Source organism: Phaethon aethereus (assembly GCF_964289735.1).
Source record: "Phaethon aethereus genome assembly, chromosome: 7".
Taxonomy (NCBI): domain Eukaryota; kingdom Metazoa; phylum Chordata; class Aves; order Phaethontiformes; family Phaethontidae; genus Phaethon; species Phaethon aethereus.
The window spans coordinates 8,661,723-8,888,130 of record NC_138583.1 but is presented as its reverse complement, the minus strand read 5'-3'; the positions used below and the strand labels follow the sequence as shown (position 1 = coordinate 8,888,130).

The following is a 226,408-nucleotide window of genomic DNA, read 5'->3' as shown; positions in this document are numbered from 1 at the left end:
TGTTTAAATACTAAATTCCGCACGGCAAACAGCTTGCACGCGAACCTTCCATTTTTTACCTCAGTGTATCGGAAAACCCTGGGCTCACCCAGCAGCGCCCTGCTCCGGCTGGCAGCACAAGGCCGGAGCCCCAGGGGTTCACTTACACGCGTTCCAAACAACCGAAAACCTTCACTTTTTTTTTTTTTTTTTTTTAAAAAAAAAAAAAGAATTTATCTATAAAATGTATAGACGGGGCCTGGGTCACCCCACCCTTCTGGGGCGAGGTGAGCATGGCGTCGGCCCCAGCCCCCCAGCCCTGCTCCCCTTCATGGCACAACGTGACATGTTAATTCAGGCCTCCGTACTCCTGTAAACCCCCTTTGTATTAAGATATATCAATGTCCATCTCTCATTTCAGATAATGTAGTTTCTGATATACTATCTGCATTAGTTTCTTTTTTATTATTATTTCTCCGTGGAGCAGCTGAATAAAGGCACGGGTTGTCGTGAGATATAAGCGAGCCTGCATGCCGTTCGTTATATGGCATAATGTGGTCCGTATTGCTCCTGGATAAATTAGTCACCAAGACCGTATAATTGGTTTCTCAATTATTTATGAAGGGGTCTTTTAACAACAGTAATTTTTCTGTTAATGGCAAGTAAGGATTTCATTATCTCTAACTGCAGTACCTTTTTGTTCCATGCCACAGTAAATTTCAAATTTTACTCTTTTTAACGCCTGTAATATATGAAGGAATTCCATCTCTGTAAAGTAATTACTCTTTTTGCCTGCCTGGGAATATAAGTGCAGGTCATTTTATTTTTGGTCTCTTAATCACAAGAAAAGCAGGAAAAGGACCATTCCTGATTGTCAGACATGGGTACTGCTTTCTGCGATGCCTGTCCATCTGTCTGATCCCCACACGTTACGCTGCCGTGCAAATACAGCTCAAAATGGGGCTGGGAAATGGGGGTCCCCACCCAGCGCTGGCGCAGTCCCACAGCTGCGCACCAGCTCAGGGCTTTTAAGGCCAGAAAAGGTCCTGCACCACCCACCTGGCTCTGTGGAAAGCGAGCCGTACTCCTGCGTCCCATTACCTCCGTACTGAGCCCGGTGATGCCATTAGGCTGTAATAAGGCCATCAGCAGGCATGACCCTCGGCACCACTCCGCAGCTGGACTTCTCATCCCTGGGCTTCGTTAGGGCGGGATCTCTCCCAAAACATAAGAGCATTGGCACCAAGAGATGCTGCTACAGTTGCGCAGGTCTCCACAGACCAGCTAGATGACGTCCATCAGGTCTCGTGAGAGCTTTTCGTTGCTGTCTCAAAATGTCCCTGTGGCAACCCAGCGCAGTCTTTGGGGTAAAAAGCCCGAGGGATTAAAACAGAATTCGACAAAAGATGAGCACTGTTTTGGACAGTTCGTTACAATTCAATAGAATTGCTTTTAAATAGGTCTGCTGGTACTTGGGCAGCCAGCTGAACGCAGCTGGGTCGTGAGGAAGCGTTAGTTCACGTACAGGTTCCGCAATGCTGGCGGCAGCAGGCAAGCTGGTTTGCTCTGCCGCCTCTGTCCGCACGCACATGTGCTCCCCAAAGCAAACTCATTTCTAAACAAACAGGTTTGTAACTTAATGTTCTTTCTTCATCCAGCTGCCCGGCTTTGATCAGCCAGTTATTTCCATTGCCTTCAGTGGGACTGCTCACGTTTGAGCGTCTTGTTGAATCAAGACCTAAATATTTTGAAAACCTGCATCAGCAAAACGCGCATCTGCTGCGGGCTAATCTTACCCAGCAAGCCCCACGGCGTGCTTGACCTTAAGCCACTCTTCAGACCTATCAATGTTAATCTTTAGTGCTTTTCTGGTTTGGAGCACTGTAATTTTCCAGAGGACGTGGCCACTTGCTCCTTCGGATCCCAAAAGCAGCCTGGAAACGGACTGGGAGGTGCATCCTCAATCCAGCAACCAGGACAGGTCGGCTGAGCCAGCGGCCGCGGCCCCAGGATCACACCACGCGGCTGCGGTGCTGCCTTCCGCAGAACGTTTCCAGAGCAGGCTGAGGTGCTGCAGGCGGCAGGTACGGAGAGGAGGGATCTTGAGGCGAGAGAGGAGCGTTCCCTCGGCCGCCTCGCCGTCCCTCTCTGCTGGGCTTGCACCAGAGGTCTCGCTCCCAGCCAGCACGCCGGCTTTCATAACAATAAATTATAACTTGGCACTTCTGCAGCACTCTCCAGCTCAAAGCCGTGCTGAAACGTTATCTAATTAATTCGCACAATAGCCCTGGAAGGCAAGAAAGGGAGGTAGCGAGCTGAGGCACTTGCCCAATGACAAACCCTGAGTCAGTGGGGGAGTGGGAGGAAAACTCAAGGGCCCTTGATGTTTATATCTGAGATGGCATCCTTCTTGTCGTAACAGCATTTCAATCATTTAAGAAATAGCGCCCGTATATTTAATTACAATTACAGCCAACTACTCCAAATTAATAGATTAAACAGGGAGAGAAAATTTTACCCTAATTATCACACCCCCCCCCAAAAAAATCACATGCTTTGCACATCTGCAAGATGTTAACCAAACCAATTAAAAAGTATAACTCTGTGGTATAAGCACAATTAGCAAAACCCCCTTTTAAAGGTTCAGGGTGCGCGGCAGAGGCTGCACCGGGGCACCGCTGCCAGGGCCCTGTCCCCCACCGCAGGCAGCGAGGGGCTTGGCACGGCCGGGAAAGCCGCTGCGACCAGCCTGTCGCCGCCGCAGTGCCCACAGGACGAGGTCCCCATCCTTGGCCCACTATTTTTTTATTGTACAAAAAACAAATGCAAAACTCTAAGGGGGCAAGGGCAGGTGTTGGTCCAAATAAAGAATTTCAAAACGTCACCGGCACTGTAATAACAGCGGAGCAGATACTCATGTCAAGAAGCAGCAATAAAAAGGCAGGGATTTATTCACAGAAACTATCATTATGGGAGGTAATGGGCAATTAGACACAGTGTTGCATAAACTCACATCAACAGTGAAAATATTTGTATAAAATATATTGCTAGGCATGAGAGCTTAGAAGAGGTATATTGAGAGATTTAATGTAATCCTTAATATAATTCTAGAGGTCCATTAATCAGCTGGAAGACCTTCTATAACAATACAATTTTATTAAAATATTCAGTAGTTATAGACCGAAGAGGGAAAGACCAACTGAAGATAATTAACCTCGGGAAAAATTCTGTACAGTACTCAGAGTACCTGACTGAAATAGAGGGGAAAAAAAACATAAAGGAAAGACAAAGTCGCATTAAAAGGCAATTAATGGAAAATATTGCTAGGAAAATAAACTGAAGCAGTGTTAAAAAAAATTGTGACCTGTATACACAGGAATATTCAAAGGGGAAAATGGAGTGAACATGTGGAGATTTTACCATTGTGGAAGGGTTGTTGAACGGGAGAAACCTCAATTTGAAAGATATTTGTATGAGCAGAAAAAATGCCAATTTGCTAATATTGTCTATTGATGCAGGATAAAACATGTTTTCTAACAAGCAATTCAGATGAAAACAGTGTCGTGCTGCTTCGCTTTTCTGACCAATAATTATTTAATCAGAAACCTGCATTAGAAAAGTAGTCTCTGTGCAGGATGCAGTATCTGACTGAAACCACGCCACGCCGTAGCCACCCCGGTAGCCAACACATCTTCAGCTCCAGGGCTTTGCTGTTGGACCCTTGTTCTCCCAAGGAATTTTTTTAGAGTTCATACCAGGTTGGTTCTGCTGGTCTGGCCGTAATGATATCCAGCCTCTGGAAGCCTTCCAAGGAAGTTGGTGAACAGGGGATCGCTGTACCTTGCTGTTTTATAGCCCAAATGGCTCTCAATAATTGAACATTAGCATGTTGGGAAAAGTACCAATAAAACTTTTATTATAAATCTTCGCCTTCCTTCAGGACTTAGGGTCAAACAAATAAAGCCATGCACAATTAGCATACTGTTTTTAGCATCAGCAGTTATAAAAACCATGGCACATACATAGATTTTTCTTGAGCAGCTCATTTTTCTGTCCTTCACTAACCATCTTGTCTCCCAGTAATGGACTATTTTTTACATCAAGCACTTTATAGCAGGCTGAGTCTAAACTTCCCTTCTTCCTGCTGTGCTTTCAACGAAGCAAGAATATTTTCCTCCTTGCTATCACCATTTTTTCCCTCCCTCTCTTGCTCTGGGGTTAGAGGAGGGCTGAGCTGGGAACTCTTCCTCCTCCGGCCCCAGCTGGGTGAGATCTGCCCTGAAAACAGAGGTCCTGTTTGCGCCCACTCCCTCCCACCGCCCCGTGGCAATCCCAGGGCCAAGGACGCATTGGGTTGGTGGGAGGCTTTTCATACGGCGTGCACGTAGCTAGGACAAAAAACCGAGCCCCTTGCCAACACAATGCCCAGCATCCCTGCACCAGCCTCAGCCAGGCAACCCCCAGCCCTCTGGCTTGCAGCCCCTTCCTGGGGAGAGGGCTGGCGGGGCAGGAGAGCTGCCCCGAAGCCGTTGGTGCTGCCCCTGCAGAGCTCCCCGAGCGCGCAGGGCCACGCGCAGCTCAGCATCGTATAGGTTACATGATGTAAATTGCCACTGATGGGCCTCAGCGAGTTTCATCAAATATTATTGATTTTGAGCCCAAAGAAGTCCCAGTTATAAAATCCTTCAACAGGAGGCATGGAGAGGTTTTGGGGGTGCGTGCCCCGCATGCCGGGCTGCAGCAGCCCCCAGTAGAGCCTGTCTCGATGTCCTGCACAGTGCACGCTACGGACAACGCCTCTGTTAAAGAACCACCCAGGAAATCAACATTAATTAGCAGGGTGCTGCAATCCTGCAAGCGACTGCATTTTACCCCACAAATGTCAGCTCCGCACTACAGGAGCTCTCAGAATTTTCGACATTAAAACTATTACTGGCCACAAATAAAATGTAATTGATATTCTTTCAGAAATGGAAAAAGGACGAGACGATAGTCTGCAGCATTATTATTAGGCAGTGGTAAATCAAATATCAAAGGATGAAAAGAAGATCGTATTTAGCAATCCAGCTTATTTTAATAGATGTGATAAGTCCCACGACCTATAATTTTGCCTCTAAGGGAAATGTTCTCATTGGAGAAAATATGAGAAGACGACCGAAGTGCACATTAGAGGTAGAGTCCTCACTCACTGCGGGGCTGCCTGCACTGTTTGCTGGTTCTGGCAAGATTTGTGTTTTCCTTCTTAAATGAGCGTTTATGCTTCAACCTTGTTTTGCCCAAATATCCTGAGCTACTGCTGGAAGCAACACACTCGCTGCAAAACAAACCAACACCCAGAAAATCCTGTCTGTGCAACATCTAATGTGACATTTTAAACTCTGCAAATTTGAGTTCGCTGTCTCTGTCCTATCAAGGCTTCGCGGGAGGCAGCAAGCGGCAGGAGCTGGAGGACCGGGACCTGCCGGCGGTGGGGGACGGCCCTGCCTGGGCACGTATAGCACTGGCCCGGACGGCCCGAGAAGCACCTCTGCCGCGGCCGCAGCCTGCTCAGGCGCCGAGCACTCTCCACGGCTGGGCCTTGCTGTGAAAGCACCCTTGGGAGCCTTGAGGTGAGCCAGCAGCTGCTCACGGCTGCTGTCACGGTCAAGACCAACTCCCCGAGCTTGAAGGCGCCACATACATCACCAGCAGTGGCAGACCTGCCGGGGCTCCCCCCCGGCTCCTCTGCTACCCGCACAGGCAACCCCGCTTTTCTGTCCACATGAAGAGATATTCCACCTGCCAGAATTGCCATTCCAGGTACTGTCACAGCCTTCTGCCTCACCAGCGTCAGGCACTAACTGGGGAGAGAGTCAAACAAACCGCTGCCTTTCGGGTGCCATTAGAGGTGAAGTGAGGCTCTTCTACAGCGCTGCTCCTGCCTTCCTGCTGGTGGTCACCACAGCCTTTGCTTCCAACTGTAAAATCACGATATAACATTAAATATATACATCTGCACACCGTTTACTGAAAACATTCTTTTTCATTCAGCTGAGCTGGGAACTCACGAGCGGGAGGGAGGCATCTGGGCGGCCAGGTCTCCAGGAGTACGATCGCTGCCGTCGGACAGTGACCTGCAGTAAGACGTGTTTGTTCTCCAGTGGCGTAAGTGGCATTCGCCTTCCAGGCTCTGGCGAAAGGACCCGAACCATCAGCACTGTACCAGCAGTATCCCGACCTGAGTAAAACGTGCATTGCAACACAGATTGGCTGCTAAAACGATGAAAACCACTTCATTTCCTGTCACCGCTTCAAAAGCTGGCAGCCCGAGTAACTTGGAAACGCACACGTAACCAGCCTGTTATGCTCTCCTGGAGCCAAGCGCTTCTCACCAGTCCGGAGAGCTTTGCTGACTGACCCCAGGTGAGGGCCGGTTCCTGCGTGGGTTGGCGGATAAGAAGCAGCACACCGAGCTGGACCTCTAGCAGCGGGTGCTTCCTCGGGTGCCAAGCTGGGTAAAATACATCATCTTCACGTTGCCTTGAAAGCCAGGTAAAAGTGAACCCTGAGTAATGAAATGTATTCATTGCACCCGAGCAGAAGCCTGCAGGCCAGAGCAGTGAGCGTGTACCAGTGCTGCCAACAAAATTGTTTTGGCCACATTTTTAATGTATATATGGAGTGGTCCATCACCTATAATATATAGCAAGTGCACGCAACGTACAGGAGATGAACCTGCAGCACATTGATTATTGGTCTGACTGATACGCACCGAGGAGACAACCGTTTTCGACAGTGCTTTTCCTGGTTCTCGATGCGGCAAAAGAAATTACAGGAGGTCTGGAGTTAACAAGCGTTGGAGAAGAGGCTGCGCACACCCCCCTCTCCCCACGCCCGAGGTCTCCTACGTCCCAGGGAGGTGGGTTTCCATGGCTTTGCTGAGGATGTGCTGGCTGCTGTGTGCTCCTCCCGTCCCCCCCACCCCAGGGCAGCCTGCCAAGGGACGGCCCGCCATGCTGGGAAGAGGCGGAGGTGGATCAGACAAAAGAAACAGAGACCAAAAGCAGCAGAAAGCCAGGGGTGATTGACAGCTGGCCTTGCGAAGCCGCACGTCTATAGGGTGCAAGAACACTGCCAAATACACATTATCCAAGAGTTTTAACACAATTTATTTTATGCTTAAATAATCAACTAGATCATCCAGTGTTTGTTGTTTTCATACATATGTAATTAGAGCTATTATCAATGAATGCTGTTTCCATATGAATATAATCAACAAATTAAAGTATTTCACCAAAACCCAAATAAAAATGCCCTTTAAAACACAGCAGCCTTAACAACCTAATATTACACTGCTAGGATGATTACGGATGATTGGCTTACTGAAAGATTCTACATCTTATAGCCAGTACACAATACAGTAATAATTTTACAGCGTGCTGCCAGTCTATTAGCTAATAATTTCTCTTCATTTCATTTAAAAATATCCCAAACTTGTGCTCCTCAGAGCACCAACCCACTTCTAAAGCTGCAAGCATTACCCCCGTTATAAAGCAAGAACAGATAGCACCCCCCTCCCCATAATGCAACTACTGTAGATGTTATGGGTTTTAGGTCATTTCATTGAAAAATTGGCAACAGCAACAAATATTAGATGAAGGGCTTTGTGTTTACAGATAAAATCTTATTTTTCATGTTGCGGTATAGTGTTTGCAAAACTGGAAAAGATTTAATCAAAATAAGGTGAAACACATGCATCAAAATATTAGTACTCTGAAGAAAAATTTTCACAGAACTACAGAATTCCTCATTTTGGGAATCATTTAAATTTGCAGCAGATTTTAAAGATTTTTTTAAAATCAAGCTAGCGTTTTTGCATATACAAACATTATAATTGCTAATATACAAGAATCTGTGAAGATACACCCAGAATATCCCTGTAGGTGCAGCCATTTGAGACACCTAGCCTGCTCAATGCATTTGCAATATTCTGTTTGTGATCAAAAAGGCAGTGCCTTATCAACATTTATTCTATTTTGTTAGAATTTATACAGTGTTATTTATTTACAGCAAAACTATTGATGTTTAAAAAAGAAACAAATAGTGTTTTATACCCTGACAGTTTGGGTCCAAGAAAAATAAGGCGAGCTGTTGTGGATTTTAGTAATTTTAGTGTCTTTCCATGGTTTAACCATTTCATCTTCGTACATCCCCTCTGGCCACAGGAATTTATTTCTTTTGAGATGACATCAAACTGCTTGAAAGAAGCTGTTAACAGCATGGCATCTTGTATATACACTGCATTGGTAACTGCGCACCCTCCGATCCTGTGAATGAACGTGAATTTCCATGCTCTGTAAATTGGCTCATGCTAAATTAATTTTTTTGTTTGGGGGTTTTTTGTTTGTTTTTGCATAAAAACCATGCGGTTAATGTGTGGAAGCAGCAAACACACGCACACTTTTATAGGTGAATGTTTAATTCCTGTTGATTTTTCTTCCTTGAGCGTCCCTCTAGAATACTGGCAGTAAAAGCACACAGTCCTATGGAAAGAAAAGATAAGCACAAATAATTTCAGAGTATCTCATTAGAATCAATTTTGTGCCTCTCCCTGACTAGACAGAAAAGTTCTAACTGGGATTACGAAATTCTGCCATAGGATAAATCACACCACACACTTTCTAGGTAGGTAATGACATTAGTTGAGCTCTCAGTACGAAGGGAAAATGCAGCCACAGACATCCACGTTGCTCATGAACAGATTTGCAAATCTGTTTGCAACACGCTGTATTTCATCACCCCAGACAAAGTACCAGCTCGTCTAAGGTCCCATGATGACAAGGAATAGGTACTCTCCATAGCAGAAGAAACAGCATCATCTCCAGAATGAGTGCGCTGCTGCTTTCACAGCAGGTTTTGTTTATTGTTTGCAAGCATTCCCACAGCGGTGGAAAACCTGCACCCCCTGCACATCCACCTCTGCCGGTCACTCGGGGAACATGACCGGAGAGCCAGGAATGCTGAGTCCAGCCTTTAGGAGGCTTGGTGAAGGACAAAGCGAGGAAGAGAGCAGCCTCATCCATCTCCCGCCTGGCTCACGCGAGTGGCACCAAGGAGAAGGGGGTCCAACTCCTGCTCTCTCGCTCATCCAAAAAACCCCAGTCATGCAGCCATGCCCATAAGGACAGCACGTTTGTTACATCTGTTGTACAACAGCCGTGCCTTGCAGCAAGGAGGTGGGAAGCAGAAATACAGACACACCGGCAAAGGGGAGCTGGAAGACCTGCAGGCTCCCCAGCCAGCACCTGGGCGCAGGGAAGCCTCTTTGGGAGCATGGCTTGCACAACGCCAGCGGGCTTCAGGCTGGCATGGACATGTCTGTTTACTGATCAGGTCACAGGTTCACATGCATTCCCCGGGAGTGCTCGCGCTCGCCTTCACTGCTAAAACAAACTGTCCTTGCCCACATCTAAGGCTGTCATAAATCTATCCCGCTGCTAAAAGCCACCTATTCACTGCAGAACTGCATGCAAAACTTCCTGGCTTTTCCTTTCAACCTGTACTTCAAAACAGGTTTATTTGCAATGGTGCCAAAGACATTTTTACAGCAAAATCTAGCTAACATTGTTATTTTTTTCAAACGTTCAAAGGAAAATCAACACCTCTGCCTCCCAAACAGGACTTTTTGTCTTTTGTGATCAAGAAACAAACTGGTTTTCTATCGGAATTCCCTTCTGTATCCAAATAAAATGTTCCCAAGAGACTCTTGACGGGGCTCATGATTACATAATGCACATTTGGTCACATTTATCATATCAAAGTTTGGACCACAGAGATTCATCTTACAGGACAAAGTTTCAACCCGAGTAAAGGCTTATTATCTAAGGAAGACTCTGAGTTCCTTGGGGGCTCTAGCACAGAAGAGTTGCCTACTGGAAATCAGCAGCCATGGGAGCAAATCTGGTTGTGAGGAACTCAGGCTCTGGCTTTCTGAAGGTCAGAGTACGTTTCATAAATTAGGCAAGGACTGCCTTATTAATGCCATTTTGTTTTAAAATTAAACTCTTCTCCCTTATCCCCAATGTGTGTTGCATCATGCTTGTATGCTGGCAGGCTCTTTATCTGCACTGCTTGTGGGGTTCAGTGCGCCATCTTGCCTCCAGTGCCTTTGAAATCACAAATTTCCACTGGTTTTCCCCTGCAGATTGACAGTGGAGAAGCACAGGAGGCAGCTTGGGACACAACTTCATACAAGCAGCGCCATCCTTTTGGCTTGCTTTCTTCCCGCATCCTTGAGCTCTGTGATGGAGAAAGACATGCCAAAAGAATCACCTCCCTTTTCAAAACGTTAAATATTTTATGAGTACGTTGAGCAGCAAGCCACGTGAAGCGGATTATTCCATCAGCACACGTGGGAGGGTTCTCAATAAAAGCAGAAATTCAGCAGTCATGCTAGGTGGACGCAGTTGGTGCTTACCAGATGCTGAAAGCACGCCTGTTGCCTCGCAGTGCTCGCTCCCGAGGGCTTCATCCTGTAAAGCCCTCAGCAAGATCCCACACACCAAGTGCTGCTGCTCTCAAATGGCACTACTCACACGCATAGAAAGCTCGTACAGCCCTGTGGCTTTAGGGGCTACCTTACATTACAACAGCTGGAAGGGGCTAGTGACTCAGGAGAGACTCTGCTCCTCTCCTTTACCTCCACATCACTATCTGGTATGTTTTCCAGGTCCTGTTTATCCTGTTCTTAAATCCTACAGTCAATCCTATACCAGATGTATGGGAAGAGCATAACACAGACTTGCACTTCATAAACATTTCCTCTGCCCAGTTCCTAAAACCTACCACAGCTAAGAAAAGCTCTGAGTAGAAAAAACGACATGAACATGGTAACCATGCACACTTGAAGCCAGGACTGATGGAGCAGCATCAATAGACACAGACTGGCTCCTCTGGTGTTTACAGGCACTTTGCTGTGTGAATATAGATATGTGATTGAGACAAAGCAGCCTCTGGCTTCACGGTGCTCTGGCACGCTGTTACGGAGCCACTGCAAGGGTATCTCAGTCTGTGCATTTGGTTTTAGTTTGGGAAGCCCTTTTACTGTCAACTGCTGCTTTGTTACAATCGTTAAGTCTGGATCAGTAAAATTCACAAGAAACACTTGGTAAGGATTATTTGTTGGCAAATACTGAGACACTTCACTGGCTCTTACAAGGACTTTGACTTGCATAACTGCCCTCAGATCACATGCCTGACGGTGGAAGAAACCTTTCACTCCCAGTAGATTTACTTGTGTGCAGCTCCTTCACTACTTGTGTTTAAGTTGACTTTTAGGAGTACAAAGTGCCGTGGACTAAAGACACTACACTTTGTAAAACTCCCCAAAATCTTACACACGCCTTAGTATTGATTTACTTCATGTTCCAAGAAGTAAAGCTCAGTTTCTACACACAAACTCAAGGTCATTTTCTCCTTACAGGATCACGGGCCATCTATTCACCTTTGCAGCCTGAAAGCAATGTCAAGGTAGCAGAAGGCCAGCCACTGCACAGCCCAGGCGCTAGCACCCGTGCTGCGCAGCGCTGTGCTGGCAAAAGGCTTTAGCAACAGAAGAAAATTGATCACACTGACCGTTCAGCCGTCGGCTTTCAGCTTTCATGAGTAACTTTTCTTCTCCATGTGTCTGACTTCTTTCTTTGTCTTAACCTTATAAGCTTCTCCCTGCTTTAAAGGAAAAGTATAAGCATTAACATAGTCTGCAGGGAGCGCTTGCAATGATAAACCTGCTTCCAAAACAGGCTCCACATTTTGCTGTAAAAGGATAAGTAAAAAGCAGTTAAATCACATTAACACTTCATCTCAAAGATACACACAATCTACTTATCCACTCTGCTGAGCTGCAAAAGCACAGGCCTGAAATATCATCTTCAAGTAAAAAACGCAGGTCTACAATTTCAGCACAACCCCTGGGCCGCAGTGCCTGGCTGGCAGCCCTCAGCAGAGCTCCTGCCATCGACTGCAGCGGGATTCAGCGCCACCATCACAGAAAATAATCTTTCCCAATGGGCCTCCCGGCCCAGCCAGGACTGGTGGATGCTTCCAACAGCAGAGGCCATGGCTGCTGTTATGATGTTTCACAACGTCTGTGCTTTAAAGTGAGCGGGTTAGTAACAGGATAAAGGGAGGAGGAAGAAAGCCAGCAAAAACCACTACCAAAGCAGTGCAGAAGTAAAACCAATGACAGTGACAAGCAGTGCAGGTTTCAGTGTCTTTAAAGCAGCAAACTTCAAAATAAAGTTCATCTTTACTTATTAAAAGTAGCTCAATGATAATCTAAAAATAAATACTCCAGTAATCACAAGCCTCATTCACATCAGAGAAAGGCATCTGTTTATGTGTGGTTATCGGCAGAATTTGCCCCCAGGTGATCTGCATTGATGTATTTGTAACTATCTGTGGTTTCCGACTAATCTAATGTGGTGCAGCAAATTGAAAATGTTTCCCCTTTGCTGGGCAGGATTTATTTTTTCCCTGATAAAGGACTATGAAAGAGGAGATGGAAATATGTTTGTTTCAACTCCCCCATTTCTGTGTTGTCTAGCCCCCCCCCCCTTTTTTTTCTTTTTTTATTATCAGCAGATAAAGAATATTTGTTATCTTTCTTTGTTTCTGAATCTGTTTTAACTCAGAGAAAAATTCCATTAGCGCCAATGACAACTTTACCAGAGCGCAGCCCTGCCAGGCCACACGCTGAGGAACAAGGCAGGAGCTCCCCTGAGGCCGCCTGGCTCCAGAGGTGGTGCCCGCTCCCCTGGGGCCTCCTTGAGACAGAGGACACCTGGAGCCACAGCTTGCCTGTGCCTGCCCATGCCCCCGGGGCCCCTGCAAGAGGGGCTGGGGTGTGCTGGGGCATGACAGGCCTGCCCTTCCCGCTGCCCTCCCTCCTTTTTGGGGGTTCTGAAGCATGGTCCGGTCATGCAGAAGGGCTTCCCATTTTAATTGCCAGGGACAAAATCCCCTCTCGGTGCTTGCTTGTAGAGGATACCATTGCCTGGGTATGTTCACGTTCCCCTGAATCCTGCAAACCCTCAGTCACTAGCACAGGGGTGTCCGGCAGGTGAGCGAGAGGCCGGTGGGGACCAGGCTGCAGCTCATTCCTTCAGGCTGCTGAAAAAGCAACACACTACACCTATGGGTGTGAGGCACCAATTCTGCAAGGGCTTGACCAAACCCGCAGACAGACACGGCTCATCTTGATGGCACAAAACAGGCCCCAAATCTACGGTTTAAGCCCGCTGCCTGTTATACAAAAACAGACCTTAATGCCTTTGTGGTGCCAGAATTCAGCCGGGCCCCCTTGACACAGCCCCTGCCCCGCTACCCAAACACACAACTTGTCAGTAACGGCGAGCACCGCACTTTGCCAAGGCTTCTTGTTAAATGCAAACCTCCAGCCCTTTAGCAGCGCTTTCTAGCGGTCAACACAACCCTTTGCATCTACTGTTATCTCCTGGCAGTCCCCGTTCCATTACCATTTCACCAACTTTCCTCTCATGGGGGATAACAATGCGTCTTACTACCTTCCGGGTGATCTGTGGGAAGCAATACACGAAAAGTATTGATTTTTTTTTTTCCTGGATTCTACAGGGAGAAAGTATGTTAAAAGCAGTTACTTGAATGCAAAGACTCAGAGCAGTGATGTAATTCATGATTACTTTTCTCGTGATGACGTTGCCTTCTTCGTCGGTAAACTGTTCCTCTGTTACAGATTCACCAGGAATGTTTTTTGCTTCCTCACCCTAAAGAACGTGTTATAAGATTAGCAATACAGCCTGTATTCTGCCAAACCCACACGTATTTCCACACCACTCCAAGCAACAAGCACATGCTAGCTTCAACTTTATGTAACGGTTTGCTTTATGTCACACAAATAATATGAAAGCCTTGCTCATTTAGCATGCCAATACCTGTGCATTTATGCTACAGAATGTGTCCTTAAAGCCTGCAGTGAGCTTCTAGCACATTGCTCTTATTAACTAATTCATGACATGAAGCTCTCTGGGTAACAAATCATCTTGCGGTCAAGTCTGACTCCTATGACATGGAGGCACAAATTCATGACAGTATAATCTCTAATCAGACATCCATTAGCTTTTCACAGCTTCTCGGTGCCCAGCACACACAGAAACACGGTCTAACACCAAAATAAGGTGGGGGAAATTTGGGATTTAAAAAGACAGCTCTGCCTACAGCTTGTTAAACACAAGATCTTAAACACACGCACAAAAGACAAGACTTCTCAGCATTTACAAAATGGAGAAAGGTATCTTACGTGACGCTTTTCCTGGCACAGCAATGCCTGCCAACCCGCCGAGGAGCCTCGGCAGCCTGGTGCGCAACTTACTGAGATCGGCAGCGCTCCAGCCATGGCTTCTTGTAGCACCAGCAAGTTATAGGACCAGCGCAAATAAATGTAAAAGCAGTTTCCTAACAGCTATACTAGTGACTTAATATCACCACAAGTATTATTGTCCAAATTATAAGTAAATGACATTACTTTAGAGTCTAAGGCTAGCTGGCAGTAATGAACTTATCTTCCAGAAGAACTTGACAATTTTACCTCATAAAGTCATGTTTCCAAACCTGTGTGCTGAAGCAAGCACTGCATTTGACACTTCAAAAATATCCATCGTCTGTGCTTATTTATTTCAAACAAATAAAACAAATATAATCATAATGTGGCTGGCCTACATGTGAAGAATTCCCACATGTAAATGAATAACCCTTTAAACAAACACAACAAAAAATCTTTAAAACGTTTCTTTTCCGCTCACCCTCAAGCCACTATGGAAAAAATGGCAACTAGAGAGAGGAAGCAGATTGTATAAAACACGTTACAATATTAACAACAAAATAATATTTGAAATGACATATCAAGCTTTCTAAATGCTTCCATGTACTAAGCAGCACAGGGCAAATATAATTCCTATTTGCTGCAGTCTATAAGCTACATAGTTGTCTACATAAGCTCCTAGCACTGCTCTCTAATAAAAAAAATATAGTGATGCCATGGGGTTTTTTTAAATCATTTTCCCTACAAATGGTTCCCCTTTTTCAATACGCACATGATACCATTAGGTCTGTATGCTATTTCCAAGCTCTAAAGCAAATAAACCTCTCCTTTTGTTTACAAGCCATTTGCCATCTTTTCTGTAGCCAAGCTTTTCCATTTTCCTCGCCTCAGAGGGACTGGGCTGGGAGGAGCCAGAGGGGAGTACTGAAGAGCAGCGTGCAGCTCCGCCGCTAACCGAGCCCCCGGTCAGCATTTGGCATTATTCAGGACTGCAGAATTTTTGCTTATTTCTTCTTGAAAGCTGTATCCGAATCACCACTTGATCATTAAATAATTAAACGGTTTTGGACATTTTACGTGTCTTTTTCCCCATGCTTTCACAGGCTATGTATCAACTGTAAAACTTGCTGAACTGGGATGCTTCAGGAAGCATTACCGAGGCAAGGGCAGGCTCCCCAGCCAGGCAGACGTCCCTGCGCAGGGACGCAAGGTGGAGGTCGTGCGTCTGAGGTGCACTTGGGGCTGAAGGGACCTAGCCGAGGTCCCCGGGCCTGCGAACGGTGGCATCCCTGCAAGAAGCATGACAGAACAAACGGCTGCTGAAGCCTTCAGCCAGAGCCTGAATTCATTCACCAGGACTCCCCTGAGGTGTCACGGGAGGGAAAATTACACACCTGCCCAAGCAGCGGCGTCAGGCTACGCGCGGGAGGAGGGAAGCAAGAGGCTGCTCCCCGGCGAGCAGGGCCCCAACGACGGCAGCCTGCTCCTTCCTCTCTCACGAGCGAGGCGGCAGAAACGAGAATGGCACAGGGACCGGGTAGAGGTTTTGGGAACCGAAACCTGCAGGGTTTCCTAGCCACAATGAAATGGGGGGAAATACTGGTTCTGAGCGTTCTGAGAATATCGGCATTCTGATACTCAGACTTAATGCGTTAATCAGAAGCACAGCAGATGGGAAAATAGCGGCACAGTTTCTTTCCTGGCCTCCCACCACGGGCTCACAGACTCCCCAACAGGCTCCGGCACAGAACCCTGGCCCAGACGTCCCTCCCACCCCATAGAGCCCAGAGGTATGGAGAAGTCCCCTCTCACGAATAGGATCTCCAAAGCCACTACAATAAAAACCATAAAAAAACAAAATAAAACAACATGGCCAGTGGCAAGGTCACCAGACTACCTGGCATGCCAATACTGCTTGTGTATACCGGTCCTTTGGCTCCTTAAAAGCTCCTTAAAGGTTGTTCCTTAAAACATGTTACAGAGAATTACTGTGTTCAGCTTTAAAATGAAAAATGTACTGATGCACTGAAAGTCGGCTCTTGGAAGAAAATGCAGTTTTAAAGGTATGGTGAATCTTGTTTTTTAATTAGCTACATGCTCCTTTAAGCACAGTTTAAGGATAAAAGCTGTAAATACTCTGCAGTCAGCATGCATGAAATCCAGCTTTCACAATTCTCTTGCTGGTGGGTAGTTGAACAAATTGCAGGAGGGCTCACAATTGGCAGGAGGTAGATCTGATTTACTGATGTGTCTAATCCTATGCAGCTATAAAGACGGATGTTTGCTAGGAAAAAGAACCCTTACCCACTGGCAGTTTCACTTGTCAGATCTCAAACCAGCTTTAGGTTAGAACAGCACATTAGATGACCTTGTCAACAAAAGCTGTTTTTAAACACAAAGCTGGTGCATCTGCGTCACAGCTAAAGAATAAAATTCTTTCTGCTGTATCATACTTCTGTGGGCTTCATTTTACCCTTGACCAGGCGAAATCACTGTCACAATACCAAGAGCTTTAGAAAGGCAGGGAGAAAACTTAATACCGCGATTACTGGAAGCTCGGTTATATCCCTGGGACTAAGACATACAAAGGCTGCAGTCTGCAAGCCTCAGCCCCAGAACATGCCAGGAAGCTTTGCAAAGCAGAGTGCTTTAATGTCACCCTGCTCGCTGGAGTGTAGTCCTGCCAAAATCAGCTGGTATCCTCTCTCTGCTGCTCTCCAGGGCAGGAGAAGCAAAAAGCAGCTTCCTCAAAGTCTTCCGCCAGCTCCACTGATTTTCTTAACAGTTATTTGCAGATTACGGGTGTTCCCAGGGACCTCCAGATAAATGGAGTTATAAAGTTGGTACTGCAATATTGTGCCAAAGTTCACTGCAGATTTGTCAGAGCTCTGGTTTTCTTTCATGTTTGTTTTGTTACTAGAGGGATAATAGTCCCTTTTATTCCTCCTATACATCTAGTGTTGCTGTAAGAATGGAGAAAAAAGGTGCGGCTGGATGTCTCTTATCCAGACGGATAAAAAGGAATTTAAAAGCAGACAGGAATAAACAAGATGGAAAGATCCTAAATGTTTCATTTCGCCAAAGACCAGGGGCAATGCTGCAATGGGAACAGGAGCTGTACAGAGTGCTCAGACCTCTTCCCTTACTGGCCTAAGCCACCATCAAGACCTAATCCTTTCAGTCTCGAGATCACATTCTTGTAACACATAAACAGCAGCTGCGCCTCACTCTCCTTGGGGTCTCAAGCCTCTGTGGCAGTAGAAACAAACATCTTTCATTAAGGTCATTTTCATTAGTGAGTTCTGCCTACTCAGGGAGACCTTGTTAATCAGACACGACGACTCTCCGCCAGCGCCTGTGCTGAGTCTGTACTTGCTTGTTTGTAGATGTGTTGCTAAAGCCATGGCGGGGACCACAACAAACCAACAGGCAAGCCAAGGAGACCTGAGAGGACACAGTGCTGCAAATGGGGCAGAGGACAGTCCAACACTGAGAGCTGGGTCTGTTGCTTGTTGCATGGAGGAAAACACGATGAACAGACTTTAAAACACTGACTACAAGTGCTGTTATAATTTACCTCAGTGTTATCTCACTGAGGCCAGAAGCTCTGACCCTGGCAGTCCCTCCTGGGGCGAGACAGAGTGAGGGCATGTAGAGAACAGAGTAATTCTGCAGCTCTCCCAGCCTGGGAGGAACTGCAGCAGAGAGGCTGCGCCCAGCTGAGTACACAAAAGGAAACCTCACATGGGGCACAGGCTCTTAATTCTTCTCACCTACAGCATAGCCGTATTTTCACTTTCCATAAATAAGTTTCCTCTGAATAATAAGATCCTGAAAGCTGCTGGTTCTAGTTTTGATTGACTGCTGCTCAGGCTCCCGTGCCACTTCTCCCATGCAGGCTGAATCAAACCCTCCGCAATCAGTAATGGGGGGGTTCATGGGGAAAACACATGGAAAGGGACAAAATCAATCTTTAATAAAAATTGGCAAGAAATAACAAAGTACAAGATACAAAATGACGTCAGATTTGAATAACCCCCACCTAGAAATCTATTTTGTTTTCCATTATAAAATTCTACCATAAGCCTTTTGGCAAAAATCTTACTGAACAGTTTTTGCCAAAAATTTGTACCCATGAAAGATTTAACAACCTCTGAAAAAGCATGAAAAATTAGACACTGATTTCTGTCATGACTGAATAAAGGGAGCTTTGGATCAGGCTCTGAATGTGCACATTGTGGCAGCACTCTTATTTTTCCCTTGTGTGCTAATTGCTCGCATTCCTGCGCTACCATAAAAACCCATTTCTTTTGCAATGCCCTGTCCCATCAATCCGCCATGTGAACAGAAGGGGGGAAAGGAAGCAAAAACAAAAACATCTGCACTACCTTGAGGTTAGAATACGATCCTATTACATGTGGAAATGGGCATCAGTCCTTGCTTGTCTGGTTTTATGGGCTCAGCCCTCTGAAGTGCTAAATCCCATGGGAATGTGCTCGAAGTGCTGAACACTTGACAGGACTCGGCTCTCGGACTGCTGGGAAAATACCTCCGGGGGAGAGAAAAGCCTTTCTCCTTATTTGGGCCAGGACAGAGAACTAAGGTAGCAGTTAAACGGAAATAATAGTGTTAGCAATAATGCAGAATAGCACTGAAAGGAAAAACAAGTTGGGAAAGAAGAACAAAGGTAATGAAGCAATTCATCCCTGAGAGTAGCTGTGGAGGCACATAGCAAAGTCTTTTTTCCACACGACTCAATTTATCCTCAAGGTTTTGCTGTTACCAAACTTTATCCCTGCAGGCTACGTGAGCACCTCTGTTGCTTTTAACGCAACACACAGGCAGTAATGAATATACGCTACGGTGAAACAACGCAGATCCCGAGTGCAGCTCTGCCCAGCGGAGCCTCCAAGTGCACGGTCGTCTCATGCCCACTGCCGCTGTCGGCATAAGTCAGCAGAGCGGGCTCACGGCATGGGCACAGCACTGCCATTCCTTTATGAAGCCTGCAACCAGTTTTTTTCAGATGTTCAAACCATTGTTTTATTCTAGAGAACGCAAACTCAACAAAGATTTCCAGAGCTGTCTCTTAAGTAACCATAACATAAGACAGTATAGGATAAGTACTCCCCCGGTCCAGGCGTGACTGCAGCAAAGCACCGGGGCACCTCACCGTCAGTGCGTGGCAGGCTTGCTGCCTGCGCGGCAGGAGAGCGGGGGGAAATGTCCCTGCCTCCTACCCTGCGTCGCTCCTTAGCAACTATTTGGCTAGCCAGGAGCGTCAGAAACACAGGAGTAGAAGGAAAGCCTGACTCCCCTCTCGCTGCTGCTCTGTGCAAGCGATGCCAGCCCCGCTCAGCGCAAGCCTCAGAGACGGGCACCGGGGCTGCGGGGTCGGGCACAGCACTCGCTCGCTGGGCACTCGGGCATGGGCAGGTGAGAGCCTGTTGCTCCCGACCGCTGCTCGGGGCCTGGTGGCAGAAACATGGGAGTTATTTTTACTCTGCAGGCCGAGCGCCTCCGAGCACTGCATCCTGAGACCTCCTTCCCGAACAAAGAGCTGTTCCTCAGCTTGTGCATGACCTCGCAGTGATTTCACTTCACCCAAAATGAACCTCTGCTCCCAGGAATGTGCAGAAATTAAAGTCCAGACCCCTACCAATGTTAAAGCTCGATTCTTCCATTTTATACCACCGTTTCATGAACTTTACATGATCAAAATATACCTATTGAAATGGTTGTTTCCACTATCAAACTTTCTCCAAAAGGCGTGATGATTGCTTGCTGCTTTGAAAATTTTTCTTGTTCTGTTTTAAGCTTGTCTTGAGATGCAGAGTGAGGGATAAAAAAGAAGCTATAAATGATCAGAAAAATGACAGAAGTATCACATGTATTTTCTAATCAAGCGACAGGTATAGCTCTTACCCAGTTCAGATCAGACACATTCCCAACAGAGCTGGTTCAGCCGCCTCCACTCCCCATGCACACCCTCCCAACTGCATCTGCGCTAGCTGTGGAATACACCGCTATATACGCTGCTTTACCATTGCTCTGCTAGAAGTTCAACCCCAAATTATACCACCACGTTTCTGAACAATTTTCTATGCCTTTCTCTAAACACAGCGGATGTACTCGGAAAGTGAAGCCTGCTTTTTACATAGCTTCCCTTTTCTACTCAGACGTTTCCTGACTCCAAACCAGTGGAAACCAGAATAGTTCAGACATAAATTGGGTGGGGGACCTCAGCCACAGGCCAACTGTGCAGCTTTTAAAACTTTCAGCACACGGATACTTTATGTCTTACCAGAAATGCTCCTACAGCATTCGAGGGTCCATAATTGCCCACAGGCCGCCTGCCCCATTTGAAAGCAGAAACCACATTCCTATTTCTGACCCATCATGTCTTATCTGCAGCAGGAATTACTGATGAAGGTTATACCCTGACCTGCCCAGGGCCCTGCATGGAAGGCAGCAGGTTCCGCCTGTAGAGATGAGGTATCGGACAAAATACTCACTTCTTCTGAGCTCATTTTTGCAATTCCTGCCTTGCCCCGAACGGGAGCACGACTGGTATACTGAAGAAGTTCAGGGTGAAGACAGTCAGAAATGTCATCCTGCCTTTTCCCAAAGTGGCTGTATCTCGGAGAGATCAGCAGCTGGGCAGAGCAGCCTGTCTGCCATCCACATTACACAGAAGGTGCAGTGCCTGTGCGCATACTCTTCTCCACGAAATATGCAAGTAACAGCAATACAGAGCTGTGCAATCACAGTGTCACCGGTCTTTCCTAAAGTAACAACTGTATCTTAGGCAAACTCAGCTAGGGCTGTAATAGCATTATGGTGGCTCGCTGCCTTTTTCATGTCTTGACTAGATTTTCTAATAAGAATCTAATAAATCCTGTAAGTTACTGAGGGATAATGGTTTCTGAGGCAGAATTATTTTCTTATGCTATATGCTGAGGGCAAATAATGCCACACTATATGACCATACAAGAAAAAATACAATTATTTATATGACTATGCCATTGTTATCAGTATATAAAGTATATTGTGCTGTAAATAAAGGCCATCTGTAAATAAATATACTAAATAAAGCCTACTGAAGGCAATGCAAAGACTCTTACTAACTTTGGTAGGTTTAACATCGGGATCACCTGCTGTTTTGAGGAGGTTTCCCAGAACACATTAAGCACTTAGGACCACAAGTTTCAGCCAGAGTACATGGCTCATACTCTCCTATATCCTGCTCGTACATTCCTGCAATTTTTCAATCTGTAATTTAGAATTTTTGAAAGAAAATAGAAAAAAGGACAAAAAAAATGTCACCCATGTCTGTCTGCAATTCATTTTGCTCTACACCAGACCAACGTATCTAGCTGTAGTCTTTAAGATGCCATGCAAAACAGTGGCAGTGAAGGACAAAACATGCTGTGCAGCACAGTTGTTTTCCAGCAGAAGACAACCATAAACCTCTGGGTTAAGCAGGGAAAGGCCACCCAGCACTTAGTTATAAGCACATACTGGCAATGGAAAGCACGCTACCAGAGGGACTCCAGTATGCCAAAACTGACATTCTGACTCAGCAGCCCAAACTCATGGCCATGCCAGCGTCACCTCAGGAACACAAATCACAAAATACCTTCAGAATCAACCGCCGTCGATAAACTCTTGTAGTAATTCTCTGCTCTTCATCTGAGCTTGAATCACTCTCAATCTCACTGTCACTACATTCCTAATAAATGCAGTTTTAGTACATTTGAACAGCACATTTGCAAGACAGAACATGCTGATCAGGACTAGGAGAAGAAAACAGAGGTTATCATGGACAGTGTTTTTCCTGTCTCTATTATGCACATAATGACTCGCAGTTTTACTTTTAAATTATATAGTGGGAAGAGGCCTTTTTGCTCCTTGGCTTGCTGTAGCTTGGTAAGTATACCAGGTATGGAGTATCTCAGCAGCTCTTAAGTCTTAGAAAATGGTATTTGGAATGCATCTGACCTCTGGAATTTCCAGATCTTACGTAGTTGTGAAAAATTTTGTGTACAAAAAACCCTTCTCATAATTGCTTGCTTTTTTCTCCTCCAAAATTAACGTTTCAAACAAATTGTATGGATTCACAAGGCATGGGAAGTGAACTCCCTCATAAAGAAAGGCTACAGCCACCCGGAAAGATGCAGTGGAGTACCTCCACAAAGGAAACTACAAATAAGCATTCTGAAGAACTTCTCCATGTAAATGGCTTTCCTGTTCAGTATTTATCTGCTTTTAAGCAGCATAACTGTAATGTGAAGTACAATCATTCTGTATTTCTTAAGAAAGGAACTGGTAGACCTCAGCTCAGGGTGAGGGGGAACAGCCTGATGCTGGGCTCAGCTTGGTGCTGGGAGGTACCACAGCCTCCATGGTAGGTACCACGCCTACCACATGCAGGTGTATCCTCCGTCCTGGTGCCCTCTGACAGCCCCAGTCTTTTCCCCTCCGAAACCCACGGAGCTCCTCAGCTTTGGGGCTGAGCAGCTCTGTGTGCACATGCCTGGCAGAGGGCTTCATACCTAATTCATGTGACGGACACAGGGCAGAGGCCCTTCTCACACAATGTCTGGCTGAACCAACTTTTTTTCTGAATAGAGACATTTGAAAGAAAGCCCAAAACTTATTTTAAAGTCATGAACAGTGGAGACTGCTAACTGTATTTCTGTTTCTCTTTTTGAATCTGGCCCAAGACATCCCAAGCAAGAAGCATTGCTCAGAAAAGATGTGTAAAATAAGAGTAGGCATAGGTGGGTGGAGGAGAAAAAGGACTATGTAACAAAAAGCATTTATGGCAGCACGACAGTATTCATCTGCCTGTAAAGTCTCCTGCTGTCCTCTGACACTAGCCAAATATATATACAAAAAAATTATAATCCAACCCTATCCTGAAGAAGTAACACGAAGCAGGAGAAGATTCCCAGAGGGCATGAGGGTTTTGGAGGAAGAGTTATTTTTAATGAACAGCTTCAAGTGGTTTATTTGTGATGGAATTCTGACACTGGGAGTCCCTTTGACCACGCGTTGGACATCACCCTCTTTGGGATAATAGAGCAACTGTGCTGTGCTCCTCTCATTTAAAAAGCTCACTAGAATCTGATGCTTGAGCAATTGTAGAAAATTATATGGCCTAGACTGTCACTGCACTGCTTTTGTAAGCTTTTGGACCTTTATGTGGACTTGGGGTGAGGCCAGTAATTTGTTTCATCCGTATCACCTGGCAGCAGCCCAGTATCAATTGTCTGAGTTTATCTCTTGTGGCAAACCATGTGCCAAAACACCGACGCAGCCCTCACCCTGCAGGTGGAGGACTACTGCTCCTTAGCTCTTTCCCAGTGGGTCATAGAAAAGAATCTCTTACTTCGGGAAGTATTTTTATTTTGCTTCCCCTTTCTTTCCACAGAAATAAATCTGTTTCTTCCATACTTTTCTCTTTATGGAGCATCACTGAACGCTTTGCAGAAAGACTGCAGTTGAAATCCTCTTTCTGTTTTCATGACAGCACATGAAGTGTCTCACCATGAATTTGACGGGGTTAGTAATTAAACTATTGGCTTCAAATTACGTTAGAAGATATTCTTGAAGAAATATCGACAAGATATTAGAAGCAATTCTTGTTGTCATTCTAACAAACACTAGTTTGTTACCCATTCAGGCTTTGTGAGAGACCCACATTTAGAAGTCACATTATTTTCTGATATACCAGTTTATCCAAAGGTCACGTCTATAAAAAGACTTGTTATTTATAAGATAAGATTATCACCCTTTACTAATAAGCAAAAGTAGTGCAAAAAGCATGCATAAGAAAAGCACGCACTTATTCTTCCCAATCCAGACGGCATATCCAGAAGTAAAGAGAACACAAAGTGGATGACAATTTACCTTCTCACTGATGGGAATCGAGAGGGGGAAGTGCAGCACTGTTGGACACCCTCAGAATGTTACAGTGTGCATCTATGCTTACCCCTGTGTTTAAACTGATAATAATATCAGCTCGAGGTCTGCCCCAAAACCTACTGACACTAAAGGAACTCTGCCATCTGCCTTTGCAGAAGGTTCTTACTTACATTTTTTAAGTATTCCAGTAATTAGTGAACATTAGGAAAGATCTTCGCTGCTTCAACTGTGTCATGAACTAATAACAAGATAATAACAATCATATGCTGCACAACTGCTGAGACTAATTATGATACCATCTAATAAAAGAATTCTTGGTTGTATAATCGAAAGAATACTTTAAAATGAACTAATTTAAACCTGAATGATTTACTGCAGCCCACCACAGCCACCATTTTTATTGTGCTACAATAAGAAAAAAAAAAAAGCTGTATCATGTAGAAGCAATCCTACTGAAATACCTCACTTCCAGAAGTTATGACCTCCTCCTGTATTACGCCCGGGAAAAGACAATCTCAGCAGAGAGAGGAATGTAGAAGAGACTCTGCAATTCCCTTTTTCAGCCTGGTTCCCAGCTGGCCCTGTGGTCTATTCTGTGGCAATCCTCCCACATGGGAGGGTGTGAGGTACATGCAGCTAAAGGGCTATAAGCCATTCTTTAAACCAACTTTACTTTTAAGCTTCTGGGAAATAAATACAATCCACTGAGAAAGCTATTAAAATCTTCATTGTCAGAAAACAACTTATAACTGAGGTTCCACAGTTACAGATGTGCAAGCCGGGCATAGTAGAAACAAAGGGGAGCCCCTCCGCGGTATTTTAAGAAAGAACCACCACCTGGAAAAGTGCTTTACACATTTGGAAATCTTTTGATTCCTCTTGGCTGGACGCACTTTGGATTTGGGATGAATGAGGCCATGAAACAAAAAACATAAGGAGGAGATTAAATATTACCCAAAATTTATTTTTCTGCAAATTAACAGAGTAAAAAAATGCAGGAGGTGTTGGGGACAAGGAGCAAGATAGGGGCTGAAGAGTCCCTGTATCTCTTTGCTCACTTTAACGTCACAAAAAAGAGTGGAAACCAGTGGCATCGCCTTACTGGCAGCAGACGGAAGACAGCTGAGCTGTTTGGCACTGTTTGCACAGGTGGCATGTCAGGGCAGGAAAGGGGCCTGTTCCTCAGGGATGCAGGACAGCGGCCCCAGAAGCTGCTCTAACCTCCTCCAGGACTCAGGGCCAGCCAGGCAGAGGGTTATGCAGCCCTGCTTGGCTCCTCTGCCTGCCCCAGCTCCACCTCATTATAGTCACACTTCAGAATATAGATTTCCACTAACTTCCATTTTTCTTAATTTAGCAATAAATAGAAAAGGCATAAAGAAGGATTAAAAAAATCCCACCCTGTCACAAACAACAGTACAAGTCTTACAAAAAATTGTGTCAGGCAATAGGGACTCCTCACACAGTTAATAATTACAGGACATACTGTACCTTCTGTTCAGACATTACTGCTCCCTCCTCCTCTTGGATGCTTGTTCTTGGCTTGCCATCCTCAGAAGTACTCCAGCTCATCTTCTTCACACTGACAGGCACAGATGTTTTGTTGCCTTCTGTTGTTGGCTTGCTAGTCTCTTCCGAAGATTTCTGATATGCTGTTGATGATAATGTTTGCTCATCAGTACCAGCTGAAGTTTGGGGCTTTGTTTTCAGGGCTTCTTTGTCACTCTGTTTTCCCACATCATTTAAAGATTCCTGGATGTAAGATTTAGTTTTCGTCTCTGCTGTGGATTCGGAGAGGCTTCCATTTGTTTCTGGCTTCCCTGCTTCTCCTTTGACATACGAGGTTACAGAATCCCTACACTGGTCCGAGCTACAAGAAAAAGAAAAAAAAGAACAGACAGCCTTTCAGTGCTTAAATCACACACTGATGGGCAAAGCACTGAGCCTCTTTCTGAGCCTTCCTTCTTAGCACATACATTTCAGACAGCGAAAAGTAAAATTTTAAATTCAGCTTGCAAACACCCATCTTTTTAATAGCTTTGTCTTCTGCATCATGGTTATCTTTTCAGAAACAATAAGAATATGGTGAACACTGGAAATAAGGCCAAATGTTTTATGTTAATACCCTTTCACCTGGGGGTGGGGAGAGGAGGCAGAAAGGAAAGAGGAAGAAAAATACGAAAAACCTACCATTTCCCTTGTATAATCAAAAGATAAATCCCGGAGACACTAAATCTTTAACCTGCTCTCTAACCAAGGGCCTGTGAAAGTGTCTGTTACCCTGCAATTACCAGTAATGACCAAAAAAGAATGTTACTTTTCCCGCAAACTGCAATATCTGCACTCCAGATAACTCATACATTTTAACAAATATTAGTATCTGAAAATAAATCCTTAGACAGCATAGAGTTTCAACACAAAGCCAAAGGCAAGGAAGGTTACTACAAGATAGAAAACTGACCAAAATTTTCCCTTAGATTACCTACAGACAGGTTTAACCTGCAGTTCTGATGCACAATTTTCTTCTCTCTTGCATTTTTGCTTGCTTTCAGATAAACACTGGGATTGTATACATGAAAATAGTACAGCCATTTGCTGGCAAAATCCTTATAGAAGATAGCAAAATGATTTCTTCCAGTGAGAAATGGGTATGTTATGTTCTTAAGGAAGCCCTTTTACTTCTAGAAGTGATCTATTTTATTAACACATTTATAAAATGCAGAACAACAATGCCTTCTTAACAGAACAGAATTCACCTCAGTAGCAGATCAAGTGCTTTACAGTCCTGAAAGACAATTAGTTTGCTGAAATCAACGGCCAGATTCCCCCTGGATTCAATAGCAGAGTATCTAATGCTACCTGGAACCTTAAAACACCCAGAGTCAAACCTGCAAAGGATGTAAACTGCTGACAGACAAACAATCACTCTGCAGATAATCATTCTCTGCTGATTTACAGCTCATGCAGACCTGGCTCCTTCAATTAGTAATCATGAGAGCCATGTTCAAAACGAAGGCAGGCAGGAGCTCTTCACCCAGTGGGTACCAGTAAGGCTGAACATGCCACCACATACTGTGAATGTTGAAAGCTTAAGCAGGTCCAAGGGGAGGCTGGAAAAGCTCATGCAAGAGAAATGCATTAAGGATAAAAATGTAGAAAGTATCCATCTCAGCAGGTCATTATGCTGAAAGCAAACAGAGCTTGGGAGAGTACTGGAGGAAAACAGCGTATACATCCACTCTCCTTCCCTGAGCATCCTCTGGAGTCACTGCTGGGAGGCAACATATGGGACTAGACAGATTTGGTATCACCATTCTTACTTTCTTATGACTTGTAACTGATCTCTTTGAAAGTCTAGTAAATCGGCATGACATAACACACTTGAAGTAAGTGGTGTAAAAACAGTGACAATTTAAAAATTGGCTTATGGAAAAAGTAACAACTATCCGAAGGAAGGCAAAGAGATGCAATGAGAAGGATGAATGCTAAAAAGGTACTCGAGAAATAAGAGTCATGTGGCATCCTGGTTTCAGATAACGTACGTTTTATAGTCCTCGATTCCAGTTACATCTATGCATCACTTAGATTAATTAAAAATAGAAATACACAAGATAAAGAACACAAATAGTAGTATTATCAGTAAACATAATATAAACTACTTCTGAAATACCTATATTAAGAAGGAAACCTGATAGTATACATTTTTAAAGACAAATACATCTGAGGCCAAATCAAGCCAACCATTACTTTTTCTTTTAAATACATATATATATGCATAGATACACAGAATAGTAGAACAGCAGCCTCGGCACTGCTCCTGGAGGTAAAAGCAGCATGGGAAGGCTTGCTTACACACACACACTCTTATACAAAGATGCTCACCTATCATCCAAGCGATCTAGCAGGCTACCACCTATTCTGCGTCCCGACGTCGGTGGCTCGGTGACACTTGATGAGTCAGTCTGCCAACCTGTAATTGAAGACATTTCGTGTTCTGCTTGTTGAACACCTTTAAGAATTGACCATACTCTTTCTTCCGTCATCTCCTCAGACTCAGCTCCTTCTTCCAGATGAATGTCCTCAAACAGAGATTTAAGCTTTTCTTCCGTCATCTCCTCATCAGTACCAGACTTTTCTCTCTCAGGCTGTTCAGTCCTTACTCCTGTTTTACTAGTCTCTTCACTCTGCCTTTGTTTAGCATCTTTTGACATCCCGCCATAACTACCAAGATACCGTGGAAAATCCTTAAGGTCCACTTCCTCCAACTGGCTCTCGCCTATGGAAATTTCTTTAGGTGTTCCTTCTCTAGGCACTGAGAAATCAAGTTTGCTGTCGTCCAGTGAAGTGTCTTCTTCAGTCACCACTGGTGGTGCTGCAGCTGTACCATCTACATGTCCCTGGGAGGTCACTAACACATCACTCAGTCTACTGGGAGTTCTAAGGGGTGACTCTAGGCTAGAGGTGTCGCTAAAGAAATCGTCCTGATGGAAAGGGGTGGGCGGCACGAAGCGCAACCCAGTGGGAGTTTCCAGTTCCACTTGAATGGTGGGATAACCTAAGGAAGACAGCACATTTGGACTGACTGGGATGAAGCATGGAGCAACAAATAAGCAAATATCAAACGATTCGTGAGTTACATAAAGTATGAAACTATGAGAAGGTGCAGTTGTATAAGAGCAAATGCAGTTCTGATAGATTTCACTTTGTCCTAAACAGATGGAACAAAAAATGAGTACTGCCAGCGAATAGTACAGCGAAGCCAGTACTTTTGACTATTTTGTAAATAGTCTGTATAGATTACAGCAACTGTTTCCGCAGCCATTTTAACATTTTCAAGCTATAGCAGGTTGTCTTATGAGCATGCAGTAAATCAAATGTGGACAAGGGTGGCTGTCCCTTTAAATCCAACACAATCTTCTGTGGCCATATTGTATAAATCTTTCTTTCCCAGTTTTTATTTTTTTAAATTTGGAAGTTTAACATGTATGCATTTTAAAGAGGGAAGTAGATCGTAACATAGGTCCGCCACTTTTTGTCAGTAGGTATTATTTCTAAAGAGGTCCACATTTTTAATGTACTTTTGTGTAAAAAATACACAATACCAGCAATACGTTACTAAGATGTATCTCCAATTTAACCACAGAGCCACAAGAATGGAATAGTTAAAGAATGAGGAACAGAAATGGATCCTAATGAGCATACTAAAGAATAGTATATCTAAATACACATCAGGATAAAAAACTAAAAAAGGAAGTTAACAAAGGGGTAAGAGAACACAAACACAACAAGGGAGAGCTATATGAATATTTCAGGTACAGTGAAGTTATACAGGTGAGAGGACTGTGGCGAATAAGGAGATCTTGGCGATCTTGGAGAGTGAGCTGATCTTGGTGACATGGGTACAATCAGATACACTGATCAAATAAAGAGAGAAAAGAAAAGAAAAATTGATGAAAATATGGGAAAACCATACAAAATGATTAAACTGAATATACACATTAAAATGACAACAAAATCTGAAGTTCACATTCCAGCAAAGGATAGGTTGGGTAACCTACAAAAGGAAAAAAAATATATGCCATGGGGTTAACTGGACATTGTGCTGCCTGCAAAGGGAGGAGCATTAATTGGGCTTGGTCTTTTGTCTCCTGAATCAGCTGAGAGAAAGGCAAAGGTGGTCTGGTCTTGGTGAGGAAAGGAAGCTTGAGGAAGGTTCAGAGAAGAGGAGAGACAGAAAGCAACTGCAGAGAAGCGTTTTTTTTTTCAAAAAAACATTGATGCTACTATTAAAAGGCACAAGCAACATTTCAAGAGCAACTTTCTTAAAATGTCAACAGAAAATTACTTCTGTAACGCAATGATACAATGACCAGCAATGCTGCTCAATAATGGAGGTACACTGATCTAATATGCTTGAAAGAAAAAAAAATCCTACTAAAATACAGAGAAAGCCAGACGCATACTTGAAAAAATTACAAAAACAAAAGGAAACGTTATTTACAAAAGAAAAAAACCTTATTTAAGGAGCTATACATGTGACAAAAATAAAGAATGCAGCAACCCAGTACCTGTTAACTAACATTTAAAAGAAAAAACAACATTTAGCATCTTCAACATACTGATGAATAATAAGAATACCTATGGCAATTCTGTTTTACAAGGAGAACTTCATTTATCCTTTTAATCTGGCTCAAAATCAACCTGCACAATTCTGTTCTCAGTTGGTACAGCTTCCATGTGAAAATTATTACACAATTTTACCCATTAGTAGACTGAAAAAGACATTCTCTCACGCAGTAATGCCACTGTAGAAATGGTCCAAGTGAAACATCATAAAGTAATTGATATTCACTTGTCTCAAAGAGGCTTGGTAGTAAATTGCACATTAATTTACCCTATGCAATTACTAAGCACTTTTTTCTCCTTGTTCTTTTTTTTTTGTCTTCAAAGAATTCTTACTGTTACTTAGACAGGAAACCAAAGAATACGTGTATTTCCAGGTAACCTGGAAAGCATGCAATACCAAGTACATTAAAAATGTACATGAGCAAGTCTCAAAGCACAACTATTGCAGAAGAGAAACATTCAGGTCTTGTCAACTGACACTGAGGCTGGTGGGAACAAGCTTACTCAGGCATACATTTGTGGCATCCTGGGCTTCATCTTTGAGATATTAATGTGCAACCTATGTATTGTACCATGAGCATGCTTTAGGAGAGGAAAAGCCCTTCACATCAAAACCGATTACTTCTGTAGAACTTTTTAAAAACTTCTGTAGTCCTTTTTTAAACTCTACTTTAGACAACATTATTGTGTTATTGGACATGTCACTGAACTAAATATGACCATGGAATTCAATTACCATCAATGGGATCATGAAAAACATTATTTTCATCTGCAAAACTTCTGGTGCCTGAAATATTTCCATAATCAAATATTGGTCCTTCCAACAGGGTCACGATATCTATTCGATTAATTTTTGTCAATACCGAAGTTAAGGCATCAGCTGAAAAACAAACAAGACACATCAGAAAAAAGTTCAGCGTTGCAGAACTGTGTAATCATCTTTCTCAGTTACATTCGCATTACATTAATTACAAATTGCTGGCATATGTTTCTGTCCCAATGCCTTCGGTTCCAGCAAACCCCATCATTTGTCTTAGCAGTCATTCTGCTGCCTACTTATTCAAGTTATAAACCTACTAAGAGTCTTCCCTCCCCCCCGCCTCCCCCAGTATATGACAACACAAAAGGCACAAAGAATAAGGTCAGAGAATTCTTAAAGAACATATTTACTTATTACTGAAACAAAATCTCCTTTCACTGGGGTGTAAAAAGGATTGTAAAAATCCTTTTACCATTCAAAGAACAACAGAATAGGTAGCCATGTAGGTAATAGCGCATGTATGGCTATTCATGCAGTACATCATGAAATCTCATTTACAATAATCTTGTTGCAAGAACACAGCAACACTGGAAATTACTTCTATGGTGAAAGAGATCGAAGTAGACTCAAATACTGAGTAGGGGTGTGTGGATTAGAGAATGGTAATGAACACCATTGACCTAACACAAAATCAAAACCTCTCTTTCAGTTTGAGCAATTCAAGTGAAATGCAAGATAAAACCAGCAGAATCAGCACAGAATCAGTGTCTCCACCACTCCTCACAGAAGGTTTAGTCTTTTCTTATGACCAGCAATACTGTGAGACTATTACCATGTTTCACATTCCTTATTATTGGAAAGTTTTCCCTAAAATTTTCTTTACTGGAATTTAAGTTCATTACTTGTGCCATCAATTATGGATGTGGAGAACAGATTATTTCCTTCTGCACATATACTGAATAAACATGACACGTTTCCGACTTCTGGTAAAAATGTAACTGGGACTTTTTTTTCCCCCATCATTGGTTTGCGAAAGACATTCTTAATGTCATCTTTGATGAAATGGGCTATAACTTACAAACAACAAAAGTAACTACTTGAACTTACTTGTAGCATTTTTCCCATCTCTGGTAACCCATTTTTTTAATAACATGAAGCTTTGAGCAATAAGAGAATTTGGGTTTTCTACTCGGATTTGATTTATTTCATCCACAGAAAAATTCAGTTCTCTTGCCAGTTCTATAAAGACAAAAAAAAAAAAAAGCAAGCAAGAAAAGAAAACAACAACAAAAACACCAAAGCGCAAATCCCTCAATCATCCTGTCAGGCTTAAAAATATTATCTTTCTTGGATCACACAGATGTCAACAAAACTTCCTGACACAAACTTTACATATAATGATGAACATGGCATTACATACTCATACTTTAATTTCCTAAGACAGACATTATTTTGAATTTCCATCATCTCTGTGAGCTACTATCATATTTATACCCACTAAGCCACTTAAATATGGTGGAAAAAAGCTCCATGGAGACTACCTCATCACCGCTAATTTATAAAATCTGTTTTTTTTCTGGCAACCATTACTCCTTCGTGAGCTCACTGTGCAGCTCAGCACTGGTGCTGTTGTCACCTACGCCCAGAGAGAACTTGCTGCTGCAGCTGTAAGCCCACGGCACTGACTGGCTGGGGCACTGCTGGGCTCCCTGCAACCTCCAGGCCTTTGGGGAAACTGCTGTCCAGACAGAGAGGCAGCCCTGAGCCTGAGTAGATACATCCTCTCGACTCCTTGGGTGAATGTCTTGAGAGGAGAGCCATCTTAGCTATTTTCCCTACAAGTTAGTTTGGTTTATTGCAAGACCATGGGATAATTCTTCACAGCTATTTCCTATTATGCATCTTTGCCCAGCAATGTGTTACATGTTTTGGGAGGCTGGGCTCACTGGGAGTTTGGGAGAGCCTGATGCGGTCTTGCTGCGGCTTTTGGTAAAAGACTACCTGAAACTGTAATAGTGAAAACTAATTTCAATATTAAAGCAGAAAAGCTTACCTGTCCAGCTGAGTCCTAGGTGATCGGCTACAATTGCCATCCTTATATCTGTCCGTTCACATGGACTCTGTGGACCTGTGATTTACAATTTCTCAATTAAAAAGGTTTTGCACAGAAGACCACAGTACCGGACAATAGTTTATTATAAATAATAGCTTTAATTTGACTAAGTTGCCAGTGCTTATATTGTTTACTAGAATGGTTGTGTGTCCTAATAACCTACAAAGCAAATTTTTTCCACAGCTTTTATATTTCCACCTGTGTAAAGCCAAATGTCAAACTACATGATGTCGTGTAATGAAACCAAACATGCTGACAATCTACCTGTTAGACTTACACAAGTTGTTCAATTACTGGTGGAAACCACCAAGACCAGATTATGATCTATTTTCTCTACTTTGACAGAACAAATTTGCTGTCACAAAAGAAATCTTTCAATTTCTGAGTTACATCAATTTTTGAGTTACATGAATGTCCGGCATGCTTCACTAGCTTTCTACAGTACAGGACTTGTTTAAAGGAAGAAAGAAGAGTATAAGACAGCACATACAGATGACAATGACAGAATGAAAACTACAGTTAAGTCACTCCACAGGCAATCACAACAGTTCATGCACTAGGATCAACAAGTTGAAAGTTTTACAAACTAGGCTTGATCTCCACGAGGTGAGCCATGAGAGCTCCAGAAACCTGACTGCCTTCATTCTCACCAGTCCTCTTACTCCTCCTCCTCTCACTGTCGGCCTTTTCAATCTTTGATTTTATAGATGCTGCCTCTGTTCTCATGTCTCTAGCAGACTTCGATGTAATGGAAGGCTGGTAAACTTGAGTAGCTTCTGATAAGGATGTGTTCCTTGATGTACTGTCTTCTTCATCATCAGAGACCTCTGACTGCATCTTTTTCTCTTCATCAGATAGTCGATCCACAAGTTTTAATGTCTCACCACTAATTCCCTTAAAATATTCAATAGAATGTTTACATACCTCCCTAAGCTGATTTTTCCTTACTTTAACTGTTGTCATGGTGGCAGAGGTAGATCTTACCTTTACTGGTAATTTAGAAGGAAGCTGTTTTGTTTTTTCTTTCTCTACCTGCTCTTGTTTTGGCAGGGCTGGAGTTCTTCTAGCTAGATTAGTCCTATGTTTATTTTTTACAGGAATCCTAGACCTTGCTTCTAGGCAGGGAGAAGAATTATTTTGTTTTGTTTTCTCAGGCTTACTAGCCACTCTCATTTTACTCCCTGTATTGCTTTGGAGATTATTTTGTGAAGTGACTCCTTTTACTGAGCTGGCCTTTACAGGAAGCTTTGATTTTCCTCTAGCCCCTACCAAGTCTGTTGACTTTTGCTGCTCTCCATGTGGTTTTTGCTTATCTCTTACTCTGTGTCCTTGTGTTGTCCCTGTACCTTTTCCTGAAGTGCTTTTCGCTTGATTAGCTTTCTGGAGGGAACATTTCGGTTCCAAATGTTCTTTTAGCACTACATTACAGGTAATATCATCTGTAGGGACAGCAGATGAATCCAAATTGTTGTTGTTATTAAAATTATCTTTTGGAAAATCAGTGTTTTCTGTTTGCCTACAGCTTGTCTGGCTAGAGGCTGAACTCGCAATCACTGCTACAGTTTCATTTTCTAATCCCTGACCACTTGGCATCACAGCTTCTATCTTATCTGTCACTTCGCCAGGGCCATCTTTCTTCAGAGTCATGGTGGAAGCAGAAATTCCCATTTTAATTGGTGTGCGCAATTTGGGATCAACTTTAGAAGCATTTACCGCTGCCGATGATTTTTCCATTGAGTTACTACCAAGTTCCATGCAATCTCCACTGGCCTGGATGATGGGCTTATGTTCAACTGCTGTTGTTTCTACTGGTCTCTCTAGGTTTGTTTCTACAGTATTGTCCCCTGCCTGTGGCTGTGTGATGGCAGTGACTGTACTTTTATCCCCTTCCCCCTTGTCCCCTGACTTCCCTTCAGAAGTATGCTCACCAATCTGAAAAAATTGGAGTCTTTCTTCAACAAAATCCCTCTTGCTCATGTCAATTGCACCACTGCGAGTCATCTCAAACATCTTCCCTTCATGAAATGGGAAGGGGTTGGGCTCGCTAGTTGGCGTACTTTCATCTGTTGGAGTTCTGGCTGGAGTTGTATCAGGTGTTGTTGCTTGAGATCTGTCTTCCACTGCCAGACCAAAAGGCTTAGCCTCATCATCCCTTGATTTAGTCTCAAACACTTCATCGTCACCTCGGTTATTGGACCACGGATCAAAATCTAGACTCTTGGTGGCCACCGTTTTGAAAGGTGTTGCAAATTCTTCGTCTACTTTGTAACTAAAATACGTATCAGGAAATACAGTCCTGTCAGGGTGTCTGCCTTCCAAAGTGAAAAACTGTGCCCCTGACTTCTGCTCGCTCTTATCTCCGGCTTTTTCAGAAGCTGGACCCTTTGAAGGTGCCTTGTCTTCTTCAGGGCCTACCTTGCCTTCCTCCTCAATGACTTCAAGCTTACTTTGGCTAAAGCAGCGATCAGTCTGCTTTAGAATGCCTTCTGTAGTCCATACGTCCTTTTTGGTCTCAACTGCCGGACCTGCAAGTTTAGAATCACTCTCAGTTAAACCATCATCTTCATCTTGCAAATCATAACCATCAAGAGAGTCAATCTCTGTCGCATCGGTATCATGGGAGAATTCTGCAGTGGTTGCTATGGAACACTCTGTAACAGACTGGTCATTGTTATTCCCATTTTGCACTACATCATTCTGGGGTGAATCAAGCCCAATGTCAAACTCATTAGGTTTCCCAGGAGTGGTATGTCCTAACTCTTTCTGTTTCTCAATCTTTTCAGGGGCTTTGGGTTTTGAGGTTTCCTTCTGGTCATCTTCCAGTTCTTTCAGTTTGAATGTATACTTTTTAAGTGGAACAGGTTGATAGAGAGATTCATCATCACTGGAGTCACTGACATCTGCTCCTGGTGGCACAGGAGACGGCGGCTGTACTCTTATGACAGGTTCAGCCAGTTGGCATTTGTCATGTTCATCTTGCAAGTTCACTTCTGTCATCTCCATTTCACTCTCAGTAGAATAATGAGGCTTCTTTTCTGACTCGCCTTGATCTGCATCGAGTGGTGGAGGAGGAGGGAACTCAATGTAGGCAACTCTGTTACCTTTGGGTCTTTTGTTAGAGTCCTTATTTATATGATTAGGTAATGCTTTGTCAATCTGTGGTTCCTCAACCTCTGCCTGTTTTACAGATGTGGACTTAGCCTCTGCTTCCTCCTCTGATTCCTCAGATACCTCAGGTATAGGACTGGGCTTGCCTGGGATATAAGCTATTAGTGAGTCGGGTGTTTTAGACGTAAACTCGTAACTCACTTCCTCTGAACTTGGCGTCTCTGGTGTTAAAGGGCTTTTACCAGAGCTATCTATAAAGGACACTTGTTCTAGAGTGTCATCTTCTGGACTACCTTGTGGAGAAGGAGGTTGTTTTTGCTGTCTACCTGTGTAAAATGTCCCTCTTGTCTCTTGTACCGTCTTACTCTCCTGACTGACAATTTTTTTAGTATTTCCTTGCTGCACCTCTTTCTCATACTGCTTTCCTACTTGAACAAAACTGACATAAACAGGTAAGGTCTTAATTTCTTTTACTCCCTCGGTGCTTACTAGCGGTGCAACTTTATCCAAGTAATCACTGGCACCGGGGTCTGCTAACTCACTCGAAGGAAATTCTTTTCCTGGACTGCATTCTAAAGAATCTGGTGATTTGCTAGGAGATATCTCCATTTCCTCAACAGGAGGACTTAGACCTATCGAGCTCTGCTGCTTGGTAACTGTTCTGATTTCTGAATGCTTTATTTTTTCATCTTCCACATAATCGATCTGCCTCTCAACTCTCTCCTTAATCACTGCTGACTGGGATACTTTAGCTGAAAGTTCATAGACACCATCAAGCATGGTTCTCTTCTCCTCAACAATTCTGACTGGAATATGGGACACAGCAATTTCTTCTTTCCTTTTGGATATTTTATCAGCCACTTCACCATTACGTTCCCCCTCCCTGACAAAAAATTCTCTGTATAAAACCCTTTTTGAGGGAGATTTTACAGTCAGTTCCTTCACTTCTTCTGAATGAATTCCATTTGTTGCCAGTTTGTGCTCTGTCACAGTGATAAACTCACTCTTTTTGTCAGTTTTAGCTTCAGCATGATCAACATGGTTTTCTTTTACTGTATCTGGAACGAGCACATGTGAAAGTTTTTCTTTTTGTGTTTTATGATTAGAAGTTCCAGGACTTTCCCACGTCCTATAGATTTTTTTGTCCCAGTGTCCCTTCGTTGTCGAGTCTGAGCCGTATACCAGGTCTTTCGCCTGCGGTTCTGAAAAGTATTCTGGCATGCCTTTACTCATCTCAGTTGTTTGGTTTTGTGTGTCTGAAGCACGAAAGTCTTCGATAGCTTTCCCTTTACCTGGAACAAAATCTTCCTGTATTTTCACCTCTTTCTGTAAAGCTGTGCTCCCATCAGTGAGCTCTACTTGCTTTGCATGTTTCTCTCTGGAGTAAAACTGATACACTGGTAACTTACTTTCTTGCAATTTCTTTACTGGAATTTTGGACTGACCATCCAGCTTTTTTTCTTCTTGTGTTACATCCTTAGTCCTTGGGCTTATACTTTGTTCAAACTTAAGCCTAATGGAACTGAGCTTTGATTGCTTCAGCTGAAATCCAGTCTGTGAAACCTCAGGTACTCCAGTCTGCTGAGCACTTCCTTTGTGTTCCATAGTTTGTTTAGAGTCCTCTGCGGGTTGCACAAATATCCTTTTTTCAGGACTGCTGGGCAAACTGGATGCTTTTCTTTCATCCACCTTGGGAAAGCACTTCCCATTGTGTGCAAACTGCTTCACCTTACTCCATTCATCGCCGGATGATGGTAATTCAGAGAGCAGAACTTTCTCAGGGCTGCTGCTGGCAGAGCTCTGGCTAGAATGTATTTCTTTGCCATTTTTTTTATGCTGCTTTTTCTCTGGAGACTGTAGCTCATCATTCAACTTCTCCGTTTTATCCCGGAAAAACTGTGATACTTCAGTCAGTTTTTCTTCTGCCTCTTTAACAGTCCTGTCCACCCTGTCTTCATACATCAACTTTTCTCTACCTCTGTCTAATCTGTCCTCAGAAAAGCGCATCCACATTGCATGTTTTGGACTACTAACATCTCCAGTGTAGTGTAACACTGTCACTTTATCATAATGATCATCCTTAGACATTTTACCTACACCATTTTCAGATACATCTTTATACATTTTGGAGAGAATCTCTTTTTTGGGGGCAGTAGCTACTTTTTCTCTGCATCGTTTATCAGACCCCTGTAACTCTGCACTAAGGGGTAGAGCATGGTCAGTAACTGACTCCTCAGTATCAGAATGAGACACATCTAGCTTTTCTGAAAGAAGCATTTTCTCAGCAAACCTGTAAGACTCCCCTCTTAGTTCTGACAACTCATCATCATGGTATTCTATTGAGTGCTGACTCAAAAGCTTCAGTGTTTTGTAAGAGTCATCAGACATGAGTTGAGCAGAACTAGGGCGACTGTCTTCTTCCTGGGACACAGGAGTGTTAACTCTAGAGGATTCCAGATAAGAAGGAAGTGACTCTTCGGCTGTGAGCTCCTCTTCTTCTTGCTGACCTTGTTCATCTGAACAAGGAAAAGCATCATGTTTTTCCAACTCTTTTAAGTTAATATCTCCCCGAGGTAAGTCTTTCTGATATACATACATTTCTTTTTCTGGATGCTTTTTTGTTTCTCTAATAATGACTTCAGTAGGTTCAGCCTGATTACCTTTTTCAATATGGACCTCTATTATTCGCTCCAGTTTGGGTTTCATTTTGCTGTCCTTCTCTGCAGGTTGTGGTGAAGTTTCAGCAGACTTGCTAACATCGGATGTTACTGATGATTTATGTTCAAACAGACCTGCCAGTTCTTTGGAAGGGTCACGCCCAGACTGAAAGGCTTTCATTATGTCATGAACAGACATTGTTTCCTCAATTCTTTCAGATGTGCTTTCAGTGCATGGAGGTTTATGATAAACCATCCTAGTTGTTGTAGTGATATGAGTTTCTTCTTTTACTCGGACACCTTTACTAAGGACACACTTATGGTCATCATCTTCACTGCTGCTGGCTTTCATTTGAAAAGCTTTAACCTTCTCTTTAATAGATCCAGCAGGTTTTTGCTCCAGCTCCATAAACGTAGGGGAAGGTTTTGAGGCCGGTAGCTCCTCTGCTTTCTGCTCTGGAATTTCATCAGATGATGGTTCGTAGCTGCGGATAACATGAACTACTTCAGTTCTTGTTTCTGTAATGACGGGAGGGATGGGTACATCATGGAAAAGTGGTTTTGGCCCTGTGCTTTCAGCACTTTGTGGGGCAGAAGGTGTCTTTTCACTCCTCGTTTCAAAGCCACTGTCAGATAAGGGACTTTTATCTTGATCGTGTTGAGAAAAGTCATCTGGAGACTCTAAAATAGCATCTGTTCCAAAAAAGGAATCTGCAATTTTACATAACTCCTTTTCTGATGTTGAAGGCCTCATGGAGGCTGGAGGCATTTTAAGTTTATGTTCCTGCAAAGCAATAGCTGGTTTTAAAATGCGTTTTTGTCTCTCTTCACCTTCTTTTTTGCCCTCTTCAAACTTGTACTTTATGTTTGTTAATGAACTGCTACCAATATCATTTGCTAAGTAATCAATAACTTTTGACAAGCTATAATCCTTTTCCGACATGGTTTTAGTTTTAATTTGGACCTTCTCTGGAACAGATATAGGAGGGCTTGTCAAAGCTTGCTGTCTCGCTTCATCAATCTCCTCTGTACTGAACTCTACCCAGTCATCCTCAGAGAGGTGTCCTTGATCACTTTTGGATACTTTAGCCGACCCTTTACTTTCTAAACACACATCTTTTTTCAGAATCTCACTAACTTTTACTAAGTCCTCTTTTACTTTCTCAACAATTTTAAAGGGCTCTTCATCATCAATTCTACCCTCTTTTGGTATCTCAGGTTGGAATGGTTTGTCCTCTGCGACATCTGTCTGCAATATTGCAGTCATTCTTATTAGATCCTCTTTCATTTCAGCAACATCTTTCAGTATCTCCTGACTGGAGGATAAAGAAGATGGTGTGGACAATTTGAGAGCAGAGGGTGCTAAAAACAAGGATGATTTTATTGGAGATGAAGTTCGATTAAAGGGAGGCTGTGTGCGTGCCTCTGTAGTCAATGTTTTAATAGGTGACAGTAACGCAGCAGCTGATTTTGTAAGAGAAGGCGACTCTGGGAGCTTCTTTAATGCTGGTTCAGACAAAACATTGACTACAGAATATACTGGCACTGTTATTGTTGATGAAGTTACTGATGAGGTAGTTGCAGATATTGACCCAAGGGCTGTGTACAAAGCACCTGCAGGAGGAGTTCTCATTGACTGGAAAGCTGATGGTGCTGAAGACACAAATGACCTGAGTGGAGAGAATGACATTGTTGTAGCTGTTGAAAACACTCTCTCAGCCGTGTCAGCAACTGCATTAGCAGCACAAGTTGCAGAATGTGCAGCTGCAGTGATCTTGTCTTGAAAAACAGCTGCAGCTTTCGATCCATTTATTAAGTTGGCAGAAGATGGGTATTTCAGAGGTGACACAGATCCATTAAGCAATGGTACATCTGTGTGCCCAGCTACATGTTTTGCTGGTGACAAGAGAGACGAGGCCATCATGACTTTAGAGGATGAAACAGCATCAACTGCTGACTTAGCAGGTGACACCACTGACTTTAGAGGGGACGATAAAAGTGAAGATGCTGATGTGATGACCGGTTTAAGTGGCAAACTTGAAGAGTACATGTTAATGTTGGATTTGGGGGATGCTGGAGGCGTCATGGTTATGGATGATCTCTCCAAGAGAGATCCTGCTGTAGTCACTGGAGATGTCCGAGAGGGGAATGTGGTAGTGGATGCCAGCCCTTTTAGACTAGCAGCTTCTGTGACTGCAGGAGCTCTGACGAAAGAGCCTGAAGTAACCTGTACATTGTATGGAGGCTGCGACACCACAGTTTTTATTGGTGAAGAGATTGTCCGAAATGATCTAATTGGAGATGCTACATCACTAACAGATTTAACTGAAGATGTGGTAGAAGCTCCTAATGTGGATTTGATTGGAGAAGCAGAAGAAACAGACCATATTGATTTTAATGGGGAAGCTGTAGGAGTGTTAGAGGAAGAGCTTGATAAAGAAGTGAAGCCTGATTTGGTTTGCCCAGGCACTGTAATTGGAGCTGTTGTCCATGACTGATATGGCCGTGTTGAAAAGAATGGCTTGTATGAGTAAGTAGCAGGTAGGGATCTTGTTGCTCCTGCACTCCGTTCAACTGTTTCTTAAATTGTTAAATTAAAATCAAACATAAAAATCAACAAAAATGATTGAAAAACAGAGAGACCAGAGAAGAAAATTGGTCAGTAAACGTTGTAATATTACAAAAAGCAAGTACAACTGTTTGCATGAGTTAGGATGTAGGAGGCAAAAGAAGATTTAAAAAGGAAAGAAAAAAATAGGAATGAGCCATATATTGATGACTGGTCCAAACCAAAAAGCAACATGAAATGAGAGACAGAAAGCACATAGCAACCAAATCTGCAAACAATGAAGAACAGAAAACACAAAGAAGGAATCCATAAGGTAAAAATAAATCCACATCAAAATGTCTTCTCTTACTTCCTATTGACTTTCTGATGTGCTACTTCTGAAATATTCGTATCAGTACTATTTTGCCTGTTTAGGTATGTCTCTGCTTTGCGCAACTATCAGAATTATCCTTTTAATAATTTCTGTTGTTGTTGTGCTATTCAGGTATTGAACCTATACAAAATATAAACTTGCATAAAATTACATAATATAGCTAAAATCTTTTTTTTTAAACCACTCAGATCTATTTCATGCAGAACCCAAAATTTCTTTAAGTGACAGGCAATTGATGTGCAAACTGTGAAGCAACTGGAATAAATTCAAATCTATATCTCCCATGCACAATTCGGATATGCTTCACACTCATAAAGCCAATAAGAGCAAGAGCTTTTCTGAGTCAGTATTTAAAAAAAAAAATAAAAATAAATAAAGAAAAGGAACTTTTGCATTTGTTTCTCATGCGATATTCCTTTTGTTTGGTAAAAACTAAAGTAAAACTTTACATGAAATGATTTTAAGAAGCATGTGTCATACATGAAATATGGAAAGTATGATATATGATAAACGTGAGCAAGCAAAGCAACTGAATCAGTTTTATTCATGCACAGTATATCATATCAAAACGAGCACACAGATTAATACATTTTGTATGCTGTATTAAGCACAAATATGTAAACCTTACAAAACCATTTCACAAGAGGCCATTAAAAGAAGAGTACACTTTTTCTACAAGATGTAGTGTCTTGGTACCTTTTGAGGAGATTTCTTGTATCAGCTCAAAGACAGACCTGTTCAACTTTACATTTCTCAAAAGGTAACATCAGAAAAGCAGTCAAAGAACAATGTAATACGCAAAAACTTCCTGGCAAGGACAAACCTGTTAACTGTGATCATCCCCCAGAACACTCAGCTTATTCACAGGCGTTTCGAACAAAATCATCATCAAGCACATTTTGCATCACAGGAGGTACTCCGCCCAGAAGACAGTATTTCTGGGAATCCCATTACAGCATACATATCCTCTGATACAGCAATAACATTCAGAGAGTTGACACTGAAAGTAACTTAAGAGGGCTTTTTTTTCTTTAAAGTTGGAATTCGAAATGGAGCTAAAATATCCAAACAACTTACTCAGCATACCTTTCTCTGAAGTTACACTAGTAATTTGTCAAACCTGCTTAATCTGTCTTATAGACAGACAGTAAGTTACAGTGAAAGAAACTTAACAAGGCTGATACTAAACTGTTAAGCTTAAAGCACACACAATCTTAGAGAGTAGTGAATATTCAATATACCACAGGTCCATATCCTGCAAGGAGAAATGTGCTGGTCCTATAGAAGCCAATCGAAGCCCAGAAGGCGATGTGGATGGCTGGTGATATTGCAGTATGAGAACATTTAGGTTGAAGAGAGCTTGAATACTAGGCCTGACTGGCATAGCCTATGTCAAGAAACACCCATTTTTCCTTGCAATTTTATTAAGTGCAAACATCCATCTTTTTCCCCCAAAGAAGAAAACATAGTGTACTTCATTAAATGAGCTAGACTTCATTAGGAAGATTAATTAGCAGCAGCTACTAACATTCACCAAAAGTTCATAGAGTCCCGAGTCCAAGAAACAAACCCCAAAATCATTCTGAAAAGAACTAAGAACAAAGCAACTTGTTCAGCAGTTTGTGTTTGGAAGTGTCTTTACAGGGACCCCATTGCACTGTGATGAGCCAGTCTACCACAACTGGCTAGAGAGGCAACCAAACCAACAGGCTCCCCTTTTAGCTGCTCTTTCCCCTGCTAAATCACAGATTCAGACATGTTTAAAATGTTTTTTCTGTGCTCCTTATTGCAACTGAAAAGAAGAATCAGTACAAAGAAAACTGAGTAATTTACCAGTGTGTGCAGCTATGACATAACTCAAAACAACAGGGAGCTGGGCAATTTTACTATTTTGAAATAGCAAAGAAATCCCCACAACCATGCAAGAATTTAGAGTGGAATAATATTCTAAAGAGTGGGTTTATATAACAGCCCTTTTTGGCTACTGGACACTCTTGGCCTAAACAGTTTCCATCACTCTGCATCCAAGATTTTATCAGAAAACAGATGCTAGTTACTACCTTCTGTGCACCAAAGTACACTTCCTTGCTTGCAGCTGGCAACTGAAAGCACCGAGTGAACCCATACAAGTGGCCCCTGCTCAGCCTTGTTCCTCTTCAGCTGCAAATAAACAGCAGGTTTTAAGAGGAGCAGCTCTCCTCTTTGGGGACCTCGCTGCTGGGAACAGCTGAGAGGCCCTTTGTCCCTTTCCCTGGGCAGGGGTAAGGACAGGGAGGCGGGGGAATATCCCACCTGCCTTACTCCCTTCTGCACTAGCACTGGCAGGGGTGCAGAGGGAAAAAATCTGTATGCGCTTGCGTGAGTGAAAAGCACAACCCCTGCTGCTACCACAACTGTGGGAACTGTCCCATGAAATTCACTGGAAATAGGTAGAGGTTCATCACTCATATCTAATCACTGGTGCAAACATCCTGCGGTGTAAAGCAGTGTAAAGCAGTGTAAAGCAGTGTAAAGCAGTGTAAAGCAGTGTAAAGCAGTGTAAAGCAGTGTAAAGCAGTGTAAAGCAGCCACAGCAGCAGTCTTGGCTCTGTGTTGGGCAGTGTGTGCTCTCTGGAAGAGCTGTACCTCAAAGACCACATCCTCCCCTCGCACCAGCACGATGCAGGTGGTAGTGGCAGTGGCTGACTACCTGCTCCATGCGCACAGGAGGTGGTCATCAGGCTGGTGGCCAAACCACTATCTACAACCTCTCCTGGCAAATGCACTCATTTTTGCATACCCTTTTTGGGTAGCTCACAGCTTTAAGTAGTAAGCATTGCCAAAAGGGATAGAATAGTTAAAGAACGGTCAGGAACTTTACTGTGTTAACTCATCTTTTTTTTTTTTTTTGTGTACAGCTCAAGTGGGTTTACCTTTTTTCCCCTGCAGCTTTTTGCAAATGAGACTTAATGGACCTTTGGTGAACGAATAAGACTTTTTTTTTTTTCCCCAATGACACCTGAAAAACTAATTGTAAGCAACATACAGAGTCATCAAACTTGTTTCAAGCAACTTTCTATTCCCTCTCTCTCAGTTCCCATCAAGTCTTTGACGATACCTTAACAAGTCCATCAAGATGTCTCAGCAGATCTGATAGCTTCTTCAGATGTTATATGCTTGAAGTCTTCTTCCAGGCCTGAGAAGTGTAATATATTCTGGAGCACATCTGATCCAAAGAAGCCACAGATCTTACAAGATAACTGAACAGCAGCCATCCAGTGGGAGCTCCCAAGACCCGATGAAGTCTGTCTATGGATTTTATGGAATTATATCAAAAGGTCTGTTGCAGGGTAGCAACTGAGAAGCCACGAGGGAAAAAAAGGCAAGAAAAAGCCCGGGAATGGGAAACAATAGCAGTCAACCTCAGACAGGAGAGGCGAGGCAAGAAAAGCTAAGCTAAATACATTATTGTATGTAACAGGGAAGGAAAGGAATGCCACAGATCTGGTCAACGGGAACATAACTTTAAGAGGAAGCAATGTGTGATGCCAGGGAATAAAAAGCATCTGCAGGGCAACAGAGGAAAAAAGGAAGGGGAGGAGAAAGAAGAGGTAAAATATAAAGTATGAGAGAGTCCATTTTGGCTAAGCATCTAAACATTTAAGCACTTATCTGAATGGCATTCTCCAGCCTGGCTGAACTTTTGCATAACATTCATTTCTACAGCAGCTCACTCTAACCTTTCAAAGGGAAGAACAGACTCTTTTTGAAAGCAATTTGCAATCCTCCTACTCCGGAGCTACATGGCATTTCAAAAACTATTATTTTATTTTTACTTAACTAACACATATCATTTGCCAGTCAGGATTTTTCAAGCTCTCACAACACAAGAGTTCACAGACCATCCAAGAGTTTTGTTTTAGATTGGTGGTTTTGTCTTTTTTTTTTTTTTCCCACCCCCAGAGTGACACCAAATACAACGTTTATAGAAAAAATGTCTCTTCTTATGAAAAATCATGTATGTATGGTTTAGTACTTTGGTAAGAGCAACTCACTCATTCCAGGCTCAGTCAGATAGCTGTAGCGCTTACGTAAAGCAAGGGAGACAAAGTTCTGGCGCCGGTCAGCTTTCTCCGTCTACAACAAAACATAGTACTGTTTAGTGCCTTTAGTACCGCTATCCCCCATTCCAACACAACAATCACCAAACCTCAGCACGATGGGCCGCATTTTGTGGTACCCATCCCCACAAAGGAGAACGGATCTTTCCGTTCAGCTTCAGGAAGGCATGCTGGAGCCAAATTTGGGCAAGCAGGCAGGGAATGGACAGAGCCAGTCTCCATTCCTGTCTGCCATGTAATGAATGTCAGGCACTGTGAAGCAGGGAGCGGGGCTATTGGAGGTGGCAGAAACCTGCTGTGAATGACTACCCTTCTGGAGCAAGCAGGGAAGGGACCGCAATCCTAAGAGGTGACCCCAAGGGTTCATTCCTGCTCACGATGTCTCTGCTTATCAGGTAGAAGAGCTTAGAGAGCAGATGTAGCTCATGACCCTGCCTTAAAGTATCTCAATACTATATTATCTCATTATCACTTAATAAACTGCTTCACACTACTCGAAATGCTATGATACTGTTCATTCTCTGTAAAATAAAGCACCTTTGGCTAGAAACAGGAGATCAACACAAAAGACTACAGATACAGACATAAAACATTCATAAGAGTACAACTTAGATTGATCAAATATTTCTCCCCAAATTAAGTTGCCCTGAAAGCACATACACCACAATGTACACTGGCTTTAAAGTGAATACATTAAGGACAAAAAAGGCATGGGAGGGGATTTGTTTAATAGGCACAAAATGCAAAGATGCAGATTAGAAAGCAGACGACTATTGTTAACTAATAAATTGCATCGTAAGTCACTGCATTCAGTGGCATAGCTGTTAGTGTGGTGTCTTAAATATTAAACATCCTGCAGAGATCAGCTCACTTGATTATGTGGCTAAAAATATGGTTTGTTTAGAAAGAAAACTGTTGTTCTAGCTATGTAATAGCTACCGGGGAACAAATCCTGTGGAGACAAAGTGATATCGTTGCTATTATTATTTTTTGACATGTAAGGAGTGTTTTGGTTTTTGGTGGTTTTTTTGTTTTTTTGTTTTTTGTTTTTTTTTTTTTAAATTTTATTTTAATCAGCAGGTGGCTACTGCTGTTTATTTGCCACCAGGAAGAGAAGAAAACTTTTCTGCTAGGAAAACGGGATACATCTATGTAGTTTCTTTTATAAGGTGATCTCATTTATTACTGCCGCTAATGAATAAAACCCACTCAATTTCCTGACAATCTAACATTGCAGTTTCCAGAAAACAGTGGATTTTAAGCTGCAAATATCTGAGGTTTATTTTAAAATAGATTTGTACATACTATTTAGAAATCGCTCTTGGCTATTTTGCTTTTTCAGAAGATTCCAAGTTATATTCAGGAGTAAAAAAATTATAGGCCACTATTGTGGCCTCAGCAATTCTTCTGTCCTTCTCAGAAATACAAGGTACCAAAGCATTGGCAGTATTACTCCAAGAGGTAAAATCATATCCACTAAACTCTTCTTGGTTTTGCCAAAAATGGACTTGGTCTGAATTTTATAATTATATCCTTTTTCAGAAGAAAACGAGTTAAATTTAAGACTGCTATTATTCAGTGCTTGGTTTAATTTCATAATATATAATCATGTTTTTTCCACATTCGTGCACTTCTACTGTTTTGCAACAGACCATCAGATCTCGAGGATATGGTTATTCCGTAGGTATCATTTCAATGCTATAGTTAAAAATAGTTGTTTATTTTTTCTATAACATATTACTTTTCTTCACTAAATCTGAAGGAAATAAAAACAGAAGACAGTGTTTATATTACCTCATCATCTTGATCTGACTCTGTTTCCTTTTGGTCCCAAGATGCATTGCAGAGACAAGGAATATTATAATGGACAGCAGGGAAAAGAATATCAGGATATGAAAAGGACCAAATTGGGAGCACAAAATGCAAGCTGATTTATAAGGCAAAGCAAATCCAAAATGTCAACACAAAAGAAAAAAAAAATCTTAACACCCAATGCAAATCAACACATGACATTACTGAAAGCATAAACCTATGACTTGCAGGCTGAAGCATGAGCTGTAAACAGAATCATAAAAATTATAGGAACTTGACACCACAGTAACAAAAGACTTTAAAAGTGTTCTACACACAGGAAACCAATAAAACATAAATTTAAAAAGCCTTTACATATTCCAAAGCATTCTCATTACTGGCATTTCAGAGGGTTATCACTAGCGGGATCGGGGGGCGGGGGGAACACAACCAAAAACTAAAGGAGCAAAAATAGAACCCTAACAAAAATGTTTACTTCTCCTAACAAATACCTTTTTGTGTGCTGGCAGGGTGATATTCAAGTTGCAAACAGCTGTTTGTGGCAGTCCTTTTGTAGTCTTTGGTTCTTTCAAAAACGATAATCGACCGCAAGGTTCCTGGCTGGTGTCTCTTACCTAGAGAAGAAATTTTAGTACAGTGTAGTAATATGTAGTAATTGAGATACCTAAAGGAGGTTTCTGGAGAATTTCTCAGGAGTTTCTTTCCACAAGAAGCTATTTAATAGGTAAAGACCAACATTACTGAGCTGGGGCTCAGCCTCAGATGCTGAAGGAGAAAAGGTGTTGCCACGAAAGAGCTAGGTCAATCTGAAGCTCTCCGATGGTGCATCCATGGAAGACAAGATGTTGAGTGAGCCCAACCAAACAGTTTCATGCTGGGGTATTACTGAGAGACATTTTCTGTTCACCTTTTTTTTCTGCCACGTTTTGCACATGTGCTCACCAAAAATGCTTAAAAACTTCTTTTGCACAGCAGCTATGACAAGGCTAAAGAAAGTGAGAGTCCATTCATGGTAATTTAGACGTGAACAGTCTGTGCACACTTTTTGGAGGCTGTTCCACTGTACAGTATGTTATTGAATGCATCTCCTTTGCTTAGTCCCTGGGAAATAGTGATCTACTGGTAATCTTCTGGAGTCTTACTTGAGATACAGTTTTAATAAAAGGCTGTGAATCCATATCATGTGTATTCTGGCCCCGGCCCTGCCAGCGGCTCTTTTGTGGCTTCATGCAAAGCACCCTCACCACGTTATTCACATATTAAACACTGACACTTACAGCCTCAGGGCAAGTTAGTCCTATCAGTCTGAAAAAGTGTTATCACTGGGTGGGGGAGAGGGAACATCAGCAGAATTATTTGGTTTGTTTTGCTTTTACCTTGATAGAGAATGGCAGTCTATTTTCTTTGAAAGCATAAAAATTAAAAACAAGCTGCTGTCCTCCTTTAGTCAAAGGGGCCAGATTTCCATAGCAATCGACATAAATAGGTTTTCCTTCCAGAACCTAAGAAAGCAATAAATACAAGTCAATAAAACCTCTTTTCATAGTAGATCCCTAGTAGACAATTTCCCCCTTCATAGATCCTCAGTTTAGCACAAGTCCTCACTCAGATTAAATTCAACAACAAATTAGAAAATCACTGTGCATTATGGCAAGGTATTATGAGTGCAGACAGTTGGTGTCTACATATTCACCACAAACCAGCTCAACTTATGACTGCGTCTGCAGGGCCAATGACAAGGAAAGGTCAGCTGTCTCCAAAGCCCAACCAGGGCTATTTGACAGCAGCGCATATTTAATCCCCCACTGCAGACTGGCCTGGGGCATCCATTTGGAGACAATCTTGTCCTTTTTTTGGCCTCCTTTCAAGACATTTTTTGACACAGCCTTGCTGTGAAACCTTTATTTAACTGGGCTTAAAGGGGCTTCTGCAGGACCTGTTGCCACTTGGAAAACACATTGTCCATTTACAAGGAGGAAGCTGGCTGTGAGTATGAAATATACCTCAATGTCTTTGCTTCTTGCAACTTCTTCAAAGTTCTCTTGTTGCTCCAAAGTTTTGTCCACTTTGTCATCAGTCATGCAGAAGCAACGCAAATTGGATTCCACAGGGTCATTCATTTTGGCAAATATCACAAACTTTGCCATATAAGGAACACATATTAATTCTCTATAAAGCTGTGTTGCCAGACCAACAGTCTCTAGTACTTGATGGCAGTCTGCAAGCCAAAACCTGAGTGGGAAAACGCAAACCATTAAATCAACTTTTCATTATGCTCAAACATTGCTTATGCCTTTAAATAAAGAGAAACCATGTCCTGTGATCCTTGGCTGTTTTGCATGCACACTGTCCTTGCAGACTTTCCAAAGTTGTAATTTTCCTTCTACTTTCAGTCGAGCTTTACCCATCCAAAAATGGGAATAACCTGGCATTGAAATGTTGATATACTTATTTGACCCTTCTCACACTGGTATCTCATAAAACTGTCTATTTTAAGCCTCATTTAAAGCCAAAGCGGGGAAATTGTATTTCTTGTGACCATACACCATACAAATTGTAATGTGCTGATGCTTCACCATACATTTGATTTCCTAAAACAACCTCCTTTATAACACATACTTACAGCAAAATCACATCTCTCATATAGGTTGAAACCAAATATGTCCACAGTGAAGTTTCCGAAAGAGACAGATGTTATATTGTTATTTTCTCATCTTCTGATTAAGAGTTTGATGACAATTTTGATACAAGTTATAAATATTTTAATTTGTAGTTTGTATATGTCTTTCCACAATATTTCAGCCCTAACCTATTTGGTTCTTTCAGTAATTCTCTCTCTTTACAGAGCTTTTTATAGGTGCAAGCGTTATGTACTGAATGATAAACTCTTTACCTGGCATACCATGAATTTTCTCCGCTAGGATGCATGATTTGTATAGATCCTGTTGAATGCCTCCAATCAGCATGTAAGTCCACTAAGTCCACCAAAGTTCATTTCAAACCACCATTTTTTGGCAAATTATATTTTTGTGAAAGTAATTTTATGTAATTTTCAACTAAAAAGCCCACAGCCAGAAACTGAATGTCTTTAACTTTTTAAACAAGTAGATTTTTATGAGCTCCCCCCCACCCCCAATTTTCTTACTGTATGAGCATTTTAAACTTTCCCTTTCTGTTGCTGTTTGCAGAAAAACAAACCCCTGTGTGGCACCACAGCCTTCAGAGAAACAGCATGTGTGATTGCCAGGAGACATCACCACAGCAGAAAAGGCCAGGACAAAGCTTCATGTGTAACCCTGGATGTGTGGGATGATGATACATGGTGACAAAGAAGCACCTGGTCCATCACCGCTTCAGCGGTCTTGCAAAAGACTTAAAGAAAGCCAAAAAACAACCCCACAACTATACACTTTGTTACTCAAGGGAAACTACTCCCTAGGTGCGTTTGGCAAGCTCTGTTACCATACCTGGCTGAAACATTGGTTGTGAATGAGACACAGTCATTTGAAAATGTCAGCGGAGTGGTGCCTGTGATATCCTCCCACTGCGCAGGTGAAGTACCTCCTATGTAAATACAAACCATGGAGATTTTCTTTCAAACACCAGGCATATACAGACTACATAAGAATATTTTAAGTTATTTTGCTTCACACATAAAAATAGAACCTAGACAATAATGTTCAACAGCTGAGCTACATGTTATATATTACATCATATGTTACACAGAAGAAAACGATGATGATGTAAGCAAAGTACATACCTACAAGTCAGTAGCAACGCGCCCCCCGAATTTGATATCAGCTAGGACAGAATTACTTCTGTAAACTACTTTTACTAACAACCATGTTTAATAGCCAAGGCTGAAATTCTTAATATTGGCTAAATATAAAATAGCATTTAACATCTGTTGGCAGAGTTCTTTTACAATGGCATGATACCAGACTGAGAGCCCAAGGAATCAGCGAGAGCCTTTCAGATGACCTCATCTGGCTTTGCTCAGGAGAACTAATCTGAACTCTACTGGACCAAGCACACTGACGTTTCCTTTCTGGAAAGCATGAGTTGTACAGTTATGAGAGTGAGCGCAGAGGCATGGTTGTCACAGAAACATTTGCAAAGAGCTCGATTTTCTCTAACCTGTAATGCTACATAAAAGTCGAAGGCTGGGCGTCGTGTCTCCTTTGTATCCATTGGTTACACCTTCTCCCGATGGAGGTGGCACAGGAATTGTCATGGTTATCGGCTTATGAAATTTTCTTCTTCTTGGCTCCACAGTGACAATGGGACTGAAAGTTGCTTTGTTTCCAAGGATTTTTTTTACAATCTCCTCTGGAACTGGTTGGGCCTGTCAACATAGGGAAAATATTTAAACTAGAGCTACAAACTGATTATAGACATGCAGAATTGTTTTCCAAAAGATAATTCAATTTTCCTTTTATTTTCTGTAGAATTTTATTTCTTTTTTCCCCCAGGCAGCCTTCTCCTATAGCTCTCGAGGGTGGTTATTAGTACAATTCATGCTTAGTATTTTTCTCAGCAACCCACTTACAATTTCCTAATAGCTAACTTGTAAAGCAAAACTATAAATCTCAGAACGTTGCCCGCAGTATTTGCTGAGAGTTTTTCAGAGCATGTTGGTTTTGTTTTTAATTTACAGTGATGGGTGGTATTAATTACAATTTCAAAATGCAAAAAGATGCTTATTTTGCACTTGAGAAATGAGGACTAGACACTCTATATCTTGGAGATGCTGAACGATTCTCACATCTCTGCCAAACACAAATCTGTGCTCCCGAGGAACTCTGTGTACTCTGACTTACCTCTGTACTCAGTGCTTCCTATCCTATGCCAATATTGATTATTAGGAAAGAAATACTTGTTTGGGTCAAATTCATACAGAACGCATTAAGCTATAGAAGAGCTATAAGCAAATTTCAGATTTTCTACCTCCACTTTGTGCCTTGAAAGTTCTCCTGACTTTATATGGGAAGAACAAAAAAATAGCCAATATGGGAAAAAACGTTACAGAATTTTTGTCGTTTTTGTGACATAAGACCTGAATTCAAAAGTGACAGATATCTTATGGGAAACAGGGTTTTGCACCCATTTCCCCTTTTTTTTTTTTATTTCAAGTCTGTTTCGATCAGGCTGACCTGTGACTTGCTGCATTATTCAAACTGCACAATGTATTGATATGCATAGAATACATAGCTACGTTGCAATCTCAGCAGTCACAACACTGCACATGGAGGTGTTGCACTTCCTTCACACTAGAGCACTCTGGAAAGGCAGCTGTATAATTATAATAGCAGAGCTTCCATTTTCTCCAGATTAATCATCTTTAGATGTGAACTACCATTAACAGCAATGTTCCAGTGTGAATTCTGAGCACTGAAATCCAAACCAGCATCCCTATTTCATGAACCCATCAGACTTGTCAGGTTATTAAGTCATTTTAAGTGATAATTGACAGAACTCAAAGAAAAAGATACCTCCTACAGAATATTTCTCCACTTTCTGTGCAGTTTAAGGAGAGTAAGCTATTCACTCTTCACAGATTCCACCCATCGCTAGAAGCACCAATGGTGAATGTCCTAAGCTACAACAGATGTATATGGGAGGTCTTTGACCCAGTAACAGCTGGCAAACAGCTGCATGAAATCCTTACCGAACACATTCCTATGGCAAAGGGCAGCCCACTGACACCAATCACAAGCTGCTACTTTGCCGCAGGAGACTTGGGACTGCACAGCGGCTGTACAGCTCATAGTTGCTGGCAGCCATGGCCAACAGGACAATGGCAGACAGTATCACTGAGGCTGTGGTGGCCCCAGACCTTTGCTTTTCTTTCCATTCTTCAGATGCTAAGTGATACTCAAGATGATGATAAAAGGGGAACTGGGCTTTTGCCACAGGGAAGAGGACTGTGCATCACCTGCACCAGAGGGGCACCGAGAGGCAGACAGCATGCCCAGGCAGACACATGCCAATTCAGATCTCAGGTGTGAATATTACTCACTTTGCAAGCCACTACTAAGGAGCAGCAGGCTCCTTAGCTGCACTCATGTGTTAAGACCAACAATGCGCTTGTGGGCACTGCGAATATGAACATGAGGGCACCTTTACCTGGAGGCCCACGCGGATTCTTTTGGTTAGAGCACCCTCAGGGAAGGACGCCTGGACACGCGGCACCGTCGTGCTGCTCAGCACGCCACCCTCCGGGCCAATTTGATTACTCTCCTGCTTGATTCGTGAAACCACCGCAAAGTACTGAGGGAAATCCTTTGTGACGATCCTGCAGATACGCTTCTTCTCTAGCTCCTCAACGCTGTCCAACTCTGGTGGGAGAAAACACAGTGAAAACATTCAAGGCATTACCTGCCCAGGTTCACACCAGACACACCTGTGAGTGTGAAGTTTTGAATATGCCTTAAAATACTTGAGAAGTTGTTTTTTTTTTATTTACTACAGGAGAAAAAAAAATTCAGTGCTATTAACTATCAAGTTTGTGTTTGCTCTGTGAACTTTTGCATAAATCTTGACAATGAGGGCCAACAGCACTGGACACACATCTGCCAGAACACCTAAGCACTAGGGTGTGACAGTCTCTGCTGCAGCAGGTGCCGCAGGATGGCAGGTTTGTCACACAGCGTGGGAGTCCAAGGAGGTCTGAAGGAGATGGTCAAGCTTCTTTCCTCTCTCATCTATATCCAGCAGCACACAAGCGCATGGGTCTTTCTGTGCACATCTTCAAAAGATACTTATTTCCAACCTCTTCTCACATAGCTCTGACATGCAGAAAACCACAGGAAATCAGTCAGTTCATGAACTTTCTAACTGCACACCAAGTGTGCAATCCAGAGCTTGCCTAGCTAAGGCACTTGAGAAAGTTATCTTCCAGATTGGCATCCATATTATCCTGTCCAGACACTGAGCCCTCCGTTAAACTGTGGATGTGAAAGAGCTCTGTCTGCCAGCACCATCAATGAAACCATAGCAAGGATCCTTTCCCACATCCAGCCGTTCCAGATATCTGCCCCAAAATAACTGCATTGTGCTCCTCAGTTCCTAGAGAAACTTAATGCATCCTCAGAGGCAACTGGAACAGGAACAGGTCATGAACAATTAGTGCTCTCGGCCATATTGCCGGCTCATAGGGTCCCAGGGCTCAGAAAGGTGCATGGAGTATCTACTCATATTAACTAATTCAGTAGCTGAAGACACATATGCACTGAGGAAAACTCTGTGATATGTCACAAATATAAGTAATTAAGCAACTATATGTGTATGTGTATATATGCACTGGTGAAATCCCTGTGATATAAACACTTATCCACAAATGGAGATAATTACACAACTGCCATGCATTTCTCCTGTAATTTCTTGCACTTGGCCGCTTTAGCTATTGTCTGGGTTTCATTCCAGCACTCCATGAGTTTCCACTCCTATTTTCCTGCTTAAAAAGGACACCACATTCCTAAAGAAGAAAGTTTGCTCCTAAAAAATATTGCTATCAGATGCAGCAAGAGAATGCAGGAGGACTAGAAATGACAAGACAAAAGACACTTGTAAAATTCTTTATGTGACTGAGACATTTTCCTTCTCTGAACATGTAAGAACAATTATAGCTCCAAAATAATTAGAATATAGATTTGGTAAAATGTCAGTTTTCCATTTTAAAACTTTCAGCAGCTGATTTGAATTGCACAGTATTGCTGTGGATCATATGTACCTATCAGAAGAGGATAATGTCTTATCATAATGTCAGCTTCCATTTACTTTTACTCAGAGATTGGTATCTGAAGCCCTCTAATGAATTAGGTATTCTGCCTGCAGCCTCTGGAAGCAAATGGCTTGTGCAGGAGACAAACAGCATTCTTCAACTCCCAGGCAGGTATAATCTTGACTGGTAAAGCCTATGCATTCTCCTGTTCGTTGCTAGAGACTAAACCCACTGTAAAATGCTCATAGAGATGAAGGATAATTAAAATTCTCCTGAAGTAGAAAATTAGTATTTTATGTAAGAATATTTCAAAATCCTTTGAGCCTGGCAGGTGCTCTCCTTTATAGAAGGAAGGAAGATGTGAAGAATAGAGTGGCAAAACAACAGTCAGGCATGGAGAGGAGTTGGACTATATATAGGGAGGTAATGTTTGGATAATACATATGTAAGCTTCTATATAAAGTTGCCCTCTAACAAAACAAAACAAACAAACAAACAAAAGATGAGCAATCAAACTACCTCCCCGACTGCCATGAGAAATGCAGCGTTAGCATGACAGAATTAATGAAACGGGGAAAACTAGTCCTGGGAGAGGTCACATTTCCCGAACACACCTCATGCATTTTACAGAAAGAGCTATCATCATTACTATTTTCCTCTGTTGCTGACACTTCATTCCTATGCAATGTGTTTCAATTAAAAACCTCGAAGGATTTTTTGTTTGGTTGGTTGGGTTTTGTGTGAGCATTTTTTTAACCACAGTGTGCTATACACCTCATCTTACAGCTAGGGATGGCAAAGCAGAGAGACGTAAAGCAGGAAGGTTAGTGGCAGCATTCGGAAGTCTCCCACTCTCACTACCTCCCAGATTTGTGCTAACAGCCCAAAGAACACCTATGGCCATTAGGTTTTAGTAAGTCAAGAGAAAGGTATTGTGAATACTCCATGCATACATGTCTTCCACTGCCACCCAAGTGTATGGTACACTTATGCTAAGGTGGCTGGTGGAAGGACGGACGAGATGGAGAGGAGGAGGGAGAAGAGGAGGAGGAGGAGGAAGATCACTCCTCTCCACCCTCTAGCCCATGCTCCCACATGAGCATTATGTCAAGGTTCCTGGACAGGAGAAGAGAAACCTAGCCACATCCTGCATGGTCAGAGAGGGACCTCACATAGGGTGGCTCAGGTCAAGGAAAGCAGTCACATCGGTTTTGTCAGGTGAGAGGCAGTTGTGGATCAGATTCACCCCATGTCTAATACCTTTCTTTTTTATCTTCAGATAAAGTAACGCAGAGCAAGTGTCTTCTGACTGGAAATGGAATAAAAGAAGTCACAGAACACCTGGTGCTGTTTCATGAGCTTCAAGGTGTCTTTGTATGACCTGCTATCTGATTTCCTTTACCAGGGCCTTAGAATACTTTTGCCAGCACTGAAAAAGCAAATCTCACCAGTAATTAGCAGACAGAACAGCTCTCTGAGTTTTGCAACCCTCCTGCAGCAGTGGCAAGAGCAGAGCTGACCTTGTCACTGTGCAGAGACTGAAAGGTGAGGCAAGCGTAGGATACCAGTTTCCCCCCTAGAGACGCGCCCATTAAGAAACTGTTGCACTAAAAACGTGGCACCCAGGAGGCAGCGCTCACATGGAGAAAAGTACAGGAGATGGGTGGAGGCAGAAAGAGCACATGGGAAGGGGCAAGGAGAAGCTGAGGGCAGTGAGACCGTGTTAAAAATGCTGGTAACTAGACCCACCCTCCCAGCTTCAGTGTTTCACATACGTAACTAGATGCTCCCAGTGCCATGAGGAGGTCTCATCCTCAAATAAGGCAATGTCCTTTACGTGCTCTTTTGTCTGTTTTTGCACAGTCTCTTATCTTGCCATGTACAACATGAAGTTTAACAGCAACACGTTTAAAAACTTTTCTTGGAAATGTGGCAAAATCACTGCAGAGTGGTTTATAGTGGTATTTCAAACTCCAAGCATAAACAAGGTCACACTCCTGTTTGATCTGTAGATTCAAAGAAGCAGTTACGTAAAAATTCCTCCTTCCCATCTGAAACCACACTGTGCATCTGCAAGCATATTGTAGCCACAAATATTTGCCTTTCTTGGCTCACTCACTAGTTTGCAAATGCCTGTCAAAAGATTAGCTACTTCAGTGTGTGCATTTATGCACACAATTTATCTACAGGTACCTGTAAAAGCTGCAGGAACATAAAAAGCAAACACAAGTTATATCTAAAAGAAGCCTGGCTGAAAATTCAATCTATTTACCAATTACAATACAGAGAGCTTCTTCCCAACAAAAAACAAACAAAAAAAATTATTTTACTTTATTCAAGTTTAAATAAATGTAATACGGCCAAGACTTGTGAATTGCTACTCTTGTGTTTGCAACCAAACTCCCCCTCTTCGAAAAAATGCCAAGTTCCCTGTGTTAGCCCAAGCACAGCACAATCTTTGGAATAAAACCTATTTAAGCAGAAACCTGATGGCACCAAAGAAAAAATGAGTCTCTACATCATGGTTCATTGTTCTTTCACAACAATAAAAAGCAAAGTTCTGCTATTATTTAATCCTGCATTTAGTGCCCTGAAGTGTTGCCTCCTGCTCTGGATTATTTTGAGTCTGAGACGAGGTTTTCCAGCAGATGGTGCTGCTTCCAGTAAAGAACAGGCAGGTTTTCAGCAGTCCCCATGGAGGGCGAAGAGCAAAGATGTCCTCGCTCTCATCCCACTAAGTGGAAGAGCAAAACAGGAAAAACAAAACAGAGAAGCAAACTGCATCTTTAAAAATTCAGCATATTAAGGACCTGGGAATAAAGTCTGATCGTCCTTCACTACACGGATAGGAAAGAACTCGTGAATCACAGCAGGTCTAACACAAAATGGACCAGATTGCTTTTAAGAGAAAAAACAGGCACTCCTGCCGCATGTTATAGCATTTACAGATGACCGTGCAAATGAATTTTTCTTGCAACGACACACTAAACTTCTGGAAATGACTATGTGGCTGCTTTTTATTTCAATTAAAGATTACTTCTGCCTCCAGAGTTCACACCTGGAATAAAATTTCTTCCAAAGTTATGGTTTCTGAGATGCAAGACACTGCTACAGAGCCAAGTCTAATTGTGGTATTTGTAACAAACCAGTAAACATTCAGATGAAAAAACCAACCCCCACTTAATTCTACAAATCTGTAATTTGATGTCATTGCTTGGAAGACCTTTTACACACAGAAAAGGTGTCATTTAACTGGAGCAGAATTTTGTCAAGACCCTTGTATTATTTTCATGCAGGTTTTGTTTTGTTTTCCTAACTAGAGAAGGATTAAGCTAAAATGAACTGAACGAATAATCAACACAATGCTCTGGGTGTGTCTGCAGTATTTTTTCTCTTTTCTCTCTCATAAATGATTGCCTGGATTGGGAAAAGGCATTTCTGTGGCTTGGCTTTTAAGGTGCCAAATATTTTCACTCTAAGGGAATAGTCCAGTGTCCATCATACTTTCTGTGATTCACTGGCTGTACATATACCTGCTAACCTCAAACAGCAGTTCCTGAGAAGGTAAGAGCCACCTGAAACCCTCAATAAATGAGAAAGTTGTACTCTGGCTCCAAATTGTGAAGCTTATTATTTTAGGTTCTAAGCAGTGAGGGCTTCATTGCCACCTCTCGAAGTGTTTTTATTTATTGAGCTCTCTTCTCTGTAAAATGTGAATTTAGCCATATGGCACCTCTGGAGAGCTCTTTCGTAAGTGATGCAAGTTGGAGCACTTTAGAACAGTGGTTTTGCGCCCAGATCTCCTATCCCAAAATTGAACTTAGCTTAGTTTGGAAAGCAGATGAAGCAAATAAGCAAGCTGCCGATCAGTTCTGACTACCTCACCACCGACAAGGCACCGATACTTCACCCAAATGCCAAATCATTACTTCCTATCTCATGCTAGCGCACAGAGAAGGAGGGGGGTGTGGTGAGATTTTTCTTTCAGAAAGACTGCAAGCACTGCCTTTGATCCTGAAGTAATTCTTCCCCAAGCCATACTATCCTGGGCCATGCTCACACTTTTTCCTGTTCCACTGCTTTTAGGTACCCTTCTGTGATGAGGTTTATTGTATTTTTCCAAATTCACTGACCCAGTATTTGCAGTTTCTCCCCTACTACTTGATTGGTTCTATTATGCTTATTTTGAAATTAATAGCTACAATAGATCATCATCATGTAAGCAGCAGATCTTTGCTGTTGCTCTGCATTTTTACAAGCTCATGTGCTGTTCAAGTACTTCAAAGTGAAAATACTACACAAGCCCATTCTGCTGTTCTCATTCCCAGATGACCAGGAAATCAGTAAAAATGCTAAATCTCAGACATCCAGGGAGTCCCTCACAACAGCACTACTCTCCTTTCCATGTTCTCAAAGCATGACTTCTGGTGAGGCTGCCCTCTTTAAACAAGGAGAGGCCAAGATCAAAGGCAGAGCCTGCTCACAGACACCTCTCACAGCTGCCATCCACAGCCTGATCATTTGCTTCAGATGCTTTTGCTGACCATGAAAGAACTTTCCTGCAGCTTGTACCCCACCACACTGTGACTTTCTGAAGGAGGTTATCCAGAGAAAATCCTATAGATAAACCCTTACAGAAAGCCAAAGTCCAAACCACAAGCTCTTTCAGTCACACTCAGATGCAAAGAGCTCAAGCAAGTGTTTTTCAGCACAAGTGCTGAAAAACACTTGCTAGGAAAAGTAAGCAGTGATGCCAAGGGATCACTGCAGCCCCAGCCTGGCTTTGCCCACAATGTGTCTGCAGGCACCATCTGTCACAGCATCTTCTGATGAATTATGTACAGCTGAGTCCTCTCATCTTAAGGGACTCTGACATAAACAGCAACATCCAAGCAAAACAAGGGAGCCAGACTTCCCAGACCGGCATCAGGAAGGCAGGTTGTGTATTTGTGGGAGGCAATCTCTAACAATACCCTTTCAAAGAAAAATGGTCTACAGGCTGAGGTCTGCATCTGTGGGGAAGTCTAATATAACTGATATTTACACTTCATCGTTCATTTGGAATGACCTTCACGTGGCCCTGCTTGAGCAGCAGAAACACGCTTATCTCCAGCTGGGATATTATTCTCAACTTCATGCTGTAAAGCAACTGTGCAGCTTCGCTTGAACTTGGCAAGACTTCAGACCACAACTTACCACTCATTTCAGGATGTCTCCAGGCCACTGCTGAACAATTTCTCTTTACACTCTTTCCATTAGTTTAATATGTAACACACTGCATTCCCCAAAATCAGGTATCTCCTGCATTGTTTTACTTTAGGTTGCTTTAGTCTGCTCATGTTAGCAAGCCTGCACAAAGGTGAGAAAATGTTTACCTTCATCCATGCCATTGAGTATTTCGGTTAAGTCTTCGTGTTTGCTGTCATACTGGTGCTCCTTCCACGTTTCACCATTTTCACTTCGAAGTACGATTAGTTCTCTTTCCTTTCCTCGCATTGATCCAAAATGTGGGATTTCCACTATGACAGGGCTAGAGAAAAAGGAATTGTATTATTTTTAATCCTGTATCTCCTCACTAGCCTTAATTTCCTATGGGCGTTAAGTCCTTAAGCAAACTACAGTCATTTTAAATAAGTAGCACTGTTATGGTAAAAATGTTTTTAGAATTGCCAAAGCTGCACAATCCGTTATCATTTAAACTATAGTTAATAGATAACTTGAAAATATTCATATATAGCTCATTTTTAATGTAAATATTCTGAAATAGCTGCCTACATGAAAAAATAGTGACAACTTCTGCTAAGCAGAGTTCCCCCTGCTCATTTATCCCAGGATGTAGGTGATTCAACCTGCCTCCAGCACACACAGCACTGCTGACTTTTAATTGGCATTAGCATAGTCAAAATTCGGATTTGGCTCAAGGGATTTAGAGGGGCAAAGTCAGTTCAGAAACCATCCAGCTATCCAAATGCATGCAACAGCTATTGACTGCAGCAAGAACTGCACATGCATGTAGGTGTTAAACTTCAAACTAAGTCCCAGACTTTTCAGAGCTCTCCCTGGCTCCCTGTTGATGCAGCTCCTTGTGAAACACAAGAGATTGTTTCTCATTAGCTTCACTTTCTGGTTCTCATGCCCAAAATCTCAGCTGCAACATCTGCACTGTAAGCGTCACTGGGGAATGTTTAGATCCTTTCAGAACAGATTTCTCTGAGTTAAGCAACATCACAACCACATTTATATTAGTTACTGTCAAACATTTTGGGGGGAAGAAAAGGGAACGAGAAGGTGGTTAACAGTAACACCTATGCCAGCAGACAATGTACCTTCAACAGAGGACTGCAAGTGCGTTACTGAACAGTTATTGTGAACAACCGACAGAAACCACCATTCACTTCATGTGCCATTCCTTAACAAAACAGACACATTTGCCAAACACTGCACAGGCAGGATATGCATTTTAAAAGTATGCTAAGACAAACCGACTGAAATCACAAAGTGAACAATTATGGATTATGCAGCTTTAAGACATTTAAATAGACAGTATCATTATTTTCCTACAGAGGTTGTAAAGAATTTCACCGCTCTGTAATAACTTGGTTAAAAGTAGCATGACATGATGGGAGATGTATGCAGCACTTCTATGGTACTGTACACCTGCAAGGTGTTGGGTGCATTAACCAATGAATTAATTGAGCACAGAAATCACAACAGCCATCACAAGGAAAAACGTAAACTAGTTGGAAGTTCACATTAAATACTAGGGGAGAAGAGTTAGATAATATTTTTTCCCATGAAAATAGAAGACAGTTTAATTAATACATATTTTAGATGCTTTTAAGAACATCCAGGCTATTGCTCTAATCTCAAGTCCTTTAACAATAGGATAGCTGCTGTCTCCCATTGTGCACAGCAAGTAAATACCAAAAAATTAAATACATTGGTTATGATATTTACTCTGTAGTTCAAAAAGAGTACAAACTGAAAACTAACACTAGAGTACAATCTTTGCAGGCTAATATTTCAGATACTGTCTCTGTAAATAATCAGAAACCACACAATTTTGTGCATGACATTTAACGAGAATACTCAGTGAGAAGGTATTGAACAGGTTTGGAACACCAAACACTCACCAATATTTTGCAAACCTAATGCAAGAAATTTCACAATATGGTTTGAAAACAACAGTCAAAATCATATGGAAACATTCTTACATTTTTAGACTACACACTGCAGTTCCTTTAGGTAACATACTTGGCTTTATAAATTTATTTTAACAAGATGCCTCTCGCAGGTTGAAAAGAGTAGTCTTTCTCCAACCTTGTTGAATGAAGTCATTCAATCAATGACATTTCTTCTAAATAATCTTTCATAAAGAATAGACTTCATGCGAACACGTTTTACAAATGCTCTTCCCAAAACAGACTCACTCGACGCCTGTAAATACCTTCTCTACCACAGGGTTGAACTTAAAGGACTGTCACTGTGTATTAAAATGTATTTGATGCAGTTGAAACACTTCAAATTTAAAAAATTACAAAAGCACAGAGGTTATGAAAGCAGAATGCTGGCAGTGAATTTTACATGCCTATAAGCACAAGATAGTAGCAGAGCTATATTAAATCAAGCCACTATGATTTTCTTTCAGTGACATAAATCAACTGAAAGCTTTAGAAAACTTAAAAGAAAAAATAAAATGGGAATAACAAAAAATTAGAAACAAAAGAAAAACTGTAGACATTCTGTATCTTTTCCGTACATATCCTACCCAATAAATTTTGTTCCTTGTGGACCAAGCTGCAGGATTCGGCTAACCATGCTCTCTCCCTCATTTAGAGGGGGAGGAGTGTTAGGAAGATGCAGTTTACTGAATAACATCCATGCAGCAGGAAGAGAAACGAGAAGGGGAAATTAGGAACAAGCTGTCATTCCCGACAGAACCAGCAGTATACACCAGGGTGCCACTCATGGTAACGAACAAAATTTATAATTAGGAAAAAAAAAGCCACATCATAGTGGATTGTTTCCCCTATTTTACTTAAAAAAAAAAAGGTCAGTTCCTAGCATTTGTACTACTTGACGCTCTACAGTAAGTCCTCTGCCATTGCTCTCAGTGGTTTTGCTCCATGGGACGGAGACAGGCAGCTCCCAGAAACTCAGGCAGGAGCTGTGAACATGCTGTGGCATAGGAAACAGAGCTCAATATTTGGGTTCTTGTGGGTGACTTTAGGACACTTTTTTGTGACAGTGATGTTTCCCCAATACTCTACGAGCAAGAGGGTCAAAACTTGTTCTGGGTTATAGATGTGTGACTCCTCCTGATGTCAAAGGCAGACTGCATGAGTAGATGGGGCAGGACCCGGCCTTTTCATGGCTTTTCTTACCTTCGGCTCCACCCTGCAGTCATCATCAAGGCAAAGCTCCCCTTAAGACACAAAGGTACTTTCCAGAAGGAATTTCAGGTTGGCATTTTTTAGTATTTCAAGTTCAGTAGCCTATCTTACATGCTCAAATGAATTAGAGTCAATGTATAACTACTTAGAGCCACAGGATAAAGGAAATGAAAGATGAACCTTGAGTGTAAACAATGAAATTCATAGAACAACTTACCCTAAAAATTGTGCCCCTGCTGGCCCCATTTCTACAAGTCTACTCGCCAATCCTTCTCCTTCAACCATTGGTGGTGGGCTGGCTAGTTTATGTCTCTTTACCAAGCGGCAGGTGATCCGAGTTGGTGCTGTACACTTGCGTGGTGGGATAATTATTCTCATTCCATGATGGCGACTACCCCTCATCGAACCCCCACGTGCATCAACCATAAAACTAACCAGGAAACTGTAGGAAAAAGGAAACATGTCAATGAAAATGGTCACCAAACAAGCAGAAGATCAGCAAAAAAGTCAACCGTCATTAGAAAAGTCCTCCCGATCCCAGTTAAATTAAAAAGAACATGAAGATTCTTTCAAGACTTACACTTACATGTTAACTATTGGTTATCAAATGCAAGAATTGCTACAGGTCTAGCAACGTCATGGTGAAACAAACAGGTGCTACTCAGTAATTTGGAGTAAAAGAGCACACAAGTAGTGTATTAGTAGTGTTTTATTAGAATTTAAAAACATCCCTCTGTTACTGTTAGCTATACTGTCCATAAATAAGAGTAATTAGCCTCTCATGCAGAAAGGAACCAGACAATGTAGAAAAAGGTGACTCAAAAATGCATATTATTTTTGGGATCTTGGTCTTCAAAATTTCCTCACAGTCTCATTTGCAAATGCTCCTGATGGCTGGCAGAGTGAGTGCTGCTGGCACCACGGGTGACAGTCTTTCCCAGGATACTAAGGGCTTCCACTGACGGGGAATAAGCGAGAATATCAAGTACGTAACTTTCTTTAGACAGCTGGTACTCTGCAGGAAATCATGCCATTAACTCCTCTGTGAAGATGACATTCATTAGCAAAAAGCGACATTAAAGAAAAATCGCATTTGCCAGTGTCATTCCAATACATAATTTTCCATTTAATAATATAAGAATAAGCAATTATATTTGTACGTAGAGTGGCAGATTTTAAAATAAAATTCTTTTCATTAGCATGGGAATAATGAATATTAACAAAAATAATTAATAGCCATGTTTTATTTCATCTATGAAACGCTGAGAAGCTGCGTAAGTTAAGTGTTACTGTCTTTAACAGAACAGTGACAGGAAAGCAGAGTCTCCTCCCAGGGCCCAAACCAGACTTCAGCCTGTTTCAAAACTCTGCAGCAAAGATCCTTCCAATTTACAGGGATCAAAACAGCTTTCTGTAGGCCTAAACAGTTATAGGGGGTCTCCTCTGGGGCTCCAAAATACCCTCCCTTTTCCTCTGTACCATAAGATGCTAAGAGAGAATAGCTTCAGCTGGAAGATGCAGTAAGAGGCCAGTATCAAGAGGGACACGAGTTATCAATACAGTTTTTGTTTGCTCCTTCTGTATGATATGCAGAGGCTGACACAGCTGGCACATCTGCTGCATGGTTTACTATTTCCAAGGCTGTTGCCAAAACTTCCAGAGCTTAAGAACTAAACCTTCACTGAATAAAAGGTGAGTCCATTCAATTTCCTGGTTCCCTACTGTAAACTGAAGTAATAGTGTAAGAGCCCATAATCTGGGGGGTGGTGTGTGTGTGTGTGTGTCATGAAGGTTCTTTAAAAATCCCCCAAGTGCTCGAAGTATGAATGGGAATTGGTGTAAGACTGCTACATTTGCTTTTGAGACCAGCAGGATATCAAAAGTAACAGCGACATGCATTGGTCAGGCCTGCCAATAAGCTGCATTCAGAAGTCTGTCCAACGTGGGTAGGAAAAAGTTGCGCAAAAGCAGAAGTGTAATCAAAATTTGGTATTTAGTGGTCTGCAGGAGACAGGCGGGTAGGGACACAAGCTGTAAATACATGAAGCAGGATGAAAAAGTTGTCCAACTGAATTCCAGATAAAGAAATTGCTACATTGCCTTTCTTCAAACCAAATTAAAAACCATCAGTGAAGATTCAGAGGTGAAACAGCCCTCTGAAATGACCCTAACCCCAATTTATCATTTCTTGTGCCCCAGACTCTTTACAATACTGAAGCATGGAATAAAATTCATTATATTCCACAGTAGTTTTCCTAAAAATAAACTGTATCCACATTTCCCTCCTAGATAAACACACTGTATGCTACTGAACAAATCCAAATGTTGCCACTAGGGTATCCCAATTCCTCATATGAGAAATTGTTTCAGTGGGAAGGATCTTTGCTGAATGGCTAACCAAGCGCTTTCTACAAATATTAGATCTATGTCAAAAACAATATGCGCAATCTTTAAATTATAGAGTACAAAAGTTATGTTAATCTTAATATTTATAGGTCACAAGATCTCAGATGTCTGTAAACTCTGCAGACTGAACACTTTTCCGTTCGCTAACAGAAGGCTGTACCAAGCGGAAATGGCAGCTCCAGAGAGCCTGGACCTTTGGTTCCCTCTGCCCTCTGCTCACTATTAGCCTGTCAGCATGCTTATGTTGCTTTTTCTCCCTGCAACTGCTCTACACAGTAGGTGGTGAAGGCTGATGGTAGGAGGCAGATGCCACTGAGCATGTGGAAGGGTAGGCCAATGCTTGGTCTTCAGAGCCGGCAAGGAGCCAGCTCGTGACTAGCTGTGAAGAGAGTTCAAGACAATCCATTAAAATTTACTATGAAGCAAAGTAAAGTCTTAAGCATGGACCCACAGCCCTTGGTCATCAAAGGGAAAATACTGACAGGAATCTGTTACAATTGGTGCTTTGGCGGTCTTTTAAAAATATGCATGGTTTTTGTCTGCAGAGAAGATGGGGCCGCTTCAGCCTACGTGGAAGCATGCAGGGCGGAGGGGTGGCTGGCTGCAGCATCCCTTCAGGGTCGGTGCTGCAGCAGCTCCGGGGAGGCACATCTGGTCAGTGCACCACAGAGAAGCGGAGAGGCCTCCTGGGGAGCTTGGCAGGACTGGGCTTGGCACAAAGCAATGTTTTGGAGAGTTGGCTGTCATGTACGTGATTACTGGCATGTTAAGCCAGCTCAGAATTAACAAAAAAGGGTTTTCATCTAATGCAAAAATGCCAATGCCGGCACTGAGATAAGACGTCTCTATTTAAATGACTGAAGTGTGTAAGAGTGGATTGTCAAAATTCTCTAGGCACTTAAATCAACTGACTTAAATTAATAATAATAATAATAATCATCATCATCATCAATGGAAGTGAAAAGTACCTATAAAAATCAGGCCCCAAGATCTCAGGTACGTTTAAGCTGCAGATTTCAAGGTCAGTCCAGCCTTGGCAACGTGGGGCTTAGCACTGCTCATGCACGCTGCTCACAGCAAGGGTAGATTAACCCCTGACATGAGTCTATGCCCCACTGCAGGAACTAGCCCATTACAGCCAGCTTTGGTGTCTACACCACGCTGCAGCCTTCAGTGAAGACAAAATCTTTAGCAGATCAGCCTTTATGCATATTGCTCCCATATAAAGGTAATCATTGTCAACAGCATATTAATTATTTCCTGGTTTAGTTTTCAAATTAGTAATTTACCATTTTAAACAATAACAATAAATCCAAACAGTATTTCATGCACTTTGTATCAAAAAGATTAGTAGCTGATGCTTACCTAAATTAATGCTGCACTAATAATGGAAACTACAATATGATCTCTAAAACACAAAGCTGAGTGCTAATGAGCATTTCTACGTGAATACATGGAAGGGATGAGGATGTGGGCGGATGCACTACAAACATCTACACACACTCTGTGGGGAAAAAAGTTTAAAAAATAAAATAAAATGAGGATTCACAGAAAGCACAGAGTTATCACCTTGAATCATACTGGGGGAGTGGAGAGGTATAGCTGCAAAATAATTTAGAAAGCAAATGGGAAAAATTAATGTAAGATAATTAGAGGCAAGCAAAAGAAAATATCAATAATAAGCGCAAAGGAAAAGTAACAATCAGAAAAATAACAAAAGCAACACATTCAATGGCCAACTTTAGAAATTATTTGGCTTTTGCTTCACATACCGTGACCTATGTCATATAAAATATGCTACACATGGAAAAAAAAAACTGAAAGGAAGTGTTTATTTAATTAGTCAGCACAAGTCCATAATTTCTCTGAGAAACGCAGAAGCACATGGAAAAGAGAAAAGCATCTGCAATTTACTTAGGTTAACAGCGAATTTACTGTAACACAACTTCTTTATTTAATTCCCAGAACATGCTCCACTGTGCCATGCAAACCCAGTTTCTGTATTTTTCTACAGCCATTCATTTTCCAAAGTATATAATGTATAAAGTTATGTATGGCAGTATACTTGAAAGGAGTATCAGTCCATGCCATTCATTACATTGCTTTCAAATATGAGGAGTTCTGTGTACAGGAGGTTGGAGTAAACTATAATTAATCTGATATATTCCACCTTGGAAGACTGGATGCAGTATTTCTGAGCTTCTCAATGTGGAAGGCAGTGTGACACATTAATTTCTTTCTGTTGGCTAAGAAGAAAACCAAGGAGTTAACAAGAAGGCCAACATGAAGAGAGCACACCCACATTTTAGTTTGGGAAAGTTGCATGAGTAAGCTCACATGTGAAAGCTGAAGGTCATTTTGGTGAGGGGTCTCTACCCCTCTAAAGGCCTCAAGATTCATGACACATTTCAATGTACTGCTTACAATGGACCCAGTTCAAAATATATGCTGGCAAAACAACTTACCGAACTCAAGAAGAAAAACATAAAACATTATCTTGGCTTAAAAAAAGGAAAAACCAGAAGAGTCGAAATCACTGCCAACAACTCCTTCCTTCTTTGCCTTTCACTGATACATCGCTGGATCTCCACATCCTGCTCTCAGAATTCCCCTTCTGCCTCAGTAAAGAAACGGGAACAAACTTTGATGCTCTTCTGACAGTGGGTAAAAGGGGAAAAGAGCAACCCGAGGGAGCAGACTGCAGAGGCGCTCGCCCAGCACGGCACACTGAGGGGAGGACGAGGAATGCGAAGAGCGGTGGGGCCAGGCTGTGGCCGCAGGGTGACCCGGACCACGAGGGCTGCCGACAGCAGGCAACCCCAGCCGGAGTACGTCTGCCTATGGCCACAGAAAGAACTGGGGACAAAGCCAGGGGATGAAGCACCGCGAACAAGCAGAAGAAGAGCTGCTTTTCAGAAAAAGACTGGAAGAAGAGAAGCAAAAAGTCGTGATCCTCTCCATATCAGATGTGCTGAGGTACTGCAAAATGTGAAGGGAATATCTGTTGATTGCCCCTAGATGAAGATAATGGGGAAAACCAAACAGTATCACATTATAATATGGGGCCACAATTGAAAAGAAAATTAACGAGTGAGGGTTTTTTCCTAACAAAGGAGCCGAGTCATCACGGCATCATTTCTGATGGACTTTGTCAAATGAGAAATCTGACAGGTCAGAAAAGCTGAGAATATTTTATCTCCTCCCCTGCAGCCCCACAGCTTGCTCCACTGCTGCAGGTCTGCAGCTTCTCCCCTCTGGGCAGCAGCTAAGGCCACATCTGCATTAGTGAGGACTGGTGTACAAAGGGAGCAGATCTAAAGTAGCTGATGCAAAAAATCCCATATCCACAGCATGTATGTTTTGGAGGGTTGGAACCAGGAACCAGTAGTGAACATGCTGAAGAACAAAGGGCAGAAAAGTACTGTCCCAGAGGACTGGCAGGATGCAAACATCAGACCTGTTTTGTACCAGAATAAGTACATAAAATTTTAGACCAATCAGTCTAACCCCAATTATCAGAAATCTTCAGGAATAAATTATCCAACAATCAGTCGGTAAGAGCCTAAAGATAATCAAGAGATTACAACTCACCTATCACCAGTCCTCAAAATAATAAATGAGCCAAAATATAAGTGGCAAGAGTAACTTATGTCAAATGGATTTAACTTCCTTTGATGAGTAACTTACCCAGTGGGTGTGTGGAAGTACAGTCTTGGTATTTCAGTAAGCAATCAACGTACACTATAGATAAGGTAAGTGCACAATCATCTGAGAAGTTACCTCAAAAGAGATACCATCAGTGCTTTACTGTTAAACTGAAAGGAAACTTCAAATGGAGATTTCACTGTGCTGTCCTGGGCCAGGTACTAAGCTAATGTCTTCATTCATGATTTGAACACTAGACAGAAAGAAGGTCTGAAAAGTCTTTGGAAAGTAAGACCAGAATTAAAAGATATCTTGCTAAAATGGAAATAGGGTCTGGAACCAACAAACTGAAATACAGTAAAATAAAAAACACAACCAGATAGGAGATGCCAAACACATATTCAAAAAAAAAAAAAAAAAAAAGCGCCAGATTGCAGAATTTCAGAAAAGAAACAAGAAATTCTAGCAGATCACAAACATCTGTCAACAGAAACAGCAGTTACCAAAATCATAATTCTTATTGTGGGATTGCTTAAGATTAGGTGTGCCATGTGTCAGACCAACGACGTAGTGATCCTGGCTTAGAAATAAGCTATCATCAAAAAGAGGAGAGCCAGGGGACAGCCACAAGAATGCATGGAAATGTGGAAAAGCATCACCTAGGAAGATCTGGGACATTTTAGTCTATAAAAGAGAGGACTATATGTCTTCCAACATATAAAACATTGTGAAGAGACCAGCAAGATACTACAAGAAATAGGCCTGATCTGCAGCCAGGAAATTTTAAATTGAGTATCAGAGGAAGGAATATTGTGACAAAGGACAGTGAACTACTGAAGCTAGGAGACTACAGAATCTCTTATTTTTAGTGACTACAAAGAAATGAAACATATTTCAGGAATGGCTTGACTACATTTTATCCTTCTGTAACGCAAATGGGTGGACTACCAGCTCTCTGAGGTCCTCTGCTGACATACCTTTCCGTGATAACCAATAGACTTCATCTTTTCATACTGCAATTCTTGGTATTTCAACTCCAGCATTGACCATATGCAGTATTTTATCAGCCCAGTCCCCAAAAATCCACTGTTGTATAGATCTGTTCAGCAGAATAAGGCACTTACATGTATTGTGGGACTGTAGCTTTAGATTTCTGCGATTTGCTGCTATTTTGGAACTGAAATCTTTTGGTATGTGCTGCACTGATTTTCGTTATAAGAACGTAATTAATCACAAAATGGGGAAGGAAATTGAAAAGGATCTGAAATTTTATGTCCCGATCTTGAAAATTAAACAACAAATATTTATACTAGACAATCTCATGTGCAATGATTCCTTTCAGTTACACATTTATTTGTGGATTTTTACAATAGGTGTTGAAAAATTACTACTATTGCATTTAAATAAAGTCTATCTGGTACTGTCAAGAAGCACCACAACTACAGTGATGACTCATAAGTAAATGAATAGCACCACTAAAATAAAACTACGGATACTGGAGAACAGGCAGGAGTTTGGAAGTATAAATAAAATGAGAGGTTAACTTAAAGCCACCCATTTTTAACTCTATGAAAGAACAGAGAGCATAACATTGTACCTCTGATTTCATATTCCAAATAACTTAATACAATTCAAACAAAATCATCTTATGACACTGAAAAGCAAAGCATAAGCAGCAGAAAAAGCAAAACAGAACTATTAAAGAGAAGCCTATGGGATTACAATGTTTTGGCATTCAGAAAATTAAGTGCAGAAGCAAGTTTTTGGTTTGATATGCAAGAATTTAGACTGACTCCTATTATTAAGTACCCTCACTGAAGTCAGTGTGAATTTTGCCACTGGCTTCAACTGGAGCAGGAATAGGCATGTTATCAGCCATTACAGCAGGCTGTATTCTTCAGCTAACAATACACTTCCACATTTAAAGGTAAAGGAAATCTGTGAAGTGACCTACCCAGAATGGATGGGACTTGAAACAAGGTTAACATTGTCCAAGGTGTCTGCAGCCCAGCTATAGTGTCTTAGAGAATCAGAATCAAACTCCCTTTGAAACGTCAGGTGCTTAAAAATATAATAAAAAAAGATAGATTGAAATTTAAAATGAACATGAAAAACACTTGTCTTAAATACAAGCTTGTTAACATAATTCTATTAAATGTAGATCTGGCCCCTTTCCACATAACAGTGCTGATATCCCAGGTGTTAAATTGCTAGAAATTCCGTAACAGAAACATGGAACCCACAGGGAAATTAATCTTACTTATCTTCAAACATTCTTTTTGCCCGATTTTCCCACTTCCTTCAGTTACAACTATGTCTCTCTTCAAAAAAGATTGAAAAAAATATTACCATTTGTACTGCAATCAGACACCATACAGACAGGCAGTATAATATTCCCCCACAGAAAACACCATTGGATAGATCCTTATTCAAGCAGAACCTGTGAATAACTTCACTGAGAGTTTAATTAAAGCTGTGAATGCATGACCAAGCTCCCAGTGGAAGGAGGGTTTAGTTTGTCTTTATACACGTACAACCAACATGAACACTGTTTTCTAGAGTGCCACTGTCCCTACTCATCTCTCTAAAAATAGCTTTAACCCCGTGAAGCGCTGGCACACTGGTGCTATAATTAACTGCCCCATCTGACAGACATTGAGGCATAACTTGTTTGTCGCTGCTGCCCATGGACATGCGCATGCGCACTCATGCGTCCTGTGCCCCGCAACAAGGTCTCACACTATAAACCCTCTTAGCTGTGTAGCAAAGCCATTCTAGTAGACTATTCTTTTTTCTTTGTTTCTTTTTTCCTAGGAAATTAAACAAATGACATCTTCAAATACTATATGCCCATGTTGCCAGGGTGATATGAAAGCTTCTAAACAACTTAAGAAGCACCATCAGAAGTTACTGTCAATAAAACTAAGTCATGAAGCTGTCACGCAATACACATAGACAATCTTCACCCAAGACTGGTGTTGAAGATGTCAGTGTTTCCTGGAAGTAGGTTGCTTTCTGCTTGCAGGCAAATACCTGCAGAGAGCAGTCTGTTAAGACTAAAGCCTCATGGGCTGTTTTCAAATCAAATTCTGTGGGTTCAAGTCAAACCTGGGCCACACACTTCTACACGGGCAAGTTCTATTATTTCCACCTATTTTTTAAATGTATTGGCACAGAGGGGTAGTGCAAATGAATTATTTTGAATGGAAATATCGGCATTAGTAGTTAATCTGACAAAGTCAGTCATAAACACACAAAAATACTTCTGTTGAAAAGCTTCCATAAGATAAGCGAGTAGATAGTGCTCTGTTGTTGGCCAGAACCTGCAACCCTCCCACCACTCTGGGGTTTCTAAAAAACTTCTCTCTTTAGACATGTCTTTTATTTCAAATGAGCATCCCAGGTTTCCTTCCAAAAACCACTGGCATTGCAATTTACTGCCAATCAATAGAAGCATCTGCAGGGTACAACTTTGCTCTGTCATCTGTCCAACACCATGGTACATGACTTGACGGCTCCTTCTTTTCGCTACCTTAACTCTTTTATTAGGATCGTTCATCGCACTTTTTGCGATGTGTACTTGAAGCCTGATGGTTCAAGCACAGACAGCAACAATAATGAGCAAACTTGCATACGTTAAACACAAAAATAAACCATCAGACATAAAAGATAAAATGAATGTCATTAAAACAACGGCAATTAAGCAACAGCAATAGATTTAATTAGTACCATTTTGGAAAAAGTACGATAATTTAGTTTAATGAAGACATTTTTCTACTTCCTTCCAATAGAACACTAGAGCTTCTCCTACATTTCCTGAAGATCCCGCAATTTAGGCAGGAAAGCCATTACTGTGGATTTCTGCTATTCCAAGTGATCTAACTTCGTAAGAGCTCATGCTGAGCACATAATTACTTTTGATACCAAACAGTGTAAGATCCAGACAGTTGGTTTCAGAAGTTGTAAAAATTTAGATAAATAAAAATAAATTTATTCCTTTGCTCAGTGATCAACATTATCATCAAAAATAGGACAAAACAAAGAAACATAAGAAATCTGTAAAAAAGAACTATGCAATTTAGTGTTTGTCATTCAAACGCCTGCTAAGCTGTAACATTGTCACTGTACTGAGGTCCAGGCACACACCAGGACACATACACCAACACATAAACCTGGGATCATGTTTGCTGTAACAGCTGAAAAATGCTTAAGTTCTGTATCACAGCAGTGTGATACGGAAAACTAAATGCAGGGCCACCTAATTCCCAAGGAAATACCACCACTCTAAAATAATCTATGCTAGATAGAGGTGCTACTACGCTCACCAAGTTGCTGTAGGTTTGCCTACACACATACATAGGGTTCCTTGGTCTATTCCTTTGTCCTGAGATACTGTCTGTGTATCAGGTGGCTGTATTTTTTGATGCGTTCTTTTCTGACAAAGTGCACTGAAACAGAACTTTTGGATGTATTTACAGCCAGCAAAAGCACAAAGCCTACAGCCAATAATTTTGGATGAGAAACAGAGTAAGAAAAGCTAATAGCTGGACACATGCATCTTAACACGCGGCACACATCTGTTGATCTCATTTCGTCAGTCTGTTTAGGTGCTGGATTTTCCGGGCAGGCAAAAAAATCTTCCTGTGTATATGAGCAGTCCAGAAGATGGCACATCATCAGTGACATCAAATCACAGGATTCATCCTGTGTTTGGTCAGGTCCCAGCATTACCTCCCTGGACCTGCATTGCTAAAGGGCGTGGCATCATTCGATGCAAATGCATGTATAAAACCACTGATGGGTCTGCCGGCAAGGATCCTGCTGGTTGCATAACCGAATATCCAGGCTGTATAATATCAGAGTTCAGCAAACAGAAGAATTTATGCTTCCTCCCAGATGAATTTATCCAGACAGAAGAGATTCAGCAAGCTGCTATGCAATGGACAGCTTGATCCATCCTGCCTTTGGCTGATTAAATTCAGAGGCTGATGTAAATTATTCCGTGGAGAAAGTTGTTCGGATTTGGTCTGAGTTGCTGCATCCATGGTAACGCACCAGGACACAGAAATTTCAACTTGGCTCCAGCCAGGTTATGAGGCACGATATGGCCTGGATTCAGACTTCCCTGTTGAACAGGGTCAGCAGTAAAACACCGAATGCAAATGGAGAATATCTCGACTTCTCAGGGAATTGCTAGAAACTCTAATACCCAACGTGTCATGCTGGCAGTCAGGTTCAGTAAAGACTAGTTTCAAATCTTCCTCGTTTGACTCTTTTTAGGCTCCCAAGTCTCCCAGTGATCCTGGGGAGAGACAGCCATGGGATCTTCTATTTTAACCTGATCAAGGGGTTGACAAATGCCCCTCACTCCTTTCGTACTTACATTTGTGATAAAAGTCATTCCTTTTACTCTGAGACTTTGCTGTTGCCATGAACTCCAGACAGGACTGAGCTTTACAGAAGAGAAACGGAATATGCAGATAGGCAATGTCTCACTTCTTCAAAGTAGTGCAATACTCCAAAACAGACTTAACTCCTATCAGTTTCCAGATGGACTTTTAGGATATTAGTTTGATCCACAATGATCTTAGTTCCTGTGAATTCCGTTGCTGGAACACAAGGTGGGATTTTTCCCTGATTTCTACTGCCATAGCAGAGCTTGTCTAGATAGCTAGTAATGCACAGAGGGAAGGGCATTCTCCATCTCCCAAATGCACTCCTCCTGCTTCAGCCAAAGAGCTGTAAAGCTTACCACTGTAGGTTTGGGCTGGGCTGAAGAACACGGGAATATATCCAGAGGATGGATATATTTTTTTGTCAGGACTTTGAGGTTTGCAGAAACCATAGCAGAAAATTTTAGGTGGGCTCCCTTTTTCATGAAGATAGGTTGTTGCTTTACTGTTGTTTGTTTTTCAGGGGATCATGGTTTTACTAACCTCTCAAGACTTTTTTTTTCTACTACCACCTTCACCATTCCTGATCCCCTCCTGGACTTGAGAAACTTGAAGTTTGTCTACAGGATTAAGACTAGAATAACATTTACAGTTAGACTGTCAGCCAGGCCTCCAGCCTGGCTTCATTTTACATGACAAATTTGGACCAGAGCTGAACTGCAGTAATTGCACAATCATTGGTGGACAAAACTGGAATCACAAAAATATGAAGACTGTAAATACAATGACAACAGCCTAGACTGCTGCTCAGCACCAGCACTACGTTTTCGTATTTGTTGCCTTGTCAGCTCAAGAGCCAGCACTGCAAGAGAACCTCCAGGAAGCAGAGAGGTCCATGACCACTTGTACACAATATGAAGTTTGTCGTAAAGTAGAACTCCTGTACATGATGTGGTTGGTGTCACTGCAACACCTCCATGTACAGATGAGTAATTCTTATTTTTCTAGTGGAATTTTGTAATACAAACCAGGTTAATGGTGCACACTTTGAACAATGTTCTTTAGGAGTTATTCAGCATAGTGCCGGTTTTAAGTCTTGTTACTTGATCAAATGCTGCTAAATCAACACCATCTACTTTGATGGTAATCACAAAAATGGCCAGAATCATAAAACAATGTAATACGTTCTCAGACTGAGGAGCCTTCCTCTCCTCCGAAATTTCTACCATATCAAGAAAATTTAACAAAGGCTTAGGAGTAGGAGGTGTCAGAGTAACTTTACGTTCTCAGCCTGGGAATATAATTTCTCATTCCCAATGGCCATAGTTGCAGATTTTATTTTCTGACTTCAAAAACAAACAAAAGCAACAAAATTACTGCTATGCAATGTTCAGAAAGCCTCCCTAGCTGGCTGTTGCAAAACAAGGTTATTGGAGGTTTACAGCATTTCACTTGAAAGTAACAACCTAACACTCAATTACTAAAGATAATCCAATCTCGGCCGTTGTCATAATGCTACCAAAACTGTGTGCAAAAACTGCAATAAAACTGGGTAACTTCTACTATACTAGAACTTACAGGCTAATACAAGCAAGGTTAAAAATGCTTCAGTCCTGCTCTGTGGACCCTTTCCCCCAGGAAAGCATCCTCTGAGATCAGTAACTCCCTGTGCAGGAATACTTGCCGCTGCTGAGAGGCACCTCTGTGGAAACAGCAGCAGAAAACCTCCGTTTCATTACAATCCACCTTACGCTCTTCCAGGACGTAAACAACAGTGTCACTCTATGGTCCTTTAATTTCCAAGTTAAGATTTCTATGTGAATTTTTATTCAGCTTCCTAGCAGATCTCTGGCTTCTGCATATCAAGAAACTCTTGAGTAATTCAGATAGATTTGAAAACCTGAAGCAAGTCTACCAAGTAAAATGCTGAGGAACTCACAAAGCATATAGTACCCTATCATCTCTAGCATTAGCTTTTAGAAAGACTTTCCCACACTGTAAGCAGGTCAAAAGATTCTGCTTTTGTTTTATTAGTCATTGCACAAATGTTTGGAAGATATATAAACTGGTCAGTGCATAACAGCTTAATCTTTACAAGGCCAAATTCTTCCCAAGGGTGGAAAAACAAGGACAGCAGTTGGGAGTCCCCCCCATGCGGACGGAACGGGTGAACGTAATCCCTGGGCTATACAGCACAGACAAAGGTTGCTTAGTGTAAAACACATTGCTCCCAGCTTATCAAAGCACTCTAAGGATACATGTAGCATTAAAGTCACAGACGCTCCCATTGACTTCTAAAGACAACCTCATACTCGGAAACATAACTGGTCCCTTAAAGACTCTTTCGGTTTGGGACCCCATCACCCTGTCTCTCGCAGGATCAAAACCACAGTGTGGTAAACCCACAATTTCTTTTTCTCAGTTCCCTTCTTCTCCCTCTTCAGTAGCTAGAGAGTAGCAATAGCCTCTGCAAAGCACAGCTGGGGGCTGCAGATCGTAAATACGAAGCACGAATAGCTGGTGGCAGATGCAGCACATACCTGCTCCTTTGCTGGTACCAGCAGTTCTTCAATCATCATGCTGTCTCGGGCATAAGAACTTCTGTTCAGCGTGTAGGACCTATCCGAACTGAAGGAGCGGAGGCTGTTGTATTTACCATTTATCATAGAAAGTGCAGATGACAATGAGATGAACAAAAAATAAAAATAAAAAAATTAATACATGCAACTTCCAGGGATAGCATAAGATGGCAAAATATACATAATCTGTGAAATAAATACAAGGGAAAAAATGGAATAATAATTATCTGAGTACAATTAACTATCCCCTTCTCTACAATATACATAAGCAAAATCACAACAGATGTTTACTGCTTTGGCAGTAATGCCATAGCTTTAGAATAAATCCCAAAAAGTGTATTCAAGTACTTAGATGAACTTCGATAAACATCTTCACACCCTAATCCTGAAAGGAGACCCATGAGGGCAGGTCCTGGGGAAGCTGTGGGTAGGTTACAGCACCTGCCCGTATGGCTCAGATTGCTGAAGCAGGTTTAACTATGAGTAAGGTTTGTGTGCTGTCGTTCTTTTTGCGGCTGAACCACTTTTAACTTTGTTATAACACTCTAGTTATTCATTTAGTTAGAAAAAAGGATAGTAATTTTGAAATGAAAGAAGAAAGAAATTTGCTTATTGATGATTAAATACAGATTCCAATGCTCTGGGGATTATTTTGTGCATGTTAGACTATTCAGAAATAACTATGATCCCTCTGAATATGTTGCAATTAAATCAACGTAGGAGTGTGTTACACTTAACCCTGGAAGATACATTATGGTATGTGCTAAAAACATGCTGCAGGCCTAGACATGCTTGCTACGTGACAAAAAATAAAGTAGTAAAAAATGTGAATTAATAAAAAGCAACATCCAACAACATATTACACTTTTGAACTAGCAACACTTTTCAGACTCAAAACTCTACAACTTGTTTCATGCGTTTTGTAGTTGTTAATCAAACTTTTCTCGTCCCTTAGCACACGTTCCTCCTTGTGCTAGAAGCAGAACTGGGATCTTAATTATACACTCTAGGCATATGTTAAGCAGACTTTTACATGATAAAGGGTATAAAGAAATCAAGTTATGTTTGTTATAGCAGAGGGATATTCTCTAAGGCTGATCCCACCCTCCCCCAAAATAAAAGCATGTCACTTTCCAATGCCGAAGAAAATGAAGATGAGCAATGGCAGCAGCAGAAAGATGTAACACGATGCCATGCCTTCTTACCTGACTTTTGGACTAAAGCAATTTACAGTGGAAAAGAAACAGGAGAAATAGAAAGCAAAGAATCAGACAGGAAAAGCAAGATGTTATGGCTGGATGGCTTATATATTTAATGTGTTTATTTCTTAATGTTACACTCAGAATCAGTAGTAAGATACATCCACAGAACACTTTTTGCTAAATAAAATACTTCACAGGAAAAACACTGTATTTGTCTCCTCTGAGCATAACATGTGCAATGTAAAAAATGAGTTACGCAGCAACAAATAGTAATGGCACTGCTAAAATCAGAAGCATGGGAATATTAGATTTCTCTCAAAGAAAAGGTAACACGAGGTTGAACCTTCAGATCTACCTAACAGATCTTGACCGTGAAATTCTGCTCTCGCACTTGCACAGTGAGAATTTAGACATGTGCGGGAAGAGTACTGTGATGAGTAAAAGGGGTCCTGTGCACCAGTGCCCAGCTCTGCACCCAAAGCGCACTCCCTCTCCACCATCACCACGGTGCTTCAGACCTGACCACATCTGATAGTGCTCCATGATGACCTTGCTCACAGCAACTTCTGTTTAAAAGCAGCATGTCAGCTTTGCTAACTAAGTTTACAAAGATGTAAGATTCTCCCTTCAAATACGTTTTTCCAATTTTCTAGCTAATGGACTAAACACATTTTGACATTCCTCCTGAATGTATTATCGCATAAAATAATTATTAACTTACCTAAATATTTTAGGTGAAGCAAAACATGGCTGGGAACTACTAAAGAGCAACTTTGCACTGCATGCTTGCATTTCTAATGCAACCATAACAAACAAGACTGAAGGGTAGACATCTAAGCTTTACCTTACAGGAGTTGCCATTTGCTGTTAGACAATGAACTCGCTTTTTAAAACAGATCTTTAAACTACAGCATAGGAAAAAGTCCTCAGGGCTTCAGCTTATGAGGTTTAATTATTAGCTGCAGTACGATTCAACTGTCAGTAAATACATTGCAAATCCACAGCTATGGAAGTAATCTCTGCTCATACAGCTTTAATTGTTTTGAGCAATGTACATTGCAGGCTTTAGCAAGATTCAAAAATGAAATCCGAAAAGTTGATCTAGAAACAACTGAGTTGAAATCAACATTAGTCAGCTATTAAAGTTTAAAATATTTTATCAAGTTCACAGAAACTTTGACCTGTTTTCTGTAACATGTAATCCATTCCCTGTCAAATGAAACCCTACAACAAATTTAGGGTACACCTGATTTTTTATTTTTGGGAGCATTTTTCTTTAATACTGCCTATCTTGGTTGGATTACTCGCTAGTACCTTTGAAGAAATAAAAGCACCAAAATAGCAAAATGATTCTCATTCAGTTTTTCTGGCATTTACATTCTTCAGCTAAATTAGTCAATTAAGGAACACTCTAATGTGAGGATCAATCCAGCCAGCAGTAGTGAAAAGAAACCTGGTTCTGCTGGCTGTTCTAGATCAGTTTCTAGACCAGTTGCAAACTGCTAGCAAAGAGGTGCTTTGGAGATGTTCAGAGCATGAGCAGATACCAGAAAAAGTGAATAGTCAGTTTTCCGTATCATTGCCATAAGAAGCCAACATGAATAAAGAATATGAAATAAAACTGCGGCGAACATAGGCTTTAAAGGCGCGGTATTATACCACAGAAGTACACCCCCTCTACTTTGTTTCAAAACAGACTCCAGCTTTGTGTGAAAGAGCGCACTCGCTTCGTAAAAAGTTGTAACTGTGGTGACAGGCAGACACGAGAAACAGCAAACACAATACCTGGCGGAGCGGGCTCCCAGGCTAAAGCCCATGTATCCTTCAGCAGGCAAAGAATCATCTCCCAACTCTTTCAGATCCTGGGGTCCGAGGTATTTGTCCGTATCACCTGTCATTGCATCCTCACCTGCCAGTACAAAAGCCAGGCTGAAGTCAGAAACTACATGTATTGTAAATGTTCGCGTGCTTAGTAAGTCGTAACGCCCTTCTCTGCTCGCTGACAAGGAATCAATCCCGTCACCCCCACCTTCCCTAAGGCTCTTTCCATCTACTACGGCAATTATCCACCCTCCAACCGGGCCTGAGAAAGTAATTTTATTGGGGGCAAACGTAAGAAGCAAAACTCCACCTTGATGTAAACCCAATAAAATTATACGAGGGATGACTGTTGCTCAATCGTTTAAGCAAGCTAAAGGGTTCTTCTGTACTTTGCACCCCTGCCCTCACTTTTGCTTTCCTTACCAAAAAACCTGAGCTGGCAAAGTAAAGTTAGGTTAATTCTGTATGAAAAAGAAAAAAAAAAATACAAATACTTGGCTGTGTTGCCCAGCTGTACTGAACGGCGCAGCAAGCCTGAACGAACGCTGAGCAGAAGAAGAGGCCCGCCTTCCACCTTCGGGATTTCTCAGTAACTTTGGCAAGTCCGAATGTAAGCGGGGCCTGTGTAACGCCGCTTTTCCTAAAGGCGCCGCTCCGCGCCCCGCGGCCGCCGGCCCGCACGGCGCGCAGCCCGCGGCGGAGGACAAAGCCTGGCGCCCCGCGCGCGCGCCCGGCCCCACCGCGCCGTGGGGCTGACCCACGGGAACGGCCCGGCGCGCCGCGTGTGCGGCCACCGACAGAGAAGAGGATGAACAGTTTGTTTAGGAAAACGAAAGGGAGCGAAGTTAAATCTTCGGAGGGGCGGGCAGCTGCCGCAAAGGGTTAACGGCGCAGCTCGCTCTCGCCAGCAGCATTTGCATGCCATTACATCATGCGAAACGACATTCCTGCATTGACAGAGCAAGTCCAAAATACGCCTTTTGCGGTTGTAGGACTTCTCCCCCCTCCCCGGTTCCCTCAGCAGCCCACAGCAGAGCGAGCTCCCCGTAAGCTCCTGACTTGTCTGCGTTCACGCTCGCCGCCTTTGTCGTGACCGCGCTTTAGGCGCGTAGCAGTTGCACAACGGAGAAGTTTAACAGCGCGTTCCGGAAGGTGCGGGACTCCACAAGCCCAGCTACACGTTTCCCACTTCATTCAAAGAGCTCAGACTAGTTTCCATTCACTTAACTCGGGAAAACCACAGGCGAGCTCTGGTTTTAAACTAACAATCAATTCTAAAAATACCCCTTCAGCTACTGCTTTGCAAACGGCAAACAAACAGACCAACTTTCTCCTCCAGCCCAGCAATAATCAGTATTTAGTAACAGTTTAAAAGCTAAAATGTTCATAATATACCGGAAAGCATTCAACAAACCAGAAACAGAAACATTACATATTAAGTTAAACTTTAAAAAGTCTTACTGTTTTGGAAAGCCATTTTCACCAGTCTGGTCTATAAGAATTTTTTTCCCTGATGTTTCCAAGAATTCCTATTAGTCCTATTAGTCCTTAAGCAGTGATTTAGAGTTAATCTCCAAACCAGCACAAGCAAACCAATCCCTGTGGGTCATATTCGCTTTCCACACAACAACCGAGATCTTCTTAACATCTTGATCTCTTCGTATGTATTTTAGGACATGTGCATCTCTGTCCTCTCAACTCAGATCAAAGTTCTTTGCAAATATTAAACAAAATGAAAAAGAATGACTACGGGTTAAAAAAAAATAAAAATCCCCTTTTAATCACTCTTCAGACATCCCTTTAAAGCTTCTGCTGATTGGATTACAGCCTCCCTTGGCAAGCCTCCTGAATGGTGACATAAATGCAGGCACTCCAGTTATTTGTATGTAAATAGGGGTGCTGCGAGGGTGTAGTTTTGCTGTAACTTGATCCCGGGGCTGAGCGGGGAGCGCGGGGCTACGGGAAGGGCGCTGCGCTCCGCCCGCCCTCGCCGGGGCCGGGCGCCTCCCGCCGCGCCCCGGGGGCAGCCCGGGGGCCGGGGTTCCCCGCGGGCACCAGGTGAGCCCCGGCTGCTCCGTGGGTGCCAACGGTGGGGTCTGGGGGCTGCCCCCGCCACCCGCAGCGTGGGCTGCTTGTGTCCCGAGAGAAAATTCAGGTGCTTGAGGGGAAAAAAAAAAAAAACAAAACCAGACTGTGGCCTGGGAGGTGACAGAGTGGCCAGGGAGGGTCAGAGATTCGAGCAACCTTGAGACGCTGCTAACCGGGCCAAGTAAATTTGGAAACTTCTGCCCTTACACCACCTGAAGACGAGCACTGTGCCCCTGTAAGGAACAGACAAGGCATTTTCTTTAGGAGCATCATTTGTCAAAGGCAAGGTGGAGAATGATAAAGCGCTATTCCAGTTGAGCTGCAAAATACATTAGCTATTCTCCTGCTCTGCAGCTAATCCAGCTGGAGCATGATCACTCTGATGAAATGTTCTCATCAAAGGACAAGCTGCATCTAGGAGTGGTAATTTCAAAGAATTCCAGACATTGTTTTGTGATCGTGGGAGGCTGGAGCAAAACGGGTGGTGCACGTTTCAGCAACCGCACTCTGTTTAATTAGGTGCCACAGCCTAATCCTCTGCATTTCAGGTAAGGAGCACAGTGTTTGCTCATAGCATACTGTATTCGTGCAGAAAGGTTCCATGGAAAAATGAAGACAAAATTCACCTCTGAACACAAATGATAGAGAAATGCCCAAGAAGTGAGGCACCGATGAAAAAAAAAAACCAAAGAACGACAATACTGCTTTGCTGCAGTTGCCATCCTGCCCTTCATAATGTGTTATGTGTTGAAGAAAGATGATGCCCCTGTTAACAGCGAGCAAGCATAGCTACCACAAGTATAGAAAACCGTTCAAAATCCAGGAAAGAACAGCGGCAGTAGGTCAAAGCAAAAGCCTGTCAGCCCTAGTATATACTCTGTCCCTGACAGCAGCCACACTTCACAGAAGCATACAGGAACATGAAACAGTGGAAGTCCTCCGGGACATTTTTCTAGCTGGCAGTGATTTAAGAACACATTTTGTAAAGCCGCAAGAGGTTTGTATAGTCATGAATAGGTGTTCTGCCCACCTCCCACTTTTTAAATTCTTCCGATTACACTTCAAACTCCTGTAAACTTTTTGCATTCCCCACACGCGGATGTGGGAGTCACAATTCAACTACCTGTTGCAGAAGTGCAGCCTTTTTAATTTAAGCTGAATCAGCCCCTTGCTGGTTTCACTGATGCCCCATGTTCTTGGCTTTCTGGAGAAGCAGCAAGCATTACTGCTTACTTTGCCACCCGCTATTTTATATGTTCTAGGCCATCGCTCAATTCAGCTTTTTCTTCTAGGATAGACAGTCCTACTCTATCTAATCTTTTCTCCCCGAGCTTTTCCATACCTCTCATGACCTTTGTCACCTTTTCCCAAGAAAAGCCAATACCAAACTCCTGAAACTTCTATTAGTCTCTAAAATTTTATGGAGACAAAGAAACTCAGAAACTCTGAGCATAAAAATATAATAAATCACCCCATCCTAAAATGATCAATAACAGACTTTCATGCAAGGGGATGCCCTTACCTGTCTTAAAAGCACTTCAACTGCTGTACCTCAGCACCTACATTGGGGATCAGGCAGTGTACACTCATGTCTTGTTAGGACATCTGTCTAATCTGCCAGGGATTAATTAGCATCATACTTACTCCTACTGAGAGGAATCCCCATTAAATGGATTTAAAACAGTGTCCTTATTTACACCCAAAAGTTTGTTATCTACTGAAGACAAAAAAAAAAAAAAAAAAAGCTCGACAATAAGTATTTCTCCAACAATGATGACTGCCTAAATTCTCAACACCTAAACTGTTTTTTGGTTTGGATTTTTTCTCTTCACTGCTCACATAGTCTCACCCCTCTTTGTATCAGCTTCCATCGCTTGCTGTCCCTTCGCCTCCAAAACAGCAGTGGCAGCTTTTGCAGGGGCTGTTGTGACAGAGCTCATTGCTGGCTTGTGGCAGCTGCAGCAGGGCTTCAGCTTCCTCCACCAGCTCAAAGCTCTTGCACGCACCCAGAGGGATGCCCCAAAGCTGGGTATGCGAGGGGGTTCCTTCCAGGCCTCCGGCAGACAGCTTGGGGTGTGCTTCAGCATGGCCTATTCCTGGCTCCCCACCAGCCCCGTGGCCACGGGATGCACCGCTGGGGCTCCCAGCAGCTACACAGGGTGTGGGGTGCAAGCTCACATCTGGAGGCAGTAAGAGGGAAGACCTGGTTCTTGCAGTCTCAGGTTTCACATTTATAAGATTTGCAATCTCTTTAAAAATAAAAGCAGAGCATATGTTCAGTGTGCATCAGAATTGCTCTATATTCTTCTACAAACTTTCTGCTATATACAGAGATGTGCCTTCATTTTTTTTCCCCACAAAATCATGTTCTCATCTTTCAAAAAAAACACCATTTCTTTTTTGTGGTGTAGCAGTTTCCCAGCACTTAACCTCATTTGGGCAGAATTGCTAGAGTAGTCTAGGAAAAGGAAGAAAAGGTCTGTCCTCTCAACCAGTCTGACTCCAAACCAAACTGTCCTCAGCAGGGAAGAAAAATTAAACAATTGCTCTGTAAATACTAATTTAGTGGGCACAGCAAGACATAAATGCAAGGAAATAGTTTCCTGACATTTGTCTCTGAGCTCTGAGACTCCACTTTCCAAGGCTTCAATTGCTCTTATGAGAGAAACCTTGAGGATTGTCGCATATTAAGAAATCATTGAACAAGTTACTCTTGCTGAAGAGTTTTGGCTGATGACATCAACGTTAGCCAAGTGAGGGAGAGCTCGGATATGGGTGGTAAATTTGTGCCCTGCTCTCGCCTGGAAATCAGCTCCCTGGCTATAAGATTTGTCAGCGTGCATTACCATCTTGAGCATACTAATTTCCACAGCATAAGTGGATGCATTATATGTAAATACCCTATCAACACTGAGAAGCTGTGGGGATGGGCATCGGTATATTGTCTTTACAGATGTGCAAGTCAGGAAAGAGAGACAGGCAGTGGTTATTACCTCAAAGCCAGTAATTCGGCGCATGTCTTGCACAGTGGAATGCTTCAGCATAGATTAATAAAATACCTATCACTTGATTTGAGCACTCCCTTTCAGTGTTTGGTTGGAAAATGACCCTGTTATATATAAACCAGTCTCTTGGCTCCCTTAGTAACAACAAGGGTGCAGAACAGTCTCTAGGCAAGGAATTGATTGTATTACCTGCATTCTTAATTTTTCGTTTGGTTTGTTTTTAGTTAAACTGAGAGTCAGTGACTCTAAAAACCTACCACAGATCTCACACATCCTGGCAGGCTTTGCATTTGGCCTTAACAAATGATCCTGTATATTAAAAGACACGTTTTACATCTTTGGTTCTAAAGTTCAGATTCCATACAGGAGTGTTTCTCATCTGTACCTCACCACATGCTGTGCCATGGGATACGGCGGTAGTCACTGCTCCATTAACTAACACTGTTATGCATCAGGGTTCCAGTCAGTTAAAACAATACAGTATTTTGAGCAGTACAATAGCCTAAGAGAGCTATTTGTAAAACACAGGTGTAGGGTAAGAACACTATCCAGTTGGAACTGCAGCAATGGGAACACAATGACAAACTGAAAACAAACCAAAAGCCTCAATGCACAAATTAAACAAAAGCTGCACACGATGAACTTAGCTAAATAGCTTTTACACCTTACTGCTTAAATGCTATGAAAATTAAAAGTAAATATATCACTAGAGATAAACTAGGGAAGCACAAGAAAATTTAACCCAGTCACTTGTTCTCCTACTAGAGAAGAAAAAACTGCAGCTCTAATGCAAGTGAATTGGGACACACAAAAAAGCCTTCAGGACACTGTCATCCTCTTCATCACCTCAAGACCTTCCTGTTTAAAAATGCCACTGGGAACCTAATCCTGCCATGGCCTCTGGAAACCTGCAGTTCCTGGTGAAACCCTCATGGACTCCTGCACATCCAAACCAGGAAAGGTCTGACCTAACAGGGGATGCTGATATAGGGGAGGGAAGCAACTGCCAAAGGACTTTTAAATACTTAAGGACCACTGAAGCCATGTCAAGCCTGCCCAGCACTGAGGAGTGAGCTGGGACAGGCAGGTTGCTAGTGCCAATAGCTCCAGAGACTTATTAAAGGTGCTGAAAACAGAGGGTTTTATTGCTGCTCTCACAGATTTCAACATCACTTTGCAGGATGATACAGATGAAGTCTCAGCTACAAACTACTTTCTTAATCCTAACAAATGCCAACATGTTGAGTCCAATGCAGCATCCTCTTATATTAAGGACAAAAGTAGTCTGATGTGGTTTTACCACATATCATGACTGAAATGTTATACACATAAAAAAAACCCCAGAACAAACAAAAAAAACCTCACCCTGAAAATACTTCTTTCCAGGCTAAGTGTCCACTATCAATGTAAATCAACCATTTCAGAGTTTAATCCACATCAGAATCAAAAAAAAACCAAAACCCAACGAAAAAATCATTTGTTCTGCAATTACTTTCACTATCAGTTATTTAATCCAATATGTTTTGATATTTGACCCTTTTATCCTATATTTATTTTTTTCAGTTACAATAATAAAACAATTCTCTGCTTTATAGAAGCAGCAGCAAAAGGACTATTCCAGGAAACTGGGGGTAATTTGATTAAAAAATTGGAAGTAAGACATTCAGAAAAAATTAGAGTATTATCAGGAATAGCTCAAAGAATTTTTCCAAGCATTCTTAATTGTAAAGCAGAAATTATTGTTAGTGGGATAATAATAAAATTATTTGAAAGGATTAATTTTCAGATAGATGAAATAGAAGGAAGAGGCTTAAGTTAAATATCACTGCAATACAAAAATGCACAAATACCTTCTTCAACATCTGACAAATATTCAGCATCACTGAGTATTTCAGGGGCATTGGCTTTACGAACTGCATGATTTAAATAAACAAAATAATTAAATAAAAGCATAGAGTATGAATGCGTCAACAAAACAATCAACGTAAAACAGTAACTAATGTGCAAAGACGTATCCAACTAATACTGTACTGTTTCATTGTTTTTTTTTAAACAAACATTTCTTACAACAGCAAAAGACTGAAAAATAAGAAAGAGGGGTTTTTAATACCTTCGTCATCAGACATATCGAGAACTTCATTCATGGTTTCAGGTACATTCATCTTGTGCTTTTCTGTAACAGTCTGTCAAAGAAAAAAATCATTTCAGAGTACAGACATAATTCTTCCCAAAATTATAGTTATTTTGAAAATTAAATGCAAGGCAGGACATATTTTTTATCTGCAGTTAGCAAAACAAGATTGACTTTTTTTTAGCTTCTTATTCACTTTTCTTTTTATAGATGCACTGAACTATACATTAAAAAGACTACAGAAATGGGCAATATTATATTTGCGTTTTAAAATACATTCATATTTTCACAGCAGAAAAAGCATGAGCTGAAAGCCTAGAAGATGGTGATATCAAGAGAAGAAACAAATACACTGAAAAAAAGTTTCATGTTAAGGGGTTTAGTAAGAACTCTTTAAATAATCATCTAAATTTTGAGCAGGAATACACCATCTCTATTTAAACCAAACTTTCTGAGGGAAGTATTTCTCCTTTGTCATTAGAAAAATGCTGCAATTTGGGAGCAGGCTTAATCTATGTGAATTTTTTTCAGAGGTGCCTCAGCATGATTGTGTTTTTTTCCCACAGATGAGAACAATTGTAACCACATGCAGGCTAAATCATATCCTTTAAGAAGTGGCTGATGTTTATATTGATTCAGAGTCAAAGACCAATTTAAAAAAAAATTAGAAGCAGAAAAAAAAAATGTTATGAATGCCTGAAATCTGTTCCTAGAATGCCTGTGCATACCATGAGCAACACACACATTGTACTCTCCACTTGAGGTACAGTACAACAAGCACTGGTTAAATTTTAGGTCACACATGAGACCTTGCTGAGTTACCAGTCAAGAGTGCAGTGGAATTAAAAAAAAATAAAACGAACGACAAAACCCATGATTTTTATATTACATTATTTTTAATGACCATTACTTCTCGTCCTTCATATATGAATAAGAAGGCATTAACAAGTTCAGGAGGACAAAATAGCTTTTCCATTTTCATTTATTTTAAAATATTTCAGTTCTTCTCTGGCCTCATGAATACTCATTTGGCAGTTCACATTTCTTGGGCAACTGTCGTCACTTGACACAGGCAGAAGAGCTCCCACATGCTCAGTCATCACAAAACTTATAAAAAGTTTCACAATTATTTAATTTTGTGGGAATTACTTGCAAAGCTTTTTAACACATTGCTGTTAAACTAGCAAAATCACAGGGCTTTTTTTTTTCCAGGCACTACTGGATTTTTTTCTAGAGAGTAACGTGCTCCTGAGAAAACCTAGAGAAAAGCTCTAAGAAAAAAATCTCTATTATCTTCTAACATATTCCTTTATATTTTATTGTTACAAAATTTGTCTTTTGTCTGGTGGGTTTTCTGTAAGCTACTGAATTATAGACCACAGCCAGGGAAGTCATAGGAAGAAAAGACTCATGCAGTAGCAGTTAAAATCTGCCTGTCATCCCAAATGCTCATCGTATTGCAACCACCTGCTTGCACTGACAGACCACACAAATGGGTGATGACAAAACATGGAACACACAGTAACTGTTTTCTGTCTCTGATACGCCTAAAAATGCATATGTGCACATACTTCTCTTTTTTTAATAAAAAAAAAAGTTGCAGAAAGTAAAAAGTAAATTTGGAGCCAATCAATGCTCTGAATTTATGTTCTTAAGACCTAATTTTGGCTTGCATGGAGGCTCCACACCACATAAAACCGTTTTCTTCATAGAGCAATTTGTCAAAACGTTAATGAACAAAAGATCTGAGAAATATTTTGGACACTGTGAATCGCCATTTTTCTGACAGCAGGTAATATTTGACTATTGCTAGTCCCTTTAATCTCTCCTGGCTAACACTGCAATGAGTCTTCCCGAGAGGCAAGACAGACGAGCTGGAGTCCACGCATACGTCAGTGAATGGGTATCTGGGGTTGCAGGAGCTGACTGTGGCTGCTTGCAGAAGACAGCCTTTTGCCATCTTTCAGAAGACACCAGAAACTACACAACAAGGTGCTTTTAAATAAATTCCAACCACTTTTTAGATCGGAATAGGTTCTCAAGCCAAATCAAGCCATTATACATCAGTCCCGTGGCAAACTCTCTCAAAAGGCAGAAGCAGCTTCCATTTACACAAGTCTGTAGGAATGTCTGTATTCATGTGGTTTGTGCTCTAAACAAGATGTGCAGAAAAAAATTGCAGCTATGACCAGTCATTTACATTGTCCATCTTCTGCTTGGTTGGTACTGTTTCTGCACACATCCTAATAATGTCTACTAACTTAAAAATACATTGCTCATATTTGACTTCATATCCACTTTATATTGCTAAAAGGAAATGGGTGGAAATTAAACTGGAATCTCAGTAGACATGTAACTAAACAAAGCTGAATACATTGGCTTAGGAAAAATTCTTCCATTCATTGCTGAACTAAGCTGTACTTACAATTGTAGTCATGGTCTCTTCTGTCACCACCTTCAATGTGTCAACGACTGAAATGTAGCCAAGTCGCTTAGCAATGGCGAGGGCAGTGTTTCCATTCTAGCAATTGAAACATTTATACCAAAAGTTGAATGTTAGTAAAGCAAAGTGTAGAAACTGCACAACACAGGTCAAATAAATGTTTGCGTGTCGGCAATTGAGATAAATATATTTTGTGTAGTAGGATATATAACTGGAAGTTTTTAACTCTTTACAGAAATGGGATGAAAATGAGAAGATTTTCAGATGTTTGCTCTTCTAGTTTTGGAAGAGATGATGGCATAGAGGATGTGGGAGCAATGGCAATAGGCTTCCTCTGCTCTCTTCCTCTCCCACCACACACATTTTTTCCACATTTCCCTTGCTCAAATGCTTTACGTGGGGTGCGACGACTCAGCCCGACGGGAAAGGGGCAGCCTCATGGTGGCCCCTCTGCACTTACCACAGTGAGCTCGTTGGGTGCCGCGCCATGCTGGAGCAGGACATTGATGATGTGGGTGTGCCCCTGCTGCGCAGCCTGGTGCAGCGGCGTGTACCCGTTCTGCAGGCACAGAGAAAGGGAAAGGCTGCAGCGGGCACAGTACATAAGCCCCCACCACAGAATGAGCGAGGCAGAAGCGGAAAACTCACCTTCGTTTTGGCATTAACTTTTGCAGAATGTTGCAGAAGGAAGTTAACAATTTTTATGTTTCCGTAGTGGCAGCCAACATGCAAAGGAGTGTATCCCATCTAGAATGAATATAAGCAATTAGTAAATGTGAATATCCTGCGTGTCCTCTGACAAAAAAACACAGACAATGAAACAGACAAAATCCTATTAAGGTTTATTTCTTTGGCCTATGTGAAAAATCCTCCAACCTTGAAAAAACCCACACTCCTCATGAATGTTGATTCAAGTCCCATTCTTTGTGAACCTCTCTGGATGCCTTGTTATTTCTGTAATATTCAACACATGGAACGTCGATTGAAGATTTGCCTTCCTCTCTCCAATGGTCAGACTATCAGGTCTCTAGGGCAGAGCCCACCTTTTTAAATAAATGTGTGTATAATACCTTGCACAGTGAGGTTCACATGCTTGGTGCTCCTACAGTGTGATAATAAGCAAATAAGTAAACAAGTAATAACAATTTTCTAAAAACCAGGCATGCTGAGGGCTGCCTCAGCTACAGTGCAATTTGCAGCCCATCCATTCTGACTGAAACACCTGGAAGGTAAATCTAAAACAAGGCAACCGATTTGCCAGCTCTGCCAGAACAATACAGTCCTACGGAAACTGGAACACCAGCTGGTGAATTGAGGCTTTAAGACAGAAAGGTCTAATTTCCCATGTGTCTGGCCTTGGGTTATGCAAACTGGAAGAAATTGCTTTTTCTTGGCAACTGCAAAGATGAGAAAGTTGAATGTATCCTTTTTGTTCCTATTACTTATTTTTCATTGTAGTGGGCAAACTAAAAATGTTTGGCAACATTGGGACTCCCCCACCAAATGCTCTAACACAACTAAATGGCTTTTTATAGTAAGTATACACATTTTGGAAGCTTTTCTAAAACCAGGTAGTACAAGAAGAATGTCACTTAAAAACCTGACAAGATTTTAAAAAACTACTCCTGGTAGCAAAGCAGGAGTCACTAGGCTGACTCTGAACTTGCTCGCTTTAAAACCCACCTATTTAAAGTCAGTCAAACAGCATGTTGAAACCTGTTAATTGTAATAAACACTTAAATCAACATTCAACATACAATGCAATAAAACAAAGAGAACCAAAGCTTACTCTTGCTGCTCTTTTTCTTATCTCAGTCCATGACAACACTGTTAGCAGTTTTGAAAAAGTTGGACTTACTTGAGATGCTTAACATATTAAAAATGTTTAGATTATCTTTCTTCAGGTAATTATCTTTTCCTGCCTTATCTTCCCTGCAAGACAACACTATCTCTTCTTCCTTAACAAACATAATCAATCTAGAGCTGCGCAAAGGACAGTTGAGGAGATGGCTACCTCTAAACAGGACACTCGCTATTTTTCTCCGTGGCATGGAGAGAGGCCACCTTTCCCCAAACCTCCCCCCGACTCACCCTAATAGCTCAAGGGCTTTTCAGTAGATGCTTTGCTTGGCTCACAGAGATGGATTAATGGGCTTCCCCCTCTCTTGACGTGAGTCATCAGGATTCCTTTCTCCTTTAAAGGTCAGGTTTCATGGGCCCACTTTGATGGACTCTGAGTTGCCGGAAGGGTTATCCTAGCCAGTGTTCACATGGGGCTTCACCATTTTGCAAGCAGGATGAAACTATACTACCAGTGTAATATGTCCTTTTGCTACTCTGTGGGACTTCCAGTGCAGTACTGGCCCCATGCTCCATTACCAGTTTTGAAAAATCAATTGCTAGGCTGTAAAAATCATATCTGCACGAGGAACACAAATACACTGAACACATGGTAAAATACACTGCAAAAGTGCACTGCTGATAAACTACAAGAATTCTGCTTTCAGAAAAAGGGTAAGAGGTGAGGCCCTCCGAGATCATTAATTGCAGTGGCAGAAAGGTCAGTTATAACATATATGAGGAAATGGGGCCATGATGCATGTCTTGGCTGCTGGTAAAGCCCAAGGCAGCCACATGACCAGAATGAAAATACTCTACTTGGGATTGAATGATCTGGAACTAGATTCAAAAGCCAACCTTGTGGGTAGAAACACTGAAAGATAGACTGGTCTTGTATGGACCAGGCTCTGGCTGCTCTCATCAGTGTTTAACAGTGAAAAAGTGCCTTTGCTTTCCTTCTCTGAGAAAAGCCTGGTGCCCAAGAGGTAGAGGCACACAGGGAGTTAAAAGCTGCAGCCTGTCATCTGTCATTTGAATGTCCATGCCAGCAAGATGTGGCCAAGTTAGACAACTTGGTCAAAAGCACTAAGGAGACAAGTCCAAGGTCAGTCTGGGGTTCCGGAGCCAGCACTACACCACATGTTCAAACCATGAGGTCAAAGCTGCTCAGAAAGAAAGAGAAAACCTTAAATGTGAGCTATTTCCACTACAGTGAAGTTTCAAGTGCCCATGGTTTTAAACACACCACTTTCTTCACATCACTTTGCCTCTGATACTACTTCACATAAGGTTACCTAATTTCACTTGTATTAACACATGGTAGAAAGTGGTAGCTGTGCCAGTTACTTTAAATTAGGGTGTGTATTTTTTCTTCAGTTAATTATATACCCTTCGCCATATAAAGAAACTACTAGCTCTGACAACCAGGACGAGTTAATCATTGCAAGAAACAGCACTGGATCCAAATTCCATTGGCATCAGCAGAATGAAACTTTCCATCGACTTATATGAACATCGGATCTGATGCAAATGACAAGGAACTTCTCCCACAGAATAGATGCACGTGGTGGTAAGAGCCTGAGTACTACCTAATATGTAATCATCATGAGCTGAACACTGGGACCTCATCTTACAGTTACTCTTAGTTTAGGGTTGGCCTAGCAGCTTCCTAGCAGTGCCCGGGGTCTGAATCTGACAGGGCTCCCTAAGCTGGTCAGGGTCTTGAGTGTTCAGCAGAACGCTGAGCATATTCACAGCCACATAGCTCAAATGCAGCTTCTGCAGCCCCTGCCCCTATATGTTCCAAAGTTAAAGATTAAAGCATGGCCAAACTATCAAAGCATCAGTTTAGAAAAAAAAGCAGTGAAACTTCCTCATACAAAAACTTAACTCTCTTCTCTCCCTTCAAAACATAGGCCTCTTAACATGACCTGCAAGGTCAGCAAAAATCAGACATCATAAAACCAACTGGGGAGATGAAATCTGAAGTTGAGGGCCACCTGCTGGGAACCCCCTGCTAATAACCCTAAAACATTAAAATCTGGAGAGGATCAGAGCGCCAAGACCAGCTGATCTCAACTTTCTCTTTGAAGTGATCCGTAAAGCCTCCTCTCTCCAGCCTGTAACAGTGAGTATTGAAGAAGGAGCTAGCAACCCCTTGATATTTACTGCAGTACAACATCAATTTCCTTCCACAAATGGCATATACAAAGATTTACATGTGGTACCTTCATAAATGGCTAGAGGAGTAATTATTCATGCTCTTTGTCACTCCTGACCAGCCTGCTGTTTAAATCAGAGACTAAGTGAAAACTTTTCCTTCTTCCCTCCAAATGCATGGTAGAAATCATGATATTTCCATGGTGACATGGTCACTACTCTCCCTGCTACAGTTCTTGGTGTACAACAGCTGAAGCTGAAGGAGTCTTCCTCTGAAGCTCTCAGTGCTGCTGACCTGGTCAGGTACAGCAGCTGGAAGCGTGCGGACTGAAAGGCAGCTTCTCTGCTACAAGCATCACGCACATCCTGGGTAGCAATGTGGGCACCTGCTAGCCTGGTGGCAAATACCAGTTTCCTGTCTGAACTCCATGAAGGGCCCTGGGAGCTTTCCTTTAAGTTTGCCATACCCTGTGGTCATCCCATATCCTGTCGTGTTTGATGAGGCAGTGCCTAATACAGCACGCAGCCACTGACAGCAGAGTGAGAGAGATCTGACATGGTGGGTCACATCTCACAGGGCATGTCAGACCTCCTCAGCCACCAGACGACATCTTTCATGTTTATAGTTATCAACGTTTGTAGTGAAGGTATTGGTCAAAATAAAGCTAATTAGCAAAATGTCTTTTTAATGCCTGCAACACAGAAAGGATATCCATTGCTTCTCAGCTAGGATACAGATTCCTGCATTCAACTGTTTCTAGCTCAGGAAGGTATAAAATTTATAGCTATATCCCAACATCCTCATTGAAAACGAATATTCTCTTAGCTCTTCTGAAAGGCTCCGACTGGCAGATTCTGCAATTACACAACCAAATTATCTATAAAAGTACTAATTCTCATGGCTACTTGAGCTTGCTAGTTTCATTCTCTATAGAAATGTGTCCAGGAGGCTAAAATATTTTGCTTCAATAGCTATGAATAATTACAACAACAACAAAAAAACCAGCCCCATAATTATATACATTTCTGCACAGCGTTTCAGGTTCAGAGTTATATTTACTGGTATAAACTGTAAGCGACTTAGTACGCATCCTAATATTAAAAGAATTACTTCCAAGAAAATTATGTCTTTTGTTTAACACAGCCCTAATGCGCATCACCTTCTGGCAGTCAGCTGCCATGTTGCTTCTAGCCGTTTTAAAGCATGAGCAGAAATATGAGAGTTAGCAGCTGGGAAGGGCTTATCAAAAACCACAAGAATAAGTGCCCCCCCCAAAAAATCAGAAATAGTGAGCTTTTCAGTTCTAATGAAAAACACAAACACAAAGCATTCCTTATTCTCTTGTCCTTCAATTTTTTTTGAGGGAAATGATCACAAGCCTTGTATATCATGTCAGTGAATTACTTTAATATCCTCCACTAGCAATAACCATAAATCTTAACAGCTTGAATTACTGCATCTTTCTAGTCATGCTGACTCTCAAGCTGCTCTGTTTTTGTTTTTTTTTTGCTGTAAATGTCAGGCAATGAAGCTACAGTATTTTTGTTGATAAGGCTAGAAAACGCTCTAGGTTCAAAGGTCACAACGGCATCCAGCCTTGATCGAATGAAACAGGCAAACCTATGTGTACATACACATTTCACCGCTTTGCTGAATCAGGGCCTAACATGTTGCAGTACCTTGCAAAGATTCATTATTGCACATTACTAGGCTGGAAATTTCCACACAAATGTCTCTATAACAACTGAGCAAGTACCACGAGCCAAGGAGAGAGAGATAATGTACCAGGAAGATGTACTGAAGATATCTGTGTTTGAGTGTTCGTTTTGTATGAAAGCAATTCTTCTCAATAGCACTTCCCACCCTCCTTGCCTCCCTCCTATTTCTTCCTGCATTTGAAAATCAGGTATTCCAATGGAAAAACTGCATTGCTTTTATGAACCACTGTAGTGCTCAGGCTGGTAGGGGACTCCTGTCAGAACAAGGCAGGCAGACCTGAATAAATCTCCCTGAACAAATCTGAAATAAAAGGCCCAGCTCAACCTGCAAAAGAACATCATGACCTCTCAAATCACTGCTAGCTCATACCAGTACTACAGTTTTAGGAACATAAGACAGTTTAATACTGCTTTTATTACACAGACAGTCACCAGCCAGGGACTGTAAGACCATCAATTCCCCCGGCAGAGGCGCAACGCCAAGTGCAGCGTAGGAACTGTTTGACTAAAATGACCTGCACCGAGATCAAAGCTCCAAATCCTGCTCTTCATCCTTCACTGAACCAGCACTCTTCTCTCATCAGTCTTCCTTTGCCAGTCCATCACGGTAACACTGTATCCTACAATAAGCCTATCCAATGGGATAAACAATTGAAAAATGACATGTGGAGACCTGCTGAGCCATGAAACAATATTTACTCATGCCAACTCCCAGCACAAAAGCCCGGCAACAAAAGCAATATCACATGTACCACTACAGCTTTTACAGGCTCAATGTGACCACCAGAGAAGGAATATCTGCTCACAGCTATGACTTCAGATTGATTTTTAACTCCCAGTATTACATGTAAGATGAGCATTCCTTGTGTTAAGCATATTGCATAACACAGTTTCAGTATTGAAAACTCTTTAACCTGCCTAAATTCAGACACACAAATGTAGTGCCAGAATGGAAAAAACCTGCTGCCTTTGCAGCAGGACACTAACATGCCGCTGTGAACACTAAATTCAGTTTTTTAAGCTTTCTAAATGTGAAGAGACTTGAAGTAGCTCTGAAGCTTCACCACCTGAAGCGCATTTTAGTGTTGCTGCTTTTCCACCCTTCTGTTATTTGCTTCTTGCATATTAAAATAAGGTGTTTTCTGTGGCTTATCAGTTGGAGCTCAGTCTACGTCTAGGCTCAAACCCACGTAACAAAATCTCATCTTCAAGTGGCAGAAGCAGCCTTGTGGCCTCTCAAGCACCAGTTCTGGTGCGCTACACAGCGTTGTTTACTCTTCAGTGTTGACTGAGACAGACTCCTGCAGCTCTGGGATTAGAGGCTATTTAGTTGATTGATGCAGCAGAACCAGAAGGATCCCATAACACCATCAATAAATGGACTTCAAAACCACCAGCTATTCTTCCTTTCATGCCTTTTTCTACAACGTAGATAAAAATTTCTTGGGAGGGAAACCACCCCAAGAGAGAATCACAGTTGCAATGTTTCAGGTCTGACAGCAATTTTGAAAATGCTTCTAAGTTTTAGATCCAGAACTGATCTTAATCACACAAACTAATCTTCTGCACAAGTTTTTTTCTTCCTCACTACACCTTCAAGATACAAAATGTGTTTCTGCCCAATCTTCTCTAATCACCTGAAAAGCCCCAATCGTGTGTGTGGACCTCAGAACCTGAACAGGAGTATGAACTGCCATATATCAGATTTACAAACTCTAGATGTTTTCAGAGGGAGTCCAAGTTATATATAAATGATGATTAAAGAATACATATCAGAGGTGGAAATTGGTAACTCATTGGTCCCTACCCAAGAAGTTGAGTGACCTACTAAGATATTAAGTGTTCTCCCTCTATTGACAGATACTGTGCTGGAGTGACATAACCGATGCTTACTTAACCTGGGAAAATGAGAAATATGATAAAGAGAGAATCTAAACAAAGAAAAAAAAATACTACTGAACAGTCATCTAGACCACAATAATTGCAGTAACAAAAGCATATAGATGCGAAATGGAGAAGAAAACAGAAGGTTAGCGGTGACGTTGTTGGTAGCAGAGCTCTCCGATATAATGCTATTCTAAGCTGTGCAGCTTCGCTGACTTTAAGGCACAGGTGGCCACATCTCTGCCACTGTATGTCCGAAGTAATGTATCTGAATTGGACATGCTTGACAGTATCATGCAAACATAGCAACAGTGCTTCTGAAGCCAACTCAGCTGTTGCTGTATCTTTCTTCCCAGTGCCTCTGGTTTTAGAGGCAGCACGCACAGACCTTTTATTCCCATAGAACAGTTAATCCATCTAAACAACAGACGTTCTAACTACAGAGCTGCTATTTTACAAGCCAATCATCTAAGCTTCACCTGCATAGAACATGAGGTCAAGGTATGGTCTTCTCACAGCATAACACTTTTTCTTCATTCTAGAACTTCAGAGCTTGTCATCTCTTTCCTTAGGAACTCAAGATGGTCTTCAGTTTATCTAGAAACTATGCCATGCTAAAATACACGGTACTGCATTGGCACTTTTCTTATATCACAGGTGGTAGTGAGTGGCTATCTGGCAGACGACCTCCACATGACTGACTCTGTGGAGCCTGGAGGGCTCACCTCTGCATAAACCCAGCAGATGGGACTCTGCAGAAACCAGTAAATAAGCATCAAGCTCATTCCACTCTAACACAGTCCTGCAAGGCAGGTGGGCACTTTCTTCCCAAGGAGCAGACAGTCCCCTACAGCAGAGAGGGCAAATTATCATGGTAGGCAGGAGGACAAGACATTGCAGGTGTTTCTTCACCACAGACGCCTACAGGATTAATAATGCATGTTTTCCCAGATAGATGATTTGTCGCACCACCAAGTAGTTCTGCTTGAATTCACCGTGACTTTGCTTGACCTGAGTCCCTGCCCCACTTCCTGACAACTATGGGGCAGTCCCATGGAAGCAAATGTGTACTGGGAAACTATTCTCTACTTGCACTAGTTACGGATGTAACTTCACTGAAGGTGAACAAGGGACTTAACGGTTGGCTTCTTTAAAATTATATGACTATTATTGATGACAGGATTCATGCTGCAGACAGTCAAATATGACTGCATTTTTTTTTCCCCGTGCATGGTTTTACCTACTTTTACAATTTTCAGAGATGCAATTGAGAAATTCAGCTCCATCCAGAGGAGATCTCTGAATGGTAAACTGAAACCCCTTTTCTGTGTGTCTCTAAAGAGTCACATGCCTGCTCCACCACATTGCCACCATGCCAGGCTTGAAGTTCAGTACCGAGCTTGTGCAGCTGTACAAGGCTGGCCCTGAGACCCAAGGAACATGCCCTGCCTCTCAGCTGTAACAGTATCTCAGACGTTTCCACCATGCTAATGGGACTGAAAGGCCACTAGTCCAGAACTGGATCCTATTTGGACATTGGAGAGCAGGCAAAAGGGCCACGTGACTACCTGCACCTGTCAATGTAAGTGTCTCCTTAGACTGCTTACTATTTATGGGACAGAAAAGAGTGGGAGAAAAGCAAACACTCACAGACAAGTTGTACAGGCTAGGAGGCTATTCAGCTCCGACCACGTTAAAAGAGCAGGTTCTGCAATGTGTTGCTACAGAAACCAAAACCAGCTAGGAATTATCTCCTGAAAGGCAACCACATACATCTGAGGAAATTGTGCAAAGAATGAACCAGGGCGGATCTCATCTGCTGCTGGATGATTTAGCAGATAAGAACCCCGACTGATTAATCTGTAAAATATAGGCTGAGGATATGTTACAAAAAAGTATAAAGCTGGAGAAGCTCCTGGGATTTCAGCAGAAATATTTCAGTTTCACATCAGAACAACGTCACTGAAATGAGTAGCTGGTACAGTTGGAATTACACAATAGAAGAATCACGTAACGATGACTTTTCTCTCTGCCACAGATTGTAATCAGCTGAGCTGCAGCCAGAGATGAAGATGGATTCAGCCCTTTCCGAGATGTCAGTGTGATGACAGAATGACAATATTGGTAGACGGTCTGACACACCTAGACATTTCAGGGATGCAAGCACAGCACCTAACTTGCCACACACACCTAGCAGAGAGTTGTGAAAGCTGCTGCCCTGCACAAAGGGTGAAGGTCAGATGGTGAGACTTGGTTCATTTATAGCTGATTTGATCAGCTACAGTCCAAGTATTTGATCACAACTGATTTCTTACCCAGCTAAAGGTATGAGACTGAGATCTAGACAATGCATGAATGTAAGAGTAATCAACACTGGGATCATCACTGTTAAATACTGAGCACCATATACACCATTAGTGAGCATAAACCATTTGTACATGGGCTCTTGGAATTAACTCACAAAGTCGCTCTTAAAAACAATACTGTGAAGTGGGAGGCGTCATTGCTTGGGATCTCAAAAGCTATCCCCAAGCACCTTGGAAGGCCAGGCCTCTTATTTAGGAGTCCAAATACTTACTTCAGGCAAAACTATCTTTAGGCAAGTAAATTTGAAATGCACCACCATCACATATATGTATTTCATATTAGATAACAGTGATAAAGAATTTCAAATTTGTCCTCAAGAGTTAAATGTTTCCTCTCTAATATTATTTTTCAAGGTAGAGTAGAGCAATATTTACGGGCAACCTAACAGGTTAATGTTTACCATCAGAAGAACAATAGTCTAGTCTGAACTTGGGACAACAGAAAAAGTCAGCTCCCTAGAATGTACCCATATGATGAAATAGCTCGCCTCACTATGCTTTGCAAAACAAAGTGGCTTAGAAATTCAGAGGCATCCAGTCATGAAGGCTGAGTCAAGTTGTAGAAGTAGGGGGTAATCTTTACAAATGAACAATGGCTTTACTTGCAGAACCATGCTTGTGGATGGCTATTTAGTATCAGCTCAGGGAAAGGAGGCTACTTCATTTCATACAATCTCTTAAGTCCTGGGAAAGAGTATTAACCACTTAGCCAGGAATGCCTACATTGCATTCACACTGTTTCTCCTGCTGTAAATACACACGTTTTAAGTAACAGTTCTCCTGTGTTTTGTTTCTACTGTCAGCTGAATGGAAAGTACATGCAACATGTGAAAACACACCCAAAGCAGATGAGAATATGCATATGCTGAAAGATTATATAACTCTCTGTAGAGAGAACTCAAGTTTTTTTGAAAGTTTCCTTACATAAAAAACAGATCAATCCCACTTACCTTCAGTGAAACACATTTGTAGGATACAATCTAAATCAATACTGATCTAAATAAGTTTAAGAAATAAGTTTAAGAAATAAGTTTACTCCTCAAAGACTCAGCATAACACTGAACATTCAAGTTTACATATCTTCAGTTTTCAGAATATATTCTATAACAATTTATTACAAGGAATGTTTCTCTGCTGTTATTTCAGTTTCACCCTGAAATCGATTACTAGTCCAGTCTATAGGCTGATGCCTCCTTGAAAGGAAATAATATACCTAGACAATGGTGTTTATACCTTCGTCTGTGCATCAACAGCAGCTCCTTGGTTAACAAGAACCTCTGCTACATTGACTCTGTCCTCTTGAGCAGCCAGATGGAGTGGCGTCAGTCCACTCTGTAAATTAGAAACAAGTAACAATCTTCAGAGGAGGCACATGAATACTAAAATGCAAATTCAGGTATCAGCAAGACTGAAAACATCCTACTGAATGTAAAGACATTACAAATTCCACTTTCACTGTGTGATGTGCTTCTTAATCCCATTTGTTGATTTCCAAGAAAGTACAATTTGGAAGCCAGGAAGAGAATGTTTCTTTTACACAAGGAACATTTCTTCACGCAGCATTCAATGTGGGATAGCAAACTACAGCACTTTTCTTAAAGTCACAGTATTTTTTTTAACCTCTTAATTTACTTACTTAGAATGAGTAAGATTTAAAAAGAAATACTGAATTATTGTTTACACTTCTACAAAGCTTTCCAGAAATAATGTTCACTCAGATTTGTCCTTAACTTCTACTCCTCTATTTAATAATTTTCAAAAACAAACAGAAAAAGATAAAACTACATTTTTCTGAGATCAGGTCCATTTCTTTCCGCCCAGGGAGTATACAGACTTGCTAGATGACATGTACTGACACTCATACTTTTTGGATAGCTCATTATTTTTCTTATCTGAAACTTGAGATCTAAAATCCTTAACACCTCAGAAAGTTATGCAACATTCTGTCACATAAAAAACCTCAGGTAAAAAGGGTAGAAGAGAGAATCTGCTGTGGGGATGTTGTCAGGAATGGGAAAGAATATCCCTTTATTCGCAAATTACAGTTCTTTTTCTCTCCTCCTGTTCCTCTGCCTTTAGCACGGGTGACAGAAGAGCGGGTGGCAGCAATTGGCTCATCAGGCAGAAACACTTGCTAAGTTTCCTTCCCTTGAACCCAAATTCATGTCCACAGTGGACTTACTATCAAAGGCAATAACTGCTGAGAGCATCCCACTATGCTGCACTCAAAGATACAATCCTGATGACAATGCAGCTTAGGTGGGTCCCATTACACAAATATCTAACAATAACCAACTGTAAATCACCTAACAGATCCTGGCTATTATGGGCCAAACCTTCTTAAAAAGACTTAAGAAGTGCTCAGTGCCCACACTGAGTATTCAGCTCCCAACCATTCTGTGGACCCTGAAGAAAACAAATGCTCTTTTTATTCCCATTGCAAACCACAAAACTTACTGTGCTTTAAATACTTTAAATATCTGGCTTCAAATACAGGTGCTGAGCTTGGAAGGAAACGCACATTCCTAAAGTGAGTAGAGGGGAACTATTTTCAAAAGATGCTGTTATCGGCATAATGAGAAACTAGAGATTACAACGGAACAGTAACGGACTGAAGGATGTTGCAGGTAATTAGCCTCTGGTGGGACCGAATCAAAATGCCAAGCAGCTGCAATCATGCTCTCTGTATTAGCCTTAGCAGCAAAACCATGACAGCCAAAGTGATGCAGAATGTGTACACAGCAAATTGCCGTGTGGAGATACAAAGTACATCCTGCACTGCTTAAACCCACACACTGGATTGAGACAGGGTGTGGAGGGGTGCAGGGAATAAAATCAACATCTGCAAGAGTAGCTTCCTGAAGGAGTGCCCAAAAATAACCAAACTGTAAAGTCAGAAACAGGAAAACACAGCAGCCCTGTGCAGCATCATCCACAGCCTCAGAGGACACCAAGTCTTTCTATTTGCTGAGAACAAGAAATATTTCCCATGAAAAATTTGTCTCTTACCTTTCTACTCTAGCCATATAAATTCTTACTGAAACTGTACTTTACAACATCTCTGATGTCTAGTGGGGCATTTAAAGAATTAAGGCTGCACATTTGCTAGAAGCATTACTATAGAGCAGACTTAATAGCCCATAAATTCATACATATAGAAACTAAAATCTACCAACTTCCCTTTCCTGCCCCCAGGAGAAATCACACCAAAAGCCACTGTGCTCTGAGGAACACCCCCTGGGGAGCTAGAATCACTGATATTAATGAAAAAGTTCTCAGACCACCTCGCTGTTATTATCCCATTAAAAAAAAAAAAAACAGCTTCCCTTCACAAGTTAGTTGTTACCATTGCTTAATGGTCAGGCACACATCTAGAGGCTCATAAATGACACGCACCAACCCCACTAATTGCTGGGGGGAGGAAGAAGTTTTCTCTCCAGGCATTTTTTGGCAGACTAGCATAAGGTGTAAGAGAGGGAGATGGATTTTCAAGCTGCTCTGCAGCATGTGCCATCATCAAAACTCGGGTACTACAAAATACAGTTCATTCAATGTGACGTGACATGGCATGCTGCATGCTGCTCTCTCTGCTATCTGCTAAGAAATTATGACGTGTACTCAAACACCTGCAGTGGTTTTCAAAACCTGCAGAATCACGGTGGACAAAATTTACTTGCAGGCCCCTATCCTTCTCATCACCGTGTTTGTTTATTGCCTAGCACCAGGCAGGGGGAACACTTACCTTGTTGCTGAGATTTACATTAGCATTTCTAGTAAGAAGCAATGACACCATGTCCACGTGGCCGTCCTGAGAGGCAAGATGTACAGGGGCGATACCCTGTCTGGTTACAGCATTGGCATCAGCACCATATTCAAGCAGTGTAGTTGCTATGTCCATCTGGTTTTTCTTGGCAGCTATGTGCAATGGTGTATAGCCGTTCTGTCAACAGAAAGCACCTCATTGCAAGCTACTCATTAAACAAGTGATAAATCACTTTTCTGTACCTACCCACCTCTATGAAAGTAAGTCCTTAGTTCTAAAAGTTTGTCAAACATAGTCCAATACAATAGTGACTAGCTGTACAAATGAATGTATCAGAGCTTTAAGCGATTTGTTTTTGAAAATACCGCTACACATAGGAGGATTCTGAAAGAAACTTTCAAATTTAGGAAAAAAATATCTGATCAGAAAAGCACAACCTATAGCAATAGGAATTTGAGTTTCATTTCACAGACATTTGCTACTTTTCCTTAAATTTACATAAAATCTTTAACAAACAGAAGAGCAGGATGTGTGTTCATAACTCAGAACAGCTGTTATTTTTGGTGGTGTCTGTCCCTGCCCCTCCCATTTCCCAGTGTGAATGAAAGATCATGTACATGAAATATGGCCTTTCTTGCAGCATTTACCCTAACCTTAGCGACTGGCTCTTTTTGTTCAGATCAAGGGTAAAATAAAGCATATAGCTTTAGAGTCTTGCATTCTTTATTTTTTTATTCCTTCCAATATGTGTACACCGTGAGCTCACTACTAAAAATAAAAATGCAGTATCTATTGCATGGTAAAATCTTCTCATTCTAAAAAAGGATGGATTTGGCAGAAAATAGATAAATAGATATAAAGAATAACTGATTAGCACACAAACACCAAAACACTAAGGTAGAACCAACTTTTGGTACAGATTGCAATGCCTGTTTAATCAAGAACTTTCTGCCTTTCAGAAATGTATTAGCCCTCATTTTAAAGGAAATGGCAAATGTGCACATGTATGCATATGACTAAGGGAGAAGGTCAAGGGGGTGAGACCGCAGCTGCGTAAACCATTTCATATGGTATTGTAACTACCATGTGCATCTCAGATTATACAGCCCAATAAAATCTATCTAAAGACACAAAGCATTCACCTGGCTTGGCTCCTCCCTGCGCCCCGCAGGGCAGCAGGACTGGACTATATGGGGAGGCAGGTCACAACAGATGCAGGGCAATGCAGGTAGGAGCAAAGAATTAATATGCAAGGGCACAGAAATGATCACAAGAGAGCTTTAATAGTAAACTGGAAGTGAGAGAGATACAAAAGCACTAACTCCACATGGAGAATGTTCTGTAACCTTAAAAATTCAATTCAGATCCAGTTCAGACTTTAGATACCAAGATATTTCAAAATGATACCCAGAAAACAGTGCCACAATTAATAAGAGAAGTATACAGCCACTGAATTTTCACTTTGAAGACAAAATGCTTCAGGAAAAACACAAGCTTCTCCCTTAGACTTCCTGCATGAGACTGACCTGTAAAACAACCATCGCCACATGAGCATCTACTAAATCTGAAATACTACGTGCTAAATCCTGTGTATATGCTAAACTCTGTGTATTGTAAATGTATATTTTGTAAAATAACAAAGCAGTTTTCAAGCCTCTTCATCAGAAGTGGGTATACACTGCTTTCAGTGGAATGGAAAGCAGCAGGTTGCCAAGAGAAGGCAAGAAGACAGCTGAAAAATAAAAGCTGAAATTCAGCCCAGTCTCAGTCTGCATCTTCTCCTCATCAGGGCTGTGTTCTGTCACTACACATAGATGCAGAAGGGAACAGAGAAGTTTGGAAGGTAGGGTATTGGGTTATTCTGGCTGCCAGGGAAAAGAGGTAAAAAGCAAAAACAGTTAAAGATGAAGGGACAGAGAAAAACTGAGGCTTTGAGAGTGGGGGCAAGAGGAAGAGAAGCATTATAAAGTGTATGTCAAATTAAAATTAGACACAAGCCTAATTTTTGCCTATAAAAAAGAAGAATGGTTCATCAGAATAACCATTTGTATGACAGGGCTGTCCTCTGACATGGCCGTCCTCTGACATGGCCAATTCCCATACCCTTTCACTGATCACTCTTCAAGGCAAATGCTGCTGGGCCAGGCTAATGAGCCACTCTTAAGATCAGTGTTAGTCAGGAGTGTCACAGAAGAAGCAACTGCTAATGAAACTAACTGTGGAGCCAGTGATGAGATATGACATAACACATTTATTTATTAGACCACATTTACCAAAGAAATGGGAAATCATCTGCTGTTACCAACATCATCTTTCACATGACTGCACAGTGGGTGCCTAAAGCAACAAACATGCTACCATTAATTTTATTTAGTATTGACACTCAGTGTTGCTGTGGCTCACTTGCTGCAAAATACTAACAAATGCTTTCTTTTAGACAGACTTACAGCTGGCACTTGAAGGCCTGACGTGGCAGCTGCAAAACTGTTCTGTTCCAAATGGGGAAGCTAAGGTGTCCTGACACACAAGTTTGTGTAATATTATACCATAGTCGATAGTGCTTCCACCTTGGCTTGGGCTTCCCAAGCCCTTGGCAGTGGCTGCTGCAATCCCTGTCCCTATAGGATGCACAGCTTCCACTGGCAGTTTCTTTCAGTGAAAACTGGGTCAGTGTCTCCTCATCCCCTTCACAAGGCCCTTTCCTCCCCACAGTGGCATTTAAGAGTGCTGTGTTGCAGCAGTAAAAGATCAGAGATCACTCCAGTTCACCTCCTGGGGCACTGCTCTGGAAGATTGCCACTATCGACATCATTGATTTTAGACTGGGCCATTGCTGCTAGCTATCCATGTTTATTTAACTTTCCCCTCTTTCGCACTATAAGCTCTGGGACCTACCATGTATGACAGATTCCATCCTCCTCTTTATCCATGCAGAAGGCCTCTAGTGTTATGGCTGTATTCAGTCATGTGTGAGAGGAAGGCAATCAAGGAGAGCTGTCTATCTATGACACTGGCTTTTCCACTAGCTCTCCCTTTTCCACGCTGTTTTTTTGCGGTGATTTTAGGAATGTATCTGGGTTGTTTCAGATGAGGTATTTACACTGCACTTACCCTACTTGAACCTACGTATGCTTCCACCCTGTTTTACTTACTGTTGCTGTCCAACTATGGATTACTGATCCATACTTAAAACTGGGATCCACAAAATACATAGACACTTGAAGCTTCTCTAAATTCTTTCTTCTACTCAGAACTAGAATACATTTAAATATTTATTCTTTTACATCCCCTCAAATCTTACACTATGAGTTGTCTTGCCTACAGTAAATTGGAATCAAAGCAGGGCTGTAACTATATGTTTTATTTTCTCACTAGTCCATTTACACTGGGGTAGAAGTATTGTGAAACAGATAAATAATTATGTACATTGTACTAAGAAACATATCACACCTCAGAAGTCATCCTGTGGCTTAATACAGTAGAACTACTCCTCTATAGGAAGGCATTAACTCCAAGCTTGCCCTGCACAGATGTTAAGATACAATGATATAAAGTTGGCTCGCTTGGGGAAGGTACTAAGGAGACTAGACAAGTGAAAGCAAGGTTCAGTATTCACTGAGACTGAACTTTATTGAAACTAGAGGTTTTAAATGTTTCTACATCTATATTTGCTTTTTTACTGCTATTTTATTCACCTGCAGAATTACTCTAACAGCTTTATGTGGTTGTGAGACACTAATAAACAAGGTCACTGAGCCCCCTGTAATTGCAAGCACGTACAGCCTATAAAGAACAGAGGTAGACAGGGAAGGACTTAGGTATTGTTCCCACAGAGTGGGCAGTACTTGTACCTTGGCAGATGCGTGAGGTGAAGCTCCCTGGTCCAACAGTAGGAGTGCCACTTTTTGATTATCATAGTGTGCAGCTACATGCAGTGGTGTTAAGCCGCTCTAAAAACACATGCAGAACAAACAAGTGCTGTTACAGACCCTCTCCAGGAAAAACTTAGAGTTTGGAAAAATCAGAGCAGATAAGGTGGAAAAACACATTTGTTATTCATTCATGCATCCAGAGTCTTTGATAACTTTAGAATAAAAAAATAAAACAGACATTTGAAAATCCTTACTGAGATGTGAAAGTCCTTTGCAACTTTTCCTAGGGAAGATGAACAGAGAAGCACATATCTGTGCTGCCCCCAGGACAGAGCAGGCAAGGAATTTTGACCCTGAGGTCAAAACTGATCGACGGCAACGTTTTTCTTTTACTGCAGTGGATAAGTAAACTGTACCTTGAATCTGTAAAAATCCAAGCTGGGCTGGTTTAAAAAGCCTGAGGTCCTACCAAGCTTTGCCCCCTGTCGTAAGACCCAAGGGAACTGAGCCAGCTGCCTGAATACTCTGATAAGAAGTGTAAATACTCTGAGCAGGAAGGTAGGGGAATGGTCCGTCTCCATTCCCCTAGATGGGTACAGAGAGAACATAATTTTGTTGTCAATTAATGACAGTAAGAGTCACTTTTGTCCAGAGTTTGCTGGCTCTTGGCAGCCCCAACAGTGACTGGACTATTACATGGAACGCATTCTAATTAAGCCAGGTTGTGGATAGTAGTGTGATGGTAAGTAGGTAGAGGAATATTAGAATATTATGTGCATTTAGATATTTGCTGCGCAAGTAGCAGTGGCTTCTTCTGTCCTACCTTTCCAGAAGCATCAGGAGATGCATTCTTCTGAAGTAGGAGGTTGGCTACCTCAATTTTCCCATATTTTGCAGCCACATGTAGAGGAGTAAATCCTTTCTGTAAGAGAAAACAGTTACATAGCAGCCTTGTGCACTCTTTTTCAGGGTAAGCTTTGTCTCTGATCTACAAGGATACTGCTGTTTCCATCCATCCCCTTACACAGTCCTGAGTACAGGCAGCAAGCCTGCAGATTCCCAACTGCCCTGTCTGGAGGCCCTCCCTCACAAGGCAAAGCCCTATCTACATTAAAAGAACTGTAAAAAGAGAAGAGTCAGTTCCTTTCTTCACACCGCCAAAGACCAAAGGAGAAGGAACAAGGCTGGGTAACAGCTTATCAACTGCCATCAGGAATGTCTGCCCTGCATTCCTTTCATTCCAAGAAAATGCATGTCTGATCACTAGGATGTGTTATACATCAGGCTCTGAGGTAAAAGCATGAAGCTTTGTACCCTTTTAACAAAATGTAGCTCATTCTTACATTATTTGTATGTGTATATGACTCCTGCAGCATTTAATTCACATGTAGCACTTGCTACAGGTATATTTACTATTGAAGACATCACTTTTGCAGCTCCCTTACCTTGGTAATGATAGATAAAGATGCACCATGATCCAAAAGAACAGAAGCTACATCTTCATGTCCTTCTCGAGCAGAAAGATGCAGGGGCGTATAGCCAGACGTCGTAGCTGCATTTGGAGATGCTCCTTGCTGTAGCAGCTGCTGTACTATATCTGCTTTTCCCAGTCGAGCAGAAATGTGCAGCGGTGTTTGGTCATCCTAAACATAAATGAAACAGTCCTACATAGAAAACCAAGGCTTATATTTCGACAGAAAATATTTGCTCAGATTCTACCACTTTTCAAAGTTGCAGACAAGCATTAATTTTACTGAGGTCTTACCTAGTGAATATTGCACACTGGCTTTCTGTTTGTCATATAATAAAAATATCTTGTGCTTTGTTGATGCATCACAGAATATTCCAGATAGGTACATAATCCATAACAGTAAATAAACTGATCAGTTTTCTTAATCCAGATTTGCCTCGTTTTGCTTTGCCGCTAAAGTACACTGAGTTTCCTGCTGAATTTGAGACCTTTCTTAAAAGGCAGTGAATGCATAGCTCTATTCCTCACACCTTGATCTCTTATGATTCCCAGCAACATTTAACAATTCAGTCAGTCGTCTGGGTCGACCTGCGCTGCTTAGCATATTATTGCCTAGTAACTTGCATTAAGTATCATATGTTATGGTTTTTTACTAGTGAACGATTTGCTTGGTATTTTGCAGATAACTTTACAGTGGATATAACTGAAGATAAAGCATAATGCTGAAATTCACTGTTGTTTTCTCACCGCTCATTCAAAACACAATAATCTCAATAGTTTTAAGTATAGGGGTTGCCCTGTCATGAATCTCATTGTTTATTTTCCTTCAGTGAAAATATTGTGGTGGTTTGTGACCTTGTTCCAAGTGTCTAACAGAAAATTTCTTCTTTAGTCATTATTTGGTTTTGTACTTTTGTCGTCCCCATGCTCAGTTGTACAATCTTTGGATTAAGCACACTAGTGCAACAGTATGGCCAACAAAGCCCATGACTTTTTCCTCTTCCTCATCTCTCCCTCCTCATTTTTCCCTGCTGAATTTCCTACCTTTTGAACACTGCTACCCACATTCTGCAGCAGAGTAGTTCTGGGGTGTTCTCTGCTAGAGAGACTTCTGCCCATGCCCATCCTACAACAGTGATTTTACACCTTTGGGATTTAGGATGAGAGCACGTCAGGATGTGAATGCTGCTCCTCTGCAGGGAAATTCTTATCTGACTGATGGAGAGCCTTTATGGTTCTTAAATGTTTCCAGTTCATGCCTGTTTCCCACAAATTTCTCACGGCTATTGTTAGCACTGGTGTATAATCCATTACTTGTATTTAGTTGTTATTTATGATAACAAATTGATCACAATGGCAGTTTGCACAAATTAATTCATTGTGTGAAATTACTTCGAAAATATTTGCATGACTCTGCTTCTGAGCATGAGCTGTTCACTTTCAAGGCTGTCTGGAGATTTACAGACCACATGATTCACTTCTATTGTCAGACTGCTTGCAGATATGAAGTGTATCTGCTATAAATATTTACTCAGAGTTCCTTGTAAGTAGATATTCTCACTAGTAACTTTACTTGTGAGCAAATTCACAGATGATAATTTCATAATGAAAAATAAATTTCTTTGAAATTGTACTCATTTAACTGCTATCTGAAAAAAAAAATTTCCTGGTTTTACCTAGTAAGACTGCTATTTATTGCATCCATTCATCTCCTTTCCCTGTCTGTTTCCTGGAGCTCTCTTTTTTCCATACTTTTGTATGTTTCTTTAGTGGCTCTTGACTCTTTCTTTTTCCTCCCCCCTTATCTTCCTCAACTGTAATTGTTTCTATAGGGTTTGTTCCTTCTTTCCAACCCTATGCTATATTCCCTTATTGTGTCTCCTTAGTTTAGGAAGTGTTCTTTAGAAGTATAACTATTTTTGAATGCATACAGGCTGATGCTTTAGGGAGATGACAGGAGACACATAAAAGCAGATTTGAGGCGTTCCTCCCCCTCCTAGCTTCCCATCCCAAAACAAGACTCTTCAAACACATAATAGCTTATATTAAAAGTTGATGAAAAAACGGGCATGGTATCAACTTGACATCTCCTGTCTTCTCTCTTACGTACAGATCACTCATGACTACAGTAAGAGAGTACATAACAAAATATCAGCAGTCATTATGCCAAAACCCTTGGCTTCATCTCTCTTTCTCTTCCCAAAACCTTGCTTTGTTAAATATAGATAATCTAGGGTTATTATAACCAGACCATCACCTTACCTTAGCTTTAGCCTCCACCTGGGCTCCATTTTGTACCAGGTGTCGAACCACCTCTGTTTGGCCAGCTCTGGCAGCCATGTGTAGTGCTGTTTCTCCTCTCTAGCATGCAGCAGCAAAAATAAAATATCATTAAAAACAGACTGCAGGAAAAACAACCCCCAACATGCTTCATAAATACAAAAATACTGGTGATCCAGTTCAGAATAATCTCCACTAGAATATTCTGTAGTAGTTGTCTGCAAGCAAGATGGGAGATTAAGTCAATAATTGACCTCTTCGTTGTATGCTACAAAGCGGTTTATTGCAGGGTCAACTTCCGATCACAATAGTGCCTTTGTCACTACTCCTTTGCTGAAAAGAGACAGTGCAATTTTTGTATTTACTAGCATTTTACCACTAGCATTAAAAATTATGTCCATTTCAATAGAGCCTAGTCAAACAAAAAGTTTATTTCAAATTTTGTATATTCAGATACACATATATTTGGCTTTTCTCCTGCTATGCCCTATGCCTCTACTATCATTTGTTATCTGTCAAGCACCGAGACGAGTGAATAAGAGGAAAAAAAATCATTACTGAGTTCATTAATCTAAGGCTGCAGGCACTTAATGAAAGACAAATCCAAGGAAACCAGAATAAATTCAGTTCGGTTTTTTTTCCCCCCACAAAAAAATTGCCTTCTATGTTTTTGGACATCAATACATCTTTAAGTCCAAAACCTACTAGTTTACAAATGGTGTGGCACTTTTATATAATCTAATAGAATTAGCAGATACAGACTTTAATAAAAGATCATCTTCTAACTGTACCTGTGTATGGAAGGTGAAAAGAAGATTTTAAAGCCAAACTGTTATCAAGGCTCAACAAGCTTCTACTTTCCTCTCATTTGTCAACTTTCAAATATCCATCTAACAATGACTTCAGTTTTTACACATGCCCTGGGAGCCTTGGGGCACACAGTGCACATCCAGTAGAAAAGCGCAGTTGTACGGCTGTATGGACACAGGCAATATGTCCCCACAATCTGCTGCAATCTGTTGATAACAGCAGAACTTTCCTTAAATGGTAGGCCCCCGGGGTCCTGGGAAAACAGCGCTCAACAGTCAAGTACACATCGCAAAAATTACATATCAGAAGCTACAGTATGTTCTCATTCTTTACTTCAGAAAATAAAGAGAATCAAGTCTTCCTAAGGTCAGCCTCTTCTGAGGTTTTCTCAACCTGTCAAACATCTCCCAAGTAGGATTCAGTTGGCTGTACTTTCCCATGACTCCAGTCGGAGCCACGACTGCTATGGAGGTGGATGGTGAACACCAGAATTAGATGCTTCACAGGAGTGCTGCTCCCACATATTATAATGTATTCACAGTTCTGCCATGCTGAAAGGAAACTTGTTACTCACCACATTGGTAGTGTTGGGTGATGCTCCATGATGCATTAGCTGCGATACAATATTTACATGTCCCATGAAGGCAGCAACATGGATTGGAGTTAGGCCCGACTGAAAACCAAACCAAAATCAAGCTTAAATACCTACTGCCACACTCCTTTACAGGAATGCCATGGGAAAAATAAGTTACTCTAAAGAAGTAAACCCAAGCGCTTGCTCTTCTGAGAGGATCTTATCTTCTCAAAAACATATACACATGCTTAAACTAAAAGGCACACAGAATTGGAAATACCTAAGAGTAATTAATGAGCAAACATAAAACCATTCTAAGAATTCAGTAATTCTTCATCAACTAAAATAAACTACAGCTAAGCAAGATTTCTTCTGTAAGTTTTTGCTAAATATCATTTTGGACCAGGGGACCAAAAAAGAAAAGTAGAAGCATCCCCAGTACAAAGATATGACTTTCTGGAAAATTCAGCTAATACAAAAAAGATGCAGCATCCATTGTGCCCCCCAAATCCAGTTGCTTTTGGATCAACAAAAAGGTCTACTGAACTTTGTGGTGAGCTCCATCCCCACTGTTTCTCTAGAAGAAAGGGAATTCAAAATTGTAGTGTCCAGCCAGAGAGGTGCAGACACAAATGATATGGGCTAAAGAGAATTCCCCCTTCCCTTAGGACCTTGTGGCACCATCACAAATCTGCACCACTGCCACAAGATACAAAAGAGCAACTGGAGAGAAAGAGAGGGAGGGAGAAAGGGAGGGAAAAAATGAACAGCCATTTAGCAAGGCAGGACCTCAAGGATTTTGCTTTAGAAATCCAATCCCTAGTTAATATTTCTCCAAGTAGAATTACCCTAAAGCCTCTTCACAGCTGCTTCTGCACAGCTATAGCAACAGCTAGCCAGAGGCTGCAGAAGGGAGTTTGGCTACCAGGAGAAGGAGAAAGCTCAGTGGATCTCTGGAAATCCCCTGATTTAGGCAGCTTCCCCACAGATGCATACAAGTCCCAGGAGGGTAGAGGTGAGGAAAACACATGTTGTTCCTTTCTCATTGTGTTAGTTTTGGCTGGGATAGAGTTAATTTTCTTCCTAGTAGCCAGTATGGAGCTATGGTTTGGATTTGCGCTGGAAACAGTGTTGATAACACAGGGATGTTTTAGTTACTGCTGAGCAGCGCTTACACAGAGTCAAGGCCGTTTCTGCCTCTCAGCCCACCCGCGGAAGAGGGGGCTTCTTCTGCACAAGAAGCTGGGAGGGGGCACAGCCGGGACAGCTGACCCCGACTGACCACAGGGATATCCCATACCATATGGCGTCACGCTCAGCATATAAAGCTGGGGGAGGAGGAAGAGGGGAACGTTCAGAGTGATGGTGTTTGTCTATCCCAAGTTACACGTGAGGGAGTCCTGCTTCCCTGGAGATGGCTGAACACCTGCCTGCCCGTGGGAAGTGGTGAATGGATTCCTTGCTTTGCTTTGCCTGTGCGTGTGGCTTTTGCTTTACCATTTAAACTGTCTTTATCTCAACCCACGAATTTTCTCCCTTTTACCCTTCTGATTCTCTCCCCCATCCCACTAGGGGGGAGTGAGCCAGTGGCTGCGTGGGGCTGAGTTGCCGGCTGGGGTTAAACCACGACACGCATGCAGAACAGCACACGTAAGCAGGAAGGCAGAATAACTGGTTGAGTATGTTATTTCTTTACCCTGTTTCACATAATTTAGTAAATGCTTTTAAAAATAATAGACTACAGGAAATACAATGCATGTGTGTCATATTTTACTGTAAGCACTAAGTCATACTGCAGAGATTCAAGCCTGCAGCTGAAGAAAATAGGTGCAGTATCTACAAATGGAAGTATGGAATCTACGTGGAAAACAGAATGCTTATTACCACCTTCTATGGTAAATTATCTTTAATAAACAGTTTATATGCAACTATGACTATCTGTGACACTTGGTACTGTTTCCTCTTGTTGCATTTGCATTGTTTATTCACATCTTGCAAGCTCTCACGTTTCTTTGGGGAAGAATACCTTGAAGTTTTCTGGTCAATTTGTTTCAATGACCAGATATAAATTCTCTTTCTGACTAGAGAAATAGGGGCTTATGTACGGGTGCTGAGTACCAACTCCTAATTCTGCCTTGAAAGGTTGTTATGACAGAGAGAGCCAGTGAAAGAGGCAGGCCGGAAGGTAGAGCCTGGCAGTGAAGTACCATGATGAATCTCAACAAATGCAGTCAAATGTGGTTTGAGATCATGTGAGATCATGGTGAGGCAGTGACATGAAATAAAGGAAGAGCTCTTGCTTTTGGAAAGTTTTTGCGTGAAAAAGCAATTCAGAGGGTACAGACCAGACTGTTAACCTGGTTCACTCACACGAGACAGTGTAAGTTAATTGTTGCTATTGCTTTCATTCTCTTAATTCTTTGCATTTAAAATGGATAAAATTGAATAGTTTCTCTACTTCCACATTGACTGATTAATATAGAGGACAGGCACCGCATCTCTCCTGTTAAGGCTCTCTGTGCCTCTCACTCATTTGCTAACATGACTTCAAATTAGACTCTGAAAGCTGCATCTACAAGCCCTATGGTTTGGTTTTTTTAAAACTAGTCTGGAGATGTGTAAGCTGTAGCAAGGGCAGGCTCCATTCTCTCTCAAGAAAGCCAGGAAGGCAGCTGTATGGTTTTCTACTGAATAATTAGAACAAAAACTCATGCCTGAAATGAAACACTCTTTTGGGGAGATGAACTGCTCCTTGTTTAATCAATGAAATTTTACCATTTTCTAACCTGGCTTCTTCCACAGTGGTCACACATTCAAAATGTGACCTTTCCTCCTAACTTAATAGGATATACACACACATAGACAAACCAAATTTTCCATAGGTACTTAATTAATATCTAAATTGTGCCAATAACTGCATATAGACTATCTCATGCTGACTGAAGTAACAGCATATTGATTTCTGTCTAGCTGAATTGTGATGACCTGTGATGGTGGGTGAATATAACTTCTGTGTTGAAAGCAAAAACAAGGTCTGTGAATTAAACCATCTTGCAAATTAGGACTTGAGTGAAGCACAGTTTTCACCTTGATCTCCTTAACAGAGTGAATTTCATCTTCAGTGCATTAAATTACAGCCAAAAATTGGCAGAAATTATAGAATTTTTTTTTTTAATCTGTTATGTTTCACTTGTTATCCCCACTGTATTCCCCAAGTGTGCCAACTGTTTGGGTGTTGTGATCCATTAGTGCAACTGACTATTATTCAGTTTTATTATTTGGTAATATCTAGTTGAAAATAATTGTTTATTTGATTGGTACATACTCTTTCAGAAATATTCCAATATTAATCAATACAGTTATAATGAATTTTGCAGGAAAAACAAAGACAAACATGAAAAGACCACTTCTTACCTCTGTCACAGCTTGGATTGACGCACCATGCTTCAGAAGAAGTTCCATTACTTTTATTCTGTTCTTTTTGCAGGCAATGTGAAGGGGTGTGAAACCATTCTAAATAGAATGAAATAGAATATTTTCATTTGGAAGGGACCTACAATGGTCATCTAGTCCAACTGCCTGACCACTTCAGGGCTGACCAAAAGTTACAGCGTGTTATTAAGAGCATTGTCCAAATGCCTCTTATCTCTGACAGGCTTGGGGCATCGATCACCTCTCTAGGAAGCCTGTTCAAGTGTTTGACCACCCTCTCAGTAAAGACAAACGAGAAAGAACGTACTTTTTGATACTGCATATGTCATTAAAAAGTCAAATTGAGTATGGAATTCACATAAAGCATTCCTCTGTTCTAACAAAACACCTCGCAGATTTGTTTTGTCTTCACTAAATTGTTCATGTAAAAGAGAGAAAAAAATTTCTAAAAAAAATCCCAATATATTTCATATATCCAGTTTAAATTATGAAATATAGTGCTCACTCCAATAAATAATTTCTTTCCAAAAATTCTCAGCTCACATAAAACTATCAAACACTTAACTTTTGCTTAAGCATATTTACTGTAAACTGGGTGGGGTTTTTTGTTGGAGTTTTGGGGGGAGATGAGGGATTTTTTTGGCTGGTTTTCTTTTTACTTTTCAGAACCGCTGATAAGAAAAGCACTTTACCTTTACAAGCTCTGGCATTTGGATCTTCATCTAAACTAATCTTGTAACTTTTTTTTTCCCTATTCATTAGCTTCCAGTTTATTGCAATTGCAATTATTTTGCCCTCTCCTTTAAAAAAAAGTTGTGTGCAGCAGAGTGAACGTTTAGAACTACTATCTTATTTAGCGTAAGATGGTAAGAAAGAAAACAAGTATAACAGGAAAATAACCTGTCCAGAGATTCCATGACTGATACAATGACATTAGTGCACTGAATGCTGATACTGCTATGTATATTCATCAAAAAAGCCTTTGCAGAACAATTCTGAAAACAGCTGACAGAACTGGTCCCTCAGATCTGATCAAAATCAGCTTTTTTAACCTGCCATATAGTAAAGAATATCGTATGTTTTTGTAACATGAGGTCAGTGCAATTGTCTGTTCCAGTTACGTATGAGCAGCTCTCAACGCCATCCTTCACAGTGGAGAGAATGTCAGCAGTGGACAGTGTCCAGGGTAAGCTCAGATGTGTTTCAGGGAAGAGTGAGCTTGAGCTTCAGATGCTACGCTTAGACTCCTTCTACTTAATCATCCTGAGTGGGGATCAGGACAGAATAGAAGGAAACACTAAAAGATTTAGGTGAAAAGGAAATTTGTGGCTAGGTTACCAGACCACTGAGAGGTCACTGCCAGCAACCCTGACAAGCTAAACCTGATGCTGGTTTGATAATTTCAGAAGGCAAAAATAAGTATTACATGCCTGCAAGCCTCCCCACTTGCTGGTTATAGTGAACAAAATCCATATCTCATAATACCTTGACCAAAGACACTTGAAGACAGGTTGATCTAACACAAAAAACAGAGGGGCTGAGAGAAGGAAAAATATGGAGCCTGTGCTGTTTTCAAGAGAGTCAATCCCACCTGGTTTGTGAGGATTTCAGGAATTCACATAATATTTCAGGAATTGAATGAGTTAGTAGCATCAGGCTGTGAAACCTGCAGTCAACCCAATTAATGTCAGAACGTATGTCTGGAACAGTTATTGAAGAACAAATCAAAAAGACATTTTAAAAGCAATGGATTGAAAGTATAATTTTGAACAAAATGCATTCATGCATTCAGTTTGTATGTAGTTTAATTACACTAAGAGAATTTGTTGCTGAAGTTGTTTTTAAAGTAGAAAGGCATATGACTCCATCAACATCAGTACAAAATACCACAAATATTTGTTATGTCACTCATTCCTACTTTTTACTGTTTCACATCTTTGAGAGCGAATAAAAATTTTCTCAGTTTTAAGTGTTGCTGATTATTTTCTCTTTACAAACATTTAGAAAATGAGAATTCTCTCCATACTAAAAACTACAGCAGTTACGTCTGCAGCTGCCTCAGGTATTCAGAATTGTAACGAGCTACCAGGAGGCAAAAGCACTCTAGTTACACTAGAAATTCACAAATCACTGCTAACTGCCTGTAAGCAAAGGTCTACTCTTATTGCATGATACATTATTAACACTTTGAACCTCGAGCATCCTCTCTTGGGCTGTAGCAATAAAACATATCCTCCCTGTCAACCATCAGCAGGCAGAAAATAACTCTTAAATATGTCTCACTGCAACTTTGGAAGAATGTTTAGCTGTGAATAGTAACCCGCTGTGTACTCACCAGTGCTTTGGCATTAGGATTAGCTTTCTTGTCCAAGAGAACCTTGGCAACTTTGTAGTGGCCGCAGTGGGCGGCAACATGCAGCGCAGTCAGATAGTCATTAGTGACGTCATCTACAGGCACGTTATGCTGAATCAGAAGCTGAACGCAGTTTAGATGATCTCCTTGTGTTGCCATGTGCAACGGAGACAAACCATTCTGCAAACAAAGAGACACAACACTGATGGGTTATAGGATGCTCAGAGAAATGAAACTCTTCTATGTTGTTCTTACAGCATTTGTTGCATGAAGAATTTTACAAGCCCAGAGAGCACACAAAAGGTTCTTACTCCAGCAAAAGCCACATGGAATTTGGAGCTTGTTTCTTAAGAGTTTGTAGGCAGCTCTACATTAAAAAAAAGTCATACTATACCAGCAGCGCTGTGAACGTAGTTTATTCCAGCCACATAGCTCAGATAAGTTGCTTTAGTTAAATGAGTTAGATGAAGAACAGCACTTTGTGACTTTTAATACCGTAGCCAGAAAATTTGCTGTTTTAAAAAGCTGCATTAAACTCAGCTCTCTAATTTAGCCTGCATATACCAGTCATGAGAGAGCAGGTCAGAGCATCACTCAGTAATCACTACAACCTTGCCTCATCCCTCCACTAGTGTTTTCCTGAATGTGGGTTCTACACACACCTTATACCACACTACACACCTATGGAGACCACTCTTCCCAGCCAACGTTGGTACAACAGCAAAAGTTTCAAGTGCAACCAGGCTAGGAAAAAAATCTGAATGAGACCACCATGACATGACCCATGAGCAGCAGTGGTAAAGCTTTGTTTCATCAGGGAAACACCTGAGAGAGATTTATGTTTAGGAACAAAACCCATACCAGAATTGTTTCTTGTGCTGCTTACTGTTAATCAACAAGCTGCCAACATATATTACATTTCCAGAGTAAAAACACAAGAGAAATAATTCTCAGAACTTTAAAGAACTGAGCTTATTTCATGATAAAAAATTAAAAAATATGACAGTACGAAAGAGGTCTTGTTAGGAGAGGTACATGAGCTCCTTAGATAAACCTCAGCACACCTTCTTCCATTTGTTTGTTTTTTTGGTTTTGGGGGGTGGGGGGGTAGGGGGGTGTTTGTTTGGGGTTTTTTTGTTTGTTTGTTTGTTTACTTAGTCCTCCTAATGCCAAAATTAGATTCAAGTGCAGGAGCTATTCTGGTAACACATACTAGTATATAATCTATAAATGACTGACAGTACAGTATGCCATCATGAAGAAAGTGAAACTTGATCACAGATGTAGTGCCCTCATGTGACTGCAGTTAGCAAAGGCAAAGTAGCAACACAAAACCAGCTGAGATCTCAGGCTTTCTGAAACAGATGATTTCTTTCTTCTCCCTTCCCACGGCCAGATCATAACAGTAATGACAAACATTCAAAATAAAGGTGGAAATACACAGTGAAATAATTTTTTAAAGTGACATGGAAGAAGGATGGTGAAAATAAACAGGCTAATACTGTCAGAACTTGAAAGCAGTTTACATTCAGTACTGAGAAGCAGACATTCTTGGACACAGTTATATCTTTCAAGTAAGATTATCTCGTGGGCTTGTGATTTATGTTGGCTTGGATAAGCCTCTCTCCCATTCCCAAAGGCTACTAGAGCAATTATCTGCATGGAAGCTTCATACTAGCAATGCATTTTAAATGTTTTCACTGTCTTCTAGAGTAGTTAAACAGTAGAATAAAAAAGATAGATTAATTTCCCCTCAGTCACCATGCCCTCCTGATAACAGTTTATAACTGATGATGCTTTTTAGGTGATAGTAAAAAAATCATGAAGCTTCACACACTGTTCTGTTCCATTTTTATAAGAAAGATCCTTCAGTTGAAAAGTGTAATTCTGAACAATAACAGCCAATAAACCACACTTATTTATGGAGTAAGAAATTGAGTATATGATATGGGACTCCCTCACAAGAGGAACTTGCATGAAAGAGGCTGACATTGATGGAGAAGAAGGAAAGAAGCAGAGGAGCCTCACATCAATTTGAAAAAATCAGCAAAATGCTTGACAAAAATCTGTCATGAATGAGAAAAGTGCAGGAACTATCCAGACTTTACACAACAGAGCAAGAGAGAAGGCTAGTTGCTAAGGAAGTTGAAGAAGACAAAACCTCATCAGGATATTGTCTTTTATTATGACCTAAATCAGGCTTGCTCTTAATTCTGTTGCAGTAAAAGATACTCTGCAATCTTACACAAGTCACTTAATATTTCAATGCCTTTGTCTTCCCACTGTTAACATTAAAATATTACATATAAACAATGTTCTCCTGTCCCATATCCGTGTTGTGAGAGGCATCCATCAATGACTGTAAGAAGGGATTTGGTACTTCAAGATGGAGTCACTATATAAACACTGTTATATTACTGTTTTTATGAAAAGAAATTGCCAAGAAAACATTAAAAGGTGAAGAAGTTCAAGATTAATCAAAGATGTTGACAGTCATATGATACCTTATGAGAAAAAAAAGAAGAGGATCACAGAGATGAAATACAGTACCAAATGCTTGTCAGGGCAAACATAAAATTATCAGTGATACATAGCTTATTTTGTAGCTGTGTCAGAGGACTTTAATCAGCGAAAGTATCATTAACTTGGGGGGGCGGGAGGGGGGGTGTTTAAAAAAGGGAAAGAGCCAAACAAGCCTAGAAAAACAGTAATTAAAAAAAAGATGGAAATTGATACTCAGAAATGTAATTTCTCACACAGAAAATCATTGGCATACTCAGAACTAGAATTCAGGTTTCCTTTTGCTTGTAGAAAACCCCAGATAATCCATTAGGTCATTGCCTCCCCTGAAAATAAATCTAAAGTTATTCCAGTGCAAAAAAAAGCCACAACTCTAAACAATCTCCAGCAGGAAGCAGCTATCAAACTGTAGTTCAGTTGTACTTCTGAAAGAGTTTTATATAACATGAGAAAACTTTGTGAAGTTCAAATTCTTTCAAAGATGTGCCCTATTTCCAATAATATATGACTTAATTTGAAAAGAATGGAGCTACTTATTTTTGCAGAGGACAGTACTGTGTAGTTTAGTGCCAAATGAATGGACTCATTAATGTCATTCAGAGGTACCGCTACTTCTTAGCTTACGTTCTGAAACATCAGAATTAACACATCAGAGGGAAACTCAGGAAGCTCCGCACTTTCTTCTGTTCAGTTTTTAACACGTAACATAATTTTCTCTCTTCCAGAGAGAAGCTCCCATTTTGCTGGAGGTGTTTACATAAGCCTCTGCAGGTTAATGTCCAAAGTGTGTCTTTCAGCCTTGGGCTATTTCAAACCCACTATCCCATGTTCTCATCTGCCTGATTTTTGGCAAGTGAACTCTGGTCCAGGCTGTGTGAACCTCCTCAGGGAGAGGAACAAATTCAAAACCCACAGGCCTTGAACAGCAGGTTAAGCTTAGGGATAACACCTGACAATACAAAATCCATGCAGCAAAGAAATGTAGTTCTTTAGGAGAGGTTCTCATTTATGATGGTGGAAACCAAAGCAATGAGGTTTAAATTTTTTTCCTTAAGTAATTAACTGAGCTACCAGAGAGTGTGGAAGAGCCTTACTCCCGGGTGTATGAGCTCTAGGCTCTGAGAGTGGCAGCGGTGTGGAGATGTGCCCGGGGTGGGGAGTGTTTCTGGACAGCCCCTTGCTGGCTCACCCTGCTCGTGACGTTTGCAAGTCAGGGCTGTGGGAGTCCATGGAAACTCCACATGCAAAGGACAGGTGGATCCTGTCTGCCAGATTACCCATGATAGCACTTGCCAGTGATTCATTCAGCAGAGGAAAGCTGGTGCCAACCTCCCCAAACAAATGCTAAATATATTCTGGTAAGGGGGGAAAAAAGAAAGAAAGAAGAGGGAGGAGAAAAGCAGAATATAGAAGGGTGCTGAGACAGAATAGGACAGGATGACAGAAGAGAGAAGTAACAGAAGGAAACAAGAAATGTTGTTGGAAATCTATTGCTTGCAGACCGAGAGAAAAAAAAAATGTAGTGGAAAGTTATCTCGGGAAAGAACCTCAACAACCTGCACAACCCAAATGTCAATCCTGAATGGGAAAGTCATGGATTGTAGTGATGCTACAAAGCAAGCTGCTGCACTGAGATTTAAAATCGGCAACCGTGGCACAGCAGAGACCACCACCAGAAGAGTTTTGGCAAGAGTGTGCTTTAATGCTAACCCTTGGGTCTAAAGCAATCTGCGCACCCTGGTGCGGGTGATTTGAAATTTCCATGAATGATTTTGCATGATAAACTGTAGAGAGATAGAAAGTGGAGAAACTGGTAATCAGGCTAAGTCCTAAGGAAATATGAGCTGTCTCTGCAAAGAGACATTGCTCTATTTTTATCTCTTATCTCTACTCTAGCCTTAGGGTAATTTGGTGCAAGCTGAAGATATATTGTAATCACCATGTATTTATTCCAGGATAGATACAGAGATTTTCAGCTACTGAAATTCTGAGGGATAAGGTTACCATACATTCCTTTTTGGTTGGCACAGAAACATTTTCTTGAGTATCTCGATTTAACACATTTTACATATGCAGACGTGCACTACATACGGCATTCACTTTGGAGATCTCCCACACAGCTACTTTAAATAGCTATGATATAGAAAAGTTATTGTCAAACACTTAAATATATTGAGACGTGCAGAATTACATTAAAAAAAAGTACAAGGATTATCCCAGCAGAAAACAGTACCAGTTACCTTGGTTTTGGAAAGAATAGGGGCACCACGATCCAGCAGCATTTCTACAACCTGTTCATGGCCACTTCTTCCTCCACAGTGGAGGGGGGTCAACCCATCCTGTGGGACATAAGCAGCATGATCGATTAGTTTCAGACACAGTAAAATCTTGTGCACTTTTATAAAGACCTACCACATCCTAAGAAACTAATTAATTCCTGCAGGATGCTGCTCTTAGGCAACTGAACAGCTGAACCTGTTTATTCAAATGGACAGAGTACATTTTGGCTCTGACTTTGTAAACATGTAAATAGTCACATCAAATTGGTGCTCATACAGTGGGTTACTCCCAGGCCCTACTGTATGTGCAGGAAAGTGGTAAATGCACATACAAGAAAAAGATGAGATTGCACATCAGGTACTTTTTGCCTGCATGCCTTTCAGAGAATTAGGTTTTTCATTTGTCAGTATGCACCGAAGTCAATGGATGGTCCTCTTGTCTGAGAGAAAAAAATAAAAATCTTTCCTACTTAGTTTGCCATTTTTTATTACACTGATTTTGGCAGCTGTATAGCAGATGAGAAAACCATCTTAAATCCCAGGTGATAAAAGTATGCTGGATTAATTTCTGTCTCTTGTCATGTAGACCATACTTGTGTGACTTGCAGCTCAATGACTGGTCTGGAGTCAAGGCATACTGTCAAAACCTCTTTCAGAATAGTTTGCTTAGTAAAAGTCATCATCATATTAGAAATACATTCCTTAAATAAAAGGAAGATTCTTTTTAACGTCAACAGAGTTATTCTAAATTAATTTGATTGTTCTTTGACCTGTACTCTGTTTGTGATGCTCAAGTAACCTGCTGTAAACGAGTGCTATGATGAAAAATAGCAACATATGCATTGAGTAACTGTGAGTAATGTCAATGGAGTTTTTTCAATGCCGTATGACATAGTGCTTGTCACAATTAGTAACGTCACAGTTTCAAGAAAAATAAGGAATAAAAATTAACGTTTTCAGAATTAGTAAGAGCAAACATTTGATTTGTTACAAGCAAAACATATGCAGGAGATACTGTCTCACAGAAACAATACTGTGTTTCCACTAAATATGTCAGAAGAGGAGCCTTTATAAACAAAGGTGGAAACTAATAAAGAAGAAAGATAAATATTTATTAGTTTTCCAAATTCAAGTCATAAAGGAAGGGGCCTTTTTCCAGTGTCTTCCAGCACTCTTAAAAACACATATGTTGCATTGTCTAAAATATGTATGTCACATTGTTTTTATTAAAAGGATTATCTAAAATTCCTTCTCACACATCCTGAAGCACATCCTGTGCTTCCTAATTCACACACACGCACTCCCTCTCCGTCTGTCTCTGTATGGTAGCAAGTATTATTAAGATACCTCCTTAGACATATTTTCCATGCATAATTACAATATTCTTTCTTGATAATTCCTAAATGATTACACTCTACGAGAACATCAGCTTAAGACTTGCAAAGCGTAGAGGGCTGCTGGGGAGAGCGAGGTAGTGATTCAGAGCCTTAAATCTCCTGCTTCTGCTTTCTTGCCTGCTCTTACTAAGCCTATGAAAGACAGCAGACAGAAATTGTTGTGATTAACTTTTTCTGCTCATCTCATTTAAAAGTTGCATGGTTCTCATTGTACATTTCTTTGATTTAAAGTTAGGCATATGTTTTTGATATAAAAGAATAAAAGATTTTGGTTCAGACTTAACTTGATCAAGACTCAGGGAGCCATTTGTTCATGCAAGATGAACACAGTTTGGCCCACTATGGCATCTTACTGGCATTTCTGGAGCTGATGTAATTGTCACTTCTGCTTCGTTGTTATTTCAGCCCATGAAGTACAGAGAAGGGCATGATGTTAAAATGATACTACACAAAATAAATATGTATTGCTCAAAACATGTAAGTAAAAACAAAGAGAAAAGATACCAAAAATCAGTTGAGCTGCAAATGTTTTGCTGTACCTTCACAACAAGTGTTTAAAAAGGTAATGCGTATTACCCATACCAGTAGTTTCCACAGGCAAGGGCATACCAAGTACTAAGCAGAATGCAAACAACTAAGATAAAAATATCACCCACACATTAAAAACATGTACAGGAAAGAAAATAAAAACCAGCAAGGCTGGGTAACTAGAGACCTGTAGGCAGGAGCTGAAGATCATGTACATTAGATTGTTCATTCTTTTTACTTCCTATAATTATCCTATTCTCCAGGCACATCAAAAAGATACTCAAGGAGATCAGGCACAAAACTCTTAAGTTAGGGAACATTTTCCAGACTTCATACCCCCCAACTCATTTCACAAACATACCATGTGCAGACATACCGAGCTCACAGAGAATGAGACACATTTGATCATCTTCATGCACTAGACTAAAAACGACTTCAGTGCTCCCCAGAGCACAGTGCCCCAATCATCTCACGTTGCCCAGGCCTGCCCAGCTTGCACCTACTGCTGACAAGGTTCCTGTGGCACAGGAGGCAGCAAGCAGTCATGCTTGGCCAGCTAGAGCTCATTCTAGTCCACATAGCAGTCACCACCACCAGATGCATCACACGGTGTGACACAACATTACAACGTAATATAGGTGCTTGTTGGGACAGCTATTGTTAAGACGATGTCAGGACTCCCACTGTAAGGAGCAAAGATATTTGAAGACAGCTCATTTAGCTGCAGAGATGTTTTTCTGTATTCTGAGAAGACACCATCTATTCACCTGACTTGGTTAATTGCTATATGGCACAAAAGTCTTAAAGAACTGTGCAGAGGCAATCTGAAACACAAATCACAGAAAGATTTTGTTTAAAAAAAGAGAATGGGAGATTAAGAGAGACTGCTCTGAACTCAGCAAGACTTTACTGGTTTTGTGAGGAGATTTTCTTAGCTGCTTATTTACTGTTCATATAGACTATACTATGTGAAGCGTAAAATATATTACACGTATTATGAAGTAAACTTGCCTTAATAAGATAGTCTGCAATGGCTCAGAAAAACCATTACAAACGATTATGACAATAATCTGCAGATTAAGGACTCTCTAAGTATGTGCTGACACAATAAATCATATCATCAGTATTATCTATGCGTCCAGAGAGCCTGACAGCAGCTCCAGTGAAGCCAGGAGGACAACAGGAGGAGTTCTGCTTAGGCACAAGATTCCCATAAGCACACCCATCTCTGGGGCTGCTGCTCTTTCTGTAGCTTTTATTTCAAACACCATCCTGCCCCCCCATCCCCCCAGTAAATGAGATCTAAGCACTGTTGCTGGTCACTGTTGAGAATTGGTACCTGTGTAGCTCCCTGATCTTGGCGCACTGGGCTCACAACTGGCTTGAGGTTAGCAGATGATGGTGCAGGCAGATGAGCCTCCTTCCTGCAGTGTGTTTTCCTGCCACCACATGTGGCTGTAAGAGACCTCTGAGCAGCACGGGTAAGCATGAACCAGCCTCCCTGTGCTCCCCAGCTACTCCTTCCCTGTCAATGCCCACCCAGGATTTCCCTTGCACAATGGGATTTTCTGGGCTGTACCCCAAATCCACAGCAGCCTCAGTACTTCAACTCTCAGATCAGCTTCTAACCTAGCCTATGAGTGATGAAATTAAGCACAACACCCAGTAAAAACTTTACTGTGATGCAAATATTCAGCAAGAACTTGTCAGACTTTGAGCTAAATCCCAGAGCCTGTCCATGGCCTTGGAAGGAGCGTGCCAGGCACTCCACTCCCCTGAGCTAGAGGTAGAAGGCATGCTTCTCTCAGGGGAGCAATTACTGCTGCCTCCAGGGTTTATCATCCCCATCGATGCTTAGTCAGTCTCTCTGCATGTGCTTCAGCCTAGCAGGGCTCTCTATCTCATGGTCCGTCTGTGCTCTAAGTCTCCTGAATTCTTGACTTCATTGGCACTGCTGCAAAATGCCCCTTCCATAAAACAGGGCAACAAATGAAGTTTGCTCTTCCTACACATGCAAAATGCACTTGGCGCCAAGTCAGTGTTATTCTTGTAGTTATTTTATATCTTAATACATGTGGCTTTTCTGGAGCAGCTTATTTATGATCTGATGCATATCCCACATGTTTTCATGCAGATAAGAGTGCTGGCCTGTTATTTAGCTGCAAAAAATCAGTAGAATGAAGATTATAAACACTTATTATTAATCCATGCTAAAACATGCTTTCTGCCTGCTTCAGACAAAAATTCACTTTGGCATATACAGTGTTAGACAGCCAAAGCAAATCAAACTAATTTAATCAACCTCTCTAATTAAAATTTATTTTTTAAAGTCTTTTCTGGAAGACAGAGAAAAAATAATTAGGGAAACATTCAGTAACATGTTATGTGAGGCATTAATAGGTCTTTGCTTAGAATGTTAAAAACCTGAATAATAAAAGCTGCCCTGGATGGACAAAAGTAGCAAATCGTTCTTGAGGAGTACTCTTAAGAATTCAATATAAAGCCCCAAGTACCAGCTGCTAGACATCTCGCACAAAAAAAGGACAGAGAGAAGATAAACAGCTGGCTAAAATAAACAATGCAACATAAGCATGAACTAAGAGAAAAAAAAAAAAAGATGGCTGAGCCTCAAAATAGTTGTAAGATCATTTTTGGAAATAAACTCATACTCTCACATGTTATCTGAACTCCTAAGTACACTTTGCAGGTGTGCAACAAGATTTACGGTGCTCATCAAATCCTAGTCCTAATGAATATAGAGAAATTGGGAGCCCATGGATGACTTTTACAATTACTTAAACAGGATGGGGATTTAGCCCTTCTTGTTAACCTTTTGTGCAGCACTTCAGCATTGCAGTTTCCAGGACCATCTGCTACCAGCAAACACAAACGCTCATGGAAATGACTAAGGAAAAGATATCATTACCCCAACTTACTTAATGCTCAGGAAGGGCTTTATGTGAATTTATCTACAAAGTGAGTATGTTTGTGAAAAATAAAGAGACATTACATGGAGCATATTTCCAATACCCCATACAGAGAATGGACTGCAGGAACAGATCACAAAACAACAGCTGAATAGCTAAATATGTCCCATCTAAGAGTTGAAGTAGTGAATCCTGGCTCTGTTAGCGTTTGGTCAACAACACAAACCAGTATTTTCTGCATACTTATTTACAAGTGAATTAAAAACCCAATAAAGTAGAAACAAAGGCCTAGGAATTTCTGCCTCTGAGCAAAGAAACAAGAAATTTTCAATAATTCTTGTCCTTTCATGTGGGTACAGAACCTTTGCCATTCACCTTTAAGAAGGTATTTAGTGTTCCATAACCAACATTTGCATTAAATAGTATCATGGTGTCCAAGACAAAAAACTACCTTAATCAAACGACAAAAAAAAAAAAAGGCTCATCTCTTTAAAATCTCTTTCAAAAAAAAGATGCCTTACATTTATAAATCTGGTAATAGGAGCCGTGCAAATCCCATCTGTTTATCAAGCTGTGTGCGCATTGCGCAACTACACCTGCCCCTCACAGAACACCACAAGGCCGTGCTCTGACTGGGCACCCAGCTGATAGGCATGACTTGATACACGTCTCAGAAAAGAGAGCCCTTGCCTGCCCTTTGCCTTTCAATATACCCAGTAGCGGTGATGGTGCTGCAAAAGGGTATGACTGAAGCTTTTGTCATCCTGTATTTTCGTAAGGCCGTTCCATGTCTGGGGCACTAAAAAAAGAATGGTGCTTAAAAAAATGAAATGACTGCAAAGTTGACATACGTCAATTGTTCTGCCTCTGAAAACAACATGGGGTCAGGTAGGAATAACAAGAGAGATTTAGGAGGAACATGTGTTATAACAGCTCACAGCAATTAATCTTTGCTATTGAATATGAGAACTTGGCAGACACTCCTGAAACAATGTCCTTTTTTCATCTACCACCACGTTCCTCAGTCTATTGCTTCTCCTACTGATTTGTAAATCCTTCCTGATCTACTCCAGCGATGCTCTTCCCTTTTCTCGATCATGCAGCTGTCTGCTCAGTTCAGTGCGACTCCTCGGCAGAGGCACACGCCGCTCAGACCAGACTGGATGAGTCAGTGCCACTGGGAGCAAAACTTCCACTTAGTCACTAACTGCCAGAAAATGATGCCTCTGGTAATGCCAGAGAAGTGCAACTATGAGTGACACACGTACAGCACACACAGGAGAAGTTATGCAAATCCCTTCTGATTTATGGAGAGGATGGGTGTTTGAGGAAACAGGCAGTCTCTGGGGAAAGCCAGAAAAAACAAACCACCACTTCGTGAACCACATTCATCCACTGCCTTTTGCCTCACTGAGAAGCTCTGCCCAGATTCAGGAGCTGTTAATGCTTCTGCCCTCTTCCTGGATCCTGTTTCCGTCCCAGACTGTATTTTTAGTTACATAAATTATCCTAATGTCTGACCCCGAAGCCTGTGATACAGGAAATTAAGCACATCACAGATTTTCGTAACGAAAAGAACATAGTTGGAGTCCAACTATTTAAAGTAGTTGTCCACAACATTTTGGCTGCAGTGGGCCCTATAAATGCTTGCAGAGAGGAAACAAATAGTCCCTTGCCACATCCCTTTCTCCCTGCTCTGACCAAATGCAAATCTGTCGCATCACCAAAATGTGGCCCTCCTCACCACACGGCAGACCCACGCCCCTTAGCCTGGCAGCCCCCATGTAGCGCATAGGAGGCTGGTATTTCAGTCCAGAAATTACACCCACTGTTCATGTTATCCATGAAAAGGCAACTTTTCCATATTCCCCAATTACCAGAAACTTTCACAAAGAAATCATGAGTGACTTCTAAAGGTAAAATAGAAGAACTAAAGAAAAACATGTGGAGAGAGTAAAGAGATGAGAAAATAAACTGACCCAGTTTCTGAATTTGCTACAGAAATAAAAAAATACAAACATGCCTCAACAAGCATTGCAGGCAATCTCAGAGACTGCTGGAACACTGGAAAACCAAACAGAAATCTGTGGATACAGTAGTAACTGCAGAAAAAATATTCTTAGGTTATACCTTTGTTTTGTTTAGAATGATTCTGGTAGAAATTATACAGAATAATTAAAAATGGAAGATGGATAGGTGATAAGCTAGTATTTCAAGAAAATGACAACTGTCAAAAAGTTACAGGCACAGCTCCTAAAGGTTACTTCACATGCACAGCTCCTAAAGGTTACTTCACATGCACAGGAGCGTGTCGCAAAGACTGCCATGACAGCCCACAGCAGTAGCAGTTCTAGGTTTACTTCCAAACCTTTCAATTTTTTCTTTCTCTTTTTTGCCACTATGTAAGTAAACAAAATATCCCTAAACTGGTTTGATTGGGTTTTAACTACAGCACTGAAATATAACCATATGCATCGAGCTTTTAAGTCACTCAGCAACTCAAGTCAGGTGTCGACCTGATGGAAACCTTTGCTACACCCAGCACATTTGCTGAAAAATGCAAGCCAGCAGCTAAGTACCCAGTGAGACAGAAGCTGAGCTGCGCAAGACTCATCAGCAACATCATGCTCTGTGACACTGCCCTGTGGATAATGAAAGGCAAACACAGACTGCAGTTCAAAGTTACTCTTTTTGCATTCAAATTCTGAAATATCTGAACTGAATTCTTGTCTTTTAGTATTTTCCTGTACATTCACCTCTACCCCTAAGTAGCTAGAAGCAGCTCTCGATTAAATGCTCTGTGGAGGACACGAAAAATTGTTAGTTCTGAGCTTTGCCATACACGGTGTTTCACACACTGCTTTAAGAGATGTAAATACTGCAACCATTTTGTATTAAAAAAAAAAAAAAAAAGGAGTGCAGCTACGGTAGCTTGCCAGGAAGAAGAATGAAGCAAGCTCTACAGCAACTAACAGGTCAGAGGCAAGAATTCCACAGTCACTCACAGCATTCACATTTAAGCTTACCCTTGTTTTGGCATCAATTTTAGCTCCTCGATCAAGTAGGAGTTTGACCATATTTGCATTTCCCCTCTTTGATGCAACATGTAATGGTGTGATATCATTCTGTGGAAGAAAAAAAAAAAAAAAACAAACCAGAAGTAAATATCCATATATCTTTCTTTCATGAACTCCATGATCAGTTTGCTCACAGAATGAATTATGCCAAATTTGCTAATGCATAACACAGTTTTGACTCCCTGGGAACATGAAAGCAAAAGGGAAGCTGTGTTTATCAATGTATGTGAATTATTGGCCTGATACCTCAACACATATATTATGAAGACAAACATTCAAGCTGTGGTTGGAGTTTTAAAAACATATGATTGTGCCTCAGTTCTCTGTTTTTGTGCAAGAGTCAATTTATGCAATTTTACTGACTAAACCCTAGCAATTTAATTCATCTATGATTGTTTCTGAGCATGTAACGATAAGGATTCATACCTCACAACTTCATTGGCCTTGATGGAGCCATGGAAAATAAATAAAACCATTACATCTGTAGGCCTAATTCAAAAGCAAGAAGATGCCAATGTTGTGTTTTTCTGAACATTACCAGCAAACTCCAAAAGTCTTGTAAACACCTTCGTTTCAGTTACATCACTAATTTCATCCTCCAAATTTGTTCCTCTCACCGACGTAATACTGTACCTCAAGTGGGACTGTAAATACACGTATGCACCTCCCTAAGTGGCACCTGGCAGGCCGGCAGCATGCAGCTGTGCATCGAGGACAGTTACATAACAAATGCGTGTGCACACAAACACGCCTTTTTAACAAGATGTAGCTAGGACATTTCTTCACACTCTGATGAATCCTTTATCTTGCGGTGTATGAAGGCCACATTCTGTTTATATGTATTTGCTCATATGGAGCCAAGTAAAAAAAAAAAAAGGATTTCCATAGAGCATGCAGCCACTGTATGAGCACAAACAGAATTTTAAAGGCCATGTTTCTGTGTGTTCAGGGGCAGTGCAAACAGCTGGCTGCGTAAAACCAGCTTCCCTGCAACTGAGCAGAAAGCGGTAAATTTTAGTGAGCGTGAATCCTATGGCTGACTGAATCAGAAAGGCACCCATCACCCTGAATAGCTGCAGAGTGGTACAAGTGTCTTGCCTGGCCAACAGACCATTTAATAGTGCTTCCTCAAAACTGCAGGTGAGTGACAGAAAACCAGCACTAAAAAAAGATCCCTTCTCAGATGTACAAGCTGACTCACAGCTTAATAATGCTGAGTACCTAATCCAGTATGCTACATTTTCATTTACACACAATTTTACTATGAAGCTAATGCACAGCTACTAGAAAGTACCAATTAATATTATCACAGAGGTAAAATACATTTTAGCAAGATGAAATGACAGAGCTTCTTTCTCCAATATTAACGATCATTAGAGCATCAAAGCAACTACTATTCCAGGGTAGCTTCTCATATCTTTAACAAAACAAAGTAAAACAAAAATGATGCTTAACACATTAAACAATAAGTATGCTATACGTAGTCCTCCCAAGGATGTAAAGCTGTGTGATTGCTAAACTTGAAATTTGTTAGTTAGTTTTGAAAAAAGAATTAATTCCATTTGACTGGGAGTTGACACTAGATATAATATGGGGTCAGTATATTACTGTATCGGCCACAAAGAGGACAGAAAAAAAAAAGAAGAGAGAAATCATAACTATGAGGAGATACTTTCTGCTTTTCCACTCTTTCCACACTGTTTTTCCACTTTTCCAGGAGGAAAGATGTTATGGAGGTCAGAGGGGAATGAGAGATGAATTCTACTTTCCTGAGAAAAAATAGTAAAGGAAATAACTTTCATGTCTTCAAGAAAAGGGTACTGCAGGTAATTCAGACTGAAGGACTACCTTTCTCTGCTTGCTGTGGATAATGAGCAAAGAGATTAACTCAGTCTAATAGACCTTAGTGCCCTGTTAATACATTACTACAAATAATTTACTGTATCATACACAGATTAGAAGAAATGCCTTTTCTAAGCATCAACGAAGAAATGGAGGGGGAAGGGACAGCATTACAAAAGGTAAGACAAATACCTATTAGAATTCTGGTTGTCATTCATCTTGACACCAATCTAAATCAATCTAGTGCAGCACAGGGGAGGGTATAATCACATAAGAATATGCACTTCGGATCTAATTATTTGCCAGTCCAATCGTGCAAAGCTTCATTACCTTAAATGAAGGAGAGCTGATTCTAGAGTGAATGAGCGAGCAGATACACACCTCAACTCCAAAAGATGTGGCTTCCACTTAGTAGTTAAGGTTTAGGTCACACTGTTTGCTTGCAACAGGTAGGGGAAAAAATAATAATCCATTTTCATGGTCAAAAAGGAGTCCTATTCAAGTGACCTTCTTATTTCTTGTTAGTACTGAAACTATCAGGGCCTGTCCCCTGTGCAGTTGTCTCTCAGCTTCTGACAAAGGGCTGGGAATGCGGGGAAATTCTCCAGCACCTAGTAATGACTGAGTTCACTTCTGCAAGCTGGAGAGCTAGCAGTCCATCTTTTTTCCACTTGATTTAAGAAAAACATGTAAGTTTAATGTCTCTAGGATCTTGAAACCTTGAGTTACATTTTGCTGAAAATAGGCAGCAAGTTCACATTAGGAAGGGATGGATGGAGCACATGATCACTTCAGACACAGTTTGTTAGGAAAGCAAACTACACACAGCTACCCTGAAATAAAGAATTGAGCATGAGGAATCAAGCAAATGAAACCCTACAGGCCCAGTGAAATATCTGTCCTTATGGATGATCAAACTCAGCTTCTCTTTCCTGGGAAAGAGCACTGCAGCACTCTCTGGGAAGGACGACGCAGTTTTCGTCATACGCTATTAACCTATTCAGACAGTTCATAAAAATAGTTAAGAGACAAAGATGAAAAAACATGTTTAGCCTTATTCAGTGCTAACAGCTCACAGAAACACTGTGGGGAAATGAAGGGGGGAAAAAAGAAAGGGGGCAGGTCTCTATTCAGAATTTAATTTTGCCATTTAGCTATTTTAGCTTTTACTGGTAGAGAACAATATGAAGTAATAATACTGGTGGCTGAGAGTTCCGACTCCTGAACAGATGAAGAGATGCATTATGTGAATGCTTGAATAATTGCACACCGAAGTTTAAGGCAAGAAACTTGTCTTTGGTCAATACTGTGTTGTGCCAAGGCTTAAAAAATTATACCTAAATGTATCACACATATGGCTCCTTCCCATCTCTCATTTGACAATTCAGAAAGTGAACTGAGAAGTTAATAAATCTGACATCATCATTAATGTTTCTGATGACACAATATAAAGCAAGCAACTCAAAGTCGAGTTGTTTGCACTTGTCACAAGAAACTAGAGATAAAAAAAGCTTCATAATATGTGAAGCTTGGGTGTAGGTTATTAACACTAAAACTGTGGTATCAGCAAACAATATAGCCAAATGTAAGGTTCTGAATTCTTCAAGTAAATCAACAGCATCTGCTGTCTTTTCATTCTGTTTTTATCCATTTGATCTTCTATAAACGTCTCTCTTTGTTCTTAAGATAGAATAGTAAATCAGGAAACTTTTGAAGATGTTTTCCTGCAGTAATAAAGTAGAAATGCCTTCAAAAAGTTGCCATTAAAAGATGTGGTTCAGATCTAGAATGTCTGTTGTAGTGCTTCTTGTCCTTGCTGTTGAAATATCAAATGCTGGATAATGTCTCAGGTAGACACCTCGACACTGAGATCCAACTTGCGAGTTAACAAATTCTACGGGGAATATGAAAAATAACTTGTGAGAATAGCAACCTAGAACTATGCAATAAACACTCACACGATTATGAACTAGCACACAGCCTTTCCTCTCCTCCTTGGCACATTTCCTGGGGTATATGACTTGAAGTGCTCTGAAACTGTATATAGCTTAAAGCATGACAGATTAGATGCATGCAATTTTTTTCTACACCTCACAACATTGTGGACAGCTGTTTTCCCTTTATCTCTATCCATTGCCTCTGCAGCCACCACCTTCTCACACAGAGGGCCTATGCCTTCCTTTGGCATCTCACAACAGCCAGAAATAAGATGGGTTAAGAGTGACCTGCTTTTCCATTCAGTGGCTTTTGCTTGTGCCTGATCAGAGGAAGCACTAAGCCCTTTCAGCTGCATCTCTCGATCCACAGCTTCACAAGATAATTCAAAAAACTGAGTTATGCTGTGCTGAGCAATAAGCCACCTACATTTCCCATCTGAAATGAGATCAACTTCCCTCTGACACACGGCGTTATCCACCGCAGTAATCACAATTACTCCACGCTATTACAAAGTAGCAACACAAAGGGTTAGAAAGTCAGAAAAAAATAGGGAAAAACTTAACGTTGACAGAGTACAAACATGGTACATCTTGTAGTTTTATTTTAATGCATTTAGAAAATGAATTTCCCCTGGTTTCTGCTGTGATATGCTGTCCTATGGGATTGCCTCTTTCTCCCATCAGACAGTCTGCATTTATAAGCATAAGGATGCTGATAGTAAACAGGAAAAGTAAATGTTTGCACTTACAGTATCATATCGGGCTCTGAAGTGTAGCTTTAAAAAAAAGCACACAAAAAAAGGGTAAACCTTTCCTAGTCACATGCTGCATTATTTTAAATGCAGGGGCTGTGAAGACCCGTTGCCAGCATCATGGTGACTTGATATTTCTCCTCGCTATCAACGAGAGAGTTTACCTCCACCTCTGAGCTCTCCTCCCAGCCCCTCAGTGGAGTGTAGTTTTAATCATAAAAGTTTCACTGAAGCTGAAAATAGTCAGACTGCTAAAGCAGAAATTTCCTGTACATTCTGGAAAAATCCCTCCATCATTCTTATGGAAAGAGCATAATGCTGGTTGGTGGTTGTCATATATTGGAATTGTCATCAACCACACTGCATGGATATTACCACTATTACCAGTTCCTGAAGGTATGGCAAGACTGTGCTGTGTATGGGAAGATAATCAGATGCAACTAAGCAGCTACATCAACGTGTTGAATATGAAAACACTCAATATTCTCTCCTTCTGTATTTTTTTCTGCAATTCAGAACTGGAGCTACAACGCAGCAGAACCCAGGCAGAGAAAAATCTTGTATTCTAGTAGCAGCTGCGGGATTCACTGAGACTTTTATAGGATTTTTGGAAATTAAAGAGATTATAGGCACACACACAAAATCAGATATTTTCCAGGAAACCTTACAACAGTATATAATTTTTAGCTTTTTTTCTACTCTACTTAATAAAAATCTGATATTGTGCTAATTTAGCTCTTAAATGCTTATATACTTATCTTTTTTCAGGCTTAGATACATAAAAAGAACCCCGGAAGAAAAGAAAGAAGAGTATAGCAAGGAGCTGTTATGGCAAACTACCACAAGGGAAGTAAAAAGATGTTTTTTTCTCATGTTACTGTCACTTGCATGTTGCCTGCTCTTTTTGATGGGCTAATGGTGTTCTGCTCCTCAACCTCAGGGTGATCACTAATGCATGTTGTCCTCACACCACCCTCTCAAAATTACTAAATCCTTTCTCAACCTTCCAGTAAGCAAACTTCCTGCAGGCAAAGCCCAATCCCAGCGGAACTGAGATCTCCTCTAGAATAAGGAGTGCTGTGTATCAGGAAGGCTGTTCACAGGGTTGGATGCAGTTTTCATGGTGCAGTGACTACCTCTTGTTTGCACTGGCAAGATAGATATGGGCAGAGGTCATCTTCATGTAGAGGATTCTCTTGCTACCTGAATCTTCTGACTTGCTCAAATACAGAGTGGATGTGAGGGTTACAAATGTTTCTTTCAGCCATTGCTCTGAAAGTTGTAGAGAACAACTTCTTTTTTCCTTTCTATCCATTGTGCTCCTCACAGACAGGTGGAGCTTATCCACCCAAGAGTACTGAGAGAGCTGGCGGAGGAGCTTGCCAAGCCACTCTCCATCATTTATAAGCAGTCCTGGTTAACAGGGGAGGTCCCAGAAGACTGGAGGCTTGCCAATGTGACGCCCATCTACAAGAAAGGCCGGAAGGAGGATCCTGGGAACTACAGGCCTGTCAGCCTGACCTCTGTACCGGGGAAGATTATGAAGCGGTTGGTCTTGAGAGTGCCCACAGGGCATCTGCAGGACAACCAAGGGATCGGGCCCAGGCAGCATGGGTTCATGAAAGGCAGGTCCTGCTTGACCAACCTGATCTCCTTCTATGACCAGGTGACCCGCCTAGTGGATGAGGGAAAGGCTGTGGATGTTGTCTACTTGGACTTTAGTAAAGCCTTTGACAGCGTCTCCCACAGCATTCTCCTGGAGAAACTGGCGGCTCGTGGCTTAGACAGGTTTACTCTTCGCTGGGTGAGGAACTGGCTGGATGGCCGAGGCCAGAGAGTTGTGGTGAACGGCGTTAAATCCGGCTGGCGGCCGGTCACAAGCGGTGTTCCCCAGGGCTCGGTTCTGGGGCCGGTCTTGTTCAATATCTTTATTGATGGTCTGGATGAGGGGATCGATTGCTCCCTCAGTAAGTTTGCAGATGACACCAAGTTGGGTGGGAGTGTTGATCTGCTGGAGGGTAGGAAGGCTCTGCAGAGGGATCTGGACAGGCTGGATCAATGGGCAGAGGCCAACTGTATGAGGTTTAATAAGGCCAAGTGCCGGGTCCTGCACTTTGGCCACAACAACCCCATGCAACGCTACAGGCTTGGGGAGGAGTGGCTGGAGAGCAGCCTGGTGGAAAGGGACCTGGGGGTGCTGGTTGACAGCCGGCTGAATATGAGCCAGCAGTGTGCCCAGGTGGCCAAGAAGACCAACAGCATCCTGGCCTGTATCAGACATAGTGTGGCCAGCAGGAGTAGGGAAGTGATCGTGCCCCTGTACTCGGCACTGGTGAGGCCGCACCTTGAATACTGTGTTCAGTTTTGGACCCCTCACGACAAGAAGGATGCTGAGGTGCTGGAGCGTGTCCAGAGAAGGGCAACGAAGATGGTGAGGGGTCTGGAGCACAAGTCTTATGAGGAGCGGCTGAGGGAACTGGGGTTGTTTAGTCTGGAGAAGAGGCGGCTGAGGGGAGACCTTATTGCTCTGTACAGCTCCCTGAAAAGGGGGTTGTGGCGACGAGGGTGTTGGTCTCTTCTCCCAAGTAACTAGTGATAGGACAAGAGGAAATGGCCTCAAGTTGTGCCAGGGGAGGTTTAGATTGGATATTAGGAAAAACTTCTTCACTGAGAGAGTGGTCAGGCATCGGAACAGGCTGCCCAGGGAGGTGGTGGAGTCACCATCTCTGGAAGTGTTCAAAAAACGTGTGGATGTGGTGCTTCAGGACATGGTTTAGGGGACATGGTGGCGCTGGATTAATGGTTGGACTTGATGATCTTGAAGGTCCTTTCCAACCTAGTGATTCTGTGATTCAGAGGCATTTCCTCACCTGAGCTAGACAGATCTTTCCACTGGAAGATAATGTCAGACAGGAGAATGATATCTGAAGACTCTGTGAATCCCCAAATAACAACTTTTGCCTAACTATACTTCCCAGAAAATACAGTTATTCAAAGCACCTTCCTCAACTCCCTGGTCTGCACAGCAGCCTTGGAGAAACACTGATACGCACTTTCTTGTTGCTGAATTAGCGCGGGGCAGTCTGGACACACATCTCCATCGCAGGTGGCTGGGAATTGCAGCAGATAAAACTGTCTACCCTCCCTGCACACTGCTCCTAGGGATGCCCAAGCAAAGTCCGAAGGGAAAGGGCAGGCACTCTGCAGGGGTCTGACTTGTAGCGAAAGAGCTTTCTTGCACAGGATACCATAGGTATAATCAGACTACTAAGGAAACTGGTTTCGCATTCCTTCCAAAGGCTGTTACTTGCTTTAGCATGTATCGGGATACATCTTTCCAAATCCTAGATATCAAAGTGCAAGGCAGTCTAGAGCAAATTTGAAGGGAGCAGTAGAGATAAAGACGAAGAAATCCCTCTGTGACCTGTCCTTTTTCTCCAGCACCCCACCCACCCTCAAGCTGAAGATGACCTGTTTCTGGTAAGGAAAGTCAAGTCCATGGCACAAAGCCCCTGCAACAGCGTGCAGCTCCAGAAGCAGCAGATAGGATGGGAGCACATATGTTCATTGTATGCCAACAACAGATCTCCTGAATTGAAAGCCTGCAACCGGAGAGCCCACCTGGTGGATTTCACGTCTCCGTACTAATCACTAGGTAGGTAGTTCCAGAAGATGGGAAGTAGACATCAAGATTATTAAAACTCTAGGTAAACACACCAGATATAGTTTGATTCAAAGGCACAAGTGGCCGATGAACAGTATTTTTCTTAAAATAACAGCAATTACTTTTCCCTGTTGAAAAATTTGATAATTTTTAAAAGGTCTTTGGCCTCCTTTCAGTTTGTAACTAGGATTTATCTGCACTTCCCCAACACCAGGTGCCATTGCCAGCTAAGAGAATGGTGCCTGGAATTGTTGCAATCCTTCAAAGCCCAGGTAGTGACTGTACTTACGTGTTACTCTAAGAGAGGAGACTGACTTCACCCTCAGTTACTCTTTACTCTCTTCCTTCAGTTCTTTAGCCCATATGTGATTGCCACCCAGTTAAGCCAGATGGAAATATGGTGATGCAATGAAGGGATTTCTTTAGCTTTGAAGGGTTTCAGAAAAGCATAGCCACACACATGAAAATGTACTACAGTAGAAGGATGATGAATAGACATAAAATGCCTGTTACTTATACAGTGCATATCCTGCCAGTAATTGTGACATGTTTATTGCTGAGTTTCAGCCCAAGAAGTCACGCAATTTGGAATGAGTATCTTTCCTTCATTACAAAATGGCAAACATCCAGCCCAATAAGGAGACCTTTTTTCACTTGGACTGAGGTTATGACGGTTCTTGGAGCTGCCTCCTGTAAACAGGTAGAATCAGGGGCATCACAAGCTGATTTACCGACATGATCTCCCATCCATCCCACAGGGAACTTTCCATGTTGTGCCATCTTCCCTTGCAACAATGCTAGAGAAGAAAGCAGATACTTAAGTGCTAATACAGTTCAGTGGAAGAGCTGACCTGAAATCAGTCACTGGGCTGGAAGAGTGCAAACCAAAAGCACGTACATTTCCAACCCTCCCAGCCTCTACAGTCAGCAGGTTCACAGGCTGGCAGGCACTGTAACACCTGAAAGGTCTCCTGGAGCTATGCCTGTTTTCCTTAGATGCAGTGAAAGAAGGGAACAAGGGAGTATATGACAGCTGAGAGGCAGGCAGGTGTATACTGGCAGGGGTGAGGCGATCAGCTGCTACTGCATATCACCGGGGACATCATTTACTTACAGTGCAGCACCACTGCTCACCTCCTGCCCCTACACTGAGAGCCATCATCAAGCTTGTGTCTTTCCCTACCTTCATTGCTGGAACCTCTTCCTTCCCCATGGCCTCTCAGAAATGCACTGAAAACACAGCAGCTGAAGAGATCTCCTTCGCCACAAGTCTGCCCTCCTTTTTCTTGCATGCTTTCACCAGCTCCTCTTTTCACCACACAAGCCCTTGTCCTTAAAGCTCAGAGCTCTGCCTTTATCCTACACGTCCATTCACATTTCCTCCACCTTCACTACACCGATGGTGGTAGCAAGCTGTTTATCCTGCCGTCACACATTTGTCTTAATGCTGCCCCATCCACACAAGCATCTTCTCTTACTATAATGCTCTGTTCTTGTTCAAATCTCTCCCTAGAATTGATAGTAGCCTAAACAGTTTAAACATAAATTGAGAGACAGACAAGTAGTATTGATCCATATTTAACAACAAAGCAAAAATGGTTGGTTTGCAAAGGCACGAAGTGCATTTGACACCCTCACTTTTTGTACTTCTGAAAGCTACAGTACATACACACAGTATGATTTTAGTTGGGTTACAGCCCTTCCATATCTGTGCTCTGTTGCTTGCCTTAGATTGTCAACAACTCAAATAAGGGCCCTTCCTCCAGAGGGGAGGGAGCACATCGTGGATATTGTTTATAGCAATTAAAACAAGGAGCAATGTGGTGGCAGTGGGCAGGCTGTATCTGTGGGTCATTTTTAGTATCTGTCCTAGTATTACCTCCACCTGTTTTGCAATTTAGGTAATCAAGGATCATGCAAGGACTCTTACTTGATGCCAATATTTGTACTTTACACTCAACTTACAATGATGCTCTGTTTGCCTACAAATTCACTACTCTAACAGAATCTAACTCATCTTTCTGGGAAGCGCTTTCATTACCCGCAGCCTGATAAGAACTAAAGAACAAAATTCAACTCCATATTACTGTTATTTACGCTACGATTCCTTCTGTCATAGCTACTTTTTCTAGATTTGCAACCACCATACAGTAGAGAGGTGCTCTGCGGATGCCCCCACCCAGCTATCACAAGCACAAGCAAGCCATTCAGTGCTCTCAGTCACAGCGTCAGCCCACTGCTCTGCTGATGTCATCGCATCTGCACTTCCCTGGCTATCTGAGCACTCTGCCTCTCTCTGACAACGACAACTAATGAAGGGAGAACCTGGAATTTCCAGATCTTAAAGAGGAGCAGAGGGTGGCCTTATTATTTTGGATGTGCTCTTCGTCACTGCTCCTAATCCAGAACAGCACTGTTGAAGCCTGAGATTTATTATTTTGTTAAAACAGGCAAATGATATGTAGTGGTACTGTACTGAATGCTGCTAATTGCTAATGTAGTAGCATTGCTAATCCTTAATCATGCTTCTGAGTGGGCAAGAGTTGACCCAAGACTCCATTCTTCTTCCTTGCTCCTGTGATTAGAGCCTACTCAACAGCAAAGCTTATGACCATTTGAAATGCCTTAATGGTCTAATCTGGTCAGTTTAAGGACTTGGGAATATGAGGTCAACATTATCAGCGAAAGCAAAGCACAGATACTTAGAAGCTTGTGAACTTCACGTGGCTCTAACCTGGGTGCCTCTGTCACCGATAACATGAAAAACACTTAGTGATTAAAATAATTTGGAAAACATAATTTGTGGGGGACACATGAGAGTTGATCCTTACCTTTGATACTCAGCTATCAGCTCAACCCAGCACCTGCTAGTACTCTTCTCACCACCATTAGTAGGTACTTGATCATGCCATAAAACAGTGTCTTTTAGCTTTGGGGATTTATCTTGATTAATAAATCACTGAATGATGCTATTTTGAATTAATAGTGGTCAGCATCAAAGCTTTTAACCTGCACTCCTACTTACAGTTTAAGTAAAACATTCTGGGTCTGCCTTTGTTCAGAATTTCTATTCCCGCCCTATCACACCCTCCACCAACTCCCCTTATTAATCACAGACAATTGCTAAAAAAACCCTGTTCAGGTGGGGGGGTGGGGGGGGGGGGGGTGGGGTGGGGGGGCTTTTAAATGTGAGAAGTCCTAGAAGAAAAGTCATAGTTTCTATGCTAAATGAACACGGTATTATTGTATTGTTTACATGTGTTTGCAATTCTTATCATAACCACTTTGCTGCATGTAAATATGTTCCTTAACTACAAAAGCATTCAAGTTTTTAGATACACAAACTATCTAAAGTAAAAGAAAATGCTACAATTTCCTTTTTGCTATGTGGCAAATGCTCTGAGCAGTTGTATAGTACTTTTCCTCTTGTAAAAGTAATAAACACAACACATGATCAAAATCTCTGAAAAGGAGCTGCTGAATTATCCATGCCATATAATTCCCCTCATAAATATCATCTTGAATACACCCTGGGTTTTTTTGCTCTTTCTACTTTACTTGAAAGGTTGCTCCAGAATCTCATTACTTATGTTTAATATTAATCTGCAAACAACTATTAATTACATAATATTAATTATTAATACACAATAATAAATATATAGTTTTCTAGACAAAATTAATTCTTGGCCAGTTTATACCTATTTACTCTTACATCGGCATTTGCCTTCAGTTTGAATCCCTCTTGCTTGAGTTTCTCTCCCTATTGTCCTAGGGACCACTACCATATCTCCTCCCTTGCTTTGTTTTAATAACGGTTGGTGAGCCAAACTCTTGCACAACCTTGGTTTGCTTTGGTTTGTGGGCTGGGGTTTTTTTGGTTTAGTGGGGGCTTTTTGTTTGTGGGGTTTTTTTGGTCTATATCAGAAATACCTTGGAATAACCTGGAATCACATTTGCTTTTTTAGGCCTTTTTTTTTTTAAACTGCATCACAGACACCACTCGGTGAACAACTGGCAAACAGTTCCTCTTTCTTGGTTGCTACATTGTTGGAGAAACCAACAGGAGAAATACTTGTATTCTTAAGCCAAGAGTTTGATCTGTTTTTCACTATGGATTTCAACAGATTTCCACGCTGTTGCACACATTCTGTGCTGACAACCATTACTGGCTGTGCATCAGCAGCAATTCTATAGGTGTGATCTTATTCATGCAGCCCAAACCATTACTGAAGAAGCTAATGAGCAAACAAATTTTTAAGAACTTCAGTAGGAAGTTCTAGCTCCAGCATTTTCCCGTACTAACCTATTTTGAATGTTAGCCCCTCTTCTATTTATCTGTATGCCCCTAATCAGTCTCCCTGCTTTTCCCTTCTTAAAGCCTTGCCAATCTCATAGCACTTAACTCAGCTTTCTGCTCACGTCCTCTCTGCCATAGCATTCTCTAGCCCACTATCCCAGCTCATTAAATTTTGTGTTACCTCTGCATTTGCCTTTCTTTGGTCTCTGGTCTCATGCCTGGCTCAATCTCTTTCCTTGCCCTTCATATTGCTACATCCCTGTCCATATACATTTCTTTATTTTCCTGCTCTTCCATCTATATATCACTTCCTTCTGTAATTTTCCACCTTTTACACTTACGCTGCTTACATGCTGTTGTTCCCACGTCCTCCTATGCTGACCACACTCCCTCACTTGAATATTCCTCTTTGGTCTTCTGACAGACCCGACCCTTGAGAGCAGATATGGTCAAACTTTAGCCCAGGCTGTGAGGTGAGGCCCTGCTGACAGCAGGCTCACAGAGCAGTCCAGCTGCTTGTGGGAGTATGGACCCGCTCCTCAAGCAAGAAGGTGCAGCTGAAGCCACTGGTCAGCTGCTCCCCACACAGCCCAGAGTGAACCACGGGGAGACCGGGAAAGCCCATACCATTTCTCTCCTGGCTCCCGATCCTTTTTCACACCTGTGAGGAACTACCCTGTCAGTCCCTGGGCTGATGTCATGACTTTGGTGCAGAGCTTACAGGGTCAGGAGGGTTAGTTCCCCCACTATACCATGATTTCTGCCATACAGCTCCCATTATCAACTCCCCTCATCGACTCCCCTCCATTTCTACGCCTCGTTTCATTTTCTGCCTCTCCAGTTTCGCAGATCTCCCTTACGTATCATCTGGCTCTCGCATATGCAGTGAAGGTACAGCTCCTTTAGTCACCAGTACACCTTCACTTCGCGTTCACGGCAGCATATTGAGGACAATTCAACAGGGACAGCACTCCCGCCATATTTTAAAGTTACAGGTGGAAGCATTCGTCTCATTGAACCCCAGCTTACCTTTTGCAACACTGGAACTGTGAAAACAGCCGCTCTTTTTGATTAAAACAGAAGTTTTCAAAGGTGAGGGCTGGAGCTTAGGTTCAGCCCAGGGAAACCCCCTTTACACCATATGGTAACAGAACAAGATCAGTCAGGCCAGGCCCTGGGCTAGCAAAAGCAATATGCCTTTCCACACCGTTGTGGAAAAGTGTTTCAAAGTGATGATTACGCAAACTAAGCATAACTAAGATTTCACACTTACCCTTGCAGTGAAGTCCACAGCAGCACCCCGATTTAACAGCAATGTAGCTACATTGATATTTCCATAGTGAGCAGCTATGTGGAGGGGAGTGAACCCACTCTGGAAAAACAAAACAAAACAAAACCAAAATACTTATTTTCTTTATAGCTCATTGGTATTCCAAAATTTGTATTACATCACTGACAGAAGCTAGTAATAGGAGTCTGCTGCAAGTCACCATTCCAATTCTGTACTAGTTTTCACTCAGTGATGTTTATTTATAGACTCTCAGAAAGTCTAAATAAAATCATATTGCTATGCAGAAGGGGGGAAAAAAAAAAATCAACGTAATTAATCTAGAAGACCAGAAGTACGATAAAACTTTCAGTTATTCCAGAAAAACCACAGCAAAACATTTCAGTATGAAAGCAATAATCTGAAATTAATTGATAACTAGAAATATCTACTTATTGGTATTATGTCAGTCTTGCAAGTTAAATCTCTTAGAGATTATTTGCAGAAGTCCAGATACAAGTCATTTAATGATACTTGCTAACTGCTTTTTATAAATTCAAAGTAGATGCAAATGAAAACAACATCAAAGACAATTTTAAATTATTAATATGGATCTTTTTTTTTTCCAAGGGTTAGCACCATAGATCAGTCTCCCACTGTGGGCAATCACAGTGGGTTATGTTCAGACACCACGAGTTACCACCCTAATTAGAAGATGGCTAATGATAAAATTACTTCAGCAACTTATTTTCATATTTAAGTAGTTTTACTTCCTTTTAAAATAGTGCTAAAACATGCAGCAATTCTACCAGTCCTGCAAAGTATGAAACCTTATGGGAACTAGATGCATTTCTAAATTGTTAGCAAGCCATGCTAGCTGCCACTGCCTTGCTTTGGGAGTTTTGCAGATATAAAACCACTCTTGGATCATTCTATTTGCTGACACCATCAAGGTAAGTGTCATGCAGAAGCCTAAAATCAGACCTGGATGCACAACAGGACAGGGTTGTCTGCAGCTCTTAACGCATCTGATAAACATATGCTCAATAAGAAACCCTGCAAACTCCATCTTACACAATATGGCTCTTTCATGATGGCAGTTAGTTCCCATGAGCACTTACTCTTACTTTTAAACCCTAGTTTCAGCTGCAGAAAGCCCTGGTATCTAAACTACAGTCTTCTCTAGCACATGCTACTTCATTTCATCTAAAGCAGGTATCTATCCTATACAAGGCAATGCAAAAAGGAGGAGGAAGAAATGATGCAGCAGCACTAAGTCATGGAGGAGTGATGATGCATATATATATTTATATATACCTCTGTTGTTCTATTCACCATCATCTAGGTTAACACATTTGGAAGCAAAGAGGGGGGGAAAAAATGAACGGTTAGTTCACCACTGGTGACATGGATGCAAAAAGCTTCATGATTGCTACATGGCATGGCAGCTCAGATGACAGCACAATCAGCACACAAAGGAAGCTCAACTGAATGGAAGCTGAATGATCAAGTATTTTGAATGTTAACTGTTACATGTTTACCAAAGTTCTTAAAGTAGCAATTACACAAACAACTAACCAAATAACTTAATTGTACAATACCTATACAACACTACTGCAGGAGTGGCTTTCATTCCCAAAAGAGTAATTCTAATATTTTACTTATTATTTTCCATTTGCGAAGTTTCTACAGGAGAAATTAACCCTGATTTAAACAAAAAGGGAACGGAGGAGAAAGAGGCAAAGGAAGCAAATTGAATGTTACTCTTAACCACACACTCTAGGAGAAAGTTATGTGTAACTCTGCAGCAAAATACTTCACTAAGGGAGGCCTTGATGTAATACATGTGGTCAGCACTTAATAGCATCAAACCTTTTTTCTTTTTACAACTGACCTTTGACTCCACATCAGCATTGTGGTCATTCTGCAGGAGTAGAGCCGCTGCCTTCGTATCATCCTTGCGAGCAGCGATGTGAAGGGCAGGAAGACGAACTTTTCCCTTCGTATCATTTTCAAGCAGCAGTGAAACCACCTGGTCATGACCTTGCTGCAAAGCTACCGCCAAAGGCGTGAAACCATCCTGCAACATACAATGAGGACTCTCAACACACGTTCCAAGCTTTCCAGGGGGTGGAAATGGGAAGGGAAGAGATCTCAGCATTAGTAACTGGCTCAAATTCAAACATAAAGTTTAACATGGTGCAAATTAAAAGTATCCTGCAATGACACTGCAATTGGAGTAAAGTGTTGGTGAACTAGGTCCCAAATGCTCAAAATACCTTTCTGGAACTCTGGACTTAAACATAAAATTTTAAGACACAAGCAAACAAAATGACTGAGCTTGAGGAAAAAAGGGTGAAATTACTTATGAATTAACAGTTGCATAAATAAGTGTGTGCATAATAAAGTGCATACTTATATAAAAAGGTATAAAAAGCTGAATATTAAAATTAGAATTGTTAATGATGTCTGCATAGCAAATTATCATCCATTCCCCCCCACAGCTACAGGTTATAATCTGTGTTTTTGACAAAAAAAACCCACCAACACTTCAGCTCTATCCTCTGATCTATTTTATATGTGGATTAAAAATCTAGTAATATTTGAATATGAATACCACATTCTCCCAATAAACCAATTATTTTACCACAACTTCCATTTATGAAAATTTATAGATGTGATGGACAATCCTCTTACAAACAGAAATTATTTCCTTTCAGACTAGCAAATAGCCAAAGTAGTGCAGAATAAGAAACCTGAAAAATAGAAGATTTTTGTTTAAACAGATTTTAGAGTGGATTCCTCAAACATGTGAAAAGTACAGTCTGACATGTTTTTATAATTTTGTTCTTATGGATTCTTGGAAAACGAAAGAATGAAAGAGTTGTCATTGAGATTCTGCTCCTTCTTAAACATTTAAGTGGCATTCCAATCCAGGAACCCATTCAGCTTTTCCCAAGGTAATATCCCTAAATCACTCAAAAAAATCACAAATGCAAATTACTCTACTTGGGATATTTATTTATTACATTTGACTCTCAATATATCCATATATCAATATATGCAAAGCTTATATTACCAAACTTCATTACAGTTTAGTAGGTAAACACCTCCTTTCACCTTTCAGCTACTTCTGTCATGGTGAAACTGTCTAAGTGTGAAACAAAAGTGCAGCAATGACACAGAAGGATGTAGATCCTCACCCTATGTCAAAAGTGCAGAGTTCAAGTGTTAACTTTTGGAAATATAAGTAATGTTTTCAATAAGGAATTTCTCTCTGTGGCTTACCAAAGGTAAACCTCAATTTAGGAGGAAAAACAGGAGGAGTTCTGAAAAAGAGCATTTTTTCAAAATTGGGGCGGGGGGGGAATAATTAAAATTCCTTGGATCCTAAACAAGCTTCCCTCCCTGAATTTTTTTTAACTCATTTAACCTGGGCTGAAACAACCACGAAGCCTCAGACTGCAGGCAGAGCATGGCACAGGGTGTGAAAAATACTGTGTAGCTGTGAAGGCCAAAAAAACTCCATGAGCATCCCCACAAGAGGGCTCTGGCAATATAGCTATGCTGTACCTGCAGAAATGAAGGCTTCTGCCTGGAGAAACTTTGAGTGTGACAGCTCACGCCTTAGTGACCCAGAGATGTTGGCTTCCTGGTCTATTTATACAGCTGGCAGCAGCCGCACAGTCAGCCGCTTCACAAAGAAAAGTGGCTTAGCTATCCACGATGTCTGTTCTCATCGGGCTTTCTCTTCTGCTAAAAATGCTGGTAACAACAGTAAAAAAGAAATAATCCTAGCAACACATTTTCTCTTTTCCTTAGGGAAAAGGGAGTGGACAAATGGGAGGGAGCACTTAATTTCAATCCCAGAACAGCTGCCATCCCCTATAGCCCCAGTTTCCCAACTCTGATGAGACTTGCCCATCATTTCAGTGTGTGCAGAGACCACTGTACCAAGGCCAAGCAAACTGCAACCAAGAATATCAGCACCAACAATAAGACTTTTCCACCACATGGTCTCTGAAGATGCCAACTCACAAAATCCAATCGCGGGCAAGTACCATGATGTCAGTACTGAAATTAGCAACTGCACTTTAAAACATGAGGCAAAGTCCACTCCAGAGAAAAACAAAATGCCAAAAAAGGAAAACAAGTTAAAGGAAATAGTTGGTTCTATTTTTTTATTTAGATTAAAACACCTTTGTTAAAGAGTTTTATTTTTAATGAATATTTAGCCAAGTGGCAATCATTTAATAACAAAGGCTTTTGCACTTACAAAGATAAAGATAAATCAGATTTATATGAAAAATTGGACCAAGAGAAAATGAAAAAGCACCCATAAGGAACTACCACAAACAAGTAAGGCAATAAAGACAACACTGTTTTGTAGTCTGGTATCTTCAAAGGAATTCTCCATGGATAAAATTAGATTGCACCTTATCATCAAGCTGAGTTGGAGAAAAGCTCAACCTAAACGGACATATAATGCTCAAGGGAAAAACAATACCAAAGAAAAAGAACCAAGTACCCATGCATCTTTTTAAAATTTCTATGTTCAGAAAATCATACAGTGGCAAGAATATTTTCAGAAGTCTGAATCTACTGTACATCTCTAGGGGTCCCATGACTTCTCTCTTTCCCATTTTTACAAAGAAACAGAAATTAGTGCTCTGAAAACCACAATTTTCAATTCATTTTCCAGATTGAAAATATTTCATTTTGGTATTTCTTGGCTTTCATATCTTTGAGCATTTCCAGAAAGTAGCTTCCGATGCACACTTCTAGTTATAACTGATTTTTAGTGATATTGAAAACATAATTTTGATCCATTAGTGATTCATTTCTCACGGTGCTGATTTCAGAAGAGAAGAAAAAGATTTCATACATACATCATTATACAGTGATACTATGAGGTACAGTGATGCAATAACCTAATTTTGCATTTTGTACTTTGCAAAAAGTAGGACTTTTTCAAGTAAGAATTATTTCCTTCATGGAATCAGTTCAGACAGAGCAATAATAATTTAGTAAATATTAGAGAACATACTAAAATACCTTTTTTTCCTGGTAGCAAAATCTTGGAACTAAGATAACTGGAAATTCACCAGATTTTTTTCATCAGAGATCAAAAACCTACCTCAATGCAGTACCTTTATGACTATTAATATATCTGCCACCTTTTCTCCTTCCAGGTTGCCTTATTTGCATTATAATTACTTTTAAAAGCAAGAAATAAAAACTGTCCTTCTAGAAACATCACAGAACACCTTCAAGGATGGACCTTGCATCTTTCTGTCAGCTTGAAATTATCACTGCAGGACCAGATGGGATAACTAGGTGCTACAGAGAGGTTATCAACACGGCAATAAATGCAGTTCAGAAAATGTTCCAAATGCTCCAAGCATTAAGTAACCCTGGGTTTTCCCCGATATCCCACTGCTGGCTACAAAGCATAGGTAAAGAGTTGTTCTTGTTTTAAACAGTTGTTCTGGTTTGATAGTTGCCCTCCACATTACTCACTATTTTAATGAAAGCACAGAGAATTTATTATGCAGACAGCCTCCCTGTTTGAGCACTTAACCTGAAAGATTACCAGTTATGACTAAGAACACATCTATTTTTAGACCTGTTTCTAAAGTCATTTTTTATTTTAGAAATGGCAAGAGATGGTTTAAACTGCTGAAAAGCCAATAAATCAGTATTCATTAGCACACTTTGCAGAGAGAACTTTTAATTTTCTATTTAAAAGACTAGTTTGATATAAGCTGGCAAGAATCACTGCTGAAGCACGTTTTACTTCGTTCATAAAGTGTGAAATTCAAACTTTTACCTCTGTGGCAAGGCTTTGACTGGCACCATTGTCAAGAAGAAACTTAACAACCTCCAGGTGGTTTTCTTGGGCTGCCATATACAGTGGAGTGAAACCATTCTGAAATAGGAAAACAAGAGTGTAAACACTTCATACGTATCACAGATCTGCCAAACTCGGGTAGATGTGGAGGAAATCAAATGAACTGTGTGCTCACATGCCAATTAACAGTGTTATTGATTTAAGTGAAGACAGGAGAAGGGTAATATTATTTAAAAGGACACAGTGGAATCTTTCAGCTGACCAGATACAGTTCCCACAGCTAAGTAAGAATACTTCCTTTTACATCTGTTGTGAAGTCAAACTAAAAACCAATCTGGACAGACCATTCAGTAGAGATGAGTTATGATTCCAGATAAATGCAGCCACAGCAATGGAAATGCAAAATGGGACAGGCAATACAATACATGTCTGTAGTGAAAGCAAGAGCAATGGCTCTTCGGAATACTTTCCAATTTTTTATCCTCTTTCCATTAGCTTTGACTTCTCTTTCACTTGTGCCAGCTACTTATGCCTTTTGTCTCCTCAAAGAGCTTGCCTTCTGAGCATAGCCTGCTTGTGGTCACTGAGCTACTTCGTATTTCAGGCACCAGGAGATCTAAGGATCATTGGTTCTCGGTACTTTGAGACAGGGGTTTATCAGTGTTTCCAACCACATTAGATCATTTCTCAAATTGTGCTTGAGTAGTTTTAATCAATGCAATACAAGTATTAGAGGCTGCAGAGCTTAACTCATTCTTTGGCAAGTGCTTTGCTCTTACAGTCAATGCTTTTGTCTTTGCCTTAACTGGCCTTTCAGCAATTGAATTTTTGGGGACTAACATTAAGGCAATGTATTTTTCCCTATTGTTCTGTGCATTTGTGAAATTCACAGCTTTGACATCACTCACAAAACCAAAATGGCAAAATTAAGTCATGAAACCTGTCCTGGGATTAAGATAACCTCTAAAGGAATTTATAGAAGTTGCTGATTTGCACCTGAAACTGCTTGGCTTTCATATAGCACCACATGTCCCTCAGTCCAACAGAATCATGAACTAGTAGTAAATATATTTTATAGTAACAACTTAAAATGTCCATACACTATTGACTGAGCAGTTTGGTATGGCTGATGCAACCAAAGCAGCATCAGCAATAAGAACAACAATCCCTTTCTCCTCTATCATGATACATGTTTTTACCCTTCATACTCCAGCACTACCCTATCAGACATACCACTGCTAGATTTTGCCTGATCCCTTTCCTTGTGGTACCAGGGTGGGTGATGATGCCATTAAATGTTCTGGCCAGTAGGTCACTGAGGTTTCAGCGGCCTCTGGTAGGACCCTGTCTTTCTTCTCACTATCTTCGAGATCTCATGCCATTGGGATTTCTGTGAACCTCAGACTTCTCTTAAGTAGACTTCACACAGAGTCAGCTGCAATGGAGGCAGCAGCTCCTCTCTTCAACCGCTCCCTCTTAAAATCCATCAGACCTCTTGCTTTACCACACATTGTGTATGGTCATTACTCTAGAGTATGAGGAAGACAGGAAGAAAGGAAATACAAAATAAAACAGAAGGTAGGGGTAAACAGAAGAGATATTTCATCTGGCTTAAATAACAGAAAAGTTCAGGAAGTGCTTCCATATGACTGGGCTTGGCTGACAGTATCAGCACTCTCATGTCTGCAGCATGTCCAGGGCAGACATTTCGGCAGGGTGGAAGGCACAGGGAGAGCAGCTCAGCAATTCAGCCAAACAGAGATGAGCTGGGAAGAGCTTGGTCATGTATTTGCATCAAAGAAAAAACAACATTTTGGGTTCTGGAGGGATGAAGGGAAACCATAGCCTAAGACCTATAGCAGTAAATTTTGGCTGAGTTATAGTAGCCGCAGTGAAAACAGCTGAGAGACATCTGACTGTCACAGCAACGGGGCAGAGCTGCAGGGCACACGTCCAACACAGAGCACACAGGTGACCTGAGGCCGAGCATGCAGGCTTCACTGACAGCAGAGACAAATAGGAAGTCAGAAGAAAGGACAGTTGGAGAGGAAATGGCGTGAACTGGATGTTTGATCCAAGAGGAACTTTACCATCAACAAGACACTGAGCAGCTGTGAAGCCACATGTTTACAAGGCTCACACAGGCTGCAAGGTCTGTTGCTGTACCAGTATTTTGATAAGTTGGTCTCTATTCAGGAAAGCATTGCTACAAGCATAAAGCAGGCACTGAAGTCCTGCCGCAGCCAAAGTCTAAAGTTAGCAATGTGTTAATGCACTCTCTAGAACCAAGGCCTAACAGTTTAGCCAAACTTCCGCTTAATGAAAAACAAAGCAGCCAGAAAGCACTTGCTAAGGTACCTAATATGTCACACGACAGGTTATTATTATAGTGAACAGCACTCTGGCATTTTTCCCATCATTTCATGGCATACTCAATTTCTATTTACTAACTCAGCTGGAAACAAAGATTTTTTTGTTTGTTTGTTTGTTTTTGTTCATTTCAAACATTTGCATTTAGAAAGGAAGCAGGAAACACCAATTATTAGTTTCAGAAAATAACTAAGAGGCAGAAATTTACAGAACCAAGTAACATTAGCATTTGGAGGCAGAACAGAACCTTTTCTCCTATGTGAAATTATTATAGGGTTTTCAACATCTTCCCTCGCCACTCGGCTTTTCCTTCTCTCTTTAAAAAGGGGCTGAAATTGCCAGAGAGCCACAAGCCTAAGGAAAGCATTTTGCCTTCAATAGTAATAAATAGCCCTTAGAAGAGGTACAAAATTCAGACTCAGTAAAAATTAACTACTTTTTTTTTTTTTTAAAGGACCAGACAATTTGGTTAAAGAAGGCCATAAATCCCTAACACTGGCGCTGTCAGCAGGGTAGAGCTGTTACCTTCAAGGGAAGAGGAGATAAAGCTAAACTCACAGAAAACAGGGTCAGCATCAAAAAGAAAAACAAAACAAAACAAAACAAAAAAAAATCTTTGAGTAGTCTCTCTGTGGGTATGCCAAGTTCAGCAGAACTTTATTCTAAGCTTTAGGAAGGCTCAAGTGACGCTCAGTACCACAGACAAAGCTGGTTCAGGGGCGGTTTGCTAACAGGGAGCTCCAGGGACATCCCAAAATGACTAATCTCAACCGCGGTGTCTCACTGCCAGGTGTTGGTGTGGAATGGTCAATATACATGTCTCTCAAGCACAGACTTCAAAAGCATCCATAGTGAGGGAGGGAACCTTTAACTCTCATATGTTAGCAAAATAAGGGTAACGTGGCAAAACCTTAGGGTGTATGGACAATGCAGTTACATAAGATGTTTACACTCTCAGATTATTTTTAGTTTCCAGGCTGAATACACAAGTTCTCAAACACAAGCAGAAGAGACCCTTTCAAAGCCATCTTAATTTCTTTAACAGGAAAACCAGTGGAAATATTTCTGCTCTGTTTTACTTCCTAACAGTCAGGGAAGATTTTACTTAATACTACTTTTTGTTATTGTTGTTCTCTTTAAATTCAAATTACATGCTGCCTGGAACCAAATATTTCTACATCAAGCTAGTATAAAAGAATAAGAAAGGAGAACCGAGACACCTATTTTCTTTGTCCAGGTGAAGGAAGCATGAAATACAGATCACAAATAACTAACATTCTTGAAATAGATTCTATTAAACATTTTGTTCATATCATTTAAGAGAACAATAAAAACAAAGTTTATTTAAAATGTAAATTTTTTAATTTCCCTTTTTAACAAACATTTTCCATCATGCCCACATCTTTATAATACAGAAGAATGGCAATACTGGGCCAGATGAGAAGACCATCTCTTAATCTGACCCCTTCTCTGACTGCCTGACAGCCAGCCCTTGAGCATGGAGAACAGGAATGGGGCAGGCATGCAGGGACACCTCCTATGGAACAGCCACCTGGCTTTCAACAACCTGTGGTTTATGCATTTTTTGAGCCAGAGTTTTTCTGTTTCATTTTACTGACTTGCTCTTAACACCAGTACTGTTTTCCCTTATTTCAAATTTTCTGTAGTTGACCTAAATATTCAAAGGACTTGACCAAACTTACAAGCTCTGCATGTGCCTCCAGTACCCCCTTGTACAAGGAAAGGGGATGAGCTTGATTAAGCCTGAGACACTGAACTATGTGAAACAGGATCACTTTCATTTGAACAAGTTCTCTGCCATTCTCCTGTTCTATCAGTATCTCTTCTGACTCTGAAACAATTAGCAGCTCGTAGGACACTGGAGGGCAGATCTAAGGCCGAAGGTTACATGCTTCGCTGTGCTGCTGCCTGTTACACAACAACTTCCAGTATCCTGCAAACATCCTTGGATGTGCCTTTACTCTCTTCATCTCCAGGGGTGTGCATCTGTGTGGCTTCTGGACAATTTCAGAGATGTTATTTCTATGTTTCTCTGGTGATGAATGAGGCGGGGCAACTCAGAGTTAATCCCAACTGATGGCTGACATCTCATGTGGGAAAAGACCTGAACGCAACCTGGGATTTCACTGCACTGTCAGGCCTATGAGGGAGGACAAGACTTGGTATGTCCATGATGCCTCTTGGTACACTCTGACCACCTGGTGAGGGGTAGAGCAGAAGGGGGAGAGCTGGGAGCATGTAAAGTTTTAATTGTATGTTGGGTGGGAATGAACTCAGCACTACACTCACTAAAATGCCTACTTCAGTAATAAAATGGCAACTGTGTGTTTAAACTTTGTCCTTGCACCTGTTGTCGGTTACCTACCTGTGTGGAATAACCAAAAAAGAGGGTTTTTTTTAACATTAGCAGGATTACATTCATCTTACTGACTCTATCAAACCTTATTTTCAAGAACCAACATTAACACAATGAGATCTACCAAATATATTTACTAATATTATAGTCTATAAAGGGAAAACGATTTTAATGTCAGCAAAGTTTTTGATAGTACCAAACGGAGACATGTTACTTTACCTGAGACTGTGCGTTGACATTGGCCCGATTTGTAACCAACACTTTGACTACTTCTGCTTGTCCAGCGAGGGATGCTATGTGCAATGCTGTGTTTCCTTTCTGAAAAGAGTACAAAACCTGAGGTGAATACATGACAATACTGTCAAGAACATACTCCACTTTAAAATACAGTATTTCTTGCAACAAAATATTCTGACTGAATACTTCTAATGTGTAAGTTATTCTCAAAGACATGGACAGAAACCAAGACAGGAACCTACAATTTGTTCAGTAAATCTCATTCCTAGAAACCTCTGACATTTACTATAATCTAAAAAGTTTCTATTAAACAATTATTGAAATGACTCCACCAGTGGAAAATGGACAATTACTGCTGCAGTAATGACTGTAATCGGTTGGCTGACACCTTGTGCCCATACCACCAGTGTGAACAAGAGAACAATTAGATAGGCCTGACTGACCTTTGTTGCTGCATCCACACTGGCACCTCGCTGTATCAGTTCAGAGACAACTTCTACGTGCCCTTCTTTGGAGGCGAGATGGAGAGCATTCAACCCATTCTGATTGAAAAAAAAAAAAAAGAAGAAAAAAAAAAAGAAAAGCAATGGGAAAGATTGGCAAAGGTTTTCCAGCATAGCAAACATATCAGGAAACAAATTATTACATCCCAATGAGAGGGCTGCTTCCAAAAACTGCTCTTATGTAAACTTTACAAGAACTAGATTATAAGGGAAGAGTATGAATTAAGTCATGATATACTAGCTCTGGGGTCTCAAGTTCTGTGCTGTCCCATGGTCTGGTGTAACACAAATGGATTGAAAGATAATGTTAAATAGCACAACATTCTCCAAGTAGAAGTGAAATAGTGTCTTGGTAAGACTTAAAACCACAAAGTTTTAATTGAATAAAATACATAAATAAGGCTCATCGAAAAAACACATAAGTTATCATTGACATGAAGTGCTAATATAAAAAGATATTCAAGAAATAGTGAGAAAGGTATGTAGCCAGCAAATTTGATCAAAATATTCTTCAACCTGATTTGAAATGTTGATGTCCACTCCACTTTTTAAGTAGTCGAGAGCCTTTTCCAAGTTGCCAGCTCGAGCAGCTCTCAGGTAACTTGCATTTGTGTCAGACTACAAGAAAAAAAGGAGAAGTGCCATTAGAAATTACAGCACAGTATAAAAATATACTCCCTTGGCAAAGAAGTTACTAAGAAAACAACATATTGTACATACATTTAAATAGACATAAAAGAAACCAAACTGCCTTATCAAATATGGGTGAAATCTGCCCTCCTTGCTTATGCAAACTCCCTCTGGTGTAAATAGACTGTCTGGGTGACTAGTCACTACAAGATTTGACTTCATATTGGAACGTGAATTATGCAGCACTGTCTAACATGCAAGGCTAGTCGCCAGGGACACATCTGGTACCCAGCATGGAAGACAAACATGATGAGGCTCAGGATAGGACTCCATGGAAACCACTCTGCTCTTTCCAACAGTGCCACACCACCTTTAATGTCCAAGCTGAACAGGCCAGGCCAGTACTGTGAGATCTCACATGACAAATTTAAAAAAAGATCTCAATGTTGAAGGACTTGACTACCTGAATGAAAAAACATGGTTCTACAAATTAAGGCATTTTAAAATTTAATGTCTGATTACATTTGGTGTTATTTTCTCCATTCTCCCTCATTTTATGGCATATTTTATCTACAACATCTGTCCACATTCAGTGAAATACCCAGAAATCCCTAGGTACAGTGCCATTATTTAAACTGCATTTTACTTTTTTCCCAGATCTTGCTTTAAAGATAGCTGTGCAAATTTGCTTTATGATGACTTCAGCTGAATGGAAGGATGGCAGAAAGGATGGTTAAGTCATGAAAGAATCACTGAAAATAATTCCCGTCCCCAGGGGGTTTTAACAACAAGTTATGCAAATATCCACCAAGGACAGTTTAGATAATGCTGATCCTGCCTTGGAGCAAGTGGAATGAACTGGGTTAGCTTTCGAGAGGGACAAATAGTATAATCTTTGATTTTATCTGTGCCATAGCTTTCCCTGGCATCTTGGACAGTCAACACATTTTTTTGTGCCCTCTTCTCCATTGGTATAACAGGAACTGTCTTGGTTTTTTCTCCTCTATCATTTCATCACAGGCTTACATCACTATAACTTTAAGTGCTTTATGATCCTTTAAAGTTCTAAAAGAGTGCAACAGTTACCGTTAGAGAAAAAATTGAAGGCAGTAACTGCTGAGAGAAATACAAAACACCCTGACACCAAAGCTCAGTTACTTATCCAAAGCTCAAACTATATATATTTTTTCGCCCTCCTTTCCCATTTTCTGGATTTGCTGTAGACTTTTCTCTTCTCCTCTCAATGCAGCCGTTTCAAACTGGATGTTCTGTTCAAGCACTGCTTCAAGCCCACCTGAAGTCACCTTCATGTGCAGGATGAAGCAATCTTGGGCATAATAACAGCAAAACGGTAAGTGGGTATGAAGTCTGCTTTCTTCTTTGTACCAGTACAAGCTACAAGACTATTTTACTAGTACTTTCAATACAAGAAGTTCTCTCTTCCGAGGAGAGAGCCGTTACTTACAGACTCTTCATTTTCTCCCAAGTTTTGCCCACATGGCATTACACTTTGCAACGGTACATTGCTAGCTTACAACCTTCCCTGCTCTTAATCATTATTTTCCAAGCATGCCACGCTCATCATTACAAATCTACTTCTGTGATGCACTTCCAACAAAACAGCCCCCAAATACCGATGTTTAATTAGGCTTTATCAAAAACAAGGTGCTGCTACAAACTACGTGGTCTGAACTGTAAAGACTATGAGGAAGAAGAGCTGCCTTGAGAGGTGCAGTAAAACCCTTTCATTTGGAAGATCATCTGAACCTGTGCGATGCAGATTATTACAGGAGACAGGTCATATTCTCAGCGCTTAGCAACAGCAGCCACCAGGGTAAAAAACAGGTCAGCATTTTATCAGCATTACTAAAGGTATGAGGGAGGACTTAATAGACCGGGAGTCTTTTTTGTCACAGTGTAATGGCATGTCTGTTTGGCACAGTCAGCAGGTGGATGATAACTAACATCAGCTGTTTACAGCTGCTGCTGGGTGGGGAAGGGCTGCACCAGGGAAGCTTGCTGTGGAAAATCACTTCCCGCCAGCCCCATTAATGCACACCAGACAAGAAATGCTGCTCATACTCAGAAACATTTTAACATTTCTATTTGCTCAAACAAAATGGAGGCGAGGGAGAAGGCAGAAGGAGTGATAACTAGATGATATTCACATTAATAGCCAATTACCATTTTACTGTAGAGAGCAAGCAACGTCTTTTAAGGACTTCTCTTGGAACCACTTGCTCACTAACAGGAGGACGGACAAAGGTTAGGTCACATTTCCAGCCTGGGGATCTATAAAAATGTTTCCAATCAAGCTAGCTCAGCTGCTTCTCAGTGATGCACAAATCTATTCCTGAAATCCCTCAAGCAAACAGCACGCCCTCCTTTGCCAGTCACCACTCAAAACTCATACCTTTTGCTCCAACTGTCCACAAACACCACTGACAGCAGCCGCCAGGTTGCCACCCGAGCGGCATGGCACAGCACCATGCTCACCCATCAGCTGGGGCTCTCGCTGCTCAGACAGGGACAGGCTCCCAGCATGAGCGGCACCGTACAGAAAAAGCAGCGCTGACATGCGCAGGCACTACGACGACAACTAGGAAGCACCCAGAGAAGCTGACATTTTAATGGCATGCCGGGATAACAAACTCTCCCCCACTTCAGCAGATCTGAGTTGACACTTCCACTTTCCACCTTACCTTCATGTTTCCAGTTACATGAACACGTTGCGAGCTGGTAGTGTGTGAAACTGCGTGAGCTGCCTTAGCAGCCAGGCTGTAACACATCCCTATGCACTGAGAAAGGGGAAAACCTTTTTTTCCGACCTTGCCTAAAGCCCTCAAGCCCTCAGACTGGGTTAACTCGCCTCAGGTTGGTTAACTCACCCTTTCTGGGCCATCATGCACAGAAATTTTGAGATTTGCACAGAGGGATAACAGACTGAGGTTGTACAACTGTGCAAAAAGTTCAACAAGGCTTCTGGGATTGTCTCCATCCATTACAGTCTCTGCCATAAGCAGAAACAAACAATAACATTAGAGAGAAAGGAGAGCCAGTATCTTTGGAAACCAAAAGCAGCTGCAGCCTCTCTGAAAGTAGCACTGCCAGTTCCACTTTACCTATAACTAAGGCATTACTTTAGACCTGCTCAGATAGAGAATAGTCTTACAAGCTTTTCCTACCTTGCAAAATGCCTTGAATACCCTTGTTTTTATGGCATTCCACATCCAAAATCCAGAAGAACCAATGAATGCTATTTTTAAAAGCTAAGCATAGGGGTCAGTAAAAATTGATCAAAAACATCAAACTAAAACCTTCACATTTCTGAATCCAAAACTTTCTCAACTTTACATTTCTATAAGCCTAATTTTTTTTTCTTTTTTTTTTTAAATAAAAAGAGAGTAGAAAAATATCATTTCCAATTGGCACTGTTTTTTTAAAACAAAGCCTCTTGGGAGTCCCTCATAGAGCCTGGTAATCGACTGCACAGACAGAAGCAGCATCAGAGCCTAGGCTCAAATCACTGAAGGATTTAAAAGATCAAACAAATGTAACAATAATGTTAATAATTATTTATCTGGATTGCCATCATGCCTGGAAACCTACATCAAAGACTTATCAAGGACCTGTTATATCAAATGCACTAAAAAAATACAGTAGGGGAAAAAAAGGATTTTTAGATTACCAACCATCGCTCAGGACACCCGCGCAGGTAAGCGCTCCCTCTGTGGGTAACTATTCTTGACATACCCGCTTCCACCGCCCGCACAAGCTGGCGTCCGAAAGACAAACCCCACACAGACAGCATGTCTACAGGACATTCCATTAACAGACCTAGTAAAAATTTTCTCCAATACTAATTACTTAAACATCAATATTCCTGAGAGAGGCATTCTGTATGCTAGCAATCTATTCAGATCCCTTTGTTTCTTTTAATCAATCCCAACATGAAATGAAGATGAAAACTGGCTTTTGATTTTCCACTGTCTTGACAAATATCAAGAGACAGGCATAGGACATACATCAAAGTACCCTGAATCTTAGATGTACTTACAGTCAGACACAAAGATTGCAGCCGTTCCTGTGAGTTCGCACAGGATTCCTGTTGTCAGGCTGTCCTCCCAAAGCCCTTCCCTGCTACCCCTTGTGCTCCCTGGGCATGTTACCTTTTCAATCTCTATATCCAGCCTCAAATAAAAAGCCAAGATTCTTACAAGTGTTTTAATTCTTGGAGAGACAGACCTCAGATCCTGTGCACAGCATTAAATATTGCCTGAGTAGCCGTTCCAGAACTAAACAAACAGATTTATGAAAGTACCAGTACTGATGCATGCATAGTATCAAGCTTTTTCTTCAAAGATGGCATGACTTCGCCCCTCTCCCCCACACTTTCTTGGAAGAAAAAGGGACTATTTCTAGTTTTAAGAAATGTGTAAATGCAGATTGGCTAATGAATACAGTTTTTATGCAATGTATATTTCTTTTAAATTTGTGTATTTTCCTTTAATGTACTAGCTATAAAAATCCAATTCTCTGATGTACAACAGGCTGATGAGCTTGCAGACTGCAGGCTGCTTGCAGCCCACAACAGGTTTTCCAGCCTGGAGCTCATTTCGACAGCCTTCATCCCAGAGACATCTCTGGAAAGGGCTGAGCCTGAACAGGCTGTGCTGGTGGCAGCAGTACTCTCTTTCCCAACCCTTCTTTATCCTAAAGGTCCTCTAGTCCTTCCACATGATGGATGGCAGAGCCTATGACAGGCAGGGGTGAGACCTGAGAACCATTTCCCCATTTTGAGGAGAAGCTACAAAAGTTAAAAACATTTCTGTTACAGAAAGACTAAGTCACTTGGATATTATCTTAAGCCTCCATTTTAAAACAGAAGATGCTGATGCTGACTCATGCTAGGAAATACATATTCATTATCTTTTTCTCCAAGTGCTCCCAGTGAAGTAAGAGGCTATTTAGCATAAGTAAAGACAAAAACTATTAGGGAATTTGCACTGTCAGCCCAGGGTCTAACCTGGATTTTCCATGGGACTAGAGAGGTTCCTCTCACAAAACATGAAGTATGTATTATTTAGTGAACCCTCAAAAGTGCAAAGCCATTATTTGCAACATGCAGAGGCCCCCTCCCATACTGATGGTATTTTTATTATGCTCACCTCTCTTTCCTTTGTGTTCTGCTTACAGTGGCTTCTTTTTCAGATTAAAAATCCAGTCCTTTTTTTACATTGGGAGCAGGGTTTTGTTTTTCACTCCATCTTTAACAGTAGCTGTTTGTGTAGGGAAACCCCCAGCAGGTTCCCATTGTGCAGGAGCAGGATGCATTCTGGCTTGAGTCCCAACAAAAAGATGCTAACCATGCCTAACATTTGTTGTGGGGGGTGCCAATGACCTCATTTTAAGGGATGAACTTGTGTTACTTCCATTTGGAAATGTGCTCAACAAAACTAGTCTTGCAGCAGCATGAGATGACCTGAGGAAACAGATGATAACATTTTTGCTTATTTTGATAAGAGGGGGGCTTACTACAACTGATGGCATCTTTTTTTTGCAGTTAAGGCTCAGGTCTGATGGGCACTAAGCACTACACTGGAAATTGGAGGTCCTTGGCATTTTTTAGATTTTGCTCCTCTCAATTTAGAGTTTCCCTCCAAGCAAGTATGTTTCACTCACTTGATAAGGGATGAAATTTTACTTCAAATAAACTATACCGGCCACTTAACAGCATTGCCTGAACCACGTGAAATAAACCCGCCATATTCATTTTCCTGGAGAGACTTCCTCCATCCTGTAAGTGGCTATATTCTCTGTATTTCCCTACTATCTCATAACTGAATCTGTATTAGAAATTTTCACTTGTACCTTCTTTATTAAAAAGATAAGATGATCTTTGTGCAAACAACTATGGCTGTACGCATGCTTTAAATACCATACTACCATACGTGTTTTTCTTCTGATAAGAATGTGACAGCCTCAGGCCAACTGCTATCTGCAGTTCTGCTGTTAATTATCCTTCAGAGAGATGCTTTGGGGATCACAGCCCTAAACACAGCCACAGGGCAACAGGAGAAGCTCCATTCCTACTGTCCAACAATTCAAAAGAAACATCTTTCAGCTAGGGAAGGCCAACTATTGTGAATACGATAGCAGAATGAGAAATTATTTAATTATTGGTTGAAAAACAAACACATCCTTCTAATTGTTTGCCCTATCATGTAACTTGTCAGCTTTGATCATATTATTGTATTGTGCATGATAAAGTAGACAAAAAATATTATACTATTTGAAATGTTCCCATAGCTGGCCCTATTCCAACTATGTAACTACGGTATGTTTTCCACAAGTTCAAAATGACACTGGTTTCGGGCTGCATGAAACCCCTCCTCTTGGTCACACCAGTGGAGACTAAAACACATAATACTTCTGCAAAAATTGCATGTGAATCTATAATCATCTGTATGTGCAACAACTGAGACTCTATCCCTGTACAGTAGTCAATCGTAACATGCTTGTAGAGAAAATATTTCCTGAAAATCACACATTTAAGCAGTTCAAAACAGAGTGGAAAACACATTTTAGATTCAGCTCTTTTCTAGAAATCTTTGACCAAACCAGGAAAACATCCAAGCAAACAAATAAGCCTCTTTCCTTGCTAGACCACAAGACAAAGCCTCTGGCATGCAGGTTTAATGCATACCATCTTCAAGAGCACTTGCACCACTGCAAGTCTGTCTTAGCAAAATGCTGAATCTGTGCTCACTGTTACCACTGAAAATGAACCATCTGTATTGGAGTGGAAGATGGTTGAAAAAGACCCAGAGCCTGAGATGTTAAGGCTGGTACATACAAGAACATTTCACAGCTTCCAGTACAATAGGTGTTCATCACTGCCTTTAACAGCATCAAGAAGTCTAGAGCGAGTTGTTTGCTTGCCACATCATATTCTGTGAAGCTATGATGCAGCCTTCCTACCGCGTAAGTTGTTTAGACTTCGTGCATGCAGTCTTCTTCAGCAAACTATAAATCTAGTCAATCCTGTGACTTGCGATGCAGCTAATCTGGCCCTGGGTGTCTTTAAATGCCTGAATGACTGCTTCCTAAGAAAGCTCAAAGATAGAGATGAAAAGTAGCTGTTATTCTTTTGATTTTCTACAAAGAGCAAAGGGGGTTGTGATTTCCAAGGCATAAGACACATACACAGCTAGATGGGAAACCCTTGCCTAACATCTACATGTAATATGTATAACATGCTGAACATAACATCCACACTGGAAAAGCCCCTAAAGTTGTCATGTCCATATTATTTACATGTCACCACAGATACTCAAAAAATATAGAATTATTTAACTGCAATTCTAACAAAATTACCATCTGACAACCCAACAGAAGACACCTGAACTGACATCAAACCCATTCCATAGAGACAATGTTCAGACAGGAGGTGAGGGTCTACATAACTTCCAACTTCTTTGCCAGTTTGCACAAATGAGGTTTTGAGATTTTGAAACACAAGTTTGATGTGTCAGCTTCACCTAATGAATTTATGAAAACAATTACTCATATGAATGTGTTAAATTAGCAACATCAAAAGCAAGATCCTAATTTAACAGGACTACAAAAATCAATGTATGTCTGCACAACTCACAATCTTTCTAAGTATGCATGAAGAACAGATCACAAGAATTATTGTCTTTTAACAGGAAAATAAGACTCCTTTAATACTGACTTTTCAGCTACCAGACTGCCCTGTGTAAGAAGACAAACTTGAATGACGAGATAAATTGGGACACACACTGTTCAAGATCCCCAAACCAGTAAAATCACTGGTTTCACCAGTGAACCCCTGTACTCCATTAGAAGTGCGCAGTCAGGCAAAGAACCAGGCCCTTTGTGACCAGCTCACATGTGTAGTCTATGAAAAGGATCTGATACAGCTGAGGGCAAGATTTGAGCATCTAAAATTCAAGATTCATTCTCCAGGCTGACAGCCTCAACTTCTAGAAGTTTATTTCAAACTCTGTGAAGAAACTCCTGAGTCTGTAATGACTCATCTCTCGCTCTCTGAAGTTCTCCTATCATACACTTACTAGTGAAAAATAAATCACTGGCTTTCATAACTGCTACCACAGTCACAAAGAGCTCGAGAAGGGCTGGATGTGCTTCAAGGGTTTCTTCTTATGTTTATGTTCACCTGAAGATAATAACTCTCTCATATGTCAAGCTAGATGAGATGCCATTGATCTCCTCCCTGCTATTTTTCTCTCAGAAACTGACTACTCAATGAGCATGGAGATAATTTCAGCCCATCTCAGGCTCAAATTTAAAGCCATTCCTATGCCAAAGTCACATTCTTCAGATCATTGCATGAATTATGTCAGTCGGTCCACCTCCTGTCCTCTGTGTGCAACTGACTTCAGAATCAGGATCCAGAAAGGAGAAGAAAAAAATTCAGCAATCCTCTTCAAAACATTGTTAAAAGCATATTTATTTGTCTATAATTTCAGATGGGGAAAAAAATTAGTATAAACCTATATCAGATAATATTGCTGATTTTAGGGGGAGAGAGATTTTATTCACTCAAAATGAGCTTACAGCTTATGCAATATTTTCTTCAATCCAATGTAGTGAAGTGGAAGTTACTGGTAATAAAGTAGAGCAAACTGCATGTCAGTGGAAGCATAACACACATAAATGTTCCCTAAAAATACTGTAGTTAACATGCTACAGGAACTGTAGACAAGCTACATAACCTCTTCTGTAGCTAGAGAACCTATTAAGAGCTTTCAGTACAGCGAAGTCAGAAGTTCCCTGTTCTTTTTCTGCCTTTCCACTTTATGCCTGCCTTTGAATGCATCTCTCATTCAAAGTCAAAATAATTCTACCATGGAAGTTTGAACACCATTAAATTTAAAGATTGTTTGAGGTAAACCAGTCAAGCAATTTCAAAGGTGGCAAAAATACACACAGAAACACAACAATTTATACTGCAAGTATTGCAAATCCCACACGTAATTAAAGATTACACTTTTGTAGGCTTAAGAGGCATTTAAATGCCTAGTTTTAAAGCTATCTACTAGAGTTTTAATTTTTTTTGACACATTTTTCAGGATTCTTACAGGGATTATAAACCTTTATCAGTTTATAAATGCCGAAGTATAGGTTTCCTAGCAGAGATTATGACCTCTGTCAGAAGCAAAGAACCTCTTCCAGCTCACATACCTGAATACTTTGTTGAAGAGAGTCTCAGCTGGAAAAGACCAAGTACCTCACGTGGCAGATACGGAATCCGAAGCGCCAATGGAAATTATCTAAAAAGCGTCCAGGTACTAAGAAGACTCCATTTGCAACACAGACATAAACCTGGCAAACAGTCATTTCTGCAGGGCCGGTTAGAGGTATCACATGAGCTTTGTCATAGCAGTTTACCTTAGGAGAGTAGGAGAGCTTGTGACATTTACAGAACCACCTGTCCTGACACCTCTTTGCAGAAATGCTGTGAAATACATATGCGTTGGTAGAACGAGAAAGAATTGATGTAACCAATAAACGAAAAGATTCAAACATCTCCCTAGAGCCAGAGACTAGCTGAGGTAGTTTTGGGTTGTTCAGGAGGAGAAAAACATAGCACTTCCCAAACTCATGAGGGCAATTGCACCCAGAAAAATTAAGAGTCCTCAGATGCGGGAGCTGAGCAACCTGCCATGAGACAATTTTAAGTGTGATCCAGAGATGTATGAGACCTACTGGAGAATACCATCAGTGAATACTCTGGGTTGTTTTAGCTTTGTCATTTTCTTCTACAGGAGCTCAATCTCCCTGCTGGCCATAACCTGCTGTATCTTGTTTTGCATTTCATTCTACTGTCATGGATATGACCCAGTAACTCCAGATCCATTCTGTAATTCACTGCATTACTATAAACCACAACAGCAAGGCCGAACAAACCACAGCAGTTGTTACACACACTACTGTTTGTTACTGTTAGAAATACTGAGGAAAACTTGTCATCCTTCTCCCGGACCTGATGCCGTATGACATGGGCAACAGCACTGTGTGGCTTGCACAGAGCAGTGGGGCTGGACACAGGAGAGCCACCAGCCTCCACATGTCCCAGCACTCCCTTGTCTCGCCCTCCTCTGAGATTAAGCACTGACATTCACAGTTACAGATTTGTGAAATGGCGTGGAAAGTTCTGTGATAGCATTTGTTGGGGCTATCTAGATGAAATGTGTACACATGGTGTACATGTACCATGGTGTATGCAGCAGATATAAATTAGTTCACAAAGTTCCTCCACTCCACATATTCCAGGTTTGAGGATTTGCTTGGATTCCAGTGTGAACATTGCTTTTCCCAGCCTGAGAACCAAAATCTGTGAGCAAAAACTACAAATCAGAGCCCTACCATTGTTATCAGGGGTTTTAAACTAGACTCAAGTACTGACTTCAAATACAAAATTCTGTTCTGAAACAGGAGTCGTCGTCTAAACCACCACGGAGGCAAGGCTAGGATCAGGATTTACAGGTACAAACAGGACAAAAACACTAAGTAACGGTGAGAACAGTCTTAGCAGTATGGGGTCTTTGAGATGAACAGAGGTTGAAAGAAAACACGGAGCTCAGTTTTATTCTTAAAGTGAGAAATTACAAAATATAAAGATAAAACACTGTAGACTAGATGGTGCCATTTTTGCACAATCACCGCACAGATACAGAACTGAACTAATATTTTTCTGGCTTTCAAAGCCACGGTGCACTAGAGAGTTTGAATTCTGTAGAAGAACCCTGATGATCTGAAACATCACAGGAGGGACTTCTAGTTTTTTGACAAAAATAACAACAGAGCTATTTAAACATTTTACTTCATCTTAACCAGACTTCATAGTTTATTTTCATCTGAAAACTACCACTGTTTCCTAGCATCAGAATAAAGTATGTTTGGAAAATACATCATTGTTTAATCAAAGAAAATGATATTCCACTAATGAATTAACACTTTTCATACTGGGATAAAAGACTTTTTTAATAACACAGATTTAGAATTAGTTTTTAGTTTAACCATTAAAGTGAAGATCAGTTATATGCTTACAGAAGGAAGCTATAGCCAACAATACTGCCTACCAGCCCTATACAGTAATCTCCCCTAGCATTTAATGAATAAGCCATTACTATATAATGTCAATTAAAGTATCACTTCTGAATAGCAAATCTACAGAACAAACATGCAGTGAACTAAAGCTTGTTTCTCCCTTATACCTAAAACACATATGACAACCTATAGGAGAGAGATATGTATGGAATGAGAATCAGAATTTACCATAAAAAACAACAGCAAGAAAAAACTTACAAAACAAATATATTCTGTACCCCATCTCCATCACTCAACTCCATTTCAAATAGCTACAACACCTTCAACAAACCATGTATATACTAACAGAAAGACCAGCTTCTATGCAACTTCTAAGAAAACCCTGTAAAGCAAGAGTAAATACCATTCCGTTGCAACACAGAGAGGCAGAACGTACTGCAGACCAGCACATTGCCAACGCCATGGCTCGACAGCGGCGAGATTTTCAGTTTGCCCTGCTCTGCAAACTGTTGCACACAGAAACTAGTGGGACTGCATCAAGTTCTGTACTACTGGGGCTCATATAAAGCATCAGCAAAGATGTTTATCACTCTAAAGATAGATATTATTATGCTACAAAAAAACAGGGGAGTATAAATAATATTATCAGGACTGGGGGAAAAAAAAGCAGCTTAATCAAGTACCATAAAACATTTAAATCTAACAAAAATTTCTGCTACAAGAAATTGCTCCACAAAGAAAATCCCCCCAATAAATGTTTTCATAGTTTTGAAATTACTGGTGGAAATGAATTTACAAACAAGAATAGCATCACCAGAAAACAACCAGAGTTTCAAAGACAGTTTTTACAGGGAACACCACCACAGTCCTGTGTTGACAGCAAGTAAACAACAACATACCTGTTTAAGAGAACTCACTGCAGTATTTTTCATTGCACAAACCTATTGCTGACACAGAAATTAGATAGTAAACTGGTGGGTGCTAACATCTGTAATATCTCTAATTAAAAAAACAACCCAAAAAAACCCCTGCCATTAATTGGTGCTTCCAAAGCTTGGCACTCATCAATATTAATACCACAATACCACACCTTCCTGGGAACCTGGTATTTTAGTTCTGTAATAAAGTAGCCTGGTGAACAATTGTTTTAACTTTGTGGTTTTTAACTGATGTGAGTAACTCAAGCTATGAAGAACCTCAGAGCCTGGTTCACAGAGTACAGGGATGTCATTTCACAGCAGCTTGAGGAATTTTTATATCACACAGGGAGCACCTTGGAGGTCACTGGGACTACCCTTGAGAGTAAGAGGGAGACGGGTGCCTCCTTACTAGTAGCATAGTAGCAGCAGGCTCCTTTTGAAGTTTAATTGACCTATGGATTGTCAGTAGAAGAGGTCTGTTATTTGATAACTACACCTTAAAAGCATAGCTTTCAGTTAACTTCTTTTAGAATATGCAAGTTTTGCTAAAACATTTCAGTGAACAAAATCGCTATGTATATCTAGGTTACTTAAGGCCCTGATCACAGAACAAAACATTACAAAGTGTTTCTGCAATTTTAATCAGCGTCTTCTACAGTGTCCTGAACAGAATGTAGCCGTTGGTAAGGAGAGAGAGAACAAATAATTTCCATGTACCATTTGATTGTTGCCTCAGCCCATACCGTAATCCAACCGTCAGAACACAAAATACACCAAACAAACTGAAACGTACCTGTTCCTACATCCAGTTTTGTCTCATACAATCAAAGACTTAAAACACTAATACAAGAAACTTGATATGCAGACTTCACTTATTTCAGAATCCACAAATGCTTACTTGTTCTGGAAAGCATTCTCCCTCTTCCACTGCCATTTTCTGTGGCCAGTTATGAAACCTGCTGACTCAATTAGTTAACACTTTGGACACTGCTCCATTGCTAAAAATAGCTGCCTCAGGAAGTGGGTTTCTTTCCCCCCCCCCCCCCTTAAAAACAACTAAGCACAGTCACTTGTTAGACTTCCCTTGGCTATTTAAATGGCAAAGGACAAGGGATTGTAAGACTACTAAGTTAGTAACAGAGCGTGTCCCAGGATTCCTGGCTCACTTACCATATTTGCTGCTTCCAATCATTCCCTGTGTATGTAATCATGATCTGTGGAATACCCAAAATAGCTGCAGCATCAGCTGATCAGAAAACCACCGCTGCTTGGAATCACTCATGAAACAAGCTTTTGTCATTCTGCTTATCAGCTCTTTCTAATGCAGACTACTTTGAACTATTTCTAAAGGCAACAATAACATCATTTTACACTCTGTGTGTTTTGAATACCACATATGCCTGCCTCCTACTCCATGGTAATTTTATATTTATTCAGATTTTCTGATGACTAATTATGATAGATTTGTGTCGTTGGTTCTAGAGGCTATTTTCCTGAATTAAAAGGCTGCTCTCTATATACTTCAAGTTCCTAAACTAGAGAGATTAAAAGCAGTACCAAGAGCAAAATCATTTTGCTTCAGAGAGAAAACCAGAACGAGGTTCATGATTTCAGTAAAGCAAATCTCTTCCTTTTCAATGCAAGCTATTGCCAGCAGCAGGAATTTTCTGCATACTTCCCTACAGTTACTTACATTAGGAGTGGCTTTAAAGAATGTCCACCGTCTGAGAAAGGGAATATTGAAATCTCTTCAGTTCACCACAAGAACATGCACAGCATGCACTGCACTTGCCTGTTACACATCTCACCTCACACACGTGAGCTGCACATGGATATTCATGGTACAAAAGAACAACAAAGGGCAAGAAGAGGGGAAAAAAAATAAACAAGGCCTAGTATTTTTGTCAGACAAGGTATGCCCAATGTCTCATTTGTCTATGAAAGGAAATAACCTATATGTAAAATACTATAAGGATAATCTCAAATTTCAAAAAACATTTCTCCATGTTTGCATCGACTAGAGCCCAGCCATCAGGTAGTAGTTCTGTGCTCTTGGGTTGTAATGCAGAACTTGTTGCTAGTTATCCATGTAAAATCTTTCATAAGGTGCAAAATTTGAAGCCCCAATGTATCACTAAATAAATATTGTAGGTCACACACTCAGGTGATCTGGCTTGAAATGACTTCATTAATGTCTCTGACAATGCACTCTAACAGCTGCTCTCTGCTTCTGCACATTTTTGCTTATGGCATTATAGTACCTATGACTAAGACCTTCTTCTGCCACTGACTAAATACAGAGAAGCTAAGAGCTGTCTACAGGGGTGAAGGAGCCTTCTATCTCGATTTAAATACAAGACAATGACCAAGTTAGTCTGAATTATTTACCTCACCGATATATCTGTGAAGATCTCCCTGCAGCAGAGATTTCAATCATGTACATCACAGTTACCTCGGCAATGTCATTACTGCAAGCTGTAACAACAACACATAGTATCCTGAAATACTCGGTTTTTAAAGCTGAATTTTGATCATTACAATTCATTTTGAGAACTATCATTTCAAAACAATAAAGGAAACATGCCAGTTCTAGAAACCCAAGAGCACAAGGTTACTATCCAGTGACGAATTTTTGTTTCTAACTGAAGAGGCCCTGAATAAGAACGAGTGCCTAAATATCCTTCTTCTGCCTTTGAAAAGGTGCTTGAGAACAAGCAGAAAAGAAATATGATGATTTAATAGGATTCAAGGGAATCACATGAAATTTAAAACTTGCAGAACAGTTCTTTCCGTACATAAAAGGATTAAATGGTGCAGTTTTATAGAAACTCACAAGATCCTCTCCAGAAGGCTAAGCCCATTGTGGGGTGGTGTCCCCATGCCACCGAGTGCCACTGAACTGCAACCTCCTGCCGGGGGGTAGTGACTGGTGACACAGAACTGGCAATACCACAGCTCTCCTGAAGCTGAACTACTGCTTGTTTTGAAAGGAGGAACAAAGCTTTGAGAGGAAAGGATTCAACACATATCTAGTCTAAATCTACCCACTTTTAGTTTAAAAGAGGGGAGATTTCAACTAGATATAAGGAAGAACTTTTTTACAATGAGGGTAGTGAAGCACTGGCACAGGTTGCCCAGAGCGGTGGTAGATGCCTCGTCCCTGGAAACTTTCAAGGTCAGCCTAGACACGGCTCTGAAAAACCCGATCTAGTTGGAGATGTCCCTGCTCACTGCAGGGGGGTTGGACTAGGTGACCTTTAAAGGTCCCTTCCAACCCAAACTATTCTATGATTCTGTAACATAGTCTCTGCTTGTGTCTGTTTTACCGGTGGGCTGTGCCGCACGTTCCCTAGGCAGCCCAGGTCCCATAGACCATCCCAGCATGGCCGTCTGGACGACAGCCTGCTCCCTCCAGGAGTTCCTCTTGAGACCGCTCTCCCCTACCCATCACCTGCTCATTTATTCTGCCAGAGCTACTTTGCTTTTCCAGTTGCTGGCTCTTGGCCTATTGAGTCTGATGAGACTGGTGGATGATTGACCCAGACTGTTGCCTATTAACGTCCACAAAATTGTCCTGGTTTAGGTTGTGACATTCCCACAAGAGAAGTTGCCCAATTCTATCTCCATTCATTTTAAAAGACCAATAATCGGAATTACAAAAGAAAAGCACAAAGAAAAATTAAAAGCTGCCAGCATCAAAAAATCATCTCAGCACATTCACATCCATCAATTCAGCTCTGATTACTGAAAGTTCACATCATAAATCATAGTGACACTGTATTTTTTTTATCTTGTGGATCAGTTTTACAGCATCCAGGATTTCTCATATGCATGCTATTACCAAAGGGTAATAAAGGAATGGCTCAATACTAATGGCAAAATCAACTTGTTATAGACTTTGGGTAAAATTTTTAGGATCCTTTTGTTACTTTGCATCCTGAATTACATGAACTGCAAATTCCTATAGTCATTCTCAGCTTGGGAAAGAGAAAGGGTCCTGGATACAATCACATAATAAGTAGATATGCAAGGAAAAAAAAAAAATCTCAACAATCAATCTCCTCCTTCCTTTGAAAAAGGAAAAAAAAGACCTAACAACAAAACACTTTACAATCTCATTAGAATGGCAGATTTGGTACAGATGGAGGATTCTTTTAAGCAGAATAGTGGAAATGTCCTTTTACATTATCACTACTCTGCTCCCCAACCAGATGGAGTGCTTATGATTACTGGCTTGGAAGCAACTTGCAAACAAAGCAACACATGTCAGAATTCAGTAGAAAGAAAAACGTGGTTTGACATGAGAAACAAACAATATAAATATCTTCCCAAGAATGGAAAAGACAAGCTGAAACAGTTTAAACCATAATCTGAAGTTACTGATCCAGATTTTGCAAGAAGAAATAGAGAAAAGCTTTTCTGAGACTGCAGTGGATGACATTTCAGACAGTTCAGAAAGTTGAAGAGTCAGCTGAAGCCCACCAGAGCAGGAGATTTATAGCTCTGTGGTATTTCAGGCACTCTTTTCAGAGAGCAAATGGTTGACAAATAGCATCAGTACAGATGTGTGCTTATGCAACTACACCTATGAGGGGTCCTCAGTTTTAGAAACTTCTTATACCACAGAAACCAGCGATAGTATCCGAGATATTTAATATGATTATCTAAAATTCTGCTCTAATCATTAAAATAATAGCTAATGCATGCCCCAAATGAGACTTTAAAACAGCAGTGCAAACGCAGACATTGCGAAGGCTACATACAGCAACCAGATGTGCACGAGACAGTTCCCTGGGACCCAGAGGCCGCAGGTTCATGTGAAGCCAGGAAAGATGCATATTGCGTACAGCAAAAGAGGCATAGTGAAGCTCATAAAACACAGAATACCCCTTCTTTCCATCTAAGACACCCCATCACAAACACATTACACTCCTAACCTCTGTGGATAGCTAGGAGGCTTTAACAAAGCTACTACCAAGAGAAAATGCACGTTTACTCATTTATCCTTTAACTGCTAAAATTGTGGACATTGAGAATATACAGACACAGGAAAAAAATCCTTTCCCAGTTATAAAATACCAAGATGATCAGCATCACTTGTGTATGATTTTTTTTTTTTAATCTACTACTCAACCACCATCCGTATTATATGTTTGCTATACAAAGTAATATTTTATTGCTATACAAAATAATAATTCAAATGCTGCCAGCTCAGATCATCTGCTAAAATATCCACAGAATCTGTAGTCAGAAGCATACGTTCTCTTTCAACGAGACAAAAAAAATTAAATATATCTAATACAATAAGGACAGGAAACCAATCCTCCAAACATTAATTAAGTTGCGGCCACACAGCAAGACAAAAATACACACACTTTTTTCCCCCAGAAAACCTGCTTTATGCTCCTGTGTAACTGCTCCTGAACAGAAAGTATTTACAAAATCTGTAAATCCTTTATTTTTTTTTTCTTGTTAACTTTGACAAGGATATTCATCTGCCTTCATGCCAAATAATCTAAAGCTCTGCAAAACTAAAAAAAGGAAATCCTGTAACTTCTACTACAAGACACTTGAAATTTCTCTAAAAAGGCTTTCCAACTGAGTGAACAGGAAGCCTGTGGTCTCATCCTATTCTTCCTCAGCAGTAGCTAGGATCAAATCTCAAAGACTGAAATGCAATCACTTTTAAAGGATAGCCTGCAGTAATTTTTCAGAGGTCTCCAAACACTTCGAAACACCATGCCTCGAAGCCAGCCCTGCTGTGACCTGTGAAATTCAGCACGTTACAGATATTCAAAATGCCCATGAAAGACAGAGACCGAAGCGCTGCAGTGTTTACTCTGTCAAGATCCGTAACAGCTCCTGTTAACCCACCGTCAGCACTTCGCCTCCCCAGTATATGTTGCTTTCAATAGCAGGGCAAGGAGATCTCAGGAGTACAGACTAAAATAAGCGACACACGCGTGGTATGAGCAGTATGCCCAAGGCATCTGAACAGCTATCTACAAAACCACTTCAAATTCCATTTTTAACCCTGTATTGTTTCCCTAAGCCATCAGTCAGTTACATACTTTCAATCTGTCCTGCTAATCATCTCAAGCTTTCTCAAAGAGCACTTTTTGTTTCATTTTCATCTACTAGCTGTAATTTTCCTGCCCAATTTCTAAAGCTCCTTTAACTTCCAGCTACCCTGGGGCTAAAACATCAGGGAACTGTTCCCCAGAATAACCCTGTCCCCTGGGAACAGGAACAAATGTGACCAAGTGGAATACAGACGGTTAGATTAACCCAAACTTCCTGTCCAAAATGGATCACACATCACTCAAGGCTTCCATCACTGAGACTTCAGCAATGTCTCCTCCTCCTTCAATACATTGCCTCTATAAGGCAAAAGGTGCATCTTCCACCTGTATCCTAGAAAAAAGGTAATTTTGCAAAGCCACTGCCATAATATTGCAGAAAACCCATAATCAGCTGCTGTGCGGAAAAGGAACTTAAAATAATACTTTTCAGGGTAACTTCTTGCTGTTAAGACTACTCTTCAAATCATAAAGAATTAAAGAGAGCAGCAGAGTGTCATTATACTGTCCTATAAGCACCAAGAAAAGCAGCCTCAGTTAAGCCAGCTAAAAGACCTTGGCTTTATAAGATTTCCTTCTCTCCCACTGATCATCCAGAAGACACCCATGTCATTGATTTGCTGTAGACAGCACCTCAGTAAGAGCCTTTGGGGGGAGTGGGGGGTGGGGAAAGGGCTAATAAAGCTGCAAGCTGGAAGAAGCATTTACATAAGCATCATGATGAAAATCACATGATCAACTCCTGAGCAAATTGACTTGACACCATCATGCTTGAAAAGTAGCTAGTAAAAGCCAATTAGAAAGGGAAAAATCAAAAGCCAGAGACTCCAGGCAGCCCTATGTTTAGCCAAACCACAGACCTCACACGAACTTTCACAGAGATGAGGGGAAGAGCAAGGGCAAAGAACTATATATGGAAAGCACAAGGAGACATGATATCAGATCTTCCTATATCATCTTGAAGCATTGCTGATGTTTGCAAATTCTCTGCTGATTAATGAGATGGCTTGCTGCATGCCATGCATCTTGTTCCAAGTAATGCTGAAAACTGGGTTTTTGAACAAATTAAAGGCAGCAACTGCCTTACTCCTCCTTTGACATATTTCACTGGAGCAAGGGATTCCAGAAAGTAGAGATTCCTTGGATCTGAACAATAGAGCTCAGCATTTTCACTGAATATGGAACATCTACTTGTCAACAGAAAAAAATACTATCAGGCTAGTGAAATTAGTGGATGTTGATGGTCTCTGTAGGTGCATAGGTATGTAAACTTATGTAGGGAAACAAGGAATAGTTCAGAAATAACTTTTCAGGTTTTAACTAATTTTTTGGCATATTCTTAAAAAAAGTATCAGAGAAATTTTACATATACTGTCCATTTGTATATGGTACCCATGTGACAAAAAGTTGGTGCTCTCTTAGTCTGAACCCTATTTCTAGCAATATTCAATATTCCAGGATTGCCAGGAGCAAAGAATTAATCATTAAGATTCATGGTGACAACAGCAAAGTATTTCATCCTAAAGTTGAGTTAAGCACCAGAAATGTGACTGCTGGCAACTAAGCCGTTCCAAACACTCCCTCTCTCTGTTATCTTCAGACTAAGCCTAAAAGACAACTGTGATATAAAGCCACATAACTGCCAGATGGTTTTAAAATGCTCAGACATGGTATCAGCACATAGGAAGAAATTTCTATCATGTAATGCATTCCAAGAGCAATACTGCAAAAGCAGTTGTCCAGGATGCAGAGTCTGTAAGTTGTCAGGTAAGACCTGAACCAAAAAAGCTTCACTATTAACAATATATTTGACTTTACATCCTGACTTTACCTTTTGATTTTGCTCATTCCTCAAGACCACCTAAAGGAACAACTGAAATGAAAACAGAAGTAGACTGAAATACCAAGAGCAGTATGCATGTGTATCCACTTACCATGGGAAATAGGGTGTCAGGTGTCACACTGTAAAAATGCGTGCAGATACAAGGTAAAACTTTCACGAGAAAACATGAGACTAGCTTGCCTATGAAGTGATGGGATTTCTAACATGCAGAGTTTAAGAACAGTGGACAAAAAATAGAATAAAAATAAGAACTTGGCAGGAAGAGATTAGCAAAGACAATTATCGACAGTAGACAAAGAGAGCTCCTGAAATCACACCCCAACCCTATTTCTAACGATTCTGTGAGATACAGGAGCATTAGAGCTCCCCTGCAGGCAAACCTCACTCAGCATCAGAGTCAGCGGCAAGGTTAAAACAAGGTGCCGTTGAACACAAACCCCCAGCCACATAAAGTCGCTCTGAGCCCTGCCTACAGATGCTGTACAGGAGAACATGCTGCTCACATGGGGCCACAGCCTGCTGTTCTCCAAGGCACTGTCAGGACTGCTGGACCTTTAAGAGTTAGCATTTCAAAGTAATATAAAATTTCTTCAAATTATGCTTTGGAAGGCCTTTCAAGAAAAACTGCAAGTTTAAAATTTCTCATAATCATTACAACAATGTAAAAATAAGATGCTACAATGCAATGAACCCAATCAAAGAAAGTGACTGTAACTGTGGTTGATTTTAGCATCACTCTAAAGTGATCCCCAGTCTCAGTATTAACATAGCCTGAGTGTTAGGAAACATACAAACTAGTCAGCAACAGTCAAAAGATTGCTATACAGTAACCGTTCACAGTTATTGGATGCTGTTCCCAGTTAAAATGTTAACCTGTATTTGCTGTGGAGAAGCTCCAAAACCTACCTTCAGCCTCCAGTAAGTGCTCTCTTCAGTAGGTTCCTCCCTATCAATTTCCTTTCCTAAGGCACTATTAATTTTGAAGAAACTGTGCATCAAGGAGAAAGCACCATAAGGTGCATTAAAAGCGCACTGTCCCTTTTCAACGTAGTCACAGCAAAATCTCAACTGATTTCTTACTCAACTTTCAATCTGAGCTATTCAATGGCATAAAATCAAAGCATAGACAAATTATAAAATAATATACACGATTCATTGGATTTCCAGCTTCTTAGAGGTCAGTGTTATGATCAGGTACAAAACTGTCTCAGATTTAACCCCACACTGAAATGGCTGGGTAGCAAATACAAGAAACTTCCACAACCTTTTCCTCCTCAAATTTTAAGCAGGTCAGTAACACTAGAGTTATATTGCCTCAACTTTGTTATTGCAACAGCGCCGAGGCTGCGAATAGCACTTTCCAAGAACACCGAGAGCGTTCAGATGTTAGATGTAATAACCTTAAGATGTATTATGCCAGAAAGGGGTAAGCATTCTTCTGCATTGGGGTTATGTGGGAATTTCCCCAAAACAGAGGAAAATGACTAACATTAATAAAAAGTTATCTCATCAAGATAATTTCTGACATGCTGCTGGGGATGAGGACAGCTGTGCAAACTGCATTCCAAACAGGACTTACATTTCTCAGCACAGATGTATAAAAATGTCTCTCTGTTCTTGCTGTAGTGCCGGCAGCTTGGCTAAATATTAATGTTATCCCTGAAGCTCTGCTACTGATTTTGCATCCCTTTATGTGTATTACACACATGAGATGCCGGCCACATTTATGACATATGCTTCCTGAAGCTGCTTTAGAACTACGAAGGAAGAGAAAAGGGCAACTTCAGTGACTGCATCAATGCTCATATGGCTCCCTAGGAATTATGGGCAGGAAAGCAGGAGGAAACTGTAGGATGCATAATTCCTAATGACAGAGCTGAGCTTTCAAGATGTATAGCAATTTGACAGCAGATTATACTGGGTTGTAGTGCAATACTTCCCAGCTATACTACACGTGTTTTAAGCTGCAACAAGAGAACTTCCATGGTACAGTAAAGTAGCTCTCCTAAAACTTGTTCAAAAATGTAGGGTGCCTTGTCCTATCTTTAGGCAAAATACAAATCACAACTATTAAAGGTCTTATGAAGGAGCTATGTCCCTCTCTTTGCACTGCTTTAACTCATATGCATCACACTTTGTATCTGGTAGTCACACTATACTTACCAAAATATATTTCAAACTATATGAGGTTACAATATTACTGGGTTGTGCCCTGGTTTGCATTGCTGTAATTTGTGCTGCATCAGTGAAATAGGTTCATGAAGCTTCTGCTATCTGATTTCATACCAAACATTTTGAGCAGATGCACAAATACACCTTGGAACAACTGCATGGTCATTACAACAGCACACATGGCCGTGTTCTGTTTTCTTCTAACCTGTTTTCTTTTCCTTGGGAGAACCTTCAAGTCTGTAGCTACTATTGTAGCTAGCTCTTGTATTTCCTTTCTCTCTGTGAAATGTTATTTCTTATTTGATGTTAAACAGCTTTCACGGGGCTTCTAAAATTACTGTATAGCAGTACTATTTCTTGTATCTGCATGAGCATGATGCTTCATGAAAAAGCAGTCCCTTGGCAAGACAAACTAGCTACTGTTCACACTGCATTATGGAGGAGACAGCAACTGCTTTATTTAAGCTACTGAATATCTTAATCCATTATAAATCTCTTTATTTTACAGATCTCAAAACTCACTGCTACAGGTATGCCTTTTCTGATTGATGAAAATCCTATTTAGCTTTAATTGACAACCCAATCATTTAAAAAGTTGTCATTTTCCCTTAGTTACCTATTTGCCTTAGTAAAATAAAATACCATATACAATATCACCCAAAGGAGCTGGGCCCCACAGAAGCAGCACCACTGGCTCACTGTGCTGGGGATTCAGGAGGAGCCATCCCAGGGAAGGGTGGCAACCTGTACACTGCCTGCAATGCCCAGAGATGGGGACCCTCCTGAGCACTATCCCATCATCATCAGGGCAGGAAGAACCCCCCAGGGTGTGCAGCCTGGCTGCATTCATCGGTAAAAGCAGGAGTGTGCACTCTCTGGTTTTGGGAGTTCCAAGTGTTAGTGACAAGACATGGCTAAAATCACATCAAACAATACCGTTATCCTCTTCCTTGGAACAAAAAAAACCCCAAAACTATAATTTCAAAAATTAAAACGCTACCAGAAAATAAAATCAAGCATTTAAGATGTTGTCCCAGCAACCTCAACTAAATTTTCCTTTGGCAAGTACATTATAGCTTCACAGACAATAGCTTCCTGTTTTTCCATAAAACTTTTTCATTCACTGAGCAAGACATGAACAATTAAAACGTCATGAGTAATAGAGAGATGGTACTTCCTAAATTCTCCCCATCCCCCCCCAGCAGGCATTGGTGTTTAACATAATTTTAGTATGCAGTAGTTTATATTGCAGCCCAGAGCTTTCTCCAAAACGATTACTGAATCCAAATAACATGATGGATTTTAACTAACTGAAAATGTAACTATCTCAGATGAACTGCCAGGATAAACCATCAGTCTGGTATCTATACCTTCTGTGAATAATCCCAGAGTCCAACAGTTTTTCTGCATTTCCCAATTCTTCTCTCCAGGGCAGTGGCTAATGAGCTCTAATGATATTGAGGCCATGTCAGATGAGCCCAGGATTTAATGTGGTTTTTAAAAGACATCTAAAATACATTATAAATGTATCACTGATCCAATTTTTGTTTTGGGTAAAGTCATCTCTCCAATAACTTACCTATGTTTTGTGTAATGGTAGGAAATATAACAGATCTTTTCAAAGATTCATTTCCATGTTTAGACAAACAGTTCTCTACATGCACACACACAGAGCTCATGTTTATTAGATATCTATAAAATATTCCCCAGTCCAGTACATTTGAACATGCAGGCAGACAGCTGCCAGTCTGAAAACTGCAAAGAATAGTGTTGATCCTGAACTTAAAACAAAAGGAAGCCATGGACCTCATCAACTGGAATTTACCGGCTTCAGCAAAGATGAATAGAGAAGTAACGCACTCCCCAGACACAAAAGCAGTATAATCACGAAGTAAAACATGTCCCATTAATAAATAAAGACTGCTTAGATTTGCACATGTACCAGTCCTGCTCAAAGTTAGAGCAAGGCACTTATGAATCTGAATACAAAATTTGACCCAATACTCACATAATTTATTAAGGAGTTTCATTTTTAAATTACAAGGCATTATAAAATATCTGACTGTATAAATTAAAGCAACAAACACAATCAAAAGGGAAAATGAATACATCAGAAACTGTATTTTACTAAGGTACTTTAGTACCTGTGGTTTAAGCTCAACTGGAAAACATCATGTAGTTTGCAGTACACAAGTACTATCTACACTAACACAGGACCACATGTGAGACTGAGCAGCAGAGAATTGAAGAGGAAAGGCAATACTTCCATTTTGATTTGAGTTGTAAGCACCATCTTGTGGAACTACAAAGCCTGCAGATTAGAAAAAATACAGGTTTACAAGCTCCTCTCATAAACTGACCAGGAATTCCACCTGGACATAAAACAAAGAACAAACAAGAAAACTACTTCTCTCTCTTCCTCCAGACCCGCAATGAAAATTAAAAGAAGCTTTTCTCCTACCTAAAGCATTAAGGCAATCTTGTCCCTACCTACCTGCATACAAAGCCCTATGGGCAGCAGAGCTCATACATTCATTAGCAAAGAATTGTAGATCAGGATTCCTGGGGCTATAATTAAGAAATACAGCCCCTCCATAATGCAGGGTTCAGCTCCATTCCCCCCTTTTCTCTCCCCGATCTCACAGTACTATTATAAACTGTCACTTCTGATTTACAGAGTAAATGCATTTCTCCCTAGAAGAGGGTACTTACCACAAAAGCTCAGCTCAAGCACTTAGTAAAATATTACTCTGGTAAAATGAACCTGTGTTCTGGATGCATAATGTTAACCTTCACCAGGGAATATGAGGTGCTTAGGTTATGGAAGGTGCCATTCAACAGACTGGATGGGAAGACATTCTCCTTTCAGATTAAAGTAACAACAAACATTGTAAATGAAGGGAAAACATACAGATACAGGATTTTATAGATTAAGGCACAAGCAAACTTGTGTGATCTTTTTTTCCCCTAAGCACTGCACGTGATACTATAATTAAGATTATTGTATCCATCAGCATTCGGCAGACAATTCTCTTGCTCCCACACAATTCCATGAAATTATTTGAAATGTAAATAGAAAAAGCAGAAAAGCTCTTCTACAAGGGCTAGTTCATCTGTGAATATTAAACTAAAATGAACCCTCCTAGGAGCTCTGACAGACTGCTCCAGGATGGAGAACCATGTCATTACTGACATGAATCATATTTCCTAAAATTAGTGGCAAGAGAATGCTCTCAAATAAGCAGCATCCACATGTCTAATATCAAATCAGTATGTATGACCCAAATGAAAATTCATTACTCTTGTCCTTATTATTGGGTTTTTAGTAGAGATACAAGTGGAATGTAAATAACCAGCATTCTGTATTTTCATTATCACCTTCTTTAGCACTTTGATCTAATCTTACCTTATGCATATAAGGCTGAAAAATCACTTCTTAAAAGCTTACAAAAGCAGCAAAAGAGGTGGGCGGCAGCTTTGCCTCTTGTGACAATAGCGCTGGTGGGTGTGCCACTCCTGATGGTATCCTTCTACTTAATTTAGCCCATCATGTAAATCCATACTGTATGAGAGTATTAACTGTGATACCAGGAAAATCACTGGACTGTAAAAGAATGATTAAAACATGAAGGCAGTGGGATTACAAGGATGATACATACAGCCTTCAAATATCAGCAAGATTTGGGAGTTGATATCTGCAAAAAGATTGTGCAAGTGCAATTACCACTTAAAAACTCACTGGACATTTATACAGTACATACCTCTCAGTCTATATGCAAACACATCTGTATAACTGTCTAAATTTACATCAAAAAACTCCTCCATCTTTTTATGTTATATTTCATTTCTTTATTACCAGTAAGAGCTTGGATGAAGCACAATACCCCTTAGCACCTTACAGTCTTCAAAGATCCCAGCTTGCCTTTTGCAAACTTAAGAGGTAAATGGATGCCATGGCCAAATTCCAGCTCAGGGAATTAAGCTCTCCCTAACCCAGTTCCTGAAGCAGTGGCAATTACCTATAGTATTCTTCTTTATCTGCTGACCTCAGCTATTGGCTACATTTACTGCTGAAGATTTGGCGTTTTCAGTGCCAACATTAGAGGTTTCTTACCATATTTTTTTCCTTTTATTTTGCATGCACAGAAAAATACTGGATATGCACAACATACTATAAATTGTATAATTTAGTTAGCAAAGTCATTCAGGATTCTTCAAATTAAAACAAACATTTTTTAAATTAAAAATACAGTGAAATACCAGATAGTGCTAAAAATCAAAAAGGCAAGATGTAAATAACGGCAACAGGTCAATGCCACCATACGTTCATAACCTCAGGTCTACCTGAAAAATTAATGCAAATAGCCTCACGTTTGACTCATTTGCCATTGCTCTTAACTTTCAGGGCACCCAGCCTACCTTGAATACACCCAGTATGATCAGAAATTATGGCTGTGTAATTTCTGTTCTAACAATTAGCCAGTAACTATATACTAACCCTAAATGCCTTAGATTTCTAGCAATAAGGAAGGATGTTTTTTGAAAGACACCTTTAAAGCTATGTAAGATATAGAAGCCAAGGAAGAATATGGAAAACCTGTGAGGATTAAATGCAAAAATAGCGTTCCTCTGCTTTTAGTACCATTTTGTTAATGAGGTCTCAAGAACTACAGAATGAAATACAACTTAGTAAGAGAGGTTGAGTTTCCTCACACATACTCTGCACAAAGTGCAAACTGGAATTTCCAGCTTTTTTTTTTTTTTTAAATAGTCAGCTGAGAGTGGTTTACATAGCATCCTTGCCAACCAGAACTGAGAGCCCTCCTACACAGGTGTTTACTTCTGTTATGCTGAACAACAAACTCATAGACTTAAATCACAATATTCTGATAAGCTCCCTCTCAGGCCAGCACAGCCATAAGATACCCACTGGGAGGATAGGATTTGACCACGTGGGTATGAGCTGTCATAGCTTGGACATGGGGAAGCCAAATATCAACAGATAAAAAAGAGCAAGGTCTGGCACAGGCAGGCAGACCCAAGTTTATCCTGGGTGACTTTCAGGTATTCAGTTGAGGTCCCTCTGGAAGGTCAGTAACAGCCCACAGGCAGGGAGAGAGGTTGGCTGAACTGCTCTAAGAAGATGCCCAACTCAGTTGCTGGAGGTGTCGCACTCTTTCCATGGATTACTGAGGGGCATGAGAGTCCGAATTCAGGTGCCATGAATCTGATCCTAGTGAAAGCTGAACACTAGGTTAACCTCCTCACTTTCAACAAACATGTTCAAAACAGTCCCTTTCCTCATTTTTTGTGTGCGTGAGATGGGTATCTGACCCGAGAAACTACCCAGCTTTCTCCATTTATGCTTTACTGGCATCATAACGCAAGTGCTGAACTGAAATATCTCATAGGGATTTACAGATTTCATTTAACAGTCACTTTTAACTGTTAAATGACTAATGGGTTAATTCCCTCCTTGGCACAAAGCCTTTATTCAGAGAGTATGTGAGACTTTGCAAGCTGTTTTCAACAAAAACATATGGGAAATAGTAAGCTTGTCCAGGTTTACGTTTCAAATAGGATACTCTGTTGGAGCAATATTTTTGATAGTCCCCTTAGAAAACAAAAACCAATCATGATGCATTTTAATGTTTCGTTTTGGACAGCAGCTGAACAAATATAATGATGATTCTTTTTCCTTCCCACTTAATCCTACTGCCTTCCCAAGCACTGAATAATTGCTCTCCTTCGTTACTAAAATGCACAACTCAGATGCCAATTAGTGTCCCAGATGCTTGGTAACAGGGACAGCAATGAATAAATCTTCTTTAATCTGTCTGTGGAGGATGTTTCATCCCTTTGCTTCTGGATACAAGATCTGCTGCTGTGATCCATGGCTTTAATATCACCTCTAGATTAGATTAGTGCAGAGCACTCTTCTTTAGTTATTCCTTATCTTCTATTAATACATAGCATCACTGTGCCACAGCTGTTACCTATTTGCTGAGTTTCAAAGCACTAGTTTAAAAAACTACAGCCCTAAACAGTTTGGATCATGCTGCCTGAGAGAGACTTCTGCAGCCATCCCACAGTGCTGCAGGGAGCGACCAGAGCTGCAGCCCTTGTTTACGGAGCTCACATATGTGAACCGCTGCCACTCAACTTGCCCAATTGCTCTGGGGTTTTGGTGGGTTTTTTACTTATTTGCCTGTTTATTTTAAGAGCCACAGTAGAAAAACACTTTCTTTCAGCAAGTTAAGAGCTTCAAGTGAACGTTCCTTTGGGCAACTGCAACAGGGAAGATTTAGATTTTGGTCTGAGTTTTACAAATAAAGCCACACACGTGCTTAGCTTTAAAGACAGGAGCCATCTCCCTACAGCTTAATGACAGACAGGTGCAGACACACTTGAGCCAAGTCCTACTATTCACTTCCAGGACGTTCAATTTATAAACATATTATTTTGTACTTGTGCTCTGTAAAACAAGTCTCTCTCAAAATCTGGTTTGTGTACCTGTTGTACAAAATACTGCACAGTAGTATCACAACATGACTACAGCTAAATATATCTTCTACACTGCAGCTTTTACTGCATTATAAGGCAGCCAATTTTAAGAGAACATCAATAATTTAAAAACTCAGCTATGTGCAGCAGTCTAATTGGATTATCTTTACTTGGCAATTTTTCAGTAAGATTTTAGCTACTTTTACAGAAATGCATTGATGGAGATCTTTCAGTAAACCCATGTAACACAATCAGTAGACATAAAATCATGTGCAATTGTGAAACATTTTTTCAGCAAGTAATTTTCTTCTCTGCTTTGGTAAAAGGAGTACACTGTTCAAAATTAAGCTAACATGGTAAATCGGGTTTTGACACAAAATCTTTCTGGAGATTGAGATTTAGAGAGCCTTCTCTAGAGAACAGCACAGCAGCTGCCATAGCCACGACCTACAGACACCACAGAGCTGCTGGGACACAGCCTCCCATTTCTGTGATGGGGCTTCCTGGTGATGCTTGCCTCCAGGAAAGGGCACTTTTAGCTCCAGCTGGCTTGAAGAGGTCCCTTTTCACCAGTAAGCAACTGGGCAAAAGCGAAGAAAAACAGCCGTTTTTCCTATGCTACATTTTGTGTGGTGTAAGGAATAAAAGCAATATGACTTTGGACTGACATCGCCTCTTGGTGACTACAGAAAAAGCAGAAGAGGCAGTAAGCCCGTGGGCCTCGTTGCACCCTGGAGTCAGCCATAGCAAAGGCAGCCAGCCAGCAGCAAACACTAGGATCAGAAACTTAGGTGGGATACAGCCTGCCCGAATAGAGCATAAAGCAGCTGAGAGGATTTTACCCACAGAAAAGTGAGCAGTGCTTTTTTTTTTTGGGGGGGGGGGTGGGGTGGTGATCTAAAGCTCTGACCACAACTCAAGTGCCTCTGAGAAACTCAGTTCAACCAGTCAAAGCATTTTAAAGGCCAGCTTGTGTATACTGGAATCTAAAACAAAACCAAACAAAAAAAAACCCACATAAAAAAATCTTAACTTAAAACCAAGCCTAGATGGCACAAGGAAGCTGCCTTTTCTTAGTCCCCAGAAATGGGGGAATAGATACAAGGCCAAGATGGTTACTTGTGTGCACGAGTGCTAAGTTCTCTCATTGCTCCTGGCATTTCCATCCTATACAAATAGGCACCATGCAGAAACCATCACCAGAATCACTGGGTGAGTACCCAGTTAGACGTCTACCTGGTTCATTTCTTCTTCCGATGGACTATGACCCACTCCAAAGTCCTTGTATATTCCCCGATTCAAAACCAAAAACTGTTAGGTCCAAGGAGTATCCCACCTGGCCCTGGGAGGCCTTTCTTTGTCTAAATCGATTCTCTCCAGACTCAAGGCCTGCTCGTGTGGGCTGCAAGCCAAAATTGTTTGCCAAATCAGGGGGATGAAGCTGTGTCTTTCTGGGGGCTGACATTCTCTTCAGTACAGAGGGAAGAAATGTGGAAAGTCCCTTTGTTGTCTGAATCCAGAAGGGATTATTTGGGCCCAAGATTTTAATTACAACTGACAGTTCAGGCGTCCTGCTGATGGCAGCCATTTTACCAATGTGGCGTTATCCCTAGTGACACTGGCAGTAAGGAATAGCTGCCAAATGACCCACATTTGTAGGTAGGACCTACTGACCTGAGCATCAACTGAATCAAGTGACTTCAAAAGAGCCATTATGGAGCAGAGATTTCAGTAAATGTGCTGACTGACATGTGCTCCTGTAGCTCCTGTTTTCCCTAGCACAAGTGCAAAAGATCAATACCAGCTGCTGCACTAAGGACACGCATTAGGTTGGGAGCCCAGCTTCCCCAGGCTCTGCAAGGAAACCACTCACGCTGCCAGGCCTGTGTTTCCAGAGCCCATGCGTTTCAGTAGGATCCTGACCATGGAGGCAGCTGGGGCTCAAGGTAGTTTTCACTGAAGTCTGTCTTCTCACAGGAGACAATGCATGTACAGGGATTGCACAGTGGGTGAAGTCAGAACACACAATCTGACCCTTTCAAGCCCACGGTCGTATGATGGCAATCTCTCATTTGAAATAATCTTGTTGACTCTTTTTCATTTTATTGCACAGATACTGCTTACCTCTCTCTAAGTGACCCAGCACACTCTATAGCAATTACAGAAATCAGGTATTTTCCACTTATTTTCGTTTAAAGCAGCAATCAGAGGTAAAGATCACCTCAGCAGCAAATACTCCATGGACCTCTAATGGTTCACAGATGAGTGAGTGACAGCCATTAGATTCAGTATGAATTATGAGTAATGTCAGGAAGACGTCAGTAGAAGTTTCCACTACAGAGTATTTGCAGACCTGGACTTGAGACTTCCAGTTCTGAGATTGTGATGAAATGAAAGGCTAGAGTTCATACAACAAGAAAAAAGCCTGGTTTTGACAGACGCACAGCCAGCACACAAGGATATGTCTTAACAGCAAACTGCTACCTTACAAAATGCCCTAAGGTGCACACACTATATACAGTATGCTATTTAAAATGTCTAGTAATGTATTCTGCAGCATCCTCTCTGGTTTCCTCCCTGAAGCTTAAGGGCTCATGTTGAAGCCAATATATAAGCAGTGTTACCAGAAATGCATAGAGACCCACTGGCAAAGAAAGTGGGTCTTTTTTCTTATCCACTTCCACCCATTTTTTGGAAAAAACAATTAACCTATTTTTAGGAACATGGTTCACTTTGAAAGTTTGCATCTCAATGCTGTTTTCTTGCACAAAAGATACCAGAGAACTATGTACCTAAGAGCTATATGTTACTGCTGTATCTGCTATCTTGCATCAAACCCTAATGGCCCTTTAGAAATTTTAAGATATTTCTTGGAAAGTTACATCAGAGGAAAACTATCAAAACTGACACGCACATCCACACTGTACATTAATACACCCCAACACATTTCTGAAGACAGGAAATTAATTCATATTCAAAATGCCAAAATATATTATGACTAGTAGAATAAATGTTTTTAATTAAGATGTTTACAGGGCAATTACAGGAAATTAAAAAAAATAGTTTTAAAAACAAAGCCAAAAGTGTCTTCAAAAATATTCAAGTAGTGATGACACTAAAGCTCCCAACCATCACGAAGATAAGAAGCAATCAGCACAGAAGTGGAAAATTTTTATCAAATTGTGCTTCTAAGTTTCTGGTCCCTTGCTGCACCATTTCTTTTGGTCTCACCTCAATATGGAAAATGCCAAGCGTAAAAGCCTACCATTCAAACAGGTATGTTCTCATAAGCCTATCAGAAGTGGTTTTCCATGAGCATATGACTTGGCATATCTTTTACTATATGTCTTTAAGCATTTCTCTTTATATATAAAAATTCAACATACAGCTAGTACATAGAGGGAATAAGATCATGTACAACTAAAGAAATGAGCCTTGATATTTGCTTTTCCATTAAAGAAGAATATATTCCACGAACAGAAGTGGATACTGCAAACCCTGTCACTGACATTACCTCCTGAGGAAGTCAGAGGGAGTCAATCCCAATGCCATAAAGATTCACACTTGAAATTCTAATACACACTGAAAAAAATGCTCTGTATCATAAAGGACATGCTCTTCCCTAGACCATATTAAAATTGAATCTTTACATTTCAGCAAGAGGAAATTATTAAGCTAAAGATATGCATGTTGTGTTGCATGTTTAATGGCCTGAAACCACCCCTCCTCTTTCAAGCACAGAGAAAAAAAAACAAACACCAGTGTCATCCTTTTGACTTATCACTATTGCAGTTGGAACTCCTCTTCTCAAATGAAAGGCATTTAAAGAATGAAAAATGGAAGAATGGAAGACAGGAGGAATGAGAATAGGAAGGATGGAAGAGAGTATCAAATACTCCCCACAGCACCAAGACAAGTTTTGGACAAAAACAAAACAAAGAAAATTAGACAAACTGTGTAACATAAACCCTATCTGGTCATTGAGATAATGGATATGAAATCCTCAAGATTAGCATAAAACAGATGTTTCTTCCCATTATATTACTACTTAGTTTTGAAAGCCGGAATACTTGTACAAATACTTGCATTTGCAAAATATCAAAAAGCAGCAAGGATTCCCTTATATCCCAGCTAAATTTTTTTTTCCTCCCCAAATTTTCACCTGTGGCTGTAATTTGTTGGTTCCTGTAAAATGAGCGGGAGCCTCTGCACTAGCCCGAGAGAGCAGGTGTACTAACGGCACACAGGAAAGCATCGTGCTTGGCACAGCTATAGTTGGCTGCAACCGAGGCAGCCAAGGCAGAAACAGCAGAGACTTCACACCAGTTTGCTGCTCTGCTCCTCTCAGTGGCCTTTGCACACAGGGAACAAGCCACCCCTCACTGTCCTAAGTTTATACATTTATGTAGAACAGAAAATCTTTGGGCATCTGAGATACACAATTTCACTTTTCAGCTACTCTAAAAATTCATTCTAACATTTAGTTACACGTGGCACAATAAGAAAATCCCTTAAAAAAAGTTTTTACAAGGATTCCCTGTTTTTCTTTAAAGAAATTAAGAGGGTGCTGTCCTAAATGTCTTTGGATACAAATCTCCAAGAAGCAGGGCCTGCAATGTATCCTAGAAGAGTATTAATCTGGAAGACAACTAAGTATTTGAGAGATGTCAAGGGATGTTTCTAATGTGACAAGTGTCAGGGAAGGAATGCTGTGAAGCACCTCAGAAATTACATGACAATTAGAAAGAGGTGGCAGCATCTCTTCTTTTTCCCTTCCAGTCCAGTATTTTCAATAACTAGTAAGTCCCCAGATACACTACTGGCTGCCATCCAGGAAATGCATCTGCTGTGTTTATGAGATCTGCAGTTCATAAATAATTGCCAAATATAGAATTATTCACTTCAGTGCTATCAGAGGCTGTTTTATAAGAAAAGAGAATATACCAAAATTGTACTTACAAAGTAGATCAATCAGTTTGATTCAGAATTCACATGCGTGAGTGCCAAAGGTTAGCTTTTGTGGAAAAGGTCCATTTACAATTTTTGCATGAACTGTCTGACTGGCAATTGAAGCTTTCTGAACCAAACACGCTGCCACTAGCCCTCTTGCCATCAGCACCCCCATATACATGTACCTGTGTGGGTGCTCTTCAGTCCTTCAGCTTATGAAGACCCTAACTCCATTCTGTCAATGATTTTTTTACATCTTTGTGCTATATAACAAAGGAGCAGTCTCCAGGTTGTACGTGCCAAATACCACATGCTGCCTTTCATGGCTCCAGACAGAAGGCTAAGGCTCCAGCAGCCCACAATGACCTGATACTGAGAACCATTCACTAAGGTTTGTGCAAAAAAACCCACTGATTTCCACAGGGACTGGATCATACCTGAACTGATCCAGGAATGCACAGGTACCGCTGCTTGTATGTGGCTCGCACATTTAAATAAGAAAAATTTTCCCAGTTATGATCAACTTCTGTAAGTATTGGAAAGATAACACTGAACAAAAAAATTTGGGGGGGGGGGAATATACTGAAGGTACATATGAAAAAGAATGACAACTAAGAGAAAAAGATCTAAATGCTTCATAATTGAGTACTCTGTCCCTGATTTCTATTTCCAAACTGAGTTCGTATCAATACCTGCTATAAGTTGGACATTTGCAGGGTGGGCAGTCGTCTTGCAAATAAACCTGTGCTATCTTCACCTTTGATTCCAACTGGTTGGACCTGAATAAGCTCTGCTGTGAAGGCCATCTCATCTCTTTAGATGCTGCTGTGAACCTGGCATGGCTCTCCACATTAACTCCAGCATCGGTCTTAGGAACACAAGAGTCTGCCAAGATAAAAAGCCACGCAGATATACTCATAGTCTACAATGCAGCCAGAAAGTTCAAGTAAAGGCTTTACGCGACTATGTTCAAGTTCTGGGCATACAGGCAATTCCAGGATAGCAGCACAAACACTGTGAAAATGCAGTCCCCATTTTTTTTACTAAAGAGATGGCTAGGAAAGGAGCTGCAACAAATTCCCATACATGTAAGGAGCTGAGTTTTTGCAAAGAGCTGAGTATTTCCAAATGTCTCTGGCAGCCCAGACACCCAAAAAATGACCTACCTAAGAGCTTCCAGCTGTATCTGGCCTGTAAGCCACAAGTTTCTGGTCCCTTCTCAGGGACCAGGAAAAAGCAAAGTTCTTAAGCCTCCAGGCAGAGAGACAGAAAAGAACGTTTAAACTGAGAGGCCAACAGGGGTCAGCCCTGCCTTAGCACAGAGGCAAGGGCGAACGCAGTAACACATCACCTCCAACTCCATAGCCTATGGCACAACACAGTCAAAAGCCACATTCAGAGACCACACAAGGCTTGAATCATCAATGTTATAAAGCAACTCCAGCCACGAAAAAGCAATGAAACATTTGACAGCAGGAGCCTTCCAAAGAAAGCTTCTCAGATCCCTGATATTAGTCCAAATTCATCTCAGTCCTGCAATTTTGTACCTGAAAGAAGCATGGAAGACATCTGGGAGGCTCAGTTCCCTTCTCACATGCCCACATGCATTCAAGAAATACAACCAAGTTCCTTGTTTGCGTATCACATCTAGTGGTTTACAGCAGTGCCTAGACATGGCAGCTGTAGTACTTGCTGTCCAACCAGGGATGGCCCTTCCAAGACAGGCTTAATGTGAATAATCAAAGTTTCACCTTCAACAGTTGTGAACCTTATTTGCAGGGTGTTTGTCTACAAGACAGCAGTTTTTACTAAAAAGGGTCATATAATGAAAAAAGGAAAACAAGTAATTCCTTCTCTGAGGAAGACTCTAGGTAGTTAATGCATATGTCTAATACCACCCTCAGTCATCTTCCACCATGAAAAGCATGAATGCTGCACAGACACCCCATGCCACGGACTATATGCAGGCCACGAAAGCATAAAAGAGAAGCTCAGCCACTAAACCTAACACTGCAACCAGCTGAACATACAAATCATACAAGTAAAGAAGTGGCTGTGCTTGGCTTGGATGCCTCTATTGCTGTGCAAATTTCAATGATGAAACAGAGCAAGTGCTTCAGATACAGCAACGTGCCTCAAATAAGCATGCACAGCTCCCACTGATTGCAGTAGGAGCTGCACGGGTGCGCTGGAGAGGAGAAAGGAGCCCTTTGTGTCCTACCAAACACTGGAGCATCCACCAAATGATCTACTTTTGAGTCACGCTTTATCTCATGATCAGCTGGGCTGGAATACTGCACACACTGTCAATTGTTTAATGATGGAAAAATAAAGCTGCAGGCTGCAGTTGATGTTTACTAAGGTGTTGATGACGGTTTTTTTCATCAGGGCAGAAAGCACTGCAAAAGTAGTGCTGGAAAATGTAATCAAATGTTGAAAAATATTTAATATTGTTTCTGTATCATTGTGGCTGTGTCTCTTCATTGGTACTTTGTGATAAATACACAGCACACCCAGTAACTTAAGTGTGTGTACACATATGTATGCATAAACTCATACAAATTGTAATGTATATTTGTGCATAAAAAACATTTATTGTTTTAAAAAACTGGCTAATGCTAACCCTCAAAAATAGTATAAACATTACAGTTTACCTCAGATTTCCTGTGCTTACTGAAACATTAAGAACTGAATATTGCAGATATATTCCATGCTCTACAAGAACATTAAAGAGAAAGATGAAACAAGACTGTAAAGAAAAATTTCTACTACTTCGGTTTAAAAAAAAAAAACCACAACAGAGTAACAAACAGCCACCATAGTAGTGATGTGCTGAATGCTGCAACAGTTCTGCAGGCAAAATGGTCTCCTAAGTTCTGCTACTTATTCCTACCTTCTGCTCAGTCTCCTGAGAAGTCACAAGCAACAAATAACACATTATACATACAAGGACTTCCGTACAACGCGAAAATATCAAACCTTCCACTTTCATTCTAAAATGAATAAATTAACAAACAAACCAATTAAGAAATAATGCTCTTCTATAATTACCAAAAAGACCCCAGGCCAGATCAGGAGGAGGGCAGAAAGGCTTCACAATTAATTTCTCACACTTTCATTTTCAGTTTCTGTAGTCTTTAGGAATTTGTATTTGCTCACCCACAAAAAATGCATCTACTTTTTTTACTGCTTCACTATATATAAACTCAAAATGTTCCACTTGAAGGTTGCTTCCTTATGATACTGCAAGAAAACCCAGCCCACACAATTTTCTTCTTTGAGGAACCCACGAATCACTTGTTTCTTTTGGAAAAAATGTTAAGGTTCAGTATCAAAAGAAGATGCAACTGGAATGAAATGTATTGATTCCTTCTCATACAGAAAGCAGCCTCTGCAAGCAATTAATATACCCTTTATATAAGCAAAATAAAGTTATACGGTTGCAAAGACATCACACATACCCATAGACACTAAATAATGACAAGAAATCTTTATGTTTGGCAATTCTGATTCTTCTTTGTTATGTATATGCTTGCTGATAGGCTTAAATAGAAAGCTCTCTTTGAAACGTTAAACGGGATAAACCTGCTTGCTAGGGTCTGTTTCTTTGAGGTTTTTATACATAGTGGAATCATTTACATCTGAATCAAAAGAGGTGAGAGACTAACCGTTAGCAGAGCTGAATCTTGTAACACTCCATTCAAACAAACAGATAAACAACCACATAAAGCACAACGTAAAAAGAAATTAAGTGTAAACTTTCCTTTAATAAAAACGACCCGAGACTGGGGGAGATTTTAAACCACTGCTGATGGTTGTTTCTTTTCTTGTATCACAGTTAAGAAACCTCAGTCCCTGCTTCTGAATATTATTTTCAGACACATTCAAATTTCTGCTTATGTTAAAATATAATTAAAACAGAACAGCATTAGTCTACCTGTCAGTTTGCCACAGCAGAGCATTTTCTGGTACTTGGCAAGTCGTTCCTAGAGGACTTGTTCAACATATGGCCAAATGTTACATAGAAAGCAAACCAACATATGTTCAGCATGATGGAGGAAAGGAGGAGGAAAGCATTGGTAAAAGTCAGTCTCTGGTAGCATTCACTTTGTTTTCCACAAAGGATCGAGTCCAAAGATTCTGCGTCTTTTGTCTTCAGCTATATTGCATGTGTCTGTAGTGCTAGGAGAACAATTACATCTACAGAGTCTGTAGCTTTCTCTTGAGCTTACACCTCCTGATTAGTAAGCAGTAAGTAGCCAGTCAACACGCCTATCACACCTGCCTTTGCTTCCTCCCCAGCATATCATTTGTACCTTAGCAAACGCTTTGATGTTACTGATGCAGTGACTCATGTTTCATGCGTAGCAAAAGCATGCCATTGTGAAAGGTTTGTTGACTAGCTTTTTTTCAGTTTCTTCTTACGAGAAAATTAAAATATTTCAATGTTAAAGCTTGAAGATTTAACAGCAACATATCTTTTAGGGTCAGATTTTCAAAACTACTACTGTTTTGCTTTCACAGTTACTTCTGGGATGAAAATTGCAATCAAGTTTGTGGAAACAAAGATAACTGGGCTTTAAAGTTCTGACACCTGCATAATCCACCACAGCACAGAAACAAGGAAACAGCAGCGAACCCTAAAGCTAAAAGCAAATCACTGCCAAACCATAAAGTTCTGGGAATTGCGCTCAGCAGTGTTTTCCTTCTGTTTCCTTATAATTACAGGAAAAGATAAACCAGGTGACAGGCTGGGGACAAAAGGAGCCTTTACAGTTGGATGTTTCCTACCAGCACAGGTAGCAGTTTGAGTTTCTGATGGCAATGGGGAGAAAGCAGAGCCTGAATTGAGCCTATGGAGGTTTCAGTCATGCTCCTAATCAAACTGAAGCCACACTGATCACTCGCATACACAGTTACAGTAGGAGAAAAAGATGGTTCTTTTTTCCAGGATTTTATTTGTTACCATCAGTAGAACAACCGAGTGCACGCTAGGCACTATTTTTTAATTGACAGACATTGTCCTGTTAGTGGGTGAAGTTACTGAGAAACTGGAGATGTTGTAGAGATGACAACTTAGAAACAAAAAACCGCAACACCTGTACGCTAAACAAAGACACCAAGAATGTGTTTTGAAAATGTATTCTTTTTACCTTACACTTTTACAATTGGAACTACAAAGGGCACAATCTGTGATGCAGCTAAGTGTTAGAGGCTGTTAGATGGTTCTGCTTCTATTCAACAGAAAGAACCAAGCTTAAAAATGCTGGGATTGCATTTTAATCTTAAAGTTAAACTACAAGCCAAAAAAGGATGTTCATGCACTCTTGTCTTTCTCTCACACCCATCTCTGATTCCTAGGGGGCCAGCACTGCTGCAGGCCCAAACCTTCTTGGTGTCCTTCCAAAGGTGAGTTGAACATCTGCAATACTAACATGCAAGTGCTGGGTGTGGTGAGCTGGAGGAAAAAGAGGAGTTAAGCCCTGCAGCTTTCAGTGACAAGTGGCTCAATGAGCCTAAACAGACTGTAGTCCAAGAAACACTGGGCCACACTCCAAGACCACACTAAGAGCATAGCTAGGTCTCTGACTTCTTTTCATCCATCTTAATGCCCTGTTGCTTCTCCAGGGTCATCAACGTGTTGTAGCTGACAATATGGTTACAGATATTCTCTGAAAGCCAGAAGAGAGATGAGCTGCTTTGTTGTAAATGAATCTATGTTCTTATGTTTGAGCACACAGTATTCAGTTCCTCAATAATCAACGCCACCAGTTATTAAGCAATTGCATTACTGGCTGAGGAACTAATGCTGCAGGTTTCCTTCAGCTGTATTGATCAACGCTTTCTTGGTTTGGTCTCCAGACATCCACTCTCTATCTCAAAAGGCTTCTTGCGAAAAACAAAACACATCCACCCACGATTTCTATTACTTTTATCCTCAAAATAATATTACATGTCCTCTGCAAGCATTTTACTTCAACTACTGACTATGCTGTTTAGCTCTTAGACTTAAAAATTTGCATCGGAAGGAAGATACTCCCTCAGCTGATTCAGGATATCTAGGTAAAACGATGCATTTTACTTTGGCTGGTGTAAGTCAAAGAGCATATTCCCACCTTCATTCGGAACTGAGTCAAGGACAGTCACATCAGCTTTGAATAGCTTAGTGTGTCCACGGTGAACAATGAAAAGCCCTGAAGAGAGAGTTGTTTAGATCCTGGAAGCAGAACATGTGCATTAGGACAGCAGTATCCTAATTAATAGCAATACAGGGCTATGGGAAAGCTGCTATAACTAGCTTGTAAGGAGCATTAGTCTGATAAAACTGTATCGTTTCTGGAGCTGCTTTGTGAAGAGCCAGCAGAAAGGTCCCTGCCTAGTGATCAGTGTGTAACAGACATCTCTAAAGGAAAAGGAATCTTCTTCTATGAAGATTTCCATTTTAATCCCATTGAAACAGCAACTCCCAATTCCCTGCAGAGTTGGGCCCTCGCCTTTGCTTACACAGACTCCAGCTACCAACTAGAACAAGCACTCCATTCTTGAACACTAAACTTTCAAGTCTTCCAGCTTTCAAACTTCCCTGAGACTGTGAGATGGAAGAAGAAATACCCCGCGCACTCTCGTACCGAAGGTAACAAATCCTTTCTAACAGCAAGTTGTCACATCTACAGCTGCTGTCAGAAGCTGTAGCTCTGCTCAAGGCAGAGCAGCCAACAGAGCGGAACAGCTCTAAAACTAAAGAAGCAGGAGGGAATAGTCCAGACCCAGGGAGCTGCTCTCCTCCTCGGAACTCTGTGGAACGCTGAAGGCACAAAGAAGGACAAAGCCTCCTACCTACTATACATTTACTCTTGCACTCCCCTGCACCTTCACCCAACCCCCGTAACATTTTCTCCCACCCACTTGAACACAGTGAACTAAACACCACTAGCTCTTTGCAGCTGGAGCATCATAACCTGCAGCCAGGCTTCTGAGGTCTTCCCTTCATGACATACAGCCGGGGACCTGGCCCTGTGACCTTCAACCAGGAACATGGTCCCCCAGGGATGCTTTTGCCCATTTACACTCACTGCTAGTGTCTGGTCAAAGCCACTGCCTATGCAGTCCTATTAACTGCTGAATACCTATGCAAGGTGCAAACAGATTTCACACACTCCACATTTACCTTGCGAAGAGGAGAGAGGCCAAAGCCTTTAGTACCTTATGATTTAAAAAACGCTTTCAGATTCTTAGTTAAAAACATTTTTATCTAAAGACAAGCATAGTTTCATAGTTTGTATCTCAGGCTATCAGTAATAGGGCACAGATAACGAGATAAATCGTAGTTTGAAATGGAACATATTACGAGCAAAAGACACTTGATAATTGAACAAGTCCTACCAGAAAATCTGTGGACTTATCTGCCTCTTATTTTTTTCCATTTGTACCTGGGCACTACTCCAAGTAGTTAGCAATGCAAGATAAGAATGCATGAGAATCAAATAATGATCCTACAAACAAAATTGTAATACTAACTTTGAACATTATGAACGTGAATAACCTTGGAATTCTGAGGATTTTACTAAAAACCCTCCAAACCAATTATTTATTGTTTAACAGGGTGCCCAGTCCCTACCAGCATAGAATGCTACCAGCAGAGAACACTTGATAAGCATGTTAAGAATATTAAAAGTACCATTTGAACGTATTTTCGTGTAATTCAAACAAACCTCTTCTCCACTTAGTGTTGTATCTGAGTTGTTCTGCTACAGGAACAACTTTTTATCATTTCAAAACAAATTATTCAGACATAATTGTCTCTGACTAAAGAGTTGTTCTATAAGTTACTGCTTAAGCATCTCTCAAGTATACATATTTTGAGAAGCACAAATACAGACACAGAGTACACGTGTAAAAACTCCACCTCTCCTTATGTAATGGAAATTCTGCATGCTTTCTTTCTGCAAATGAAATTTCCTACTTTCAAATCCATTGCCCTTGAGGGTAGCAAGTAAAGTGATAAAATAATGAAAGGTTTCTGCTGTTACAATGAAGGTCAGTATACAGTGGACCATTTCTTTTGTCTCACTTTTCAGGATGATCAGAGCATTGAGGCGATAAGAGGGAAGCTAGCGCTTTTATGTGATGCAAAATCATCAAGCTGTATGTCCAGTCATTGCCTGGTGCTGCACTGCAGCTTCTGAAACAAATCCTCGCCTGTCCCCAATGACATTAGGAAAGCTCAGGGCCTGCTTCTATTTTAAAAAGACAGAAGCATCTTCCCTTTAAGGTTGAAAATATTCTCAATCATAGTATCTGACATTCTTGTTTTGAAAGAATCATAATTTATAATGGTATTAATTTATTAAAAACATACATGTGGAAGTTAAATAAAGTGACAGGAAAAAAGTACAAATAATATGCATGAAGCCCACTGTGAATGCAGATGGAATTTCTACGGTTCACCTGACACTTGTCTGATTTAATGAAGACAATAAATTGCACAGCACAGTAACTGCATTCCACGCTGCATACACCATTGTGCAACCGCAGCTACTGGGGACAGATATTCCCTTTCTTCCAGCTTTGCAATATTCCTCTCTGATTTAATCACCACATGGGATATTGGAGAATAGTCTTTAGGATATGGGAGAAAGTCTGTAACATAAGCATACTAGCTAAATGGGTAAGAGGAAAATTACCAGGAAAAATTCTTATTTTCCTCACCCCTACCCTCCCCACACAGAGAAGTTGAAGAATAGATGAATTCTTTGTCTGGTTGCCATGAAAACTAAGAGATGTAGCCTTACCTCAGAGGAAATGATGTTATGCTCACACAATGAATACGAAATGAGAACTGCGTGGTCCTACCTCAGCAACACAAAGCTGAGTAAGAAGAGAGTCTTTCTAAAACCCAGGCATGTGTGGATTCTCATCAGCTCTGTTTATAACGTATGATCATAGTTAATTGTTCATTAATTCCACCATATCATTTGTTCAGAGATTATACCCTCCACATAATGAATGTTTTGGGGTACTCTCCAGCAGAGGAAATTAAAATAGATAATAGCTGTGATTTTAAATAGTCATCTTAGCAATCTTACGTTTGAATCCATTGACCTAAACCAGTTTTTAAAAGGTTTCAAAACATTAAAAAATTGTCTATTCTCTTGAAAAAGGAAATGGACATGTGTAAATCAACATGGCTACAGAATTGATGCATTTCTCTCTAGCACTGGGCCTCACCCTGACAGCCTCCTCTGTACAAAGCCTTCCCCTGCAGGGGATGGGAAGGTGGAGGGCCTCAAACCTCCAGTCATGTAATTCATCCCCAGTTCAGCAGGCAGCCCAGATTTCAGTTGCTTGCAATTAGTGTTAGTACCATGGCAAACGCTGAATCAAGTCATCCCTAAAAGAGCACACAGTATGAAATGCCTGTATTAATGATAATGGAGATGTTCATGTTTCACTCCTGGATTTACAAAAACACTTTAGTAAATTAACTTACTCCACTTTACAAGATGAGACATACTCGTGCAGTGTCACAAAGAACATGCTCATCTGAATAATACCGATACTTAACTATTTTACCGCTTATGTGAGTCCAGAATCACAAATGTGCCAAGAATGACAGTACATGCTTAACTGCCATCAGTTAAGCCATGGCACGGACTCATATTTCATTTCACTTGGAGTCTTAGGGTAAGTTGATCCTTAATAGTTTTCACAAGAATGAATTTGCTATAGGATCATGATGTATTTGGAGGGCTGTCACAAAGAGAGCAGTTAGCGATTGAAATGGCTCCCTTTGCTCACAGCAATAAAAAAAATCTGGGAAAAAGCCACCAGATTACACAGAAATTATTTTAGGACTCCCTTGCTAAAGACAAATGACACATTGTAATCAGAATTTTCAGTTTTCCAAACCACCCGCAAAAAATTTCAAAACAAAAACCTTTGGTTCCACATGCCAAAACAAAGCTTTTGAGTGACTGATTCCCCACCCCCACCCCCCCGAAAAATTAAATCAGCATTGTATGGGTTGTTTGGAGCTGAGTTTGGTATTTTTGGAATGTGTTTATCTTGTTATTGATTTACATACTTTGTTGACCTAAATCAAATTTGTGACTTTAAGCATATTAAACTCTGTATTTTTCAAATTAAGAAACTCTTATCTGAAAAAAATTGAACTAATTTAGTTGCTAGGCTTTGGCCACTATGTTCAAATTTACATTTGTTTGTGGCATGCAAATAACTGCCCAAAGGAGAATTTATATACTTACACTTTACATATTGGTTTAATACCTCTGTAATACCAGCCATATATTGAGTTAATTAGCTGCTTAATAAGCATGATTGAATCAATATTATCAGTGCAATTATCAGCTGTGACTTAGTGCTAGGTGGCCTTCCTTGCCTTATTTAGCGGACTTATTGTTCTCATCTTCAAGGTTTTCTCACTGTCAATGCTTGACAATTGTTTACTGATGTACAAATATTGATAACAAGATTTTAAAAAGCACCTATGAAGAAAATAACGTTTTTGAAATGCCAAATTTTGGAGTTGACCAGAATCCCCAATATTTCAATCTACTCTTCAAGGTAAATTATGTCATCCAACCTTGTTTGCACAGAGCTGAAATAACTGATAGCATTTCAGGATGGACCTTTTCTTCTAAAAACTCTCTCTTCTGATGGGGTAATCACCATGGCCTCCATTCAACACATCACTTTAGACTGGACTCAGCTTTAAGCACACAGTGCTCCCTCTGTACTCAACTAAATTACAAATAGGCTTAAAGTTAAGTGCACGCTTAAGTACTTTGCTGGACTAGTGCCAGAATATTTAGCACTGACCAGACCCATAACAACAGAAGCAAAATTATCATGCAGTTTGCTTAGTCATTTTTGAGCTATGAGAAACAACGGTGCACTTTTTATTTTTCTGGCTGAAAACAAGTAAAAATTAAACAAAGATTGCAAAGCCAGAAGCTGCTCAAAGTTTGTCTTCCCTGTCAGCTCAACACATAAAGCTGACCAGCCTATCTAGTTGCAAAATATTTTGCTTTCTGAAAACCGAAATCTGTGGCCAGCACATAGCATCATTTTTCCCTGTACATTTCAATTGCAGCAGCTAATACATCTTTTGCAGGTCGATGTTTTTAAAATCAAAGCAAAGAGAACATTTCCTTGATCTAATGCAAAGAAACTTAGTTCTCTGGAGGGAAAGGTTTATTTCATTTCCTCTTTCCGATGAGATAGGTGAGTTCCCCTCATTTTGCAGGCTATGCTACAAAGTGGTTTGACGCCCTCCCGTGTGCACTCCCATTGCATTTGGCAGCATCATTCAGAAAAGGCAACAATGTCATGGCCCCATGGGTCAAACATTTTTAAAAGTCATTCCAAGTACAATGTAACTAGACTTAAGAGATATGCAGCACCTTTTTAAGTGACATATTAATGCTTGTAATACATCAGAATGGAAGAAAAACATTCTCTAAAATACCAGTGGCATGTTAACAATGCAAGGCTGAAGGACTAGCTTTCCTCCACTGACTTCACTGGACTGTTAGGATGCAGTGCCAGGACAGTCATAAACAGTCTCCCAAGAAATATAACTGCCCTTTTCTCATTACAGAAGGAAGCCTGAAATCCAGCATTACTATCACTGCTCTGCTATTAAACATTCTGGTTCTGACATTTGCAAAAAAGGCATGTTATCATTCTGAGGCTGGTTAATACAATTCCTCCAAGTTACCTCTGACCTTGTCCTCTCTTACCATCGCTCTTCCCCTGAGCAGCCATTAATGCACCTTCATCAACCAGCAGGATGTATTCAAAATCAGGTTGCTACATAAAAAACCTAAACTGTACTGCTAGAAAATCTTCCCTACAGCCATGCAGCCCTAATCTGTAACTGCCAAATATAAGAACTATAGACAATTGCATTTGTTGAATCACAGTAACCAGCTACCCATGAAATAAAACTGATTCCAAGCAGCTCTCATGTTAATAAGTCTTCATATATTCAATTTACGTTTCCATGAACAAAACTATCCAAGAGGCAAAGGACTGAATATTCATCTGAACAATAAATGCATAAAATAACTGATATTAACAAGAACAACTGCCACTAGTTAACATGCATGTTTCTAAAAAAAAAAAAAAAATGCTATTTTGAAAAACTAAAACAGACAAAACTGAACCCACAGGAAGACCCAGTGTATTGCAAAGTTCCAGTCAGAAGCCTCCAAAAGCTCTGGCAGGGATTTTGCTGGTTAGCTTTGCAAGATTTCCCCCTCCCCCCCCCCTTTTTTTTATTTTTTCTCCTTGCATATTTCCTCAATCTTTCCTTAAGATATTGTTCAGTTTGAATATTAATATAACCTGTGACTTTATTTTCCTTTTGGGATATTACCTTTGCTCCTTTTTCAGGCAACTCTTTCAGACAACTATTTTCTAGGAAACGGGCAGGCAGGCACAGAGAGCATGTCTTGCAGAAACTAGGACAGGGACTCTGACTTGTCAAGAAAATGTGAGAAAATTTACTGCAAACAAAAAAGAAACACACAGAAACACAAGAAGCTGAATTTTGTTTTTACTCCTAAACTTTAAGAAATAAATTCTAAAAAATGCATTTTTGTTAGCAGACTGCTAATTTAGGGAACAATTGCTATTCTGTAGGCGTAAACGAATTGCTCAACTGTGTACCAGAAACATCTTAAAACTGACAAGTCCTGATTAATTTGTGGTTACCTCTTTGTATGCGGACCTTGACAAAGCAGTAGGCTACATATCCATGGTATGAATTCATGCAACCAGGTAATGGATAAGAGATCTTATCTCTTCAAGGACTTAATCCAATGTGATCTCTTGGATGTCCTCCAACCAATTAAATTTCTCACCTTGCTATAAAAAGCTAGATGGTTTTATCTTTTTGCCTACTTCGATGCCCAAGTTTCTCCCCCTAATAAGCCAGCATCTCTGTCTGAGGATGAGGGGATCACAAGGACAACTGCAGTCCCGCAGCAGCAATGCAATCAGAGAGTAGCAGCCCTGCAGGCAGCCCTGTATTTGCTCGCTTGCAGTACGGTTGATGCTCTCAGGGACGAGAGCCATCCCCTTAGCCATCTTATCAGCCATACATCACCTTTACTACTCACGGAGCCTATCTGCACTCTCCTGAAAGGAACTGCAGGCCTCCCTGCACTCAGCACAGTTTGGTGCCATCCCCAAAGGAGAATGAATTTTTGCTGGCTTTTTCCTATTCTGCTCCCTCCCCTCCTGGGTTTTATCTACTGATTCAGCCCAGGCAAATCATTGCAGGTTAATAAGGAGCTCCTCAGAACAAGGGGTTCATCTCCCAGTGCTAGTTACAGCCAAAATAAACCCAAATTTCTGGGTCAGCTGCCCCAATCACTCCTGTATTGCCCCTTTAATCACTGCTCCCATCTCAACATCAAGGCCCTTTCTAATGCTTTCATTCCTTTTTTCTCATCTTCCTTCAAATTGACTTGTTTCAAAAGTGCACCATCTTTGATTGCTCATTTGCATTTGGTGGTAAAGGAGGAGAAAGGGGCAGTTTTGCTGTTGGGAACAAAGAGCTACGATTTTGAACAGCTTCCCTGCGGATCTTATTTGGTCACAGCATCTCTTGGCTTTCCAACCCAAGGCAGATTGTGCATGTGGCCTTTCAAGCTGAATTTATTGCATATGTTCAGTGGTTCTTCTAATTGGACCTATGACTTGACCATAATTCAGTGAGTTTAGCTTCAAGGATAACAAGCACATAGGTCAACAAGAAAATACATACAATGTTATAAAATACACTACATTTAGCCATTTTAGATTAAACTCATGCACTTCTAAAACTAGGATTTGGATAATTTTACTGTATATTGGGTGTGCTAAACAAGTAATTCTGAAAGAGCTTTATAAAATTTTTGTAAACAACACACATTTCTATCTGCAACAACTAGTATGGTCAGTCATTCTAAAACAGCCTTTAGCCAATACCTTGGTATACTATATAAGAGAAAATTAATCTAAATAACAGTAAATTGAATATTTGTAGTGAATACTATGGGCCATAATTAGAATTGTTACCATACATGCTTCCTCTCTGTCAAAGGCTTTTAAAGAAGTACATTCTTCTTTAAAAGCCACATTTCTCCTCCAGAATTATAGCAAGACACCAGCAAAAAAGTTCCCAAGAGCTGTGGACAGAGCTGTGGTCACACCATCAGGGCAGCACTGAGCTGCTCCAAGGTCATCAAAAACTATGAACCCTGCATGGGCCTTATTTTGTAGCAATGGTCCTTATGCAAGGCATGCAAAATATATTCTATATCAAGAACATAAAAATAGTTAGTGCTTACCATGTGAAAAGAGATCCTTAAAATGCACAAGAATCAAAATATGGAAATATTTTACAGAGAGAAAAAGCAGTGATTAAATAAACTGCTTGAGATCAAACTGGAATAATCAGTGGGAGAACCCCCTACTCTTTGTTTATTGCTTGGATGACTTGGAAGTTTGCATACTTTTATGTTTTAAATACACAGTGTGTGCTGAGTGTGCAAAACATTTATTAAGCCTTCTTTAAGCATAACCAGACATTCTGATATTACAAAAAATGTAGACAGGAAAATATCAGATAGGAACATCAAACAGCATACACTTTCCCATAACTGTTAAAAAGCATTGGCTGTTCCTCAGGCTGCCCTACTTAGAAACTTTGATTGTGCACCCACTGTCATAAGAGATGTTTTCCTCTCAACATCTTTAATCTTTTCAGACTGGTGGAAAAACAGCAGTCTTTAGTTATCAGAATTTTGATGTTTAACAGCTTCAAAGTGCTGGTGGTTTCAAATTAAATCAAGTGGTGGGAAAAACTAGGACTGCAGGTATCCAGTGCCTTCACTGACTCTCATTGAAGATGTTTTCTTTGCTTAGATGGTAAAAATGCAATAAAGGAAGCCTTTCCTACCCACTGCTCCGCAATATTTCACTATGGGATGTTTTAACTTTCAGAGTCTTGTGTAAGAAAAAGGAAACTGTCCGCAGCCACCCTCTAGAACATACCATCTGCTACTGCTTGGCCAAAAATGTCTGTTTTGAGAGGTTTCCTCAGCACTAAAGTAAAATGCTGCATTTACACAGGCTCTTTTTTAAGTTGCTGCACTATGAGGTGCTTGATGCACATACCTCTCCTCTAGGGGCATCCTTCCCCTCAGGCATGGAGAGCACTCCAGCCTTATTCGCCTGTGCTTCAAGCTCTAGTCAGCAGTCTACATCTGAATAATATCTGCATTAATTTTCCTACGGTTTGGGCATGAACACATTAGCCACAGCACCAGAGATGATTGCTAAATTCATACAAAACCCAGGGAGGCAGGAGAGCAGGTTACAGACTCAGTAAGGTACCCAGATACCGGTATTTCCTCACAGGCCAATGGTAAATTCAGCTGATGAGATGGTTGCAAATGCTAAACATTAAGCTAGTGATTAATGAATAGGAAATTATTGCAGTTTCAGAAATACCATGGTAAGATCCAGAAGGAGTGGTGATGCAGTTATGGGAGAAAGAAAAAAAGCTGTGTGGGAGAAAAGAAATTCCTTCATAGGTTGAATAAGTTTAATCTAAAGCCTCGAATGTCTATACGATACTCTGATTACAACCCTGGAAAAATTACCTGAAAGTTATACATAGCTAGCTACAGTCTGTGGCTTAGTTCCACCTCTGCCTTCTGTTAGTAAAATGCTCCCTAAACTCACATTGGGAAGTGGAGGGAATATCTGTCCAGTGGGCATTGCACAGCTCTGCTTTTCTGCAGGTTCCCAGAGAACACTGGAAACCACCTCCAGATGGGTAAGCTTGGGGACAACATACAGGATGTGCCATTGGGAAGGACTGCCCATCTAGCTGTGACAATCTCGCTTTACTGAAGTCAACGATGGGAGTTACTCCACATCCTGACATTTCAAAGTAGTCCCACAGAAAATGAACTGTTGTGCTGAACAGAAAATGAATTCCACTACTGTATCTACCAAATAGGGCAGGTAAAAGTATGCTTTATTAGAGGGTACAGACCAGAGAGCATCACTATGGTTTCTCATTTTAATACTGCCTTTAAGGAAAGCTCTTTAGAATATGCAAATCAGTGCGCTCTAACTGAAAGGTAGATACCAACAACTGCACTGACTTGTGAATTGTTCTGAGCTTTGTGAGCTCGGAACGTCATGCAGAAATTGCTGGTGATGCTGTCATTTGAATAATTTCAAAAGAAAAGTGACAGAATTTTGAAAAAGACCATTTAACTTTTTGATCTGTTCTATCTAATGACTTGTTCTTTCAAATTGTCTTTTCATTAAAGAAAGGATTTATGATTCCTTTAGGAATCAGTGACAGAAATGCAACAGAGTCACACTGTAAATTACATAAAAGAAACAACAAATTATTTATAAACACCCACACAGTGCACATTTCTGAAAACACCATTAACAACTTTGTGGACAGCTTCTCCCTAAGGACCCAGCCTGGCCAACAGCACTAGCATGGGCTGAGCCTGGCTTTCCAGGAGCCACGGCACAGGAACAAAGGGAACACCCTTCCTCTGAAATTAAACCCCTTGCAGCACCACGCAACCTCTCCCAGCATAGGCACTCCCTAACACAGGTGGAGACTCACAGTGGGAAGCAGGGACACTTTGGCGATGCCTGACTCAGGGCTGTGGATGGACTGGTGCAAAGCACACAGGACAGAGTCACAGCCAAATCCCTGACCACCACCTCCCCTTCTGCTCTTGCCCTGCACACATACAAACTCACTCACGTAGTACATGCGTTACGCATGTTTTGCTGTGTATAAATCCTTCACGTGTAGAGGGTATTGAGTTTTTGTACTCGGCCCAACCTCTTCACCAATCAGAGCACGAACACACCATGCAAGCACCTGTTTAAAGGAGCACCATCCCCAGCTTGGCAGGTCACATCATAGACGAGAACAGTATTTGTGTTACATTCCATGGTTACTCCTCATCATTAGTGAACTATGCGAGTACTTGAATTCAGATTGGTTACTAGTTGCTTGTAGTCTATCAGAGTTCAAAGATTTGCATAATCATGGTGCTTAGTTTTAAAATCTGTTTATGCAAAAACAGCCACTTCAGCAGCTCCAGGAAACCCTTTCATGGCACTCAGAATTCAGCAACTACCTGTCCCCTCTTCTGACTTCCCTCCCAACTCTCTTACTCCAACAGAGCCTAGATACTTAACTACATCTTATTTCAAAAGGCAGAAGCCACAGGGTTAAGGATAGGGCTATAGCTCAGAGCTGAGCTGACAAAATTTCACAAAAAAAAAAGGATACACTCTTCTGCTTTCACAAACAATTGTGAATTATATTATACCCTCATCCCATCTATGCATATGTACTTAAAAGAGGTATTACAAATGAGTGTGGAATTCATGAATGCAATTCAAGCTTGTTTAAGTGGCCAGTGATTTTCCCTCAATACACACCAAAACTGAGAGCTCTTCAGAAATCTCCTCAGAATCTACAAACCACAATCTCCTCAAGCTATCACAGACTTCTTTGCAGAAAGCAGGCAGTGATTTCCACTGACATCGGCTCAGGTATCAAAGTGACACATGCACCCCTTCCTTCACAAGGGAAGCAAATGGCAAGATCACAGTGGTTCTGGTATTGTACAAACATCTAATTCCACAGGTGAAGCACCAGGCACACCGGGGAGCCTGCCTGGCTCCCAGTAGAGATGGAGCTACCAGAAACATCAAGTTTAATGCTACTGATGGAGATTTTTGTTGAGGTAGCCTCCTCTAGGCACTATGATATATGTCACATCACACCCATGAAATAAATGCAAACAGCACATCTGTATAACTTGCCATGATGGGGTAGTGGATACCCGTTAAGGTACCAAACTTCATTTCCTTCTCATGCTCATAAGCAATCGGTGTGTTAACAGAGACCTTAGATACTGCTATTTTTATCAAGAAGTAACAACTTCTATAAAGTCCCATTAATTCCAGTTAGATAAATACGGAGTAGGGTATTCTGCATAAACAAGGGTATCAGAATTTCAACAATTAACTAACCTAAAAAAAACCACACAAATGAACCCCTTCTACTCTGTCCTTTTCCCTTTAATTAGGAATGATTTTCAATTAAAAATTAGGAAGATACTGAAATGAACAACACTCAAACTGAGATTTAAAGTTAATAATTGTGATGGCACAACATATATTACATTAGACCCTTCAGCTGCTCAATAAGCTAAAATCCAAAGCTGTGAATAAAACATAGCTGAACAACCAACGACTTTGGTAAAATACATCATTCAGGCCATTAAAACAAACCATAAAAAGTTTTCTAGAATAATGCTCAGATGAAGGTGAATATGCAGTAGCATATGTCCTGTATTTTTCTGCAACTACAAAGGCAAAATAAAGGTTTAGTTCTGGTACATATACAAAGGCATTAAACTGCTTATGTACATCTTGGAGCACTAACAACCTCATGTGGGAAAAATTCACATTACTGAACAGTGACAACTTTCTAAATAATAGAAAACTTCAGCTTATCAGCAAAATTATGATTTTTTAAAAAAAATATATTCATCCCAGGGTGGATTTTCTTTTCAATTAGCAAAACAATCTTATTTCAATCTAGTTCTCCTATCCACATTAGTCTTACTTGAACAAATACTAACGAAACTTTCTGTTGGATTTCCCTTTCAAGTCGCCATACAGTGATTTCAACTTTTCTTAAAAAAAAAAGAAAAGAAAAAAAAAAAAGAAAAGCTGACCTCTTCCATGGAGATCAGTAACTAGCCACCTCGCAGAGCACTGGCCAATAAAACAGATCTCCACACAAATACCATGCTCAGGCAATAGACATATGAGAAAGACTTTTTTTAAAAAGTGGTATACGATCCCAAACATCCACCAGAGATGCCAAGGCCTGATCTGCAGAATGCCCAAAGCCCTCAGCTGAAGGTGCAGAGCTTGAGGATACTCAATACCTTTGAAAATGAGGACATTGCTTTTAATTGTCTCACTTGCATGGACTGAATTATCCTCTGAAGGCAGCTATCTTTTTCCATTTAATATATAGGGCTATAGCCTAAGTTAGATAACTGAAGTCAGGAACAATGTGGACCACCTGTATCATCTCAGTTGATCTCATTACCTGAATGGGCTCCCCACACATCCCAGTCTAACGGGGAGGCGTTATTTTGCAGGGTTCCTAAAAGGCCTGCGAGTTTTCCAACTAGACAGGCATGTTGGGCCTGATCAAACGCTTAAGGCCCAGTTCTCTATGCCTCTACAGCACACTCCTGTGCTGGCCCTACTTCCTCAGTCAGAAAATCCCTATTACCATTTTACCATTGGCCTAAACAGCTGTAAGAGTTACTGCAGCAAATCCAGTCCATTATGCACACTTCCATTCAAATCAACATGGGAATACATCAAGCTTTTTATGGGAAGTAATTTTTTTTTTAAATACAACTTACAACTCAAACTTTTTTCCTCCTCTCATTTCTTTTCACTACCCATATCACATACACCAAGAGCCCCTGTTCCAGCCACATTAGGTCTGACTGAGTCTAACACTCAATTTTAGCAGATGCTCAGTCAGTTCCACTAGTCAACAAATATTTTGGTTCTCAGTAACAAACATTTATTGAACAGCCAAGGGGAATTCTATCGAAGTACATGTGACTTATCCTAAAGCCATCAATTCAGGCAAGTTAAGACATGGAAATTAGCACTGCTTTGCAGCACAGGGCTGAATATTCGCAATTGTGTAAAGAGATTATTTTTTTTTTAAATCATTGTTCAAACATCATTGAACTTTCTTTTGCTTCAGAAGCATCAATTTTCCCTAAAAGAAACACTTCCCCCTCCCTCTCAGCGCTCTCCTAAAAAAACCAAATAAAACCCAGCCTGGGTTGAAAAACCAGAAGGATTAAAGACTCCATTAATACCAACCAGGTAGTTGAAACAGTATTGATTTACACTGAGAGTCCAGCTCTAAATCTAGTCTCTGAACAATCTTCCTATAATGATGAGGTCACCCATTGTTAGTCCTCCCTTTTCCCCATCTCCTCCCATCACAAGCTGGTAACATTAAGCATAACATGGTTTATAACCCAAACTGACATTCGCATGATAACTAACAGCCATCTGCTGTGATGGCACAATCCTGGGGCATCAAGAAGGTGAAGAGGAAAAGGTGAATGTATAACAGTGCAAAATTTTTTCTGGGTTTATATGCAACAAAGTAACACTGAGCAGTGCCCACTTCAAATGATGCTGTAGTGCTACCCACACAATACAATGCGATCTTTTCATTCCTTTGGGAGTCATCTTCAAAGAAGGAATTGTTTTTCCAGCTGAATAGAAACATTCTTTCACCGCCAAACCCCATACTGGTAAGAATTCAACACTACTAGTAGATATCCCATCTACCAGTGCCCCTAAACATCCATCAGAAATATCTTTTAATTATCTAATTATATTTGCCTCTGAGAGCGCATCATGTCCAAAATTAAGGATATGATTAAAATTTTCCTAGTACCTAGCAAAGATTCGCTGACTTCAACAATTTTTCCTTCGGGCCCTGATCTGCATCATCTTTTCATTTGCCATAGGTCATGTTCCCAGATGTTACAGCAAAATCTGCCTGGTCTGTGCCTTAACACACAAGTTAAGGAACAATCATGTGTGCCCGACCTGTGTAGATTCTACTACTGTCAAGTTCAAGTGTTCAGAAACCATGCAACCTTGTTAATCCTGAGATTTGTTCAGAAATTGTGAGATTAAAAACAAATTTTAAATGGATATGGATTTGTACTTGTTATCTGAGTTAAAAGCCTTGAAACTCACATTTCAAGCTTTTTTTGATAACTGCTAGGCTTGGTTGCATGTGAAAACTGCATCAATTCCAACCTCAACTGCTTTTTAAACCACAAAGCAATTCATTGCAGTAACATGTGCCTATCAGAAAAAGAATCATCCATTTACCTTAAACCTGTTTAATTATCACTGTAAACTAAACCAAAGAAGCCACTTGCACTGAAACTAGTCTGCACACAACCCTTTGTTCAGGTTAACTGTGTGGGTGCAGATGGTGAATTTTCCAAACCCCATGCGATTCATACCGAAACCTTGACACACCTGAGATCCAGAAAATATTTGGCAGACCTAGGAGAGCTGAGAGGAAAGAGTGGGAGTCTCTCAGCTAGGACATGATGATGTCCTCCTGGAGTCCCACTGTCCCTGGGAGGTGTTTCCAGCTCTGCTACTTAGGCAGTCCAAACCATCTCCCACAGGTCCTCACAGCTGGGAGCAGAGCCCAGCTCAGGAGATGCACAAATTCCTTGAGCCCACATGGAACAGCTGCACAGCTACAGGTCGATCATTCTGACACAGCATTTCAATTTCTACCCATTAGGAAACTGCAGGACAATTTTTCCAGCATACCTGAAAGTTATTAAGTAAAATCCTCAAAAACAGGAACCTTATGATGAGATTACCTGGATTTGCAACATTGGCATCCTTTACTTTCCCTGCTGCCCACAAGTTTGCATCAGCAGACGATGTGACAGCAACAGCCTTTAACATCTCAGAGATGGCAGCAGCCAGGCTTTGCATCATGATCAAGCTATTCTGTGTTCCCAGAGAACATGCTAGCTCCTGAGCACTGCACAAAAATGGAAACCACTTCAGTCCTACTGAATATTGTATAAAATATAAATCATTGAGTATGTGCCAAGACCTGCCCTTCTCTTCTACTATGTACTGAACAGAGAACAAAAAAAAAAAAATTCAGAGATTTCACCTTTATTTTAGGAAATACTGAGTAAGCAACTAATTTCTTTCCAGACATTATTATAGGGTAAACAATTTCTAGTTATCACGAACCAAACTATGCACGACAGAGCTGCACTATGAGGAATCAAGAAAGCCATCCTATTAATTACTTATTATTAAGGGTGGCTTGGCTTGTTCTGTGATACCATTTAAGGCTCAGGTCTGCCCTTGGGTGTACTCAAACTATTTGCAGTGTAGGACACTGCACAACCATCCAGAGGCAGAACTGCTTGAAGCTGTAATATAAACTTCAACAGAATAAAAGGGAAACCTATATAATCCAGACCCTTCACTGTACTCTTCACTTCCTGGCCCCATCCTTTTCTCTTACATAAGTTAAACTATTTAAGCTCTGAACCTTCAGAAATGTCTTGAATTCAGGCCAACAGAAAGAGCGCGGTAGGCTCACAGAGCACAGAAGCACAGCATCTCTACAGAGGTAAGTGCGGCAGTTTGAAAATATCTCACCTTGAAATTAAATGGGATTGGATATAATACGGGTTTTTGTCTTGTGTATATTTTTAAAAAGGTCGTTTCTCTCACACAAGTATTGAAGCGAGCCTTAACAGAAACATTATTACACTGTAAATTGCTTAACCAGTCAAAAGCGGTGAAATACTTCCCTCTGACTGCAATCCTCAAACTAAATAGGAACATAAATCAGCATGACTGTTGCTGGTATCATCAACTCTAGGACACTCCACCAGGCTTACTTTCTAACCATTGGCTGCCTTGGTCTCCTTACGGTATAAATTATCCAGAAACGTTAGCACTCGCTGCCGTTTCGATGTGATTGGAAGACCCTAAAGGATATTTCTGTATACTGCTTAAGCAAAGGGTTCACTTTGTGCAGTGTCATGTGATCAACAAAAAAAAACCCCAAGTACTGCTTGCTTGTGGGTGGTGCAGAGGAACAAGAAGTGACTCAGAACTCATAGTGGAAAAACTGGGGGGGAAATGTTTTAAATAGTCAGGAAAGTACAAATTGGCAAGCCACAATTATTGGACTTCCTACGCCCCATGTACTGGGTGGCAAAACCATGTCTTTGCTATGAGAAGACTGATGCCCAAATGTATAAATTTTAAGTGAAGCAATTGCTGCATTTTGCTCCATCCTCCTGGTAGAGAGGATGTCCTGAATCTGCAAAGTCCTAAGGAAACCCGGGAAGAAACTGGAATAAGCTACCAAATTCCAGCGTAACACAAAGGGGGCTAAGGGGAGGGGTGTGTGTAACCCAGCAAAAGCCTTTGGTGGAGAAAAAGCTCTCTATTTTATCTCATTCTTAAGATGCAGAAATAAAACACTTTAAAAATCCACACATTTGAGATCAATAGGCTGATATTTATCCATGTGCCACTCTGGTTGCTAAGAGATTTCCTTTCTACAGCACTGTGTTGTATAAACAATAAAGCATTTTTGTCCACAAAGCAATTGTCTCACCTCACTGAATCAAGAGCCTCTCACTGCTACATCCCTTCTATATTGTTCTAATTACAAACTGGGAGAAAGCACCCTCACACAAAGACAGTATATGGATATGGTTGGGCACGTTATTGTTAAACTTGAGCACATTAAGTACAACATGGGCTTCCTGCATCATGAGTAAAGTTATCTGAGACACTATACATTTTAGCTCACAAGCCATAGGTAAATATGGGTTGACAGGCCAGCTCCTAAAATTCTTAACTGCTGTGGTCATTTTCAGCTGGGGCGAAAAAACCCACCCTGGTAGCTACGTTACAGACCTGCACATAACCTAAACAGCTGACAAGAAAAATATTAATTCAGGCCAGTTTCAAACAGCAGCACCTCAAAATCAGCCCCAAAGACAGAATCTTATTCTCACACTTTCCTTTATATTGGAAGAGGATTCAGAAGATATTTGTATATACATTCACACAGAAAAATTACCTACAGTTAACATGCTGCAGTACATTGGCTGCAGCCATCTAAACAGTCTCCTAATGTGCTTACTAGAACAGAAGGCAGTGGGTTTCTTAGTGCTGTTCATTATGTATAGTACTGCCATGGCAAAGAAAAAAGAGAAAAGGGCAGGGAAATGCTGACTCTCATCCAACCAAAAGATGCACATATGTTAGAGGAAATCTACATGTCATTTAGGAAGCACATGCACCGCTTCTCTGAGCATATGAAGATTATCCAATCCCCCCTTAGGAGGATTTCACAAAGGCACACAGAAATACTACATACTCAAGGTTTCCATTAAGACAACAGGCTTCTTGATACATTTTGAAAAATTATAATAGAATTCAGCCAAAGACAAGAAATCATGGCAGGGCCTTATTTCTACAGAGCAGAGTACGAGGTGTCATTTTTAAGGACATATCCACAGAGCTGCCAAAGTGGCCGACCTCTTTATCTGTCATTATGCCACAACCCATAACTATTTTGCCTTATATCTTAGAGAGAAACAGTAAGACTAGAATTGCACAGAGGCTCCCGAACTGAACAATGAGCAATGCAGTGCCTACTGAATTTTTCAGGTCCTAGTGTGCTGGAGGGTTTTCTGCAGCTAAGACAAATCTATAGCAGAGAAAAACCAGGCTCTGCGATCGCAGCCACATATTTCCCTAACAAAAGAAAGTTGCTAATAACAGATTGTTACAGCTCAATTCCGAAACACAGCTCACCCTTAGGAAAAAAGAGAAACACTGAAACATCTTATTTCTGTAACATTATCCCAAAAATGGATGTTTCAGAAGCCAAACATGTGACACAGTCCCAACACAAAGAAGGAAAAAAATACGCCTCCACACACATCCCCTTAAGTACATGTATGTAAGGCTAAACTATTATGCTGTTAAGCCTGTGAGAAAGTGCAGCAATTAACCTCACATCATGGTTACAAACTATTTCCAACTCACAGACAGTCTGCATATCGTAAGTGATGTATCTGTGAAATGAATGCACACCTTCTGCATCATCACTGCAATCAACTAATATCCAATTAAACATTCAGTTGCTTTGCAAACCCCACAGCCATGGTTATAAATGCTATTTTACAATGTTAACAAATTACTCCAACAGTTACCAAGTTACACGCAAGAACAAGCCTTGGTACTTTAATTGCAAGGTAAGAAAATTAAAACAAAAGAATTCCTGTCAGAATTTGGCACAGAACTAGATACCTTTTTCTTCCGATCCCGGGATCTTTTCCTGTGTTTTCTTTTTTTCTCAGTTTCTTCATCAGCATTAATTTCTAAATCCCTGGTTTTCTTTAACTGTGATGCTGCGTGAGCCATAATGCATTAAAAATCCTTTACAAGAATGCTCCCTTGTAAAAGGTGATTTCCTCAGGCACCTTTAGCCAGCCCTTACAGCAAATGTTCCAGTGACTGGAAGGAAATCTGTGACCAGAGCCAGGAACACATTCAGGATTCAGGGATCTCACAGAAGCTTGCAGTCACTACAAAAATACATTGTTGCAGATTTTTTCCTATACCTTTCTGTACCTGAACCTTTATAAAACAGTGCAGGCATCGTAATGCATTTAACGTAATGAAAAAGACAGCTGGGACAGAGAAAGCTGTATTATGGCTGTATCCCCTGCCACCAGCTGGAAGTGTCTAAGTGACTCCACTGAAGGGGGAATGCTGAAAAGGAGCGCTTTCTATTAAAAAAAATCCCAGAACAATAACATATGCTCTATTGAATTTTCTTCATTAATCCTAAAGCATGTTTTAAAAACGTACTAAAAAAATGCAGTGTTAATGACGTACATTTCTCAGCTAGTTTTGTATGGTAAGCCATTTAACCTATACTGAAATGGAGCAGCTCCTACTTTAGGTTAACTGCTGATGGTGACAAAAAATAAAATAAAAATTTCTTTTTGCCATGGAGACCCTGACTGCATTATGTAGAAAACAATGCATGCATTGCCATATCTTAACAGTGTGTCCTTTATACCCATTTTTCAATTCCAATACATTATGCGAGAGAGGATTACAGAAAGCACTGTTGTCTTTTTCCCCTCCTTTTTTTTAACATACTTATTACAACATATCATACAGAAGGAAAGATGCAATCACACTGGTGTGTGAAACAGGCAGTTAATTCATGGGAGATTTCCTGGCACCATTCTTTTACGTGGTCAGAAAGGGAAATCGGCACTCTTTCCATGTAGTTGGAAATGTACTTTTAGGCTTTTATGTCAAGGCTTGCTTCAATCATCTTACTATTTTTGCCACCTGAGTCCTCAATGACTGCAGCTTTTGAATATTCATTATGGGAGGTAAAATAGCAGCAGTATTAAGGCCTGCAGGAGGATCTTTTAATAGGATGAACACAGACCAACCATCTAGTAAATAAGGAACCACATTTTTTCTACACAAATATGAACAATCAGCAGCTTGCCTCGAGATTGCTGTTTTTAACCTTTCCCAGTATTCTTAGTAGCATACTCCACAGTAATGAAGATTAGCTTTTTAAGGCAGTCTTGGTTCTTATCTGGAAGAAATCAAAGTCTCCACAAGTGAAACTGGTGTATTTACATAACATTAGAAGAAAAAAAAAAACCCCAGAATTTGCTGTAAAAAAAATAAAGCTCAATTTAAATTTGAAGTGCAATTAGCCAAATCATATTGAATCTTCAGAGTGTAGCATAAAATCCAGAGAAGTCTCATGAGGTTGTAAATATTCTTCCCCTGAACTTGAGAGATGTTTTCTGAATCCATTTTGTGGAGGTCCAGTTAAGTGACATGCATCCATCGCTTTTGTTTTCATGTAACGTGGCTAAAAGTAAAATAACCTTTTACATCTCCAAAACAGAAACTACTCTGAACACACTGAACTTGGTCCAAAAGTCAGCACATATAGTGCACTGTCTGTCTACTGTTCACAGGCTAACAAACTAGGTTTAAACTTTAGGTTTATTTTGGAACACCTTTTAAGAAATGCTCAAGGATGGAGACCACAGTAACAGGACCTCAGGGACCTTTCTTCCCAATGCAGTAAAATCACAGGTCCCTGTCTGTTTCCAAAACTCCCTGTCCCTACACACCAGCATGTACCTGGTCCCTGCTCCTTCTCCACATCTGAAAGACTTCTGAAGAGTCGTATAAAGCTGCCTGTGGGAAGAGGAATGTTGCACTGGGGCAAGGCCAGTAAATTCCCACTTCTCCATGTGCCACAGAAGCTTGAATAAACATATTTCTATTTTTAAAGATGCAAAGAGTAAACCCAAAGGATGCCCAGAGCATGCTTTCAGCTGTAAGGCAAGGAGCATAACTGCAAGCGAAGGCCACATTCAGACAGGCATCTGGACTTTGTCCCAGCTCTTCAGCGAAGCACAGGGCAGTGGTGAGAAGACTATCGCACTACAGGAGACCTACTGGAGAGGGGAACTGGGCAAAGTTGCTGATTTAAGGGTGATGGAGAAGGTACGTCAAGGAGGCTGGCGGAGAAACTATCAAGTTTCAGCAGGAAATGCAAGACTGCCTTGTGCTTATTTAAAAAAAGGAAAAACAAAAACAGGCAAAGAAAATGCACCCATGGCTTTACTTTCTAGCTCACAAGCTGCCTGCATGACCTTAGCAGTTATTCTGAAGCTAAGTTCTTTCTCGGTAAAAGCTCTGTAAAAGTTTACATTAGTTCCCCTGTCTGGCAGAACGCAGTTACTAGCAGTACTTAGGAAATACAGCAGGACAAGAACTGAAAATGGATTCAAAAAAATTCAGTAGAGTTGGATCCCTTTTATTCCCAGCACATTTCCATCTGGATTTGAAAGACTCATGAGCCTTTGCCTTAGGAAACCAACTTCTCATTTCAGCCACAAATGAAGTGAATGCTGCTGTCATTCACAACTTGCTAGCTAATCCTGTGCTGTTCCATAAACCTTTTAACCATACCAGCCTGTAATTTATGTCGAAATAACCTAATTAAACGGAAATACAAATAATGTATTATAAAGTGTTAGCGTTTAAAATACTTGAAGCATACTTTTTAAAATGTTGGCACAGAGAATAATATGCACATGTGCAGGCTAAAAGCTCTAATGCCACCTTATGCACAGGCCATATTCTATGCAGGTAGAAAGCAGCCCAAGCTTTTTTAATAAGAATAATTCTAATAAATTAGGATAATAAGTGAACTCACCTAATCCCTTGAGATATGCGTAAAAGCAAGGACTTTATCTGTCAGCCAAGCCTGCTTCATCCCAAGTATCTTTTCAGCTAATTAACCAACTGGACCAAACATGTAGATGTTTTTATTATGCGAATTACAATCCCTGCTTGAACTGCAGAGTCCAGACTCCTCCTGAATTAGATTTCGGGAACAAAAGATGCCTTTTCAAGCTACGATTTTGAGAAATTATGTCTTAGCTAGTAAAGCAACAGTAAAAAAAAAAAAAAGATCCTTTACAGTTGGAACAATACTAGGGAGATTTTGTGTAGCTTGCAGGCTGGAACAGTATCAAACAGAAAAAGAGGTTACAAAAAACGTGTGAGTAAAAGATTCAGACCCCTGTGGAAAAGAGACTGTATATGTACAACCACTTTTGGAGAAATGGTGAACTGGCATCATTCACTAGAAGGTGACAGGGCACTGCCAGACAAAAGTTGGACAAAGTGTGAAGGTTTCAATGCCAGATATGTCATAACTGACTTCAAGGGAATTAGGTACTGGAAAACTTCATTAAGTGCTTCTTTTCAGACTTCAGTAAAATAATTAAGCTATTTGATTTCACCCTTAATTACAAAGTAATGAAATGCCAATGAATGTTTCAGCACAATCCATAAGGTCCTGATAAAGTTACAGAAAACATAAACTGTATCTTACTTGAACAATGGGAAATTTACACTTTCTGGGAGTGCAACGATCTACTTCGCTTCATCTACTCATGAAGTCATAATAATGGCTGAGAAGTGATTTTATCAACCCGAAGTGTGTAATTTGATTTAGTTTATCCTGCTAGTCCCACTGCTAAAACTAGATTGAAGAGAGACTGCAAAATGGCATTAGCATAAAACCTTGAGTCAGATCTTGAAAAAACACAAGAAGTTATAGGAGGGAAGCGTTTGCAGACTAATTATTGGAGTTAATTTATCAATTAGTAGCTTATGGAGCAAAAATGGTACTATCACTTACACATTCTAAATAATTATGCAGCACAAAAAAAAGATGAGAATCATGAAAATGTTGGTTTAATAAGAATATGCAAAAAAATAGATCTATGAAAATCTAAGCTCTTTTAGGGAAGATGGAACACCAACAGAAACATTCAATATTCACACTATGTAGACCACTATGGATCAAAAAGGCTTATAATCACACATAGTGCTAGAAGTTCACTATGACAACTCTTAATGGTAAACTAAATATGTTTACTTTTTCCCAAAGATGAAAACAACCATTGTAGGTAGAACATAAAAATAAGAGAGCAAAGGAAAGGAAAACGCATGAAGAAAAATAAAGCTAATTCTTGTTAGGTTACTCTTAAATTCTTAACTTCTCAGTTATCTGATACAGAACAAATGATAAAAGGGGGAAGGGGAATCTGTCTTTCTGCCACTGTAGCCCTGCTCTGGATTATTTTATTGAGAAAAGCAATGGAAGTGAGAAGAAGAACAAGAAGTACTAGAAATAAGAGTGACAGAACTTTATGAATTCATGAAAACAACACTTGAGCAGAAGACTAAGCAGAACAAATAAGTGTTCTGGTTTAAAAAAAAAAAAAAGCTGTGTGAAAGTTAGTTAACTCATAAAAGAACCCTTTAAGGGAGTCTCATAAGATTTGTCTGCTCACGTGTTAGACTAGCAGGCCTTGTGTCTCAAAAGCAAACAAAAAACAAAGCAAACAAGATTAAAAGCTTATTTAGCATCTAGTTTTACTTTTATCTCCTTTTCACACATATGATGTCAGGGCAGGATGGACCTATCTCCAAACATGCAGAAAATCAAGGTCATTAAGCAGCAAATGAATGGAAAATAAGAAAACATTAAGGCTTGTTTTGTCCTTTTCTGTTGCATTGAGTTTCCCTCACTACCTGCCTCTTCTAGCAGAATTCTGCTTTGGCAGTAACAATCCCAGAGAAACTGAGGAAACATGACAGTCAGAAAGGGATGCACTACACAGAGAGAAGGGAAGTATCTAAATTGCATTTTACAGACCACTTTTATAATGCTTACTTGTTAACTTCTTTGAATTTACCGTGTAAAAGTTGGAATTTGATTGAATTATGCTTCATTTCTTATTTGATTTCTGTAGGCCACAACAACTTAAAAAAAGCTTTGGAAATGACATGAATTCAGGGATGCAGTGATGATGGTCAGATATTCAAAGCTCAGGGTATTTATACTGTCCTGTAAAGAAGCTTACTACTTCTTAAATGATCCTGCTGCCCTCACTGGAAATTTAAGTAGAAATGGTAACAATTGTAAAATAAAAAATAATTTAGAAAACCCAAACCAAACAAAAAAAGCTGACCCCAAAACAATTCAAAACCTCCAAAGATACCCACACAGAAAACAGTCATGGAATATGCTTTTCATTAAGTACTCTCCAGACACATCACCTGCCTTCTGAGCTCAAACAAGCTCAAAGCAGCAGCCACATTCAAGCTCGCAGAATTAATTGCACTTAAGTGCAAAATTACTATTTCTCTATGCAGGGATGACACAGTTTGGTTTAACTGATGAAGTTATACCTCCTGATGGCTGAATTCGTCACTAACGTCTGGTCTGAGGCATAACATGTAAAGGAAACAACTACCAATTTTGGTTTGCCTTTCAGACTTACACTGTAAATCAGGACAGTTCAAAAGCTCACTCAAGACTCACTCAACCCATGGCCTCAGGGGCAGAGAGAATGGGACAATAAATCTTCAACTGTCCCAGGCCACCACAAAGACATGGTAAATCTGCCTGCAGACAAACTGGGAGAGGGAAACAACACACTCATGTACGAGCAGAGGAGAAAGTGTGACTACAGAAAACTGCAGAGTACCCACGACCTGGAGATTTATCAACCTTGACTTTCAAAACCTGGTGATTTTATTTGAGGCCTATATAGAGAAAGGGAGCTGAAAGTGACAAATCAATATTAAATGTTTTGTGAAGATGGTGTAAAGAGTTTCATCTCTGACTCATAACAAATCAAGAAAAAGATACTGGCTTATCTTATTTGTAGAGGCACACAAATTGGAAGAAGATAGATTTTGAGTGGGTTTGTGGATGGAATTGCTGAGGAGCCCAGGAAATGTATCCAATGCAAGGAACACGGTAAGAGTAAGACATGTAATGTCTAAATTGTTGCTGAGCAAACACACAGAAAACTTTCTTCCTCCACCAAGAATATTGTCAAAAACCTACATTTACTGGGAACTATTGAAATTATACAAGCATGCGCTTTTAGAAAAGGTTTTTCTATGTTTTTCCCTGCAATTCTAGTAAGAGACTACAACCAGGGCTGAAATTCTCAGTGTCTTAGGGATGCTGACAAAGGTCACTTTATGAAATGGTAGTAAACTGCTTTCAAACATGTTAACAGGAGGAAGACATATCTGGGACTGACACTAGATCACAATTAGTGACATATTTTTCAACCCTTGTTTGGAGCTACTCAATAATGAGAGTTAATGCTGAGACCATAAATTCAGTATATTAACATTCCCCAGATTCCTAGTTTCATAGTTACTCTCTGCCTAGTTTCCTGCGCTCTCCTAGTTTTGCTATCACAAGCCCCAGTACAACATGGGGGCCAAGAGGTCAGTGGGACTGTGTTACAGGGCAGAGTTTTGGTTTGGGAATTGTTAGATGTCTCTGCAAATTACATGGACACAGCCAAGAAAAGCTATCCCAGCATATAGGATTAAGTGCAAAAGTAGGCTTTTTATCAGCTTTGCACTCCCACATACGTAACTTGAGCACTGTCTGGGATACAATGGGAGGATCTACCCCTTCCCAGTGAGCTTCATAAAAGAAATGCAAAAAACTATATATTATGATCTTATGGTTCAGCTACAGACTTCACCCCGAGTGGACTATTAATCTCTGCTACATCTGCTAACTTCTGCTCCAACACATGAAAGCAGTAAAAGTTTGCTAAAACAAGCCAGTGAACACTGAGCACGTGGAGGGGTTTCCTTCAGCGTAACAAAAGCAGGTATCAAGGAGGTCCTTGCGTGGCTTTTGCAAGCACCTTCACCAGGTCATACAGTCCCCAAACGGATACAAGTTATTCCCCGTTCATCTCAGATGGAAAAAGCTCTGTCTCAGAGTGGTTTAAAAATAACCCAAAACAGCAGCAGGAAATAGCTTTGTGGTATTTCAAGTTACTCGGCATCAAGTCACTGCCTGCTGTCCCTTTTTTTTTTGAGGGGTAGCAATCTCACAATAATATAAGCTACGTAAAAAGCCATACCACCGCAGAACTGTGATACCTGCAAAAGTGTCAGTAAGTGAATCTGCTTAAGCAAATAAAGCTGCCAAAGAGTAAGATGAAACCAATAGTCACAAATAGATTCAACACCTTTACCCTCAATTAATGAATCCAGTGTCCTTTGATTACTCTATTTTTGTTAGGTTTTGGTCAAAAATATATACTTTAGGCTAAAAGAAATTGTGACTAAGTGAGCCTCCACATAAATCATTGAACAATGTGTATCCAGGGCTAGTAAGCCCCTTAGCTTTAGAAAGGCCCTGTGACCATGAAAATACTATTTTACCTTCCCTACCATGACACAGCCACAAAACGAAAAATATGTATAACTTCAGGCAAAGGCAGCACTTGATCACCTTATGAAATGGATTTTCCCCCACCCTCCCTGGACAGTAGGGAGCTGCATTAAGTGACCCAGTGCCCGTTTATTTTCCTGTTGCTGAGCTCTGCACATCAAGAGCAGCTTACTTGTTGTTTTATTTTGAAATAAAAAGTTGCTGAATAAGTAAAGGACCCATCTGAAAAGGTCACAGAAAAGGCTTTCTTTAAAGTTTCCAGCATTTTCCAGATGCCCTGAGACTTTCAACTGTATAATTTTTTTGTTGAATTTCTGTGGTGCAAAAATACAGAAAGTACAAGAACAGAAGAAAAATGGTGCTTGACTTGTTTTGTATGGCAGATGTTTTTAATTTTTAATTTCTCTGAACTACTTTTATATGCAAAAAATCTACTACTAACACGCAATACTCCTAAGACAAGGAAAGCAGGTACATGTGAGCCAATGAGCTGAGGTTTCAGTTCCTTCCCTGTTCAGTGCCACACTTGCATGCTGGACCTGGACTCCCTTGACAAGTACAGAGGACATATTTACTAACTTTGACTTTAACTGCAGACTTCCCATTTTAGCAAACCTAAGTGCAGAATTTTCAGTGAAGACCCTAATTCCCACCAATATACATCCAGTTTATTAAGTTTTAAGGAAACTTGTAAAAAGAAAGTACAAAAGCAAAAAAAATCCCCAATCCACTCCAGCGTAAGAACCACATTTAATTAGACTCCTTAATTATTCATTATTCCTTTTCCTATGTTCAAATGACCATCTTTGCCTCATCCCCAAAGGATCCTCTCCATAATTAAGTCAGGGAATCATTACAATCTCAACATGCTGCCCGAGTTAGATTTCAGCACTGTAACTGTTCTGCACGCTCTATGCAGTGGTGACTTGGCTTTCACAGGAAAGAAAAAAAAAGTAAAAAGCAGAATCATTAACAATCAATAACAAGAGACAGAAGGTTACAAAATGCATATTTTTCAGGTGACATTTTACTCATTTTCCCGTAAGTAAATTCATACACCAGTCATAAAATCTGCAAGTTCACACTTAAAACAACAGCATATGAAAACTCTCAGTTTTCTGAAAGTAGAAACATTCAGGGTCATTGTAGAAACAGAGATTTACATTTTATTTGTTAAAAAAAAAAAAAAAAAAAGGAAGTCCAGCTATCAGAATTTCAGTGCTAAAGTCCTGCTGGAACAAACCCTTGGAGGAAGAAAGATAACTAGCAAAGACTGGTCAAAAGTTTTTTTTTAAAAAAAAAAAAAAAAAATCACTGCCACTACAAAATTCCAGAAATTTTGTTTATGCATAGATTTCACATAAAGCTGTTAGTGTCCACAGGAGGTCAAGTTCTTTCCCGCAAGAGCAAGCTAGCATATGAAAAAAAACAGTTACTTGTATAATAATTATAATTATCACAGAATAGGTGCATTGATGTGGTGCCTGAAAACCCCGGGTAATAATAGTGCCCTATTCAGAACAATATTGTAAGAAGCAATTCCTGCCCTGATCTGTTTTGTAAGCTAAATACACAGTATACAGGGGGTGAGGAGGAATTTATCACTCCTGCTTTAGAGAGGGGTAACTGCAAATTGGAGATAAGACTGGCGGGGGGGCTGTTTTGTTTGTACTGTATGGCAAACTGAACATAAGTTAACAGAAGGCAAATATCATACCAGGGACGTAAAAACATAAGTAACAGCCTTGAAGACATAGGAAAGAAATCTCTCTCCCACACAGCTTTGCTCAGGTGTCAGCTAGAACACTGTGTCCTATTTCAGGCACTAAATTTCCAGGAAAAAATTGTCAGCTGGAGACGTGAATAGTTTATTGCTTTAACAATGCTGAATGCTTCTCTGAATCTGTGATTAGTAATAAATAGCTCCGGACACACATATTCACACGCACACACACTTAGCAAATACAAATATCAGTCAGTATTGCAATTGTGCTCATTTGCCTGCCCCCTTCCTTCTTTTCCCCCAAAACAGGCAAACCCACATGATTGTATGCAAACCTGCATAAGAACTAAAGGTGCTGTATTATCCTCCCCCTCCCCATTCTTGTGTTTTGTTTCATTTTGTGGAGGGGCCAGGAAACAGGAAGGTTGCATGGAAGTTCTGTTCAGAGATAAATGCATTGTTCCTCTTCTAAAGATAGCATAAATTCCACCTAAAAAAATTTATGAACCTAAACTTTAAATAGTTACTACTACACAGAACAGAGCAGAAGATAAGAAAACATACAAGAATTGTCACCTTAGAACAGAAGTGGAATGACTTACAGGGTACTAAAATAGGTACATAACAAGGTGAACTCCATGCAGGTCATGTTAGGACACTTGAATTACACAGGCTTAAGATAAAATTCCAGCCACTACAGTTTTTGTGGTGTGTTTTGGTTTGGTTTTTTGAGACCTCATGGAAACTAAGCAGGAAACCAAAAGACTGTTGAAGGGCAAACATGGTACTAAGCTTGAAGGAACAGTGTGGCAAAAAAAAACAAACTTGAAAGAACAGGAGATAACAAAATTGTACACCGGTCCAGTTAACTT

The 226,408-nt window shown here is 40.8% G+C and overlaps 1 protein-coding gene across 2 annotated transcripts; it reads right to left on the bottom strand.

The window, feature by feature from the left end:
* Positions 1-11,616: 11,616 nt before the first annotated feature.
* Positions 11,617-216,381, bottom strand: ANK3 (ankyrin 3; the record flags this gene model as incomplete). Of its 2 annotated transcripts, XM_082002335.1 has the most annotated exons (46): positions 11,617-11,685; positions 13,494-13,553; positions 13,677-13,760; positions 21,954-22,046; positions 25,736-26,114; positions 28,127-28,214; positions 31,107-31,250; positions 32,238-32,369; positions 33,184-33,258; positions 33,894-41,582; positions 45,985-46,066; positions 47,845-47,871; positions 48,354-48,476; positions 49,239-49,364; positions 49,866-50,094; positions 51,330-51,426; positions 52,000-52,207; positions 53,989-54,200; positions 60,961-61,115; positions 64,196-64,420; positions 71,984-72,090; positions 77,963-78,065; positions 80,989-81,112; positions 87,968-88,030; positions 88,228-88,300; positions 90,674-90,769; positions 91,152-91,250; positions 91,340-91,438; positions 101,893-101,991; positions 104,402-104,599; positions 108,274-108,372; positions 109,118-109,216; positions 109,740-109,937; positions 112,028-112,126; positions 113,430-113,528; positions 116,844-116,942; positions 119,197-119,394; positions 123,975-124,073; positions 131,892-131,990; positions 145,708-145,806; positions 147,596-147,781; positions 151,532-151,630; positions 156,519-156,617; positions 156,980-157,078; positions 157,556-157,657; positions 216,268-216,381. In XM_082002335.1, 46 exons carry the CDS (start codon positions 216,379-216,381, stop codon positions 11,617-11,619), a joined length of 13,245 nt encoding a protein of 4,414 aa, XP_081858461.1. The 2 variants fall into 2 exon arrangements, with proteins under 2 accessions (XP_081858461.1, XP_081858462.1); XM_082002336.1 differs by lacking the exons at positions 13,494-13,553; positions 13,677-13,760; positions 21,954-22,046.
* Between the last annotated feature and the right edge of the window lie 10,027 nt (positions 216,382-226,408).